The sequence below is a fragment of the Mobula birostris genome, chromosome 20 (genome assembly GCF_030028105.1).
Source record: "Mobula birostris isolate sMobBir1 chromosome 20, sMobBir1.hap1, whole genome shotgun sequence".
Classification (NCBI taxonomy): domain Eukaryota; kingdom Metazoa; phylum Chordata; class Chondrichthyes; order Myliobatiformes; family Myliobatidae; genus Mobula; species Mobula birostris.
In genome coordinates this window covers 40,870,883-41,159,240 of record NC_092389.1, presented here as the reverse complement: position 1 = coordinate 41,159,240, position 288,358 = coordinate 40,870,883, and the positions used below count along the sequence as shown (strand labels likewise).

Here is a 288,358-nt window from a genome sequence, read left to right as displayed (position 1 = left end):
GGTAATCCTGTTCACCTTTTTTTTTATCCATTCCACTTTCATCTTTGAGGATTTAGCTTTTTGTTATTAAATGATTATTGACTGGGAAAGGAAAGCTACATTAGGTGTTACAGACCAAAATGACAATGATTTGTACATTGCCAGCAGCAAGAGATTAGATTTTGAAGTGGAATTGGCTGCTTGATAGTCTAGTGTCAGGAGACACGACACTAATGCGAGAGCCCAAGCAACTCGGAGTGAGATTTGATTTGACTGCTTAGCCAAGGATTTTCAAGGACGAAGCACTAAGCTGCCTATGAAATTAAGTGCACTACTGAGAGTAGTTAGAATCGAAACAACTGCAGTGGATGTCAAATAATGCAGCCCTGAATGATATTGCACATCAGTCACAGATGTTAGACCTGCGTTCTGGCCCAGTGCTCTGACACAGGATTAACAATGGGAAGTGTTAAGTCATGTGTTGCTCTTAGCATTTCAAGATCAAAGTCAAGTTCTTCTTCCTGCCGCTGCAGTACTGCTCCCAATAAAACCAATGCCTTCAGTTTCCATGTGATTAAACACATTTGCATTTCTACACACACTTTTCTCCATTCTGTACAAACTCTAAAATGGTGGACAGTCCAGTGTATGACAGGCAAAGCCTTCCCCACCATTGAGCACATTTAAATGGAGTGCTGGCACACGCTGTGTACAACTTGCAAGTCCAGAACTGGAACACATGACATGAATGCAGAAGGGTCAGTTTATCCCCTTCATTCTCCTGGGTGCAGGATTTTGACCACATACTGTGTGAACCTTAGTGTGGGCATGGAAGAACAGAAAAGCTTGCTTCTGCTGCTGCATTGAAGTATTACACAGCAGCCACCACCCTCTCCCCCCCCCCCCCCCCCCCCCGCCGACCCCTTGTCTATAGTCTCTACAGGGAGAAGTGAATACTGTTGCCTGACACATTCCAGGCCACCAGAGCACGTGCTGAGCTCTGCACTGGTTTATTACAGGCAAAGCAAAAGCTTATGAGGAAGGACGGCACGGGAAGGCATTGGACATGGAAGGGTTGGATCATAAAGTCATAGAGCATTACAGTGCAGAAATCGGCCCTTTGGCCCATCTAGTCCATCCTCTGTGACAGTATGATAAATAATTAAAGGGAGCATTGCTCAAAGAGGCTACCTGAAGATTTTATAAAGATTAGCATTATTTGTCACATCAAGACATTCAGTGAAATGTGTCAATCAGCGAGGATTATGCTGGTCTGCCTGCAAGTATTGCCCACACATCCATTGCCAAAGCATTCCCACAACACAGGCTAGAAAGGATATGCAGAGGATGTTTCCGATAGTGGGACAGTCTAGGACCAGAGGGCACAGCCTCAGAATAGAAGAACATCCCTTTCAAACACAGATGAGGAGGAACTTCTTTGGCAAGAGGAATTCATTGCCACAGACAGTTGTAGAGTCCATGTTATTTGGTATATTTAAAGTGGAGGTTGATAGGTGCTTGATTTGTAAGGGCATGAGGAGTTAATGGGGAGAAGACAGGAGGCTAGGATTGAAGAGGGATAATAAATTAGTCATGATGGAATGGTGGAGCAGATTCAATGGACCAAATGCTAATTATGCTCCTATTTTCACTGAAGAGTACAGTACAACAGAGAAATCTGGGAATACAAAATCCATAATTCCTTTAAAGTGGCGTCACTATCAAGATTAATGGTTTGGCACAGACTGGACAGGCCAGAGGACCTGTTTCTATGCTGTTATGTTCTATGATTCGATCAGTGTGATATGGAATTAAGGGCCAGGACTGGGGGGTCTGTTGACCTACTCGTGCTCCTGTTCCCTTATGTTCCTGTGCTAATGTGTGGGCACAGGTCTTCACAACACGGAGCATGGCATTGTAAAGGCACACAGCAGCAGAGGATTGTATGGACACAACCATTTATAACGCCTTTAACTGTAAGGCCACAGGACTTACAACTCCCAGCATGGTGCAGGCAGGCACAAGTGTCTCCATCTGTAGTGTGAGGGCACTCAGAATTGTACTGCAAGGACACAGAGTGCACAAACCACAACCCTGCAGCTTCAGGACACAGCAAACCACCACCCACACTGTACAGAAACTGGCAGCGGTGGACTACAAGGACAATGAACTTTACAACACCAAGTCCTTCGACATGAGGACACAGACCTATAAAATTCTCCACACTGTGCAGTGAGCACGCAGACCTATACACATCCAGCATTAAACAGCAATACAAACCAAACACTTCAAGGACTGAGACCTATACAGCCCTGACAGTGGAACGCAATTCTTCTATGACCCTACTGTCCGTCTTGTGGTCTCTAGTCTAACCAGTATATCTCTCTGGAATGTGGGAGGTCAATATAGCACCCTGCTGGAACCCATGTACAGAATATGCAAACTCCTTACAGACAGCAGAGGGAATTGAACCACAATCTTCTCTGCATCCTCTCAATATCCACTCTATCAAGGACTTTCACCATTCAATAGGTTTCAATGAGGTCACCCCTCATTCTTCTGAATTCTAGTGAATACAGGACCAGAGCCATCAAACACTCTTCACATGACAATCTGCTTAATTCTGGAATCATTAGCGTGAACCTCCTTTGAACACCCTCCAGTTTTGACACATCCTTTCTGAGATAAGGGGCCCAAAACTGTTCACAATACTCCAAGGCTTCACCAGTGCTTAATATTACATTAACAGACCCCAATCAGTTAATTTAAACAACCTCTCCTTCTCCACCCTCACCCTGAACGCCGGTGTGCCTCGAGGCTGTGTGCTGAGCCCTCTTCTGTACTCCCATTTCACCTATGACTGCGTTCCTGTACATGATTCTAACTCCATAATCAAGTTCGCAGACGACATCACGGTGGTTAGTCTGATCAGAGGGGATGACAAGACGGCCTATAGGGACGAGGTCCAGCACCTGGCCGTGTGGTGTGCCGACAACAGTCTGACCCTTAACACCATGAAGACCGAGGAGATCATTGTGGACTTCAGGCACACCAGGAGTCACACTCACATCCCCACCTACATCAATGGAACTGTAGTGGAGCGTGTACCAAGCTTCCAATTCCTTGATGTCCACATTTCCGAGGATCTCAACTGGTCCCTGAACTCCTCCATCCTGATAAAAAAGGTGCAACAGCGCCTTTATTTTCTGCGGAGCATGAAGAAAGCTCACCTCTGTTCCAGGATACTGACGGACTTTTACCGCTGTACCATTGAGAGCATACTCACCAAATGTATCTCAGTATGGTGTGGCAATTGTCCCATATCAGACTGCAAAGCTCTCTAGTGTGTGGTGAAAACTGCCCAGCGGATTATTGGCACCCAATTGCCCACCATTGAGAACATCTACCATAAACGCTGCCTGGGCAGGGCGAAAAGCATTATCAAGGATGCATCTCACCCTAACCATGGACTTTTTACTCTCCTCCCATCCGGTAGGCGCTACAGGAGCCTCCGCTCCCGCACCAGCAGGCACAGGAAGAGCTTCTTCCCTGAGGCTGTGACACTGCTGAACTTCTCATCACAGCACTAAGCAGTATTGCACCCATATTGTACTGTCTCAGTACTTTTATATTTGTATGCTGTAGCACTTATTTTATTCACAGTTATTTTGTAAATAACACTGTTCTTTGCATTTCTCGTCAGATGCTAAATGCATTTCATTGGCTTTGTATCTGTACTCGGCACAATGACAATAAAGTTGAATCTAATCTAATCTAAACTTAACATTACATCTTTGCTTTTATATTCTAGTCCTCTTGAAATGAATGTTAACATTGTATTTGCCTTCCTCACCACAGACTTAACCTTCAGGGAACCCTGCACAAAGTCCTTTTGTTCCCAGTTTGTTATAGTTTCTCTCCATTTAGAAAATAGTCAACCATAGAACCATAGAACCATAGAAACTACAGCACAGAAACAGGCCTTTTGGCCCTTCTTGGCTGTGCCGAACCATTTTCTGCCTAGTCCCACTGACCTGCACATGGACCATATCTCTCCATACACCTCCCATCCATGTATCTGTCCAATTTATTCTTAAATGTTAAAAAAGAACCCGCATTTACCACCTCGTCTGGCAGCTTATTCCATACTCCCACCACTCTCTGTGTGAAGAAGGCCCCACTAATGTTCCCTTTAAACTTTTCCCCCCTCACCCTTAACCCATGTCCTCTGGTTTTTTTCTCCCCTTGCCTCAGTGGAAAAAGCCTGCTTGCATTCACTCCATCTATACCCATCATAATTTTATATACCTCTATCAAATCTCCCCTCATTCTTCTACACTCCAGGGAATAAAGTCCTAACCTATTCAACCTTTCTCTGTAACTGAGTTTCTCAAGTCCCGGCAACATCCTTGTAAACCTTCTCTGCACTCTTTCAACCTTATTTATACCCTTCCTGTAATTTGGTGACCAAAACTGAACACAATACTCCAGATTCGGCCTCACCAATGCCTTATACATAACATTCGAGCTCTTATACTCAATACTTTGATTAATAAAGGCCAATGTACCAAAAGCTCTCTTTACGACCCTATCTACCTGTGACGACACTTTTAGGGAATTTTGTATCTGTATTCCCAGATCTCTCTGTTCCACTGCACTCCTCAGTGCCTTACCATTAACCCTGTATGTTCTACCTTGGTTTGTCCTTCCAACGTGCAATACCTCACACTTGTCTGCATTAAACTCCATCTGCCATTTTTCAGCCCATTTTTCCAGCTAGTCCAAGTCCCTCTGCAGGCTCTGAAAACCTTCCTCACTGTCTACTACACCTCCAATCTTTGTACCATCAGCAAATTTGCTGATCCAATTTACCACATTATCATCCAGATCATTGATATAGATGACAAATAACAACGGACCCAGCACTGATCCCTGTGGCACACCACTAGTCACAGGCCTCCACTCGGAGAAGCAATTCTCTACTACCACTCTTTGGCTTCTTCCACTGAGCCAATGTCTAATCCAATTTACCACCACTCCATGTATACCTAGTGACTGAATTTTCCTAACTAACCTCACATGCGGGACCTTGTCAAAGGCCTTACTGAAGTCCATGTAGACAATATCCACTGCCTTCCCTTCATCCACTTTCCTGGCAACCTCCTCGAAAAACTCCAACAGATTGGTCAAACATGACCTACCACGCACAAAGCCATGTTGACTCTCCCTAATAAGTCCCTGTCTATCCAAATGCTTGTAGATTCTGTCTCTTAGTACTCCCTCCAATAACTTACCAACTACCGACGTTAAACTTACCGGCCTATAATTTCCCGGATTACTTTTCGATCCTTTTTTTAAACAACGGAACAACATGAGCCACTCTCCAATCCTCCGGCACCTCACCTGTAGACAGCAACATTTTAAATATTTCTGCCAGGGCCCCTGCAATTTCAACACTAATCTCCTTCAAGGTCCGAGGGAACACCCTGTCAGGTCCCGGGGATTTATCCACTTTAATTTTCCTCAAGACAGCAAGGACTTCCTCCTTTTCGATCTGTACATTTTCCATGATCTCACTACTTGTTTCCCTTAATTCCATAGTCTTCATGCCAGTTTCCTTAGTAAATTCAGATGCAAAAAACCTATTTAAGATCTCCCCCATTTCCTTTGGTTCCGCATATAGCCGACCACTCTGATCTTCAAGAGGACCAATTTTATCCCTTACAATCCTTTTGCTCTTAATATACCTGTAAAAGCTCTTTGGATTATCCTTCACTTTGACTGCCAAGGCAACCTCATGTCTTCTTTTAGCCCTCCTGATTTCTTTCTTAAGTATTTTCTTGCACTTCTTATACTCCTCAAGCACCTTATTTACTCCCTGCTTCCTATACATGTCATACAACTCCCTCTTCTTCTTTATCAGAGTTGCAACATCCCTTGAGAACCAAGGTTCCTTATTCCTATTCACTTTGCCTTTAATCCTGACAGGAACATACAAATTCTGCACTTAAATTTCTCCTTTGAAGGCTTCCCACCTACCGATCACATCATTGCCAGAGAACAACCTGTCCCAATCCACGCTTTTTAGATCCTTTCTCATTTCTTCAAATTTGGCCTTCTTCCAGTTAAGAACCCCAACCCTAGGACCAGAGCTATCCTTGTCCATGATCAAGTTGAAACTAATGGTGTTATGATCACTGGAACCAAAGTGCTCCCTTACACAGACTTCCGTCACTTGTCCTAACTCGTTTCCTAACAGGAGATCCAATATTGCATCCCCTCTAGTTGGTCCCTCTATATATTGATTTAGAAAACTTTCCTGAACACATTTTACAAACTCTAAACCATCTAGACCCCTAACAGTATGGGAGTCCCAATCAATATATGCAAAATTAAAATCCCCTACTACCACAACTTTATGTTTCCTGCAGTTGCCTGCTATCTCCCTGCAGATTTGCTCTTCCAATTCTCGTTGACTATTGGGTGGTCTGTAATACAATCCCACTAATGTGGCCATACCTTTCCTGTGTCTCAGCTCCACCCATAAGGACTCAGTAGACAAGCCCTTTCATTTTTTCTACCAAACTGCATGACCACACACTTCCCAACACCGTGTTTCACCTACCACTTCTTTGCCTATTTTACGAATGTGACTACATCCTTCTGTAGCCTCTCTACTTCCTCAAAACTACCTGCCCCTCCACAACTTCATATTGTACGCAAACTTTGCAACAAAGCCATCAATTCTGTCATCCAAATCACTGACACATAACATAAAGGGAACTAGTCCTAATACAGACCCTTGTAGTACATCATCAGTTACTGGCAGCCAATCAGAAAACGCTCCCTTTATTCCTACTCTTTGTCTCCTGCCAATCAGCCACTGCTTTAACCATGCTAGAATCTTTCCTCTAATACTATGGGCTCGTAGCTTGTTAAGCAGCCTCATGTGTGGCACCTTGTCAAAGGCCTTCTGAAAATCCAAGTACACAACATCAACCACTTGTCCTTTGTCTATTCTGCCTGTTATTTCTTCAAAGCATTCCAACAGATCTGTTAGGCAAGATATTTCCTTGAGGAAACCAAGCTGAATTGGGCCTATTTCATCATGTGCCTCCAAGTATCCTGAAACCTCATCCTTCGCAACCGACTCCAACATCTTCCCAACCACTGAGGTCGGACTAACTGGCCTATAGTTTCTTTTCATCTGCCCCTCTCCCTTCTGGAAGAGTGCATAAACTGAACCAGTTTATGTATAACAATAAATGTATGAACTGAACCATGCTATGAATACTGATGGGTAGATGTATTGATTTATCTATTCTTCCTACATATTATTATATATATATAAAATTTAATTTTGATATAAAAAAGGTGGTGACCGTCTGTTAGCCCACACCACAGCTGCTCTGCCCCTGCAACAGAAGTAACCTCTCTGATGAAAACCTTCATGCTGGATTGGAATCCGGGGCTCACAGGTATGGATTTTGTAGAGGCTTTGTACACAACATCTATTTATATCATAGCAGGAGTTAACGTTAACTCGAATGTTTATTTGACCCATTGCACACATAAATTTTAAACAGGAAATCATGTTTATGGTAAAGCTTGCAAACAGCCATTTATATACAGAACATACACCTGAATATTTTGTAATTAGCTATGCAAAAGAAATCAATTGTACAATCATTTGTAATAAGTAACACAGCAAAGTGGCTATGCATTAAAATGGAAATACCATCTCATTTGAACTGTAATTTTGAATTATGGGATTAATAATAATTTGACTAATTACTGGCGACATTGTAGTCTGGAAATGAATGTTTCCAAAGCAAAGAATTAAGCATTCACACCCCTCAGTGGAAAGAAACTACTTCTCACAGTGGATCTTCCTGTCTGCAACTTTCATCCTATTTGCAAAAATGTCTCACAGTGATATATCACAAAAGAATGAAGCATGCAGAGTTCCTGACGTTAATGTCTGCTTCCAGCAAAAGCAGTCATCAACATTCAAAGGGAGGGCAGGATTTGGCATTTACTGGAGCTCTGGTGTATAGTCAGCAGAAACATTCTGCCCATTGACTGTATGCCAGTTACTTCTAGGCCAAAAAAAAAATGAAAAGCTGAGTGCAATACCCTTGTTGTTACACCTGAAGGCCATGGGAAAAGAGACCAGATAAAATTTACAAGGATATTGCTGGGACTTGAGAACCTACAGAGGTAGTGGATGAAGATTTAATTGCAATACTTAAGAGAAGTTTGGATAAGTACATGGATGGACAAGGTATGGAAGGCTATGTCCCAGGTGTGGGCTGATGGAATAAAGCTGAATATGAGTTCAGCATGAACTAGATGGGCCAAAAGGCCTGTTTCTGTCCTATTATGCTTTATTGCTCTATGGCTGTATTACCTTCAGGGAGATGTAAAAAGTCAAAGAAGCAAGGACTTTTAAAGTATATTGGAGTCCGGGAACTGAAACAAAATTAAAATAAATTATCTGGTCCGGCAAAGTAAGTCTAAATCCTGCACATGCAGGAAATTGGAATTGAAACTAGAGGCTGCCAGAAATACTCAGCATCTGTGGAGCAGGGAAAAGAGTTAATGTATCAGGGTGAAAATCCTATGTCAGGACAGTGGGAGAATAGGACTAAAGGCATTGAATAACACTGGAAATAACTGCAGTAATATTCCTGCATTCTTTCTTCTTATGCTCATGTACACTTTGAATGCTGGAACTGGCGTCCAAACATACGATATCACACATTTAATGAAAACTGTCAGCTCCTGCTTTCAGTAGTCAATAGCCACTGACACTAATGCGTTAAATCTGAATCTACCTTTCATATGGGAATTCAACATTCAAGATTTAAGATTGTTTATTGTCATTCTTCACTATGCAAGTGTAAAGGCAAATTAAATGATTATTACTCCAGATCTGATGCAGCATAAAAAATACATTAAACATATAAATATATGAAATAAATGTATGAAAGCAATCCTATAAAACAGAGTGTACAGGTAACTGAGTGTGGCCAAATATACAATACACTTGATGGTCAGTTTATTAGGTGCACCTGTACACCTGCTCATTAATGCAAATATCTAATCAGCCAATCACGTGGCAGCAACTCAATGCATAAAAGCATGCAGACATGGTCAAGAGGTTCAGTTGTTGTTCAGAATGGGGAAGAAATGTGATCTAAGTGATTTTGACCGTGGATTGATTGTCAGTGCCAGATAGGGTGATTTGAGTGTAACTCTCTCACCGAGCTCGTATGCAAACTTGACTCAATAGCTAACGTGGCTAACAGTAACGGGACTCAACCAAACAAGAACGTCGTCATGTTTTGATTAAAGAAACCTCGATTTGAGTGAACGCTGTATAAATACTGCCCACACGCAATTATCAGTTGGCAAGAAATAACACATTGTACACCACATAAAATTATAAAAAAATACATTTACCAATTTCAGTTTTATCAGTTAATAGGAAAAAGAGAAGGACCCATTACAGTTAAACCAGTCCAATGTGCACATGACTGTTGGAGCTCAGACTGGAGTATTCAGGGGTGTATCTCTTACTCACACGCTGAACCCACGGTCTACGTGAAAACACCCGCCACATTTTCAAACTCCCCTAAAAATCAATCAATATCTCTCTCTCTCTCTCTCTCTCTCTCTCTCCCTCCCTCTTCCCCCCCTCCCCCCCCCCCCAGGAGTATTGGCCCTTCCTCCTTGGAGCCACTCATCTGCACAAAACACTTCTTACAACTGGGACTCTCCTTCCAATGACATTTTGCAACATCTTTCCTTCTGTCCCACACCACAGCTCCCACCAAATACCCCAAACTGTCATTTGGAAATCTCTCTCTGCCCAGCTCGCTCTGGAAGCTTCTCTCACATCCCACAATCCTGATTGGCTGACTCACTTTCCTAAATTGGACAACATAGGTCCTTATCTTAGCCAAAGCCAAAGCACATTTTCCAGCATGGCACATTGCTTTTACAGAAAACTGCTAATACAAACTCCCTCACAGCATAGCAGCGGAAATCTTAACCAGGGCTTTACATAAGTATCTCAGAAACTGCTGGGAATTTCATGCACAACAGAGAATAGTGGGGGAGAAAATACATCCAGTGAGCAGCTGTTCAGTGGGTGAAAAGGCCTTGTTAATGAGAGAGGTCAGAGGAGAATGGCCAGACTGGTTCAAGCTGACAGGAAGGCAACAGTAACTCAAATAACCACGTGTTACAACAGTGGTGTGCAGAAGCGCATCTCTGAACGTACAACACATCAAACCTTGAAGTGGATGGGCTACAGCAGCAGAAGACCATGAACAGTGGCCATGTAATTAGGTACAGGAGATACCTAACAAATGGCTGCTGAGTGTAGGATGCTGTTTGGAGCCTGGCCAACACATTGCTGTGCAGTGATTGATTGGGTTATAAATGGATCTTGGAAGGACTCCAGCTTCTTTTAGCGCTGGCGATGTGGGTATTATCCATTTCCATGAGGACTGCTTTCTTTAAATGAGTAATGAGATTGTTATTTTGTCCTGCAAAAGAGTCGAGTGAACTTGATAGGATGAAAGGCCTCCTGTGATTTCACTGAACGACGCTGATAAATTTTATTTACTTACTTTACATATCTGCTCCATTCACAAAGCACAATGTAGGCTTAGATGTCTATCAACCTGCAGTTTATTACATTCTAAGCATTATCACACACTCTTGGAGTAAGTAAGTCACACACCAAATACCACTGAGTGATTGTAGTCACAGTGTGATTAGAAGTAAAAATGATCATCAGAAGATTATATTCTTTGCCACAACAACAGAACACAGTTGATCTGATGTCAACAATTTGTGGTCCACTTTCTGGAAGTTTGGGAGCATTCCTGTGGGAGCACTTCTTAAAGAACAGACTGTCCAGGATCCATTGATTGGAAGGTTATCAGAGCCACACTGAGCGATGAGCCAGGGCTGAGGTTTCAAACATGCTGTGCCGTAGAGAGTGAAGGGACAATCAGATTTGAAATCAACAGGAACGCTATACTGAATTTCACGCTGCTGCAGCGGTCAAAGGCAGACGGAAATGCAAAGCTCCTGAAGCACAAAACTCACAGCTCCCTATATTGTCTGGCTCCTTTGGGCATGTATTGTTTAGTGCAACTGCAAGCTTGTTAAACAAATATAAATGGAACATGGATAATGGCTCGATTGTAGAGCAGAACAACTGAAAGTCATTCTATTCCCCCTAGCACCTAATTGCTTACACAAAGCCTTAAATTGAAATCTGTGTCTGAGGCTCAAGGGTCTTCTTTTATTGTTGTACATTCAGCTTGCTAATGGTGCTTAATGTGGGGAAGGATCTGTGACTGTTGCCAGCCCGTTAACTGGAACACAGCAATGGGCAGGCTCCTCCCAATCTCCAGCCAGCTAACAGGAGTCACCTGCTACTCATTCCAACTCACCGCCTGCAGAATGTGAACTGTTATCCTGGGACAAGGTAGAGTGGGCTATCCTGAGATAAAGTGAGCTGAAGCAGCTCACACAAAAGTGCTGCAGGAACTATGGAGGCAGCATCTATGGAGCGGAATAAACAGGCAACAGTTTAGACTGAGACCCCTTATCAGGACTTTGTAAAACCTTATTCACATCCACAGATGGAGCCTGATGTGCTGAGTTAGAACATGGAACATAGAATAGCACAGCACAGTACAGGCCCTTCAGCTCACAATGTTGTGTCGACCCTCGAGTATATTGTTTGTGTTCATCTCCATAGATACGGCTGCTCTGGATTTCCGCATCTGCAGAATCTCTTGTGTCTAGAATGTGGACCGGGCTACCCTGGTGTAATGTGGACCGGGCTACCCTGGGGTATTGTTGACCGGGCTACCCTGGTGTAATATGGACCGGGCTACCCTGGGGTATTGTGGACTGGGCTACCCTGGGGTAATGTGGACTGTGCTACCCTAGGGTAATGTGTACCAGATACCCTGGGGTAATGTGGATTGGCTACCCTGGGATATTGCTGGGCTTCCCTGGGGTTTTGTAGACTGGGCTACCCTGGGGTATTGTGGACTGGGCTACCCTGGGGTAATGTGAACCGGGCTACCCTGGGGTAATGTGGACTGTGCTACCTGGGGTAATGTGGACCAGGCTACCCTGGGGTATTGTTGACTGGACTACCCTGGGGTAATGTGGACAGGCTACCCTGGGGTATTGTGAACTGGGCTACCCTAGGGTAATGTATACCAGATACCCTGGGGTAATGTGGACTGGCTACTCTGGGATATTGCTGGGCTTCCCTGGGGTTTTGTAGACTGGGCTACCCTGGGGTAATGTGAACCGGGCTACCCTGGGGTAATGCTGGGCTTCCCTGGGGTTTTGTGGACTGGGCTACCCTGGGGTATTGTGGACTTGGCTACCCTGGGGTAATGTGGACCGGCTACCTTGGGGTAATGTGGACCAGCTACGCTGGGGTATTGTGGATGGGGCTACCCTGGGGCAATGTAGACCGGCTACCCTGGGGTAATGCTAGGCTACACTGGGATATTGTGGACCAGGCTACCCTGGTGTAATGTGGACTAGGCTACCCTGGAGTATTGTGGACCGGGCTACCCCGGGACAATGTAGACCGGCTACCCTGGGGTATTGTGGACTGGGCTACCCTAGGGTAATGCTGGGCTACCCTGGGGTAATCTGGACCGGCTACCCTGGGGTAATGTGGACTGGGCTACCGTGGGGTAATGTGGACTGTGCTACCCTGGGGTAATGTGGACCAGGCTACCCTGGGGTATTGTTGACTGGACTACCCTGGGGTAATGTGGACAGGCTACCCTGGGGTATTGTGGACTGGGCTACCCTAGGGTAATGTGTACCAGATACCCTGGGGTAATGTGGACTGGCTACCCTGGGGTTTTGTAGACTGGGCTTCCCTGGGGTTTTGTAGACTGGGCTACCCTGGGGTATTGTGGACTGGGCTACCCTGGGGTAATGTGAACCGGGCTACCCTGGGGTAATGCTGGGCTTCCCTGGGGTTTTGTGGACTGGGCTACCCTGGGGTATTGTGGACTTGGCTACCCTGGGGTAATGTGGACCGGCTACCTTGGGGTAATGTGGACTGGGCTGCCCTGGGGTAATGTGGACTGGGCTACCCTGGGGTGATGTGGATAAGCTACGCTGGGGTATTGTGGACGGGGCTACCCTGGGGCAATGTAGACCGGCTAACCTGGGGTAATGCTGGGCTACACTGGGGTATTGTGGACCAGGCTACCCTGGTGTAATGTGGACTAGGCTACCCTGGGGTTTTGTAGACTGGGCTTCCCTGGGGTTTTGTAGACTGGGCTACCCTGGGGTATTGTGGACTGGGCTACCCTGGGGTAATGTGAACCGGGCTACCCTGGGGTAATGCTGGGCTACACTGGGGTATTGTGGACCAGGCTACCCTGGTGTAATGTGGACTAGGCTACCCTGGAGTATTGTGGACCGGGCTACCCCGGGACAATGTAGACCGGCTACCCTGGGGTATTGTGGACTGGGCTACCCTAGGGTAATGCTGGGCTACCCTGGGGTAATCTGGACCAGCTACCCTGGGGTAATGCTGGGCTATGCTGCGGTAATGTGGACCGGGCTACCCGGGGGTATTGTGGGCTGGGCTACCCTGGGGTAATGTGGGCTGGGCTACCGTGGAGTATTGTGGACTGGGCTACCCTGGGGTAATGTGGACCGGCTACCCTGGGGTAATGTGGACTGGGCTACCGTGGGGTATTGTGGACTGGGCTACCCTGGGGTATTGTGGGCTGGGCTACCCTGGGGTAATGTGGGCTGGGCTACCGTGGAGTATTGTGGACTGGGCTACCCTGGGGTAATGTGGACCGGCTACCCTGGGGTACTGTGGTCCGGGCTACTTTGAGTTATTGTGGACTGGGCTACCCTGGGAAAATGTGGACTGAGCTACCCTGGGAAAATGTGGACTGAGCTACCCTGGGGTAATGTTAGGTTACTCTGGGGTAATGTGGACCGGGCTACCCTGGGGTAATGTGTACCAGATACCCTGGGGTAATGTGGACCAGGCTACCCTGTGGTATTGTAGTCCAGGCTTCCCTGGGGTAATGTGGAGTCCTCTGCACATGTTTCTGTTCCTCTGTTTCTGATCTCTGCTTGTGGTTGAGAAGAGCCTTTCGATCACTGGGGACCCATGGTTTGTTGTTGGAGAAGCAGCGAACAGTCTTGATGGTATTGCAGTGTCCACACAGAAGTTGATGTAGCCAGTGATGCAATCAGTAAGTCTGTTAATGTCCTCCCCATCTGGTTCACAAAGCACATTCCAGTCAGTAACCTCAGAGCAGCCCTTCATGGGCTCCGGACACCATTTCTTTACTATCTTGGGGGTAACTAGCTGTTGCTGTACTTTGGCCTTATAGCAGAGCATGAGGTGATCCAGGTTGTGATCTGATCTTCCAAGTGGGGAAGAGCTGTGGAGCTGTATGCATTTTTAACATTGTTGCAATGGTTCCACTGTTGCTGCTTGTTATTGAAAACTATGGAGTCATGTGCTGCAGGTCATAGTAAAATGGGAAGTTCGTCACTGCTGACTCTTAAATTGGTTGTATCATGGCCAGGTATGGAAAGGCCAATGCTCAGGAACATTATAGGCTCTAGGAAGGTGGTGGATGCAGCCCAATCCATCACTAAAGTTCAAAGTACATTTTATTATCAAAGTTGCTATGCAGTATACATCCCTGAGATTCATCTTGCCACAGACAGCCGCAAATCAAACATCACCTTAGAAAACAATGGAACCAATTCAAATATCAACTCCCCTCACCCACGCACAAGAAAAACTAACCGTGTGATGGCAGCAAACAAATACAAGCAAAAGAACACAGAATATAAAACACAAAAATTAAAAGAGTCCAGGCATATGTAGCTCAGCTCAGTTCAGGATCTGCAGGCTGCCTCAACCAAAATTGCCCAAAATAGCAACAAAAAAGGAGGAACACATCATAACATGAATTACAGAGTCCAATCCACAAACTGCATTGATTAAACCTTGCCCAAGAAATCCAGCACCATTCTCCGACAGCATTACGAGAGAGAGCCCATCGAATGCAGGGACCTTTCTTCAGGAGAGAGAGAGGGCGTCACCCACAGACACCTTTCTCTGACGGCAGCAGAGTGAGAGACTGGTAGACAGCACTGAACACCCAATCGCCTTGATGATTTCAGTCTTCCTCAGTGCTTTCATTGGTGAGGTTGACGGGAAATGGAGTTGATCACGATCTCCAGGCTTCTTGGCCTCGAGGCTGCACATTTTGCTCACAGCCTCACGTAACCCTCCTGGAGACAGCAAAGTGCTGGATCGCTCAATCAACCCGAAAATCAAAATGAACCTGGCAGTGTGAGTCCTGAGGCTACTGTACCTTCTTCCTGATGGCAGCAGCAAGAAGAAAGCATGGTTCATATTGGTAGGTCAAATATGATGGCAGAATATAGTATTAATGGTTAGACTCTTGGCAGTGTGGAGGATCAGAGGGATCTTGGGGTCCGTGTCCATAGGACACTCAAAGCTGCTGCGCAGGTTGATTCTGTGGTTAAGAAAACATACGGTGTATTGGCCTTCATCAATCATGGGATTGAGTTTAAGAGCCGAGAAATAATGTTGCAGTTATATAGGACCCTGGTCAGATCCCACTTGGAGTACTGTGCTCATTTCTGGTCGCCTCACTACAGGAAGGATGTGGAAGCCATAGAAAGGGTGCAGAGGAGATTTACAAGGATGTTGCTTGGAATGGGGAGCATACCTTATGAGAATAGGTTGAGTAAACTCAGCCTTTTCTTCTTGGAGCAGCGGAAGATAAGAGGTGACCTGATAGAGGTGTATAAGATGATGAGAGGCATTGATTGTGTGGATAGTCAGAAGGTTTTTCCCAGGGCTGAAATGGCTAACATGAGAGGGCACAGTTTTAAGGTGCTTGGAAGCAGGTACAGAGGAGATGCCAGGGGTAAGTTTTTTTTACGCAGAGAGTGGTGAGTGTGTGGAATGGGCTGTCAGTGACGGTGTGGAGGCGGATACGACAGGGTCTTTTAACAGACTCCTGGACAGGTATATTGAGCTTAGATAAATAGAGGGCTATTACCCTAGGTAAGTTCTAAGGTAAGGACATGTTCTGCACAGCTTTGTGGGCCAATGGGCTTGTATCATGCTGTAGGTTTTCTACGTTTCGAGAGCATGTCCTTGATGATAAATTCTGCTTTCCTGAGACGATGCTCAGTGGTGGGGAGGACTGTACCTGTGATGAATTGGGGGATTTCCCATTCAAGAGCATTGGTGTTTCCATTCCAGGCTGTGATGATATTCTTCACTACACATCTATAGAAGTTTACTAAAATTTTAGATGTCATGCCGAAACTTCGCAAAATTCAAAGGAATTAGAGGCGTTGCCTTGCTTTTTTCATAACTGTACTTGCGTGCTGGGCCCAGGATGGGTCCTCTGAAATGGTAACATTGAGAAATTTAAAATTGCTGACCTTCTCCACCTCTGATCTCCCAATGAGGACTGGCTCATGCACCTCTGGTTTCCTCCTCCTGTCATGTTGTTCTATATTTACATACAGCACTGTCACAAGTAGTATCCATTATCAAAGACCCCACCGCCTAGGCCATGGCCTCTTCTCACTACAACAATCCGACAGGAGGTACTGAAGTCTTGGCTCCCACTACATCCATCAAGCTCCTGAATTAGTGTGGATAACTTCACTCAATGCACCTCTGAAATGATTCAACAACTCACAGACTCTATTTCAAGGACTCTTTACAACTCGTGTTCTCAGAATTATTTGTTATTTGCACAATTGCGCTCCCTGCAGTGCTTCCTGTTACTATTGATGATGAGGCCGTGGATGCGGTGAGGACCCACAAATTCTTGGAGGTACAACTGGGTGGAGCACCAACACAGAGGCTGTGTACAAGAAGGGCCAGAGTTGCCTCTACTTCCTGTGGAGACTGAGGTCCTTTGGAGTACGCAGGCCTCTCTTTCACATGTTCCACCAGTCTGTTGTCGCCAGTACAATCCCCCATGCGGTGGTGTGCTGGGACAATGGCATAAACACAGGTGATGCCAACAGGCTCAATAAGCTGATTAGAAAAGCTGTCTCTGTTATAGGAGTCAAACTGGACACACTGGAGGCTGTGGTAGAACAAAGGACCCACGGAAAATTCTGACAATTCTGGACAATATTTCTCACCCTCTGCATGCCACCTTGGCTGAACAGAGGAGCACTTTCAGAAATAGACAAAGACAACTGTGCTGCTCCAAAGAGCGCTATATGAGGTCATTCTTACCCTTGGCCATCAGGCTCTATAATGAGTCAACCTATAGCCAGGGAAGTGATGACCCCCTCCTGGTAGACTGCTTGTGGTAACTTATTTTTATTCTTTCTAACTTCTCTTCTGATATTTGTATATCTGTGCACTTGTAATGCTACAGTGACACTGTAATTTCATTTGGGATCAATAAAGTATCTATCTATCTATTTGTTGTCTTTTGTTCATTGCCTGTAAATTAACTTTATTACTTACATCCTTCATATGCAGGAGGAGTAAAAATTTTTACGTTACATCTCTAAATGTGGATTTTATCATAATCTATAATAAATAGTATGTACATCAGGACAATCAATATAACATAGAACAACAGTGTGGATTAATCAGTCTGATGGCCTGGTGGAAGAAGCTGACCCAGAGCCCGATGGTCCTGGCTTTTATGCTGCGATACCATTTCCCAGATGGTAGCAGCTGGAACAGTTTGTGGTTGGGGTGACTCAAGTCCCCAATGATCCTTTGGGCCCTTTTTACAAACCTGTCTTTGTAAGTATCCTGAATCATGGGAAGTTCACAACTACAGATGCGCTGGGCTGTCCGCACCACTTTCTGCAGAGTCCTGCGATTGAGAGAGGTACAGTTCCCATACCAGGCAGTGATGCAGCCAGTCAGGATGCTCTCAATTGTGCTCCTGTAGAAAGGTCTTAGGATTTGGGGACCAAACTTCCTCAACCGTCTAAGGTGAAAGAGGCTCTGTTGTGCCTTTTTCACCACACAGCTAGTATGTACAGACCACATGAGATCCTCAGTGATGTTTATGCCGAGGAACTTAAAGCTATTCACCCTCTGAAACTCAGATACATCGATGTCAATAGGGGTTAGCCCATTTCCATTCCTCCTGTAATCCACAACCAGCTCCTTTGTTTTTGTGACATTGAGGAAGAGGTTGTTTTCTCGACACCGCTGTGTCAGAAAGATGACTTTTTCTCTGTAGGCTGCCTCATTATTATTTGAGATTAGGCCAGTGTTTGTCAGTCTATGTTATTGTATAGATTTTTTAATAAATTCTATTTTCCTTTAAATGCCTGCAAAAAAATGAATCCCAAGGCAGTATATGGTAACATATATGTACTTTGTAATAAATTTAACTTTGAGGTTTAAATCCTTGACCTCTAAATTGATATAACTGTTCACCACAGCAACAAAAAAGGCAGGACCTTCTGCAACTTTTCTGTTCATTGCTCACTATGACATTAATGAACAATTACAGTCCATGATTATCCCGGGAATGAAAGGGTTAATGAATGAATAAGATTTGATGGCTTTGGGCCTGTACTCCACTGAGGTTTGGAGGAATGGGTGGGTTTGGGGGGAGGTCTTCAAGAAGGGAGAGAGGCAGAAGAAAGGAAACTATAGGCCAGTTAGTCTGACCTCAGTGTGCGTGAAGATGTTGGAGTTCAGGTACTTGGAGGCACATGATAAAATAGACTGAAGTCAGCATGACTTCCTCAAGGGAAAATTTTGCCTGTTGGAATTCTTTGGAGAAATAACGAGCAGGATAGACAAAGGAGAATCGATGGAAGTTGTGTACTTGGATTTTCAGAAGGCCTCTGACAAGGTGCTACACATGAGGCTGCTTAACAAGCTACGAGCCCATGGTATTACAGGAAATGTCGCATGGATAAAGCAGTGGCTGATTGGCAGGAGGAAAAGATTCAGAATAAAGAGTCTTTTCTGGTTGGCTGCTGGTGACTAGTGGTATTCCACAGGGGTCTGTCTTGGGACTGATTCTTCTGATGTTTTATGTCAATGATTTGGAAGACAGAATTGATGGCTTTGTAGCCAGTTTTGCACGCAATACAGAGATAGATGGAGGGGCAGGTAGTGTTGAGGAAATGTGTTGGACAGTTTTGTTGAGTGGGCAAAGAAGCGTCAGATGGAAAATGGTGTCAGGAAGTCTACAGTCATGCTCTTTGGTAGAAGAAATAAAAACCTGGTCTATTTTCAAAATGGAGAGAAAATTTGAAAATTAAAACTGAGATGCAAAGGGATTTGGGTGTCCTTGTGCGGGATTCCCAAAAGGTCAATTTGAAGGTTGAGTCAGTGTTGAGGAGGGCAAATGCAATGTTAGCATTCATTTCAAGAGGATTAGAATATAAAAGCAAGGCTGCAATGTTGAATCTTTATAAGACAGTGGTGAGGCCTCACTTGGAGCATTGTGAACAGTTTTGGGCCCCTCAAAGAAAGGATGTGCTGACATTGGAGAGTGTTCAAAGAAGACTCACAAAAATGTTTCTGGGATTGAATGGCTTGTCATATGAGGAGCCTTTGATGGCTCTGAGCCTGTACTCACTGGAATTCAGAAGAATGGCGGGGTTCTCATTGAAGCCTATTTAATGTTGAAAGGCTTAGAGTGGATATGGAGAGGACGCTTTTTATATTGGGGGAGTCTAGGACCAGAGGGCACAGCTTTAGAAGAGCAGGATGTCCATTTGGAATGGAGGTGAGGAATTTCTTTGGTCAGAGTAAGTCTGTGAAATTCATTGGAGGTCAATCTTTGGGTCTATTTAAAGTGGAGGTTGGTAAGTTCTTATTAGTCAGGGTGTCTTAGGTTACAGGGAGAAGGCAGGAGAATGGGGTTGAGAGAGATAGTAAATCAGCCATGATGGAATGGCAGAGCAGACATGATGGGCAGAATGGTCTTATTCTGCTCCAATGTCTCATGGCCTTATGGCCTCGTCAAGGACATCTTCAAAAGGAGATGCCTCAGAAAGATGGCATCCATGATTAAGCAACCCCTCCAAGATCATGCTCTCTTCCCATTGTTACCATCAGATCAGGCAGGAGGTACAGGAGCCTGAAGACAATCAACATTTTGAGAACAGCTTCTTACCCTACGTGATCAATTTTGTGAATGGTCCATGAGCATTCCATCACTATTTGACTCTCTTTTTGCTCTACTTGTTTATTTTTTTAAAAGATTGCTTATTGTATACTCATGCAGGAAGAGGTGCAAGTAGCTGTGAGGAAGTTGGTACCACCAGGATGGGAGGAATGGCACAGCAGTGAGCTTGGACAAAGTAGGAGGGTGAGCTGAAATGGAAGATCTCCTGCTCAAACATTTGGCAGTGAGAACCCCAGTGCATCAAGTTCATGATCCAGGCTGTGTACAACTATTTTGCATGGAGCAAAAGCAAGGTACGATCATGCCATCTCTGCCCCAGAACAATTCTCAGCAGCTGCCCAAAAGCCCTGAGAGAAGGCCACTACTGCTGGCATCATGACCAGGCACTGAAGACAGTGACAGAAAAAATTCTTTCGCAATTAACAACTGTAAGCACCTCTGCCAACCCAAAAAGCCCATAGCCTTTGTTAAAGCTAGTGACCAACTAGAGCTTCGGCCCAGATAACCAGCCAGCTTGCTCACCATGGCGTCTGACTTGCAACTGCAATTCAATCTTGGCAAGCAATTAGAGTTCACAGACTTCATTGCATCAACATCCCCGAGGCCTGACAGGGTCCTTCTGTCAGAAACCTCCAAGCAGGTCATCATGGTAGAAGTGACAGTGCCTTTGGAAGACTGGATTGAGGAGGCATTCGAATGTAAGGAAGCTAAGTACCTGGAGCTGGTAGTGCAGTGCCAGAGACGGGGGGCGGAGGGCACAAAGCGAGCCTATAAAGGTTTTGCCGGCTGCTCGCCTTGCAGAACCAACTCTTGCCTTGGCCTTACGCAGGGGCTGCAAAGTGAAGAGCCATCAGGACCATCACAAAGGCTGCTGAATGAGGTTCCAGACAGCAATGGATCAAGAGGAGTGACCCATGGACCAATGGTGCTGGGACACAAACCAGGGCCTGATCAACCCTGGCTGGGACACCTGGGCAAGTGTGTCTGATGTTGAAAAACCCAAAATGCCAGATGACCCCAGGTTACATCACTGTGTCCCAGCACATCCTAGGATGTATCTCTGCATCATAATAATGTTTTATGTATTGTACTATAATGCTACCACAAAACACAAGGTATACCTGTATGCCAGTGATAATAAACCTGATTTGATTCTGATTCTGACATAAAGCTTCAGAGTTTTTTTAAATAGAGCATTGAGGTCACAGAAAAATCTGGAAGAACAGCTGCCTCAATGTCAGAAGCCCAGGCTCTATCCTGGCCTCTCAATCTGTCTATGTGGAGTTTGTATATTCTCCTTGTGACTGTATGGGTTTCCTCCGGGTTCTCTGCAGTACTGTGCAGAAGGCTTAGGCACATATATACAGCTAGGGTGCCTAAGACTTTAGCACAGTACCAGAGTAATTTGATGTATTGCACTGTACTGCTGCCACAAAAAAAAACTAATTTCATGACATGATGTCTGTGAGTGATAATAAACCTGATTCTGATGTGGGTCTCTATTGTGGACTGAGAGTGGGAAGGGAGCAGGGAGAGGGGAATCATGTTTGGGAAAAGGGGAAGGGAGAGGGGAGGGTGGGAAGTCTTGTGTACGCTAGCCATATATGTATCTAAGACTTTTCCACAGTACTGTATTTTCCTACGGCATCTCTCGGACCCTGACCAGTCTTTCAAGGACCATCTAGCGGCTACTTGTGCATTTAGCTCTTTATGTTGAACAAAGTCAGGAGCAGGTGTTCTCCATTAAGGGAAGAGGACCCACCAATATCATACTTAACTCGAATGATCACATTAAAAATTAATCTCTCCAGGATTTTGGCATTAATCCTCCACCTCACTGTATTTGTCTACTGCTGGCATTTAAATTAAACGAGGTGACGACAATATGACTGTGCGGTTATGAACATGCTGCTACAGAGATTCTGCAGATGCTGGGAATCCAAAGCAACACACACAACGTGCGTATGTTGCATTAGAGCCCAAAATATCAGCTCTTTATTCATTTCCATACAGGCTGGTGTGTGTGTGTGTGTAATGGTAACAGGCTGGAAATAGTCCATGAAGTGTGGTGTACTGTGGGGCTGAGGAAATGTGTTCTTAACCCTTCTGCAATCACCACCATGGAGATTCTGTTCAGTCAGTTACAGACAGACAGTTGATGCACAGAGAGGTGATCTCACCTGATTTTACATTAGAACAAATAATATTTGCAGCCCGATTCAATAAACAATTCATCAGATAGCTGACAAAATTCTCCTTCAATTCCCATCCATCTTGGAGTGACTTGATCAATTAAAATCGATTATTAACCAGCAGAGAGAGCTCAGATCTTCATCAAAGGTTCTTATCTGTTGCAACATGTCTTCTTTTTAGTTGTGGGATCAATCCATATCAATTTGCATTTTCAGTAAAATTTCTCTATTGACTTGGCTAGGTCAAAAGCAAAATCATTTATTACCCTGCAACCATTAGGCTGCTGAACCAGAATGGATAAATTCACTCACCCCAACTCTGACCTGATTCCACAAGATTGGACTCACTATCAAGGACTCTACAACTCAGATTCTCAGTATTATTTATTTATTTGTTTGCACACAATCATCTTTTGCGCATTGGCTGTTTGTCAGTCTTTGTTTTTCATTGATCCTATTGTATTTCTTTATTTTTTCTGCAAGAAAATGAATCTCAAGGAGATGTACGGTAACATGCATCCAGTGACCACTTTATTAGGTACACCTGTACACCTGCTTATTAGTGCAAATATCTGATCAGCCAATCATGTGGCAGCAACTCAATTCATAAAAGCATGCAGGCATGATCAAGAGGTTCAGTTGTTGTTCAGACCAAACATCAGAATGGGGAAGAAATATATTCCAAGTGACTTTGACCATGAAATGATTGTTGGTGCCAGACAGGGTAGCTTGAGTATCTGAGCAACTGCTGATCTCCTGGGACTTTCACACACGAGTCTCTAGAATTTACAGAGAATGGTGTGAAAAACGAAAAAAAAAAACATCCAGTGAGTAGCAGTTCAGTGGGCAAAAATGCCTTGTTACTGAGAGAGGTCAGAGGAGAACAACCAGACTGGTTCAAGCTGAAAGGAAGGCCACAGTAACTTGAATAACTATGTGTTACAACAGTGATGTGCAAAAGAGCATCTCTGAATGCACAACACATCGCATCTCAAAGAGGATGGGCTACAGCAGCAGAAGACCATGAACATGCTCTCATTAGCCATTTTATTAGGAGGTACTTAATAAAGTGGGCACTGAGTGTAGATACTTTAATAAATGTACTTTGAACCCTGCAGATGATGGAAATCTGCAATTAAAACAAAAATTGCTCTATATGCTCAGAGAAAGAGGTGGTATCGGTTGAGAGAGAAGCAGTCGTTGTTTATTTAGTCAGACCTGTAAAAATGAATGTGGTCAGAAGAGTTTATATGATCCCCTGAGCAAGAGCCCCTACAATCCTATGCTAGCCTGATGACACTTATAAACTTTCAAAATACATTTATGATCCTTTTTGAAAACCCATTTTCAGTCATTTATAGTACTAAGTGTTGTGATAGCAGCCACTTTGCAAACTAATAGAAGCCCAGCAATCCCCATGATCATGAGGTTACAGGGATAATTGTCTCCGATTTAATAAAAAGCTCTCCGGTTGACAGCTGACACTTGAATCATTATTGGATAAGTGCTTAAAATCTGACTGTGAGAGAAAATAAACAAGAACTGATGTTGTAAACAGGTTTAAAAGTGGAATGTTACTTAAGTAACTAAGCCATGTCAACTGGAAACTTTAACAATTAATCTTAACAAACTACCTTGTTATCCCACTACACAAGTGAACTGTGGTGAGGAGAGACAGATTTTACTTACTGGCAATTGTGCCACTGGCAGCAATGAAGGTCCCCTATCTCTGGTGGTGTTCAGGGCTTCCTCCATCATATCAGTAGCTTGCTCTCGGTTTTCACTACTGTCAGTCATGCAAGTCCTGGGTGGAGACTCAGGAATACTGTCATACTCAGATGTAGAAGGATTCTTCATTGCTGTTTCTGTAACAATTTTGTTTTAGCAGTCAGGGTAGTTAGCCCTGAGCGGAACCCCCAAACCTACAGGACTGGTGGACTCTCAGTTTGGCCTCTACCCTTTGACATGTGTGACCTTACCAAAGCATAAAGCCCTGACTCCAGCCAGCATAGCTCTCCAGGGCATTGAGGCATGCAAGCCTCCAAACCGCAACAAGGTTGTGGTCCTCTTGGAAGGTTTTACTAAACAATATAGTGCATCCTGATTAGACTTGTTTAGAGATAGGAGGTAGGGATTATCCTTATTTGTCACTTGTACATTGAAACACAAAAACATACAGTGAACTGCATCAAAACAAATCAGTGAGGATTGTGCTGGGGCAATCTGCAACTGTTGCCGTTTTTCCAGAACCAACATTGGATGTCCATAACTTATTAACCCTAAACCGTTCATGATTGGAATGTGGGAGGAAACTGGAACACCCTGAATAACTCATGCGGTCATGGGGAGAATGTACAAACTCTTTACAGCAGGGATTCCCAACCTTTTTAATGGCATGGACCCCCGCCATTAATTGAGGGGTCTTTAGACCCCAGGTTGGGAACTCCTGCTTTACAGACTGCAGTGGGCATTGAACCGGTGCTGTAAAGCATTACCCTAACCACAATGCTACCGTGTCACCTTTTGCCCATTGGGGATTGCCACTTGCCTGGTCAGCTCAGACCAGAGAAAGCCAGCAACAGGGCAGCGTGGTAGCACAGTGGTTAGTGTAACACTTGACAGTGCCAGTGATTAGGGATCAGTTCCTGCCAACAATCAGGCATGAAATGTCCTTGAGCTTCTGTGGGAAAAGAAGATGGAGCATTGTGCCAGGTGGTTCCCTAAGCACATCATGGACATTATTTGGCCAAATGCTTCATTACCAGAATTTGCAAACAGGCAGCAGGGAAACTCCTTCATGTACAGTCAGAGTCTCAATGTCTCTGCATGCTGTTCTCAATGGTGTGCATGGAATGGACATCCATCTCTTTAGGAATGTGTATTCTCCGAGAAGGATGGGGTAGTTATTGTCCTCAGCAGTTCTGTGAGGTAAAACTGTGTTCTTAGAGTTGTTTCCAGGGACGTGCTTTGAGACAACTGGAATGCCATCAACTCAATGACCAATGTACATTGGGTCTGCCTGAAATTTCGTTGTCTTCCATATAAGGAAACATCTCAATTCATTGCCACAGATAGCTATGAAGGCCAAGTCATTAGGTAAATTTAACATGGAGGTTGATAGGTTCTTGATTAGTCAGGTCACCAAAGGTTAGGGAAGAAGGCAGGAGATTGGGGTTGAAAGGGATAATAAATCAAAAATGATAGAATGATGGAATGACAGAGCAGACTTGATGGGCTGAATTGCCTAATTCCACTTCTATGTCTGATGGTCTTCTGGTCTAAAATGTGAAGCACAAGAATCCTGTACACCCACAACTCGAAAAGACAAATGACTTCGCTGCTTCACCACAGTCCCATTGTGCCTCAGTACATTACAGTTATCGTGTTGCTGCTTGACTGTGAGAAGCAGCTGAAAGGCTTTTCTACACATTATGTGAGTTGTTAGCTCAATCCATTTCCTAAAAGGTTGATTTATGTTAATAGCACAAAGCAACAAATAGCTTTCAGGTTAAAAGGTCATCAGAAATTTTGAATTCAGAATATTATGTATTGAAACTTGGAATATTTTTAGATTCATAATTCAGAGAGTGGAGAGAGCTGACAGGTACCTTTCTGAATGTTCACCTCTATGGATCGCAGTATCATTAGAACAGCCACCAATAATGCAGCGGTCTTTATCTCACTCTCAGTAATCATCACATTGCACATTGCCACATTTATCCCCATTTATTCAATACTATTCAAGTCTTGTTAATAGGCAATAGAGGCCACAAGTTCGAACAGATGAATGGCTAATTTAGAATTGACGTCAAAAAATTATTCTTCATGGATAGGTTGATTAATACTTTGTGTGAACTTCTCACTGGAATGGTAAAGGCCAAAGACTTGGAGTTGTTTGAAGAAAATTGTGTACTATGAACAGAGAAATATAGGTATTTCTAGACGAATAAGGGAATGTAGACTCAATGGGTCTCCTAATCTTTACAATGAGTTAGATATGGCCCTTGTGGCTACGGGGGTCAGGGGGTATGGAGGGAAGGCTGGGGCGGGGTTCTAAGTTGGATGATCAGCCATGATCATAATAAATGGCGGTGCAGGCTCGAAGGGCCGAATGGCCTACTCCTGCACCTATTTTCTATGTATGTTTCTATGTATCCTTAATGGTGAAAAAGCTATTCTCTATAAAATCGTGATCATTTATTAGAAGTGTCAAGTTACAAAGCATTTAGATTAACCTCTTCACTGCTGGCTTTTTCTTCACTTTGCATCTGCATTTCTGCAAAGGCAGATTAATAAAATATCAAAGCATTATTATAACTTAATAGTTTCATAGTGTATTATGACACATAAAACAATGAATAAAATTAACCTTATTATAGAGTCATAGAAAACTACAGCACAGAAACAGGTCTTTTGGCCCATCTAGTCAATACACAAACATTTCAACTGCCTACTCCCTGACCATAATGAGGAAAGCTCCAAAAGATTTGGGTGAAGAGGGATGTCTGAGTCCATTATATAATTTTTAAATTCAATAAATTTTGAAAAAGTGTTAAATTGAGATAATGAATTTTGGGTAGTGGACTTAGATAGTTCATTGTTAAAAATTCATATTTATCCATTTAGAAGTTTACATTTTTTAAATGTTCCAACATATAACACAGAACAGTAGAGCACAGTACAGGCCCTTTGGCCCACAATGTTGTGCTGAACTTTATACCTGCTCTGAGATCAATCTTATGCTTCCCTCAGCATAGCCCTCTTGTTTTCCATCATCAGTGTGCTGATCTATAGTAAAAGTTATAAAGTTGTGAGCATTGTACTGTTGGTGCTAGAAACATGGCAACAATTGCAAGCTGCTCGCAGCACATATCTGAGCAGTGTTGGATGGTAGGGTGGAGATACATCCCTACCAAAGGGGGTGTATGGCACTCCTTCCCTCCACAATCCTGCAGGTCACCCTTTGTCAAGGTGTATCACTTGCTTAGCCACCACCAGCTTTTAGATGGATGGTCGTATGAGCACCTGGTGCATATCACAGCTCCTGGTTATGTGATCACTGATGCCAGGCAGACAATCTCTGAAGAGTATTGATAATGGCTGGGGTCACCTATCGTGTAAAGACACTGCCCAGAAGGAGGCAATGGCAAACTTCTTCTGCAGAGAAATTTGCCAAGAACAATCATGGTCAAAAACCAAAATCACACACATCATACGAGATGGCAGAAAATGAAGATGATGGTGTTGGTTGTTGATGCAAATAATTCACTTTACTGTATATTTCAATGTACATGTGACCAATAAAGCTCATCTTTATCCTTATCTTAAACATCCCAGATGTATCTGCTCTACTACCAGCCCTTCTAGTGCAATTGATGCATCAATCACTTTCTGCGGACAGCTCCCCATACTTTCCTCCAATTACATGTACCTTAAAATTATGCCCTCTCAGATCAAACTAACCCTTCCCTCCTACATAAGTACATAATTGTTGATAACTTATTCCCACTTATTTATCTATATTTTCCCAGTTTAAAAATATTGAAGGCTTTTAATAAACACAAATTTCAATATTTATTCCACTTTGAGCAATGACCAGTATACCACTTTACCATACAGGTTCTCAGTGCTGAGAGGCCCTCATAAGACTGAACTGCTGTGCAAGGATAACATAAAATATAGTTGGAGGCCACTTTATTGGGCACACCTGCACATCTGCTCATTAATGCAAATATCTAATCAGCCAATCACATGGGAGCAACATAATACATAAAAGCATGCAGACATGGTCAAGAGGTTCAGTTGTTGTTCAGACCAAACAACAGAATGGGGAAGAAATATCATCTAAGTGACTTTGACTGTTGGTGATTGTTGGTGCCAGATGGGGGTGGCTTGAGTACCTCACAAACAGGTGATCTCCTGGGATTTTCATGCACACACAACAGGCCCCAGAGTTTACAGGGAATGGTGTGAAAAACAAAAGCAACGTCCAGTGAGCATTGAACTTGAAGTGGATGCGCTACAGCAGCAGAAAACCACAAACATCCACTCAGTGGCTTGTTTATCAGGTATGAGAGGTAGAAGTTAAAGTGGCCACTGAGTGCAAGTTTTAATATCTTTACGAGGGCATAGAAAATTTGACTTGAAGAAAGATAACATTTGGCAAATTGACAGAATACTCAGGGGAAATTTCACTGTTTAGAAAATAGTCAACCCTTTCAATTCTTTCACAAAAATGCATGACCATTCACTTCCCAGCACTGTATTCCATCTGCCATTTCTTTGCTCATTCTCTGAATCTGTCGAAGTTCTTCTATAGCTTCTCTACTTCCTCAAAACTACCTGCCCCTCCACCTATCTTCATATCGTCTGCAAACTTTGCAGCAAAGCCATCAAATCCATCATCCAAATCATTGGCATATAAAGTAAAAAGAATTGGTTCCAACACAAACCCCTAAGGAACACTATTCGTTACTGGCAGCCAACCAGAAAAGGCTCCCTTTATTCCCACAGTTTGCCTCCTGCCAATCAGCCACCGCTTTATCCATGCTGGAACTTTTTTTCTTCTTCTATAGGCTTGTTAAGCAGCCTCATGTGTGACAACTTGTCAACAGTCTTCTGAAAATCCAAGAACACAACATCAACCAATTCTCCTTTGTCTATCCTGCTTGTTATTTCTTTAAAGACATCCAACAGATTTGTCAAGCAAGGTTTCCCTTGAGGGAACCATGCTGACTATGGCCTATTTTATCATGTGCCTCAAAGTACCCTGAGACCTCATCCTTAGTAATCGACTCCAATATCTTCCCAACCACTGAGGTCTGACTTACCGGCCTATAGTTTCCTTTCTTCTGCTGCTCTTCCTTCTTGAAGAGTGGCGTGATATTGGAATTTTCCAGTCTTCTGGAATCATTCCAGAGTCTAGTGATTCTTGAAAGATCATTACCAATGCCTCCACAATCTCTTCAGCCACCTCTTTCAGAACCCTACGGTGTACACCATTCCAACCTTTCAGTATCCCAAGAACCTTCTCTCTAGTTCTGGTAACTTCACACACTTCATGCCCCCTAATACCTGGAACTTCCATCATGCAGTTAGTGTCTTACACAGTGAAGACTGATGCAAAATACTTATTCAGTTCATTGGCCATTTCTTTGTTCCCCATTACTACCTCTCCAGCAACATTTTCCAGCAGTCTGATATCTACTCTCACCTCTCTTTTACACTTTATCTATCTGAAGAAACTTTTGGTATCCTCTTTAATATTATTGGCTAGTTTACTTTCGTATTCCATCTTTACCTTCTTAATGACGTTTTTAGTTGCCTTCTGTTTTTTAAAAAGTTTCCCAATCCTCTAACTTCCCACTAAATTTCACTCTATTGTATGCCCTCTCTTTGGCTTTTATTTGGCTTTGACTTCTCTTGTTAGCCACAGTTGTGTCATCTTTCCTTTTAAATACTTCTTCCTCCTTGGCATGTGTATATCCTGTGCTTTCCAAATTGCTTCTAGAAATTCCAGCCCTTGCAGCTCTGCCGTTATCCCTGCCATTGTTCTTTTCCACTCAAGGGTTCTTTGCCTTAAGCTCTCTAATTAATTCTGGTTCATTGCACAACCCCCAATGCAGAATAGCTGATCCTCTAGTGGGCTCAACCACGAGCTGCTCTAAAAAGCTGTCTTGTAGGTATTCTATAAATTTTACCTCTTGGGATCCAGCACCAACCTAATTTTCCTAATCTACCTGCATATTGAAATCCCCCATGATTATTGTAATGTTACCCTTTTCGTAAGCCTGTTCTATCTCCCATTATAATTTGTAGACTACATCCTTGCTACTGTTTGGGGATCTGTATACAACTCTCATCAGGGTCTTTTTATCTTTGCAGTTCCTTACCTCTATCCACAATGATTCAACACCTTCCAACCCTATGTCACCTCTTTCCAATAATTTACTTTCATTTTTACCCTCTGCCTTTCTACCTATTACTTCGATACAATGAGTATCCTTGGACATTATGGTCCCACTGGAAAATGTTACTGAAAGGTCTGAAGGTAGATAAGTCATCTGGACCAGATGGACTACACCACAGGATTCTGGAAGAGGTAGCTGGAGAGATTATGGAGGCTTTAGTAATGACCTTTCAAGAATCACTAGATTCTGACACGGTCCTGGAAGACAGGAAAATTGAAAATGTCAGTCCACTCATCATGGGTAAAGCCCTTCCCACAGATGAGTACATCTACATGGAGCATTTCCACAGGAAATCAGCATCCATCACTCGGGTCATGCTCTCTTCTCACTGCTGCCATAGGAAGAAGGTACAGAACCTCAGGATTCACACCACCATGTTCCGAAACAGGTATTACCCCTCTACCAGTAGACTCTTGAACCAAAGGGTATAACTTCACTTGCTCCATCACTAAAATGTTCCGACAACCTATGGACTCACTTTCAAAGATTCTTCATCTCATGTTTTCGATATTTATTGCTTATTTATTATTATTACTGTACTGTTTTTTTTTTCAGCACAAGCTGGTAAAACCTGAGGTAGAGGCATAGCCAAGCACACTCATTTCTCAATTGCTCTGAATTTTCAGACTGTTCTGGAGATTTACATAAATATTGCTGTGTAGCCCTAACTGTTTAATGCAATTGTGTAGTGACTTTGAGATAATGCCAGCTGTAGATATTACTATCGGGACAATGTATACCTTGTTTATATCCCATTGTTTTTCAATTTCCTGCTTTAATTCAGCATATTTCTCGTGTTTCTCACATACTGATTTCTGCATGTTATGTGTGCTTGGAATATCTACATCTATTAAGTTGTGCCAAGATGAAAAAATCTGCAGATGATAGAAATCTGAGCAATACACACAAAATGCTAAGTTCCTCCAGCATTTGAGTGTGTTGCAAGTAAGTTGTTCTTGCTTCGTTATCCTGTATTATTATATCTGGATGGTTATTATGGATTGCCCTATCTGGAGTAACTGATTGGTCTAACTCTAAAACTGTATCAGGCTGGTCTTTATAGTAAGGTTTGGTGTCTTTTATGAGTTTGTATTTTAAAGCAAGATTTTGGTGAATGATGCTTGCCACTTGATTGTGCTTATGTAAGTAATCAGATTGTGTTAAACTGCTACAGGATCCTGTAATGCATTTGATTGTTTCTGGTTTTACTTGGCATTTTCTGCATTTATTGCTTTGAATGTGTTGATGAATATATATTTGATAGTTTTTTTGTGTTAACTACGTGGTCTTGTATTATCACAAGAAATCTTCCTGTTTCTGGGAAGGGGTCTCCAACTCTGAGTTACTATCATCAATAATATTATTTTTGTCTCTTTGTATTTACTGTGAATGCCTGCAAGAAATGAATCTCAGGATTGTATATGGTGACATATCTATTTTGATATTAAATTTCCTTTGAGCAACAAATCCTACATATCATTAACTATTAAAATTTGTGAAGGAGAATTATTATTATTTCTTTCATTTTGTATTTTTACAGCTTGTTGTCGTTTGCACACTGGTTGGTACTGTTTGCATTGATTTGCACACTGGTTACGCCCAGTTGGTGCGGTCTTTCATTGATTCTATTATGGTTATTGGATTTATTGAGTATGCCCACAGGAAAATAAATCTCAGGGTCATATACAGCGACATTTATTATCAAAGAACATATATTAACTTAGAAATTTGAAAAAGGGAGGGAGGCAGAAGAAAGAAAATCATAGACCAGTTAGTCTAACCTCAGTGGTTGGGAAGATGTTGCAGTCAATTGTTAAGGATGAAGTCTTAGCGTATTAGGAGGCACATGGTAGGCCAAAGTCAGCATGGTTTCCAAAAGGAAAAATCTTGCGTCTCAAATACTTTGGAATTCTTTGAGGAGATAAGAAGCAATATAGTCAAAGGAGAATCAGTGGATAGCTTGTACTTGGATTTTCAGAAAGCCTTTAACAAGGTGCGATGTATGAGGCTGCTTTTAAAACCCTATAGAGAGCAACTAGAATCATTAGAAGGGAAGGGCAAGCTATTAAACAATATCAAAGTGCATAGTGAAAACTTCTTCAAATATGGAAAAAATTAAAAGAGATATGAGGGTGGATATCAGACTGCTAGAAAATTAGGATGGTGAAATAATAGCAGGGGATAAGGAGATGGCAGATGAACTAAAGAATATTTTGCATCAGTCTTCACCGCGGAAGACATGAGCAGTATGCCAGATGTTGATGAGTGTGACGGAAGAGAAGTGAGTGCAGTTACTATTACAAAGGAGCAGGTGTTCAAAAAGCTGGAAGACCTAAAGTTACATAAAACACCCAGACCAGATGAACTGCACCCAAGCATTCTGAAAGAGGTAGTGGTAGAGATTGTGGAGGCATTAGTAATAATCTTCAAAAATCATTGGACTCTGACATGGTGCCAGAGGACTGGAAAATTGCAAATGTCACTCCACTCTTGAAGAAAGGAAGAAGGCAGCAGAGAGGAAATTATAGACCAGTTAGCCTGACTGGTTGGGAAGATGTTGTAGTCAATTGTTAAGGATGAGGTGATGGAGTACTTGGTGACACAGGACAAGATAGGACAAAGTCAACATGGTTTCCTTCAGGGAAAATCCTGCCTGACAAACCTGCTGGAACTCTTTGAGGAGATTACAAGTAGGATAGGTAAAGGGGATGCAGTGGATGTTGTGTATTTCGACTTTCAAAAACCCTTTGACAAGGTCAAAATCTGAATCAGGTTTACTATCACCGGCAGGTGTTGTGAAATTTATTAACTTAGCAGCAGTAGTTCAATGCAATACATAATCTAACAAAGAAAAAATTAATAAATAAAATAAAACATAACAATAAACAAGTAAATTAGTTACATATATTGAATACATTTGAAAAATATGCATAAACAGAAATACTGTATATTAAAAAAAGCGAGATAGTGTCCAAAGATTCAATGTCCATTTAGGAATCGGATGGCAGAGGGGAAGGAGCTGTTCCTGAGTGTGTGCCTTCAGGCTTCTGTACCTCCTACCTGATGGTAACAATGAGAAAAGGATATGCCCTGGGTGCTGGGGGTCCTAAATAATAGATGCTGCCTTTCTGAGACACCACTCCCTAAAGATGTCCTGAGTACATTGTAGGTTAGTGCGTAAGATGGAGAAAACTAGGCTGCTTACCAAGTTAAGAGCGCATGGTATTACAGGAAAGTTACTAATGTGGTTAGAACATTGGCTGATTGGTAGGAGGCAGTGAGTGGGAATAAAAGAATCTTTTTCTAGTTGGCTGCCAGTGACTAGTGGTGTTCTGCAGTGGTTGGTGTTGGGACTGTTTCTTTTTATGCTGTATATCAATGATTTATACGATGGAATAGATGGCTTTGTTGCCAAGTTTGCAGATGATACCAAGGTTGGTGGAAAGGCAGGTAATGTTGAGCAAACGGGGAAGCTGCAGAAGGACTTAGACAGATTAGGAGAATGGGCAAGAGAGTGGCAAATGAAATACAATGTTAGAAAATGCATGGTCACGCACTTTGGTAGTAGAAATAAATGTGCAGACTATTTTCTAGACAGGGAGAAAATCCAGGAATTTCAGATGCAAAGGGACCTTGTACAGAACACCTTGCTGGTAGAGCTGGTGGTGAGGAAGGCAGATGCAATGTTAGCATTCCTTTCAAGAAGTCTGGAATACAAGAGCAGGGATGTGATGTTGAGGCTTTATAAGGCACTGGTGAGGCCTCACCTTGAGTATTGTGAATAGGTTTAGGCTCATCATCTAAAAACAGATGTGCTGACATTGCAGGGGGTTCAGAGAAGGTTCACAAGCATGATTCCAGGAATGAAAGGGTTATCATATGAGGAACATTTGATGGCTCTGTGTCTGTACTCGCTGGAATTTAGAAGGTGAAGGGTGATCTCGTTGAAACCTTTCGAATATTGAAAGACCTAGACAGAGTAGATGTGGAAAGGCTGTTTCCCATGGTGGGGGAGTCTAGGACAAAACGGCACAGTCTCAGGATAGAGGGGCGTCCATTTAAAACAGAGATGCAGAGAAATTTCTTTAACCAGAGGGTGGTGAATTTGTGGAATTTGTTTCCAACCGCAGCTGTGGAGGCCAGGTCGTTGGGTGTATTTAAGGCAAGGATTGATAGGTTCTTGATTGAACATGGCATCCAAAGTTAGAGGGAGAAGGCCTGAGAGTGGAGTTGAGGAGGGGAGATTAAGATCAGCCAGGATTGAATGGAGGAGCAGACTCAATGGGCCAAATGGCCTAATTCTGCTCGTATGTCTTATGTTCTTGACAAGATAAGAGCCCATGGTATTACAGGAAAGATAATAGCATGGGTAAGACCAATATCCTTGTGGGCAGGTTTTCTAGAGCTGTTGGGAGTGGTTTAAACTAATATAGCAGGGGGTTGGGAACCAGTATGATAGAGCTGAGAATGAGCCAGCAGGTTTACAAGTTGATTATGTGTGTAAGGAAGAACAAGCCAATGATTGGGTACAAATGCTGACAGAGCAAAGAGCTAAATTGTACCACAGAGGCAGTATTCAAAAGTGCAAAGAATGCAGGATTGAAGGTGCTGTATTTAAATGCACATAGCATTCAGAATAAAGTGGATGAACTCATAGGGCAATTACAGATTGGTTGGTATGACTTTGTGGGCATCACTGAGTCATGGCTGAAAGAAGGTCATAGTTGGGAGCTTAACATCAAAGGACATACTTTGTTTCAAAAGGACAGGCAGGAAGGCATAGGTGGTGGTGTTGCTCTTTTGGTAAGAGATGGAATTACTTCTTCAGAAAGAGGTGACATAGGGTCAGAGAATGTCAAATCTTTGTGGATGGAGTTAAGAAACTGCAAGGGTAGAAAAAACATTTTGGGATTCATATATAGGCCTCCAAAGAGTTGCCAAGATGTGGGGTTGAGATTGCAAAGGGAGCTGGAAAGGGCATGTAATAAGGGTGATGTCACATTTGTAATGGGGGACTTCAGTGTGCAAAGGATTGGGAAAATCTGGTTGGTGTCAGATTGCAAGAGAAGGAATTTGTTGAATGCCTACGAGATGGCTTTTTAAGAGTAGCTTGTGCTTAAGCCTGCTTAGGCAAAGGCAATCTTAGATTGGGTGCGGTGTAATAATCTCGATTTTATCAGGTAGCTTAAGGTAAAGGAACTCTTAGGAGGTAGTGAACATAATATGATTGAATTCATACTGCACTTTGAGAAGGAGAAGCATCTATCAGTATCGCAATGGAATAAAGGGAATTACAGAGGCATGAGCTTGCCCAGGTGGATTGGTTGAGGATACCGGTGGGGATGACAGCAGAAAAGAGATGGCTGAAGTTTCTGGGAATATTTCACAAGGCACAGGATAGATATGCCGCACAGAAGTAGTTGTTCTCAAATAGCAAAGGTAGGCAACCATGCCTGACAAGGGAAGTTAAGGACTCCAAAAAAGCCAAGGAAAGGGCATCTCATGCAGCTAAAGTGAGTGGGAAATTGGATGATTGGGAAGTCTTTAAAATCCAACAAAAAGCAACCAACAAAAGAAAAGATGAAATATTAGGGCAAACTGGCCAATAATATAAAGCAGGATACCAGAAGTTTTTTCAGTAATATAAAGAGTAAAAGGGAGGTGAGAGTTGATACTGGACCACTGGAAAATGATGCTGGTGGGGTAGTAATGGGGGACAAAGAAAGGCCAGATGAACTTATTGCATCGGTCTTCACTGTGGAAGGCACTAGCAGTGTGCCAGAGGTCCATGAGTGTCATTGCTATTACAAAGGAAAAAGTGTTATGCAAACTGAAAGGTCTTAAGGTGGATAAGTCTCTTGGACCAGATGGACTACACCCCAGAGTCCTGAAAGAGGTTGTTGAATAGATAGCAGATGCATTGTTTATTATCTTTCAAGAATCACTTGATTCTGGCAAGGTTCCGGAGGACTGGAAAATTGGAAATGTAACTCCACTGTTTAAGAAGTGAGGGGGGCAAAAGAAAAGAAATTATAGGTCAGTTAGCCTAACCTCAGTGGTTGAAAAAATGCTGGAGTCCATTATTAAGGATGAGGTTTCAGGGATCTTGGAAACTAATAAGATCATAAGGCCATACGAGCAGAATTAGGCCATTCAGCCCATTGAACATGTTCTGCCTTCCATCAAGGCTGATCCCGGATCCCACTCAACCCCCATTACACCAGCTTTCTCGCCATATCCTTTCGTGCCCTGACCATTCAGGAAACTATAAACTTCTGCTTTAAATATACCCACGGACTTGGCCTCCACCACGGTCTGTGGCAGAGCAATCCACAGATTCACTGCTCTCTGGTTAAAAAAATTCCTCCTGACCTCTGTTCTAAAAGGTCGACCCTCAATTTTGAGGCTGTATGCTCTAGTTCTGGACACTCCCACCATAGGAAACATCCTCTCCACATCCACCTTATCTAGACTTTTCAACATTCAGCAGGTTTCATTGAGCTCCCCCTGCATTCTTCTGAATTCCAGTGAGTACAGGCCCAAAGCTGCCAAGCGTTTCTCATATGTTAACCTCTTCATTCCTAAAATCATCGTCGACATCCTTTGGACTTTAGAAGCCTCAAATTTGAAGGATGACCTTTATAACAGAGGCAAGGAGGATTTTTTAAGCCAGAGAGTAGTGAATCTGTGGACCGTTCTACCACAGACAGCTGTGGATGCCAAGAACATGGGTATATTGAAAGTGAAAACTGATAGTTCCCTGATTGGTTCCCCAAAGGATATGGCAAGAAGGCAGGTGTTTGGAGTTGTGTAGGATCCAGAATCAACCATGATGGAATGATGGGCTGAATGGCCTAATTCTGCTCCTTTGTCTTATTGTCTAAGACTGGGTGAATGGCAGGAGGCACAAAATGGGAATAAAGGAAGCCTTTTGTGGTTGGTTACTGGTGATTAGCAAGGGGTCGGTGTTCAGTCTGCTTCCTTTTACATTATATGCAATACTTTGCATGGCAGAATAGTCAGCTTTTTGGCCATTTAGCCTATTGATTCTGCTCCACCATTTCAACTTGGCTGATCCATTTTCCCTCTCAGCCCCAATTTCCCATCTTCACTTTGTATCCCTTCATGCCCTGGCTAATCAAGAATCAATCAACCTCTGCCTTAAATATACCCAATGACTTGGCCTCCACAGCCACCTGTGACAACAAATTCCACCAATTCACCACTCTCCGGGAAAAGAAATTGCTCCTCAATGCCGTTGTACAAGGATGCACCTCCATTTTGAGACTGTGTCCTCTGATTTTAGACTCCCCCATCATAGACTCCCCAGTCATCTTCTCCATATCCTCTATTGAGGGTTTTCAACATTCGATAGGCTTCTATTTGGTCACCCCTACCCCTCATTCTGAATTCCAGTTAGTAGAGGCCCAGAGCCATCAAACACTCCTCATGTGACAAGCCTTTCAGCACTACAATTATTTTCATGAACCTCCTTTGAACCCTCTCTAGTTTCAGCAATCCTTCCTAAGGGGCACAAAACTGTTCACAATACTCCAAGTGAGGCCTTACCAGTGCTTTGTAAAGTCTCAACATTGCATCCTTGCTTTTATACTCTCTTCCTCTTTAAGTGAATGCTAGCATTGCATTTGCCTTCCTCACCGCAGAATCTACCTGCAAATTAACCTTGAAGGAACCCTGCACAAGGACTCCCAAGTCCCTTTGCACCTCAGATTTTTGAATTTTTAGAAAATTTAGAAAATTATCCATGCTTTCGTTTCTTCTACAAAAGTCGATGACCATACACTTACAGGCACTGTATTCAATCTGCCACTTCTTTGGCCATTCTCCTAATCTGTCTAAATCCTTCTGCAGCCTCTCTACTTCTTCAAAACTACCTGCCCGTCTACCAATCTTTGTATCTTCCACAAACTTGGCCACAAAGCCATGAATTCCATCATCCAAATCATTGACATATAATGTAAAACGAAGCAGCCCCAACACAGACCCCCTCGGAACATCACTAGTCAATAGCAGCCAATCAGCAAAGGTAACCAAGCAGCCAGAAAAGGCTCCCTTTATTCCCACTCTTTGCCTCCTACCAATCATCCACTGCTCTATCTATGCTAGTGTAAGTCCCCTCACTGGGTTCCTATGCAAACTTGGCTCATTATCTGGCCCTGTGAACAGTCATAGGCCTCAGCGGTAAGAAGGCCACCCTTAATAGGTGTCTAGGGTCGGTATGATTTGTGGTTCAACCACAGGAATGTTGTGATGTTCCAAGTAAGGAAACCTCGATTTGAGTGAATGCTGCATAAATACTGCCCACACACAGTTGTCGGTTAATAAGAAATAAATCGTACACTGCATAAAATTATAAAGAAAGTGTATTTGCAAACTTCAGCTTTCTCAAACAGTTAGTAGGAAAAAGTAAAGGAGAAAATAAAAGGGCCCATTGCAGTTAACCCAGTCCAATGAGCACATAAAGTTGGAGCTCATCTTGAAGTTGTCCTTTCTACTGACATGCTGGACACACAGTCTGCATGAAAGTACACACCGCATTCCAAACGTTGGTTGAACTCCATCTCAAACAAACGGGCACTCTCATCAGGAGTATTGGCCTTTCCTCCGAGAGCCATTAACTTGCACAAAGCATTTTGTGCATCAGGGACAGTTCTTCCAATGGCATTCTCAGCCAATTTCCCTTCTGTCCTCTTTGCAACTCTTGCCAAAAAGACCCATGAATCGCACTGTCTGTCACAAATGTCACTCCACCCAGCTCTATCTCTAGAACCTTCTCCCAATTTCGCCATCCTGATTGGCTGACACAACATTCCTAAGTTGATCATCGTCCTTTATCTTTTAGCCAAAACCAAAACATTCTAAAAGCAGAACACACTGCTTTTACAGAACTGCTAAAATGAAATACCTACAGCAGAGCAGTAAAAATCTTAACCACTTACACTAGTATCTTCCTGTAATACAATGAGCTCTTAATTTGTTAAATTGCCTCACGTGTGGCACCTTGTCAGAGGCTGCCTGAAAATCCAAGTACATAACATGCATCAATTCTTCTTTGTCTATCCTGCTTATTATTTCTTCAAAGAATTCTAACACATCTGTAGTCAAGCTTTTCCCTTAAGAAAACTCTGCTGACTATGGCCTATTTTATCAGGTGCTTCCAAGTACCCCAAAACCACATCTTTAACAATCAACTCCAACATTATTCCAAGTACTGAGGTCAGACTAACTGGCTTATAATTTCCTTTCTTCTGCCTCTCTCCCTTCTGAAAGAGTGGAGGACATTTGCAATTTTCCAATCCTCTGGAGCTATGCCAGAATATTCTTCAGAAGATTCTTGAGAGATCATTATTAATGCCTCCACAATCTCTTCAGCCGCCTCTTTCAGAGCCCAAGGGCGTATGGCATCCTGTCCAGGTGACTTATCTACTTTCAGAACTTTCAGTTTCCCAAGAACCATCTCCCTAGTAACAGCAACTTCACATATTTCTGCTCCCTGTCATTCTTGAACTTCTGACATACTGCTTGTGTCTTCCACTGTGGATGCCATACTTATTCAGTTCGCCTGCCACCTCCTTGTCTACTATCTACTCTCACTTCTCTTTTACTCTTTATATATCAGAAGAAAATTAACATCCTCTTTAATATTATTGGCTAGCTTTCATTCATTTTTCATTTTTATGACTTTTTTAGTTGTCTTCTGTTGGTTTTTAAAAGCTTTCCAATCCTCTAACTCCCCAATATCTATTATATGTTCTCTTTTTGGCTTTTATGTTGGCTTTGAGTTCGCTTGTCAGCCATAGTTGTGTCACTTTGCTTTTAGAATACTTCTTCTTCTCCTTGGGATGTATATATCCTGCGCCTTCTGAATTGCTCCCAGAAATTCCAGCCATTGCTGCTCTGCCATTATCCCTGCTAGTGTTCTTTTCCAATAAATTTTGGCTAGCTCCTCTCTCATGCCTCTGTAATTCCCTTTACTCCACTGCAATACTGATACTTTTGACTTTAGCTTCTCCTTCTCAAATTGCAGGGTGAATTTTATTAAGGTTCCTTTACCTTAAGCTCTCTAATCAATTCCAGTTCATTGCACAACGCCCAATCAAGAATAGTTGATTCCTTGGTGGGTTCAACCACAGGCTGCTCTAAAAGGCCATCTTGTAGGCAATCTAGAAAATTCCCCCCCTCCAGGAATCCAGCAAAAACCTGATTTTCCCAATCTACCTGCATATTGAAGTTCACCATAACTATTGTTGCATTGCCTGCTTGAAGTGCATTTACTATCTCCCATAGTATTTTGTACACCACATCTTTAATACAGCTTGGGTGTCTGTATACAACTCCCATCAGTGTCCTTTGACCCTTGCAGTTCCTTATCTCTACCGACAACGATTCTACATCTTCCAATCCTATGTCACCTCTTTTTAATGTTTTGATTTTATTTTTTTTTAAACCAACAGATCTACCCACTCCCTCTACCTTCCTGCCTATCCTTTTGATACGAAGTGTATCCTTGGATGTTAAGAACCCAGCTATAATTTTCTTTTAGCCATGATTCAGAGATGCCTACAACATCATACCTGCCAATCTGTAACAGTATGACAAGTTCATCTACCTTATTCCATGTACTGTGCGCATTCAAATACAACACCTTCAGTCCTGTATTCACCCTTATCGATTTTGTCCTCCTTTTATATTGCAACTCATCCTGTTGACTGCAATTTTGCCCTATCATCAGAATCAGAATCAGGTTTATTATCACTGGCATGTGACGTGAAATTTATTAACTTAGCAGCAACTGTTCAATGCAATACAAAATCTAGCAGAGAGCGAGAGAGCGAGAGAAATAATAAAAATAAAACATAATAATAAATAAACAAGTAAATTAATTATGTACATTGAATAGATTTTAAAAATGTGCAAAAACAGAAATACTGTATATTAAAAAAAGCGAGATAGTGTCCAACGCTTCAATGTCCATTTAGGAATCGGATGGCAGAGGGGAAGAAGCTGTTCCTGAATCGCTGAGTGTGTGCCTTCAGGCTTCTGTATTTCTTACCTGATGGTAACAGTGAGAAAAGGGCATGCCCTGGGTGCTGGAGGTCCTTAATAATGGACGCTGCCTTTCTGAGACACCACTCCCTAAAGATGTCCTGGGTACTCTGTAGGCTAGTACCCAAGATGGAGCTGACTAAATTTATAACCTTCTGCAGTTTCTTTCAGCCTCTTCTTGCTAGTAGGCTCGCTACACACTGCCTCTGTTTGCAAACCAACTACCTCATCGTCAGCACTATCACTCCAGTTCCCATCCCACTGTCCCACTGTCAACTTAAATTAAACTCTCGTGAACAGCTCTAGAAAAGCTGCTCGCAAGATCCACCTTGGGTTCAGGTGTAAACAGTTCACTTTGTACAGGTCATACCTTCCCCAGAAGAGATCCCAATGATCCATAAATCTGAACCCTGCACCAGTTCTTCAGCCACATATTCACTGGTGTGTGGCATGGGCAGCAATCCAGAGATTACGACCCTGGAAGTCCTGTTTTACAGCTTTCTACCTAGCTCCCTAAAATCTCTCCTCAGAAATTCTTCAGCTGTCTACCCACATGAGGATTTGAGGGACTCCGTCAGTCAGAGTTCACCATGGATATTGCATCCTAGCTGTCTAGATATGCAAACCTAGACAGTATGATCTGGAGAGCAAGCTGTTGCCCATGTCACAAGCTCCCCATCAGCACACATCTGATGACCCCAAAGGAATGGCAGAGACTGATATAATTTGGCACCAGCAGTGTCTCACGGGAGTTGCCAGTCAGCAGTGAACTCAACGTAGGACCGCCTTAAGAACTCCAGCTCTGGATTTTTCCTTCAGGGTTTACTCCCAAAGTCTTCCCCATGAGTGGGTATAACCACAAGTCAGCAGAGGCTTGAGATCAGAGTTTTGCTTTGAGCCCCATCTGCCCAAAGTGACTGATTTTGAGGTGCCAGAACCCGCCTTTGCCCCTTTTCCTGTCAGTAGAAAGGAAACACTGCCCGACTACTAAACCAATGGCGCATACCATTAGGAGCATTTAATAGGTAGTGGGAGCTTGCCCCCATAACCAACCCCGGCTATAACAATCTTAAGGATCCCACGTACCAAGACTTCTGGCTGCTCATCCTCCCTCATTGGAATGCCTTGGACCCGATCCGAGACATCTCTGACCCTGACACCTGCAAGGCAGCATACCATCCAGGTGTCTCTATCACACCTTTATTCCTTTGACTATGGAATCTCTTATCACCACCACACTCCTCTTCATCTTTTCTCTTCTGAGCCACAGCACCAGACTTAGTGCCAGAGACCTGGTCGCTGAGGCTTCCCCCGGTAGGTCATCCCCTCAAAAGTATCCAAAGTTATTATGTACTTACATGTACTTATTATTGAGGGAACAGATACAGGTGTACTCTGCACTGGCTGTGCATTTCCCTTCCTTTTCCTGACATCCTCCAAGGCACCTGCCCTCTGTAACCTAGGGGTGACTACCTCCCTGTAGCTCCTATCTATCACTTCTTCATTCCACAACAATGGCTGTTCTGTTGTCCCTGCTTTATTTTTATTGGTCCTTTCTAATGAATCCCATTCACTGATTGGTTGCAGTCCAACTCTGAAAAACTGCCGCGAAGCACTGCCTTTTTAATCTTGAGAGCAAACTTAAGTAAAAAGGTAGCTGCTCTAATTGCTTATGTAAGGGGGTTTCATCTTTTATGTTACTGTGTAGGCTAATTAAAAAGGCTTCTTTGTTATGTTATACTTGGGAATGCTTTTTTGTTATGTTAAACGCTGAGAAAGTTCTTGCACTGGTAGTTAGTTTTGGATTATCTACTGATAAGAGGACAAATGAACCAATTAGGTTAGCTGTTATGCCTGTGGGGTGTTTGTAAGAGATTGTATGTGCGGGGTTTTGGGGGCAGAAGGCGGGAGAGAGAGACAGAGGATGGACGAGGTGCTGTGATGTCCGCTAATGGGGTCGGACCCCGAGAAGGGCGTTCAGCGAGGAGACGGAGACGGACTCGTGTGGAGCGTCTGGTCGACCACCATTGTTGGTCCCAAGCAGCCGGTAGCGGTGGCCGAGGGGTTGCAGGGTGAAGAAGAAGGGTCCTGTGCTCCAACTGTTTGTGCACGAAGAAATTTTGATAAGTATGGCGCCTTTTATTTTCTTTTTATATTTTATTCTCCATTAATTATATAGTTCCAGTAATATCTATAAACTGTAAATCATTTAATTGTATCTGGTGTATTGTCTGTTATTTGGGCGGGGTGGGGTACATCACACAGCATCCACACAAACTAATTACCCAGCTTGGCGGGGCCAAGGGCTGTTTCCCTAGATGACAGTGAGCCGAGCGACCCTGAGGGTGGCCAGAGGGGCTACACTTATAGTAAAATAACAGCAATTTAAAAAATAACAATGAGCCCTTTCTTCCCTCCCACCCACCCACTCACACAGGCCTCTAACCTCTGGACTGGGAGGCTGGGGAGAGTGCAGGAGGAACTGGGTAAATTGGGAGGAAAAAATGGACAGAGGAGGTATTGTCTGTCTGAAAAAGGAAATTTATTAAAACATTGCAAGATACTAAAATTGATTAAAAGAAATACTTACAGAATGAAATAAATAGAAATGGAAGGAAATATCACTAATTAAACAGGATATTACAAAGCTTTCAAGCAACAAAGAGACTGTCAGGGAAATAAAGGAGCAGTGGGAGAGAGAAGGGAGCAGAAACAGGTCATGGCTGAAGTGCTACTTAGAGAGCATGAAGCAGAGTTGGTGATTGTGATGCCGTTACAGGTCAGGGATAATAAAATTAATGTTCCCAGTGATAGGAAAAATAATTGCAGGGCAATGAAAGAAGAAATTGGAGAGATAAATTAAGAAAACATTCCCAGCGGAAGAAGCAGACTAATGGACAAATAGAATCCATCTTCCTGTCAGTATTATGGAGATCAATGTCATGAGGCAATTGGACAATCACTTAACAAACTCGAGGCAGCCATTCAGAGCAGAGTTTCGGACAAAAGGCACACAATGCACATTTCACAAAGATCATTGGGTGGAGAGGCTGGAGCAGAAGGCTAAAGGAAAGCGGATGTTATTAGTCTGTACAAAAGTCAGGAGTTTGACCCTGGGAATGAGTCTGCTGTTGACAACTGCAATGGATAAAATTGCTGAGGTTTATTGTAAAATAAGTCATTGAATAACATCTGGTTAGATTTATGAGATAGATCTCTACAAACCTCCACAGATGTCTACAGGTGTACGGTGGAGAGCATTCTGACCGGTTGCATGGCAGCCTGGTGTGGAGGCTCCAAAATACGGCATTCAAAGAAGCTGCAGAGGGCTGTAAACTCAGTCAGCTCCATCACATGTACAACCCCACTATCAAGGGCATCAAGGCACGATCTATCATGAAGGACTGTCACCATCTTGGGCAGGCCGTCTTCTCATTACTACCACCAGGGAGGAAGTACAGGAGCCTGAAGGCTCACTCTCATTCTTTTAAGAACAGCTTCTTTCCCTCCACAATTGGATTTCTGAATGGTCATGAACAGTACCTCACTGTTCAGCTTTTGCTTTCTCTTTTGTAACATAACAACTTATTAATGTATTGCATCGTACTATGTCACAAAACAAAAATTTTATGACATATGTCAGTGATACTAAACCAGATTTTGATTGTTCAAAGTTCAAATTTATTATCAAAGTACATATACATCACCATATGCAACCCTGAGATTCATTGTCTTGTGGGTATTCTCAATAAATCCATAATAAAATAATAAACATAACAGAATCAATGAAAGACCGCACTAACTTGGGCATTCAACCAGTGTGCAAAAGACAACAAACTGTGCAAATACAAAAAGAAAGAATAATAATAATAAATAAATAAGCAATCATTCTGAAATCCAGGCGAGGTGACAATCCCTTGTGCATGCTGCATCAAATGCTGCAGAAGATGATCACAATATGATTGGGTTCACTTGAAATCTGATAGGGAGAAAGTAAAGTCTGACGTAGCAGTATTTCAGTGGAGTAAGGAAAATTACAGTGGTATGAGAGAGGAGTTGGCCAAAGTAAATTGGAAGGAGCTGCTGGCAGGGATGACAGCAGAGCAGCAATGGCGTGCGTTTCTGGGAAAAATGAGGAAGGTGCAGAAATGAAGAAATACTCAAGTGGTAAAATAGTACCATAATGGCTGACAAAGGAAGTCAAAGCTATTGTAAAAGCAAAAGAACAGGCATACAACAAAACAAATATTAATGGGAAGATAGAGGATTGGGAAGTTTTTAAAAACCTACAGAGAGCAACAAAAAATCATTAGAAGGGAAGAGATGAAATATGAAAGCAAACTAGTAAATAATATCAAAGTGGATAGTAAAAGTGCTTTCAAGTATGATAAAAATAAAAGAGAAATGAGAGTGGATATAGGACTGCTAGAAAATGAGGAATAATAACGGGGACAAGGAGATGGCTGATGAACTAAATGAGTATTTTGCATCAGTCTTCACTGTGGAAGACACTAGCAATATGCCTGATGTTGTAGTGTGTGAAGGAAGAGAAGTGGGTGCAGTTACTGTTACAATAGAAGGTGTTCAAAAAGCTCTGAGACCTAAAGGTACACAAGTCACCTGGACCAGATGAACTGTACCCTAGGGTTCTGAAAGAGGTAATGATGGAGATTGTGGTGGCATTAGAAATGATCTTTCAAAAATCTTTAGACGCTAGCATAGTGCCAGAGGACTGGAGAATTGCAAATGTCACTCTACTCTTTAAGAAAGGAGGGAGGTAGCAGAAAGGAAATTATAGACCAGTTAGCCTGACCTCAGTGGTTGGGAAGATGTTGTTGTCAATTGTTAAGGATGAGGTGATGGAGTACTTGGTGACACAGGACAAGATAGTACAAAGTCAGCATGGTTTCCTTCAGGGAAAATCCTGCCTCACAAACCTGTTGGAATTCTTTGAGGAGATTACAAGTAGGATAGATAAAGGGGATGCAGTGGATGTTGTATATTTGGACTTTCAGAAGACCTTTGACAAGCTGCCACACATGAGACTGCTTACCAAATTAAGAGCTCATGGTATTACAGGAAAGTTACTAACATGGTTAGAGCATTGGCTGACTGGTAGGAGGTACTGAGTGGGAATAGAAGGATCTTTTTCTGGTTGGCTGCCAGTGACCAATGGTGTTCCGCAAGGTCGGTGTTGGGACCACTTCTTTTTATGCTGTATATCAGTGATTTAGATGATGGAATAGTTGGGTTTTTTGCCAAGTTTGCAGATGATATGAAGATTGGTGGAGGGGCAGGTAATGCTGAGGAAACAGGAAGATTAGGAGAATGGGCAAGAAAATGGCAAGTGAAATACAATGTTGGAAAATGCATGGTCATGCACTTTGGTAGGAGAAGTTAATGTGCAGTCTATTTTCTAAATGGGGAGGAAATCCAAAAATTTGAAATGCAAAGGGACTTGGGGGTCCTTGTGCAGAACACCCTAAGGGTTAGTTTGCAGGTTGAGTTGATGGTGAGGAAGGCAAATGCAATGTTAGCATTCATTTTAAGAGTTCTAGAATACAAGAGCAAGGATGTGATGTTGAGGCTTTACAAGGCCCTGGTGAGCCTTGGGAACAGTTTTGGGCTCATTTAAGAAAATGGCAGAGGGCAGAGCTTAGGATGATGGCACCTAATTGTGACTCCTTTGCTTGCATCTTTGGAAACAGCTCTATTTCCGTCTTTAATATCTCTATGTTTTCTTTTTGGGATCCTTTTGAAGACCCTGACCTGGAGTTACACGCTGACTTCGGCTCTTTGAGGGAATGGGACCTGCTCTCAGGGCCTCACGATAGGCCGCTTTCTGATATGCCAAGGATGTGGTCTAGAAGACTAGCGCACCTCCAGGGTGCTGAATTTTCGTGGCTCTGGAGGCAGGTGGACTCGAGATCAGTGCCGCTGCAGAAAACTGGTGTGGCATAGGAGTACACAAAAAATCAAAAGCAGCGAGCTGGCTATATACACAGAGACCCGAGATCTTTGGGCACAGAGCTCAGAAAAAGTGACGCAGCGGACTTTTGACATCACAAATTGGCGAGTTGTTTCTTATATCTCCCCTCTTGCTGCAAAATGGGGACACCTCTTTTTCTCTTATTGGGAGGGGAGAGAAAAGAGAGAAAGAGAGAGAGAGAGATGTCGAATCACTGAGTGAATGAGTAGTCTTTGGGGTACTGCAAGTCTGTGTCTTTATTGATGCTTTGCTGCACGTTTGAGTGCTCGGTGGAGGGTGCCGATGCTTATTTTGCTGGTGGAGGAGGGGGTCATCACTCTGCTGCTGCTTACGCATGGAAGCGGTGATCTGGGTGGGGGCTTTGGGTTCTAACTGTCATTCATTCTTTGGGGATGCTTCTCTGTTTTTGTGGATGTTTGCGAAAAAAAAAGAATTTCAGGTTGTAAACACGAGGAAATCTGCAGATGCTGGAATTTCAAGCAACACATATAAAGGTTGCTGGTGAACGCAGCAGGCCAGGCATCATCTCTAGGAAGAGGTACAGTCGACGTTTCGGGCTGAGACCCTTCGTCAGGACTAACTGAAAGAAGAGCTAGTAAGAGATTTGAAAGTGGGAGGGGGAGGGGGAGATCCAAAATGATAGGAGAAGACAGGAGGGGGAGGGATGGAGCCAAGAGCTGGACAGGTGATTGGCAAAAGGAATATGAGAGGATCATGGGACAGGAGGCCCAGGGAGAAGGAAAAGGGGGAGGGGGGAAAACCCAGAGGATGGGCAAGGGGTATAGTGAGAGGGCCAGAGGGATAAAAAGGAGAGAGAGAAAAAGAATGTGTGTATATAAATAAATAACGGATGGGGTACGAGGGGGGAGGTGGGGCATTAACGGAAGTTGGAGAAGTCAATGTTCATGCCATCAGGTTGGAGGCTACCCAGATGGAATATAAGGTGTTGTTCCTCCAACCTGAGTGTGGCTTCATCTTTACAGTAGAGGAGGCCGTGGATAGACATATCAGAATGGGAATGGGATGTGGAATTAAAATGTGTGGCCACTGGGAGATCCTGCTTTCCCTGGCGGACAGAGTGTAGGTATTCAGCAAAACGGTCTCCCAGTCTGCGTCGGGTTTTGCCAATATATAGAAGGCCACATCGGGAGCACTGGACGCAGTATATCACCCCAGCCGACTCACAGGTGAAGTGTCGCCTCACCTGGAAGGATTTTCAGATTGTATATTGTATACATTTCTCTGACATTAAATCGAACCTTTTGACATTGAAACCTGTTGAAAAGATGTGCAGTCATTGGAGGGAGTTCAGAGGAGGTTCACAAGGATAATTTCGGTAATGAAAAGGTTATCGTACAAGGAACCTTTGATAGCTCTGGGCCTGTACTCACTGGAATTTAGAAGGATGAGGGGGAATCTCATTGAAACCTTTCGAATGTTGAAATGCCTAGACAGAGTAGATGTGGGAAGAATGTTTCCCATGGTGGAGGAGGCTAGGACAAGAGGGCACTGCTTCAGGATAGAAGGACATCCATTTAAAACAGATGCGGAGAAATTTCTTTTGCCAGAGAATGGTGAATTTGTGGAATTTGTTACAACAGGCAGCTGTGGAGGCCAGGTCATTGTGTGTATTTAAGGCAGAGATTGATAGGTTCTTGATTGGACACAGCACCAAAAGTTATGGGGAGAAGGCTGGGGAATGGAGTTGAGGAGGGGAAAAAGGATCAGCCATGTTTGAATGGTGGAGCAGACTCGATGGGCCGAATAGCCTAATTCCGCTCCTATGTCTTATGGCCTTTTGGGTCATTGATTACGAGGACTGCGTCACCGAGACAGCCAGAGGTGTAGACAGAGTTCATGGGGGGGGGGGGGAAGAAGAAAGGAGGCTTGCTTCCATGATATGCTGAGCTGTGTCTACAACTCTACAGTTTCTTACAGTCTCACAGAGAAGAGTTACTGTACTAAGCCATGAGATTGCTGCAATGTCCAGTTGGAGAACTCATGCTCTATTTTCAATAATCCTGGGACCCAAACTGAAAGAAAGTGTAGATACATTGGCTGGTGCAATGAGGAATTAATTTGAAATGATCCAGGACTTTTTTCATTTTGCAATCAGTCTGACCTATTCATGAAAGTTATTGACAGGATGAATTTCATCTGTAGTGCGCAGCAGGCACAGCGGATAGTTAATAGCCTGTGGTGGCACGGAGCTTCATAGTTATTTTAGAATAACCGCATTCAAGTAAATCTTATATAAAGCATGTTGGCAGAGGTAAGTGATGCACCTGTGTTAAGCGTCAGGGTTAACCTTTCTTGAGGGGGGGGGAGAGAGAAAAAAATGTGGTAAGCCCATTTGCATTCATTAGTGATAAAGATTAGCTTTATTTGTCACATTTACGTTGAAACATCAAAACATACAATGAGATGTGTCGATTTAATCAAATCAAGTGACACAACGCTTCTGCTGCCAACATAGCATGATCACAACTTACTAATGCTAATATAAAGCTGAGGCTTTTCAAGACATTATTTAGACTGCAGTTGGAGGATTGGGAGCAGTTTTGGGCTCCTTATCTAAGAAAAAAAATGTGCTGGTGTATCAGAGGATCCAGAGGAGGTTCACAAGAATAATTCGGGAATGAAAGGGTTAATCTAAGAGGAGCATTTGTGTCTGTAATTACTTCCCAACACTGCAACCCATCTGCCATTTCCTTGCCCATTTTCCTATCTGTCCAAATCCTTCTGTAGTCTCTCTGCTTCCTTAAAATTACCTGCTCCTCCACCCAGCTTCGTATTGTCTGCAAAATTTGCAACACAGCCATCAATTCCATCATCCAAGTCATTGATATATAATGTAAAAATAATCGGTCCCAACAGAGACCCCTGTGGAACACCACAGCCAACCAGAAAAGGCTCACCTTATTCTCACTCTTTGCCTCCTGCCAATCAGCCACTGCTTTATCCATGCTAGAATCTTTCCTGCAGTACCAATGGGCTCATAGTCTGATGTGTGTCACTTCATCAAAGGCCTTCTGAAAATCCAAGTACACAACATTAACCGATTCTTCAAGAAGATGTGGTCAGGCCGGTGGAGTGGGTGGACAAGTGGCAGATGAAATTTAACATTGAGAAATGTGAAGTGCTACACTTTGACAGGAATTCTCAGAAAATGTAAATTTCAGAGCACATTTCGAAAAGGGGAACAAGAACATTCTCATTTATAAAGATTGGCTGTTCATTGGTGCAGCCATTTAGCAAGATGTGTAACCAATGTATAGCGATCAGATAGTGATAAACTTTGTTTCATTTCTGACATTGCAACAGATGACACAATAGCCACGGCTCTACACACAATCCTTACACATCTGGACAAGAGGGATGCTTATGTGAGAATGCTGTTCTTGGACTACAGTTCAGCATTCAACACCATAGTTCCATCCAGGCTCAGCAAGAAGTTCAGAGACTTCGGCCTTCACCCTGCTTTAAGCAACTGGATCCTGGACTTCCTGTCAGATCACCAGCAGGTTGTAAGAGTGGGCTTCCTCACCTCCACCCCTCTGACTCTCAATACAGGTGCCCCTCAGGGCTGCGTACTGAGTCCCCTCCTTTACTCCCTGTATAACCATGACTGTGTCACCAGCTACATCTCCAATCTGCTAATTAAGTTTGCTGATGACACTACGCTGATTGGCCTAATCTCAAATAATAATGAGGCAGCCTACAGAGAAGTCATCACCCAGACACAGTGGTGTCAAGAAAACAACCTCTCCCTCAATGTCACAAAAACAAAGGAGCTGGTTGTGGATTACAGGAGGAATGGAGACAGGCTAACCCCTATTGACATCAATGCATCTGGGGTTGAGAGGGTGAATAGCTTGAAGTTCCTCGGCATCTACATCACCGAGGACCTCACGTGGTCTGTACATACTGGTTATGTGGTGAAAAAGACACAACAGTGCCACTTTCACCTCAAACAGATGAAGAAGTTTGGTATGGGCCCCCAAATCCTAAGAACTTTCTACAGGAACGCAATTGAGAGCATCCTGACTGGCTGTATCACTGCCTGGTATGGGAACTGTAATTCCCTCAATCACAGGACTTTGCAGAGAGTGGTGCGGACAGCCCAGTGCAACTGTAAATATGAACTTTCCACTATTCAGGACATTTACAAAGAAAGGTGTGTAAAATAGGCTCGAAGGATCACTGGAGACCCAAGTCACCCCAACCACAAACTGTTCCAGCTGCTACCATTCGGGAAATGGCACCACAGCATAAAAGCCAGGACCAACAGTCTCCGGGACAGCTTCTTCCACCAGGCCATCAGACTGATTAATTCATGCTGATACAATTGTATTTCTATGTCATATTGACTGTCCTATTGTACATACTATTTATTACAAATGACTAGAAATTGCATATTGCACATTTAGATGTAACATAAAGATTTTTACTCCTCATGTATATGAAGGATGTAAGTAATAAACTCAATTCAATTAATTAGTGATTAAACACTGCTATTTATAATTGGAATATTCTCTATCAATTCCTCCCCACCCCCAAACATCAAATATAAACACAGTCTCTTGAAAAAAACTAAGAAACACAAACAAAATGATAGAGGAAGTCAACGGGTCAGACAGCATCTAGAGAGGAAAATAAACAGTGATCTTTTGGACTGAGATCCTTCATCAGGACTGGAAAGAAAAAGGGTAGAAACCAGAATGAGAAGGTGGGAGGAGTGGAGGGGGTACATTTTGGCAGGTGATAGGTGAGGCCAGGTGATGGGGAAGGGAGGTGAAGTAAGAAGCTGGGTCATGAGTGCTGATGAAGGGTCTCAGCCCAACAGCTCAGTCGACTGTTTATACCTCTCCTTCAATTCCACCCGACTTGCTGAGTTCTTCCAGCATTTTGTGGGTTGCTCTGGATTTCCAGCATCTGCAAAAGCTCTTGTTTTGGATTCTCAATGAATAGAATTTGCTACAGGTTAGATGGGTGTTTGCATTGACAAGATTTTGTTGAATTGTACAACAAGGTTTAGGTTTCTTAAGGTGGCAGGGTTTATCCAGTCTTCTTTCGATATAATATTTGGAGAAACCATTTGACTTGTTCAAAGCATAAAATGACATTGCTTTCAGTGATAATGTGTAAGATCACTGAAAGTCATTTCCTTTCCTCGTAATTATTTTCCAATGTAAGTAATTAGAGTGACCTTACCCTCTCCAGGGGCACAAACACATCACTCAGGGGAAAGAGGAAGAGTAAGCTACCATTCAATGTCAACTAGGCAGACACTTCCTCCATAATAACTTGAACAGCTTCCCATAGATTGTTGGGCTTCTAGGTGTAACCCCCTCACTGGGCTCGTATACAAACCTGGCTTATTAGTGACAGTAACTTTGCTAACAGCCACGTGACTCAGCAGTGAGAAGGCCACAATTCATAAATTAAACACGTCTAGGGTTGGTATAATTTGGGGTTCAAGTAAACAGGAAAGTTGTGATGTCCTGATTAAGGAACATTGACTGTAGTGTAGTGGTCACCAACCTTTTTAAGCCCGATCCCCTACCTCGACCTCAGTGAAAGGCAAGATCTACCTACTAAACCGTTTAGAGAAAAAACAGTTCAGATTGTACTTCCAATTTGAGGCCTTTTATTTGGGCAAATTGTATTTGAATTACACAAAATACTTTTGTCAAACTTTCAAATTAATTCAAACAAGAAAACACTGTAACTAGCATATCAAACAGGCCATAGCTGTCTTTCTTTAAGAATATTACAATATTTCACACCTTTAATTCTAAGTTTCACTATTTAATTTTATTTCAACACGAAAAATAAATGAATAAAAATTAACTGTTGCACCCAGTGTCATGACTGGGGCTGAATACTTTCTGCTAGTTCCCTGAAATTTGGCTCATAACTACAGACAGCCAGTCTGAGACAGTCTGTGAGGTGTAGGGTTGCCAACTGTCCCATATTTCCCCCGCTAAGGTAGAACGTTCCTATGAAACCTTTTGTACCGAAATGCTTTATGCCGAAGAAGCAATTACCATTAATTTATATGGAAAAAAATTTTAAGTGTTCCCAGATGCCAAAAAGTAACCTACCAAATCATACCAAATAACACATAAAACCTAAAATAACACCAACATATAGTAAAAGCAGAAATGATATGATAAATACACAGCCTATACAAAGTAGAAATAATGAAAATTAAGCCAAAACCGATTCATGGGGTAAAAAAATCGGCATATCATGCATGCGCACACAGGTGCCCGCACAAGGCTTCATGGTCATGGTAGTCTTTCTCGGGGTAAACACAAATGTCCCGGGATTTGACTGCTACTTTTGTCCGTTATTTGGGAGTGAGAAAGTTGGCAACCCTAGTGAGGTGTCTGTCAGTAAGTCAGCTCCTATACTTAGATTTAATAAGTTTCATCTGTGAAAATGCAATTTCACATAGATAAGTTGACCCGAAGTAGGGACTGACTTTTAGTGCTATAAAACCAACGTGCACACCGCGCATTGCTGGGGCCCCATCAGTAGTAATTGCCACCAGTTTATGAATGGGGATGTCATTTTCACGGACATATTTTTTAAACTCATTGTAAATACCCTCACCCCTCGTTCTTTCCTTTAATTGCAAAAGAGTGAGGAAGTCCTCCTTTGTTGTAAAATCCTGGAAAGCCATTCTGACAAATACAACATGCTGAGCTGTTTGCATTACATCCAGGGATTCATCGAACTGTAGTGAAAAATATCCACGTCCTCTGACAGTGACTCTACCCTCCTTGTCACTGTTGCAGGGCCAAGCGGTATATTATGTATTGCGGTTGTGATGCTGTTTTTGTTTATAAAGTCATTAAAAACAGTCTCTGCGGTAATGACCATTGCTACCTTAAATAAATCGCCATCTGTAAAAAAAAGGCTTCTTGTGTTTAGCCAAAAGGTGACTTACACGAAATGATGCTTCAATAGCAGCCTTATTTTGAGCAGCATGATTTGTGAAAAATGATTGCTGGGCCTTCAACCCCGATTTCAGCTCCTCAACTTTCCAGGCACGAATTGCACTCTTTGGGGGTTAGGTGTCTTTAAATTCCTGGTGGTTGGTGTTGTGGTGCCGCTCCAGATTCCCTCTTTTAGTCAGTGCTTGTGTTTGGTGGCACAACATACATACACACTTGTCTTTCACCAAGGTAAATAGAAATTCCTCTTCCCATTCTGGATGGAATTTGTATGTTTTCACCTTCTTTCATGGAGCCTCCGCTATGCTATCAGGATATCACGAGCGATTGCCGATTGCGTCGCCTCTGATCTGAGCCGACATTTACGTGCTTGGCGGCACCTAATTAATCAGCTTGTTTATTTCGGCTTTTTTTCTTAAGGATGTGCTGTGTGCATCCCGACTACCGCTGCACCACTGCCTGCTTCGCGGCCTGGAGGTTGGGGACACTGCCGTATATTGATGTTTGCAACAGTCTGTACCGTTACCTAATCTGATTGGTCACTTTGATGCAGCACAGGCTACGCTGAAAACATGGTGCATGGTGGGGGGGGGAGCTACACACATGCGCACTGGGCAGAAAGACCGGAACTAAGCCCCCACAACCCGGAAACAATCACTCTTTACAAACAGCTTTTTAGTGAAAATATTGCCATATTACCATTATCCTAATTAGTATTACTTACTTTTATAATGTTCACATTACAACAGTATTTGTGTATTTATTTTTGATTTTTCTTTGGGATCTATTGGGAAAGTCTCAAAGGTCGACCGATCGATCGCGATCGACGGGTTGGCGAACCCTACTGTAGTGAATACTGTGTAAATACTGCTCCATGCAATGTTAGCATTCACCAGAAAATTAATAGATTGTACACTGGCAGAAAATTACAAAGGAAATATATTTACCTAATTTTTAAACTTTAACAAACAGCAAAAAAAAAGAAAAATAAAAGGGCCCATTTCAGTTAAACCAATTCATTGTGCACATAAATGTTGGAGCTCAAACTGGACTATTTGGGGGTGTATCACTTTATTCACACACAGCCCACATTTTGCATGAAGGACTTCCCTCGAAGACCATCTCAAAGGAACTAGCTCTCTCAGGAGTATTGACACTTCTTCCTTGGAGCCATTCATCTGTACAAAGCACTTCTTGCAACGAGGACTCTCCTTTGAGCAGCATCTTCCCTTGTGCCCTGCTCAGCAGCCCCTGCCAAAAGACCCCAAACCAGACGACTGTCCTTCAGAAACCTGCCCCTGCCCAGCTGTCTGGAATCTTCCACTGGACAGAAAGTTACAATTGGCTGACACAACATTCTTAAGTTAGACAACATGGCTCCTTATCTTTAGCCAAAGGCAAAACCCTCTTACTAACAGGACACACTGCTTTTGCAGAGAACTGCTAAAATAAAAATACCTCACAGCATAGCAGTAGAAATCTTAATCAAGGTGTTACACAAGTTTCTCAAGCACCTGTATTTACTAATTATTGTCTTAATGAGAGTCATTAAGCCATCATGCTCTCTGTTTAATCTTGTCAAGTTAATTGTGACTGACACATTTCCCACAAACTGTGATTATTTAAAGGGACAACTAGTAGGCTTTTGAATGGAGTTCTACGGTGTTATAGAGAATGATTTGTCTCGTGGTGTTGCTCAGTCATTCCTCTGAGGCTCTGTTGGTATTCTTATGCCTGACCTCTTGTTTCCGTCTCCTCATGGGGAATCTGACACCCTCTGCTCCTGGGTTCGATTCATGAGCCTGCCGTCTGCCACTCGCCGCTCCTGAGTTTAGTGACTGCCATGACAGAGAGAGCCTGCAGTTCCTCCACATTTGGGTTCAGTCCTAAGGGTGCAATCTTTGACTCTAGGGAACAGGAATTCTATTATCTCTGGCCAAACTGAGACTCAATATCCACTTCATTAGGTACCCCATGTGCCTAATAAAGTGGCCACTAAGTGTATGCTTATGGTCTTCTGCTGCTGTAGCCCATCAACTTCAAGGTACGATGTGTTGTGCGTTCAGAGATGCTCTTCTGCACACCACTGTTGTAACTTGTGTTTATTTGAGACCATTTTCACACCATTCTCTGTAAATTATAGGGACTGTTGTGTGTGAAAATCCCGGGAGATCAGCGGTTTCTGAGATACTCAATCCACCCTGTTTGGCACCAACATGGTCAAAGTCACTGAGATCATATTTCTTCCCCATTCTGAAGTTTGGTCTGAACAACAATGGAACCTCCTGACCATATCCGTGTGCTTTTATGCATTGAGTTGCTGCCACGTGATTGGCTGATTAGATATTTGCATTAGCGAGCAGGTGTACAGATGCGCCAAATAAAGTGGCCACTGAGTATACATTGACAGATGCTGCTCACTTTAACTGCTGTAGAACTAGATGATTAAAAGAATTTGGTAAAAATGGACATACTGCAGACATTGGGTTGTGGTGAAGTACACTATGATTTATTTTAATTAATACTAGTCTCAGTCTTTGACTACAAGTACCCCGGGTCAAGAATGATGAGTTCGGAGAAGGACAGAAAGATACGGAAGGCGCTGGCGTGGAGGGCTATGAACGACATGAAGGAAATCTGGAAGTTGAACCTGACCAGAGGGCTTAAAAAGAGGATTTTCATAGTAGTCATAGAGTCCATTCTCACGTACGGATGCGAGAAGTGGACACTCACCAAGACGATGTGAAAGTCTCTAGATGGTTGCTATACATGAATGCTCCGGATGGCTCTTGACGTGAGCTGGCAACAGCACATGACGAACGTCGAGCTCTATAACAACCTACCGATGCTCACTACTAAAATCGAGGCGAGAAGACTGCAACTAGCGGGGCACTGTCTACGCCACCCCGAGCTACCTGCCAGCCTAGTCATCATATGGGAGCCCAAGCACGGGAGGATGAGCCCTGGGCGCCTTCCCAAGACTATGCTCAACACGCTCCTGGAAGACAGTGGTGCGGCTAATGTAGATGAACTGAACACACTGATGAGGGAGAGGGAGAAGTGGAGAGTCCGTCATCGTGCCTGACGCCGGCCCCCTAGGCCTGAGTCGGCATAGTAGTAGTAGTAGTAGTAGTAGTCTCAGCACACTGCATGTGGCAGTTATTGTGATTCCCACTACTAAGTGGTATAACTTCCTCACTCTTGGATTCAAAACCTCAAATTAGTAGAAGGGTTCAAGAGCAGGTGATGAAGAAATTTTTCACCCAGTTGCGGCATGGGGTGGGTTGTCTGCAACCCAATGGCTGAGAGGGTGGTGCAGGCAGAAACTCTCACACATTGAAACAGGACTTGAAAAGCTGTAGTCTGCAGGAGTACAGACCCAGTGCTGTGGGATGGAGATAATTTAGTGGAGTTCTTCTTCAGTCACTAAAATGGTAGCATAGCGCTTTATGCAATGCTTTTTAGTGGCCAGCTGTAGAAGGGGGTTTGATTCCTGTTGCTGTCTGTAAGGAGTGGGTTAGGGGTAGGGTTGGAAAATAGGAGGAAACCACCCCCACATCCCAAAGACATACAAGTTATGGTTAGTGAATTGTGAGCATGCTATGTTGGCACTGGAAGCATGGTGACACTTGCAGGCTGCTCAGCACAATCCTCACTGGTTTGGTTTGATATAAACAGTGCATTTCACTGTTTGTTTCAATATTCCAATGTACATGTGACAAAGGAAGCTAATCTTCATCTTTATTTTTATCTTTATCTATATCACCAATTTTCAATATTTGTATGATTTTGATTGAGAAGCTATCACTCCATTAGAAACAGATCTTGTCTCTGCATTGTGCTATCTTTTCTTACATACTGCGATCTCCTGCGAGTCCTGAAGTTCATACTTGCAAAGTTCAAAAGTTCAAAGTAAAATTTATTATCAGTGTACATACGTGTCACCACAGACAGCCCGGAAATTCTTCTTCCTGCGGGCATACTCAACAAATCTATAGAATAGTAACTGTATACAGGATCAATGAAAGAGGATCAATGTATGAAATGTATTGTATTGGTAATGTATTGTATTGTAATGTATTGGTATTGTTTTATTATTGTCACATGTACAGAGATACAGTGAAAATGTTGTCTCGCATTCTGTTCATACAGATCAAATCATTACACCACGCTGTTACAAGAATCAATCCTTGTAATAATAATCAAGGAGGTACAGAGAATCTGTATTTACTGACAACTAACCTTCATTGTCTCACCTAAAAAGCACGTGGGTTCACAAACTAACTATTTGTGTGCTCCCTACTAGAACCCCTGACACTCCATGAACAGTCAATGAAGAGAAAAGGTATTACCTGGGAAAGGAGTGTACATTGGCCAGGTGTTCCTTGTGGTCCCGATCTCCACGTGTCTGTGGGGTCCTCCTTATCCACCATGGTTGGTCTCTGGCTGCTGGAGAGTTATCGCCCCTGTGTATTTGGATCTCCTGACTCTTATACTGTTCCTCATCATTTGAACCATTGGATCTCCATCCCATTGGCTCAAGGTCACCTGACCTTCCTGGGTCACCTTGTCATGGTACAGGGTTACAAACCAACATTGTTCCATGGCTCTGCCTACCCCAGCCTTGTGTATTTGTGTCTTTGCACTCTGATTGGCACAACAAAGTTAAACTAGGCGACCCAGACAAAGTCTAATGAGATTACAGATTGCTTCTTTGGTAAGTCTGATATTTAACGTAACAAGTAACTACTCATCTGAGAATGGTCTCAGGTTTAGCAGATCATTACCTGAAGCTTCCTGTGTCCACATTCAGTTGCTCTGATTAGATTATCCAAGAACAAGGATCAGTTCAGAGTCCACAAAATGAGGGGGAAACAATGACAACTGGTTTGTCTGCTTTCCCTGTCCTTGATTCATCAAATCCACTAATTTGTAGATTACACTTTGTAATTTGTAGATCCTGATGAAGGGTCTTAGCACGAAATGTCGACTGTACCTCTTCCTATAGATGCTGCCTGGCCTGCTGCATTCACCAGCATTTTTTATGTGTGTTGCTTGAATTTCCAGCATCTGCAGATTTCCTCGTGTTTGAATTTGTAGATGATGGTTTCTTCAGGCCAATAGTGCACAAAACGCCTTATTCTACCTTAAGGTAAAATAAGGTAGGGCGCCATGGTGGTGTAGCGGTTAGTGCAACACTATTAAAGCTTGGGTCTTCAGAGTTTGGAGCTCAACTTAGGTGCCGACTGAGAAGAGTTTGTACGTCCTCCCCGTGACCGCATGAGTTTCCTCTGGATGCTCTAATTTCTTTCCATAGTCCAAAGACATACTGGATAGTAGTTTAATTGGTCATTGTAAATTGTCCTGTGAGTAGGCTAGTGCTAAATAGGTGGGTTGATAGCGTCATGGCTCACTGGGCCGGAAGGGCCTGTTCCACACGGTATCGTTAAATAAATAAATAAATAAATAGTGCAGAATTAAAGTGTAACGGCTACGGAAAAAGTGCAGTCCAGGTAAATGATTAAATGCAAGATTCTGTAGATGCTGAAAATCCAGGGTAGCACAGGCAAAATTCAAGAGGAACTCAACAAATCAGGCAGCATTTGTGGAAAGGAATAAAGAGTCGATGTTTCGGGCTGAGACCCTCAGGCATTCCTCCAACATTTTAAGTGCAAGATCATAAGGAGGTAGATTGTAAGGGAAAGAGTTCACCTTACCATAAGACTATAAGATATAGGAGCGGATTTAGGCCATTTGGACCATCGAGTATGGCTGATCCATTTTCCCTCTCAGCCCCAATCTCTTGCCTTCTCCCTGTATCCCTTCATGCCCTAACTAATCAAGAATCTATCAACCTCTCACTTAAATATACCCAATGACTTGGACTCCACAGCTGCCTCTGGCAACAAATTCCATGGATTCACCACTCATTGGCTAAACAAATTCCTCTTCATCTCCATTCTAAATGGACACCCCTCTGTTCTGAGGTTGTGCCCTCTGGTCTTAGACTCCCCCACCATAGGAAACATCCTCTCCAAATCTACTCTATTGAGGCTTTTCAATGTCTGATAGGTTTGAATGAAATTCCCCCTCATTCTTCTGAATTCCAGACAGTAGAAGCCCAGAGTCATCAATTACTCCTCATATTTCAATCCCGGAATCATTTTTGTGAATCTCATTTGAACATTCTCCGATGTAAGCACATCCTTTCTTCAATACTGCTCACAGCACTCCAAGTAATGCCTCACCAGTGCCTTATAAAGCATTACATCCTTGCTTTATATTCTAGTCCTCTGGAAATTAATGCTGATATTGTATCAGACAAGAAGTCTGTTCAAGAGTCTGATAACAGTGGGATAGAAGCTGTCGAGTCTGGTGGTACATTCTGTCTGCCTGATAGGTGAGGTGAAAAGAGTGTATGGAGTCTTTGATTATGCTGGCTGCTTTACTAACTTGACTGTCAGTTTTATCTCAGGTCACAGCTGTCCTTGTGAGGTCAGAGATCTATTACCAAAGTAGTCCCGAAAATGGTGAATACATCACCATCACAACAGCATATTGATTCAAAGTGAATCCTGGCTATCCAGCCTGCTTCCCTGTAGAGTGATTGAATGTCTTCAATTACTGAAAGCTGATTGATTTAATCTTGAAATAAAATGGAACAGAATGTCATGGCAACTAGTTCAAAGAGTGATGCATTATTTAGATCTGCTTTGAAGGCATTGCATACAGATTAGTAGAGGCTGTGTGAGTTGTGAGGCTGGAAGTTGCTGGACAGAATCATCAAGTCTGTGTCTATTGCAATTCAGCCGGAAGCAAACGATCCTAGCAATGTCCCACCTCGGATCACTGTGACACCACAGGTGGCTGCAACACACTGCAAGTGAACTCTCATCTGCAATATGTTACTCGGGCTGCATGTGTGGCAAGGCTGACTGTTTGCGTAAGCACACAAACTTCTTCAACTGGCCAGGGTGAAGGAAAAGCTCACAGGTTAATATGTTGTGTGTTGGTATGCTGCTGAATATATTAACAATGGACCCAGAAATTCCAACAAAAGTAAAGAAGGAGTAATTTCTCTCAAGCCTGGATCAGAATCAGAACCAGATTTATTATAACACTGTCAGACCATAGGACAGAGGAGCAGAATTAGGCCATTCAGCCCTTCAAGTCTGCTCTACCATTCCATCATGGCTGATTTATTATCCCTCTCAACCCTATTCCCCTGATTTCTCTTCATAACCTTTGACGCCTTGACTAATCAAGAACCTATCAACCTCCACTTTAAATATTCCCAATGACTTGGCCTACAGCTGTCCATGGCAAAGAATTTTGCAGATTCACCACCTTCTGGCTAAAAAAATTCCTCCTCATCTCTGTTCTAAAGGGACATCCCTCTATTCTAGGGTGATGCCCTCTGGTGCTGACTCATTCAACTATAGGAATTATCCTCTCCACATCCCCTTTATCTTAGCCTTTCAATATTCAAAAGGTTTCAGTGAGATCCCCCCACTTCATTCTTCTAAGTTCCAATAAGTACAGACCCAGAGCCATCAAATGCTCCTTAGGCATTAAACCTTTCATTTCTGGAATCTCTTTTGTGAACCTCCTCCGGACCCTGACATACGTCATGAAATTTGTTTTATGGCAAGCAGTACAGTGCACAACATAGAAAACCTAAATAATTAAATAAATAGTGCAAAAGGTGAATAGCAAGAATAGCATGAACTGATCAGAATCTGATGGCAGAGGAGATGAAGCTGTTCCTAAAATATTGAATGTGGGTCTTCAGGTTCCTGTACCTCCTCCCCAATGGTAGTGATGCCTGGATCTTTGCACATGAACAATACGATATGTGAGAACAACACACACAAATGGTGGATGTTTTAGACCAAGGACTCAGCCCAAGACATTGACTGCTTATTTTCCTCCATGGATGCTGCCTGACGCATTAAGTTCCTGCAGTATTCAGTGCATGTTGTTAAAGAATTACAGCATCTGCAGAATCTCTTGTGTCACAGTTTACAAGAGAAGCTCTCCACTGTTTCTTCCTATATAATAATAAACAAATTCTGATTACTGATAAAAATCAAGAGTCTTACACAACGACACGCCTGGTATTCAGTCAGGTCTGGTGCCTCTGTCTGAATCAGTCATTTAGCACAGGAATTTCAGGAATTTGAGAGTCCCAACCAGTAAAGGCTACGTCCACTCCAGACCGGATAATTTTGAAAACGCTGGTTTCGCGTAAAAACCATAGGCGTCCACACCAGGCGTTTTTGAAAATTCCTCCGTCCACATTAAAATGGGTATTTGGGTGAATCTCCTCCTACTGGACATGTGCAGGACACATCTACAGAATTCACTCGCTTCGACGAGTACACCCGACTCTGACAGTTTGGACCAAGCAACCCTAATGCGCGTTTGTCCAGTTACAGACTAGAAAAACTTATAAGGAAATTGCCAAATGACGGACAGCTGTTGGCTGTCACACAGGAGGACTTAAAACTAAAAAAAACAAATACTGGAGCGTATGGAGACAATCGACAAGGAGTTCACGGACAGTATGACCCGGCTGACGACAAACATTGAAAAACTGACTAACTCTGTTGCAGAGAGATTTGCAGTGATGAGGAATATGATGGCTGCCCCCCAGTACTTTTCACCGCTGCAATACCAGCCTTACAGCCACTACAATAGCTACACATACGGACAAACAGACCCCCGGGTGGCCCCACTAACATCTTCCCCACTCCCACAGAGGGGTCACCCTGGAAACATTTCCTACAGCCGTAGTCTCTTCACCAAATATGATTATATGATATATATATATGTACAGTATCTGAAATACATCTTATGGAATGTTTGTTTGATGATGAACTTCAATAAAAAATAAATTACAATAAAAAAGAAAGGGACGACAGCTACAACTAAATGCAATAAGGCTTGTTACTGGGCAAAAGTGAAATTTGCTGTCACCTCATTTGTTTGCCTTTACTTTTGCCATGTCTTTCTGTGTTATTTTACTGTATTTAACATGCGCAATAAAACGAGTTACTGGGCAAAAGTGATTTACTTTTACCTGACTAAAAGTGAAACTTCCAATTTTCCTTTTTTGGCCTTAACATTTTCATGTCTATGCAAACATAAGCTACTACTTAAAAATGACATTTTGGAAGTAGTGACAAGTGCATCTATTGAATGTTTGCACAAACAATACATTAATAAAGCACCTTGTTAAATGTATAAAACATGTCTGCATCAGCGTTATCTTGTATTTCCATACAATGTTACATTAGGTTGTTACACATCTATTGTCAGAGAAGTACTTGCATAAATAGGTAAACCACCTCCATACAAGCAAGGACAGAAAACAGGGCAAAGTGAGTATACTTATTTATTCAGTATTCAGTAAGTTATGGGTCAAAGTATTTGGTGAGTACATTTCTATCTCTTCTGGCTTCAGTCTCGTTGTCATCTGTTCTGAAATTGTTAGGTTCTGTGGGAAGGTTGAAATTAACGTAGACAATAAAGTAAACAACAGACACATGAAGCCGTCCGCCATTGTTGTTGTGGTGTTGAAGGTTGCGTTCAAGGAAACAATGAAATGCTGCGCTGCCACCACCATCTGTTCCAGCATGTCATGACAGCGTTTTTAAAAAGAGCCGGTTACCCCTTACACACTACATTAGCCATTAGGCGTTTCCAGATTTATTCACTCTGGAGAGCGTTTTTGAAAAGCTCCGTTTTCAGGGGAGGAAAATACCGTTTCAATGTGGATGGAGAGTCAAAATGAAGAGAAAAAGCTTTGGTTACGGATTTATCCGGTCTAGTGTGGACGTAGCCAAAGCAACCAGTAGGTCTGTCACTGTCAGCCCAGAATGCTCCACCCCTTTGCATCCTGATATCTAATCCCCCCCACCCCCCCGCCACTTTGTTGCCCCAGCCTGTAGTCAGCATTGTGGCAGGAGTTGGAACTGGCCAGGATCTGTGGCCCTGTCTACAATGGGATATTGTTTAACAGTCCAAGCCAAAGAACCCCAATTGCTACAGCTCTCACCATAATCTGCAGAATGCCTTGAATTAATAAATTAATAATATCTCCTCCTCATGAGGAGTCAAGGTTGAACAATAATTCTCTTATTCTGGACAGTAATCTAAAAGTTCTGGTGCAAAAGAAACTGCTCGAGGAACTCAGCAAGTCAGGTGGCATCTGTGGAGGACTACTGATCAGGGTCTGAAGCAAAAATGTTGAGCCTTGAAAATGACTTTTAGCTGCATTACTAACCCTACTGTATCTTGACCTGCTTTTTCTGTTGAACTGTGCCACTAAAATGGCTTCATTGGCAGGTAAGTAGAGAGTTTCAGAAAATATAATACAGTGCATTTGGCAGTGATTAGCTGCTGATTGAAATCTTCTGTTGCTTATCTTAGGAAACTCTGATTATAAAAAGAGGACCCCATTTCAGTATCAGTCCTGTGAGACTGAAGGAAGATGGCATTATCCAGTGCGATATTTCTGATATATATGAATCAAAATCAGAATCACTGACATACTCTATGTGTAAAATGTCTGATTTGCATAACATCTATTATAAGTTATGATAAGAAATATACTGTATAGAGAAATAATTAGTTCAAAAAGAGAGGTAGTGCTCATGGTTCATGGACTGTTGGGAAATCAGATGGTGGGTGGTGTGGGGTTGGGGGGAGGGGGAGAAGCTGTTCCTAAAGCATTGAGTGTGAATCGTCAGCCTTCTGTACCTCCTCCCTGATGTTGCTAATGATAAGAGGGCATGTCTTGGATGGTGATGTTTCAGTCATCACACAATAACGATTTGCAGGTCACGTCCTTCCAGCTCCCATCTATTACTACTTTTTGTCCCCCTCCCATTCTTAGTTCCATTCATCCTCTTCCCACCCCACACCTTACTCACTAGATCCTCTCTCTCTCCTCTGATTCCACATGCCCAACTCCTCCCAGTCATTCCCGGTATCACCTTCCTTACTAACATTCCAACATTTGTCTGCTTCGTGTTCTGGTTTATCACCCACCAGCCTCTTTTGCCACTTCCATATCCCCCTTCACCCCCACCACTCTCTTCCTACATGGTCTCAACTACTTTGTTTTCTTGGATGCTTCTTTGTGCCTCTGTGTCCCACCTCCACCCCCCTTCATCCCTTGCCTGGCTCCTGTCCATGTAGACATAGGGAGGATTTACAGACTCCTTATAAACAGCGGTGGGATTTGAACTCCAATTGCTGGTGCTGAAAATTGTTACACTAATTGCAATGGTATTTTAGACCTTAGCTTGATTAGATTGATGTTATTGAAATGTTTCAGCCATGATGAAATGGCGGAGAAGACTTGATGGGCCAAGTGGCCTAATTCTGCTCATTGTCTCATGGCTTAGCCATTCAAACAGATAAGAGTCCTTTGACATAAAAACATCTCCAAATGAAAACATCTCCAACAGTAATTCCTGCTCTTTAGTTAATTGGAGCTAACTAAATGGAATGGAACTCGAGCCCCATCTGACAGGTGGAATCGACCTGGAGAGGAAGGGCTAATCTCTATAAATCACTATATCCTCCCCAGCATCACAGACATTTTCAAGGGGCTGTGTGTCAAGAAGGCATCATCTATCATGAAGGACCTGCACCATCCAGGACATGCCCTCTTCTCATTACTACTGGAGGTACTGGAGCCTGAATACCTACACTCAACAATTTAGGAACAGCTTTTTCCCCTTCACCATCAGATTTCTGAACTGCCCATGAACACTGCCTCATTATTTCTTTTTAACTATATATTTATGTTTCTATTTTTAGTAACTGTATGTCTTTACGCTGTGCTGCTGACACACACAGAAAAACTAATTTGACATCTTATAAGCAGTGATAATTAATGCGATTCTGATTATGAAATGTGCCATAAAAGCAAGGATGTAATGACTGTCCAGTTGTCTAGTATCCAGTCCAATCTGTTACACTTCTAATCAGTAGTAGTATAATGGATTTGGCAAGGCGTTGATTCACAGAGCTGCAATAGAATTATGTTGTGCTTTTAAGGTGAGCATGAGAGGAACACAAACTCTACTTTACCAATGTGGTGATGAGTGCTTTTGGCTCACACTGCAGTATTGATGTGGATCATACACTAGGCTGGATACTGGGTATTTACAAATCAATAGTCCTCAAGTCTCTTTTGGCACTCTATCTCAGTCCTGCGAGATAATAGAGATCAACGTCAATCAGCCATTGACTTCATGCACTTCCTTCACTATCTCCTGCAGCTTGTAATCAATGAAACTTGCTGAGATGTTCCTCTTGAGCCTGGCAAGGGGAACTATCCCTTGCACAGCTCCCTCCAGGAGGACCAGAGCAGAGAAGTCCCTCTGCTTCAGTCAAAAGCTGGCTAACTCCTTCTGGCAAGTGTCATCAGGAGTTTAGCTATCTGGTGCTGACCTCCTGGTAGGGTCACTGATGGCAGTAAGGTCAAGGGGGAAGTAACAGTGGAGCTGGTAGAAGATGATGACATATCGCAACAGCACTGAACGGTCCCGAGCCATCTTGCACCCTATGCCACTGGATCCTGACCCAGATCTATCTATCTATAGTGGCTATCCGTCAGCTTCCCCGCATTAAACAAAGTCACGCACAGGCATTCTCCATTAAGGGATTTCTACCTACCATTGCACAAGAAAAAATTCAGGAGGTAGATTAAATTATTTCAGAAACCTGGCTGTGTTGAAAAGATTCAATGGCTTGGCATCTCCCTTCTGTGCAATAATATCTAGGCATACAGCACTGTGCGAAAATCTATAGTTAAGGTGTCTGAGAGTTGCACAGTACTGTAGTAATTTTATGTACTGCTGCTGAAAAAAATGAATTACCTAACATGTGTGAGTGATGATAAATCTAATTCTGATATGGGTTTCTATTGTGGACCGAGAGTGGGAAAGAGGCAAGGAGAGGGGAATTATGGTTGGGAAAAGGGAGAGAAAGAGGGAGGGAGTGGGAAGCACCAGAGGGACATTCTGTAATGATCAATAAACCAATTGTTTGGAATCAAACGATCTTGCCTGGTGTCTCAGGGCCGGGTGTTTCTGCACCTGCGCCAGCAACCACCCCCTCCCACCCCAGCATCCTTCTCCGCCACCTGTCCCACACCTCTCCCATGGTGCTCCACCTCACCATTCCCAACATCCTTCGCTTCCACCAGATTTACAAACTCACTCTCTGCTCCATGTTGTCAAGTACAGACTGTGCAAAAGTCTTAGACATATATATGTGCCTAAGACTTTTGCACAGTACTGTATATTGAGTTGCAGAATCAGCTGTAGAGGAGAACCAAGTATAGTCAATGGGGCAATAGGTTTTATCAAATTAAGTTGAAGTTTAATTATCATTCAACCATACATGAATACAGCCAAATGAAACAACGTTCCTCTGGGGCCAAGGTGTAAAACACATTACCGACAGCACATAGCACTTATAGTTACAACAGCAGAAAAACAAACAAACACAATAAGATATATAGCCCAAGTCTCTGAGTGACACAGGAGAGGTAGATGCTGAAATCAAGAGCAGCACACAAAGAGGTGGCGGAAATCAAGCATCTTTGAGGGAAAAGGACAGTTGACGTTTCAGGTCAAGGCCCTTCATCTGGACGAGGCAACTCGGTAATGCTATTACAACACGAGCAACCTGGACTTCATTCTGCTGCTGTCTGTAAGTTCTTCTCATGACCAAGTGTGTTTCCTCCATGTGGTCTGGTTTCCACCAACATTCCAAAACTGAACGGATTAGTAAGTTCATTTGTCATGTGGATGTAATTGGGCTGGAAGGGCTTGTTACTGTGTTGCATCTCAAAATAAGAGCTGCTAGGTGTTAGGCGGATCAAGATGGGGGGAGGGCTGGTTGGAAATGGGAACTGGTCCATAGTAGTAGTTTTTGGAAGAGCAGTAAAACCTCCACAGTAACTCTTCGAATTCCAGGCTGTGCCCTTGGTTAAAAGGACTGGGCACTTCTGGGAAATGGAACTGGGGTGCAAGTTCAGCATGGTTTGGTACCGTTGGGTATGCCAACATAGAGATTAGTACACAAAGCAGTACAGCACGGTACAGGCCCTTCAGCCCACAATGTTGTACAACCTTTTAGCCGACTCTGAGATCAATCTAACCCTTCCCTCCCATGTAGCCCTCCATTTTTCTTGCATCTATCTATGAGTTTCTTAAATGGCAGTGTGAAGGATCAGCGAGATCTTGGGGTCTGTGTCCACAGGACACTCAAAGCTGCTGCACAGGTTGGCAGTGTTGTTAAGAAGGCGTATGGTGTGTTGGCCTTCATCAACCATGGGATTGAGTTCAAGAGCTTACATAGATAATATTGCATCTATGTAAGTCCTTGGTCAGACCCCACTTGGAGTACTGTGTTCAGTTCTGGTCACCTCACTACAGGAAGGATGTGGAAACTATAGAGAGACTGTAGAGGAGATTTACAAGGATGTTGCCAAGATTGGAGGGCGTACCTTATGAGAATAGGCTGAAAACTTGGCCCTTTCTCCTTGGAGCAACGGAGGAAGAGAGATGACTTGATAGAGGTGTATAAGATGATGAGAGGCATTGATCATGTGGATAACCAGAGGCTTTTTCCCAGGGCTGAAATGGCTAGCACAAGAGGTCATAGTTTTAAGGTGCTTGGAAGTAGATACAAGGGGGATTTCAAAGGTAAGCTTTTCACACAGAGAGTGGTGGGTGCGCGGAATGGGCTGCCAGTGGCAGTGGTGGAAGCAGATACAATAGAGTCTTTTAAGAGACTCCTGGATAGGCAAGTGGAGCTTAGAAAAATAGAGGGCTATGCAGTAGGGAAATTCTAGGCAGCTTCGAGAGTAGGTTACAGTGTTGGCACAACATTGTGGGCTGAAGGGCCTGTAATGGGCTGTAGATTTTTTATGTTCTATGTTTCTATATCCCTAATGTATCTGGATCTACCACCATCACTTTTGGTAGCCTAATTCTACACACCCACCACTCTCTGTGTGAAAAAAAACTAACTCTGACATCCCATAGAATGTAGAATATTGAAATCTACAATATATAGGTTAATTGTTTGTTGTAAATTGTCCCATGATTAGGCTAGAGTTATATCATGTCTTTGTGGCTCGAAGGGCCTATTTCACGCTGTATGTCAATAAATAATCAATAAAATAAATCAGACATGGTCTCCTGGTAAATCTTCTCTGCACTCTCTCTAAAGCTTCCACAACCTTCCTATAAATGAGGCAACCAGAACTAAACATGCACTTGTAAAATAGTAAATTTTAAATTGGTTTGTTTTTTTCACAGGTACGGAGGTACAGTGAAAACAGCTTTACATGCCATTTATACAGATCATTTCAGCACATCAGTGCATTGAGGTAGTTCAAATCAAAACAATAACAATGCAGAATAAAGTGTTACAGTTACAGAGAAAGTGCAGTGCAGGCCGACAATAATATGCAAGATTATAACAGCGTAGAGTGTACGATCAAGAAGACTGAGTGACTTTTGCATTTTCTGCCTGATGGAAGGGTGGAGAAGAGAAAATATATGGGGTGGGTGATGCAAAATCAAAATCTAGAGACAAGATAGAAACACAGTCAGTGTAGTCCGGGCAAGAGGTCCTACACAGTAGAAGTGTGGTGTACAGAATATGACAATTTTCAGCCATTACAGAGTATGGCAATTACTGCAGTCAGTTTTAAAGTAACTACAATTTTCACCTAAATATATCTTTTTTCTCATTATTATGATGCAGTAAATTAAAAAATGATTAGCTTAGGTTTATTTGTCACATGTACTGTACAGTACATTAAAACATAGAGTGAAATATGTTGTTTACATCAAGAACGGAGCGCGAGGCTATGCTGGGAGCAGCCTGCAAGTAGTCACCATGATTCCAGCACGAAAAAGCATGCCCTCAACTTACCAACCCTAACCTGTACATCTTTGGAATGTGAGGGAAAACCGGAGCCCATGCTGTCACAAACTCCTAACAGACAAAGGCAGAATTGAACCCAGGTTATTGGCACCGTGCACATTAAATGATTGCTGCTGCCCCTAACTTTGCATGTTAAACCCTTTTCTTGTTTAGTCTTATTGAAGTGTGGCCGCAGGACTTTAATAAAACAGCTTTAGTCATCAGTTATGAATTTATGGAGATGACTTTTGTCTCTGACAGTGAACAGACTGTATGCTCATTTATCAGAATTATATCTGTGCTTACACAAACATAGAAAAATCTGGAGCAAAGCATGCAAAACGCTAAGGAACTGAGCAGGTCAGGAAGCATCTATGGAGAGAGAAACACTGTCAATGTTTTGGGTCCGAGATCTTTGCTAAAATTGGGATCTTGCTCAGTTATGATGCAATTGTGTGTGTTTCCAAGTTTTCTGTTTTTGCTGAAAGTTTCTATGACAGGCAGAAAGGTTAAGTGGACAAATCGTAGTCATCATTCCTCAAGTAGCACACACTGAGTCACACTCCCAAGGGGAGGCAATGAGGAACGGCTACTTTGTCTCTCAGAGATGTTGGTTGGTTCAAAAGGACTTGAAATGAGTTGAAAGCTCTACCAGTTTGTGAATCTGTGTGTAGCAAACCCTTGCAAAACAGTCAAATCCTAGAAAAACGGACCTCCAGCCAAACCCCTGCAAAACAATCAAATTCCAGCAAAGCAGATGCTTCCCCAGTCTGCCCCATCAAGGATTTCAATCCATCCCCTCAGTTTCTCCAGGTCCATTACTCTAGTTCTGAAGATGATACTTTCCACAGCATTACTTCCTGAATGTCTTCTTTCATCCTCAACCATCCATTCCCCTCCATAGTTGCTGACCAGACTTTTAACCATACTGCTTATTTTCCACTTTTCTGTTCTCACTCCTTCTTTTCCTGACCAGAGCAAGGAAAGGATTCCCCTTGTCCTCACTTTCAATATCACTAGACTACACATTGAATATACTGTAATTTTAAACACCTTCAAGGAGATGCCATTATAAATTATATCTCCCTTTCATCACAGTTTTATATTACACAGAGACCAGCAGCTCCCAACCCCACCTTCGTCTGCCTGCTTCACCAAACACATCTATCCTCTATTCAATTTCTTTTTTGGACTTTAGAGCTTCTTTTCAGATATGTATAATTTTGTACAGGTATGTCAGAAGCACTTTGAAAAAAAAATGGCTCCCCTGTGTCTTTTCCTACTCCTTAAACAATCTCCAAATCTTTTCAATACTGGTTTGAAATGAAAAAATACAAGAAAATAATCTAACACGTATGTAATAATGCAATTTTAGTCTTAGTGCTATAAATATTTTAACTTAGACTTTGAGTATGTGAAATACTGTATTTTTAGTTTTGAATGTGCAGACACTGCAAAGAATGAAAGACTGCAATTCTCTTATGTTATGTTCTGAAGCCTCTTTGTTGATCTCCTTGTTCAAGGTGATGTTTCATCACCTAGGCAGTCAAGAACCCTTCTCAGGGACCAGAAAAGGGTTCTCTAACTAGCTAGTGATTTGCTTATCTCATGTGGTGATAGCTGGCAGCGTGTTCCATTACCTTGGCCAAGAATTGTAGAACCACCATCTTCCTGAAGTTGGCGTGAGATCTGTAACTTGCAGCCCATGAATTAGTTTCCCAATCCCCAATTCCTGGAAAGCGACAGAAATAAGCATTAATTCTGGGGAAAATTGCATTGATTGGTAAAGCAAAAACAATTATGAATGCAATGGTCCCAGCAACAGCTTCGAGAAACACAGGAAAAGACTGCTACAGTTCTCACTCTTAATAAAATTTGATGCAAAATACACAAGGAGCATTTGATGGCTCCAGGCCTGTACTCTCTGGAGTTTAGAAGAACACCAGGGAGATGTCATTGAAACCTTCCAAATATTGAAAGGCCAGGATAGTGTGGATGTGGAGAGGATATTTCCTATAGTGGAGGGGGTCTAGGACCAGATGGCACAGCCTTAGAATATAAGAACATCCATATAGAACAGAGGTAAATAGGAATTTCATTAGCCAGAGGGTAAATACATTGCCACACGTGGCAATAGAGGACAAGTCTTATGGGGAGAAGGCCGGAAAAGACAATAACATCACTCACCTCAATACTGACCTGATTCCACAACATATGGACTCAATTTCAATGACTCTACAACTCATGTTCTCAGATTTATTGATTTATTTAATATTATTTGTTTTAATTTTATTTGCAGTCTGTTGTCTTTTGAACATTTGTTATTTGTGCATAGCTTTTCATTGATTCTATTGTATTTCTTGTTCTACAGTGAATGCCTGCAAGAAAATGAATCTCTTTTCTTTTTTCAATCTTTTTATTGATTTTTAAAAAAGTGTGTATACAAACAGGAGGAGAATATCTCTGGTATATGTGTCAATAATATTACATACAGAAGATAATATAAACAATATCAGAATCACACATTGTGTTGATCTACAAAGCATAAATTTGATATAGAATATATATACAGAAAAATAGAATGTAGTTCATTCTCCTCTTATCAATTTATGAAGAAAGGAAGGACTATTGGAGAAATTTTTATATAAGAAAAGAAAAAAAAAGAAAAACTCCACTATTCTAACCAGAAGAAAAAAGAACTAGGCAGTCCATCCTGAGAGAAAAACCAAGAGAAGAGAGACTCTCTGATCAAATCCAAAGTTCTGAAAAAATAGCTGGAAGAGAATCGGTACAAAAGTCAGATCATAGGAAAATATTGAATAAAAGGTCGCCAGATTTCTTCAAAATTAAAGGATGTATTCAATGTCTGACTTCTTATTTTCTCTAAACTTAAGCAAGACAAGATAGAGGAAAACCAATAAAAGACAGTATGAGGGTTAGCGTCCTTCCATTTGAGTAAAATGGCTTTCCTAGCCAATAAGGTTGAAAAGGCTATCATCCGCTGAGCGAAAGCAGGAGTATATCCTGCTTCCGATGGAATAATCCCAAAAGTAGCCGGAAATAAGTTTGGTTGTAAATCCAGATCCAGCATTTTTGATAAGGTTTTAAAGACATCTTTCCAAAAATTCTCCAACTTTATGCAAGACCAAAACATGTGAGTTAAAGTGGCCACCTGAGTATTACATCTATCACAAATTGGATTAATATTGGGAAAAATACAGGCTAACTTATCCTCTGACATATGTGCCGGATACACTACCCTGAACTGTATCAAGGAATGACGGGCACAAATAGATGAAGTATTTACCAGATGAAAAATTTTACTCCATTGATTATCTGAAAGTGATTCTTAAAATTCCAATTCCCAGGCAGCTTTAATTTTATCATTAGATATCATTCGTAAATTCAATAACCATTTATAAATTGTAGCTATTAATCCTTTTTGGAGTGGTTTAACCTGGAAGAGGGTATCTATTATATTAAATAAATAAGCGGAGGGATAATTTGGAAGCAAAGTACGTAAATAATTCCTAAATTGTAAATATCTAAAAAAGTGCACATTGGATAAATCGAATTTATCTGCTAACTGAGTAAAAGACATTAAATGACCCCCTATAAAAAAATCTGAAAAAGTTATTATTCCTTTGGTTTTCCAAATTAAAAAGGCCTGATCTAAAATTGATGGTTTAAAAAAATAGTTACGATATATTTTACTAGAAAGAACAAAATTATTTAATTCAAAAATATGCGAAACTGAAACCAAATTCTTAATGTATATTTAATAATAGGATTAAGGTCTTGTCTACCAATCTTAGAGAGCAGAAAAGGAAGAGGAGCTCCCAGTAAAGAGGCCAAGGAATACCTCTTCACTGAGTTTTTCTCCAAATCCACCCATAAAGGACAGTCATATATGTCTGAGTAATGCATCCAAAAGGTAATATATCGAATATTAATTGCCCAGTAGTACAGTCTAAGATTTGACAAAGCCATACCACCGTCCTTTTTTAACTTCTGCAATAAAGATTAGATTATTAGATTAGATTTAAAGGTTAACTAAATCTAGGATTTTTATTGTTCCAGATATAGGATAAAATTTTAGAATCTATTCTGCCAAAAAACCATTCAGGAACAAATGAAGGAACTGCCTGAAATATATATAAGAATTTCGGTAGAACTATCATTTTAATAGCATTAATTCGACCAATTAATGATAGCGTCATAGGAGACCATTTAGAAAGTATTTGTTGGGTATAGTCAATTAATGGGAGAAAATTATATTTATACAGATCTTTAAAATTTTTAGTAACTTTAATACCAAGATAAGTAAATTGATTTTTTGCAATATGAAAAGGTAATTGCTCATACTGATCCAAATGATTATTAATGGGAAATACTCACTTTTGAATAAATTTAACTTACATCCAGAAAAACGACTAAATTCGGAGAATATGGATAACATAGAACGAATAGATTTCTAAGGATCTGAAATGTAGACTAATAAGTCATCTGCATACAACGAAACCTTATGCATTTTATCCCCTCTCTTAATACACTGAATACAATTGGAATTCCGAAGAGCAATAGCAAGAGGTTCTAGAGCCAAGTTAAATAACAAAGGACTAAGAGGACAGCCCTGCCGGGTACCTCTGTATAGTCAAAAACAGGGAGATTTTTCATTGTTAGTTATAACTGCAGCCATAGGAGCTTGATAGATCAATTTGATCCAGGAAATGAAACCCGGAACAAAATTAAATCTTTCTAAAATTTCAAATAAATAAAACCACTCCACCCTATCAAAGGCTTCCTCTGCATCAAGGGAAATGACACATTCAGGTTCTTTGGATGGAGAGGAATAAATAATGTTCAATAGACTCCGAATATTAAAGTGTGAATATCTATTCTTAATAAATCAAGTTTGATCATTAGAGATAACTTTAAATCTCAGGGTAGTATATGGTGACATGTATGTTGTTTGATAATAAATTTACTTTGAATGGGGTTTTAGCTGTTGTTCCTTTTCACATCTTGAGGCGCAATGGGTGGCATTTTTTGCATTTGACTGTTCTTCACGAGGCTAAATTGCTAGCTCAATCATCAACCCAGCACAGATGGAAAGCATGCAAGGGGCTGGCCGGATTCGAGCTCGGGACCACTTGCTTCGAAGTCCGGTGCTGATGCTTCTACACCACCAGTTGACTCTGAATGGGGTTGAGAGGGATAATAAATTAGATATGGTGGAATGGCTAGCAGAGCCAATGGGCTTAATGGACTAATTCTGCTCCTTTGCCTTATGGTCTTATAGTCTTGATCTTTATCTCCAACTTTATTTATCTGTCTTTGTGTTATACTCTTTTTTGCTGCACACCCAAAGAAAGGCTATTGATCTTAGCTGTGAAGGGATCAGTTGATCACCTGCATCCACCATCTTTATGGACAGAGAGGATCTGGATTTCACTGTAAAGAATATCCTACTTTTGCCCCTAAAAGACTTTAATGCCTTCTTGTTCAAGATTCTTTCACTGAGGGTGTTTGATATTCAGTGGAACAGGTTCCATGGTGTATCTTTTTCTAGTGGCTGCCTGCAGGAAGATGAATCTCAGTGTTGTATTCTATATACATACTTTGATCTTAAATGTACTTTGAATCTTTTTGAATCTTTAAAGCTATTGTTGTTCTCAAGTGACATACTTCCATTCTGAAGCTGTGGTCTCTGGTCCTAGACTCTTCCGCTATTGGAAACATCCTGTCCATGTCCATTCCATCTGGGCCTTTCAATATTCAGTACGTTTCAATGCTATTCCCCATCATTCTACCAAACTCCAGAAAGTACAGGCCCAGAGCATTTGTTTGCCAGCCTCCAAAACAGAACAGTCCCATACGTAAGTAATACAAAAAAAGGGAACAATGTACAGAATGCAGAATATAGTATTACAGTTTCACAAAAAAAGAACAGTACAGGTAGAATGCAAGGGTTATGATCAGATAGATTGGGGGATCAAGAACTCTGTTCAATTTCCGTGTGAACCCCTGCAAAAAAAAATATTGCAAATACATTTTGGAAACTGAGATTGTATTCCGCACCCAGAACTATGTCGTAAAATGTGTTTCCTAACAGAAACAACATTGTTGCTGCATCAATCACAGGGAACATAGAACATACACTCAGTGGCCACTTTATTAGTTAATAACACTGAGTCCATGTTCATGGTCTTCTGCTGCTGTAGCCCGTTCACCTCAAGGTTCAATGTGTTCTGTGTTCAGAGATGCTGTTCTGCACACCGCTGATCTGGTTATTTGAGTTACTGTCACCTTCCTGTCAGCTAGAACCAGTCTGGCCATTCTCCTCTGACCTCTCTCATTAACAAGGTGTTTTCATGCTCAGAACTGTGGCCGCATGGATTTTTTTTTGTTTTTCACGCTATTCTCTGTAATCTCTAGTGAGATCAGCAGTCCCTAAAATACCATCTGGCACCAACAATCATTCCTCGGTCAAAGTCACTTAGATCACATTTCTGCCCCATTCTGATGTTTGGTCTGAACAGCAACTGAACCTCTTGACCATGTCTGTATCCTTTTATACATTGAGTTGCTGCCACATGATTGGCCAGGTATTTGCATTAATGAGCAGGTGTACAGGTGTACCTAATAAAGTAGCCACTGAGTGTAATTGCTGCAAGCAATGAGGGAGTAACCAGAAATAGGGTTTCAAGTATCCTGGCCATGAAAACTGAAGCTGCTAGCTGCTGCTTGCAAGACACTGACATAAAGTAAAGCCTTTAATTGATGACTGACTACCGGTTCCAGTACAACAGGCCCGTAGGTTTCCTGTGAGATTTTGACAGAGGTCATGGGTTGCACACAAAATCTCCAGTGTATGCTGACAAGGTAGGGAATATGTAGTCCATGATCCATGATTTTAACCGATGCACAACCAATCCTGAAGAAGCATATTAAAATGGTAAATTAATTTACTATTGTCGCATGTACTGAGGTACAGTGAAAAGCTCTTCAGAGTAAATTAAAAGTTCAGAGTAAATTGATTATCCAAGCACATATCTGTCTGTTACTACGTACAACCCTGAGATTTAATATTGTGCGGGCATTCACAGCAAATACAAGAAACTTAACAGATTCAATGAAAGACCACCCCAATGGGACGGATAAACAATCAATGTGCAAAGGACAGTGAACTGTGCAAATAAAAAGAGAAAATAATAACAATAATCAATAAGCAATAAATATCAAGAACATGAGATGAAGAATCTTATAACTATAGGTTGTGAGAACAATTCAGAGGTGGAGCAAGTGAAGTTGAGTGATGTTATCCCCTTTGATTCCAGAGCCTGATGCCTGAGGGGTAATAACTGTTCCTAAGCCTGGTGTTGTGAGCCCTGAGGCTCCTGTACCACCTTACTGATGGCAGCAGCATGGCCTTACATGATGGGAGTTTTGATAATGGAAGCTGCTTTCCTGGGACCGTACTCTGTGCAGATGTGCTCAATGGTGGGGAGGGCTTCACCTGTGATGGACTTTTTGTAGGATTTTCCATTCAAGAGCATTGGCATTTCCATACTGGGCTGTGATGCAATCAGTTAATATACACTCCATTGCACATCTATAGAAGTCTGTCAAAGTTTTAGATGGCATGCTTGTCTGTGTGTCATCCATACAGATCATTTCATTGCAACACACACAAAATATCGGAGGAATTCAGCAGGTCACAGTATCTATGGAGAGTAATAGTTTCATTGCATCAGGGCATTGAAGTAGTACAAGGTAATTCAATAACAGAGTGCAGAATAAAGAGTTACAGAGACAATACAATGCAAGCAGAAAACAACTACAAGGCCATAACAAGATAGATTGCCTGGTCAAGAGTCTATCTTCTCATACTCAGGGACCATTCAATAGTGATATAACAGAGCTGCCCTTGAGCCCGGTGGTATGTGATTTCATACTTTTGTATCTTCTGCCAAATGTAAAGTATGAATGGAGTAAATGTCTGGGGTGGAATATGTTGGCTGCTTTATTGAATCAATGAGGATCACCTAGTGAAGTGCCCGGGTAAATTTCCTGATGGAGTGATGTCTGAGCAGAGTGAATGTCTGGGGTGGATAGAAACTTCGACAATGTTGGATGCTTTACCATGTCAATGAGAGTCACCCAGTGAAGTGCCAAGGTCAATTTCCTGATGGGCGTGACTTCACCCAGAAATGAGTACCTCTGCAATGTAATCCTAGTAAAATTGCTTTTATGCATGAAAAGCTGGCACTAATGGGTACAATTTCTGCACCATAATTTATTTTCCATCTTATTGATGGAATAAAATTGAGAGCAGTGTTAATTAATGACGGTTCGCAGTGGTGTTAATGTTGTACATTAACTCAGCACCTGGTGTGGTATGCCATGTGACCTAGCAACCAGCAATAGAGACTCAGACTTGCTGAGAACATGTAATTATTCATACGTTACACTTCACCATTCTGATATTTAATTATGATTTTTCAGTCGCATTAAAATTCTAATTTTTTTGGTCTGTAACATTAAACTTCCGAGGATAGTATTTTAACAAATGAAGTAAATATAAAATCTGATACAAAATATCATGTACTTCACTTGAGTGACCTAAACAATAAGCCAAAAAATTGTTCAGTGGAATTTCTACTTAAAGTAATCTAATTCTGCAAGATAATGGGACTTTAATTGTAGAAAAGGGAATAAGAATTGTACTTGATGGTTATGAAAGATTATACAACACAAATTAAAAAATACATGTACAATACATCTTGTAAACTTTACTGCATTCCCAGGAAATTATTGTGGTTAATTGAAATATAAATTATAAGGTCCAGGTATTTCTTTTCAATGGTATGTTTATCACTAAATTCTGTGAAGATAAATAACTATACATTATTTAAATATTGCCACATTTCAGATTTCCTTTATGTCTTACATTGAGTTAAAATAGATGTCTAAACTTCTTGTAAAATCCAATGCATTTCTAATATTAATGAAGACATAAGAGACTGCAGACACTGGAATCTGAAACAAAAAGAAACACAATCTGGAAGGACTCAATGGGTGAAGCAGGGAGGTATGGTAGGTGATAGATGGGATTAAATGGTTAAGATTCAGATGCAGATTTATTTATTACTTGTACATTGAAGCACAACTCCACCATGGACAGTACCAGCTGCAAAAGGAGGAGTGCTGAGCATGGGGCTAGTAATCCCATCCTGTAAAGCACTACAGAAACACCAGCTGTTCTGCCCTTCAGACAACTGGCTTGTTTTTACTAGGTGATGAGGTACATTTAGCTTTTATCTTAATAAGCAGTTTCAGATCTGTATTAGGTCACTTCCTGTGCAGTCAAGAGGTAGCAAGAGGGAGAGCACATTGGCTGGCAGAAGGCCCAAGGTTTATGTTAGGAGTGAAAGCAGTTTCTACCTAAAGCCATCCTGTTGTTTTCCCAGCAGAAACATTGTTTGTAATTTCTATTGTTTAAAAGTTAATCTAAAGGTATCAATAAGATTCTGCTGAAATATAATGTTATTTTTTGAGTTTATTAGACAGTAACACAGCAACTACTAATGGTTTATACTATTTACCTGTAGTATTTACTTGTCAGAATCTTATGATATTTACCTACTACTTAGTTACCTACTTAACTAAGTTCTTGCTCATTTGTATATGTTACTTGTGTGAATGGAATAACATGGTGATCGCCCTGTATTTTTTGTTGTTTTTCAGTTTCACTCCCTACTCACTCTGTCATGCCATTGAGTCTTCAATAAAACCAAGGAGCTAGGACACTACATCCTGACTCTCTTGTCATTTTTGAATGGAGTTCGGCTCACTGTCTAGTTGATGTTACATCTCCTCAACAAGCGCCACACATGGGAACAACTTGAAAGGATAGTTTAGGACGGACGACTGGTGAGCTGCTACCAGTGGCCTATGCCCCAGTAGGAGTGATGGGTTTAAGAAGAAAGAAGACATTGAAACATGCAATGAAATGTGCCATTTGTGTTAACAACCAATACACCTAAAGAATGAAATGTAGGTGTCACTACACATTCTGGTGCCATCGTAGCCCACCCACAACGCTCATCAGAAACACACCAGCAGCAGCAACAACAGCAAAACCAAACAAGACAACAACAGCAAAGCAAGCCCCTTTCCCATCCCTCCCACCCGCTCACGCACACCGCCGGACAGGCTTCCAACCCCAGGACAGACCTCCAGACTCTCAGACTCACAGACACCAGGCATCCAATTTTGGACTTTGCCAATGGAAAGGGTGATGAGCAGATGGAATGGGAGGAGGGAGGAGCAGAATGGCAGAAGTGAACAAAGGAAGAAGAAAACTAGGTTGGCAGGCGAGTGTGTGTGGGTGGAAAACACCAGGGAAAGGGGTTAACTGAAAATGGAATATTCAACATTGGGTTGAAAACTATTGAAGGAATAGCATCTTCTTCTGTAGAATGACCACATTGTGAGAACCAAGTGTAGTACACGGGTTGGAAGAGAAGCAGCTGAACATCTACCTCTGACATCAATACACACCATTTTACCTGCACAGGTGCTGCTTGACACATTGAATTTCTTTGTGATACACTGCAAATGTTAGGCAAAGTCATTCCAATGGCTGCAGAAAACACAAACCTCACCCCACACTCAATCCTGAATGAATTTCATTGCAGCTGGCTCCCAAAACTTAGAAGCTCTTTCCATAATATCTTCTATCTTACAATCTACTTTGAGGAGCTCCTTAAAAGCTACCCTGAACAAGCTTTGTGCGCCTACCCTATTATCTCATACAGCTCAACATCAAACTGTGTTTCATCTTTCAGTTGAAAATTCAGTTAACTTATTACGTTCTTCAGTACTTGGGCTCCTGCAACACCTATATGAGGATCTTGTTTGTGGATTTTAGCTCTGCCTTCAACACTATTGTTCCAGAGTTGTTCCACAGCAAGTACCCTACAGTATCAAACTTCCTGACAGGAAGGAAGTAGCTTGCAAGGCTGGGCTGTTTCTTGTCTGATCCCACAGCATAGGGCTGTGTTCTTTCACCCCTCCTGTTCTCACTTTATACAAATGACTGCAATCTCCACAGACAAGTCCATTTAAATCCTAAAGGTTGTGGATGGCATGACTATAATTGGTCTCATCTCTACTAATGATGTGATCTGCTATCAAGGAGAGATAGAGAGGTGGGAATGGTGAGTCTGTGGAATTTGTTGCCACAGGTGGCTGTGGAGGCCAAGTCATTGAGTATATTTAGATTCTAGATTAGTCAGGGTATGAAGGGGTACAGGGAGATAGCAGTCGATTGGGGCTGAGAGGAAAAAAGGATCAGCCATGTTGAAGTAGCAGAGCAGACTCAATGGGCCAAATGGCCTAATTCTGCTCCTATATCTTATGGTCAAATGGTCTAGAAGCATGGTGTGCTTGTAACAGCTTGGAGCTTAACAGTGGAAATGAGAATTGACTTCTGCTGACAACCCCTACCTGTCCCCCCTTGGAGATCAATGACCAGGCTGTATCTGTGGTCAAGTCATACAAATTCCTGGGGACAACCATTACCAATACATTGGAGTGGAACCCGCACGTTACCCTCATCACTAAGAAAGCCCAGCACAGATTGTTCTTTCTAGCTTCAGAAACTTTACATCTCAGGGTGTATCCTGATGAATTTTTACTCAGCTTTCATAGAGAATGTTGTGACCACCTCTACCACCGTTCAGTTTCCCACTGCCTTCTCTTTCTCCAAGTCCAGGTTACAGTAAGTGGTCCGCTCAGAGCTATTGATATTAAAAGACCTGTTCAACGCCAGAGTGAAGAAAAGAGTTGTCAGTTGAAAAAATTGTTGCCGGCTCCACTCTCTCTAGCAGTCACCTATTCACTAGATTGCCATCAGGGAGACGCTACAAGTCCATCACCAGCAGGACCATACATCATCTCCGAAGCTTCTTTCCTACAGCTATCCAGCTCCTCAACAAAACTCACTCGGGTATGATACCCTCACTGTCCCTGCACAGCATCCGTTAAACAGTCTTTCCTGCTCTCCTTGTTCTGTTGGTAATTATTGTGCCTGTTCATATGTTCACATTTATTTAAGTTTGATTATCGATGTTTACACATGTGACTATTCTGCTAATTGTTGATTACTCACGGCTATTTGCACCATTGTCTTGTATACTGTTGGTTGCTATTGTGCTATCTTTTATGATATTGTCCTGTGTTGTATGCTTAGCAATGAAACACAATCAATTCTAGTATGTTTCACAGACTGGCAATGAAGTGATTCTGATTATGTCCATATGAAATTCTATTTTGCTAATTAATAACGCAAGTGAGTTGTCAAGGAAGCCTGAAGAATCACTCAATATTTTAGAAACAACTTTTACCCCTTCACCATCAGCCTCAGAATAGAGGGGCATTCTTTTAGAATGGAGATGAGGAGGAATTTCTTTAGCCAGAGAGTGGTGAATTCTTCGCTTCAGGTAGCTATGGAGGCCAAGTCTTTATGTATATTTAAGGCAGATGTTGATAAATTCTTGATTGATTAGGGCATGAATGTATACAGGGAGAAGGCAGAAGATTGCTTCTGAGGGGAAAAATGGATCAGCCTTGATGAAATGGCAGCGCTGACTCGATGGGCCAAATGTCCTAATTTTCCTTCTATATCTTATGGTTTTATATGGTCATATATGATCATCAGATTTCTGAATGGACAATGAATCCCACCTCACTACTTTTTCTCTCTTATTAAACTACTTATTTAATTCAATTCTTTTTAATATACACTTCTTATTGTAATATATAACATTTTTATGTATTGCACTGTACTGCTGCCACAAACAACAGATATCTGTGATAATAAACCTAATTCTGATTTCTGATTGTTGATGCTGAAGACCTTTGGCACAAAAATTCAATTAAATATGTCCTTAATAAATCATACTACCAGATTAATTCCCTTTTTACTGTCTCTTGTAGATGCAGGCATCATGTACAAGGCCAGTATTTATTGCCCATCACTAATTCAGATTCAGATTTATTTATTTGCAACATCAATCATTTGCATTAGCATTAACATTAACAAGCAACACAATCTAAGAATTGCTGGGGGCAGCCTTCAAGTGATCCCACACATACTGGCACCAACATACCATACCCGTAATGTTTCGCAGAAGAACAGCAAGACCACAACAGCAAAACAAGCCCCTTTACTCCCTCCCACCCAGGCCTCAAACTCTGGATTTGTCAATACGTGTACCTAGGGGATAGTGACCCTTGTGCTCCTGCATGCAAGGACCTCCCTTCCCTCTGATCCAGCAAGGGACTCGCTGACATTGTGGGGAGGGAGCGGCACATTCTTCGATTTCACTAGTTTTCATCCATAGCGCTTTCTGGCCTAAAATCCATCCATGGATGTCCTTTGTCCACATCATCGCTGGCCGTTGAATGCTGAGTGCAGATTGCCCTTGAGAGGATGGTGCCAGTCTGTGCTCCACAGTATGGTTGGGTCAACTGTTCCAAGATTCAGACCATACAATGATAAGGGGACAACAGTACATTCCTAAGTCAGGGAGGTGTGTGATTTGAGCAGCTTTGAGTTGTTGGTGTTCACATAAAGGGATCAGAAGTGGAGAGAGTGAGCAATTTCAAGTTCCTGAGTGTTGAAATCTCTGAGGAGCTAACCTGGTCCCAACATATCGATGCAGCTATAAAGAAGGCAAGACAGCAGCCATATTTCATTAGGAGTTTGAAGAGGTTTGGTTTGTCACCTGAAACACTCAAAAACTTCTATTGATGTACCATGGAGAGATTCTGACAGGCTGCATCACTGTCTGGTGTGGGGGTGGGGGACGGTTTACTGCACAGGACAAAAAGAAGCTATAGATAGTCATAAAATTAATCAGCTCCATCTTGCGTATTAGCCTCCACATTATCCAAGACATTTTCATGGAGAAGTGTCTCAGAAAGGTTACGTCCATCATTAAGGACTGCCATCACCCAGGAGATAGCGGGTTGTTACTATCAGGAAGGAGGTACAGAAGCCTGAAGACACACACTCAGTGATTCAGGAACAGCTTCTGCCCCTCTGCTATCCAATTTCTAAATGGATATTGAACTTGTGAAAACTACCTCACTTTTTAACATATATTATTTCTGTGTTTTGCACAAGTTTTAATCTATACAGTATACATATATATATTTACTTACTGTAATTGAGTTATGTATTTTTTTCTTTCTGTATTATCATGTATTGCATTGAACTGCTGCTGCTAAGTTAACAAATTTCACAACACATGCTGCTGATAATAAACTGATTCTGATTCTGATGTTCTTCTTGATGGAAGAGTTGAGTTCAGAAATTGCACCAAAGAAGTCTTGGCAATGGTGATGCAAATGAACATTTAGGGTGATAGAAATGTCGCCTATCAAGTAAGCTGTCTTCTCCTGGATGGTGTCAATGCTATTGTAGCTGTATTCAGAGAACAGTACAGTCCAGGCCATTTGGCCACAATGTTGTGACAACCTTTTAACCTTTTAATCTAATCCTTTCCTCCTCCGAAGCCCCCCATTTTTAATTCATCCATGTGCTTATCTAAGATTCTCTTAAATGTTCCTAATGTTTCTGCCTGTAACATCAATCCTGGTAATGTGTTTCACACATCTGCTACTTTCCATATATAAAACCTACCTCTGATATCCTTCCCTATACTTTACTCCAAACACCTTAAAGTAATGTCCCCTTGCATTAGTCATCTCTGTCCTGGGAAAAAGTCTCTGGCTGTCCTTTGATCTACACCTCTTACCATCTTGTACACCTCTATCAAGTCACCTCATCCTCCTTCTCCAAGGGAAAAGCCGTAACTTACTCAACCTATCCTCATAAGACACGCATTCTAATCCGGGAATCATCCTGCAAAATCTACTCTGCACTGTCTCTAAAGTTTTCACATCCTTCCCAAAATGAGACAACCAGAATAGAACACAATATTCAAAGTGTGGTCTCAACAGAGTTTTATAGAGATACAATATTAGCCCGCAGCTCTTGAACTCAATTCCCTGATAGGAATTCTCAACCATCCTATCAACTTGCACTGCAAATTTGAGGGTTCTATGGATATAAAATCCAAAATCCCTTGGTACCTTCATACTGATAAGAATATTGTCCATTAACCCTGTATTCTGCCTTCTAAATTGAATCACTTCACAGTTTTCCAGATTTAACTTCAGCTGCCACCTCTCAGCCCAGTTCTGCATCCTATCAATTTTGTTGTAACTTACGACATCCTTCTACGATGTTGACAACGCCACTAACCTTTGTGTCATCTATACATTGAGGTACTAGGGAATATTCCTAATATTAATGACTTCTATTCTTAAGGCTGTTATAGCCAGGGTTGGTAATGGGGACAAGCTCCCACTACCTATTAAATGTGCCAAAGGTGTGTGTCTCAAATAGCCTCCGACATCCAAGTCCACCTCCTGGACTTCACATGAGCCTGGCAGAACCGTTCCTACTGATGGGAGAAATGGCAAAGGTGATTATGAGCGCTTCAGGCAGATGGGTCTCATTAGCCATGGGATTGGCAGCTCATTTAGAAGGAAAATTCTGATCTCAAACCTCCGCTGCCTTGCAGCTATACTGACTCATGGGGAAGGCTTTGGGAGTAAATCCCGAGGGAAAAATCTGGAGCTGAGGTCCCTAAGACAGTTCTACTTTGAGTTCAATACTGACTGGCAACTCCTGCAATGCTGCTGGTGCCAAAATGTAGGTATCTATCTCTGCCGTTCTTTTAGGTTCATCAGATACATGGAGGGGGGAGCTTGCTCTTAAGATTGTACTATCCAGGCTTGCGTACCTAGACAGCTAGAATGCAACACCCATGGTTGGCCCTGAATGATGGAGGCTTCATCATCATCATCTGTTCTTGATGATAGTAGGAAGGTTTTGGGAAAGTGAATCACTTGCCATAAGATGGCCTGCCTTTGTAGCCACAGATTTTAGATGATTGGTCCAATTAATGTTCTCTTGAAAGAAGATCACAGGATATTGATGATGGGGCACTTAGTAATGAACATGATGTCCTTGGGCTGAGATGATTCAACTCAAATAGCCAGTACCATTTTCCCTTGCAGAAGAGATAACCCGACCATTGGAGTGTTTTCCCTCTGGTGCCCATTGGTTTTAACTTTACCAGGAGGTCTTAATGCAACACTGGGTCAGAAGTGGCCCTGTGCTGTATTTTTTTTATTATTTGCACAGTCTTCTTTTGCATGTTGGTTGTTTGACAGCCTTTGTTTAGGTATGATTTTTGTAGATTTTATGGTATTTCTTTATTTTCCTGTAAATGCCTGCAAGGAAATGAATCTCAATATCATTTGAAGTAACATATATTGTACATACTTTGATAATAAAGATTATCACTCTCAGCCATTGCTGGAGTATCAATGGTTGGATCAAGGCTGTGATCAGATCTGGAGCAACCTAAAGTGAGCAGGTTTTTGATAGCTCCATTACAGCACCTCCTGTCATTTTGCAGCTGACCGCATAGATGATTGAACTATAACTAGCCTGAGGAATTAATCCTAATTTTAGTGAACTGTACATACCTCAACAAGTTAGGGCACTACGGTAGCGTAATAGCACGATACTATTATAGCTCGGGGTGTTCCAGAATTTGGAGTTCAATTCTGTAGCCATCTGTAAGGAGCTTGTATGTTCTACCCGTGGACATGTATGTTTCGTCCGGGTGCCCAAATTTCCTCCGACAGTCCAAAGATATACCAGTTCGTAGTACCATTGTAAATTGTCCCTGTGTTAAAGTTGGTGGGTCGCCGGGCCAGAAGGCCCTGCTCCGCAGTGCATGTCTGAATAAAAATTAAAATAAATAACATTTACATTTTGTTGCCATTATAATCATCTGGAACAATATCCACTTCTGGAGTACAAATATTCAGTACTGTAGTAGGTATATAATCTGGTCTACAAATAGAAAAGACCACGTTTTCCAAATGCAGCTTCTCATTCCTATTGTTTATCCTAGTGAATCTCCCAATCAGTGAAATTACAGTCTTTTCCCTTCTGAAATGAACATACAGTGACATTTCCACTGAGTGAAAGATTCATTAGCTATATAAATCATGTTAAAGCCTCTAATTATGGGTAAGTTGTGATTATCTTTTATTCAGTCTAAAATTATGCATGCAAATAACATCATACTAGTGTAGGATTTATTAAAATAAATTAGTAAATTGGTTTATTATTGTCACATGAACAGCGAAAACGTTGCTTTGCTTGTCATCCACACAGATCATTTCATTACAACACTTGTTCATACAAAAAAAACTGCAGCAGAATGCACAATAAAGTGTCACAGTTACAGAGAAAATGCAGTGCAGGAAGACAATAAGGTTTTAAAGGTACAATTTAATGTCAGAAAACTGTATACAATATACATCCTGAAATGCTTTTTCTTCGCAACCATCCATGAAACGAAAGAATGAATGACAGTTAAATGTTTGAACCCCAAAGTACCCCTCCCCAGCTCCCCTTCCCTCCTGTGCATAAGCAGCAGCGAGCAAGGATTCCCCCTTCCCCCCACAAGCAAAAAAAAACATTCGGCACCGGCCATCAGATGCCAATGTTTTTAGACCATAAGACAAAGGAGCAGAAGTCGGCCATTTCGCCCATCGAGTCTGCTCCGCCATTTTATCATGAGCTGATCCGTTTTCTCCCATTTAGTTCCACTCCCCTGCCTTCTCACCATAACCTTTGATGCCCTGGCTACTCAGATACCTATCAATCTCTGCTTTAAATACACCCAGTGACTTGGCCTCCACTGCTGCCCGTGGCAACAAATTCCATAGATTCACCACCCTCTGACTAAAAAAATTTCTTCGCATCTCTGTTCTGAAGTCCTCAGGCTTTGACTTCTGGACTTCTGTTCGACCTTCGAGCTCCAATATTTGGTGTCAATCCCTGAACTGGCTGATGACAGGACCTCAAACTCCAGACGAACTCCAACCTTGAACTCTAGGCATGTTGACAGAATGGTCATCATGCCCCCTGCTTGCATGGTCTTTTGATGTTATATGGTGCTCTGCAGGTTGGCCTGCTGGTACAAATCGTGCGATGTGGACATTTCCTGCCAATGTTTGTGGAAGAGCATTTGTGGTGATTCGCCTCTGTTCCAAGATTGATGCCAGCTGTCTGAGAACTCGGTTATGCCGCCACGTGTACTGCCCCTGGGTGAGGTTCGTGGTGCATCCTGTTAAAATGTGCCTTAGTGATCCAGGTGCTAGACAAAGAGAGACCATAGGACCATAAGACCATAAGACAAAGGAGCAGAAGTAGGCCACTTGGCCCATCGAGTCTGCTCTGCCATTTTATCATGAGCTGATCCATTTTCTCCTATTTAGTCCCACTCCCCTGCCTTCTCACCATAACCTTTGATGCCCTGGCTACTCAGATACCTATCAATCTCTACCTTAAATACACCCAATGACTTGGCCTCCACTGCCACCCATGGCAACAAATGGGCTGAGACCCTTTATCAGGACGTCAGCCTCTGCCATACTAGAGAAGTGTTCAGTAGACGTGTTTAACATTCAAGATTCAAGATTGTTTAATGTTGTTTTCAATACAGAGGTGTCAAGACCATGAGACCATAAGATACAGGAGCAGAATTAGCCCATTTGACCCATTGAGTCTGCTCCACCATTTCATCATGGTTGATCCGTTTTTCCTCTCCTGCCTTCTCCCTATGGCCATTTCATTTATCGAGTATGGCCGATTTCATTTTCATCATGGCTGATCCATTTTTCCTCTCAGCCCCAATCTCCTGCCTTCTCCCCGTAACCCTTCATACTCTGATCAATCAAGAATCTATCAACCTCAGCCTTAAATATACATTAAGACTTGGCCTCCACAGCTGCTTGTGGCAAAGAATTCCACAGATTCACCACTCTCTGGCTCAAGAAGTTCCTCCTCATCTCCATTCTGAAAGGATGCCCCTCTATTCTGAGGCTGCGTCCTCTCTCCCACCACATCCACTCTATCAAGGCTTTTTACCATTCGATAGGTTTCAATGAGGTCACTTCTCATTCTTATGAATTCCAGTGAATACAGGCTCAGAGCCATCAAACACTCTTCATATGACAAATCATTCAATCCTGGAGTCATCTTTGTGAACCTCCTTTGACCCCTCTCCAGTTTCAGCACATCCTTTCTAAGGTAAGGGACCTAAAACTGCTCACAATACTCCACGTGAGGCCTTACCAGTGCTTTATAAACTCTCAGCATTACATCCTTGCTTTATATGAAGATAGATGGAGGGGCAGGGAGTTTTGAGGAAATAGAGAGACTACAGAAGGACTTAGACAGATTAGGACAATGGGCAAAGGAGTGGCAGATGGAATATAGTGTCGGGAAGAGAATCATCATGCACTTTGGTAGATGAAATGAAAGGGTTGACTATTTTCTAAATGGAGAAAAAATACAAAAAACTGAGATGCAAAAGAACTTGAGAGTTCTTGTGCAGGATTCCCTGAAGGTTAATTTGCAGATTGAGTCTATGGTGAGGAAGGCAAATGCAATGTTTGCATTCATTTCAAGAGGATTAGAATGTAAAAACAAGATTGTAATGTTGAGACTTTATAAAGCACTAGTGAGGCCTCACTTGGAGTATTGTGAGCAGTTGTGGGCCCATTAAATTAGAAAGGATGTGCTGAAACTGGACAGGGTTCAAAGGAGGTTCACAAAAATGATTCCAAGAGTGAATGGCTTGTCATATGAAGAGTGTTTGATGGCTCTGGGCCTGTATTCACTGGAATTCAGAGGAATGAGAGGTGGTCTCATTGAAATCTATCGAATGGTGCAAGGCCTTGATAGAATGGATGTGGAGAGGATGTTTCCTATGGTGAGAGAGTCTAAGACCAGGGGATACAGCCTCAGAATAGAGGGGCATCCTTTTAGAATGGAGTTGAGGAGGAATTTCTTCAGCCAAACAGTGGTGAAACTGTGGAATTCATTGCCACAGGTAGCTGTGGAGGCCAAGTCTTTATGTACATGTAAGGAACAGGTTGATAGTTTCTTGATTGGTCAGGGCATGAAGGGATACAGGGGGAAGGCAGGAGAGGCAAAATGGATCAACCATGATGAAATTGTGCAGCAGATTTGATGAGCCAAATGGCCTAATTCTGCTCCTATGTCTTATGGTCTTATATTCTAATCCTCTTGAAATGAATGTCAACATTGCACTTGCCTTCCTTACCATAGACTCAACCTGCAAAATAACCTTTAGGGAAGCATATACAAGTACTCTCAAGTCCCTTTACACCTCAGTATTTTGTATTTTTTCTCCATTTAAAAAAGTAGTCAACCCTTTCATTTCTTCAACCAAAGTTCATGACCATACACCTCCTGACACCATATTCCATCTGCCATTTCTTTGTCCATTCTCTGAAACTGTCTAAGTCCTTCTGTAGCCTCTCTACTTCCTCAAAACTCCCTAACCCTCTAGCTATTTTTATATTGTCTGCAAACTTTGCAACAAAGCTATCAATTCTATCATCCAAATCATATAACGTAAAAAGAATTGGTCCCAATACAAACCCCTGTGGAACACTACTAATTACTGGCAGCCAACCAGAAGAGGCTCCCTTTATTCCCACTCTTTGCTTCCTGCCAATCAGACTCTGCTCTATCTATGCTAGAATCTTTCCTGTAATACCATGGGCTCATAGCTTGTTAAGCAGCCTCATGTGTAACACTTTGTCAAAGGCCTTCTGAAAATGCAAGTACACAACATCAACTGATTCTCTTTTGTCTATCCAGCTTGTTATTTCTTCAAAGAATTCCAATAGATTCGTCAGGCAAGATTTTCCCTTGAGGAAACATGCTGTGCTGAACATGTACTTACTTTAGAAATTACCTAGGGTTACCCATAGCCCTCTATTTTTCTAAGCCCCAAACAGCCATCCAGGAGTCTCATAAAAGACCCTATCGTTTCTGCCTCCGCCGCCGCTGCCGGCAGCCCATGCCATGCACTCACCACTCTCTGCATAAAAAAACTTGCCCCTGACATCTCCTCTGCACCTGCTTCCAAGCACCTTAAAACTGTACCCTCTTGTGCTAACCATTTCAGCCCTGGGGAAAAGCCTCTGACTATCCACACGATCAATGCCTCTCATCATCTTATACACCTCTATCAGGTCACCTCTCATCCTCCATCGCTCCAAGGAGAAAAGGCCAAGTTCACTCAACCTGTTTTCATAAGGCATGCTCCCCAATCCAGGCAACATCCTTGTAAATCTCCTCTGCACCCTTTCTATGGTTTCCACATCCTTCCTGTAGTGAGGCGACCAGAACTCAACACATGAACTGAAACTATGCTGACTACGGCCTATTTTATCATGTGTCTCCAAGTATCCTGAGATGCCATCCTTGATAATTGTCTCCAACATCTTCTCAACCATTGAGGTCAGACTTACTGGCCTATAATTTCCTTTCTTCTGCCTGTCTCCCTTCTTGAAGAGTGGAGTGACATTTGCAGTTTTCCAGTCTTCCAGAATGATTCCAGAATCTAGTATAATGCCCTGGTTCACATCTTTACTGCTATGCTCTAGTTATTCCATTTAGCAGTTCTGGAAGAGCAGTCTGTTCTGCTTTCAGCCTGTTTGGGTTAATGTTGAAGATAAAGGATGGTGAGGAATGTGTGCCATCAATTAGGATGGTGGAAGAGGGGGGAGGTTTCTTGGTGAGGGACATGAAAGTTGGGCTTGAGGTTTTTGTTCAGCATGAGATGAAAAGAAAAGACGCTGGTGAGAACCGGTCGTAAGATATGACCCGGTGGAAGACCTGTCTGTTCGAGATGGATTGTGAGTGACGATCGGAAGGTGGTGTGTGCTTTTAGGTTGACCGAGGGCCCAGCGTGTGGGTGACAGGGAAGTTCATGATGAGCTCCAACTTGTGCACGTTTGACTATTTAATTAGAATGGGGCCTTTGCTTTTTGTTATTCTTTACTAAACCTTTAATTAAGTAAGTTTCATAAATATAATTCCCTTAGTTGTATGCAGTGTGCTGTTATTTCTTGGCACTGAATTGTAACAGGGTAGCAAATTACACAGCATCCACACAAACCAGGGTTTCGGTGGGAGAGATGTTTCAATCTTATGGGTTTGGCAGGACTGGAGTGTGCCTTCCCTAGACCTACGCAGCCAAGGAAACAGTGGGGTTTTAAAGATCATTACGAATGCCTCCACAATCTTTTCAGCCATCTCCTTCAATATCCTGGGATGTACTTATTAACTTTGAACTTTCTGCATGATCACTCAAAGTGTTGAACTGCATGTGCATGTAAAGAGAGCTGTATAACTCATCTCCTTCTACCTTAGGCCACAAACTTATCAATCACCCATCTGTGGACACTTTCCAGAGGTCCAAGATCCGTATGCTCTATGACCGCTGGACTAAGTGTGTAAATGTAGGCGGGGACTATGTTGAAAAATGAATGTGCTAGGTTTTCTAAAATTGACTCCTTCCACCTTAGGCCATGAACTTATCAATCACCCCTTGTACTTCCATTGACCAGAAGGATTCATAATTTACAGAATGGACCAACTGTGGTCTCAGGTAAGGCAAAGGGAGGAGGTGTGTGTTTTATAGTTAATTCTCCTTGGTGCTCTGACATGGTAATTCTGTCGAAATCATGTTCCTGTGACTTGGAACACCTAAAGGTCAAATGCCGTCCATTCTATTTCCCTCGGGAGTTCTCACGGGTAATCCTGACTGCAGTGTATATACCACCAGTGGCTGACTATCATCAGGCACTCGCAATGCTCCAAACAAGAAACAGCCCATCCCAATACCTTTCAAATTATAGTCAGAGACTTCAACCAGGTCAATTATCGCCAGCACATAACCTGTAGTACAGGAGGTAACAAAATATTAGACCACTGTTATATACCAAAATAAGGAATGCCTACCATTCCATGCCCAGACCGCTCTTTGGTAAATTAGATCACTTGTCTGTCCTCCTACCTGTGTACAGAAAGGCTTCAGAGATTAAAAAAACTAAGAGGTGGTCGCGGGAGGCAGAGGAACGATTCCGGGATTACTTTGAATCAGTGGCCTGGACTGTGTTCAATCACTCATCCAGAGACCTGAATGATTTCATTACAACAGCTGTAGACAAGTGTGTCCCCACGAAATCATTCAGAGATTTCCCCAACAGGAAGCTCTGGATGAACCATGAGATCCGCAATCTGCTGAGGGGCAGAGCAGAGGCGTTCAAGTCTGGTGGCCAAGAAAGCTACAGAAGGTGTAGGTACGATCTCTGGAAAGCCATCTCACAGTCAAAGTGGGAGTTCCGGACCAAACTTGAATCAATGAGGGATGCTCGACAACTGTGGCAGGGCTTAAATGCTATCATCTTAAATCAAGCGACGTGGGTGACAACAAGGCTTCGCTTTCAGTTGAACTCAATACCTCTATGCTTGCTTTGATCATCAGAACATGGAGGAACCATCGCGACCCTCCCCCTACATCCCCAGTGATCTCAGTCTCTGAAGCTGACGTGCAGGCTGTCTTCAGGAGGGTGAATCCACAGAAAGCTCCTGAACTGCACGGGGTACCTGACCTTGTACTAAAGACCTAGTGTGTTCACAGAAATATTTAACCTCTCATTTCAGCAGTGTGTGGTACTCACCTGCTTCAAGCAGGCATCAATTATACTGGTGGCCAAGAAAAGCATGGTAGCCTCCCTCAATGACTATCACCCAGTAACACTTACTTCCACAGTGATGAAGTCTTTGGATAGGTTGATGATAACATATATCAACTCCTGCCTGAGAAACAACTTGGATCTGCTCCAATTTGCCTACTGGAGCAACAGGTCAACATCAGATGCCATCTCATTGGCTCTACACCAACCCTGGAACATTTGGACAGCAACAATACATGCATCAAGATGCTCTTTATCGGTTACAGCTCAGCATTCAATATTATCATCCCCTCAAAACTAATCAATAAGCTTCAAGACCTCTTTGTGCAATTGGATCCACGATTTCCTCACTTGTAGAACCCAGTCAGTTCAGGTTGGTGACAACATTCTATGATCTCCATTGGCAAAGGTGCACCACAGGGCTGTGTGCTTAGACCCCTGTTCTGCTCGCTTTACACCTACGACTGCAAGCTAGCTCACAGTTAGTATTTACAATGTCTCCTGAGACGGTGATGTGCCTCTCATGTGAGATGTGGCAGTTTTGGGGGAGCTCCCCTCTCCCACAGAGTCACATCTGCCGGAAGTGCATACGGCTGGGCGATCTGGAAGACCGTGTAAGGAATCTGGAGCAGCAGCTGGATGACCTTCGACTCATAAGGGAGAATGAGGCAGTCATAGATGAGAGCTACAGGGAGGTAGTCACACCGAGGCTGTCAGAAGCAGGTCGTTGGGTGACAGTCAGAGGGGGGAAAGCGAAGGTGAGCAGACAGGTAGTGCAGAGCACCCCTGTTGCCATTCCCCTGAATAATAAGTTTACCGTCCTGGATACTGTTGGCAGGGACGACCGACCAGGTGTGAGCCACGGTGGCAGGGCCTCCGGCACTGAGTCTGACCCTGTGGTGCAGAAGGGTGGGACGGAGAAGAAGAGAGCTGTCGTCATTGGAGACTCTATAGTCAGGGGAGCAGACAGGAGATTTTGTGGACGTGAGAAGGACACCCGCGTGGTTTGTTGCCTCCTGGGTGCCAGGGTCCGGGATGTCTCTGACCGGGTGCACGACATCCTGGTACGAGACGGAAAGCAACCAGAAGTCGTGATACATGTTGGGACCAACGACATAGGCAGGAAGAGGTCCTGAAGTGTGAGTTTCGGGAACTAGGCAGAAGGTTGAAGAACAGGACCTCAAGGGTGGCGTTCTCAGGATTGCTGCCAGTGCTACGTGACAGTGATGGTAAGAATTGGAGGAGATGGCAGTTGAATGCGTGGCTGAGGAGTTGGTGCTGGGTGCAGGATTTTAGATTTTTAGAATAGAATTTAAAATCTCTTGAATCCCTTGAAGATCTTTTTCCATTGGATTCAGAATCCTCTCCTCTTCTTCCCTGAGATCTCAGAGGACACGCTGCTCTTTCTCAGTGAGAACCCGGCGCAGTTCAGCAAACAGGGATGTGATCTGGGACTGAAGGCTGTGTGACTGTTCCTGAACTCCAGAAATCTTCTCTTTCTGTTGTTGCTCCATTTCCTCGAAGTCTGATTTCTTTTTAGTGACAGAGTCTAAGGAAGATTTAACTCGACCCTTGTAGATTTCAACGGCTTCATTAACCGGCATGAAGTTGTGAGACTTGTGTTCCCGCCCATCTCTACAGATCAGGTAGATCAGTGTCTTGTCCGTCTCACAAAACAGCTTCAGTTCTTCGTCGTGTTACTCGCAGTTAAGTTTATTTTCCTTCTCTTTCGGATTCAGGTTTAGTTTTCGAGCTTTCTCAGACATATTTGCTAAGGCCCGACTGGCCCTGAGGGTGCGGTCTGCAATATCCTCCCTACATTCTGGGCAGGAGTTTCTCTCCTCCCTTTCCCAACACCGTGTGATACAGGAGCGGCGGAAGTAGTGGCCACATGCCAGCGACACCGGATCAGTGAAGAAATCCAGGCAGATGGGACAAATTACCTCCTTGATTAAACTCTCGACCTGTCCTTTCGGAGCCATGTGAACTCCCGGCACTTCCTGGTTCAGATTCCCTTCACATTTGGGAACTGCTGAACTCATGCAGTACCGCGATTGTCCTCTAGGGGCGCTGCAGTCTCGGGAATGAACATAACGTTGCTGCAAGTGTTCACTGGGAAGGAATAACGGCAATTTCCACGTCAGACAACAGGAATTCTGCAGATGCTGGAAATTCAAGCAACACACATCAAAGTTGCTGGTGAATGCAGCAGGCCAGGCAGCATCTCTAGGAAGAGGTACAGTCGACGTTTCAGGCCGAGACCCTTCGTCAGGACTAACTGAAGGAAGAGTGAGTAAGGGATTTGAAAGTGGGAGGGGGAGGGGGAGATCCAAAATGATAGGAGAAGTCAGGAGGGGGAGGGATAGAGCCAAGAGCTGGACAGGTGATTGGCAAAAGGGGATATGAGAGGATCATGGGACAGGAGGCCCAGGGAGAAAGACAAGGGGGGGGGGGGACTCAGAGGATGGGCAACGGGTATATTCAGAGGGACAGAGGGAGAAAAAGGAGAGTGAGAGAAAGAATGTGTGCATAAAAATAAGTAACAGATGGGGTACGAGGGGGAGGTGGGGCATTAGTGGAAGTTAGACAAGTCAATGTTCATGCCATCAGGTTGGAAGCTACCCAGATGGAATATGAGGCGTTGTTCCTCCAACCTGAGTGTGGCTTCATCTTTACAGTAGAGGAGGCCGTGGATAGACATGTCAGAATGGGAATGGGATATGGAATTAAAATGTGTGGCCACTGGGAGATCCTGCTTTCTTTGGCAGACAGAGCGTAGATGTTCAGCCGTTGCCCATCCTCTGGGTCCCCCCCCCCCTTGTCTTTCTTCCTGGGCCTCCTGTCCCATGATCCTCTCATATCCCCTTTTGCCAATCACCTGTCCAGCTCTTGGCTCCATCCCTCCCCCTCCTGTCTTCTCCTATCATTTTGGATCTCCCCCTCTCCCTCCAACTTTCAAATCCCTTACTCACTCTTCCTTCAGTTAGTCCTGACGAAGGGTCTCGGCCTGAAACGTCGACTGCACCTCTTCCTAGAGATGCTGCCTGGCCTGCTGCGTTCACCAGCAACTTTTATGTGTGTTGCTTGAATTTCCACGTCAGGGTGGGTTCAGCAACACCTAAAAGAGGTCTGAATATAAATGAACCCGAAGCGCAGAGCTTGGTTCAGTGTAAGGCAGAACTGAAAGAGACAATTCCTGAAAAGCGAGACTGTTGACTGTTGGCCTGTTTGTCCGACACTGCTCCTGGGCGCTCCTGCCCCACTGAACTCCTGTCCTCATACATCGACTCCACTCTATCCCATTGGAGTCAGTCGCTTTCCCCCGACATCCGCGACACTTCTCATGGCCTCAATCTCCTCAGCGGTTTTCAATTCCCTAGCACTGAAGGGGTGGGAAGTTCAAGGGGGATACTAGAGGAAGGTTTTTTACTCAGAGAGTGGTTGGTGTGTGGAATGCACTACCTGAGTCAGTGGTGGAGGCAGATTCACTCGTGAAGTTTAAGAGACTACTAGACAGGTATATGGAGGAATCTAAGGTGGGGGCTTATATGGGAGGCAGGGTTTGAGGGTTGGCACAACATTGTGGGTCGAAGGGCCTGTACGGTGCTGTACTATTCTGTGTTCTATGTTCTATGTTCTATGTTCTATGTTTAGATCATTGGGATCTCTTCTGGGGAAGGTGGGACCTGTACAGATTGGATGGGTTGCACCTGAACTCGAGGGGGAGCAATATCCTTGCAGGTAGGTTTGCTAGCATGGTTCGGGAGGGTTTAAACTAATTTGCAAGGGGGATGGGACCCAGAGCGATAGAGCAGTGAAAGAAATGCATGGAGTAAAGCCAGATCTAACATACAGAGAGGCTTTGAGGAAAGAGAAGCAGAATAAATGGTGTAAAGACAGTAAGGTAGAAGGGCTGAAATGTGTGTACCTCAATGCAAGAAGCATCAGGAACAAAGGTGATGAACTGAGAGCTTGGATACATACACGGAATTATGATGAAGTGGCCATTACAGTGACTTGGCTGGCACCAGGGCAGGAATGGATTCTCAATATTCCTGGATTTCAGTGCTTTAAAAGGGATAGAGAGGGCGGTAAAAGAGGAGGAGAGGTTGCATTAGTGGTCAGGGATACTATTACAGCCACAGAAAGGGTGGGTAATGTAGCAGGATCCTCTTTTGAGTCAGTATGGGTGGAAGTCAGGAACAGGAAGGGAGCAGTTACTCTATTGGGGGTATTCTATAGGCCCCCTGGTAGCAGCAGAGATACAGAGGAGCAGATTGGGAGGCAGATATTGGAAAGGTGAAAAAATAACAGGGTTGTTATCATGAGTGACTTTAACTTCCTTAATATTGATTGGCACCTGATTAGTTCCAATGGTTTGGATGGGGCAGAGTTTCTTAAGTGTGTCCAGGACGGATTCCTGTCACAGTATGTGGACAGGCCGACTGGGGGAGTGCCATACTAGATCTAGTACTAGGTAATGAATCGGGTCAGGTCACAGATCTCTCAGTGCGTGAGCATCTGGCGGACAGTGACCACCGCTCCCTGGCCTTTAGCATTATCATGAAAAAGTATAGAGTCAGAGAGAACAGGAAAATTTTTAATTGGGGAAAGGCAAATTATGAGGCTGTAAGGCTAGAACTTGTGGGTGTGAATTGGGATGACGTTTTTCAGGGAAATGTACTATGGACTTGTGGTCGATGTTTAGAGATCTCTTGTGGGATGTTAGGGATAAATTTGTCCCAGTGAGGAAGATAAAGAATGGTAGGGTGGAGGAACCATGAGTGACAAGTGAGGTGGAAAATCTAGTCAGGTGGAAGAAGGCAGCATAGATGAGGTTTAGGAAGCAAGGATCAGATGGGTCTATTGAGGAATATAGGGAAGCAAGAAAGGAGCTAAAGAAGGGGCTGAGAAGAGCAAGAAGGGGGCATGAGAAGGTCTTGGTGAGTAGGGTAAAGGAAAACCCCAAGGCATTCTTCAATTATGTGAAGAAAAAAAGGATGACAGGAGTGAAGGTAGGACCGATTAGAGATAAAGGTGGGAAGATGTGCCTGGAGGCTGTGGAAGTGAGCGAGGTCCTCAATGAATACTTCTCTTTGGCATTCACCAATGACAGGGAACTTGATGACGGTGAGGACAATATGAGTGAGGATGATGTTCTGGAGCATGTTGATATTAAGGGAGAGGAGATGTTGGAGTTGTTAAAATACATTAGGACGGATAAATCCCCGGGGCCTGACGGAATATTCCCCAGGCTGCTCCACGAGGCGAGAGAAGAGATTGCTGAGCCTCTGGCTAGGATCTTTATGTCCTCGTTGTCCACGGGAATGGTACCGGAGGACTGGAGGGAGGTGAATGTTGTCTCTTTGTTCAAAAAAGGTAGTAGGGATAGTTCGGGTAATTATAGACCAGTGAGCCTTATGTCTGTGGTGGGAAAGCTGTTGGAAAAGATTCTTAGAGATAGGATCTATGGGCATTTAGAGAATCCTGGTCTGATCAGGGACAGTCAGCATGGCTTTGTGAAGGACAGATCGTGTCTAACAAGCCTGATAGAGTTCTTTGAGGAGGCGACCAGGCATATAGATGAGGGTAGTGCAGTGGATGTGATCTATATGGATTTTAGTAAGGCATTTGACAAGGTTCCACACGGTAGACTTATTCAGAAAGTCAGAAGGCATGGGATCCAGGGAAGTTTGGCCAGGTGGGTTCAGAATTGGCTGGCCTGCAGAAGGCAGAGGGTGGTGGTGGAGGGAGTACATTCAGATTGGAGGATTGTGACTAGTGGTGGCCCACAAGGATCTGTTCTGGGACCTCTACTTTTCGTGATTTTTATTAACAACCTGGATGTGGGGGTAGAAGGGTGGGTTGGCAAGTTTGCAGACGACACAAAGGTTGGTGGTGTTGTAGATAGTGTAGAGGATTGTCAAAGATTGCAGAGAGACATTGATAGGATGCAGAAGTGGGCTGAGAAGTGGCAGATGGAGTTCAACTTGGAGAAGTTTGAGGAGGTACACTTTGGAAGGACAAACTCCAAGGCAGAGTACAAAATAAATTGCAGGATACTTGGTAGTGTGGAGGAGCAGAGGGATCTGGGGATACATGTCCACAGATCCCTGAAAGTTACCTCACAGGTGGATAGGGTAGTTAAGAAAGCTTATGGGGTGTTAGCTTTCATAAGTCGAGGGATAGGGTTTAAGAGTCGCGATGTAATGATGCAGCTCTATAAAACTCTGGTTAGGCCACATTTGGAGTACTGTGTCCAGTTCTGGTCACCTCACTATAGGAAGGATGCGGAAGCATTGGAAAGGGTACAGAGGAGATTTACCAGGATGCTGCCTGGTTTAGAAAGTTTGCATTATGATCTGAGATTAAGGGAGCTAGGGCTTTACTCTTTGGAGAGAAGGAGGATGAGAGGAGACGTGATAGAGGTGTACAAGATAATAAGCGGAATAGGTAGAGTGGATAGCCAGCACCTCTTCTCCAGGGCACCACTGCTCAATACAAGAGGACATGGCTTTAAGGTAAGGGGTGGGAAGTTCAAGGGGGATATTAGAGGAAGGTTTTTTACTCAGAGAGTGGTTGGTGCGTGGAATGCACTGCCTGAGTCAGTGGTGGAGGCAGATACACTAGTGAAGTTTAAGAGACTACTAGACAGGTATATGGAGGAATTTAAGGTGGGGGCTTATATGGGAGGCAGGGTTTGAGGGTCGGCACAACAATGTGGGCTGAAGGGCCTGTACTGTGCTGTACTATTCTATATATATATCGACTGTGTGGCTATGTACAGCTCCAATACCATATTTAAGTTTGCTGATGACACCACTGTTGTGGGCTGTATCAAAGGTGGTGATGAATCAGCATACAGGAGGGAGATTGAAAATGTGGCTGAGTGGTGTCATAACAATAGCCTCTCACTCAATGCCTATAAGACCAAGGAACTGGTTGTAGACTTCAGGAGAGGGAAACCGGAGGTCCACCAGCCAGTCCTCATCGGATGAGCAGAGGGGGAGAGGGTTAGCAACTTTAAATTCCTGCGTGTTTCTATTTTAGGGGACCTGTTCTTGATCCAACATGTAAGTGAATTGTGAAGGAAGCGCGGCAGTGTCTCTAATTCCTCAGGAGTCTGCAGGAATTCAGCATGACATCTAAATCACTGACAAACTTCTATTGATGTGTGATGGAGAGCATACTGACTGGCTGCATCATGGTCTGGTCTGGAAACACCAATGCCCTCGAACAGAAAATCCTACAAAAGGTAGCAGATTCAGTCCAGTACATCACGGATAAAGCCCTCCCTACTATTGAGCACATCCACATGACATGCTGATGTGGGAAAGCACCACCCAGGCCGTGCTCTTTTCTCGCTGCTGCCATCAGGTAGAAGGTACAAGAGCCTCAGGACTCACACCACCAGGTTCAAGAACAGTTACTACCCCTCAACCCTCAGGCTCTTGAATAAAAAGGGATAACTACACTCATTTCCCCATCATTGAAATGTTCCTAGAACCAATAATCTCACTTTAAGGACTCTTTTTTTTAGATTATGAAGACACGCAGTCCTCTTTTATTGTCGTTTAGTAATGCATGCATTAAGAAATGATACAATATTTCCTCCGGTGTGATATCACAAAACACAGGACAGACAAAGACTGAAAAAACAAACAAAACCACATAATTATAACATATAGTTACAACAGTGCAACAATACCATAACTTGATGAAGAAGTCCATGAGCACAGTAAAAAGTTCAAAGTCTCTCAAATGTGCCACATCTCACGCAGACGGGAGAAGGAAGAAAATCTCTCCCTGCCATGCCCGACCACAGTCCGACTCTGAGTCATCCGAAAACTTCGAGCCTCCGATCAGCTCTCCGACACCGGGTACTGAGCGCCGTCTCTATCCGAACGATTCGACCTCAATCTCGGTCGCCATCAGCAGGCAAAGCCGGGGATTTTGAGGCCTTCCCTCTGAAAGATTCCCAATCGCGCAGTAACAACAGCAGCAAACTGGCGTTTCAGAAATTTCTCCAGATGTTCCTCTGTGCTTTCACGTCTGTATCCATCAAATCAGAATTGTCCACGGCCCCTATTTAACGGATACGATATCATTTTTCACCAGAGGGCTGCGCATGCGCGGTGCACCATCTTCTCCTCCCCCCGTCTTTACCTCAGCATCTCATGTTCTCGTTATTTATTGCTATTTATTTATATATTTCATTTGCACAGTTTGTTGTCTTCTGCATTGGTTGATCTTTCATTTATCCTGTTATAGTTATTATTCTGTAGATTTGCTGAGTATGCCCGCAGGAAAATAAATCTCAGGGTTGTTTATGGTGATATATATGTATTTTGACAAATCCTCGGTGAGATAGGGAGTTGTCTATCCCAGCATGTGAATTCAGACTCCAGCAGATTGAGCGAACGAGACCAATGGAAGGTCCAACGGTCAAGAAGGCGGTCTCTGCAAGCGTCGTGGAATGTGTAGAGCACAACAAGACACAGAAGATGTCCTGGTCATCCACTGCGCCTAGTCCCATCTCCAGCTGTCTCGACTCTGTCTTGCCACTGAATCCAGATGGGAATTGGGAAGAGAGAGTGAGGCTGACGCTGTGCAACTCTCCCTCACTTAAATCCAAACCACGCGCTAGTCTCGACACCATCATAATATCATAATGGTGTCGAGGTCCTCATCGACGTCAACAATGGACGAACACATATGTACTTTGATAATAAAATTTACTTTGAACTTTGAATTGAACCCGCTGTAATAGCATTGCACTGACCATAACACTACTATGCCATTTTAAATGAGGTAGGACTAAATCAAGGTCCATTTTACTTTTTAACTTTTTGATTCTTAGTTTCCTTCTGGGTTTTAATTTGAAATATATATTTCCTGAGCAACACACACAAACCACTGGAGGAACTCAGCTGATCAGGCAGCATCTATGGAAATGAATAAACATTTCGGACTGAGACCCTTCTTCAGGGTGTATGGAAGAGGCTCTTGTGATCTCTTCTGTCCAGAGAAGACAATTTATCTTCCTTTGCACATTGTTCTTTGTTGGCCATTAGTTATATATCGTTTTTCACAAATTCTATAGTACTTATTTTCCTGTGAATGCCTGCAAGAAAATGAATCTCAAGGTAGTATATGGTGACATATACATACTTCGATAATAAATTTCTTTGACTTAGTCATTGACCAGCACTGATTGATCTTGCCCATTAATTCAGGCCAGGTATCCTAATGGATTTATGTTCCATCCACAGGCAATGCTCCAGCATGTAATGATGCTGGTCACAAGATGACATAAATTTTGGAAATTGTTAAATCCCCATTTTTTCAGCATATCCTCCTTCTTAAACCAAAACTGCACCGTTTCAAGATGAAAGCACTGAAATGGTCTTGTCAACACAGTTACTGCAGATGATACATTCCCAACCTAGCTCCTTGGAGCTGAACTTGAACTTCAAACAAATAAACCACATGAGATTCAATACATCATGCACCAAACAAAATGTGCAGTTCTGGGTATCAGTTTGTTTGTGCCATTTTCCAATTAAAGGATTGCCAGATATTTGCGTCTTAATTTTCAATACTAATTGCGTTTATTAATCAAATTAAGTGACAACAGGGGAAAAGTTCACTGGTGCTAAATAATTTAGTAAGTGATCTATTACACTACCAATTTGACAATTAGTTTAATAACTGTACAATCAACAGAGGGAATCAGTTCCTAAATTAGGTTTAGTTGCTATTCAATTCCAAAACATTAAATCCACAACCCCTATGATGTGTCAAATCTGCAGAGAAACAAACATGACATTCCTCTTAAATCTATTAATTTCCTTGTTTTAAGTTTTCTGCAATGTCAAGCCTTTTGGTTCTAGGTGTCTTGTCTGTGACTGAAGCCACATCAGTTTCAATATGATGCCCAACATACTGTGGCGAGCATTTGATCCATAATAACAGACAAGGAAGCTCGTTAACTTAACAACCGTTTATTGTGATAAACACAAAGCAGACCAGGCACCATGACCTGGAGAGAGAACCCATCAGTCTCATACCGATGGGGGAGGTGACAATCACACACCCCAATTACAGTTCTGGTGACCCACAAATTCACAAGCAAATAACTCTATAACCCAAGCTAAAATGTAACAATAAACAAACTGGAACTTCCCACCATAATCCCACAAAAAGCATTTTAACACAAGAACAATAAACGGTGCTGGTCAATAGAAAGGCAGGGGCAGGCTCTCGACTGCGCCCCCCCCCCCCCCCATTGGTTCCCATATCATTTGTTTTCTTGCATTATTTAAATTAATGACTGGCATGGTAACATCACAATCATCTTACTGTTCCATTGATGGTACAATTCCTGGTTCAATTCCACTACTGTACGTAAGGAGCTTGTACGTTCTCCCCAACTGCTTGGATTTCCTCTGGGTGCTGCGGTTTCCTTCCATAATCCAAAAACGTACGGGTTAGAGTTAGTAAGGTGTGGGCATGCTATACTGGCACTGGAAGCATGGCGACACTTGTGAGCTGCCCCCAGCACAACCCTCGGATTGCAATGGTCGTTGATGCAATGATGCATTTCACTGCATGTTTCAATGTACATGTGACAAATAAAACTAATAATTAATTAATGCTTAATCTTTAATTCAAGTTAAGTTATGACAAGGTAGACACAAGACTGTTGCACTGCAAAAACCTTTATCCTTCCTTTACTTGGAAACACGAGAGTGCAAATGCTGGAATCTGGGAGCAATAAACAATCTGCTGGAGGAACACACTGGGTCAAGTGAAAGGAATTGTCCTGGAGCAACTCAGGGCATGGCTTCAATCCAAAATGTGAAGCCTTTCATCCTCACGATCCAGAGTTTCTCCAGCAGAGTGTTGCTTCTTTGCTTTGAATTTTGCAATTTTCCATTAGACAGATCACCTGGCTGTACTTCCACTCCCTGAGTACAGGCAGAGACTGAAGACTGCAGCACCAGTAGTGAGGACCAAGAAGGTTTGGACAAGGGAAGCACAGGAGTGCCTACAGTACTGGACTGTGTTCGAATCTGGACTCCATTAAAACCTGTGTGGATGAGTGTGTGTCTATGAAAACTTACTGTACATTCCAAACCAAAAGTCATGGATGAACCAGGAGGTTCATTGCCTGCTGAGGGCTAGATGTGTGGCATTTAAGTCTGGTGACCCAGGGCTGCATAAGAAAACCAGGTTTAACTTGTGGAGGGCTAATTTAAGAGGGAAGAAACAATTCCAAGAGAAGTTGGAGGCGACATTGGATGCACATCAACTCTGGCAGGGTTTTCAAGCCATTACTTCCTACAAAGCAAAACCCAACATCATGATTGGCAATGATGCTTCACTACCAGACAAGCTCAACACCTTTTATGCTCACTTTGAAAGGGAGAATATAACTACAGCTATGAGGATCCCTGCAGCATTTGATGTCATTGTGATCTCTGTCTCAGGGGTCGATGTCAGGCTGTCTTTCAAAAGATTGAACCCTTGTAGGGTATCTGGTAAGACTCTGACAACCTGTGCCAACCAACTGGCAGGAGTATTCAAAGACATTGTCAATCTCTCACTGCTACGGTCAGAAGTTCCCACCCTTCAAAAGGGCAACAATTATACCACTACCCAAGAAGAGTAGTGTGAGCTGCCTTAATGACTATTGTCCAGTAGCGCTCACATCCACGGTGATGAAATGCTTTGAGAAGTTGGTCATGGATAGAATGATTTCCTGTCTCAGCAAGAACCTGGACCTTCTGCAATTTCCCCATCGCCACAATGGGTCTACGGTAGACACGATCTCAATGGCTCAACACACAGCCTTGGATCAACTAGACCTATCTCAGGATGCTGTTTATTGACTACAGCTCAACATTTAACACCATCATTCCTACAGTCCTGATCGAAAAGCTACAGAACCTGGGCCTCTGTATCTCCCTCTGCAACCGGATCCTCAGAGCAGATTGGAAGTAACATCCCCATCTTGCTGACAATCACCACAGGGATGTGTGCTTTGTCCACTGATGTACTCTCTCTGCACCCCTGATTGAGTGGCTAGGCATAGCTCAAAAGCCATCTATAAAATTGCTGATGATACAACCATTGTTGGCAGAATTTCAAATGGTGACGAAAGGCCGTACAGGATCAAGATATAGCAGTTAGTTGAGTGGTGTCACAGCAACAAACTTGCACCCACACAGAGGTTGGGTACAAGGAGGGCCAGAGTCGCCTCTACTTCCTGAGGAGACTGAGGTCCTTTGGAGTATGCAGGCCTCTCCTTCACATTTTCTTTGCGGTGTTCTGCTGGGGCAATGGCATCAACATAGGTTCACTGCACAAAATCAAAATAAGTTACAGAAACTTGTAAAGTTAGTCAGCTCCATCATAGGGACCAGCCTCCATATTATCAAAGACATCTTCAAGGAACAATACCTTGGGAAGGCAGTATACATCATTAAGGACCCCCATCACTCAGGACATGCCCTCTTCTTATTGTTGCCATCAGGAAGGAGGGACAGAAGCCTGAAGGCACACACTCAACAATTTAGGAACAACTTCTTCCTCTTTGCCATCGGATTTCTAAATGGACATGGAACCCATAAATACTACCTCACTACTTTTTTATTTCATTTTTTTTTGCACTACTCGGTTAACTTAACTATTTTTTACAATACACACAATACTTACTGTAACTCAGATTTTCCTCTATATTTATTATGTATTGCATTGTACTGCTGCCGTAAAGTTAACAAATTGCACAACATATGTCAGTGATATTAAATCTGACTCTGATTCTGATTAGCAGCTAAATAGATCGCTCGGTTGCTTAACAAATGAAATCGAGAGTAACAGCCCATTGCAAAATCAGTCCTGTGAGAAACATAGTACACTCAGTGGCCACTTTATTAGGTACTTCCTGTAAGTTCATGGTCTGCTGCTGTAGCACATTCACTTCAAAGTTAGACATATTGTGCATTCAGAGATGCTGTTTACTATTATAACACTCATAGAACGTGGTTCTTTGAGTTACAGATGCCTTCCTGTCAGCTTGAACCAGTCTGGCCATTCTCCTCTGACCTCTCTCATTAACAAGGCAATTTTGCCCATAGAAGTGTCCTCACTGGATGTTTCTTTTTGTTTTTCACACCATTCTCTGTAAACTCTAGAGTCTGTTGTGCATAAAAATCCCAGGAGATCAGCAGTTTCTGAGATAATCAAACCACCCCATCTAACACCAATAATCAGCCCACAGTCAAAATCACTTAGACCACATTTCTTGCCCATTCTGATGTTTGTTCTGAACAACAACTGAACCTCTTAACCATGTCTGCATATCGTTATGCATTGAGTTGCTGCCACATGATTGGCTGATTAGATATTTGCATGAATGAGCAGGTGTACAGAGGTACCTAATAAATTACCTATCATATTGACTCAATAAAGCCGAAATTATCTATACTGATATTAGATTAGATTATGAGGACACACAGTCCTCTTTTATTGTCATTTAGTAATGCATGCATTAAGAAATGATAGTGTTTTTCCAGAATGATATCACAGAAACACATGACAAACCAACTGAAAAACTGACAAAAACCACATAATTATAACAGTGCAAAGCAATACCATAATTTGATAAGAACAGCCCATGGGCACGGTAAAAATCTCAAAGTCTCTCGAAAGTCCCATCATCTCACGCAGACGGTGAACCTCCAGCACCGCAAACTTGCCGATGCAGCATCCTGGAAGCATCCGACCACATTCCGACTCCGAGTCCGTCCGAAAACTCCGAGCCTCCGACCAGCTCTCCGACACCGAGCACCGAGCACCATTTCTGCCGAGCGCTTCGACCCCGGCCCTGGCAACAGGCAATAGGCAAAGCCGAGGATTTGTGGCCTTCCCCTCCAGAGATTCTCGATCGCACAGTAGCAGCGGCAGCGGAGCGGGCATTTCAGAAGTTTCTCCAGATGTTCCTCTGTGCTTCTCACGTCTGTCTCCATCAAATCAGGATTGTGCACGGGCCCCTAGTTAACACATACGATATTAAAGATATTATATATGTAATATCATATATAATATTTTATATATATAGTATATTATATTTTATATGTAGTGAACAGATTAGTTTAATATTTTGATCTTGTCGTGTGCAAATAATATTTGCATATACATACTTCCACATGCTAATCACCAACTCATTATTAAAAAACGTTAACACAAGAGATTTTGCAGATGTTTGAAATCATGCAGCCTGGTACAGCCGTTCCGATCTATTCTTTTACTTTCTTCTTCTTACTTTTTAATTTACGTTATTTTTTGTATTTTTTTCTCACGGTAACACGTCGAAGCTGCACCCTCTCTAATATGCTGGTAGAGAGTGTTTTATTAGGGTTTTCTTTAGCGCTGGAAATGGTTACATCCCGACACGTGGGACAGAAGCAAAGTCGCATTGTGGATTCCACGGACCAGCAAATTCCGGTCGGCTTAGCGATCAGAGCGGCAGACACCCCTGCTGAAATCCGGAGGAAAACACACAGAGGGGGATCACAAAGCCGAGGAAAGAGGACCGGGTCGAGACAACAGAGACTTTTGGAGAAGAGGAGTTCGGTGGGTAATACCGTTCCGCCTGACCGGAAGTGCACTGAGAGCGGTAAGCAGCGTGAAGGAGTGGGGTGCTTACTGATCTGGCTAACAACGGATGGTGCAATCCGGGGTATATCACGATCGAGGAATGTGTTTGCAGACTGGATATTGAACATTTTACTGTTGGACTTCAGCCATATTCCACCGTGATACAACACTGGGCGGCACGGGAGGTCGTTCCTGCCTGTGTCCATCGAACGTGCAGCTCCTCCCGTGGAGGGTCAGACACCCTGAGCCAATAGACTGGTCCTGGACTTATTTTCTATCTGGCATAGTTTTGCATTTTGTTGTTTGATTGTTGGTGGTTTTTGTATTGCTATATTTACACTCTATTCTTGGTTGGTGCGGCTGTAACGAAACCCAATTTCCCTCAGGATCAATAAAGTATATATATCTATCTACCTATTTGAGCAACACACACAAAATGCTTGAGGAACTCAGCAGGTCAGGCAGCATCTATGGGGGGAAACGAACAGTCGACATTTCAGGCTGAGATCCTTCATCAGGACTAGAAAGGAAGAGGGGCTGAAGACAGAATAAGAAGGTAGAGGAAGGGGAAGGAATAAAAGCTGGCAGGTGATAGGTGAAGCCAGATGAGGGGGCAGATGGGTGGGTGGGGGAAGGGGAGAATGAAGTTAGAAGCTGGAAGGTGGTAGATTGGAGAGGTAAACCGCTGGAGAAGTCTTAGCAGAGAAGATAGTTGACAATAAGAGAAAGGAGAGGAGGATGGGAACTGAAGGGAGGATGATGGGCAGGTGAGGAGAAGAGAAGGGGTGAGAGGGGAAGCAGGATGAGGAATAGAAAAAGAGAGAAGTGTGAGGGGAAGAAATTGTTGGCAGTTAGAGAAATTGATGCTCATTCCTTTAGGTTGGAGGCCACCCAAACATAATCTGAGGGGGAAGGTGGGAATATGAGATGCTGAATGAGGGGCTTACTGTACTGTTCCAGTAGGGTGTTAGGAGTCAACCATGTTGGAGTTGTATTACAGCCAATTGGGTAAGGGTAAAAATTTCCCTCCCCAAAGGGCATTAGTGGTCCAGTTGTCCATTATACCATGAGACATAGAGCAGAATTAGGTCATTCAGCCCATCAAGTCTGCTCCGCAATTTCATCATGGCTGATCCCAGATCCCACTCAACCCCGTATACCTGCCTTCTCGACATATCCTTTGATACCCTGACCGATCAGAAAACAATCAACTTCCACTTAAAAAATGTATGCACGACTTGGCTTCCACTGCAGTCTGTGGTGGAGCATTCCACAGATTCACCACTCCCTGGCTTAAAAAAATTCCTCCTTATCTCTGTTCTGAAGGGTCGCCCCTCAATTTTGAGGCTGTGCCCTCTAGTTCTGGATGCCCCCACCATAGGAAACATTCCCCCACATCCACCTTATCTAGTCCTTTCAACATTTGGTAGGTTTCAATGAGATCCCCCACATTCTTCTAAATTCCAGTGAATACAGGCTCAAATCTGCCAAACATTCCTCATATGTTAACCCCTTCATTCCCAGAATCATCCTCATGAACCACTTCTGGACTCTCTCCAATGACAACACATCCTTTCTGAGATATGGGGCCCAAAATTGTTGACAATACTCCAAGTGCGGCCTGACTACTGTCTTATAAAGGCTCAGAATTATCTCCTTGCTTTTATATTCTATTCCCCTTGAAACAAATGCCAACGTTGCATTTGCCTTCTTTACCACAGACTCAACCTGTAAATTAACATTCTGGGAGTCTTGCATGAGAACTCCTAAGTCCTTCTGCACCTCTGATGTTTGAACTTTCTCCCCATTTAGATAATAGTCTGCACTATAGTTCCTTTTACCAAAATGCACTATCATACACTTCCCAACACTGTATTCCATCTGCCACATTTTTGCCCATTCTTCCAATTTGTCCAAGTCCTGCTGCAATCGCATTGCTTCCTCAGCACTACCTACTCCTCCACCTATCTTCATATCATCTGCAAACTTTGCCACAAAGCCATCGATTCCATTATCCAAATCATCAACAAACAATGTGAAAAGTAGCAGTCCCAATACTGACCCCTGAGGGACACCACTAGTCACTGGCAGCCAACCAGAAAAGGCCCCCTTTATTCCCACTCATTGCCTCCTGCCTGTCAGCCATTCCTCTATCCATGCCTGTGTCTTTCCTGTAACACCATAGGATTTATTAAGCAACCTCATGTGCGGCACCTTATCAAATGCCTTCTGAAATTCCAAGTAAATGACATCCACTGTCTCTCCTTTCTTCACCCTGCCTGTTATTTCCTTGAAGAACTCTAACAGATTTGTCAGGTAAAATTTTTCTTCACAGAAGCCATGCTGACTTTGACTTATTTTATCATCAGTCCCCAAGCCACCTGAAACCTCAATAATACCGTAAAACACTTTTCCAACCACTGAGGTTAGGCTAACTGGCTTATAATTTCCTTTCTTTTGTCTTCCTTCCTTCTTAAAGAGTGGAGAGACATTTGCAATCTTCCAGTCCCTCAGGACCATGCCAGAATCAAGTGAATCTTGAAGATCATGACCAATGCATCAGTTATCTCTTCAGCAACCTCTCTCAGGACTCTGGGATGTTGTCCATCTGGTCCAGGTGCATGACTCACCTTAAGACCTTTCAGTTTGCCTCGTACTTTTTCCTTTGTAATAGCAATGGCACTCACTTCTGCTCCCTGACACTCACGGACCTCTGGTACACTGCTTCTGCAGCGAAGACTGATGCAAAGCGCTCATTAAGTTCATCTGCCATTCGTCTGGTTCTTAGTCAAAATATTTTGGTATTCCTGATCAATATAATTAAGAGAATATTTCCCCGGCTGCTTTGGAATTTGAACACATGTCTCTCAATAAATATACCAATGAAGGTAGTGAGATCCTTCCCTGGTAGTTGGAGAAACAATGGTGGAGAAGACTTAACAGGAACATTCTGCAGAGGGAAGTTTGGAGTTACTTGCTGGAGTTAAACATGCTGGTGAAAGATCCATTCAAAAGTCTGAAGATAGTTTTTCATAAATTTGCAATATTTTTTCAAAATGTCATTGCTATGGAGATGCACATAATTTCCTCTTTTTAAATGTTTTTTAACCAGGTCAGTCTTGGGTGGATAATTGAGAGGATGTACACTCTAGAGTGAGGTAAAATGGATAATGGATAAGTGAACAATTAAACAGCTAATGGGAGGAGGATTTTCTGAGATGACAGCAACAGAGACTGTGAAAGACTATAAGACCATAAGGGCCAGGAGCAGAATTAGGCCATTCAGCCCATTGAGTCTGCTCTGCCATTCTAATCATGACTGATTTTATCCCCTTAACCCCATTCTCCTGCCTTCTCCTTGTAACCTTTGACCTTCTGACTATTCAAGAACCCATCAACATTTACCTGAATGTATGCAATGACTAGAGATTTGTCTGTGGCAAAAAGTCCACAGATTCACCACCCTCATTCTTCTAAACTCCAGCGAATGCAGGTCCAGAGTCAGCAAATGTTCCTCATACATTAAAGACAAAGCTGAATCATTTGCCATCATGTTCAACAGAACTCCCTGCCACTACCCTGGTCTCATCACATACGAAGCCCCAGTAATGTAATGCTGTTTAATTTAAACTTGTGTCATAAATACACTTTGTAATTTATTATGTTATGTGTTATGTGTGTGAGTTATACATACTGTGCACCTTGGTCTAGGTGAACATTGTTTCCTTTGGTGGTATACATACAGTTGAATGATAATGAACTGAACTTCAACTTGAAGTTGAAGGTGCATCACATTTTCCTCCTGTGATTGCCTCTAACAAAGAAACCAGATTCCAGTCTATGATCAATGTGATTTGAAACACTGGATTAGAAACAGGTAACAGGCCATCTGTATGACTGGCAACATTTTGCCTCCTGGAGTATTAAAGGAATGTCTGGGTGTGGGAGCTGGATTTACAAATGATACCAAGATCTACACTCCGTGTCCACTCTCTACACCTGCTCATTAATACAAATATCTAATCAGCCAATCATGTGGCAGCATCTCAATGCATAAAAGAAAGCAGACATGGTCAAGAGGTTCAGTTGTTGTTCAGACCAAATATCAGAATGGGGAAGGGATATGATCTAAGTGACTTTGACCATGGAATGATGTTGGTGCTGGACGAGGTGGTTTGAGTATCTCAGAAACTGCTGATCTCCTGGGATAGAGTTTACAGAAAGTAGTATGAAAAACACAAAATAAAACATTTAGTCAGTGGCAGTACTGTGGGCAAAAATATCCTTGCTAATGAAAGAGGTCAGAGGAGAATGGTCAGTCTGGCTCAACCTGACAGGAAGGCGACACAACTCAAATAACCACACATTACAACAGTGGTGTGCAGAAGAGCATCTCTGAATGCACAACACTTTGAACCTTGAAGTGGATGGGCTACAGCAGCAGAAGACAACGAACATACACTCAGTTCATCGGTACCTAATAACATAGTACCTATAACATGGCAACTGAGGTCTGACTGGCAAAGTGCGGTGTTGTGCCGAAGTGCAGGTCGATAGTCTTAGAGAAGCAACAAATACTCTGATAGAGTAGTGCTAGGTCGCGAATCATCTTCAGGGGGGCAGCACTTTGAGTCAATACAGGACATTGAAAGGATGCAGAGTTAGCCTGAGAAGTGGTAGGTGGAGTGCAATCAGGAAAAGTGTGAGGTGGTACACTTCGGGTTAATAGCATGATTTTTAGCAGTGTGGAGGAACAGAGGGACTTTTGGGTTCCACGTCATTATATCCCTAAAAAGTTGCCATTCAAGTTGATAGGATGGTTAAGGTGTAAGATGTGTTGGCCTTCCTTAGTCAGGAAGGGGGTGGGGTTGAGTTCAACAGCCGTGAGCTAACGTTGCAGCTCTGTAAATCTCTGATAAGACCACAGTTTGGAGTATAATAGGAAGCTTTCAACATCACTGCCTGCCCACTGTGAAAATCACTTTTCATGTTTCATGGACTGTGGGTATCAGATGTGAGGTATCCAGGAGACTTCCAGCCACCCTGATGGCCACATCTGTGCCAGGTGCATCGAGCTGCAGCTCCTTAGAGACCGAGTTTGGGAACTGGAGCTGCAGCTCAATGACCTTCAGCTTGTTAGGAAAGGTGAGGTAGTGATAGACAGGATCTACAGGCAGTTAGTCACCCCGAGGCCATAGGAGACAGATAAGGAGAGGGAAGGGAGGGCGTCAAGTAGTGGAGAACACCCCTGTTGCCATTCCCCTTAATAATAAGTACTCCATTTTGTGTGCTTTTGGGGGAGACGGCCTACCTGGGGGAAGCAACAGTGACCATGCCTCTGGCACTGAGTCTGGCCCTGTGGCTCAGAAGGGTGGGGAACGGCAGAGGATGGCAGCAGTGATAGGGAACTCTATAGTTAGGGGGAACAGAGAGGCAATTCTGTGGACGCAAAAAGAAACATAGATAGTAGTTTGCCTTCCAGATGCCAGGGTTTGTGATGTTTCTGAGCACGTCCACAATATCCTGAAATGGGTGGGTGAGCAGCCAGAGGTTGTGGTATGTATTGGCACCAACGACATAAGTCAAAAAAGGGAGGAGGTCCTGAAAATGGGATACAGGGAGTTAGGAAGGAATCTGAGAAGCAGGACCTCAAGGGTAGTAATCTCGGGATTACTGCCTGTGCCACGCGACGGTGAGGTTAGGAAGGATTGGAGCAGGGAGCAGGGATTCAGATTTCTGGATAATTGAGACCTCTTCTGGGGCAGGTGTGACCTGTACAAAAGGGGAAGGGTTGCACCTGAATCTGAGGGAGACCAATATTTTTGCAGGCAGGTTAACTAATGCTGTTTAGAGTGGTTTAAACTAATATTGCAGGGGATGGGAACCAGTATGACAGAGCCGAGGATGAGCCAGCAGGTTTACAAGTAGATAATGGATGTAACATGAATGTAAGAAAGGACAAGTCAACGATTGGGTATAAATGCAGAGAGTGCAAGAGAGTTAAATTGTACCACAGAGGCAAAATTCAAAAGGGCGAAGAATGCAGAACGGAAGGTGCTGTATTTAAATGCGTGTAGCATTCAGAATAAGGTGGATGAACTCGTGGCACAATTAGAGATTGGTCAGTATGATGATGTGGGCATCACTGAATCGTGGCTGAAAGAAGGCCATAGTTGGAAGCTCAATATCAAAGGATATACTGTACCTTGTATTGAAAGGACAGGCAGGAAGCCATAGGCAGGCGATGGTATGGCTCTGTTGGTAGGAGATGGAATTACATCTTTAGAAAGAGGTGACATTGGGTCAGAGAACGTTGAATCTATGTAGGTGGAGTTCAGAAACTGCAAGGGTAAAAAGCCATTATGGCCTCTAAATAGTTGTCAAGATGTGGGGTTGAGATTTCAAAGGGAGCTGGGAAAGGCATATAATAAGGGTAATGTTACAATAGTAATGGGAGACTTCAATATGCAAGGGGATTGGGAAAATCAAGTTGGTGTCAGATTGCAGGAGACGGAATTTGTTGAATGTCTGCGAGATGGCTTTTTAGAGCAGCTTGTGCTTGAGCCTACTTGGGGAAAGGCTGACTTAGATTGGGTGCTGGGTAATGACCCAGATCTTATTAGGGAGTTTAATGTAAAGGAGCCCTTAGGAGGCAGTGATCATAATATGATTAGATTCATACTGCAATTGGAAAGGGAGAAGCATAAGTCACATGTATCAGTATCACAATGGAATAAATGGAATTTCAGAGGCATGAGAGAGGAGCTTGCCCAGGTGAATTGGAGGAGGATACTGGCGGAGATGACGGCAGAGTAGAGATGGCTGAAGTTTCTGGGAATAACTCACAAGGCACAGGATAGATATGTCCCACAGAAGAAGTTGTCAGATGGCAGGGGTAGGTAACCATGGCTGACAAGGGAAGTTAAGGACTGCATAAAAGCCAAAGAAAGGGCATATAAGCTAGTAAAAATGAGTGGGAAGTTGGGTGATAGTTTCTGTGAAGGCAAATCTTGTGTGATAAATCTGTTAGAGTTTATCGAGGAAGTAACAAGCAGGGTGTACAAAGGAAAGGCAGTGGATGTCATGTACTTGGATTTTCGGAAGGATTTTGATAAGGTGCCACACATGAGGCTGCTTAACAAGATAAAATCCTATGGCGTTACAGGAAAGATACTGGCATGGATAGAGGAATGGCTGACAGGCAGGAGGCAGTGAGTGGGAGTAAAAGGGGCCTTTTCTGGTTGACTGCCAGTGACTAGTGGTGTTCCTCAGGGGTCAGTATTGGGACTGCAACTTTTCATATTGTTAGTCAATGATTTAGATAATGGAATTGATGTCCTTGTGGCAAAGTTTTCAGATGATATGAAGATAGATGGAAGGGTAGGTAGTGCTGAGGAAGCAATGCGATTGCAGTAGGACTTACACAATTGGAAGGATGGGCAAAAAAGTGGCAGATGGAATACAGTGTTGGGAAATGTACTTGGTATGATAATGCATTTTGGTAAAAGGAATAATAGGGCAGACTATTATCTAGATGGGGAGAAGCTTCAAACATCAGAGGTGCAGAGGGACTTAGGAGTCCTCATGCAAGACTCCCAGAAGGTTAATTTACAGGCTGAGTCTGTGGTAAAGAAGGTAAATGCAATGTTGGAATTTATTTCAAAGGGAATAGAATATAAAAGCAAGAAGATAATGCTGAGCCTTTTCAGACACTAATCAGGCTGAACTTGGGTATCAACAACAGTTTTGGGCCCCATATCTCAGAAAGGATGTGTTGTCATTGGAGAGAGTCCAGAGGAGGTTCATGTGGATGATACTGGGAATGAAGGGGTTAACATATGTGGAGCGTTTGGCAGCTTTGGGCCTGTACTCACTGGAGTTTAAAAGAATATGGGGGGGATCTCATTGAAACCTATCAAATGTTGAAAGGACTAGATAGGGTGGATGTGGAGAGGATGTTTCCTATGGTGGGGGTATCCAGAACTAGAGGGCACAGTTTCAAAATTGAGGAGTGACCTTTTGGAACAGAGGTAAGGAGGAATATTTTTTAGCCAGAGAGTGGTGAATCTGTGGAATGCTCTGCCACAGACAGCGGTGGAGGCCAAGTTCGTGGATATATTTAAGGCGGATGTTGATAATTTCCTGATTGGTCAGGGCATCAAAGGATATCGCGAGAAGGCAGTTGTATGCAGTTGACTGGGATCTGGGATCAACCATGACTGAATGGTAGAGCTGACATGATGGGCTGAATGGCCTAAGTCTGCTCCTATGTCTTATGGCCTTATGGTCTTATGGTCTTATGGACTCTGTTGCTGAATCAGCAAGTAGTAAGAAAAGGCTGCCATCTCCGACCACTCTCTCTGGTTGTCCACTGGAGAAAGTCACGATCTGTTTCACTTTGAAGAACTGGTGCTGTGGCTGATTCATCTGCAGACACACTTGACAATATGTGCATGTCATGCCCTGTCCAGAATCATAAGGAATGCATTTCGGCTCAGTCCCAGGTCTGGATGTAAAAAAAAAACAAGATTGAACTGCCAATTAATCAGTGATCTGAGATACCTTGGTTACATGTGGCAAGTAGGTTCTCTATTTTTTCTTTTTCACTCTCCTCTCCCTCTTGGAATCGGAATCAGAATCAGGTTTAATATCACTGGCATATGTCATGAAATCTGTTAACTTTGCCGCAGGAGTACAGTGCAAAACATGATAATATAGAAAAATTTGAATTATACTAAGTATATAGAGTGGATGGATATAAAATAGTTAAGTTAAAATAAGTTGTGTGCAAAAATAGAAATAAATAAAAAAAGTGAGGTAGTGCTCATGGGTACAATGTTCTTTCAGAAATCGGACGGCAGAGAGGAAGGAGCTTTTTCTGAATCACTGAGTGTGTGCCTTCAGGCTCCTGTGCCTCCTTCCTGGTGGTAGCAGTGAGAAGAGGGCATGTCCTGGGTGATGGGGTCCTTAATAATGGACGCTGCCATTCTGATGTACCTATCCTTGAAGGTGTCTTGGATACTATGGGGGCTAATACCCAAGATGGAGCTGACTAATTTTACAACTTTCTACAACTTACTTCAATCCTGTGCAGTAGCCCCCCCCGCATCCCCCAATATCAGTCAGACATTCTCCACGGTACACGTGTAAAGATTCTTGAGTGTTTTTGATGACAAACCAAATCTCCTCAGACTTCCAATGAAATATATCTGATGTCTTGCCTTCTTTATAGCTGTGTCAATATGTTGTGACCAGATTAGGTCCAGGAACTGAAAATTGCTCACTCTCTCCAATTCTGATCCCTCTATGAGGAATGGTTCGTGTTCCCTTGTTCTACCCTTTCTGAAGTCCACAATCAATTCTCTACCTCTTTCTCCTCTCTCTTTCTCTCTCCCCTCTCCTCCTTCTCTGTTTTTCTCTCTCTCTCCCTCTCTGTCTCCCCAAAATTTATTTTTACACAATAAAATTTGCAGCAATATAAAGCCTGCGCTCCTCAGAAGCATTAATCTTGAACAGTGTCATTGCCTGAATCCACAGCACAATCTGACCACTTTGTGAGCCACCAAACATCACGTTAAATTTTCATTAATGTGAGGAAGTATATTGATGGCAAATGCCATTTCAGGATAGTGTCATTTTTAATTTGAATAACTGCTCCTTACAATGAAGCTGTAACACGGTGGTGATTGTCCATTCTTCTGATTATAAAATATGATCTATGTGTGCAGCGAATGTCCATATGTAAAACAGTGTTGCAGAGAATCTTTCATAAAAACAGAATCATTGAGTTCCAGAGACTGGAAAAGATTGCATCCACTACTGAGCAGAGCCAAGTAGATTATGGGGCCCTACAAAGGAATGCATTTAACAGGGCATGTGCAGAATTGACTTTTATTGGTTTTACAGGTAGGTTGGCATCAATCTCATTGATACAACAAAGTGATCCGGTCAAGGTAATACAACCTGTATTGGTGTAAAGAAATGATACAGAAAAGATAATGTAAGGGAGGCAAGGCATTGGAGCGATCTCTCCATTTAGTGTCACTCACTCTCTTCCATTAATTTTGAAAGTTCATTTCTCTCTTTCAATTCCTGCTTTTATAACAGGGTAGAAAACTGCCTACCCAGCCTAATGAACAGCACACAGTTCCTGAAATGCAGAGTTAGATAGCCCATCAATGCAGGAGGATGGGTGGGCTGCCAGCTGGATATCTACTGATCCACCCCAGGCCTCAATAAGGCAATGCAATGGTTTAGCACACAGGTAAAAAAAAATCCAGATATTCCCTCAGATGATACCTTCTGCCGCCTGCATTTACACAATAGAAGCATGTTCAAAACAATTAACTTGAGAGTTGGGAAAACTGGAAAATTAGCAGGGAGACAGTTGGACCCTTGACAATCCTGTTCACCACAAAGCATTCTCCAAGACAGGTCACCTCATATGTATTTGGAATGAGAACCCCAGTCTCATTCCAAATACATATGGGTTCATGGGTGTCATTGGGCAGGATGGGCTCATTGGGCCGGAAGGGACTGTTACTGTGCTGTATCTCTCAATAAAATAATCAGCCATGGACCAAATTATCTACTTCTGCTTCTATAAGCATAGCTTTATTATTTAAGGCATTGAGAAGTTATGTTGCATCTTTATAAAACTCTACATAGGCTGCTTCTTGTAGTCATTAGCATAGCACTTTACAGTACCAGCAATCAGAAGGTTGGCATTCAATTACCACTGCTGTCTGTAAGGAGTTTGTATGTTCTCCCCATGACAGCTTGGGTTTCCTCTGCGTTTTCCGGTTTCCTCCCACATTTCAAAAGATGTGTGGGTTACAGGTAAGCTGTGAGCCTACGACATGGGCTCCAGAAGCATGGCAACACTTTTGGTCTGCTCCCAACACATCTTCAGACTGGATTGCCATTGACTCAAGCTATTTATTCTGATGTGACAAATACAGATAGTCTGTAATCTTACATTGAATTCTGGTCATCCCATTATACGAGTGATGCTGAGGCTTTGGAGAGGATGGGGAAGAGGTTTACCAGGATGCTGCCTGGATTAGATAGCCTGTGCTCTGAAGAGAGGCTGGATTAATTTGGATTGTTTTTTCTTGAATGGCAAGAACCGAGGGGAAACATGATAGAAGTTTATGAGATCATGAGAGACACACTGTAGATAGAGTAGACAGCAGTATCGTTCCCCCGGGGTAGAAATGTCCAACACCACAGGTGTTGAAGGGTTCTGGCTCAAAACGTTGACTGATCATGTCCATGGATGCTGCCCAACCTGCTGAGTTCCTCCAGCGTGTTTTGAGTGTTGCATCAACTTCATGGACCCTATACAGATTATAGAGGTGGAGGTGTTTGCTACAGATAAGTCCCCAGGGACTGACAAGGTGCTCCCTCGGCAGAAATGTAAAGGGCCCTAGCAGAAATATTTAAAACATCCTTAGTGACAGGAGAGGTACCAGAGGATTAGAGGATAGCCAATGTTGTTCCGCTATCCCCCAAAGATTCTAAACATAAACCAGAAGATTATAGGCTGGTGAGTTTGACATCAGTTGTGGGAAAGTTATTGGAAGTAATTCTAAGTAATAAAAGCATTTAGATAGGCATGGACTGATTAAGGATAGTCAGCATGGCTTTATGTGTGGTAGGTCATGTCCAACCAATCTTTTAGGGTATTTGAGGAAGTTACCAGGAAAGTGGATGAAGACAAGACAGTAGATGTTGTCTACATGGACTTTAGCAAGGACTTGACAAGGTCGTGCCTTGGTGACTGGTCAAGAAGGTTCAATTACTTGGAAGTAGTAAATTGGATTAGATATTGGCTTTGAGGGAGAAGCCAGAGAGTGGTAGTAGAAGGTTACTCCTCTGACTAGTTGTGTGCTGGTTCTGTTGTTGGTTATCATCTATATAATGTGGTTAACTGGATCAGTTAGTTAGCGGATGATACCTAGATTGGGGGTGTAGTGAACAGTGAAGAAGGCTCACTATCATGGATTGCAGTGGGATCTGCATCAGCTGGAAAAATGGGCTGAAAAATGGCAGCTAGAATTCAATGCAGACAAGTGTGAGATGTTGCACTTCAATATGACCAACCAGGGTAGGGCTTACAAAATGAACATTGGGGCACTGAGGAGTGTGGCAGAACAAAGGGATCTGGGAATACAGGTACCTAATTCATTGAGGTTCACAGGGTCATAAAGTAGCTTTTGGCACATTGGCCTTCATAAATCAATGTATTGAGTACAGGAGATGGGATGTTATGTTGAAGTTGTAGAGGATGTTGGTGAGGACTAATTTCGAGTACTGGGTGCAGTTTTGTTCAACCACCTGCAGGAAAGATGTAAACCAGGTTGAAAAGTACAGAGAAAATTTACAAGGATGGTGCTGGGTCTGGAGTTATAAGGAAAGGTTGAGTAGGTTAGGACTTTATTCCATAAGACCATAAGACATAAGCCTATGTATCAACCATTGTAGGTGTTTATATCCTAATTTGTTCATGCTTGCTCCTGCCCGCAGACATAATTATCCAATCCCTATGTACTTATTTACTTAATTTTTTTCATTTTTTTATCCCTTTCCCAAATCTTTCCCTTTACTTGTGTTAATTCTCTATTTTCCAAAAGAAAACAAAAAAAAAACAAACATTTAGACTAGGGGTGCTTACGTTAGCAATATTACTGTGTTGATGAGAAGAGCAGTATAAATCATTAGGAGAGTCATCTAAAGTCTGCTCGCATTGGGGTTATATATTCAATCCATTTTTCTTAACAACTAATTCCATTACTTAGCCTAATAGGTTAGATTTACCACAGTACATAATTATCTATTTAAATGTTTATTTTCCTTTTATATCATCTCAATGTGTACTTAAGAATGTATAAATAATTGTAGTTTTATACATATAAAAAAATGGAAAAGGTTATATGTGTGAAAAAAGTAAATGATATTTGTGAATTCCTTATCCAAATAAAAATAAAATTAAAAAAAAAGACCATAAGACATAGGAGCAGAATTAGGCCATTTGGCCCATCAAATCTGTTCTGCCATTCAATCATGGATGATTCTTTTTCCCCTGCTTAGCTCCACTTCCTGGTCTTCTCCCTGTAACCTTTGTTGCCATGTCTAATCAAGAACCTACCAAGCTCTACTTTAAATATACCCAATAACCTGGCCTCCACAGCTGCCTATGCTAATAAATTCCACAAATTCACTTCCCTCTGGCTAAAGAAATTTCTCTGCATCTCTGTTTTAAATGGACACTCCTCTATCCTGACGCTGTGTCAACTTGTCCTGAACTCCACCACCATCAGAAACATTCTTTCCACATCCACTCTGTCCAGGACTTTCAACATTCAAAAGGTTTCAATGAGATCCCCCCTCATCCTGCTAAATTTCAGCGAGTACAGACCCAGAGATATCAAATGTTCCTCGTATGATAACCCTTTCATTCCCAGAATCATCCTTGTGAACCTCCTCTGAACACTCTCCAATGCCAGCACATCTTTTCTAAGATGAGGAGCCCTAAACTGTTCACAATACTCAAGGTGAGGCCTCACCAGTGCCTTATAAAGCCTCAGCATCACATCCCTGCTTTTGTATTCTAGACTTTTGAAATGAATGCTAACATTGTATTTGCCTTCCTCACCACCGACTCTACCAGCAAGTTAACCTTTAGGGTGTTCTGCACAAGGACTCCCAAGTCTCTTTGCATTGCAGATTTTAGGATTTTCTCCCTATTTAGAAAATAGCCTGCACATTTATTTCTACTACCAAAATGCATGACCATGCATTTTCCAACATTATAATTCATTTGCCACTTTTTTGCCCATTCTCCTAATCTGTCTCTGTCCTTCTGCATCCTACCTGTTTCCACAACACTATCTGCCCCTCCACCAATCTTTATATCATCTGTAAACTTGGCAACAAAACCATCTATTCCATCATCCAAATCATTGATATACAGCATAAAAAGAAGCGGTCCCAACACTGACCCCTGCACAACACCACTAGTCACTGGCAGCCAACCAGAAAAGGATCCTTTTATCCCCACTCACTGCCTCTTACCAATCAGCCAATGCTCTAACCATGTTAGTAACCTTGGGTATTAACTTGGTAAGCAGCCTCATGTATGGCACCTTGTCAAAAGCCTTCTGAAAGATCAAATATTCAACATCCACTGCATTCCCTTTATCTATCCGACTTGTAATCTCCTCAAATAAGTTTGTCAGGTTCATTAGGCAGGATTTTCCCTGAAGGAAACCATGCTGACTTTGTACTATTTTGTCCTATGTCAACAACTACTCCATAACCTCATCCTTAACAATTGACTCGAACATCTCCCCAACCACTGAGGTCAGGCTAACTGGTCTATAATGTCCTTTCTGCTGCCTTCCTCCTTTCTTAAAGAGTGGGGTGACATTTCCAATTTTCCAGTCCTCTGGCACCATGCCAGAGTCCAATGAATTTTGAAAGATCATTACTAAAGCCTCCACAATCTCTATCACTTCCTCTTTCAGAACCCTAGGGTGCAGTTTATCTGGTCTGGGTGACTTATGTACACTTAGATCTTTCAGCTTTTTGAGCACTTTCTCCCTTGTAATAGTAACTGCACTCACTTCTCTTCCCTCACACTCTTCAACACCTGTCACACTGCTAGTGTCTTCCACAGTGAAGACTGATGCAAAATACTCATTTAGTTCATCTGCAATCTCCTTGTCCCCATTATTATTTCTCCAGCCTCATTTTCTAGCGATCCTATATCCACTCTCATCTCTCTTTTATTTTCTTACACACTTGAAAAAGCTTTTACTATCTACTTTGATATTGTTGGCTAGCATGCTTTCATATTTCATCTTTTCCCTCCTAATGATTCTTCTAGTTGCTCTCTGTAGGGTTTTAAAAGCTTCCAATCCTCTATCTTCCCACTAATTTTTGCTTTGTTGTATGCCCTCTCTTTTGCTTTTACAATAGCTTTGACTTCCCTTGTCAGCCACGGTTGTACTATTTTACCATTTGAATATTTCTTCATTTTTATAATATATCAATCCTACACCACCTTCATTTTTTCCCCAGAAACCCACACGATTGCTGCTCTGCTGTCATCCCTGCCAGAATTTCTCTCAAATTTACTTTGGCTAACTCCTCTCTCATACCGTTGTAATTTTCTAACTCCACTGAAATACAGCTATGTCACACTGTACTTTCTCCCTAACAAATCTCAAGTTGAACTCAATCATATTGCGATCATTGTCTCCTTAGGGTTCTTTTACCCTAAGCTCCGTCATTGCCTTTGGTTCATTACATAACACCCAATCCAGTATAGATGATGCCCTAGTAGGCTCAGTGATAAACTTCTCTGAAAAGCCATCTCATAGGCATTCAACAAACTCACTCTCTTGAGATCCATTTCCAACCTGATTTTCCCCAATCGACCTGCATGTTGAAATCTCCCATGACAATCATAACATTGCCCTTTTGACATGCCTTTTCAATTTCCTGTTGTAATCTGTGGTTCACATCTCAGCTACTGTTGGGAAGCCTGTATATAACTGCCATGAGGGTCATTTTACCGTCGCAGTTTCTTAACTCAACCCACGAGGATTCAATACCTTCTGATCCTATGTCACATCTTTCTACTGATTTGATGCCATTCTTTACCAGTAGAGCCACACCACCCCCTCTGCCTACCTCTCTATCCCTCTGATACAACATGTAACCTTGGATATTCAGCTTCCAACTACCACCATCTTTCAGCCACGATTTAGTGATGGCCACAACACCATACCTGACGATCTGTAATAGTGCAACAAGATCATCCAACTTATTTCTTATACTTCATGCATTGAGATATTACAGTTTGAGAACTGTATTTGGTACCCTTTTTGATTCTGCATCCCTAATGCACAGATAATCACCATGCTGAATGCAACTTTGTCCCATCACCTGCCTGCCCTTCCTGACAGTCTGACTGCACGCTATTTTTGCTTTTTTACCATCCATCCTATCCTGAGTCCCTTCACTCTAGTCCCTACCCCCTGCCAAATTAGTTTAAACCGTCCCCAACAGCTCTAACAAACCTGCCCGTGAGTATATTGGTCCCCCTCGGGTTCAGGTGCAACCCGTAACTTTTGAACAGGTCATACCTCCCCTAGAAGAGATCCCAATGATCCAAGAAACCGAAGCCCTGCCCCCTGCACCAGCTTCTCAGACACGTATTTATCCTGTTTCTACCCACCCTAGTGCGTGGTACAGGCAGCAATCCAGAAATTACTACCCTGGAGGTCCTGCTTTTCAGCTTTCTACCTAGCTCTCCAAATTCTCTTTTCAGGACCTCTTTGCTTTTCCTTCCTATGTCATTGGTACCAATATGCACCACAAATCTGGCTGCTCTCCCTTCTCTCCAAAATGTTATGGACAGGAACTGAGCCATCCCTGAACCTGGCACCTGGGAGGCAACATACCATTCAGGTGTCCCGTTCACGTCCACAGAATCTCCTGCCTGTTCGTCTGATTATTGAGACCCCCTCACTACCAATCCCCTCTTTTCCCTCTTTCCCTTCTGCACCATGGACCCAAGCTCACTGCCAGTAACCCAGGCTCTGTGGCATTCCCCTGGGAGGTCATCCCCAACAACAGCATCCAAAACAGTATATTTATTATTATGTGGAATGGCCATAGGGGTGCTCTGCGCTAACTGCCTATTCACATTTCCATTTCTTCTGACAGTCACACAGCTACTCGCCTCCTGCAACTTCAGGGTGTCTACTTCCCTGTAACTCTGATCAATTATCATTCAAGCCTAAGGTCATCCAGCTGTTGCTCCAGATCTCTTACACGGTCTTCAAGGAGCTGCAGCCGGATGCACTTCACGCAGATGTAGGGCCATGGGAGACTCTGGGCCTTCCAGGACTCCAACATCTGACATGAAGAACACACGACAGGCATTTAATACACTAGGTACAGTAAGAGAGAAAAAAATGGAACATTAACAGAAACTTATGCAGAGCCAATGCCTCTTTTAAGCCAAAGCCTCCTTTGATCCAAAGCCTGAGACTCATACTCTCACCACTGGCCTACTGCCAAAAATGGCCGCCCTGCTTGTCCCTTCTGTATTTCTAAACAAGCATTGCCAACCTGTGAGAAACCTTATCGCTGTGCCTGCTCCTGCTGATGATTTGGCCATTGGAATTCCTTAGAACGTAGAAGACTGAGAAGAGGTTTGATAGATGCCTACAGAATTATGAGGGGTACAGATGGGGTAAATGGCAAGCAGACTTTTTCCACTGAGGTTGGGTGGGACTACAGAAAGAATTTGTTCATTATTAGTGTCAATAATTTGGCACAAGTTTGTGGGCTGAAGGGCCTGTATCTGAGCTGTGTATTCTGTTTTCAATATCTTATTGTATTCATGCTGTGATCTTGCATTGTACATTTAGCTGCATCCTTTGAGCTGCACTCGATGATCAGCCAGCCTTCAGAATGCAGCCTCTCATCACTTGCCGCCAGACAGCTGGAGTGGCATCAATTATTTTCAAACAACACCTTAATTACATCTATCATTCTTCCTGTGGTGGAACTTAGGACAAATAGCTGCTGTCATTTGTAATCTGGGGAAAAAGCTATCAAAACCACTATTTTGTCAACAGACATGGCCTGAGATGCAGAGAATCAGCCACTGCTGAGGGAAGTCAATACAGGCAGAGCTATAGCTTTTCTTATGATATGTGAAGGTATAAAATTGGAACTTAGTGCAGCATTATCTTGCTCATGATTTAATCAGAGGTTCAGGTGAGTAGATTTTACTCAGGCCACAGTCCAAAGCTAACCTTTCATCAGCACTTTTAAGCACTCAGTGCTATCTGCTGACAAACTGGCAACATCCAGGAAGGACTAAGTTTAATGTCATTAAGGCTTTATGCTTGCTGCGGAAATGGTGGGAAACTAATAGCCTCTCCTGTAAAATGCAAACTGCCGCTGATGAGTTTGTCCAAAGCACAGCATCAGGAGGTGCCAACTCTGAAAGTACTCTGTCCCACCAGCTATAGCTGGCCAGGGCTGGAAGGAGGCTGTCGCCATTTCCGCATCAAGAAGGCGCAAAACCATCCATAATAATACATCTGGGACGTTGCACAAAAAAGGAAGCTGGAGACACAAGGGACTACAGATGCCAGAATCTGGAGCAACAAACAGTGTGACAGAGAAACACAGTGTTCAAACAGCATTCATGGGATGAAAAGAACTGTTGATGTTTTGGGTTAATATATTATATTCTTGTCCAGAGCAGATTCAATAAAATTATTCTGGGAATGAAGGGTTAACATACGAGGAGCATTTGATGACTCTGGGTCTATACTTGCTGGTGTTTAGGAGAATAAGTGGGGTATCTCATTGAAATGTATCGAGTATTGAAAGGGCTAGATAGAGTGGACATTGAGTGGACATGGGAGAGTCTAGGACCAGAGGACACAACCTCACAATAGAGGGACTTCCATTTAGAACACTGATGAGGAGGAATTTCTTTAGCCATAGGCTGTTGAATCTGTAGAATTAATTGTTACAAATGGCTGTGGAGGCCAAGTCATTGGGTGTACTTAAAGTGGAGAATGATAGGTTCTTGATTAGTCAGGGTGTCAAGGATTAAAGGGAGAAGGAGGAGAATGGGGTTAAGAGGGATATGGCAGAGCAGACTCGAAGGGTCAAATGGCCTAATTCTGCTCTTATATCCTATGGTCTTGTGGTCTTATCAGGACAGAGTTCTACTTGATGCTGTTTGGCCCCACGAAGGCGATGGTCACAGACCCAGGAACAGATCAATGTTTAACATCTTCATCTGTAAGGATCTGAGAGGCAGTGATTGGAGTAGTGATTTAAAGATCCAAAGATTACTTTTATTTGCCACATGTACATGAAAAGATACAGTGAAATTGTGTTGATTGTGTCAATGACCAACACAGTCCGAGGATGCTCTGGGTGAAGCCTGCAAGTATCATCATGCTTCTGGCGCCCACATAACATGTCCACAATTTTCTTACCTTAACCCTTGCCAGGAGTGGTGGGAGAAGCCGACACATTTAAGAAGCTCATATAGGCACGTGGATGTTAAAAAAAATTGAGAGTGATGTAGAAGGGAAGGGTTAGACTGACCTTAGGGAAGGTTAAAAGGTCGACACAACATCATGGGCCAAAGGGCCTGTACTGTACTGTAATGTTCTATGTTCTATGCTCTAACCCATATGCCTTTGCAATGTGGGTGGAAACTGAAGCCTCAAGAGAAAACCTATGCAGTCACAGGGAGATTCCTTTACGATACAAAATCCTTACAGACAGCAGCAGGAATTGAACCACAATCTTCTGATCTCTGGTGCTGTAATGATTTGAGATTCAAGATTCAAAATTGTTTAGTATAATTTCCTGTACACAAGTGTAAAGGAGAATGAAATAATTTTACGTTGGATCCAATGCAGCACAAAAAAAACCAACACAAGATAAAAAAACACATTAGTAATACAAACACAATAAATATACCATAAATTGCGTTTGTACGTAAGGTGGCTTATATACTGGTCCATAAAGTGAAGCCAGGCTGTATATAAGGTGACTGACAGGAAATAACAAAGTAGTGGTGGAAGTGTTGATCAGCCTTACTACCTGGGGAAAGTAACTGTTTTTGAGTCTGTATGGATACAATGTCAGGACCACCACTGTGCTACACTACCATGCCATCCCGTGTATTTACAAAGTATTACACTACCTTGCTGCAGTGTGTATTTACTAAGATTAAGCATTATATTTTCCTTCTCTGACAATGCCTTCCCCTAATCATGAGCATTTGACTATCACTTTCGTATTATTGACTGTAAAATTCACAAGGCTTTCAGAAACAAGACCCCAAAGTCTCTGGAAATACTAAACAGTCAAAGGTAACAGTTAAGCAGTTAAACAATCACGAGAAGAGCACTCCAACTATCCAAACACAGAGCTCCTGCAATCAGGACCTCACTGTGTGTGAAGGACTGATTTGTTGACATGTAGTACTTGGAGTTTCAGCACTATGGTTAGCTCATTTCAACGCACAAGGAATATAAGCACAGCAGATGCAGGTGCTGGAGTCCAGAGCAACTGACAACAGACGCTGCCCAACCATCTGAATTCCTCCAAAAGATTATTGTTGCTTCATATTCCAGCATCTGTAATCTCTTGTGTCTCTATTCCTTGGTTGTTGAAACAAGTTAACCAAGGGGCAAAGGATTCACTGATGGTTCGAGTCAAAGCCTTGCATCAGGACAAGGAAACAATTCAACATTCAAGATTGTTTAATGTCATTTCCTGCACACAAGTATAAGGAGAATAAAACAATTTTACTCGAGATCAGAAGTAGCACAAAATTACACAAAAGATAAAAGAACACAATAACAATAAAAACACAATAAAAATAAATACATAAAATAGCCTATTTGCATAGATTGATTGTAGTGTCCATAAAGTGACACTAGGCTGTTTGTTAGGTGACTTACAGGAAATAATAATGTAGTGGTAGGTTAGTGGATGCAGGTGTTGATCAGCCCTCCTGCTTGGGGATTTTGAGTCTGGTGGTCCTATTGTGGATGCTACGTAGCCTTCTCCCTGTTGGGATTGGGACATACAGCTCTTGTGCAGTGTGTGTGTGGCATCCTTCATGATGTTACTGGCCCTTTCCTGGCACATTTTTGTATACATTTCCTTGATCGTGGGTAGGCTGGCTCCTGTGATGGGTTGGGCAATTCTGACTACCCGCTGTAGAGCCTTCCTGTCCACTGCAATGCAGTTTCTGTACTATGCAGTCAGTGATACAGCTTATCAGAATGATCTCTACTGCGCATCTGTAGAATGACATGAGGACGAATGTGCAAACTCCAGCTCTCTTCAGCCTCCTCAGAAAGTGGAGGCATTGATGAGTTTTCCTGACTGTGTAGGATGGGTTCTGGGACTATGAGAGGTTGTGTGTGATGTGCACTCCCAGGAGCTTAAAATTGCTTGCAGTTGCCACTGCTGTGCTGCTGAGGTGAAGTGGAGGTGGGGGGGGGGGTGAGTGGTGCAAGTTCTCCTTTGTCTTGTTGACATTAAGGAAGAAATTATTCCCCTGGCACCAGACCTCAAGCTGGTCCACTTCCTCTCTGTAGCCCATCTCATCATTGTTGGTGATGAGCCCCATCACTGTCGTGTCATCGGGTGAGATTGACAATGTGATTACTCAGCTGTTTGGCCATGCAGTCACATGTGAGCACAGTGTACAGCAATGGGCTCAGCGCACAGCCCTGGGGGACACCTGTGTGGACGATGATGGGGTGGGAGGAATTCTTGTCCATCCTGGCTATCTGAGGTCTGCTCATTAGGAGTCCAACACCCAGTTGCACAGTGGTGTATTTACACTGAGGAGTAGGAGTTTGTTCAACAAGGTCTGTGGGACAATCGTGTTGGGAAGGGAACGTCGACTCAGATCATGAGAGGCCTGCGTCGGGCATTTTCATGCCTTACAAGGCGCAGATTGGAAGTCTATGTGGGGCGCCACTCCTCACACAGACACTAGAGCAATGTGTGGTTAAGTGCCTTGCTCAAGGGCACAAACACGCTGTCACAGCTGAGGCTTGAACTAGCAACTTTGAGGTAACTAGACGAACGCCTTAACCACTTGGCCATGTAACCAACAATCATGTTGAATGCTGAACTAAAATTCAGAAACAGCATTCCGACATAAGATGTTTGTTTTCTAGGTGTGTCAGGGCCAGGTGAATGACTAATGCTATTGCATCTGTCATAGAGTGGTTCTGTCAGTAAGTATATTGGTGATTGTCCAATGTGGTAGAAATGGGGTTATATGTATGCATCGCTGTAGAATCAGTGCTGTTTCTCCTTGTGTAGTCAGTAATACCCTTGATGGCCGGCCACATACACTGGGGATTGTTATCAGATAGGCGTTCCTGAATTTTGTGTGTAGGAAGTCTTCTCCCTCTTCACGCTGAAGGTGAGATATTCTGTCATCAGACTTGAAGTCAGTTTCCCAGGCTTTTAAGTAGGGAGCGCATCTAAGTAGGGAGCGCACCTCTGCGTCAGCCAGGGCTTCTGGTTGGACTGTGTGATGACCGTTCTTGAGATGCCAGCATAATCTACACACTGATGTAGCCAATGGCAGGTGACTCTTATTCCTCGAGGTTGTGTCTACTCCATTTGTGGCGCCCCCTCCCCGAACATCTGCCAGTTAGTCCATTCAAAACAGTCCTGAAGCCTAGAGATTGCCTCATTAGGCCATCCAGCGATGGTCCTCTTGACGAGTTTCTTTATTTTCATCCGCAGTCGGTATGCTAGGATTTTAACATTATGGAAATGTGGTCAGAAGGGCCAAGATGAGGGACACACATAAAAGTTGCTGGTGAACGCAACGGGCCAGGCAGCATCTCTAGGAAGAGATGCTGCCTGGCCTGCTGCGTTCACCAGCAACTTTTATGTGTGTTGCTTGAATTTCCAGCATCTGCAGAATTCCTGTTGTTTGCCAAGATGAGGGTATGGGATGGCTTTGTAAGTACACAAAGATTAACTTTGTAAGATTAGCTTTAGTTGTCATATGTCAATCAAAACGTGAAAATATACAATGAAAAGCCTCGTTTGTATCAATGACCAACATAGCCCGAGGGTTGTGCCTGGGGGCAGCTTACAAGTGTTGTCATGCTCCCTAGCATGCCCACATTTACTAATCCTATCCTACACGTCCTTGGAACATGAGAGGAAACTGGAGTACCCACGGAAACCCACGTGGTCACGCGGAGAACGTACCAACAGACAGTAGTTGGAATTGAATCCCATTGGTCATTGCTGGCACGGTAAAGCAATGCACTAACTGTTATGCCACTCTTGTTTCATTAAAACTTATTTCTATTTGATGGCACAGTGTATTATTGACAGGTCTCAGCCCGAAATGTCGATTGATTACTCTTTTCCATAGGCGCTGCTTGGCCTGCTGAGTTCCTCAGTGTTTTGTGTGTGTGTGTGTGTGTGTGTGTGTGTGTGTGTGTGTGCGAGAGAGAGAGAGAGTGTGTGTGAGAGAGAGAGAGTGTGTATGTGTGTGAGTGTGTGTGTGTGTGAGTGTGTGTGTGAGAGTGTGTGTGTATGTGTGTGTGTGAGTGTGTGTGTGTGAATGTGAGTGTGTGTGTGTGAGGGAGAGAGTGTGTATGTGTGTGTGTGTGTGAGTGTGTGTGTGTGTGTGAGTGTGTGTGTGTGAGAGTGTGTGTGTATGTGTGTGTGTGAGTGTGTGTGTGTGAATGTGAGTGTGTGTGTGAGAGAGAGAGTGTGTATGTGTGTGTGTGAGTGTGTGTGTGTGAATGTGAGTGTGTGTGTGAGAGAGAGAGTGTGTATGTGTGTGAGTGTGTGTGTGTGTATGTGTGTGAGTGTGTGTGTGTGTGTATGTGTGTGAGTGTGTGTGTGTGTGTGTGTGAGTGTGTGTGTGTGAGAGTGTGTGTGTATGTGTGTGTGTGAGTGTGAGTGTGTGTGTGTGTGTGAATGTGAGTGTGTGTGTGTGAGAGAGAGAGAGAGAGAGAGAGTGTGTGTGTGTGTGTTGTTGACAGTAGCACAATCGACATGATCTTCACAGCCTGGCAGCTTCAGGAAAAGTGCCGAGAGCAACATCAGGACCTGTTTATGGCCTTTGTCGACCTCTCCAAGGCATTCAACACCGTGCAAAGAGAGCTCTTATGGGATGTCCTTCTCAGGTTTGACTGTCCCAATAGATTTGTTAACATACTCTGCCAGTTCCACAATGGGATGACTGCTCGGGTGACCATAGGAGGACAAGAGTCCGAGCCCTTCCTTGTACACACAGGGGTGAGGCAGGGGTGTGTGCTAACACCAGTGCTCGTTAACGTCTTCCTCTTGTGTGTTACCAAGCTTCTCCACAATGAGATTGAAGACAGCAGCGGTGTGGCAGTGGACAGCAGATTAGATGGCAACCTCTTTGACATCAGGAGGCTTCACGCAACCACCAAACTCCGTAGAGAGTGGGTCCTGGAGCTGCAGTATGCAGACGACTGTGGTCTTGTGGCCCATACTCCGGAGGATCTTCAGACTGTCCTTGCTGAGGCGGTGAGAGCGTACAGCAGGATGGGGCTGACTGTCAATACCACCAACACAGAAGTGGTTCGCTAATGGAGTACCAGTGTCCCACCCACTCTACCTGCCTTCACCGTGGGTGATGTAAAGCTGTCAATAGTGACATCTTTCAAATATCTGGGGAGCATTCTCTCTGGGGATAGCAGCATTGACAACGACATCCAGAGCCGCATTAAACAGGTATCAGCTGCCTTTGGGAGACTTTGGCATAGAGCCTTTCAGAACAGGAGCCTTCGTCCCTCCACAAAGGTCGCCGTGTACCAAGCGGTCTGTGTCACCACCCTCCTTTACAGCTGTGAAGCTTGGGTAACCTACAGCCGTCACATCAAGTCCTTGGAGCACTTCCACATAAGCTGCCTCCAGCGCATCCTGGGAATTACCTGGCGTGAGCGGGTGCCTCACACTGAAATACTTGTAAAGACCAACTGCAGAAGTATTGAGGCCGTGATCACCCAGCGTCAGCTGCAGTGGCTGGGGCACGTGATAAGGATGCCCCCATGTCAGCTACCCCGCAGAGTGTTATACGGCCAGCTACATCATGGTCGACACTCAGCTGGAGGGCCGAAGAAGCACTATGAGGATCAGATAAAGAATGCTTTAAGGAAGTTCAAGATCAGACCCGAGGACCTGGAGGAGGTTAATGCTGACCGTACCACTTGGCGACAGCTGTGTAAGGACGGGTTTCGTATACTGGAGATGGAAAGAACAACCAGAAGACAGCAGAAGAGAGCCAGGAGAAATGCAGCTATGGTTGCCACCACTACCACATATACATGTCCCACCTGCAACAGAGCTTGTGGGTCCAGGATAGGACTGTAGAGTCATCAAAGATCTCACCGTTAAAGGAGTGGAAGTTGTCATCGAATTTCGATGGACAACCGAAGAAGTGTGTTGCTCTGGATTTCCAGCATCTGAACATTTTCCCGTGTTTGTGTTGTATTATTGGGATTTCATTTTGAATTTGTAGCTGCTAAAAATGGTTACAAAGAGCTGACGTAGATGCCAGACACTTAAAAACCAGTCCTTCTGGGGGAGAGAGGAGAGAAAGAGAATATTCAATAATTGCTAGTTATGGCCTGTGGGGTATGAAGGGTAAGAGAAGGACAACCCAGTTGGACATTAGAGGTTATGCCTCATTGAAACATTGCTAGATTGATTACTGAGATGGTTGTGAGAATGCAGTCTCCAGCTGGTGTCTCAGAGGGTTAGAGATAAGGTATTGCCAGCTGTTGCTTGAAGTTACTAAAATTCCTGCACTTTATATTACGAGGGGTGATTGATAAGTTCGTGGTCTAAGGTAGAAGGAGTCAATTTTAGAAAACCTAGCACATTTATTTTTCAACATAGTCCCCTCCTACATTTACACACTTAGTCCAGCGGTCGTGGAGCATACGGATATTGGACCTCCAGAAAGTGTCCACAGCAGGGGTGATCGATAAGTTCGTGGCCTAAGGTAGACGGAGATGAGTTATACAGCTCTCGTTACATGCAACTCTTTGAGTGATAATGCAGAAAGTTTGAAGTTAATAACTCATCACCTTCTACTGTAGGCCACAAACTTATCAATCACCCCTGATGAATTATTAACTGATGAGTTATTAACTTCAAACTTTCTGCATAATCCTCAAAGAGTTGAATTGCATGTGCATGTAACAACGTGAGCTATATAACTCATCTCCTTCTACCTTAGGCCACAAACTTATCGATCACCCCTCGTAACTTGTCAACTTCTATATCTAGAGAACACTTTTTTAATCTGTTAATATTATTGTGTTAATGTTATTTTAGGTGTTATATGTGATATATGGACTGAGTTTTGCAACTTGATCCCAGAGGAATGTTGTATCATTTAGCTGTAAACAGGTGTATGGTTGAATGACAATGATAGACCAAAAGACCATAAGACTAAGAAACCGAATTAGGCCATTCAGCCCATCGAGTCTGCTCTGCCAATCCATCATGGCTGCTTCTGGATTCTATTCAACCCCATACACCTGCCCTCTCACCCTATCCCTTGATGCCCTGAACAATTAGGGATCTATCAACTTCAGCTTTAGATATACCCACGGACGTGGCCTCCACAGCAGTCTGTGACAGAGCACTCCACAGATTCACCACTTTTTGACTGAAAAAAAAGTCTTCTTTACTTCCATTCGAAAAGTTTGCCCCTCAATTTTGAGGCTGTGCCCTCGAGTTCTGGATACCCCCACCATAGGAAACATCCTCTCCACATCCACCCTATCTAGTCTTTTCAACATTCGGTAGGTTTCAATGAGATTCCCCCACATTCTTCTAAGTTCCAGTAAGTACAGGCCCAAAGCTGCCAAACACTGCTCATATGTTAACCCCTTCATTGCCAAGATCATCCTTGTGAACATCCTCTGGACTCTCTCTCCAACAGCAACACATCCTTTCTGAGATTGGGGCCTAAAACTGTTGGTAATACTCCAAGTGTGGCCTGACCAGTGTCTCATAAAGGCTCAGCATTATCTCTCTGTTTTTTATATTCTATTCTCTTGAAATAAATGTCAACATTGCATTTGCCTTCTTTACCACAGACTCAATCTGTGAATAACCTTCTGAGAGCCTTGCACGAGGACTCCTAAGTCCCTTTGTACCTCTGATGTTTGAACCTTCTCCCCATTTAGATAACAGTGTGTACTATTTTTCATACATTTCCCAATATCGTATTCAATCTGCAACCTTTTTGCCCATTCTTCCAATTTATCTGTCTTGCCGCAATTGCATTGCTTCTTCAGCATTACCTACCCCTTCACCTATCTTCGTATCATCTGCAAACTTTACCACAAAGACATTAATTCCATTATCTAAATCACTTACAATGTGAAAAGTAGTGGTCCTGACACTGACCCCTGAGGAACACCACTTGTCATCAGAAAAGGCCCCCTTTATTCCCACTCACTGTCTCCTGCTTGCCAGCCATTCCGCTGTCCATGCCAGTATCTTTCCTGTAACACCATAGGATTTTATCTTGTTAAGCAGCCTCACCTTATCAAATGCTTTCTGGAAATCCAAATAAATTACATCCACTGAATTTGAACTTAAACCTCAACCTTAAGCAAAGGCAAATCATGTGATTATTTTGAGGAGCATATTGTTTCTTTTTTTATTAATTCCCTCTTTCTGAATGAACCCTGAATAATTTTGGAAACATAAAATCTGTGAGAAATGTCTGGAAACAAATCTGGGTAACTGCAAGGCTAAACCAACCCTGATGGAAGTTGTATATAGTAGCCAGGATGTGGGTTATAAATTATAATGCGAGATAGAAAAGGCATGTAAAAGGAAATGTTATGATAAACATGGGGAATTTGAATATGCAGGTAAATTGGGAAAATCAGTTGGTGCTGGAGCCAAGAGAGAAAATTTGCAGTATGCCGATGAGTTGGATTTTTAGAGCAGTTTATGGTTGAGCCTACTAGGGGATTAGTTATTCTGGATTGGGTGTTGTATAATAAACCGGAATTGATTAGGAAGCTTAGGGTAAAGGAACCTTAAGCCCTCTAATCAATCATAATATGATGGAATTCATCCTACAGTTTGAGAGGGAGAAGCTAAACTCAGAAGTATCAGTATTACAGTGGAAGAAAGTGAATTACAGAAGCACACAAGAGTTGCTGGCCAAAGTTGATTGGAAGAGGACATCAGCGAGGATGATGGTAGAGCAGCAATGGCTGGTGTCTTTTGAAAAAATTCAGAAGGCACAAAAAGGTACATCCCAAAGATGAAGAAGTATTCTAAAAGGAAGGTGAAGTAACTGTGACAGACAAATGAAGCCAAAGGCAGGACCAAAGTAAAAGAGAGGGCATATGACATAACAAAAATTAGTGGGAAGTTTTGAGGATTGGGAATCTTTAGAAAAAAAAATAGAAAGCACTAAAAAAGCCGTAAGAGAGAAGAGGCAGCTGAAGAGATTGTGGAGGCATTTCAAGAAAAGCTAGATTCTGGAATGGTTCCTGAAGAATGGAAAATTGCAAATATCACACCACTCTTAAAGAAAGGAGGAAGACAAAAGAAAGGAAATATAGGCCACTTCAGTGGTTGGAAAGATTTTGGAGTCTATTGTTAAGGATGTGATTTTGCAGTACTTGAAGGCACCTGATAAAATGGGCCAAAGTCAGTTTGTTTTCTAAAGGGGCAACCTTGCTTGACAAATCTGGTGGAATTCTGTAAAGAAATAACAGGCAATATAAACAAATGCGAGTCAGTGGATATTGTTTACTTGGATTTTCAGAAGGCCTTTGAAAAGGTGCTACAGATGAGGCAGCTTAACAAAATCAGAACCCACAGTATTACAGGAAAGGTACTAGAATGGATAGAAGATTGGTTGATTGGCAAAAGGAAAAGAGTGGGAATAAAAGGGCCTTTTCTGGTTGGCTTCTGGTGCTGGTGGTGTGCCATAGGGGTTGATGTTGGGGCCACTTTTTCAAATCAGAGATACTTGGGAGTCCGCGTGCAGGATTCCCTAAAGATTAATAAGAAAGACATATGTAATATTAGCATTAATCTCAAGGGGACTAGGATACAAAAGCAAGGTTGTAATGTTGAGGCTTTATAAGATTTGCTCAGACCACATCTAGAGTACTGTGAGCAGTTTTGGGCCTCTTATCTAAGAAATGATGTGCTGTCATTGGAGAGAGTACAGAGGGTCTTCACGCAAATGATTCCAGGAATGAAGGGGTTAACATACGAGTAGTGTTTGATGGCTCTGGAGCTGAACTCGCTAGAGTTTAAAACAATGAGGGGGGATCTCATTGCAATCTATTGAAAATTGAAAGATCTGGATAGAGTGGATGTGGAGAGGATGTTTCTTATAGCGGGGGAGCCTAGGACCAGAGGGCACAGCCTCAGAATTGAGGCACGTCCATTTAGAATAGAGATGAGGAAAAATTTATTTAGCCAGAGTCTGTGGGATCTGTACAAAAGAGACAATTTGAACTTGAATCCAAGGGGGACCAATATTATTGTGGGCAGGTTTGCTAAAGCTGTTGTGAGTGGTTTAATCTAATATGGCAGGGGGATGGGAACCAGGAAGATAGAGCTGAGGATGAGCCAGCAGGTTTACAAACAGATGATGGGTGTAAAATGAATGGGTGTAATAGGACAAGCTAATGATTGGGTACAAATACAGACAGAGCAAACAGTTAAATTGTACTACAGAGGCAAAATTCAAAAGTGCGAAGTATGCAGGACTGAAGATGTTGTACTTAAACACACGCAGCATACGGAATAAGGTGAATGAACTCGTGGCACAAATAGAGATTGGTCATATGAATTTGTGGGCATCACTGAGTCATGGCTGAAAGAAGGCCACAGTTGGGAGCTTAACATCAAAGGATATATTTTGTTTCAAAAGGACGGCACGAGCGGTGGTGTGGCTCTGTTGGTAAGAGATGGAATTACATCTTTAGCAAGAGGTGACAGTGGATCAGAGAATGTTGAATCTTTGTGGGTGGAGTTAAGAAATTGTAAGGGTAAAAAACCATTATGGGAATCATAATTTAGGCCTCCAAATAGTAACCGAGATATGGGATTCAGATTGCAAAGGGAGCAGAAAAAGGCATGTAATAAGGGTAATGACACAATTGTCATGGAAGACTTCAATATGCAAGGGGATTGAGAAAATCAGGTTGGTGTCAGATCACAAGAGAGGGAATTTGTTGAGTGCCAGTGAGATGTCTTTTTTAGAGCAGTTTGTGCTTGAGCCTACTTGGGGAAAGGCTGACTTAGATTGGGTGTTGTGTAATAACCCAGATCTTATTAGGGAGCTTAATGTAAAGGAACCCTTAGGAGACAGTGATCATAATATGAGTGAATTCATACTGCAATTGGAGAGGGAGAAGCACAACTCACATGTATCAGTAATGTAATGGAATAAAGGGAATTACAGAGGAATGAGAGAGGAGCTTGCCCAGGTGGATTGGAGAGGGATACTGGTGGGGATGATGTCAGAGCAGAGGTGGCTGAAATTTCTGGGAATAGTTCATAAGGCACAGGATAGATAAATCCCGCAGAAGAAGTTGTTCTCATATAGCAGGAATAGGCGACGTGGCTGACAAGAGATGTTAAGGACTGCATAAAAGCCAAGGAAAGGACATATAATGTAGCAAAAGTGAGAGAGAAATTGGATGATAGGGAAGTTTTAAAAATCCAACAAAAGGCAACTAAAAAAGCTGTAAGAAGGGAAGATATGAAATATGAGGCAAACCAGCCAATAATATAAAGCAGGATACTAAAAGATTTTTCAGTTATATAAAGAGTAAAAGAGAGGTGAGAGTTGCTATTGGACCACTGGAAAATGTTGCTGGTGAGGTAGTAATTGGGGACAAAGAAATGACAGATGAACTTAATGGGTACTTTGCATCAGTCTTCACTGTGGAAGACGCTAGCAGTGTGCCAGAGGTCTGTGAGTGTCAGGGAGTAGGAGTGAGTGTCATTGCTATTACAATGGAAAAATTGCGAGGCAAACTGAAAGGTCTTAAGGTGGATAAGTCACCTGGACCAGATGGACTACATCCCAGAGTCCCGAGAGAGGTTGCTAAAGAGATAACTGATGCGTTAGTCAAGATCGTTCAAGAATTATTTGATTCTGGCATGGTCCCAGAGGACTGGAAGATTGCAAAGGTCACTGCACTCATTAAGAAGGGAGGAAGGCAAAAGAAAGGAAATTATAAACCGGCTAGCCTAACCTCAGTGGTTAGGAAAGTGTTGGAGTCTATTATTCAGGATGAGGTTTTAGGGTTCTTGGAGACTAATGGTAAAATGAATCAAAGTCAGCATGGTTTCTGTAAAGGGAAATCTTGCCTGACAAATCCGTTAGAGTTCTTCGAGGAAGTAACAAGCAGAGTGGACAAAAGAGCGGCATCGGATGTTACTTACTTGGATTTTCAGAAGGTGCCACACATAAGGCTGCTTAACAAGATAAAATCCTGTGATGTTACAAGAAAGATACTGGCATGGATAGAGGAATAGCTGACAGGCAGGAGGCAGCAAATGGGAATAAAGGGGGCTTTTTCTGGTTGGCTGCCAGTGACTAGTGGTGTTCCTTGGAGGTCAGTATTGGGACCGTTACTTTTCACATTGTTTGTCAATGATTTAGACAATGGAATTGATGGCTTTGTGGCAAAGTTTGAAGATGATACAAAGATAGGTGGAGTGCTGAGGAAGCAATGTGATTGTCATAGTCATAGTCATACTTTATTGATCCCGGGGGAAATTGGTTTTTGTTACAGTTGCACCATAAATAATAAATAGTAATAAAACCTTAAATAATTAAATAGTAATATGTAAATTATGCCAGGAAATAAGTCCAGGATCAGCCTATTGGCTCAGGGTGTCTGACCCTCCAAGGGAGGAGTTGTAAAGTTTGATGGCCACAGGCAGGAATGACTTCCTATGACGCTCAGTGTTGCATCTCGGTGGAATGAGTCTCTGGCTGAATGTACTCCAGTGCCCACCCAGTACATTATGTAGTGGATGGGAGTCATTGACCAAGATGGCATGCAACTTGGACAGCATCCTCTTTTCAGACACCACCATCAGAGACTCCAGTTCCATCCCCACAATATCACTGGTCTTACGAATGAGTATGTCGATTCTGTTGGTGTCTGCGACCCTCAGCCTGCTGCCCCAGCACACAACAGCAAACATGATAGCACTGATTGCAGCAGGGCTTGGAAATTTAGTAGAATGGGCAAAAAAGTGGCAGATGGAAAACAGTGTTGGGAAATGTATTTTGGTAAAAGGAACAATAGTACAGACTATTTTTTAAATGGGGAGAAGTTTCAAATATCAGGGGTGCAGAAGGACTTAGGGGTCCTCGTGCAAGACTCCTAGAATGTTAATTCACAGGTTGAATCTGTGGTAAAGAAGGCAAATGCAATGTTGGCATTTATTTCAAGGGGAATAGAATATAAAAACAAGGGGATAATGCTGAGCCTTTATGAGACACTAGTCAGGCTGCACTTGGAGTATTGCCAATAGTTTCGGGCTCCATATCTCAGAAAGAATATGTTGTCATTGGAGATAGTCCAGAGGAGGTTCACGGTGATGATTCCGGGAATGAAGGGGTTAACATGTGAAGATCGTTTGGCAGCTTTGGGCCTGTACTCACTGGAACTTAGAAGAATGCAGGGGGATCTCATTGAAACCTACTGAATGTTGAAAGGGCCAGATTGAGTGGATGTGGAGAGGATGTTTCATATGGTGGGAAATCCAGAACTTGAGGACACAGTCTCAAAACTGAGGGGCAACCTCTTAGAATGGAAGCAAGGAGGAATTTATTTAGCCATAGAGTAGTGAATCTGTGGAATATTCTGCCACAGACTGCGGTGGAGGCCAAGCCCATGGGTATATTTAAGGCAAAAGTTGATCGTTTCCTGATATAGTTTCCTGACACATTCCAAAGACTTACGGCTTCACATTAGTAAATTGTGACCATGCGATGTTTGCACCAGAACCGAAGCGACACATTCAAACTGCCTCCAACGGTGTTGCTTGCTGACGCAAATGATGCATTTCGCTATATGTTTTGATGTTTTGACGTATATGTGCTATTCTTTATCTTTAGCCAATATCCATGTGGGGAAAAATGTTAGTAGGTCATTAATTAGGTATATATCTTGGGCAGAGCATACATAGTCTGCAGCCAGAGTTTACATCAACTCACAGCAGACAGTGAGACTTTGAGCTATCGCCACCAACTGGTTCAACCATGAAGACAACTACCTTTCAGAGTTTTGCTTTGAAAGGCATTCAGAAGATTTTTCTGTTTGTTTAACACAAAAGGCAAAGAAATCATTCATCCAGTTGTGAGTGACATCAGCATGTTGAAAGGGAATAACTATTGGAATGGGAACCTGCAAATTGTTCAATAGTGGAAGCAACAACAGTAAAAGTAACTTTGTGTTTCTTCCCGACCAGATTTGGAACACAGCCAGCACCATTTCATGTTGAAATTCAGGTTTATTGTCATTCAACCATAACACCATAAGACATAGGAGGAGAATGAGGCCATTTGGTCCATCGAGTCTTCTCCGCCATTCAATCATGGCTGATCCTTCTTTTCCCCTCCTCAGCCGCGCTCCCTGGCCTTCTCCCTGTAACTTTGGATGCCTTGTCCAATCAAGAACTTATCAATCTCTGCCTTAAATACGCCCAACGACCAGACCTTCACAGCAGCCTGTTGTAATGAATTCCACAAATTCATCACCCTCTGGCGGAGGAAATTTCTCCGCATTTCTGCTTTAAATGGATGCCCTTCTATCCTGAGGTTGTACCCTCTTGTCCTGGACTCTCCCAACATGGGAAACATCATTTCCACATCTACTCTGTCTCGGCCTTCCAACATTCGAAAGGTTTCAAAGGGATCACCCCTCATCCTTCTAAATTCCAGTGAGTGCCGACCCAGAGCTATCAAACATTCCTCGTATGATAACTCTTTCATTCCTGGAAGCATCCTTGTGAACCTCCTCTGAACCCTCTCCAATGCCAGCACATCTTTTTTTAGATAAGGAGCCCAAAACTGTTCACAATACTCAAGGTGAGGCCTCACCAGTGCCTTATAAAGCCTCAACATCACATCCCTACTCTTGTATTCTAGACCTCTTGAAATGAATGCTAACATTTCATTTGCCTTCCTCAGACTCAACCTGCAAGTTAACCTTCAGTGCGTTCTGCACAGGGACTCCCAAGTCCCTTTGCATCTTAGATTTTTGGATTTTCTCCCAGTTTAGAAAATAATCTGCACATTTATTTCTTCTACCAAAGTGCATGACCATGCATTTTCCAACATTGTATTTCACTTGCCACTTTTTTACCCATTCTCCTAAGTCCTTTTGCAGTCTATCTGTTTCCTCAACACTACCTGCCCCTCCACCAATCTTTGTATCATCTGCAAACTTTGCAACAAGGTCATTTATTCCATTATCTAAATCATTGATATACAGTGTAAAAAGAAATGGTCGAAACACTGACCACCTGCAGAACACCTAGTCACTGGCAGCCACCCAGAAAATTTTATTCCCACTCGCAGCATTCTGCCAATCAGCCCATCAGCCATTCAGCCAATGCTATAACCATGTTAGTAATTTTCCTGTAATACCATGGGCTATTAACTTGGTTAGTAGCCTCATGTGTGGCAGCTTGTCAAAGACCTTCTGAAAGTCCAAATATACAACATCCACTGCATCCCCCTTATCCATCCTACTTGTCATCTCCTCAAAGAATTCCAACAGGTTCGTCAGGTGAGATTTTCCCTGAAGGAAACCATGCTGACTTTGTCCTCAGACCATAAGACGGAGGAGCAGGATTAGGCCATATGCATGTATACCACCAAATAAAACAATAATCACCCTGCAAAGTGATGTAATCCTTGGCATTTACCTATAAGTACATTGTACTTTGAATTCAATAACATTATGGGAGTGTACATAAATTGGGCATTCATAACTCAGGAACAGTCTGTGTTGACTCATTCATTTCTGATGAAAGGTCATCAACTTGAAGAGTCCTCTATTTCCTTCTTCAAAGATGCTGCCTGACCTGCTGAGTATTTCTAGCATCTAATACCAAATTTCCACTATCTTTATCATACTTATGGTCAAAGGGTACAAGGAAAAGGCAGGAGAATGGGATTGAGAGGAATAATAAGTCAGTCATGATGGAATGGTGGAGCAGACTCAATGGGCCGAATGACCTAATTCTGCTCCTCTGTCTTGTGGTCTTATGGTCATTTTGGTTTTGATCAGAGATATCTATTTGATGTGTAGAACTTCTACAGCAACATCTGGAGCCCCAAGTGGGTTTCCTCTGATGACTGTAGGGCTTTGACAGAGGTCAATGTGGTTACTACAACTGGTCAGAGCAGGTCACCTGAAGTAAGGCTCTTCTGTGAAATCAGGGGTGGGGCGACATCCATACTCTGGCTGTACTGACGTGTCGATCCCAGGCCGAGTTCAAGTGTCAGCTTTTCTCCAGCTGCTTGAAGTTGCTGTGACTTTCTCTGCCAGCAATGAAAATAGGAGTGCTTTTACAGTGGAGGTTGACACATTTGTGATTAGTCAGGGCATGAAGGGTTACAGGAAGAAGGCAGAAGAATGGGATTGAGAAGGAAATGGATCAGCCATGATGAAATGGCAGAACAGACTTGATGGGCTGAATAGCCTAATTCGGCTCCAATGATATAATCTTAATCTTAAATTGTTCTTCAATCTGTTTGCCTGGGATTTTAAGCTCCGGTTTTTTCCCCAGAAAGCAGAGGAGAGAAAAAGGAATGCCCAGATTGGCAGGTATCCTTAACAATATTGTTAGCCATCCTGAAGCAATGCTAAATAAAAAATAACTCCCCATTTTCCTGGCTTTCTATGTTCCCATGTGTTCTAAATATTCCCTACAATATTCCACACTCGAAGGACAGCAGTGTGGATGGGTGACAAAGGACATTGATGGATGTCGGGCTGTCCCGGGTGGGAGGGTCCTGGAAGTCCATGTGAGCAGTAGGCATGAGAGCCGGTGAATCAGTGACCCTGAAGTTCAAGGTCTGGAGTTTTGGGTCCTGTCATTGACTAGTCCGGGAATTGATAGCAAAGATCGAAGCCTGAAGGTCGACCAGAAGTTCGGAAGTCAAAACACGGTGGGCAAAACCTGGAGACTGGAGGCCTAGAGGCCTGGAGGCTTGCCCTGGAGTTGGAGGTCTGTCCATGTGTGTGGGTGGGTGGGAGAGAGGAAACAGGTTTGTTTGGCTGTTGTTTTTTTTTGCTTGTTGTGTTCTGTGATGTTCTGCTGAACATTGTGGGCTTGTTATGTTGGAGCCAGAATGTGGTGACACCAGCAGGCTACCCCAGTATATCCTTAAGTGTGTTGATTATTAACACAAACAATACTTTACAAACTGGCAATGGGGATGAAAAGAACAAATTTTGTATGAAGCCAGAGATGAAATGAAGACTTTGAGTCAAGAAGGAAGGTATCCCTATACAGTGACAGCACTGGTGATCACAGTGACTTAGCTCCAGACAAGCGAGACGTGGACAAAGAGGTGAATACTGGCTGAACCTCTGCATAAGTAGAACATACTCCAGATGGTGGGAAATCATTCCACTGTCTGTTCATCAGCTTTAACAGGAATGCAGCAATACAAGGATAAAATGCATGTTTAAACTCAAGCTGGTTACATTGGGATAAATGATCTCCTGTGAGAGCCTTTCAGTTCTTACGTAGAGCCACTGAAAATCTGTTTTACACAATTAGAATAAAAATTACTGCTGGCAGCAAGAATGCACCTGTTTAAATCGATGCTCATTGGGAACACAGGAAAGCTACTCTTCCCATGGAAGTGAGTCTAAAATATCCCATGTATTAGTAAAAAGCCATTGGTGCAAAAGATGTTTCACTTACTGAAGTAATACAGAAGTTGCAGCATTAAATCAGCCCTGAACTGTCGGATATTGTGGAGGAATTACCACTTTGGAATTGGGAGTTCAAAATCAGCCAAGATTGTCAACATACACTCAGTGGTCACCTTGTTAGATGCCTCCTTTAAGGTTTGTGGTCTTCTGCTGCTATAGTCCATCCACTTTAAGGTTCAAGGTGTTGTGCATTCAGAGATACTCTCCCGCATACCACTGTTCTAACGCATTGTTATTTCAGTAAATATCGTCTTCCTGTCAGATTAAATCAGTCTGGCCATCTTCCTCCAAACTCTTATTAATTCACCCACAGAACTGCCACATACTGCATTTTTTTTGTTTTTCCGCACCATTCTTTGTAAACTCTAGAGACTCTTGTGCATGAAAATCCCAGGAAATAAGAGGTTTCTGAAATACTCAAACCACACTATCTGACATCAACAATCGTTGCATGGTCAAAGTCACTTAGATCGCATTTCTTCCCCATTCTGATGTTTGGTCTGAACAACAACTGAACCTCTTGACCATGCCTGCATGTTTTTATGCATTGAGTTGCCGAAACATGATTAGATATTTGCGTCAACAAACAGGTGTGCCTAATAAAATGGCCACTGAATGAATATTGTATTAGTGAAGGAACCTAATAAATCACAGACATAGATGCTGCCAATCTGAAATCAAAATTGAAACTGCTGAAATCTCTTAGCAGGTCAGACAGAAGGTTTTTCGTAAGGTCACCAACCTGAACCTTCTTTTTCTCATTGAAGCCTGTGACACATTTTGTGAATTGCACGTTGCCAAACAAGTTTTGCTTTTTCTCTGGAGTGAATTTAGTCACAACACATGCAAAATGCTGGAGGACCTCAGCAGGTCAGGCAGCATCAGTGAAGAAAAATGAACAGTATGTGTGTTGCTCCAGATTTTCTGCATCTGCAGAATCACTTGTGTCTGAATTTAGTCATAGTTATTCACTACATAATATTTATTAGGATGCCTTAAGGACATTTAACAAACTCTTAGATAGGCATATAGATGATCAAAAATGGAAAGCTATGTAGGAGGGAAAGGTTAGATTGAACTTAGAATAGGTTATAAGGTCAACACACATCGTGGGCTTTGGGATCTGCACTCTGTGTCATGTTCTTTGTTCTATGTTTTATTCAAAGTTGCAACATCCGTGGCATTGAGGAATATTTTCATGTTTCTTCACAACATCAGATATGTGTCAACTCACAGAACCATCCTATAAATTCCTATTCTCCCCTTTCTGGTAAATAATTTTGTACAATGCAAGGTACAAATATCACTGACCAGTTTACAGGCATAGAGCAGCAACAAAGACTAGTGTTCCAAATACCAAATCACTTGTGCAAGTTTGGAATGGACAATAGATTGCAGATTCCATCAACCACCACCAACCACAAAATCCATCCACCACCAGTTTCCATTTTCTCAGATTCATATTCATGATGTCACATGTATATACATCAGAACATACATTGTTTGCATTAAAAATAATCTGTGCTGTGGGGAGTCTGCAAGTTTCGCCACACATTCTGGCGCTACAATGCTCAGCTGAACAACACAAGCAACAATAGCAACAAAACAACAACTTCAAAGCAAGCCCCTTTCCTCCACCATCCCACTCACAAAGCTAAGTCAGGCTGTCCCCAGGTCTTCAGCCACAAGCAAACATCAGGCCTCTGACTTCCCTAGTCACTTCAGACTCACAAACCCAGGATTTCAGCCATCGGGCTTGACTTCGGACTTGCTGACTTGTCTTCAATATTTGACCTTTCCTCTCCACGATCAACCCCAGGATTCGCCAGTGTCAGCGTCCAAACTCTAGGCCTTCAGTTCTAGACTGTTCGACATGCCGACCCGGGGGGTTACTGCCCTTTGTGCCTCCAGTTCTGGGACTCACTAACCTCAGTGACTCACTGACCTGGGAATGTCATCACCTGGTCTTCACTGGCTCTGACCACAGCATTTTCTAGCCTGACATCCATACAGGGCCTTCTGACCTATAACTCCCTCATATCCCTGTCCCTAAACACTAACCTGACCCCTCACTCCCTGCTTTGTCCCCATAACTATCCTTACGAACCAAAGCAGCCAAGTCTGTGCCACTGCTCTACTCTCTGTATACACATGACTGCATGGCTAGGTACAGCTCAAATGCCATCTATAAATTTGCTGACGATACAACCATTATTGGTAGAATCTCAGGTGGTGATGAGAGGGTGTACAGGAGCAAGATATGCCAACTAGTGGAGTGGTGTCGCAGCAACAGCCTGGCACTCAACGTCAGTAAGACGAAAGAGTTGATTGTGGACACCAGGAAGGGTAAGACAAAGAAACACGTAGAGGGATCAGAAGTGGAGAGAGTGAGCAGTTTCAAGGTCCTGGGTGTCAAGACCTCTGAGGACCTAACCTGGTCCCAACATATCAATGCAGCTATAAGGAAGCCAAGACAGCAGCTATATTTCATTTGGACTTTGAGAAGATTTGGTTTGTCAACTAAAACACACGAAAACCTCTGAGGATGTACCGTGGAGAGCATCACTGTCTGGTATGGGGGTGGGGGGAGGAATGCTACTGCACAGGACCAAAAGAAGCTGCAAAGGGTCGTAAATTTAGTCGGCTCCACCTTGGGTACTAGTCTACAAAGCACCCAGGAGTGGTGTCTCAGAAAGGCAGCGTCCACTATTAAGGACCTCCAGCATCCAGGGCATGCCTTTTTCTCACTGTTACCATCAGGTAGGAGGGACAGAAGCCTGAAGGCACACACTCAGCGACTCAGGAACAGCTTCTTCCCCTCTGCCATCCAATTCCTAGATGGACATTGAACCCGTGAAAACCTGTGAGAGTTATTCTCCTATCTCAATGTGGAAGTTGTGTAATAATATGTGATGGCATTGACTTCCTCGTTTACCAGATGAAAATTTGGAAATGATGTGATTTTATTCACTTTTAGAGACACAGCATGGTAACAGGCTCTTCCAGCCCAATAATTCCACACCAGCCAATTAACCCCATGTGACCAATTAACTTGTGAACCCTTACACCTTTGGAATATGGGAGGAACCCAGAGCACCCGGAAGAAACCCACGCAATTACAGGGAGAATGTACAAACTCCCGGCAGAATTGATCCAGGTTGCTGGCTTTGTAAAAGCCCTCACACTAACTGCTATGCTACCGTGTTCTCCTGATAACGTGAAATTATCTTCACATTGAATACAATGAAGATGATTCTGCAGTTACATCAATGAAAACATCCAAGATAATGGATGAAGGTGTTGTTCTAAAATGCATTTGGAAAACACTGTAAAAGGATTGATAACCACAAGAGAGTTTGCAGATACTGGAAGAGAAGCATATTCAGCATGTCAGGCATCATCTATAGAAATGAATAAACAGTCGATGTTTCAGGCTGAGACATTGGCTGTTTATTCATTTCCATAGATACTGCTGAGTTCCTTCAGCACTTTGTCTGTAAAAGGATGTATGAAATGAGAATTTTTTTTGGATAATTGCAACACCAAAGATAGGAATTATCAAACAAACGGTGTTGTCACTTCAAGTGCACTGAAACAACAAGTGTTGTCCACTGAACGGTCTGGTACAGTGAACATGGAGGTAAACCATAGAAACTATAGAAACACTACAGCACAGAAACAGGCCCTTTGGCCCTTCTTGGCTGTGTCAAACCATTTTCTGCCTAGTCCCACTGACCTGCACACAGACCATATCCCTCCATACACCTCCCATCCCTGTATCTGTCCAATTTATTCTTAAATGTTAAAAAAGAACCGCATTTACCACCTTGTCTGGCAGCTCATTCCACACTCCCACCACTCTCTGTGTGAAGAAGCCCCCCGTAATGTTCCCTTTAAACTTTTCCCCCCTCACCCTTAACCCATTCCCTCTGGTTTTTTTCTCCCCTTGCCTCAGTGGAAAAAACCTTCTTGCATTCACTCTATCTATACCCATCATAATTTTATATACCTCTATCAAATCTCCCCTCATTCTTCTACGCTCCAGGGAATAAAGTCCTAACCTATTCAACCTTTCTCTGTAACTGAGTTTTTCAGGTCCCGGCAACATCCTTGTAAAACTTCTCTGCACTCTTTCAACCTTATTAATATCCTTCCTGTAATTTGGTGACCAAAACTGAACACAATACTCCAGATTCGGCCTCACCAATGCCTTATACAACCTCATCATAACATTCCAGCTCTTATATTCAATACTTTGATTAATAAAGGCCAATGTACCAAAAGCTCTCTTTACGACCCTATCCACCTATGATGCCACTTTTAGGGAATTTTGTATCTGTATTCCCAGATCCCTCTGTTCTACTGCACTCCTCAGTGCCTTACCATTTACCCTGTATGTTCTACCTTGGTTTGTCCTTCCAAAGTGCAATACCTCACACTTGTCTGTATTAAACTCCATCTGCCATTTTTCAGCCCATTTTTCCAGCTGGCCCAAATCCCTCTGCAAGCTTTGAAAACCTTCCTCATTGTCCACTACACCTCCAATCTTTGTATCATCAGCAAATTTGCTGATCCAATTTACCACATTATCATCCAGATCATTGATATAGATGACAAATAACAATGGACCCAGCACTGATCCCTGTGGCACACCACTAGTCACAGGCCTCCACTCGGAAAAGCAATTCTCTACTACCACTCTTTGGCTTCTTACATTGAGCCAATGTCTAATCCAATTTACCACCTCTCCATGTATACCTAGCGACTGAATTTTCCTAACTAACCTCCCATGTGGGTAATTGTCAAACGTTTTGTATATTGATTGGGATAAGATAAAGATCTCAAAGAGTGAGTGAGTAAGCACACTGTCAGTCAAGACTGCAGATCCTGACAGGAAAAGCTCCGTTACTGAATTGGGAATAGCCAATGAAGCATTTCCGAAGAGCAGACATTGATTGCTGGTGAAGGGGATTTATAACTTTTGATATTGACCGTCATTGGGAGTAAATGAAGCTGGAAGATGCTGGAGCCCAAGAGAGTGGCAGGGTTCACTGTGAAAGAACTGATGTCTATTTTCTCTTGTCACGGCTCACTCAGTCAATGGGCCTCAGTATTATTCATTTCTATTTAAAAGAGGTCGCAATTGAAACACATGAATTAGAATCAGAATCAGGAACAAAAACAGGCCCTTCAGCCCAACTGAACCATGCTGACCATAAAGTACCCAGTCATACCAATCCCATATCCCAGCATTTGGTCCAGGCAGCCTGTTGACAGCAGATTTCTGTGGAACTTTACAAGAAATTCTGATACATTAATTGTCTTTACTAATTAATATTAATTCTTTATTATTAATGACATCCATTTAGAACAGAGATGAGGGGAAATTTCTTTAGCCAGATGGTGGTGAATCTGTGGAATTCATTGCCACAGACGGCTGTAGAGGCCAAGTCACTGAGTATATTTAAAGCAGAGGTTGTCTTGCATACCATCCACACAGATCAATTCATTTATTCAGGAATGATATTGGAATTGGCTTAGGATTGTCTCATGAATTGAGATACAGTGAAAAGCTTGTCTTAGAGTCATAGAGAAGTACTGCACAGAAACAGGCTCTTCCAGTTTGGCATCCAGTCCACGCCAAACCTACTCCCATCTTCATGCACCTGGACCATAGCCCTCCATACCCCTACCATCCACGTACTTATCCAAAATTCTCTTAAAATTTTAAATTGAGTTTGTATGCACCACTTGTGCTGGCAGCTCATTCCACACTCTCAGCACCCTCTGAGTGAAGAAGTTTCCCCTCATATTGCCCTTAAGCATTTCACTTTTCACTCTTAACCCATGATGTCTGGTTGTAGTCCCACCTAACCTCAGTGGAAAAAGCCTGCTTACATTTATCCAATCTGTACCCCTCATAATTTTGTCTTGTATATTGTTCATTCCAATCAAATTTTTACTAAGTGCATTGTGGTAGTACTAGGTAGAAAAATAGCAGAGAAAATGCACAATAAATGGAGATCAGAATGAGGTAAATTGATAGGTGAAGTCTCCATCTTATCAGATCTAGAGAATCGTGGTGTCATAGAGAGATGGAGCAAAGAAAAGATTTTCACTGTATCATGGTATGTGTGACAATAATAAATAAATTACTAATTCTACCACTCACTCACACACTAAGCACAACTTTCAGTGGCCAATTAACCTATTGCCTAGATGGTTCTCAGCGAGAGTGGAGCAAAGCTTGTTTATTCAGATTCACCAAGTGCGTCGAGCTGCAGCTCCCTGGAGACCGTGTTTAAGGAACTGGAGATACAGCTCAATGACCTTCAGCTCATACAGAAGAATGAGAAAAAGATAGACAGGAGCTACAGGGGGGTAGTCACCCCTAGGTTGCAGGAGACAGGCACCAGGGTGGCTGTCAGGAAAGGGAATAGTTAGCCAGCGCAGAGCACCCCTGTAGCCGTTACCCTCAAGAATACATATATTGCTTTGTAAATTATTGGGGGTTGACCTTCTAGGAAGAAGCCATAGTGACCAGGTCCGAGGCCTGAGCCTGGCTCCATAGCTCAGAAGGGAAAGAGGGGGTTGGGGGAGGAGGAGTATAACAGAGATATAGAATTCCATACTTAAGAGGAGCAAAAATCAGATTCTGTGGATGTGAAAGCGACACCTGGATGGCATGTAGCATCCGAGACGCCAGGGACAGGGATGTCTCAGATTACGTCAACATAATTCTAAAGGGGAAGGTTGAACAGCCGGAGGTCGTGGTACATATTAGTAACAATGACATTCAGTGCCGAGAAAAAGTATTCACCCCGCCTCCCCCGGAAATTTGCATGTTTTTATTATTTTACAACATTGAATCACAGTGGACTTAATTCGGCTTTTTTTGACACTGATCAATAGAAAAAGACTCTTCCATATCAAAGTGAAAACTTTACAAGTGATCTAAATTAATTACAAATTACAAATATAAAACACAAAATAATTGATTGCATAAGTATTCATCCCCTTTAATCATCAGTGGTGCGGCCAATTGGTTTTAGAAGACACGTAATTAGGTAAGTGGAAATCTGTTTTTGAAGATCTGTGTGCGGTCAAAGTGCTTCAATTGATTGTAGTAAGAACACGCCTGTAGCTGGACGGTCCAACTGCTGGTGAGTCAGTATCCTGACAAAAACTACATCATGAAGGCAAATAAAAACTCCAAGCAACTCCATGAAAAGGTTATTGAAACGTCCAAGTCAGGAGATGGATTGAAGAAAATTTCCAAGTCACTGAATATCTCTTGGAGTACAGTTAAGTCAAACATCAAGAAATGGAAAGAATATGGCACAGCTGTAAATCTCCCTAGAGCAGGCCATCCTCAAACACTGAGTGACCTTGGAAGAAAATGGAGTCGTGAGAGAGGCCACCAAGAGACCTATGACAACTCTGGAGGAGTTACAAGCTCCAGTGGCTGAGATGGGACAGACTGAGCTGGAAAATAATGCTGGAGATGTAGTAATGGCGGGCAAACAATAAGTATTGTGGAAGACACTAGCATAATTCCCAAAATGTGAGTGTCAGGTGGCAGATCTGAGCGCCATTGCACATGATAAAACAGGCCAAAGTCAGCATGGCTTTTAAAGGGGAAATCTTGCCTGACAAATCTGTTGGAATTTTTTGAGGAAATAACAGGCAAGGTGGACAAAGGAGAGCCAGTGGATGTTGTGTACTTGGACTTTCAAAAAACCTTCAATGAGGTGCCATAAATGACGCATCTTAACAAAATAAGAGTTCATGGTATTGCAGTTAAGGTACTAGAATGGATAGAAGATTGACTGATTGGCAGAAGGAAAAGAGTGGGAATAAAGGAGGCCTTTCCTGGTTGGTTGCCAGTGACTAGTGGAGTTCCACAGGGGTCTGTGCTGGGACTGATCCTTTTAACATTGTATGTAAATGAGTTAGATGAAGGAATTAATTGCTTTAATTCCAAGAGGGAGGTGATAGGCAGCTGGGGGAGGGGGCAGAGAGACATAGGGATAGGGGAAGGGAGGGGGAGGGAATTACCGGAAGTTGGAGAATTCTATGTTCATACCAAGGGGCTGGAGACTACCTCGACGGTATATGAGGTGTTGCTCCTCCAAGCTGAGATTAGCCTCATCATGGCAGTGGAGGAGGTCATGTATGGACATATCTGAATGGGAGTGGGAAGCAGAGTTGAAGTGGATAGATACTGGGAGATCCTGTCTGTTTTGGCTGACGGAGCGGAGGTGCTCGACGAAACGGTTCCCCAATCTGCGTCGGGTTTCACCGATGTAGAGGAGGCCACACCGGGAGCACCGGATGCAATAGATGACCCCAACAGACTCACAAGTGAAGTGTTGCCTCTCTTAGAAGGACTGTTTGGGGCCCTGAATGGTGGCAAGAGAGGAGGTGTAGGGACAGGTGTAGCACTTGCACTTACAGGGATAAGTGCTGGGTGGGAGATCCGTGGGGATGGACGTGCGGATAAGGGAGTCGCGGAGGGACCGATCCCTGTGGAAGGCTGAGAGGGGTGGAAAGGGAAAAATGTACTTAGTGGCGGGGTCCTGTTGAAGGTGGCGGAAGTTGCGAAGGATAATGTGTTGGATCCAGAGGCTAGTGGGGTGGTAGGTGAGGACAAGGGAACTCTGTCCCTGTTGTGGTGGCGGGAGGATGGGGTGAGAGCTGAAGTGCGGGAAATGGAGGAGATGCGGGTGAGGGCATCATTGATGACAGCAGAAGGGAAACCACGATCCTTAAAGAAAGAGGACATTTGAGATGTCCTGGAATGGAAAACCTCATCCTCGGAGCAGATGCGGCAGAGACGGAGGAACTGGGAATAGGGAATGGCATTTTTGCATGTGGCGGGATGGGAAGAGGTATACTTGAGGTAGTTTTGAGAGTCAGTGGGCTTGTAGAAGATGTCGGTGGACAGTCTGTCTCCAGAGATGGAGACCGAGAGATCGAGAAAGGGGAGAGAAGTGTCCGAGATAGACCAAGTGAACTTGAGGGTTGGGTAGAAGTTAGAAGTAAAGTCGATGAAATTGACGAGCTCAGCATGGGTGCAGGAAGCAGCACCAAAGTAGTCGTCAATGTACCGAAGGAAAAGTTGGGGAGCAGTACCAGAATAGGTTTGAAGCACAGACTGTTCCACATAACCAATGAAGAGGCAGGCATAGCTAGGGCCCATGCGACTTCCCATAGCTACACCCTTGGTCTGAAGAAAGTGGGAAGAGCCAAAAGAGAAGTTATTGAGTGTAAGAACCAGTTCCACCAACCGGAGGAGGGTAGTGGTGGTGGGGAACTGGTGAGGTCTATTATCCAGAAAGTAGCGGAAGGCTTTGAGGCCTTATTCATGGGGAATGGAGGTGTATAGGGATTGGACATCCATAGTTAAAATGAAGTGGTTGGGACCGGGGAACTGGAAGTTATTGAAGAGGTGGAGGGCATGGGATGTATCCCGGATGTAGGTGGGGAGAGACTGAACTATGGGTGACAAAATGGAGTCCAGGTACGCAGATACAAGTTCGGTGGGACAGGAGTAGGCAGAAACTATGGGTCTGCCGGGACAGTCAGGCTTATGGATCTTGGGGAGGAGGTAAAACCGTGCGGTACGGGGTGTGGGAATTATAAGTTTAGTGGCTGAGGATGGAAGGTCTCCAGAGTTGCAGTTCTGGGCCCCTTAACTATGAAAGGATGTGCTGGCATTTGAGGGAGTCCAGAGGAGATTCACGAGAATGATCCCAGGAATGGTAGGGTTAACATATGAGGAGCATTTGATGGCTCTGGGCCTGTATTCACTGGAGTTTAGAAGAATGATGGGGATATCACTGAAACCTATCAGGTCTAGAACAAAAATGGACCACAAACACGAAGAAAAGGATGCTTCTTATAATGGGGGAGTCTAGGACCAAGGGTACATCACATCAGAATTGAGGGACATCCATTTAAAACAGAGATGAGGAAAAATTTCTTTAGCCAGAGGGAGTTGAATCTGTGGAACCCTTTGCCACAGATGGCTGTGGAGGCCAAGTCATTGGATATATACATGTCAGAGATTGATACGTTCTTGATTAATCAGGGCATCAAAGGATTAGAGGAGAAAGCAGGATAATGGAGTTGAGAGGGATAATAAATACAGAATAAATATGGAATAGCAGAGCAGACTTAATGAGCCAAATGACATAAATTCTTCTCCTAGGTCTTATGGCAGGGGTCGGCAACCTTTTTGCCTCTGTGGGCCGGATCATGTATTAATGAGTGGACGGTGGGCCAGATAAATGCCATAAAAACTTGAAATGTGGGAATTATCCATTTAAATACATCTAGTTATGTTTTGCCTCAAATTAATGAATAACGCATGCGAGAAAATCATTTGTGCTTAACCAAGGATGCCAATTAGTAATCAAAGAACTCAGTTTAGTTGCAATTTATTTCAATCAAGGCATCTTTTGAATCTATTAAAAGGACACAAAGAATCCTTAAACATAAAACGTATGAACATGATGCAGTCAATGGTGGTAAATTAAGTGTAATAAAAAAGAACATTTTAATGCAAACAGTTGATAAATCAATGTGAAACTTGATGCTGTTTGTTGCTTGAAAGCTTCTCAATATTAAGTGTCAGACTTGTTGATGCCAAGAGCAAGACATTATCCAGATGGGCATTAGTCAATCTTGTTCTCAAATGGTTCCTGGTGTGCTTCATTTTTGAAAATAATTGCTCACACAGATAAGTGCTGCCAAACAATGATGCCATCTTTTTTGCACGATCCACTAAGTTAGGATACTTCCCACTTGGATGAATATATTTTCATTGAAGTCAAGCACTGACACATTTTCAGAATGAAATTTCGATCTCAATATGTTGTCACACTGCAACTCAATCAATTCCATTTGAAAAATTTTTGATGCAGTGTCCACTTCCACATCAAATGGAGTAGCAAACAGCTTGAATTCATTTACATGCAAGCGAAAATCAGCAAAACGAGATGAAAACTCTTTTCTCAATTCTTGGACCATATTCACACAACTGCCTAGCTCTTGTGCTTTACTTTTTTGAAAAGTGAGAAAATGTGCACAATTTCCTTTTTGAAGCTGGTACTCCCACAATTGCAGCTTTCTTTCCGCTATGGCGGATCTCGTAATGTCACCTGATATTTGCCACCTTCTTCACAGCAACATTTTCTAGGCAAATGAGACAAACTAGTTTTCCAGCTTGCTCGATGAAGAAGTAATCTAGTGTCCAAGTGTCTTGGAAATTTCGGCACTCAGTGTCTACCTTCCTGTGTTTTGCATTCATTGCCATTGGAAATTTTTCTTCGATTTTATTTCAAAACACGTGTTATTCAACAAGTATCGTAGCACATGTAAATATCTGGATATTTAACGTGGATTTCTTGTTAAAACACAGTGATGCTGTTTCTGTTTACAAATTTGAACGATCCCATCTGAAAACCTGCATGTGCATGGAGAGTATGTAACACATATTAATAAAGTAGTCTGCCTTCCTGTCATTCGTATATACCAGTGTTTGGTTTGGAAGAAAACAGAACCTGGGGCCAGTGTAACAAGACGCCATGCATGTCCATCAGTGTGGTCGTGCGAAACACTCAGAATAAGGAAATATCACTCGTGGGCCAGATAAGCATAGTATCCCAATATTTGCTCGCGGGCTGGTCAAAATACTTTCACGGGCCGGATTTGGTTGCCTTCCCCTGTCTTATGGTCTTATTTATCACATGAATATTGAAACACAGTGTTGGTTGTGTTAGTTGCTAGGAGCAGCACACAACTTTCACTACACATTCTGGTGATACATAGCATGTCCAAGATGCTCAGCAGCATAATACAGAACACAACAAAATAGAACTCAACAAGCAACAAAACAAATCCTTCCCACCTTTGCATATGCACTGATATGCATATGCCTCCGGCCTCCAGTCTCCAGGCTTTGACTACCACAGTTCTGGTTGATCTTCAGGTTTCAGTATTCATAGAAACATAGAAACATAGAAACATAGAAAATAGGTGCAGGAGTAGGCCATTTGGCCCTTCGAGCCTGCACCGCCATTTATCATGATCATGGCTGATCATCCAACTCAGAACCCTGCACCAGCCTTCCCTCCATACCCCCTGATCCCCGTAGCCACAAGGGCCATATCTAACTCCCTCTTAAATATAGCCAATGAACTGGTCTCAACTATTTCCTGTGGCAGAGAATTCCACAGATTCACCACTCTCTGTGTGAAGAAGTTTTTCCTAATCTCAGTCCTAAAAGGCTTCCCCTTTATCCTCAAACTGTGACCCCTCGTTCTGGACTTCCCCAACATCGGGAACAATTTTCCTGCATCTAGCCTGTCCAATCCCTTTAGGATTTTATACGTTTCAATCAGATCCCCCCTCAATCTTCTAAATTCCAACAAGTACAAGCTCAGTTCATCCAGTCTTTCTTCATATGAGAGTCCTGCCATCCCAGGAATCAATCTGGTGAACCTTCTTTGTACTCCCTCTATGGCAAGGATGGCTTTCCTCAGATTAGGGGACCAAAACTGCACACAATACTCCAGGTGTGGTCTCACCAAGGCCTCGTACAACTGCAGTAGTACCTCCCTGCTCCCGTACTCGAATCCTCTCGCTATAAATGTCAGCATACCATTCGTCTTTTTCACCGCCTACTGTACCTGCATGCCCACTTTCAATGACTGGTGTATAATGACACCCAGGTCTCGTTGCACCTCCCCTTTTCCTAATCGGCCACCATTCAGATAATAATCTGTTTTCCTATTTTTGCCACCAAAGTGGATAACTTCACATTTATCCACATTAAATTGCATCTGCCATGAATTTGCCCACTCACCCAATCTATCCAAGTCACCCTGCATCCTCTTAGCATCCTCCTCACAGCTAACACTGCCGCCCAGCTTCGTGTCATCCGCAAACTTGGAGATGCTGCATTTAATTCCCTCATCCAAGTCATTAATATATATTGTAAACAACTGGGGTCCCAGCACTGAGCCTTGCGGTACCCCACGAGTCACTGCCTGCCATTCTGAAAAGGTCCCGTTTATTCCCACTCTTTGCTTCCTGTCTGCTAACCAATTCTCTATCCACATCAATACCTTACCCCCAATACCGTGTGCTTTAAGTTTGCACACTAATCTCCTGTGTGGGACCTTGTCAAAAGCCTTTTGAAAATCCAAATATACCACATCCACTGGTTCTCCCCTATCCACTCTACTAGTTACATCCTCAAAAAATTCTATGAGATTCGTCAGACATGATTTTCCTTTCACAAATCCATGCTGACTTTGTCCGATCATTTCACCGCTTTCCAAATGTGCTGTTATCACATCTTTGATAACTGACTCCAGCAGTTTCCCCACCACCGACGTTAGGCTAACCGGTCTATAATTCCCCGGTTTCTCTCTCCCTCCTTTTTTAAAAAGTGGGGTTACATTAGCCACCCTCCAATCCTCAGGAACTAGTCCAGAATCTAACGAGTTTTGAAAAATTATCACTAATGCATCTACTATTTCTTTTACATTTGTCCAAAGGCCTTTAAGCATTCTAGCATGCCATCAGCTAGTCTGGGGCTTCATACCGAAAAAGCAACCTATTGCATTGTAATCACTTTACGTTTCTCCAAAGAACTTTACACGTCCTACCATGACATCGGCTAGTCTGGTTACTTTTCTAAGAGCTAGCATGGTCTTTGTGGGACAAGTGGCCTCCTTCCATACCATGCTGTTACGACAACTCTAAAACTGATTACCTAGAAATGTGGTAAGTGCACAAGTGATCATTTGATACTACCATGAGTCAGTAAAAATTTTTAATCATACTACTTCATTGTTGTTTCTGCTTTGTGTACACATAACATCCCAATGCTGAGAAAGAGGATGAATCTCTGGCCTTCACTTAAGTTCTGTTTTACTTTATATTGTTATGAATATCTTTTCCAAGAGCAGTCTGTTAGCTTCTGAAAAAATAGTGTCCCACAGCTGTAAGTTCCAACTCAGAAGGCAAGTTCAGTAGCAGCTAATCCTTTTTTTTGCACTCAGACTATCACATACAGTAGCTCCAATGTGATTACAGTCATATTTCTTTCCATGTTAGAAAAAATAATCTGTAGTAACTAACAACCTGCCTGACATGAAAACATACAATTCCCAAGAACTTGTTTTAAAATATTGACTAAAAATAGCATTCAGTTATGAATCTTAATACAATTCAGGCAGAGACAAGATTTGTAAATGTTGTGGTAGAATGTGCCTGTTCTGTAGAAATTGACAACATGATAGCAATGTATATCCCTACGGAATATGGATAGTTGTAAGGAAAGGCTTGAAGTACATTTAAACTAGTGTAGTACTGAGGTAATTAACAACGAGCTGAAGCAGCAATGGCCCAGGAAGGGTTTTATGAATGGAAATGTCTTATTATTCTCCCCCAACTCTAATCTCTTACCCCTGGCCACCTTGTGTTCAGTCTGAACTATCTGAACAAGTAACTATATAATTGCTTACAACACAGGAGTGCCACAGGAGCATAGTGGTTAGTACAATACTATTACAGTTCAGGACATCGGAGTTCAGAGACCAATTCTGACACTGTCTGTAAGAAGCTTGTACATTCTTGAGTTTGTGGGTTCCCTCTGGGGTGCTCCATTTTCATCAGAGTCCGAAGATGTACCAGTTAGTAGTGTAATTGGTCATTGTGAATTGTCCTGTGATAAGGCTAGGGTTAAATAGATGGTTTGCTAGGCGGTACAGCTCAGTGGGGCAGAAGGGCCCCATATCTAAGAAAGGATGTACTGGTATTGGACATTTACAAGAATGATCCAAGGAATGAAAGGATTAACATATGAGGAGTGTTTGATGGCTCTGGGCCTAGAATTAAGAAGAACAGGGATGGATCTGTAATTGGGTGGTTGCAGTTCCATATCTTCAACCAGGGTATTTCCAAGAGAAATCCAGACCAAGTGGACCCAAGTGCAGAGGAGATCAGAGATAAGGATGGAATCAAACCAAGAATCTATATTTGTGGATTGGTTTGTAAAGAACACAGGCTAGGACTCAAGAATCACTACATACAGGGCAGGTCAATTCAAGACTGAGCAAAGATGAAGAAAACAGATCAGGTCTGGGTCCAGGATGCCAGAGGGAACCCATAGCCTTTTCTCTGGGGCTTAACTTTCCCATGATAGGGGAGGAGCTTAGGAGGATTAAAGGCACCTAATGGCGACTTCTTTGCTTGCATCTTCAGAAACAGCTCTATTTCATCTTTAATATCTCTATTTTCCCCTTTCAGGGCTCTTTTGAAGACCCTGACCTGGAGTTACACGCTGACTATGGTTCTTTGCGGGAATGGAACCCGCTCTCGGGGTCTGACAAATGGCCGTTGTTTGGCACGCCAAGGGCTTGGCCTAAGAGCTTTGCTCGCCTTCGGAGGACCGGGATTGTGGCTCTGGAGACAGGGGGTGGGGGGGGGGGGGGGTATCGGAGGTCTCTGCAGGAGATTGGTGTGTCATTGGAGACGAAAAATCTCTGCCTGTGTGCCCAGAGACCCGAGATCTTTGGGCACAGAGCTCGGAAAAAATGACGCAATGAACTTTTAACATCACAAACCAGCGTGTTGTTTGTTATGTCTCTCCTCTCGCTGTGAAACGGGGACATCTCTTTCTCCCTTATTAGGGAGAGTGACAGCCAGGTGAACAGGTAGTCTTTGGAGTACTGCAAGTCTGTGTCTTTGCTATTGCCTTCCTCACGCTTGAGTGCTCAGTGGCGGGTGCCAATGCTTTTTTTTGCCGCTGGGGGGAAGAGGGGGATTGTTGTTTGCTGCTGCTTACGCGCGGGAGGGAGGGAAGCTGGGGGGGTGGTCTTTGGGGTTCTAACATATAACTGTCATTCATTCTTTGGGGCACTCCTCTGTTTTTGTGGATGACTGCGAAGAAAAAGCATTTCAGGATGTATATTGTATACATTTCTCTGATATTAAATGTATCTTTGAAACCAATTCTCCAAGTAAAGGAGCTGTCCCAAATCAGTCAGAAGTCCAGGAGCTGGCAGACTGCACAGAAGGAGCTCCGATGGGGAACATGGAAAGTGAAGCTATACACATGGAGTCTGACAACTGGAGACAGTAACTGATTGGGTAGATTCAACAGAGAACCTTGAAAATGAAACCATAGGAATGGTGCAGAGGAGATTTACAAGGATGTTGCCTGGATTAGGGAGTTTGCCTTATGAGAATAGGTTGAGTGAACTCAGTCTTTTCTCCTTGGAGCGATGGAGGATGAGAGGTGACCTGATGGAGGTGTACAAGATAATGAGAGGTATTGATTGTGTGGACAGTCAGAGGACTTTTCCCAGGGCTGAAATGACTAGCATGAAGGGACATAGTTTTAAAGTGTTGGGAAGTAGGTACAGAGGAGATGTCAGTGGTAAGTTTTTATAAGCAGAAAGTGGTGAGTGCGCGGAATGGGCTGTCGGCGGTGATGGTGGAGGTGGAAACGATAGGGCCTTTTAAGAAACTCCTGGATCGGTACGTGGAGCTCAGAAAAATAAAGGGCTATGGGTAAGCCTAGGTAGTTCTAAGGTAATGACATGTTCGGCTCAGCTTTGTGGGCCAAAGGGCCTGTATTGTGCTGTAGGTTTTCTACGTTTCTAATTCTGATGTGGCGTGGCATGAGTTTCCAAAAATGAATCCACAGATCCATTGACCAGGTTGAAACAAAGACTCTAGGCACCTCTGATGGTTAGCTTGCTGCTGTTGTTGCAGAAAGGCCTTCACCAGGTCTGCCCACACTTTCCTCCAGTTCTGCCAGCAATGATGGACCAGCTGTTCAGCAGGTGGGACTTCAATCTTGGATTCCTGCTTGGGGAACAGAGGGTATGGATATGCAAACTGACACTCAAAGGGAGACATATCAATAGGGAGAGTGGCGGGGAGTGTTATGAGCAAACTCTGCTCAGAGCGGATGATGGCTCTGGGTGGTTGGGTTGGCTAACACAAGGCACCTCAGGCTCATCTCCAGGTCCTGGTCGGTCCACTCCATCTGCCCATTAAACTGGGGGGGGTTGGGGGTGACATCCTGTTGAGAGGCGAACTGTAGCTCCAATGAGAAATCAGAAGGCCTTCCAGAACCAAAAGGTAAACTGAGGGCCTTGGTCAGAAACAATGTCCTGGTGAAAGCTATGTGAGATCAAGGAATAGATTGTGGACTTCAGAAAGGGGAAGGGGAGGGAACACACACCAGTCCTCATTGAGGGATCAGCAGTGGAAAGAGTGAGTAATTTCAATTTTCTGAGCGTCACCATCTCCAAAAATCTGCTCTAGACCCAAAATATTGATGCAATTACAAAGAAGGTAGAACAGCGGCTATCCTTCCTTTGGAGTGACGAAACACATTGATGAAGTAAGAGCCACAGATGTACTGCATATGGATTTGATAAGGTACCCCATGTAAGGCTTATTGAGAAAGTAAGGAGGCATGGGATCCAAGGGAACATTGCTTTGTGGATCCAGAACTGGCTTGCTCACAGAAAGCAAAGAGTGGTTGTAGACGGGTCATATTCTGCATGGCGGCCAGTGATCAGTGGAGTGCCTCAGGGATCTGTTCTGGGACCCCTACTCTTTGTGATTTTTATAGATGACCTGGATGAGGAAGTGGAGGGATGGGTTAGTAAATTTGCTGATGACACAAAGGCTGGGGGTGTTGTGAATAGTGTGGAGGGTTGTCAGAGGTTACAGCGGGACATCGATAGGATGCAAAATTGGGCTGAGAAGTGGCAGGTGGAGTTCAACCCAGATAAGTGTGAGGTGGTACATTTTGGCCAGTCAAATATGATGGCAGAATATAGCATTAATGGTAAGACTCTTGGCAGTGTGGAGGATCAGAGGGATCTTGGGGTCCAAGTCCATAGGACACTCAAAGCTGCTATACAGGTTGACCCTGTGGTGAAGAAGGCATACGGTGCATTGGCCTTCATCAACAATGGGATTGAGTTTAAGAGCCGAGAGGTAATGTTGCAGCTATATAGGACCCTGGTCAGACCCCACTTGGAGTACCGTGCTCATTTCTGGTCACCTCACTATAGGAAGGACATGGAAACCATAGAAAGGGTGCAGAGGAGATTTACAAGGATGCTGCCTGGATTGGGGATCATGCCTTATCAGAATAGGTTGAGTGAACTCAGCCTTTTTGCCTTGGAGCGATGGAGGATGAGAGGTGACCCGATAGAGCTGTACAAGATAATGAGAGGCATTGATCATGTGGATGGTCAGAGGCTTTTTCTCAGGCACAAGAGGGCATAGTTTTAAGGTGCTTGAAAGTTGGTACAGAGGAGATGTCGGGTGTAAGTTTTTTTACACCGGGAGTGGTGAATGCATGGAATGGGCTGCCGGCTACAGTGGTGGAGGCAGATACGATAGGGTCTTTTAGGAGGCTCCTGGATAGGTACGTGGAGCTTAGAAAAATAGAGAGCTATAGGTAAGCCTAGGTAGCTCTAAGGTAAGGACATGTGTGGCACAGCTTGTGGGAAGAAGGGCCTGTATTTTGCTGTAGATTTTCTATGTTTCCATGAGTCTGAGGAAACTTGGTACATCACCAAAGACTTGTAAATTTCTGCTGATGTACTGTATAGAGCATTCTAGCTGGTTGCATCAGTGTCTGGTATGGAAGGGCCATTGATCAGGATCGGAAAAAGCTGCAAAAAGTTAGAAACTCAGCCAGCTTAATCATGGGCACTAGCATCCCCAACAGTGAGGACATCTTCAAAAGGCAATGTCTCAAAAAGGTGGCGTCCATCATTAAAGATTCCTATCACCCAGAGCATGTCTTCTTCTCATTGCTATCTTCAAGGTGGTGGTACAGGAACCTGAAGACACACACTCAATGATTCAGGAATAGCTTCTTCTTCACTACCATCAGATTTCTGAATGGATAAAAAAAAACACTACCTCACTATTTGTTTCTCTTTTTGTTCTTTTTGCACATATATGTATTTCTTATTGTAATTTGTAGTTTTTTAAATTATGTGTAATTCCCTGGTTAAGAACATGTTTTACTGCTGTGAGGTATTTTATTTTAGCAGTTTTCTGTAAATACTGTGTTCTGTTAGTTAAGCTTCATAGATGAGTGTTTTGGCTTCAGCTGAGATAAGGAGCCATTTTTTCAACTGAGGAGTGTTATGTTATGTCAACCAGTCGGGTTTGTCTTAGTATTGTATATTGAGGGGTGGGGTGTTTATAACAGTCTGTCCATTTGGTTGCCATGGAACATTTGAGAGAGCAGGGCGGGTTCAGATTTCTGAAGGACAGTGGTCTGGTTTTGGTGTTGTGGTGCAGAGCGGAGTACAAGGGAAGATGCTCGCAGGATCCCACCCAAAGGAGAGTCCTGTTGTAAGAAGAACTTAATGCAGTCGAATGGTTTCAAGAAGGAAGTGCCAATGCTCCGGCGTTAACCAGTTCATTCGAGATGGTCTCTGAGGGAAGTTTGAACCGTGGCTGGTGTCCTTCACACAGAACATTGGTTCAGCACATGAGTAATCAAAGTGAACAATCCAAACTACTCCAGAAATGAGCTCCAATGGTTATGTGCACATTTAAACTGGTTTAACTGTACTGGCTCTTTTCAGTTTACCCTGTTAACTGTTTGTTCAAGTTGAAATATCTGAAAATATACCTCCACTTTAATCTGCTCCCAACTTATGTTCCCAAGTTCCTGCCTAATAGCATCACGTATCCCCATATCCCAAATAAATGCTTTCCCAAACTGTCTGCTCCTATCCATCTCCGGCGCTATGATGAAGGAGATAGAGTTGTGGTGACTTCCTCCAAAATGCTCTCCCACCTAGAAATCTGACACCTGACCAGGTTCATTTCCCAATACCAGATCAAGTACAGCCTCTCCTCTAGTTGGCTTATCTACATATTGTGTCAGGAAACAGGAAACCTACCTGAACACACCCAACAAACTCCACCCCATCTAAACCCCTTGGTCAAAGGAGGTGCCAGTCAATATTAGGGAAGTTAAAATTGCCCATTACAACAACCCTATTATTATTGTACCTGTCCAGAATCTGCTCCTCAATGCCCCTGTTACTATTGTGTGATCTATAAAAAGCACCCAGTAGAGTTATTGCCCCCTTCCTGTTTCTGACTTCCACCCACAACGACTCAGTAGACAATCCCTCCATGACTTCCTCCTTTTCTGCAGCTGTGATACTATCCCTAATTAACAATGCCACACCCCCACCTCTTCTGCCTCCTTCTCTATTCTTTTTGAAATATCTAAAGCCTGGCACACTCAGCAGCCATTCCTGCTTCTGAGATATCCAAGTCTCTGTAATGCCACAACATCATAATTCCATGTATTGATCCATGCTCCAAGTTCATCTAGCTTGTCTATGATACTCCTTGCATTAAAATAGACACATCTCAAACCATCTGGCTGAGCGCATCTTTGCTCTGTCATCTGCCTAACTTTCCTTATAAACTCCCTACAAGCTGTCACTACTTGTGCACCAACTACCCCATCCTCTGCCTCTTCAATTCAGTTCCCACCCCACTGCAAATCTAATTTAAACCCTCCCCAACAGCATTAGCAAACCTCCCTCCCAGGATATTGGTTCCCCTCCAGTTCAGGTGCAACCCGTCTCACTTGTACAGGTCACCCCTTCCCCAGAAACGGTTCCAATGATCCAAGAACTTGAAACCCTGCCCCCTGCACCATCTCCTCAGCCACTCATTCATCTGTGCTGCCTTCCTGTTCTGACCTTCAGTAGCTCGTGGCACCGGAAGTAATCAGAGATTACCACCTTGGAGGTCCTGCTCTTCAGCCTCCTTCCTAACTTGCCAAACTTATTGCACAGGACCTCTACCCCTCTCCTGCCTGTGTGTGTCATTGATACCAACATGTACCACAACCTCTGGCTGTTCACCTCACCTTCAAAAATATTCTGCAACTGCTCAGAGACAACCTGGACCCTTGCACCTGGGAAGCAACACACTATCCTGGTGTCACGTACCCCGTGACAGGAATAACGAACCAGCAGAGATGGAAAACACTTTGGAGTCCAGTATTGCTATTAACTAATAATATTTATTAGTAACTATGTAATACAGTAATATAAATGTAGATAAATCAAACAGGTTAGCAATGATTATATATATAAGTAAGTATATCAGTAAGTGTGGAAATATATGTACGGAAAATCAAGCTTCTTTAAGTCTAGGGGTAAAAAGATACAGTCTTACAATGATGAGTAAAGTTCAGTTCAGTTCATGGTATTGAGTCAAGTAGTGATGGAGAGAGAGAGGTAGAGATTTGAGTCTTCAGGTGAGCTGACGCCGTTGATCTTCTCGCTGTCCTTCAAAATCCTTTAAAAGTCACCGACTGCGACTTTAACAAAGGGGACCGGTTTTCTGTGGTGGAGCTATCCCCCAGGTGAGGGTGGACACATGGACAACTCCCCACCAGTCAACCCCTTTCCTCTTTTTACTGCAAGAGCGATTGCTCGATCCGCCTGATCGATCCTCCAAAACCCACTTTCCATGCGCACACAACAATGCTCATTCAGTGTCCAAACATGTGTCTGAGGTCTATCATCTGACCTCCTATTTTATCTTCTCGTGCTGAGCATGAACTGTCATTCAAATAACTCCTCCTTCCTCTCTCTGTGAAGAAATGCAAGCAGGCAAAAGTCCTTGAGAAATGTCAACAACCTGCCGAAAATCATAACATCAAGTGTCCATTAAATAACACCGCCTTTGGTCACCATAGCAACTTACAAGCTGCTTGGTGCCATCTCCAACTCCAACTCCAAATCAGCAGAAATCCAAAAGTTACTTCCAGTGCCTTAAAGTGACAGCCCAACAGTTAGTCTTCGTCTCTCTCTCTCTCTTTTCAAAACAACATGTCGGTGTTAAATAACTCTCTCTCTCTCTTTTCAAAAGCACGGTTCATAGGGGTAATTCAGGACCCCGTCACACTGGTGTCTCTTTTGCTGGCAGGAAATCTCCTATCTGTCCCTCTAACTATCGAGTCCCTTATGACTAATGCTCCGCCTGACTTCACCCTTCCCTTCTGAGGCTCAGAGCCAACCACAGTGCTATTGGTCTGGGCAAGGCTGTTGCTGCCTTGCCCAGATAGGTCACCCCATCTCAGCAGTATCCAAAGAGATGTACCTGTTTCTGAGGGGAATGGCCACAAGGGGACCCTGCACTGACTTATTTCTCCCTTTACCTTTCTCAGTGTTCACCCACCTACTCTCCGAATTCTGCACTCTGGGTGTAATCATCTGCTCAAAAGTTATATCTATCAATTGCTCTTCATTCTGGATGATCCTAAGTTCATCCAACTCCAATTCCAGCTCCCTAATGAGGTCTTTCAGGAGCTGGAGTTGGCTGCACTTCCCGCAGGTGTAGTCATCAGGGACACTACAGAGATGAGGAGGAATTTCTTCAGCTAGAGGCTGGTGAACTTGTGGAATTTATTGCTACAGATGACCATGAAGGGCAAGTCATTGGATATAGTAAAAGTGGAGGTTGATAGGTACTTACTGAGTAAAGGTGTCAAAGGTTATGGAAGGCAGAAGGAAAATGGCTGATCAAATGGCTGCTCAGACACAATGAGCTGAATGGCCTAATTCTACCTCTGTGTCAAATGGTCTTACGGTTTTCTAGTATTTTAGAGTTATACAGTTATCGAAACTTTCAAAAGAAAAGTCTTTCAGAGAAAATATTTTGGAAATACTATTGTAAAATCTTTTATAATTAAGTACCACCAAAGTTAAAATATCTGATGAAAAATTGCCGAATTCTATGCCACTGAAAGACAAAGGATTTGAAATATCGCATAAATGCATACAGTAATTTGAAAATGCCTCATGTACCTTTAGGAAAGGGGTGAGGTTAAAGGTTGTGACATTGGTGTACCTGCAGTTTGTGCCCTGCTTGCTGTGAATGATAAGAATCACTGCCATGTGAGTGTGAAATATTAATAATCAGAGTTCATCTTAACATTATACTAATGACATTAGAACTTCAATCTATGGCATTTGTACACAGTTATTCCTTCAGTTTCTTAAAATAAATACCTGTAGATATATTTTTAATATACTGAATGACATTTAGGGATAAAACTAAGTCTAGGGTGTCAGCAAGCAATTCGACTGATATTGACCCAATTTAGCAGCAAGAAGTGATAAAGACAGTGGAGGGAATTGAACCGGGGTCATACACACTGCAAAGCATTATACTAACTGTGTTGTCCTATTCAACAACTTTAATTTATTGTGTAAACTGTATACCAATTTTAATGTGCAATTGTACACCCAGTAACCACTTTATTAGGTGCACCTGTACACATGCTCAATAATGCAAATATCCAATCAGCCAATCATGTGGCAGCAACTCAATACATGGTCAAAAGGTTCAGTTGTTGTTCAGACCAAACACCAGAATGGGGAAGAAATGCGATCTAAGTGACTTTGACTGTTGATGCCAGACAGGGAGGTTTGAGTATCTCAGAAACTCCTGATTTCCTGGAATTTTTACACACAACAGTCTCTAGAGTTTACAGAGAATAATACAAAAAAACCATGACAGGCAGCTCTGTGGGTGAAATGCCTTGTTAATGAGAGGTCAGAGCAGAATGACCAGAGTGGTTCAAGCTGACAGGAAAGCAACAGCAACTCAAATAACCATGAGTTACAACAGTGGTGTGCAGAAGACACAACACCTTGAGTCTTGAAGTGGATAGGCTGCAGCAAAAGACCAAGAAAATACACTCAATGGGCAATTCATTAGGTACAGGAGATATTCAATAAAGTTGTCCCTGAATTTCTTTTGCACAGTCGTTTCTTTCTTCAATTTCTTGTAGAGTTTATGTTCTCTGTGTTGTCTGAAACAATTTGCCTATGACGCAGTTGCATCAAGTTTTTCATTGCAAATTTGTAATCAGGTTATTGTTGTCACATGTACCAAGGTACAGAGAAAACGTGTCTTGCATTGCGTTCATATCAATTCATTACAAGAGCCCATTGAGATAGTAGAGTCAAAGAAAAGTACACCATAGAGACAGGCCCTGCAGCCCACCTAGTCCACGCCACAGCATTTAGACTGCCTACTCCCATCCATCTGCACATGGACCATAGCCCTCCATATCCCTACTACCAATGTACCCATACAAACTTCTCTTAAACGAGTGAGTATAGAGAGCTTGGTAGGAAGTTGAAAAGCAGGACCTCGAGGGTAGAAATCTCAGGATTGCTACCTGTGCTACGTGCCAGTGAGGGTAGGAATAGGATGCTCTGGAGGATGAACAAGTGGCTGAGGTACTGGTGTAGGGAGCAGGGTTTCAGATTTCAGGATAATTGGGACATCTTCTGGGGCAGGTGGGACCTGTACAAGAGAGACGGGTTACATTTGAACTACAGGGGGACCAATATCCTTTCAGGGAGGTTTGTTAATGCTATTGGGGAGGCTTTAAACTAGATTTGCAGGGGGATGGGAACCAGAGTGCCAGAGCTGACAGTGTGGCTGGGGTGAAAATAAATGATGTTAAAAGTTCAAGCAAATCCGCTGATAGAAAGGTTGTGAGTGGTGGTAAAAATCTCCTGAGGTGTATATATTTCAATGCTAGGAGTATCGCGGGGAAGGCGGATGAGTTGAGGGCGTGGATTGACACGTGGAATTATGACATTATAGCAATTAGTGAAACTTGGCTACAGGAGGAGCAGGACTAGCAGCTTAATATTCCAAGGTTCCGACGTTTCAGATGTGATCGAGGCAGTGGAATGAAAGGTGGGAGAGTAGCATTGCTTGTTAGGGAAAATATTACAGCAGTGCTCAGGCAGGACAGATTAGAGGGCTTGTCTACTGAGTCCTTATGGGTGGAGCTGAGAAACAGGAAAGGTATGGCCACATTAGTGGGATTGTATTACAGACCACCCAATAGTCAACGAGAATTGGAAGAACAAATCTGCAGAGAGATAGCAGGCAACTGCAGGAAACATAAAGTTGTGGTGGTAGGGGATTTTAATTTTCCATATATTGATTGGGACTCCCATACTGTTAGGGGTCTAGATGGTTTAGAGTTTGTAAAATGTGTTCAGGAAAGTTTTCTAAATCAATATATAGAGGGACCAACTAGAGGGGATGCAATATTGGATCTCCTGTTAGGAAACGAGTTAGGACAAGTGACGGAAGTCTGTGTAGGGGAGCACTTCGGTTCCAGTGATCATAACACTATTAGTTTCAATTTGATCATGGACAAGGATAGATCTGGTCCTAGGGTTGAGGTTCTTAACTGGAAGAAGGCCAAATTTGAAGAAATGAGAAAGGATCTAAAAAGCCTGGATTGGGACAGATTGTTCTCTGGCAAGGATGTGATCGGTAGGTGGGAAGCCTTCAAAGGAGAAATTTTGAGAGTGCAGAATTTGTATGTTTCTGTCAGGATTAAAGGCAAAGTGAATAGGAATAAGGAACCTTGGTTCTCAAGGGATATTGCAATTCTGATAAAGAAGAAGAGGGAGTTGTATGACATGTATAGGAAACAGGGAGTAAATAAGGCGCTTGAGGAATATAGGAAGTGCAAGAAAATACTTAAGAAAGAAATCAGGAGGGCTAAAAGAAGACATGAGGTTGCCTTGGCAGTCAAAGTGAAGGATAATCCAAAGAGCTTTTACAGGTATATTAAGAGCAAAAGGATTGTAAGGGATAAAATTGGTCCTCTTGAAGATCAGAGTGGTCGGCTGTGTGCAGAACCAAAGGAAATGGGGGAGATCTTAAATAGGTTTTTTGCGTCTGTATTTACTAAGGAAACTGGCATGAAGTCTATGGAATTAAGGGAAACAAGTAGTGAGATCATGGAAACTGTACAGATCGAAAAGGAGGAGGTGCTTGCTGTCTTGAGGAAAATTAAAGTGGATAAATCCCCGGGACCTGACAGGGTGTTCCCTCGGACCTCGAAGGTGACTAGTGTTGAAATTGCAGGGGCCCTGGCAGAAATATTTAAAATATCACTGTCTACAGGTGAGGTGCCGGAGGATTGGAGAGTGGCTCATGTTGTTCCGTTGTTCAAAAAAGGATCGAAAAGTAATCCGGGAAATTATAGGCCGGTGTGTTTAACATCGGTAGTAGGTAAGTCATTGGAGGGAGCACTAAGAGACAGAATCTACAAGCATTTGGATAGACAGGGACTTATTAGGGAGAGTCAACATGGCTTTGTGCGTGGTAGGTCATGTTTGACCAATCTATTGGAGTTTTTCGAGGAGGTTACCAGGAAAGTGGATGAAGGGAAGGCAGTGGATATTGTCTACATGGACTTCAGTAAGGCCTTTGACAAGGTCCCGCATGGGAGGTTAGTTAGGAAAATTCAGTCGCTAGGTATACATGGAGAGGTGGTAAATTGGATTAGATATTGGCTCAATGGAAGAAGCCAAAGAGTGGTGGTAGAGAATTGCTTCTCTGAGTGGAGGCCTGTGACTAGTGGTGTGCCACAGGGATCGGTGCTGGGTCCATTGTTATTTGTCATCTATCTCAATGATCTGGATGATAATGTGGTAAATTGGATCAGCAAATTTGCTGATGATACATAGATTGGAGGTGTAGTGAACAGTGAGCAAGGTTTTCAGAGCCTGCAGAGGGACTTGGACCAGCTGGAAAAATGGGCTGAAAAATGGCAGATGGAGTTTAATACAGACAAGTGTGAGGTATTGCATGTTGGAAGGACAAACCAAGCTAGAACATACAGGGTTAATGGTAAGGCACTGAGGAGTGCAGTGGAACAGAGGGATCTGGGAATACAGATACATAATTCCCTAAAAGTGGCGTCACAGGTAGATAGGGTCGTAAAGAGAGCTTTTGGTACATTGGCCTTTATTAATCAAAGTATTGAGTATAAGAGCTGGAATGTTATGATGAGGTTGTATAAGGCATTGGTGAGGCCGGATCTGGAGTATTGTGTTCAGTTTTGGTCACCAAATTACAGGAAGGATATAAATAAGGTTGAAAGAGTGCAGAGAAGGTTTACAAGGATGTTGCCGGGACTTGAGAAACTCAGTTATAGAGAAAGGTTGAATAGGTTAGGACTTTATTCCCTGGAGCGTAGAAGAATGAGGGGAGATTTGATAGAGGTATATAAAATTATGATGGGTATTGATAGAGTGAATGCAAGCAGGCTTTTTCCACCGAGGCAAGGGGAGAAAAAAACCAGAGGACAGGGGTTAAGGGGTGAGGGGGGAAAAGTTTAAAGAGAACATTAGGGGGGGCTTCTTCACACAGAGAGTGGTGGGAGTATGGAATGAGCTGCCAGACGAGGTGGTAAATGCGGGTTCTTTTTTAACATTTAAGAATAAATTGGACAGATACATGGATGGGAGGTGTATGGAGGGATATGGTCTGTGTGCAGGTCAGTGGGACTAGGCAGAAAATGGTTTGGCACAGCCAAGAAGGGCCAAAAGGCCTGTTTCTGTGCTGTAGTTTCTATGGTTTCTATGGTTCTATTGAAATCACTTGTGTTGGCAGCTCATTCCACACTCTCCCCACCCTCTGAGTGAAGACATTTCCCCTCATGATACCCTTCAATTCTTCATCTTTCACCCTTAAGCCATGACCTCTAGTTGTAGTCCCACCCAACCTCAAAGGAATAGGCCTGCTTGCATTTACCCAATCTATACCCCTCATAATTTGGTATACCTCCATGAAGTCTCCTCTCAATCTTATACATTCCAAGGAATGAAGTCCCAATCTATTCAATCTTTCCTTATATCTCAGGTCCTCTGGACACAGCAATATCCCTGTAAATTTCCTCTGTACTCTTTCAACTTTATTTACATCTTTCCTGTAGGTTGTTGACTGAAACTGCACACAACAATCCAAATTAGGCCTCACCAATGTCTTATACAACTTCAATATAACATCCCACCTTATGAAGGCCAATGTGCCAAAAGATTTCTTTATGACCCTATTTACCTGTGACACCACTTTCAATGAATTAAGGACCTGTATTCCCAGAGTCCTTTGTTCTACCACACTCCTCTGTGCCCATCCATTCACTGTGTGAGACCTACCCTGGCTGGTCCTACTGAAGTGCAAAATCTCCATCTGCTATTTTTCAGCCCATTTTTCCAGCTGATGCAGATCCCTCTGCAAGCCATGATAGTCTTCCTCACTCTCCACTGCATCCCCAGTCTTGATGTCATCCACTAATATGCTGATCCAGTTAACCACATTATCCAGATCGTTGATACAGATGACAAACAACAACGGACCCAGCACCGATCCCTGTGGCACTCCACTAGTCACAGGCAGAGGCTCCAGTCAGAGAGGCAACCATCTACTACCACTCTCTGGCTTCTCCCACAAAACCAATGTCTAATCCAATTTACTACCTCATTTTGAATACTGAGTGACTGAACATTCTTGACCAGCCTCCCATGCAGGTCCTTGTCAAATGCCTTGTAGACAACATCCACTACTTTGCCTTCATCACCTTTCTTAATAACTTCCTTGAAAAACTCTACAAGATTGTTTAGATATGACCTATAACGCACGAAGCCATGCCGACTATCCTTAATCAGTCCATGTCTATCCAAATGCTTATATATCCAGTCCCTTAGAATACCCTCCAATAACTTTCCCACAGCTGATGTCAGACTCACCGGCCTATAGTTTCCTGGTTTCTGTTTAGAACCATTTTTTTAAAAACAGTGGAACAACATTATCAATCCTCCAACATTATCAACCTCTCCTGTCACTGAGGATGATTGAAATATCTCTGCTAGGGTCCCTGCAATTTCTGCACTTGCCTCTCACAGAATGGAGAACAGAAGAGTGAAGGGGGTGGAGGAAATTACTAGAAGGAGAAATTGATGTTCATGCTATCAGTTTGGAGGCTACAAGACAGAATACAAGGGCCTCGTCATGGGAATAGAGGAATCCATGGACCGACACGTCAGAAGGGGAATGGAGATAGGAATTGAAATGGTTGGCCACCGGGATATTCAGCTTTTGGTGGATGAAGTGGAGGTGCTCAAAAAATGACTGTTTGAAGCCCTGAATGGATATAAAGACGGGGGTGAATGTAACTCCCCTGTTCTTCAAAGAAGGAGGACAAACTGAGATGTCCTGGAAAGGAACACCTCATCCTGGGAACAGATGAGGTAGAGATGAAAGAAGTGAGAAAAGGAAATAACATTTTTTACAGAAAACAGGGAGGGAAGAGAATAGTCAACATAGCCATGGGAAATAGGTAGGTTTATAGAAATGTCAGTACACAGTTTGTCTCCAGAGGTGGAGACAGAGATTGAGAAAGGGGAGGGAGGTGTCAGAAATGGACCAAGTGAATTTAAGGGCAGAGTAGAAGTTGGAGGCAAAGTTGATGTTAGTGAGCTCAGCATGGGTGCAGGAAGCAGCACCAATGCAGTTGTCAGTGTAGTGTCAGAAAAATTGGGGAGCATTACCAGGGAACGTTTGGAACATGGACTGAAAAGGCAGGCTTAGCTGGGGCCTATTTGGGTGGCCATGGCAACACCCTGAGCAGTCTCTCTATCTCCTTCCCATAGTCTGACTCACCGTATATGATATGAGGACCACTACAGTGGTATCATCAGCAAACTTGTGTATCAAGTTAGAACAGTTACACATCTGGCCACAGAGTCATGAGTGTATAAAGTGTTAGAGTAGGGGGCTCAGGATACAGCCTTGTGGGGCACCAGTGTTGAGAATAATCATGGCAGAGGTGTTGCTGGCTGCCCCTACTGCCTGTTAGTCAGGAAGCTGAGGAGACAGCTACAAAGGGTGATGTAGAGTCCCATTTTAAGATTCTGGAGTCATTTGCATTTGTGCATGAGAATAAAATTGACTTGTGTAAGTAAGCATGTAACATGTGTTTAATGCATGTGCAGTTAAGCCAGTTGCATGCCTTTTAGCAATTGTCTTCATGTTCGTTGTACATGCTAAAGAGAAAAGCAAAACTTCAGTTACCAGTCAAATCAGGTTTGTTTTTTTTTGCAGTTGTGTGAGAGACCACAAGCCATTGTCAGCTTTTAATACAAAATTTAGTCACTGACAATATATATAATCACTGCAATACCATCCACTGCTTTCTCTGTTACAGTACAGTGATGTCAGATTAAATTAACCTCTAATTCCAGAAACATATTAGCGGCCTCCAAATACTTTCTGGTAGCCAGCAAATAACTACTTGTTTGAAAGTATCACAAGCCTGGTTTCTGTGAAGGGAAATCTTGCCTGACCAATCTTTTAGAATTCTTTGAGGAAGTAACAATCAGGGTGGACAAAGGAGAGGCTGTGGGTGTCACTTACCTGGATTTTCAGAAGGCTTTTGATAAGGTGCTACACATGAGGCTGCTTAACAACATAAAATCCTATGGCGTTACAGGAAAAGTACTGGCAGAGATGGAGGAATGGTTGACAGGCAGGAGGCAGTGGATAGGAAGAAAGGGAGCTTTTTCTGGTTGGCTGCCAGTGACTAATGGTGTTCCTCAGGGGTCGGTACTGGAAACGCTATTTTTCACATTGTTTGTCAATGATTTAGATAACAGAATTGATGGCACTGAGGCAAAGTTCGCAGATGATAAGGTACCAGTGACCCCTGTTTCCATCCGGGGGGGGTCAGTGTGTACATGGTGGAGGATTACAAATACCTGGGGATACGAATTGACAATAAACTGGACTGGTCAAAGAACACTGAGGCTGTCTACAAGAAGGGTCAGAGCCGTCTCTATTTCCTGAGGAGACTGAGGTCCTTTAACATCTGCTGGACGATGCTGAGGATGTTCTACGAGTCTGTGGTGGCCAGTGCTATCATGTTTGCTGTTGTGTGCTGGGGCAGCAGGCTGAGGGTGGCAGACACCAACAGAATCAACAAACTCATTCGTAAGGCCAGTGATGTTGTGGGGATGGAACTGGACTCTCTCACGGTGGTGTCTGAAAAGAGGATGCTGTCTAAGTTGCATGCCATCTTGAACAATGTCTCCCATCCACTACATAATGTACTGGGTGGGCACAGGAGTACATTCAGCCAGAGACTCATTCCACCAAGATGCAGCACTGAGCGTCATAGGAAGTCATTCCTGCCTGTGGCCATCAAACTTTACAACTCCTCCCTTGGAGGGTCAGACACCCTAAGCTAATAGGCTGGTCCTGGATTTATTTCATAATTTACTGGCATAATTACATATTACTATTTAACTATTTATGGTTCTATTACTATTTATTATTTATGGAGCAACTGTAACGAAAACCAATTTCCCCCGGGATTAATAAAGTATGACTATGACTATGATGATACGAAGGTAGGTGGAGGGGTAGGTAGTGCTGAGGAAACAATATGATTGCAGCAGGACTTAGACAAATTGGTATAATGGTAATGAGGGAGGAGGTCTCTTCTCTATCTCTGGAGACAGCTTATCTACTGATTTCTATTATAAACCCATAGACTCTCACAGCTACCTGGACTATACCTCTTCCCACCCTGTTACTTGTAAAAATGCCATCCCCTTCTCTCAGTTCCTTTGTCTCTGCCACATCTGCTCTTAGTATGAGGCTTTTCATGCCAGAACTACTGAAATGTCCTCCTTCTTCAAAGAAAGGGCCTTCCTTTCCTCCACCATCAATGCTGCCCTCACCTGCATCTCTCTCATTTCACATATATGCCCTCATCTCATCCTCTCATCTCCCCACCAGGGATAGGGCCCCTCCTGTCCTCACCTACCACCCCTCTATATAGACTCTGCATCCAGTACATAACTCTCCATAACTTCCATCATCTCCAACGGGATTCCACCACCAATCACATCTTTCTCTCCCCCAGCTTTCTGCAGGGATCGCTCCCTATCCGACTTCCTCGTCCACTCACTCCCCCTCACCACTGATCCCTCCTGGTACTTACCCTTGCAAGCAGAACAAATGCTAAACCTGCCCCAACATCTCCTCCTTCACATCCATTCAGGGCCCCAAACAATCCTTCCAGGTGAGGTGACACTTCACCTGTGAGTCTTTTGGGGTCATCTACTGTATCCAGCACTCCCAGTGTGGCCTCTTTTATATCAGGGACACCCGATGTAGATTGGGAGACCGCATCGTTAAGCACCTACGCTCCATCCACCAGAAAAAGCTGGATCTCCCAGTGGCCATTCACTTCAATTTTACTTCCCAATCCCATTCCGACATGTCAGCCCATGGCCTTCTCTACTGTCGCAATGAGGCCAAACTCAGGTTAGAGGAGCAACCCTTTATATTCTGTTTGGGTAGCCTCCAACCTAGTGGCATGAACATCAATTTCTCAAACTTCTGGTAATTGCCCTCCCCCACCTTCACCATTCCCATTTCCCTCTCTCACATCATCTCCTTACTTGTCCATTACCTCCCTCTGGTGCTCCTCCCCCTTCCCTTTCTTCAATGGCCTTCTGTCCTTTCCTATCAAATCCCCCCTTCTCCAGCCCTGTATCTCTTTTAATAATGAACTTCCCAGCTCTTTGCTTCACCCCTCCCCCTCTCCCAGTTTCACCTATCACCTGCCACCTTGTACTTCTTCCTCCCCTACCCCCCTTCTTGCTCTGACTTCTCATCTTTCTTTCTAGTCCTGCTGAAGGGTCTCGGCCCGAAACATCGACTGTTTACTCCATCGATGCTGCCTGGCCTGCTGAGTTCCTCCAGCATTTTGTGTGTGTTGCTCAGATTTCCAGCAACTGCAGATTTTCTCTTGTTTAACATAAGCAACATTCACAGAAAAACAAAACATACACAATTTTTTACAAGTAAGAATACAAAAATAAATTAAAAAATCCTTTTTAATGTAAATAATTAAAGTGGAAATGATAATCAGAAACTCTCTTTCTTGCTTGTTCTCTAATCTAATGATAGAGTCCAGTCCAACCATAGTCATTCCTTGATAGATTGGATGTAGATAGGATGTTTCTGATAGTGCGGGAGTCTAGGGGCAGTGGGCACTGCCTCAGAATGCAAGGACATCCCTTAGAATAGAGATATGGGGGAATTTGTTTAGTCTGAGGGTGGTGAATTTGTGTAATTCATTGCCACAGACAGCTATGGAGGCCAAGTAATTAAGTATATTTAAAGCCGAGGTTGGTTGGTTCTTGATTAGCAAATATGTCAAAGGAGATAGAGGGAAGGCAGGAGAATGGGGTTGAGGAGGATAATAAATCAGCCAGTATGGAATGACTGGGAAAACTCAATGGGCTTCTGCTCCTATGTCTAATGGTCTAGTCCAAAACTGCATCTTTCCCTTGAAGTTATTCAACGATTTTGACATCACCTCCATGAGTCACATAGGCTCTCTGACGCCAATGGTATTTTTTTGGCAAGTTGTAAGCCTATGTTCCTGGTCTCACACTTCTGGGAGCACTGTGCCCATAAAAAGTATTCTCCTCTCCCCCCCAAGAAGTTTTCATGTTTTATTGTTTTACAACATTGAATCACAGTGGATTTAATTTGGCTTTTTCAACACTGATCAACAGATAAAGACTTTCATGTCAAAGTGAAAACAAATTTCTACAAATTGGTCTGAATTTATGACAATTATTAAACACAAAATAATTGATTGCATAAATCCTCACCCCCTTCAAGTCGGTATTTAGTAGATGCACCTTTGGCAGCAATTACAGCCTTGAGTCTGTGTGGATAGGTCTCTGTCAGCTTTGCACATCTGGACACTGCAATTTTCCCCCTTTCTTCTTTACAAAACTGCTCAAGCTCTGTCAGATTGCATGGGGATCATGTGTGAACAGCCCATTTCAAGTCCAGCCACAAATTCTCATTTAGATCAAGGTCTGGACTCTGACTTGGCTACTCCAGGACATTAACTGTTGTTTTTAAGCCATTCCTGTGTAGCTTTGGCTTTATGCCTGGGTCATTGTCTTGCTGGAAAACAAATCTTCTCCCAAGTCACAGTTCTTTTGCAGACTGCATCAGGTTTTCCTCCAGGATTCCCCTGTATTTTGCTGCATTCATTGTACCCTCTACCTTCAAAAGCCTTCCAGGGCCTGCTGCAGTGAAGCATCCCCACAGCATGATGCAGCCACCACCATGCTTCACAGTAGGGATGGTGAGTTTTTGATGATGTGCGGTATTTAGCTTGCGCCAAACATAGTGTTTAGCCTTATGGCCAAAAAGCTCAATTTTGGTTTTATCACACCATAGAACATTCTTCCAGCTGACTTCAGAGTCTCCCACATGCCTTCTAGTAAACCCTAGCCGAAATTTCATGCTAAGTTTTTTCCCCAACAGTGACTTTCTTTTTGCTGCTCTCCTATAAAGCTGCGACTGGTGAGCCACCAGGCAACAGTTGTTGTATGCGCAGTCTCTCCCACCTCAGCCACTGAAGCTTGCAAATCCTCTAGAGTTGTCATAGCTCTTGCTGATCCCTCATTAATCCCTTTCTTGCACAGTAACTCAGTTTTTGAGGACAGCCTGCTCCAGTCAGATTTACAGCTGTGCCATAATCTTTAAGTTTCTTGATGATTGACTTAATCATACTCCAAGGGATATTCAGTACTTGAAAATTTTATTCTATCCATCTCCTAACTTGTGCTTTTCAATAACCTGTTAGCGGAGTTGCTTGGAGTGTTCTTTTTGTCTTCATAGTGTAGATATTGACTCACCAGCAGTAAGACCTTCCAGATACAAGTGTGTTTTTACTACAATCAATTGAAACACCCTATCTGCACACAGGTGATCTCCATTTAACTAATTATGTGACTTCTAAAACTAATTGGCTGCACCAGTGATGATTTGCTGTGTCATTTTAAAGGGGCTGAATACTTATGCAATCAATTATTTTATGTTTTATATTTGTAATTAATTTAGATCACTTTACAGAGATCTGTTGTCATTTGACACAGAAGAGTTAAAAAAAGCCAAATTAAATCCACTGTGATCAATGTTGTAAAACAATAAAACATGGAAATTTCCAAGGGAGTCGGGGGAGGGGGGCATGGTTGAATAGCCTTTATAGACTCTGTATCTGGCCTTTTTGAGTAGCTGGAACTCTGGGAGTCCCCGTTCATAGTAAGCATTCTTCCAACAATTTTGTGTCAGTAGTTTAATACCCTGGAACATCTGCTGGTCATGAAGGGAGCAATAAAAAGCTAGAAATTGGTTTTAATATTATTTTTTTTAAATATTGGGTATGATAGGACGCAGGAGTGGGCTGAAAAGTGGCAGATGGAGTTCAACCCGGAGAAGTGTGAGGTGGTACACTTTGGAAAGACAAACTCCAAGGCAGAGTACAAATTAAATGGCAGGATACTTGGAAGTGTGGAGGAGCAGAGAGATTTCGGGTACATGCCACAGATCCCTGAAAGTTGCCTCACAGGTGGATAGGGTAGTTAAGAAGGCTTATGGGGTGTTAGCTTTCATAAGTCAAGGGATAGAGTTTAAGAGTCGCGATGTAATGATGCAGCTCTATAAAACTCTGGTTAGGCCACACTTGGAGTACTGTGTCCAGTTCTGGTCGCCTCACTATAGGAAGGACGTGGAAGCATTGGAAAGGGTACAGAGGAGACTTACCAGGATGCTGCCTGGTTTAGCGAGTTTGCATTATGATCAGAGATTAAGGGAGCTAGGGCTTTACTCTTTGGAGAGAAAGAGGATGAGAGGAGACATGATAGAGGTGTACAAGATAATAAGAGGAATAGATAGAGTGGATAACCAGCGCCTCTTCCCCAGGGCACCACTGCTCAATACAAAGAGGACATGGCTTTAAGGTAAGGGGTAGGAAGTTCAAGGGGGATATTAGAGGAAGGTTTTTTACTCAGAGAGTGGTTGGTGCGTGGAATGCACTGCCTGAGTCAGTGGTGGAGGCAGATACACTAGTGAAATTTAAGAGACTACTAGACAGGTATATGGAGGAATTTAAGGTGGGGGGTTATATGGGAGGCAGGGTTTGAGGGTCGGCACAACATTGTGAGCCGAAGGTCCTGTACTGTGCTGTACTATTCTATGTTCTATGTTCTAAAATTCAACTGGCTGATGTAAGGGGAGCCAAAGCACTGGAGGGCTCTCATAATTGAAGTCAGCAGAAAATCCTCCCTGGGTCTATCTCTTGGTTGTGTGAAATGCTTGGCCTTTCTTTCTCTTGAAAAAACTGCAAGTTTCCCTAATGGTTTCTTCCTGCCCTGTTCCTTTCTCTGTGAAGTGTAGATTTTCTTCACACCATAGGGTCAAAATATATATTTTTCATAATTTATACAGTACATAGAAACAATGCACATTTTCCTACATTCATTCTACCATTAATTCTATATTTTCTGTTCATGGTTCAAAACCATTCAGCCCATATGTTCATAAGGTCTTTGACAGGGTGTTACACAGATCCAAACCACTTAGTGTCGAGTGACTGCAGGACTACAGGTAAGAGTCAATGTCATTCCCTTGTGCTCACCTACATTTCCTAGTCCACTCTCCTTCACCCTCTGCCTATGCTTCCTACACTGTTGTCCAGCTGAGAACTTGCTCCCTAGACTGATGTCCTTCCCCACGAATCCTTTGTATGGCAACACCAAATGTCAGTGCATCTCACAGCACATTACTCCTGCAGATTGGAACGTGCTGCTGTCATACGGAGGTGGCTGGGAACGGACCCAAGTGCAAGACACAGACACTGAAGTACTAGGGACAGGACTAGGATACAGGGTGAGGGCAAGGACATGGACACGAAAACCGGGAACCCGGAACAGGACTGGACAAGAGAGCTAGGAGCCCAGGCTTGGACTCTGAGCCAGAGACTGGACAAGGACCCAGTACCTGGGTCTTGCCTCTGGCTCGGACCCCAGAACTAGGCAAGGACGAGACTTGGCTGGCAGGCAGGACGAGGCTGGAGACCGGAGACTTGAGGCGAGGCTCGAGGCCGGAGACTTGAGGTGAGGCTCAGCAAGAGACTTGAGGCAAGGCGAGGCTAGAGACTTGAGGTGAGACTCGGTTAGAGACATGAGGTCTTGAAGCTCCTCCTGGGCAGGGCGTGGATCTCCACCCGGGCAGGGCGTGGATTTCCACCCAATGGAGGGAAGGGACAGAACCAACCGTAGGTAACGGAAATACAGCCTGGCTTACCCGACGGAGGCAAGGGACAGGAAAGGACAGACCCGACCGCAGGGTAACAGCAAGACGGCCTGATTTACCCGGCAGAGGCAAGGAACAGGAAGGGAGCTAGGTACAGGGTGGCTCCAAGGCAAGACTTCAGGCGAGACGAGGCGAAAGTTACCAGCAAGACAAGACAAGGCTTCAGGCAATGTCAGGCAAGACAAGAACTTCAGGCGAGGCGCGAGCTACCAGCAAGACAAGGCAAGGCTTCAGGCAATGTAAGGCAAGACAAGAACTTCAGGCGAGGCGCGAGCTACCGGCAAGACAAGGCAAGGCCTCAGGCAATGCAAGGCGAGACAAGAACTTCAGGTGAAGCGAGAGTTACTGGCAAGGCAAGACAAAACAAGGTAAGGTAAGGCTTTCGGCGAGGAAACAGAAGGCAAAGGAAGGGATGTAAGGAGAAGAACAATCCAGCAGCCACGCCCTGGTCTTTGGAGGTATTTATGCAGTCAGCCCCAATGACAATCAGCTGCCTCAATTAGAGCTCAACAGGAACAGAGACAGGGTAGACAGGAAAACCTGGAGCAAGGGCTGATGGACCGGACCGTGAACCAGAATGCGGACTTCATGGACCGGACCATGACAGCTGGTCAGTAGCATTTGTTTGCAAACAATTTACATTGGAAGACCAACAAGTTGTGGTCAGAAAAAAGTGTATCTTTCACAGAGATGATGATCTTCCAGTCGCAGCTGATGTATTCCTGGGAAGAGAGCAGAGTTCAGAGAGTTCTCTGCAATGCAACATTTGCTAGCCAATGCTCGGCAAAGGACCATTGCATCTCTTTCCAAATCTTTTTGGCAAACACACATTCCTTTTTTTCATCATTGATCTAAACACTGTAAACTTTATTCAAATTAAAACTACTAGAAAAAAAACAGGCAATGCCTTTTCACTCTTGCGTTCATATTCAATGTTTTAAGTAGTTTTTAATTACACTTCTTGAAATCAATTGGACTATTTAAATTCTGAAGTAATTCTATTATCAAAGTATATATACATCACCATATACTACCCTGAGATTCATTTTCTTGCAGATATACACATAGAACAAAGAAATACAATAGAATCAGTGAAAAACTACACACAAAGAGACTGACAAGCAACCAATATGAAAAAGCAGACCCTCTGTGCAAATACCAAAAAAAAAGTAATAATACTAAATAAATAAATAACAAATACTGAGAACATTAGCTGTAGAGGCCTTGCAAGTGAGTCCAGAGGTTGTGGAATTAGTTCCATGTTGAGGTGAGTGAAGTTATCCACTCCGGTTCAGGACTCCAATGTTTGAAGGTTAATAATCATTCCTGAACCTGGTGATATGTGACCAAAGGCTCCTGTACCTTTTCCCTGATGTCAGCCGTGAGAAGAGAGCATAGCCTGGATGGTGGGGTCTTTGATGATGGATGCTGCTTTCTTGTGGCAGCGCTCCTTGTAGATGTGCTAAATAATGGAGAGGGATTTACCCGTGATGGACTGGGCTGTATCCACCACTTTTTGTAGGCTTTTCTATTCAAGGGCATTAGTGTTTCCATACCAGGTCATGATGCAACCAGTCAGGATACTTTCCCATTGGCACTCCATTGAGTGATACCCTACAACAATACTTAAGATGCTGCCTCAACCAACCTGTTGCATCCCTCTCCAGTGGCAGGAGAACCGGACACTCTCGTGCTCTACATTTAATGTCCCATTTTATTCGAAGCCAGAAAGTTATGGGATTCCTATTACTAAAAGCCTGAAGGTAAGGCTGCACAAACTATAGGGTGACCTTTTGAAGATTACCAGATTCAATCTCACACAGCAATTATAAAAATTGTTCTGCCTCAAGTTTTAATAGATTCACTGCTTTTTTGTCTTTCATTCTATGCTAAATGGATTGTATTTTCACTGTTTAAATTTGCATTTATAAAAGTCTAACTCCTTTATGCAAATTTAGGAAGTGAAAATGTAACAAGCTCCAGAGAGGAGGAGGGCAGCAGTAATGATGCTCCGTTTCTCTGTTTGTCTTATCAACTCAAAACTGCTGTGAAAAGCAGTGTTCATGGTACAGAGGAGGCAAGCAAACAATGAACAATAATGAGCACAGTGAACACGTTCCCTTTAAAAATGAGCACGAAGGATTGTCAAATTCAAACATCTTTGGGCTTCTTAGCGTTCATTTGAAGAGTATAAAAGCAAGGATGTAATGCTAAGGGATTGGTCAGGCTGTACTTGGAAGTATTGTGAGCAGTTTTAGGCTCCTTAGCTAAGAAAGGATGTGTGGGCATTGGAGAGGGTCCATGGCAGGTTTACAAGAATATCAGGGGTAAGTTTTTTTACGCAGAGAGTGGTGAGTGTATGGAATGGGCTGCTGGCGGCTGTGGTGGAGCCGGATACAATAGGGTCTTTTAAGAGACTCCTGGACAGGTACATGGAGCTCAGAAAAATAGAGGGCTATGGGTAACCCTAGGTAATTTGTCAGGTAAGGACATGTTCGGAACAGCTTTGTGGGCCGTAGGGCCTGTATTGTGCTGTAGATTTTCTATGTTTCTATATTTCCCTCTTCCATCGGGCAGAAGATACTATTAGGGATCATTTTGGGGTTATGCAATTATGGATAGAATCCTTATGGGTTTTGTGTGGGTTGTAATTGGATTTCCAGCATCTGCAGATTTTCGCGTGTTTGTGTAACTATAAAGGGAACCAGTCTGTACATTATTTAGCTTCCAACTGATAACCTTGTTTACTAGTGAAACCATTGGGTGTGAGACATTCTAAATCTGTCCCATTAAAACTACAGAGGGGAAAACAATAGATGAATGCTCCTGTTAATAGCACATTGTTAAATGTGTATATATTCCTGTTACTTAAGGCATGTTTCAGGACAGATCTGTTTTATCACTTAACTTTCCAGTTGTATATTTATAGTGCCAATCCTCAGCACCAACAAAAGGTGCTCTGTAAACAGCATTTCATTTCAAAACTGATTACTGCTTTTACTTTACATTTAAGGAGGCTCATTTTTAAAGACTTTGGATTTTTGTAGTATTAATATCTGCCATCCCTACTCCATAATCCCTAAAAGATATCTCATGTCTGACAATTCCCTAACACATTCACTTGCATATCGGGATTAAATCAGAATTAGGTTTAATATCACTGGCATATGTTGTGAAATTTGTTATTTTGTACCAGCTAGAAGAAGATCACAAGACCATGGGACATGGGAGCAGAATTAGGCCATTCAGCCCATCAGGTCTACTCTGCCATTCCATTATGGCTGATTTATTATCCCTCTCAAACCCATTCTGCTGCTTTCTCACTGCAACCTTTTACTAATCAAAAACCTATCAACCTCCGCTTTAAATATACCAAATGTCTTGGCCTCCACAGCTGTCCATGGCAATGAATTTTACAGATTCACCACCCTCTGGCTAAATAAATTCCTCCTCATCTCTGTATAATTGGCTCTTTCTTACTATATCAACTGACACAGATATTGCCAGCTGTATTGCTGAAGAGGCCTGTACTTCACTCAAAATCCACTGTTCGTCTACCACAAAGAGCAACTCCTAGCCAAGTGGTGTTGCCTAGTGCTCCAGGGTGAGGAGTGTGCATCACAGGCTTACTTGGGTTATCCTGTAATTCCCTGTCAGTGCTATGTTCAGTGTATGCTCTCTTCTCATTACCACCATCAGGGAGGAGGTACAGGAGCCTGAAGACATGCTCTCAATATTTGTGGAACAGCTTCTTCACTCTTTCATCAGATTTCTGAACAGACAATGAAACAACCCATGAACACTACTTCTCTATCTTTGCTCCCTTTGTTGCACTAATTATTTTATTATTAAAAAAATATTTCTTGCCACTATAATTATTCCCCCTCTCACCAATAATTTATCATTTGCTGTCAGAGTTACCTTATGTACAGACATTCCTGCGCCTAGCATCACCTTATGGACATACAATCAATCTGTGTATAAGCGATCTTATGTATTTATATTTAATGTGATTTTTTATTATTGTGTTCTTTACCTTATTGTGTCTTTTTTTGTGCTGCAACAGATCCGGAGAGGGGAAAGATTTAAAAGGGACCCGAGGGACAACTTTTTCATGTATATGAAATGAGCTGCCAGAAGAAGAGCTTGAGCACTATTTCAGACATTTGGACAGGTACATAGATAGAAAAGGTTCAATGGACATGGGCCAAACACAGTCAAATTATACGAGCTTAAATGGTATCTTGGTGGGTGTGGATGATTTGGGCTGAAGGACCAGGTCCTGCACTCTATGACTTTATGCTGAAATGAGGGGAAACATACAGAGTACATAGAACAGAACATAGAATATGGAAGCATTGAACACAGTACAGGCCCTTTGGCCCACAATGTTGGGCCAAACTTTTAAGCTACTCTAGGATCAATCTAACCCTGTCCTCCCACATAGCTCTTGATTTTTCTATCATCCATGAGCTATCTAAGAGTCTCTTAAATGTTCCTAACGTTCCTGCTTCTATCACTCCCCCGGTAGAGTGTTTTACACTCCCACCACTCTCTGTCTAAACAAATCTACCTTTGATATCCCCCCTATACCTTCCTCCAATCATCTAAATATTATGCCCCCCTCAAATTAGTCATTTCCATTCTGGCTGTCCACTCTGTCTGTGCCTCTTATTATCTTGTACACCTCTATCAAGTTACCTCACATCCTCCTTTGCTCCAAAGAGAAAAGCCTCAGCTCGCTCAGTCGTTCCTCATAAGGCATACTCTCTAATCCATGCAGTATCCTGGTAAATCCCCTCTGCACTCTCTCTAAAACTTCCACATCTTTCCTATAATGAGGCAGCCAGAACGGAACACAAGATTCCAAATAAATTAAGTAGTTTGTAATACTCCTTTAAAGCACTTTCAATGAATCACCTATTTAGTTTTGTGAAAAGGTAATGTTATACAACCCAGCTCTGATTAACTTATGCATCTTTCCATCTGGTGTCAGCTGTGGGATTTGGCTGTGTGCACATGTTCAAATTTTTTGACTTGGCTTTGATATAAATTGGCATCAATGCACTGAGGAACCATCCCAGGGTGATGTGTACAAAGTTATATGCTGCTCAAAGTTGTACGTAGTTCTACAGGGTTTTTGACTATAGGCAAGTTGACTACTGCTGAAACAGGTCTATGGTGGACACCATTTCCCTGGCCCTACATTCATCTCTGGAGGATCTGGACAGTAAAGACACATACATTAGACTATTGTTTAATGACTACAACTCAAAACTATTATTTCAAATAAGCTCATCATTAAATTCTGGACCCTGTGAGTAGTTGTCTCCCACTGCAAATGGATCTTTTACTTCTTAAACAAAAGACCACAATTAGTAAGGATAGGCAGCAACAGCTCTACCACACTTATTCTAAACACTGGTACTCCACAAGGTTTTGTCTTCAGCCTCCTACTGTACTCCTTGTACACTCATGACTGTGTGGCCAGATTTTGTTCTAACTCCAGTTTGCAGATGATACCACCATAGTGAGCCTTAACTCAAATAACAATGAGTCAGAGTACAGGAAGGAGATTGACAGTTTAGTGACAAGCTGTCAGCTCCAGCCTACCAAACAACCTTAACCCACTGGAATTTGCCCTCTGCCAAAATTCCCTTAATGTCAACAAAGCAAAAGGGCTGGTCATTGACTTCAGAAAGGGGGTGGTGCACATGCTCCTGTGGTGAGCTTGAGAAGGCCGAGATGCATAATGGCTTGGTATGGCAACTGACCTGCATGTGACCGCAAGAAACTGCAGAGCTGGGGACGCAGCTCAGCACAGAACAGGTCAAGCTTCTCCTCTGTGAACTCTGTCTAGACTTCAGTTAAATCAAAGTCTACATCCAGCCGGATGTTCTCTCTTCTCCCCTCTCTCATCAGGTAGAAGATACAAGACTTGAAAGTACGTACCACTAGGTTCAAGGGCAGCTTCTGTCCCAATGTTATCAGATTCTTCAACAAACCTCTTGTACAATAAGATGGACTCTTGATCCCACAACCTACACTGTTATGACTTGTACTTTATCATTTACCCTTGCACTTCATTCTGCATTGTTATTGTTTGACCTTATTCTCGCTCAATGCATGGTGTAATGATCTGATCTGTATGAACAGTATGCAAGACAAGCTTCTCACTGTATCTCTGTACATGTGACAACATCTGCCAGACACCACCTGACTGTGCGGGTGATGCCTCCCTCCCAGATGCATTGAACAACTTCTACGCTCGTTCTGAGGTGGAAAATGACATGGCGGCAAGGAAATCCACCCCTCCTCCAAATGACCAGGTGCTGTGTATTACCGTGGCCGATATGAGGAGAACCCTGTGCAGGGTCAACCCACGGAAGGCTGCTGGACCAGACAATATTCCTGGCAGAGTGCTCAGAGGATGTGCAGACCAGCTAGCTGAGATTCTCACTGACATCTTCAACATCTCCCTGAGCAGCGCCGTCGTTCCTACGTGCTTCAAGGCCACCACCATCGTTCTCGTACCAAAGAAGTCTTCAGTGTCCTGCCTCAATGACTACCGTCCCGTCGCACTCACATCCATCATCATGAAGTGTTCGAAGAGGCTCATCATGAGGCATATCAAGACCCTGCTGCCCCCCTCACTGGACCCTCTGCAGTTCGCGTACCGTCCCAACCGTTCAACAGGTGACGCCATTGCCATCACCCTCCACCTGGCCCTAACCCACCTGGACAAAAAAGACACGTACGTTTGAATGCTGTTCATAGACTTCAGTTCAGCATTCAACACAATCATTCCTCAGAAACTGATTGGAAAGCTGAGCCTACTGGGCCTGAACACCTCCCTCTGCAACCGGATCCTAGACTTCTTAATTGGGAGACCTCAGTCAGTCTAGATTGGAAGCAGCATCTCCAACACCATCACACTGAGCATGGGGGACACCCAGGGCTGTGTGCTCAGTCCACTGCTATTCACTCTGCTGACCCACGACTGTGCTGTAACACACAGCTCGAACCAAGTTCGCCGATAACACGACCGTGGTGGGTCTCATCAGCAAGAACGATGAGTCAGCACACAGAGAGGAGGTGCAGTGCCTAACAGACTGGTGCAGAGCCAACAACCTGTCTCTGAATGTGAACAAAACAAAAGAGATGGTTGTTGACATCAGGAGGACAACGAGCGACCACTCTCCACTGAACACCGACGACTCCTCCATAGAGATAGCTAAGAGCGCCGAATTTCTTGGTGCTCACCTGGCGGAGAATCTCACCTGGTTCCTCAACATCAGCTCCATAGCAAAGAAAGCCCAGCAGCATCTCTACTTTCTGTGAAGGCTGAGAAAAGTCCGTCTCCCACCCCCCATCCTCACCACATTCTACAGAGGTTGTATTGAGAGCATCCTGAGCAGATGCATCACTGCCTGGTTCGGAAATTGTACCATCTCGGATCGCAAGACCCTGCAGTGGATAGTGAGGTCAGCTGAGATCATTGGGGTCTCTCTTCCCGCCAGTACAGACATTTACACCACACACTGCATCCGTAAAGCAAACAGCATAATGAAGGACCCCACGCACTCCTCACACAAACTCTTCTCCCTCCTGCCATCTGGCAAAAGGCACCGAAGCATTCGGGCTGTCACGACCAGACTATGTAACAGTCTCTTCCCCCAAGCCATCAGACTCCTCAATACCCAGAGCCTGGACTGACACCAACCTACTGCCCTCTACTGTGCCTATTGTCTTGTTTATTATTTATTGTAATGCCTGCACTGTTTTGTGCACTTTATGCAGTTCTAGGTAGGTCTGTAGTCCAGTGTAGTTTTTGTGTTGTTTTACGTAGTCCAGTGTAGTTTTGTATTGTTTCATGTAGCATCATGGTCCTGAAAAACGTTGTCTAGTTTTTACTGTGTACTGTACCAGCAGTTATTGTTGAAATGACAATAAAAAATGACTTGACTTGATAATAAACCAATACCAATAACAATACAAAGGAATATATATACAACAAATTTAGGCTTCGACTCCTGCAACATTTAGAAAGTCTCATTTCTGGTTAGGTTTGGCAGAATTCCCCTCAACTAACTGAATCACATAATTATTGTTGAATACAGAGAGGCCAGTCAGACTGTATGAGATATAACCATATAACCACATAATAATTACAGCACGGAAACAGGCCATCTCAGCCCTTCTAGTCCATGTCGAACGTTTACTCTCACCTAGTCCCACCAACCTGCAGTCAGCCCATAACCCTCCATTCCTTTCCTGTCCCACATAGCTATCCAATTTTACTTTAAGTGACAATATTGAACCTGCCTCTACCACTTCTGCTAGAAGCTCTTTCCACACAGCTACCACTCTTATGGTGGGGATCTGTACAGGAGCAATCTAATTCTCACTCGCTCATTCTTGTTAACTCCCTTCTGGAATTTTTCCCATCTCCAAGGTTAACTGGATTGGTCTTTATTTATTAAGATCCCCACACTCAAAACATTTGCAATCGTCCAGTCCCTTGGAACCAAGCATGTGACACCAAAGATTTTGCAAATGCTGCAAATCTGGAGAATTGCCCACCAAATGATGGAAGAAGTCAATAGGTCTGACAGCACTTATGAACAGTTAATGTTTTGGGCCTTCATCAGGAATGGAATGATAGAGGGAAGAGTCACAGTAAAAAGATGGGGGGCTGGGGGGAACATGAACTGATGGGTGATAGGTATATCGGGTGAGAGGGTGAAGGTTGGAAGGTGGTGGCAGGTGGGAAAATTGACCTCTGAAGGTTTTATTGTTGCAAACAGTAATGCAGGGGTTCCCAACCTGGGGTCCATGGAGCCCCCAATTAATGGCAAGGTTCCATGGCATAAAAAAGGTTGGGAACTTCCGATGTAATGTGATAACGCAGAGTCTTTGCTTTTTATTTGATGGGTAGAGGAGAGCAGCATGTGGATGTGGGGTATGGAAATAGAAGGAGATGGGGATGCCATGTCAAAATAGTGGATTCCCAGCTGAACTGAATGGCAGAATGTTGTTGGTAGGACCTTACAGCAGCTGTCCAGGGTCTGCACAGGGGCTAAGATAGTACCAGGCAGGAGGAGGCTGCTATCAGTAAATCATGGCGATGGTCCTCAATCATTAACTCCCAGCATTATGGGAGAAAGGGGATAAAGCTGAAGTCAGCTGCTAATTTGCCAACAACTAACTTATGGAGCGCATTGGGACATACTCTATATTAAAGACTTTTCTTCCAAAGCCCCTTGTCTTTTTTTGCTTTAAGAAAAGATTTAAGGCATTTGGCAGTGCTTAATACATCATACTAATTATGCATTTCAATCCCAGTTTTTCTATGGAGCTTGAAAGCGTTTAAGATCATGCTTTCTATCTTAATACAACAAAATAAATTCTGTTACTTATTGGCGGTGATTGCTGACAAAAATGCAAGGCAAAATGCCTTTCACAATCCTTAGATTGTCTGCACTTAATTGCGTGAATTTATATAATGCTGTGTGTATGTGTGTATGTGTGAGTGTGTGTGTATATGAGAGTGTGTGTATGTGTGAGTGTGTGCGTGACTGTGAGTGTATGTGAGTGTGTATGTGTGAGTGTGTGTGTGACTGTGGGTGTGTGTGTGAGTGTGAGTGTGTGTGTAGAGATAGTAAACACTCAGGTTCCCACAGGACAGAATGTATTGATCCACAGGCCGACAGAGAGCACGGTGTAGGTTGATGGTAGAAAATGCAGAGACCATGCAAGTATTTGAGGAACTCGCACAAAATGCTGGAGGAATTCAGCAAGTCAGGCAACATTTATGGAAAAGGGCAACCAGTCAACATTTCAGACAGGACCTTCATTTATGGAAACAAGTAAACAGCCAAAATGTAGATTGCTTACTCTCCGTAGAGGTTGCCTGACTTGCTGAGTTCCTTCAGCATTTTGTGTGTGTTGCTCAAGGTTTCCAGCATCTGCAGAATCTCTTGTGCTCACAGGTATAAGTTCACACGCCAAAGGAGGCAAGCTGCTAAATCCTAAAGAAAATGCCTTGGCTAAATTGACACCCTGAAAAAATGGAAGTTTCACAGAAGTTCTTTGTATCTATACTTTGTTTAGGAAGTAATGATTGGTGAGCCCTACCTACCAATGATATTACAAAATGATCATCTTTTCGTGGTGGAGAAACTTGTGAGTTCCTGAGATTTCAATAGCAATGCCATCTGGAGCTTAGCTCCTGGTAGGGTCACCCATGGCGGTAAGGTTCCAGACAACGAACAATCCAACCAGGGCCCCACCAGTGATAATGACACAGCACAATGAGGATGAAAGTGGAGGAAGGCTGCAGGAGTGATGCGTCCCCAGTCATCTTGCCTTCCATGCCACTGGACCTGAATCCGATCTGTCAAAACTGTGTGGTGGCTGCCGTGCATCAGCCTCCCCACATTAAACAAAGTCACACACAGGCGTTCTCCATTAAGGGAATAATCCCTCAGGAGAACAATCGTACTCGACTCAAGTGATCGCACAAATTAGGCAATGCTTCACTGGCTGGTTGACTGATCCAGCTGCTTGCTTTACCGCTCCGTTAGAACCAGGTTCATATCACTAAACAATTCAGGTAATGTGATACAACCTTGCATGTAGCTCAAGTGCACCAGGGGAAAGACTGAAATAAATGACCATGTCCTTTCCCTTGAAGTGAAGGAAGCAAAAATTGCAATGCAGCTGTGAGAAGCGTTGGATTTGAATCCAGATAAATTGGATGATATTTTCTGTGCAACACATAACAGAACGGGGATTGTTAATGTCGTGCTGTAACTATTCTAGGGAAGTTGGCAGCAAAGCAAGAGTTAAAATGGCACGCTAACAGAGTGCAGACATTTCCTGTGTGTGTAAGTTCAGTAAAGCAACTGTCAAGATGAGAGAGTGTGGAGACATAGTCCAGGCTGAACATGGCCCTTGAAAGCCTAAATCTCCTTTGTACAACCTTTCAGTTCAAGCCTGGGAACAAGATCATCCAAGAGTATACCAAGACAGGATAAAGATGCAAACAAAGGATTCCACAGCAACACTTACTTTTATTAGTTATTTTACTGGTATTATTGGCTTTTAATATGTAGATTTAATTGGTTATTAACACCTGAAATATGTATGTAATATGTTTGGTACTAAAATATGCACAATTTTGTGCAAACCCAAATAAATTAGTAATGGTGAGTGGAACTAATCCATCCTGCCTATACAATGCCCATGTCCTTCCATTTCCCTCTCATTCATGTGCCTCTCTAAATGCCTCTTAAAAGTCCCAAATGTATCTGCCTCTACAACCACCCCAGGAACCTACAGCACCATACAGGCCCTTCGGCCCACAGAGTTGTGCCGAACATGTCCCTACCTTAGAAATTACTCGGCTTACCTATAGCCCTCTATTTTTCTAAGCTCAATGTACCAATCCAAAAGTCTCTTAAAAGACCCTATTGTATCCACCTCCACTACCGTTGCCAGCAGCCCATTCCATGCACTCACCACTCTCTGAGTAAAAAACTTACCCCTGACATCTCCTCTGTACCTACTCCCCAGCACCTTAAACCTGTGTCCTCTTGTGGCAGCCATTTCAGTCCTGGGAAAAAACCTCTGACTATCCACATGATCAATGCCTCTCATCATCTTATACACCTCTATCAGGTCACCTCTCATCCTCCGTCGCTCCAAGGAGAAAAGGCCAAGTTCACTCAACCTGTTTTCATAAGGCATGCTCCCCAATCCAGGCAACATCCTTGTAAATCTCCTCTGCACCCTTTCTATGGTTTCCACATACTTCCTGTAGTGAGGCGACCAGAACTGAGCACAGTACTCCAAGTGGGGTCTGACCAGATTCCTATGTAGCTGCAACATTACCTCTTGGCTCCTAAATTCAATTCCACGATTGATGAAGGCCAATACACCGTACGTCTTCTTAACCACAGAGTCAACCTGCGCAGCTGCTTTGAGCTTCCTATGGACTCAGACCCCAAGATCCCTCTGATCCTCCACACTGCCAAGAGTCTTACCATTAATACTACATTCTGCCATCATATGTGATCTACCAAAATGAACCACCTCACACTTATCTGGGTTGAACTCTATCTGCCACTTTTCAGACCAGTTTTGCATCCTATCAATGTCCCGCTGTAATCTCTGACAGCCCTCTACACTATCCACAACACCTTCAAGCTTTGTGTCATCAGCAAACTTACTAACCCATCTCTCCACTTCCTCCTCTAGGTCATTCATAAAAATCATGAAGAGTAGGGGTCCCAGAACAGATTCCTGAGGCACACCGCTGGTCACTGACCTCCATGCAGAATATGACCCATCTACAACCACTCTTTGCCTTCTGTGGGCAAGCCAGTTCTGGATCCACAAAGCATTGTCCCCTTGGATCCCATGCCTCCTTACTTTCTTAATAAGCCTTGCATGGGGTACCTTATCAAATACCTTGTTGAAATTCATATACACTACATCTACTGCTCTTCCTTCGTCAATGCGTTTAGTCACATCCTCAAAAAATTCAATCAGGCTTGTAAGACACGACCAGCCCTTGACAAAGTCATGCTGACTATTCCTAATCATATTATACCTCTCCAAATGTTCATAAATCCTGCCTCTCAGGATCTTCTCCATCAATTTACCAACCACTGATGTAAGACTCACTGGTCTATAATTTCCTGGGATATCTCTACTCCCTTTCTTGAATAAAGGAAGAACATCCTGCAATGACTCCTGCAAGAGGTGCATCCAGCTGCAGCTCCTAACAAACCGCGTTAGGGAACTGGAGCAGGAGCTGGATGACCTGCGGATCATTTGGGAGAATGAGGAGATTATAGACAGTAGCTACAGGGAGGTAGTTACACCGAAGGAGCAGAGGACAGGAAATTGGGTCACTGTCAGGCGAGGGAAGAGGAAAGGGCAGGCAGAGCAGGGTTCCCCTGTGGCCATTCCCCTCAACAACAAGTATGCCGCATTGGATACTGTTGGGGGGGATGACATACCTGGGACGAGCTGCAGTAGCCGGATCTCTGGCACTGAGTCTGGCTCTGCAGTGCAGAAGGGAGGGGGGAAAAGAAGGAGAGCGGTAGTGATAGGGGACTCGATAGTTAGAGGTGCAGATAGGAGGTTCTATGGTTCTGACAGAGAATCCAGGATGGTTTGTTGCCTCCCAGGTGCCAGGGTCAAGGATGTCTCTGATCGCTTGCATGACATTCTGAAGTGGGAGGGTGATCAGCCAGATGTCGCGGTGCACATCGGTACCAATGACATAGCAAGGAAGAGTGAGGAGGTCCTGAAGAGTGAGTATAGAGAGCTTGGTAGGAAGTTGAAAAGCAGGACCTCGAGGGTGGTAATCTCAGGATTGCTACCTGTGCTACGTGCCAGTGAGGGTAGGAATAGGATGCTCTGAAGGATGAACAAGTGGCTGAGGAACTGGTGTAGGGGGCAGGGTTTCAGATTTCAGGACCATTGGGACCTCTTCTGGGACAGGTGGGTTACACTTGAACTACAAGGGGACCAATATCCTTTCAGGGAGGTTTGTTAGTGCTATTGGGGAGGCTTTAAACTAGATTTGCAGGGGGATGGGAACCAGAGTGCCAGAGCTGACAGCGTGGCTGGGGTGAAAATAAATGGTGTTAAAAGTTCAAGCAAATCCACTAATAGAAAGGTTGTGAGAGGTGGTAAAAATCTTCTGAGATGTATATATTTCAATGCCAGGAGTATTGCAGGGAAGGCAGACGAGTTGTAGGCGTGGAATTATGACGTGATAGCAATTAGTGAAACTTGGCTATATGAGGGGCAGGACTGGCAGCTTAGTATTCCAGGGTTCCGATGTTTCAGGTGTGATAGAGGCAGAGGAATGAAAGGTTGGGGGGTGGTTACATTGCTTGTCAGGGAAAATGTTACTGCAGTGCTCAGGCAGGACAGATTAGAGGGCTTGTCTACTGAGTCCTTATGGGTGGAGCTGAGAAACAGGAAAGGTATGGCCACATTAGTGGGGTTGTATTATAGACCACCCAATAGTCAACGAGAATTGGAAGAGCAAATCTGCAGAGAGATAGCAGGCAACTGCAGGAAACATAAAGTTGTGGTTAATTTTCCACATATTGATTGGGACTCCCATACTGTTAGGGGTCCAGATGGGTCAGAGTTTGTAAAATGTATTCAGGAAAGTTTTCTAAATCAATATATAGAGGTACTGACTAGAGAGGATGCAATATTAGATCTTCTATTAGGAAATCAGTTAGGACAAGTGACAGAAGTGTGTGTAGGGGAACACTTTGGTTCCAGTGATCATAACACCATTAGTTTCAACTTGATCATGGATAAAGATAGATCTGGTCCTAGGGTTGAGTTTCTAAATTGGAAGAAGACCAAATTTGAAGAAATGAGAAAGGATCTAAAAAGCCTGGATTGGGACAGATTGTTCCCTGGCAAGGATGTGATCGGTAAGTGGGAAGCCTTCAAAGGAGACATTTTGAGAGTGCAGAGCTTGTATGTTCCTGTCAGGATTAAAGGCAAAGTGAATAGGAATAAGGAACCTTGGTTCTCAAGGGATCTTGCAACTCTGATAAAGAAGAAGAGAGAGTTGTATGACATGTATAGGAAACAGGGAGTAAATAAGGTTCTTTAGGTGTATAAAATAGGTTTTTTGTATCTGTATTTACTAAGGAAACTGGCATGAAGTCTATGGAATTAAGGGAAACAAGTAGTGAGATCATGGAAACTGTACAGATTGAAAAGGAAGAGGTGCTTGCTGTCTTGAGGTAAATTAAAGTGGATAAATCCCCGGGACCTGACAGGGTGTTCTCTCGGACCTTGAAGGAGACTAGTGTTGAAATTGCGGGGGCCCTGGCAGATATATTTAAAATGTGGTGTCTACGGGTGAGATGCCGGAGGACTGGAGAATGGCTCATGTTGTTCCATTGTTTAAAAAAAGATCGAAAAGTAATCCGGGAAATTATAGGCCGGTAAGTTTGACGTCGGTAGTGGGTAAGTTATTGGAGGGAGTACTAAGGGACAGAATCTACAAGCATTTGGATAGACAGGGACTTATTAGGGAGAGTCAATATGGCCTTGTGCGTGGTAGGTCATGTTTGACCAATCTGTTGGAGTTTTTCGAGGAGGTTACCAGGAAAGTGGATGAAGGGAAGGCAGTGGATGTTGTCTACCTGGACTTCAGTAAGGCCTTTGACAAGGTCCCACATGTGAGGTTAGTTAGGAAAATTTAGTCGCTAGTTATACATGGAGAGGTGGTAAATTGGATTAGACATTGGCTCAATGGAAGAAGCCAAAGAGTGGTAGTGGAGGATTGCTTCTCAGAGTGGAGGCCTGTGATTAGTGGTGTGTCACAGGGATCAGTGCTGGGTCCATTGTTATTTGTCATCTATATCAATGATCTGGATGATAATGCGGTAAATTGGATCAGCAAGTTTGCTGATGATACAAAGATTGGAGGTGTAGTAGACAGTGAGGAAGGTTTTCAGAGCCTGCAGAGGGATTTGGACCAGCTGGAAAAATGGGCTGAAATATGGCAGATGGAGTTTCATACAGACAAGTGTGAGGTATTGCACTTTGGAAGGACAAACCAAGGTAGAACATACAGGGTAAATGGTAAGGCACTGAGGAGTGCAGTAGAACAGAGGGATCTGGGAATACAGATACAAAATTCCCTAGAAATGGCGTCACAGGTAGATAGGGTCGTAAAGAGAGCTTTTGGTACATTGGCCTATATTAATCAAAGTATTGAGTATAAGAGCTGGAATGTTATGGTGAGGTTGTACAAGGCATTGGTGAGGCCGAATCTGGAGTATTGTGTTCAGTTTTGGTCACCAAATTACAGGAGGGATATTACTAAGGTTGAAAGAGTGCAGAGAAGGTTTACAGGGATGTTGCCGGGACTTGAGAAACTCAGTTACAGAGAAAGGTTGAATAGGTGAGGACTTTATTCCCTGCAGCATAGAAGAATGAGAGGAGATTTGATAGAGGTATATAAAATTATGATGGGTGTAGATAGAGTGAATGCAAGCAGGCTTTTTCCACTGAGGCAAAGGGGAGAAAAAAACCAGAGGACATGGGTTAAGGGTGAGGGGGGATAAGTTTAAAGGGAACATTAGTGGGAGCTTCTTCACACAGAGAGTGGTGGGAGTGTGGAATGATCTGCCAGACGAGGTGGTAAATGTGGTTTTTTTTTTAACATTTAAGAATAAATTGGACAGATACATGGATGGGAGGTGTATGGAGGGATATGGTCCGTGTGCAGGTCAGTGGGACTAGGCAGAAAATGGTTCGGCACAGCCAAGAAGGGCTAAAAGGCCTGTTTCTGTACTGTAGTTTTTCTATGGTTTCTATCCGCAACCCTCCAGTCATCCGGAACCTCTCCCGTCTCCATTGATGGGTCAAAGATCATTGCCAGAGGCTCAGCAATCTCCTCCCTTACCTCCCACAGTAGCTTGGGGTACATCTCATCCGGTCTTGGCGACTTATTCAACTTGATGCTTTCTGAAAGCTCCAGCACATCCTCTTTCTTAATATCTACATGCTCAAGCTTTTCAGTCTGCTGCAAGTCATCACTACAATCACCAAGATCCTTTTCCATAGTGAATACTGAAGTATTTATTAAGTACCTCTGCTATTTCCTCCAGATCCACTGTCACACTTGATAGGTCCTATTCTTTCATGTCTTATCCTGTTGCTCTTCTCATACTTGTAGAAGGCCTTGGGATTTTCCTTAATCCTGCCCACCAAGGTCTTCTCATGGCCCCTTCTGGCTCTCCTAATTTCCTTCTTTAGCTCCTTCCTATTAGCCTTATAATCTTCTAGATCTCTAACATTACCTAGCTCTCTGAACCTTATGTAAGCTTTTCTTTTCTTCTTGACCGGATTTTCAACAGCCTTTGTACAGCACAGTTCCTGTACCCTATCATAACTTCCCTGTCTCATTGGATCGTACCTAGGCAGAACTCCACAGAAAATATCCCCTGAATATTTGCCTCAATTCTTCCGTACTTTTCCCTGAGAACATCTGTTTCCAATTTAAGCCTCCAATTTCCTGCCTGATAGCCTTATAATTCCCCTTACTCCAATTAAATGCTTTTCTAACTTGTCTGTTCCTATCTCTCTCCAATGCTATTGTAAAGGAGATAGAATTATGATCATTATCTCCAAAATGCTCTCCTACTGAGAGATCTGACACCTGACCAGGTTCATTTCCTAATACCAGATCAAGTACAGTCTCTCCTCTTGTAGGCTTATCTACATATTGTGTCAAGAAACCTTCCTGAACACACCTAACAAACTCCACCCCATCTAAACCCCTCGCTCTAGGGAGATGCCAATCGATATTTGGGAAATTAAAATCTCCCATCACGACAACTCTGTTATTATTACACCTTTCCAGGATCTGTTTCCCTGTCTGCTCCTCGATATCCGTTACTATTGGGCAGACTATAAAAAACACCAAGTAAAGTTATTGAACCCTTCCTGTTCCTAACTTTCACCAACAGAGACTCCGTAGACAATCCATCCATGACGTTCACTTTTTCTGCAGCCGTGACACTATCTCTGATCAACAGTGCCATGCCTCCACCTCTTTTGCCTCCCTCCCTGTCCTTTCTGAAACATCTAAAACCTGGCACTTGAAGTAAACATTCCTCTCCCTGAGCCATCTAAGTCTCTGTAATGGCCACCACATCACATCTCCAAGTAGTGATCCACGCTCTAAACTCATCCGCTTTGTTCACAACACTCCTTGCGTTAAAATAGATACATCTCAAACCTCCAGTCTGAGCGTATCCCTTCCCTATCACCTGCCTACCCTCCCTCTCGCACCGTCTACAAGCTTTCTCTATTTGTGAGCCAACCTCCTCTTCCTCAGTCTCATTTGTTCAGTTCCCACCCCCCCAATAATCCTAGTTTAAACTCTCCCCAGTAGCCTTAGCAATCCTCCCCGCCAGGATATTGGTCCCCCTGGGATTCAAGTGCAACCCATCCTTTTTGTACAGGTCACACCTGCCCCAAAAGAGTTCCCAATCATCCAGAAATCTGAATCTCTGCCCCCGCTCCAATCCTTCAGCCACGCATTTATCCTCCACCTCATTCTATTCCTATTCTCACTGTCGCGTGGCACAGGCAGTAATACCGAGATGACTACCTTCGCGGTCCTGCTTCTCAACTTCCTTTCTGACTCCCTGTAGTCTTTTTTCAGGACCTCACATGGATTAAAATCTATATACAACAAGTGAATTCCTGTACAAGAATGGCATTTCTTTGCTTAGAGATCAGCACAGTTTGGTGACAGGGGACAGCCTGTTCTCCTTGTGCTCAAGTAAACAAAGTGTGACACTTGTGGGCTGCCCCAGAACATTCTTGGACTGTGTCACCACTCTTCCTTGCACACAATGACATATTTCACTGTATGACTCAATGTTTCAATGTATATATGACAAATAAAGCTAATCTCTTGAAATCTTTACTAGCTGGAAATTTATTTCTCTGCATTAAAAGATTTCTTCACAAATCCTCTTTGCAGCTTCATCCAAATCTGTGTCTCTGCACCTTGAATCATCAGCTAATTGGAACAGTGTCAGTCTGTTTACCCTCTCTGTGGTCGTCATGGTCTGTAACTCCACTTCATGCCAAGATTGCACTTAGAGCATTCTGTCACAGTCATTTTCTGTGCAAACGGCTGCCTTAGTTTTCTAAGGAATTTTGAAGTTTGTTTTAACAAGTTATGTGTTTGCCAGATGTACCTTGGTGTGACCTTTTGATCTCACAGCTTTTAATGTCAACAGTAATTGCAATAAATGTGGTAAATGACTTTTCTGCAACAGAGAGAGATGTTGTACATGAAACATGCATTAACCATTCAGTGAAAAGGAAAGATCTTGATAAGGAGTCATCCCATTTTCCCAGTGAAGCTTGGATTCTGCTCCTGTGTCTACTAAGAGAGCAGGGCTGTGAAAACTCCCCCAGATCCAAGAGACTTTGTTGAAATGGCAGCTAATTGCTAAAAAATGAAGTAGGCATCAGACAGATAAGTTGTATGAAATTATAACTGAGTAAGCGGGACCGTTAACAGTCTTCATAATATGGTTAGGATAGGTAGGTTTTTCGAGCAGGGATTGACTGCTATCGTTGGGGAGGGCGTTGGTGATAGAACTTCAGGGTTTCTGTGGCATGTCCCAGGAAAAGTGTCAGTTTTGAAGAATTCCACAATCCCAATTTCTGGATGCAAATTCATTTATTTATCATGAGACCATAAGACCATAAGACAAAGGAGCAGAAATCGGCCATTTGGCTCATCGAGTCTGCTCTGCCATTTTATCATGAGCTGATCCATTCTCCCATTTAGTCCCACTTCCCCGCCTTCTCACCATAACCTTTGATGCCCTGGCTACTCAGATACCTATCAATCTCTGCCTTAAATACACCCAATGACTTGGCCTCCACTGCCGTCCATGGCAACAAATTCCATTGGTTCACCACCCTCTGACTAAAATAAATTTCTTCGCATTTCTGTTCTGAATGGGCACCCTTCAAACCTCAAGTCATGCCTTCTCGTATTAGACTCCCCCATCCTGGGAAACAACTCTGCCAGATCCACTCTGTCCATGCCTTTCAACATTCGAAATGTTTCTATGAGGTCTCCCCTCGTTCTTCTAAACTCCAAGGAATAGATAGATAGATATACTTTATTGATCCCGAGGGAAATTGGGTTTCGTTACAGCCGCACCAACCAAGAATAGAGCATAAATATCGCAATACAAAAACCACAAACAATCAAACAACAAAATGCAAACTATGCCAGATGGAAAATAAGTGCAGAACCAGCCTATTAGCTCAGGGTGTCTAACCCTCCACGGGAGGAACTGCAAGAACGACCTCCTGTGCCGCCCAGTGTTGTATCTCGGCGGAATATGGCCGAAGTTCAACAGCAAAAACTTCAATATCCGGTCTACCAGTCCAAGAGCGGACAAACGTTCCTCTTATGTTAATCCTCTCATTCCCGGAATCATTCTAGTGAATCTTCTCTGTACCCTCTCCAATGTCAGCCCATCCTTTCTTAAATACGGAGACCAAAACTGCCCACAGTACTCCAAGTGAGGTGTTACCAGCGCCTTATAGAGCCTCAACATCACATCCCTGCTCCTATACTCTATTCCTCTAGAAATGAATGCCAACATTGCATTCACCTTCTTCACTACCGACTCACCCTGGAGGTTAACCTTAAGGGTATCCTGTACGAGGACTCCCAAGTCCCATTGCATCTCAGAACTTTGAATTCTTTCCCCATTTAAATAACAGTCTGCCCATTTATTTCTTCTGCCAAAGTGCAAAACCATACACTTTCCAACATTGTATTTCATTTGCCACTTCTTGACTATTCTGCCAATCTATCCAAGTCTCTCTGCAGACTCTCCGTTTTCTCAGCACTACCGACCCCTCCACCTATCTTCGTATCATCAGCAAACTTAGCCACAAAGCCATCTATTCCATAATCCAAATCGTTGATGTAGAATGTAAAAAGCAGCCCCAACATGGACCCCTGTGGAACACCGCTGGTAACCGGCAGCTAACCAGAATAGGATCCCTTTATTCCTACTCTGTTTCCTGCCAATCAGCCAACGCTTGATCCACGTATGTAATCACATGCACATCAAAACATATTGTGAAATGCAGTGTCAGTAGGTAAGAAAACCATCAGGCCATAAGACATAAGAGCCAAATTTGGCCACTCCGCCCATCAATGCTGCTCCATCATACAACCATGATGGATTTATTTTCTCTCTCCTTCCATTCTCCTTCCTTCTCCCCATAATCTTTGATGTCCTTACTAATGAAGTAACTATCAAACTCTATTTTAATTATACCCAAAGACTTTTCTGAATGTGATGGGTGCAAAAAAGTTTAATTTATTATGCAGTCCAGTGCAACCTACTAAGCCTGGTGATAAGCCTAATGAGGATAAGTTAAAGTCCTAAAGGACCACTATTCACATGAACAACATCAGAGCCCCCAGGGAGAGCCACCGATGCGACCTGCATCTTGGCTACATAAAAAATGTGGCCTGGTGGAAGAAGCTAGAATAGATTGTGATTGGGTGACTCAGGTTCCCAATGATCCTTCAGGCCCTTTTTACACACCTGTCTTTGTAAATGTCCTGAATAGTGGGAAGTTCACATCTACAGATGCGCTGGCTGTCCGCACCACTTTCTGCAGAGTCCTGCAATTGAGGGAGGTACAGTTCCCGTACCAGGCAGTGATGCAGCCAGTCAGGATGCTCTCAATTGTGCCGCCGCAGAAAGTTCTTAGGATTTGGGGATCAAAGGACCAAACTTCCTCAACCACCCAAGGTGAAAGAGGTGCTGTTGCGCCTTTTTCACCACACAGCTGGTGTGTACAGACCACGTGAGGTTCTCGGTGATGTGGATGCCGAGGAACTTGAAGCTGTTCACGCTCTCAACCCCCTCAGCCCCAGATGCATTGATGTCAATAGGGGTTAGCCCGTCTCTATTCCTCCTGTTGTCCACAACCAGCTCCTTTGTTTTTGCGACATTGAGGGAGAGGTTGTTTTCTGACACCATTGTGTCAGGGTGATGATTTCTTCTCTGTAGGCTGCCTCATTATTATATGGCTTGTACGGGAGGGTCTTCTGAGGCCAAACATGTCCTTACCTTGGAAACTACCTAGGGTTTCTCCATAGGTCTGGACCCAGGGTTGAGGTTTTTAATTGGAGAAAGGCTAACTTTAAGGAGATGCGAAAGGATTTAAAAGGAGTGGATTGGGCCAATTTGTTTTAATAAGGATGTAACAGAGAAATGGCGGTCATTTAAAGGTGAAATTTTGAGGGTACAGAATCCTTATGTTCCTGTTAGGTTGAAAGGAAAGGTTAAAAGGTTTGAGAGAGCCATGGTTTTCAAGAGATATTGGAAACTTGGTTTGGAAAAAGAGAGATATCTACAATAAATATAGTTAGCATGGGGTAAATGAGGTGCTGGAGGAATATAAAGAATGTAAAAAGAATCTTAAGAAAGAAATTAGAAAAGCTAAAAGATGATATGAGGTTGCTTTGGCAAGTAAGGTGAAAATAAATCCAAAGGGTTTCTACCGTTATATTAATAGCAAAAGGATAGTGAGAGATAAAATTGGTCCCTTACAGCAGGAGTCCCCAACCTTTTTTGCACTGCGGACCGGTTTCATGTTGACAATATTCTTGCGGACCGGCTGACCGGGGGGGGTGGCGTGGTTGGTTGCCAACAGACAAGAGTAGCAGTCAAATACGTTGTGTTTACCAAGATAAAGACTACAATGACCATGAAGCCTTGCGCGGGCACCAGTGCGCATGTTTTGACTTGTGCATGCGTGCACCTGCCGATTATTTTTCTACAAATCGATTTTGGCGATCCTGTTCGGGGGGGGGAGGGGTGTTAATCACGACCAGAATATAGGTGATAAGTGGCTAATACACTCAATTTCATTTCTAAAAGGGTTTATCTAATGAATTTAATATTAAACACACACTGCATATTTTCCTCACACGAATATAGCGATAAGTCAATTATCAGGGGAGCTTGAAGTAAGTGTTGAACCAACTTCCAGTAGAAGTGTCAGAAACAGGTTTGATATTATCATTTAAAGAAAAATTCGATAGGTATATGGACAGGAAAGTAATGGAGGGTTATGGGCTGAGTGCAGGTCGGTGGGATGAGGTGAGAGTAGCGGTCGGCCCGGACTAGAAGGGCAGAGATGGCCTGTTTCCGTGCTGTAATTGTTATATGGTTATATAAGTCAATAGCATCATAACATTTTAAGTAACGTTTGGGTATTAAACACACAGCGCATATTTTCCTCGTATGAACATATAAAATCATTGCAACACACCAATATCGCTGAATCAGTGGGAGCCCTGGGCTTGTTTCCCTGCAACAAGTCTGTCCTATCGAGGGGTGATGGGAGACAGCGATACTCGAAGGGGGTTCCTTATGTCCAGTCTATTCCGCAATGTAGTTTTCGTTGCATTCATTGCAGAGATATGTTGGAAATGGAAGCAATGTTTTCAGTGCTTTCGTGGCTATCTCAGGATATTTAGCCTTGACTTTGATCCGGAATGCCAGCAGAGATATTATGTCAAACATACTTCCCAGACCGCCGTCATTTGCAAGCTCGAGGAGTTGATCTCCTTCCTGCGCTGACATGGATGACGTGTGGGTAATGACCTCGCATGCATAATGGCTCAACAGTGGCTGTGACAGGGAATGAGGAAAGGTGCAGCTGACTCATATCGCCAAATCATATCGTTTCCTTGCGGCCCGGTAGCGCATGCTCTGCGGCCCGGTTGTTGGGGACCGCTGCGAGAGAATCAGAGGGGGCAGCTATGTGTGGAGCCAAAAGAGATGGGGGAGATTCTGAACAGTTTCTTTTCTTTGGTATTCACAAAGGAGAAAGATATTGAATTGTGTAAGGTAAGGGAAACAGGTAGGGAAGTTATGGAAACTATGATGATTAAAGAAGTGGAAGTACTGGCACTTTTAAGGAATATAAAAGTGGGTACGTCTCCGGGTCCTGATAGGTTATTCCCTAGGACCTTAAGCGAAGTTAGTGTGGAAATAGCAGGGGCTCTGAAAGAAATATTTCAAACGTCATTAGAAACAGGGATGGTGCCGGAGGATTGGCGTATTGCTCATGTGATTCCATTGTTTAAAAAGGGTTCTAAGAGTAAACCTAGCAATTATCGGCCTGTACGTTTGACATCAGTGGTGGGTAAATTGATGGAAAGTATTCTCAGAGAAGGCACATATAATTATCTGGATAGACAGGGTCTGATTAGGAACAGTCAACATGGATTTGTGCGTGGAAGGTCACGTTTGACAAATCTTACTGAATTTTTTAAAGAGGTTCCGAGGAAAGTTGACGAGGGTAAAGCGGTGGATGTTGTCTATATAGACTTCAGTAAGGCCTTTGACAAGGTTCCACACAGAAGGTTAGTTAGGAAGGTTCAATTGTTAGGTATTAATATTGAAGTAGTAAAATGGATTTTGCAGTGGCTGGATGGGAGACGCTAGAGAGCAGTGGTGGATAACTGTTTGTCAGATTGGAGGCCGGTGACTAGCGGTGTGCCTCAGGGATCTGTACTGGGTCCAATGTTGTTTGTCATGTACATTAATGATCTGGATGATGGGGTGGTAAATTGGATTAGTAAGTATGCAGATGATACTAAGATAGGTGCAGTTGTGGATAATGAAGTAGGTTTTCAAAGCTCGCAGAGAGATTTAGGCCAGTTAGAAGAGTGGGCTGAAAGATGGCAGATAGAGTTTAATGCTGATAAATGTGAGGTGCTACATTTTGGTAGGACTAATCAAAATAGGACATACATGGTAAATGGTAGGGCACTGAAGAATGCAGTAGAACAGAGGGATCTAAGAATAATGGTGCATAGTTCCCTGAAGGTGGAATCTCATGTGGATAGAGTGGTGAAGAAAGCTTTTGGTGTGCTGACCTTTATAAATCAGAGCATTGAGTATAGGAGTTGGGATGTAATGTTGAAATTGTACAAGGCATTGGTGAGGCCAAATTTGGAGTATTGTGTACAGTTCTGGTCACTGAATTACAGGAAAGATGTCAACAAAATTGAGAGAGTACAGAGAAGATTTACTAGAATGTTACCTGGGTTTCATCACCTAAGTTACAGAGAAGGGTTGAACAAGTTGGGTCTTTATTCTTTGGAGTGTAGAAGGTTGAGGAGGGACTTGATAGAGGTATTTAAAATTATGAGGGGGATAGATAGAGTTGACATGGATAGGCTTTTTCCATTGAGAGTAGGGAAGATTCAAACAAGAGGACATGAGTTGAGAGTTAAAGGGCAAAAGTTTAGGGGTAACATGAGGGGGAACTTCTTTACTCAGAGAGTGGTAACTGTGTGGAATGAGCTTCCAGCAGAAGTGGTTGAGGCAGGTTTGATGTTGTCATTTAAAGTTAAATTGGACAGCTATATGGACAGGAAGGGAATGGAGGGTTGTGGGCTGAGTGCAGGTCGGTGGGACTGGGTGAGAGTAAGAGTTCGGCACAGACTAGAAGGGCCGAGATGGCCTGTTTCTGTGCTGTAGTTGTTATATGGTTAAATGGTTACCTCTATTTTTCTAAGCTCCATGTACCTATCCAGCAGTCTCTTAAAAACCCTATCGTATCCACCTCCACCATCGTCACCAGCAGCCCATTCCACGCACTCACCACTTTCTGCGTAAAAAACTTACTCCTGACATCTTCTCTGTACCTACTTCCAAGCACCTTAAAACTGTCCCCTTTTGTGTTAGCCATTTCAACCCTGAGAAAAAGCCTCTGACTTTCCACACGATCAATGCCTCTCATTATCTTGTACACCTCTATCAGGTCACCTCTCATCCTCTGTCTCTCCAAGGAGAAAAGGCCGAGTTCACTCAATCTATTCTCATAAGGCATGCTCCCCAATCCAGGCAACATTCTTGTACATCTCCTCTGCATCCTTTCTATGGTTTACCACATCCTTCCTGAAGTGAGGCGACCAGAACTGAGCACAGTACTCCAAGTAGGGTCTGACCAGGGTCCTACAGCTGCAACATTACCTCATGGCTCCAAAACTCAATCCCATGGTTGATAAAAGCCAATGCACCGTACGCCTTCTTAACCACAGGGGTAACCTGCGCAGCTGCTTTGAGCATCCTATGGACTCAGACCCTAAGATCCCTCTGACCCTCCACACTGCCAAGAGTCTTTTCATTATATTTCCTATATTCTGCCATCATATGTGACCTACCAAAATGAACAACCTCACACTTAACTGGGTTGAACTCCATCTGCCCTTCTCAGCCCAGTTTTGCATCCTATCAATATCCCGCTGTAACCTCTGACAGGCCCAACCACACTATCCACAACACCCCCAACCTTGGTGTCATCAGCAAATTTACTAACCCACCACACCACTTCTTCATTCAGGTCGTTTATAAAAATCACGAAGAGTAGGGGTCCCAGAACAGATCCCTGAGGCACACCACTGGTCACTGGCCTCCATGCAGGATATGACCCATCTAAAACTACACTCTGCCTTCTGTGGGCAAGGTAGTTCTGGATCCACAAAGCCATGTCCCCTTGGATCCCATGACTCCTTACTTTCTCAATAAGCCTTGCATGGGGTACCTTGTCAAATGCCTTGCAGAAATCCATATACCCTACATCTGCTGCTCTACCTTCATCAATGTGTTTTGTCACATCCTCAAAAAATTCAATCAGGCTCGTAAGGCACGACCTGCCTTTGACAAAGCTCTGCTGACTATTCCTAATCATATTATACCTCTCCAAATGTTCATAAATCCTGCCTCTCAGGATCTTCTCCATCAACTTAGCAACCACTGAAGTAAGGCTCACTGGTCTATAATTTCCTGGGATATCTCTACTCCCTTTCTTGAATAAGGGAACAACATCCGCAACCCTCCAACCCTCCAGAACCTCTCCCATCTCCATTGATGATGCAAAGATCATCGCCAGAGGCTCAGCAATCTCCTCCCTTGCCTCCCACAGTAGCCTAGGGTACGTCTTGTTCGTTCCTGGTGACTTATCCAACTTGATGCTTTCCAAAAGCTCCAGCACATCCTCTTCCTTAATATCTACATACTCAAGCTATTCAGTCTGCTGCAAGTCATCCCTATAATCGTCAAGATCCTTTTCTGTAGTGAATACTGAAACAAAGCATTCATTAAGTACCTCTGCTATCTCCTCCGGTTCCATACACACTTTCCCACTGTCACACTTGATTGGTCCTATTCTTTCTTTTTCCAATATTTTTATTAAATTTATTAAATTTCATATACCTAAATACATAATTCATATGGATACTTATTATAAATAAGTTCCTTGAATTACTCTAATTAACTTAAGAGTAGGTAATGGAGGCAGCAGTTAGGGCAGTCGAGTGCTCCGTTTGCAGTATGCGGGAAGTCAGGGTGAGCACAATTGTCCCTGATGACTACACCTGTAAAAGGTACGTCCAGCTGCAGCTCCTGACAAACGGATTTGGGGAACTGAAGCTGGATGAACTTCAGATCATCCGTGAGGCAGAGGTAGAAATAGACAGGAGTTTCAGGGAGATAGTCACCCCTAAGAGTCAAGAGACAGGTAGCTGGGTGACTGTCAGGAGAGGAAAGGGGAATAGACAGAATGAGCAGAGCACCCCTGTGGCCATTCCCATCAATAATAAGTATACCGTTTTGGATACTGTTGGTGGGGACGACCTACCAGGAACAAGTTGCAGTGGTTGCGTCTCTGGCACTGAGACTGGACCCTCAGCTCAGAAGGGAAGGAGGGAAAAGAGGAGAGCAGTAGTGATAGGGGATTCGATAGTTAGGGGGACAGATAGGAGGTTCTGTGGCAGAGATCAAGAATCCCGGATGGTCTGTTGCCTCCCTGGTGCCAGGATCCGCGATATCTCGGATCGAGTTCTCGGTATTCTCAGGAAGGAGGGTTAGCAACCAGATGTCGTGGTTCGTGTAGGGACCAATGACATGGATAGGAAGAAGGAGGGGGTCCTGCAAAGAGAGTTTAGGGTGTTAGGTGCAAACTTGAAGGACGGGACCTCCAGGGTTGCAATCTCAGGATTGCTACCCGTGCCACATGCTGGTGAGGCTAGAAATAGGAAGATAATGCTGCTAAATACGTGGCTAAGGAGTTGGTGCAGGAGGGAGGGCTTCATGTTTCTGGACAATTGGGCCTTGTTCCAGGGAAGGTGGGACCTGTTCCAACGGGACGGGTTGCACCTGAACTGGAGGGGGACTAACATCCTTGCGGGAAGGTTTGCTGGTGCTGCTCCGGATGGATTAAACTAGATTTGCAGGGGGAGGGGAACCAGAGTGTTAGAGCAGATAGTGAGGTGGAGGAGGATAAAGGTCATGCGAGAACTGCAAGTATAGTACATGGAGTAAAGCCAGATCTAACATATAAAGAGGCTTTGAGGAAAGAGAAGCAGAATAAAGGGTGTAAAGGCAGTAAGGTATAAGGGCTAAAGTGTGTGTACTTCAATGCAAGAAGCATCAGGAACAAAGGTGATGAACTGAGAGTTTGGATACATACATGGAATTATGATGTAGTAGCCATTACAGAGACTTGGCGGGCACCAGGGCAGGAATGGATTCTCAATATTCCTGGATTTCAGTGCTTTAAAAGGGATAGAGAGGGTGGAAAAAGGGGAGGAGAGGTGACATTACTGGTCAGGGATAATATTACAGCTACAGAAAGGGTGGATAATGCAGCAGGATCCTCTTTTGAATCAGTATGCGTAGAAGTCAGGAACAGGAAGGGAGCAGTTATTCTATTGGGAGCATTCTATAGGCCCCCTGGTAGCAGCAGAGATACCGAGGAGCAGATTGGGAGGCAGATTTTGGAAAGGTGCAAAAATAACAAGGTTGTTATCATGGGTGACTAACTTCCCTAATATTGATTGGCACCTGATTAGTTCCAATGGTTTAGATGGGACAGAGTTTGTTAAGTGTGTCCAGGATGGACTCCTGTCACGGTATGTTGACAGGCCGACTCGGGGGACTGCCATACGAAATCTAGTATTAGGTAACGAACCGGGTCAGGTCACAGATCTCTCAGTGGGTGAGCATCTGGGGGACAATGACCACTGCTCCCTGGCCTTTAACATCATCATGGGAAAGGATAGAATTAGAGAGGATAGGAAAATTTTTAATTGGGGAAGGGCAAATTATGAGGCTATAAGGCTAGAACTTGCAGGTGTGAATTGGGATGATGTTTTTTCAGGGAAATGTACTGTGGACATGTAGTCGATGTTTAGGGATCTCTTGCAGGATGTTAGGGATAAATTTGTCCCAGTGAGGAAGATAAATGATGGTAGGGTGAAGGAACCATGGGTGACAAATGAGGTGGAGAATCCAGTCAGGTGGAAGAAGGCAGCAGACATGAGGTTTAGGAAGCAAGGATCAGATGGGTCTATTGAGGAATATAGGGTAGCAAGAAAGGAGCTTAAGAAGGGGCTGAGGAGAGCAAGAAGAGGGCATGAGAAGGCCTTGGCGAGTAGGGTAAAGGAAAACCCCAAGGCATTCTTCAATTATGTGAAGAACAAAAGGATGACAGGAGTGAAGATAGGACCGATTAGATGTGCCTGGAGGCTGTGGAAGTGAGCGAGGTCCTCAATGAATACTTCTCTTCGGTATTCACCAATGAGAGGGAACTTGATGATGGTGAGGACAATATGAGTAAGGTTGATGTTCTGGAGCATGGTGATATTAAAGGAGAGGAGGTGTTGGAGTTGTTAAAATACATTAGGACGGTTAAGTCCCTGGGGCCTGATGGAATATTCCTCAGGCTGCTCCACGAGGTGAGGGAAGAGATTGCTGAGCCTCTGGCTAAGATCTTTATGTCCTCATTGACACGGGAATGGTACCGGAGGATTGGAGGGAGGCTAATGTTGTTCCCTTGTTCAAAAAAGGTAGTAGGGATAGTCCGGGTAATTATAGACCAGTGAGCCTTACGTCTGTGGTGGGAAAGCTGTTGGAAAAGATTCTTAGAGATAGGATCTATGATCATTTAGGGAATCATGGTCTGATCAGGGACAGTCAGCATGGCTTTGTGAAGGGCAGATCGTGTCTAACAAGCCTGATAGAGTTCTTTGAGGAGGTGACCAGGCATATAGTTGAGGGTAGCACAGTGGATGTGATCTACATGGATTTTAGAAAGGCATCTGACAAGGTTCCATGTGGTAGGCTTATTCAGAAAGTCAGAAGGCATGGGATCCAGGGAAGTTTGGCCAGGTGGATTCAGAATTCACTTGCCTGCAGAAAGCAGAGGGTCATGGTGGAGGGAGTACATTCGGATTGGAGGGTTGTGACTAGTGGTGTCCCACATGGATCGGTTCGGGGACCTCTACTTTTCATAATTTTTATTAACGACCTGGATGTGGGGGTAGAGGGGTGGGTTGGCAAGTTTGCAGACGACACAAAGGTTGGTGGTGTTGTGGATAGTGTAGAGGATTGTCGAAGATTGCAGAGGGACATTGATAGGATGCAGAAGTGGGCTGAGAAGTGGCAGATGGAGTTCAACCTGGAGAAGTGTGAGGTGGTACACTTTGGAAGGACAAACTCCAAGGCAGAGTACAAAAGTAAATGGCAGGATAGTTGGAAGTGTGGAGGAGCAGAGGGATCTTGGGGTACATGTCCACAGATCCCTGAAAGTTGTTTCACAGGTAGATAGGATAGTTAAGAAAGCTTATGGAGTGTTCGTTTTCATAAGTTGAGGGATAGAGTTTAAGAGTCGTGATGTAATGATGCAGCTCTATAAAACTCTGGTTAGGCCACACTTGGAGTACTGTGTCCAGTTCTGGTCACCTCACTATGGGAAGGATGTGGAAGCATTGGAAAGGGTACAGAGGAGATTTACCAGGATGCTGCCTGGTTTAGAGAGTATGCATTATGATCAGAGATTAAGGGAGTTAGGGCTTTACTCTCTGGAGAGAAGGAAGATGAGAGGAGACATGATAGAGGTATACAAGATATTAAGAGGAATAGATAGAGTGGACAGCCAGCGCCTCTTCCCCAGGGCACCACTGCTCAATACAAGAGGACATGGCTTTAAGGTCAGGGGTGGGAAGTTCAAGGGGGATATTAGAGGAAGATTTTTTACTCAGAGAGTGGTTGGTCCGTGGAATGCACTGCCTGAGTCAGTGGTGGAGGCAGATACACTCGTGAAGTTTAAGAGACTACTGGACAGGTATATGGAGGAATTCAAGGTGGGGGGTTATATGGGAGGCAGGGTTTGAGGGTCGGCACAACATTGTGGGTTGAAGGGCCTGTACTGTGCTGTACTATTCTATGTTCTATTTTCTATGTTCTATGTTCTATAATTCAAAATAAGGTGGCACATAATGCACTATATATAAATCACACTGATACAATCACAGTATCCCATATTTATGATCAATCAAATAAAATAAATTCTCTCTTGTCATATCCTCTTGTTCTTCACATACTTGTAGAATGCCTTGGGATTTTCCTTAATCCTGTTCGCCAAGGCCTTCTCATGGCCACTTCTGGCTCTCCTAATTTCATTCTTAAGCTCCTTCCTGCTCACCTTATTATCGTCTAGCTCTCTATCATTCCCTAGTTTTTTGAACCTTTCATAAGTTCTTTTCTTCTTGACTAGATTTTCAACAGCCTTTGTACACCATGGTTTCTGTACCCTACCATAACCTCCCTGTCTCATTAGAACGTACCTTTGCAGAACTCCACGCAAATATCCCCTCAGCATTTGCCATATTTCTTCCGTACGTTTCCCTGAGAACATCTTTTCCAATTTATGCTTACAAGTTCCTGCCTGATAACATCATCTTTCCCCTTACTCCAATTCCACACTTTCCTAACTTGTCTGTTCCTATCCCTCTCCAATGCTATGGTAAAGGAGATAGAATTGTGATCACTGCCTCCAAAATGCTCTCCCACTGAGAGACCTGACACCTGACCAGGTTCACTTCTCAATACCAGATCAAGTACAACCTCTCCTCTTGTAGGCTTATCTACATATTGTGTCAAGAAACCTTCCCAAACACACCGAACAAACACCACCCCATCTAAGCACCTCGCTCGAGGGACATGCCAATCAATATTTGGGAAATTAAAATCTCCCACCATGATAACCCTGTTATTATTACACCTTTCCAGAAGCTGTCTCCCCATCTGCTCCTCGATGTCCCCGTTACTATTGGATGTTCTATAATAAGCACCCAGTAGAGTTATTGACACTTTCCTGTTTCTAACTTCCACCCACAGAGACTCCGTAGACCATCCCTCCATGTCTTTTTCCTTTTCTGCAGCTGTGGCACTATCTCTGATCAACAGTGCCACGCCGCTTCCTCTTTTACCTCCCTCCTTGTCCTTTCTCAAACACCTAAAGCCTGGCACTCTAAGTAACCATTCCTGCCCCTGAGCCATCCAAGTCTCTGTAATGGCCACAACACCATAGCTCCAAGTACTGATCCACACTCTAAGCTCATCCACTTTGTTCATGATACTCCTTGCATTAAAATAGGCACATCTCAAACCATTGGTCTGAGCATGTCCCTTCTCGATCACCTGCCTATCCTCCCTCTCGCACTGCCTACAAGCTTTCTCTGTATGTGAGCCAACCACTTCGTCCTCTGTCTCTTCAGTTCGGTTCCCACCCTCCAGCAATCCTAGTTTAAGCTCTCCCCAATAGCCTTAGCTAACCTTTCCGTCAGGATATTGGTCCCCCTGGGATTCAAGTGCAACCCGTCCTTTTTGTACTGGTCACACCTGCCCCAAAAAAGGTCCCTGTGATTCAGAAATCTGAAACCCTGTCCCCTGCTCCAATCTCTCAGCCACGCATTTATCCTCCACCTCACTCTATTCCTTTACTCACATTCTTCGGAGGACTTGTATTCTGTCAGTTATAATTAAGTCCTATTTTCCTTTCTTGCAAAAGTTCAGAGCCAGCTTCGCTCTACCAGATATTGACAAAGAATAATATCTCTGTGAGACTTACTATAATCCTTGACTTTGTTGACATCTGAGAATTCCATCAGTCTGTAGGAGGGAACTGGATGAATCACTACAGTTTGAAATCAGGTTATTTCGGAAGTGTGTGTAAAACCTTAGCTGAAAAAATAATTCTGATACTTGCTTTATAGATTTTGTGAAGAGAGCCTTCAAAAAGTACATCTAGCAATGAGATAACAAATTTATTTTTCCTATGCAATAATGGTAATTTTAATTCTCAATTGGGAAGCAGTGACAAAGGTTTTAGGCCACTGGTGAGAGATTAAATGTCACTGTCATATAGAATATAGAGCACAGAATATTACAGCATGGAAAAGGCCCTTCAGCCCATGATGTTGTGCTGACCTTTTAACTTACTCCAAGATCAATCTAACCCATCCCTCCTATGTAGTGCTCCATTTTTCTTTCAACCATGTGCCAATCTAAGGATCTCTTAAATACCTGTAATGTACACGGTGAACAATAGGGCACTGAGGAGTATGGTAGAATAAAGGGATCTGGGAATACAGGTACATAATTCATTGAAAGTGCCATCACAGGTAGATAGGGTTGTAAAGAAAGCTTTGGTACATTGGCCTTCATAAATCAAAGTATTGAGTACAGGAGACGGGATGTTATGCTGAAGTTGTATAAGATGTTGGTGAGGCCTAATTTGGAGTATTGTGCGCAGTTTTGGGCACCTACCTATAGGAAAGATGTAAACAAGGTTAAAAGAGTACAGAGAAAATTTACAAGAATGTTGCTGGATCTGAAGGACCTGAATTATAAGGAAACATTGAATAGGTTAAGGCTTTATTCCTTGGAACGAAGAAGACTGAAGGGAAATTTGACTAAGGTATACAAAATTATGAGGGGTATAGACAGGTAAATGCAAGCAGGCTTTTTTCCACTGAGATTGGGTGGGACTACAACCAGAGGTCAGGGGTTAAGGATGAAAGCTGAGAAGTTTAGGGAGGACATGAAAGGAAACTTTTCACTGAGAGGCTGGTGAAAGTGTGCAACGAGCTGGTGGCGCAAGTAGAGCATGTGAGCTCCATTTCAACGTTTGAGAGGTTTGGATAGGTTCATGGATGGTAGGGGTTTGGGGGGCTATGGTCCTGGTGCAGACCAGTGGGAGTAGGCAGTTTAAATGGCTCTACATAGCCTAGATGGGCTGAAGGGCCTGTTTCTGTGCTGTACTTTTCTATGACTCCATGACTTGATCTGGCCTCTACCACGTTTTATAACTATGTATTTCATTGTTTTCTACAGAATAGAGTGATAGTTACAGAGAAAGTGCACTGAAGGGACACAATAACAAGGTACAGTATATTATTAGGTCAAGAGTCCTCCTTATTATACCAAGGAACTATTCAATAGACTTTTAACAGAAGGATAGAAGCTGTCCTTGAACCTGGGCTGCATGTTTTTCAGTCTTTTGTATCTTCTACCTTCTGTAAGTGGAGGAGAAGGGAGAATGTCCAAGGATGTGTGGGGACTTTGATTATGTTTGTTGTGTATTTAATATTTCAGTAATATTTGAGTAATATAAATCATTATGACTTGTATGTAAAAGTATGTGAATGGTATATGTCATTACGCAACCACTCTAAAAGAGAAAACAAAAAAAATTACATTTGTCCCCGGTCCTGTGTTTTTCTTTCAGTGAGTTTCATGTTTTGGAATTACAAAATATAACAGTGACACTGAATAAGTTTTAAAACAAACCTGAGACAATGGTCTACCTGTTGAAGCACAGCGAGAGGTTCGAGTTATATAAAGAATGCAGCAGAATGTTTGAGTTTTAAAAAAGCACAACACATTCGTTTCTTTGTATAGGGAAGAAACATTCAGTTGAGTTTAAAAAAAGGTGGAAAATGGATGAAATTCACAGGTTCATAAACAGTGAGTACCAGGAAGGCTAGCATAGTGGGGATGTAATTGGCTGAGAAAACTACAAGTAGATTGGAGATCCATCCACTACAAAGTTAACTGAAAGTAAATTAAGAAGGACCATAAGACTATAAGCTATAGGAACAGAATTAGGCCATTTGGCCCATCAAGTCTCCTCCACAATTTCATCATGGCTGATCCATTTTTCCTCTTAGACCCAATCTCCTGCCTTCCTGCCATATCCCTTCATGCCCTGACAAATCAAGAATCTACCAATCTCTGGCTTAAATATACATAAACACTTGGTCTCCACAGCTGCCTGTGGCAATGAATTCCACGGATTCACCACTCTCTGGCTAAAGAAATTCTTCCTCATCTCCGTACTCTCTTCTGAAGCTGTGTTCTCTGGTCTTGGAATTTCTCCCACCATTGGAAACATCCTTTCCACATCCACTCTATCAAGGCCTTTCACCATTTGTAAACACAAAATACTCTGCAGATGCTGGGGTCAAAGAAACACTCACAACACGCTGGAGAAACTCAGCAGGTCAGGCAGCCTCCGTGGAAACGATCAGTCGACGTTTCGGGCCGGAACCCTTCGTCAGGACTGAAGAGGGAAGGGGCAGAGGCAGAGGCCCTATAAAGAAGGTAGGTGGAGGGTGGGAAGGAGAAGGCTGGTAGATTCCAGGTGAAAAACCAGTAAGGGGAAAGATAAAGGGGTGGGGGAGGGGAGGCAGGGAGGTGATAGGTAGGAAAGGTGAAGAAGGAATAGGAGAAAACACTATGGGTAGTAGAAGGAGGCAGAACCATGAGGGAGGTGATAGGCAGCTGGGGGAGGGGGCAGAGTGAAATAGGGATAGAGGAAGGGAGGGGGAGGGAATGACTGGAAGTTGGAGAATTCTATGTTCATACCAAGGGGCTGGAGACTACCTCGACGGTATATGAGGTGTTGCTCCTCCAACCTGAGTTTAGCCTTATCGTGGCAGTAGAGGAGGCCATGTATGGACATATCTGAATGGGAATGGGAAGCAGAGTTGAAGTGGCTGGCTACCGGGAGGTGCTGTCTGTTTTGGCGGATGGAGCAGAGGTGCTCGACGAAGCAGTCCCCAATCTGCGTTGGGTTTCACTGATGTAGAGGAGGCCGCACCAGGAGTACTGGATGCAATAGATGACCCCAACAGACTCACAAGTGAAGTGTTGCCTCACCTGGAAGTACTGTTTGGAGCCCTGAATGGTGGCAAGAGAGGAGGTGTAGGGACAGGTGTAGCACTTGCACTTACAGGGATAAGTGCCAGGTGGGAGATCCGTGGGGAGGGACGTGTGGATAAGGAAGTCGCAAAGGGACCAATCCCTGTGGAAAGCAGAGAGGGGTGGAGAGAGAAAGATGTGCTTAGTGGTGGGGTCCTGTTGAAGGTGGCGGAAGTTGCAGAGGATAATGTGCTGGATCCGGAGGCTGGTAGGGTGGCAGGTGAGGACAAGGGGAACTCTGTCCCTGTTGTGGTGGTGGGAGGATAAGGTGAGGGCCAAATTGCATCCGGTGCCCCCGTGTGGCCTCCTCTACATCGGTGAAACCCGACGCAGATTGGGGCACCGCTTCGTCGAGCACCTCCACTTCGTCCGCCACAACAGACAGGATCTCCCAGTAGCCATCCACTTCAATTCCGCTTCTGAGTTATTTGCTTGTGTATTTGTGGGTCACCCAAACTGTAACCGGGGTGTGTGATGGTCACCTCCCCCGTCTGTATGAGACTGGTTGGGTTCACTATCCGGGTCACGGTGCCTGGTCTGTTTTGTGTCTATCAATAAAACAGTTTTTGAGTCAAAGAGCTTCCTCGTCTGTCATTATGGACCAAATGCTCACCACAATATATAGTATTTCTGTTTTTTGCACAAATTTTAATCTATTCAATATACATATACTGTAATTGATTTACTTATTTATTTATTATTTTTTCCCCTTTGTTTTTTTTCTTCTAGATTATGTATTGCATTGAACTGCTGCTGCTAAGTTAATAAATTTCACATCACATGCCGGTGATAATAAACCTGATTCTGAATTGTAGGTCATCCCTTGCATTCATGCTTGCATCTCCTCGAACCCAATTTCAGGAGGAGGATACAGGACAAACAGCTGAGACACATTGAGGGCTCATCAAACAAGGATGTCTGATATTTCACTCCTGGACAAGCAGTCCTGGTGAGGGACTGCAGAGGTGATCAAAAGTGGGTACTGGGGAAGATCAAGACAGAACTGGACCACTCTCCTACACAGTGGAGATTGTGTCTGATATCATCTGGAGGTGACACATTGATCAGTTGAGGAGAGCAGAGTCAATTGTTAGAGAAGAAAGGTGTCCAGAGCTGTCAGAACCACTTCCTGTAGACCCAGACTCAACTCCTTCAAGCACCATGGAGGAGACCCCAGAAGCTGAGATTGTTTCACAGCCTCAAGTCTCACTTACCAGGAAAAAGGGAACCCCTCTTGTCAGGAAAGATGCTATCCTGCAAGAGTAAGAAATTCTCCACAGTGATTAAATCTTTATGCCTGAATGGGACAATTTAAAATTTACTATGCTGTGGATGTCCATATAGGGATTGTACTAGAGAGCAATATATATAGTTGACATGTATTCTATATTGAGTTCGAGGTTATAGCTAAGCAGGGAGGAATGTTATGTATTTAATATTACAGTAGTATTTGAGAAATATTGTAAATGAATTGTTTGATTAAACATTCTTTGTTGTTTCTATAATTCATTAAGCATTTTAGGTAAAAGTACATACATAGTATACATCATTATGCCACCACATCATTAGTGCACGACTCAGTAAAAGTAAAATTGACCCATACATGCTTTATCACAAACAAGAGAAAATCTGCAGATGCTGGAACTCCACTGTTACAATGGAATGTGGCGAATGAGGCGAACCCAAGTGCAGGACACCGACACGTAGGTAATCATAGAAACCATAGAAAAACTACAGCACAGAAACAGGCCTTTTGGCCCACGGACCATATCCCTCCATACACCTCCCATCCATGTATCTGTCCAATTTATTCTTAAATGTTAAAAAAGAACCCGCATTTACCACCTCGTCTGGCAGCTCATTCCATACTCCCACCACTCTCTGTGTGAAGAAGCCCCCCGTAATGTTCCCTTTAAACTCTGCCCCCCCCCCCACCCTTAACCCATGTCCTCTGGTTTTTTTCTCCCCTTGCCTCAGTGGAAAAAGCCTGCTTGCATACACTTTATCTATACCTATCATAATTTTATATACCTCTATCAAATCTCCCCTCATTCTTCTACACTCCAGGGAATAAAGTCCTAACCTATTCAACCTTTCTCTGTAACTGAGTTTCTCAAGTCCCGGCAACATCCTTGTAAACCTTCTCTGCACTCTTTCAACCTTATTAATATCCTTCCTGTAATTTGGTAACCAAAACTGAGCACAATACTCCAGATTCGGCCTCACCAATGCCTTATACAACCACATCATAACATTCCAGCTCTGATACTCAATACTTTGATTAATAAAGGCCAATGTACCAAAAGCTCTCTTTATGACCCTATCTACCAGTGACGCTACTCTTAGGGAATTTTGTATCTGTATTCCCAGATCCCTCTGTTCTACTGCACTCCTCAGTGCCTTACCATTAACCCTGTATGTTCTACCTTGGTTTGTCCTTCCAACGTGCAATACCTCACACTTGTCTGTATTAAAGTCCATCTGCCATTTTTCAGCCCATTTTTCCAGCTGGTCCAAGTCCCTCTGCAGGCTCTGAAAATCTTCCTCACTGTCCATGACACCTCCAATCTTTGTATCATCAACAAATTTGCTGATCCAATTTACCACATTATCATCCAGATCATTGATATAGATGACAAATAACAATGGACCCAGCACTGATCCCTGTGGCACACCACTAGTCACAGGCCTCCACTCTGAGAAGCAATTCTCTACTACCACTCTTTGGCTTAATGGAAGAAGCCAATGTCTAATCCAATTTACCACCTCTCCATGTATACCTAGCGACTGAATCTTCTTCACTAACCTCCCATGCAGGACCTTGTCAAAGGCCTTACTGAAGTCCATGTAGACCTCATCCACTGCCTTCCCCTCATCCACTTGCCTGGTAACCTCCTCGAAAAATTCCAATAGATTGGTCAAACATGACCTACCACTCACAAAGCCATGTTGACTCTCCCTAATAAGTCCCTGTCTATCCAAATGCTTGTAGATTCTGTCTCTTAGTACTCCCTCCAATAACTTACCCACTACCGATGTCAAACTGACTGGCCTATAATTTCCTGGATTACTTTTCGATCCTTTTTAAGCAATGGAACAACGTGAGCTACTCTCCAATCCTCCGGCACCTCACCCATAGACAGCGACATTTTAAATATATCTGCCAGTGTCCCTGTAATTTCAACAGTAGTCTCCTTCAAGATCTAGGGGAATACCCTGTCAGGTCCCGGGGATTTATCCACTTTAATTTGTCTCAAGGTAGCAAGCACCTCCTCCTTTTCAATCTGTACAGTTTCCATGATCTCACTACTTGTTTCCCTTAATTCCATAGACTTCATGCCAGTTTCCTTAGTAAATACAGACGCAAAAATCCTATTTAAGATCTTCCCCATTTCCTTTGGTTCCGCACTTAGCCGACCACTCTGATCTTCAAGAGGATCAATTTTATCCCTATCAATCCTTTTACTCTTAATATACCTGTAAAAGCTCTTTGGATTATCCTTCACTTTGACTGCCAAGGCAACCTCATGTCTTCTTTTAGTCCTCGTGATTTCTTTCTTAAGTATTTTCTTGTACTTCTTATACTCCTCAAGCACCTTATTTACTGTTTCCTATACATGTCATACAACTCTCTCTTCTTCTTTATCAGAGTTGCAATATCCCTTGAGAACCAAGGTTCCTTATTCCTATTCATTTTGCCTTTAATCCTGACAGGAACATACAAGCTCTGCACTCTCAAAATTTCTCCTTTGAAGGCTTCCCACTTACCGATCACATCCTTGCCAGAGAACAACCTGTCCCAATCCACGCTTTTTAGATCCTTTCTTATTTCTTCAAATTTGGCCTTCTTCCAGTTCAGAACCTCAACCCTAGGACCAGATCTATCCTTGTCCATGATCAAGTTGAAACTAATGGTGTTATGATCACTGGAACCAAAGTGTTCCCCTACACACACTTCCGTCACTTGTCCTAACTTGTTTCCCAACAGGAGATCCAATATTGCATCCCCTCTAGTTGGTACCTCTAAATATTGATTTAGAAAACTTTCCTGATCACATTTTACAAACTCTCAACTATCTAGACCCCTAACAGTATGGGAGTCCCAATCAATATATGGAAAATTAAAATCCCCTACCATCACAACTCTATGTTTCCTGCAGTTGCCTTTACATTAACAGACGTGTGTTCATTAATAGTTGCAAGGAAGGCCGGGGAGCGAGGATTAGGTTGAGAGGAGCCAAGGAGTGAGCGAAGCTGGACCGGGGATTGAACCCAGGTCACTACAGCAAAGCTCAGGTGTTTAGTGGCATTTTTAGGCAGAGCAGAGATGTGGACCAGGTTATAAGCGTGGTCGGGAAAGAACAGTACAGAATACCCTACTCCTATTAACACGGTGGGGGCGGGGGTTGTGGAATTAACACAGGCAACCAGCGTGGGAATGGAACTTAGAATATAGAACACACAATTCGTATCTTGACTCGGAGTAGCGGCAAACGGCTGACAATACTCAGCTGGACACGAAACGACAAAACCAAACGACAGACAATTCGTATCTTGACACGGAGTAGCACGTGAAGCGGCAAATGGCCGGCAATCACTTAGATGGACACGAAGACGACAAAACCAAACAGCGACAGAGAATTCATATCTTGACTCAGAGTAGCAGCAAATGGCCAGCATTTGGATTGTTTTCAGGATATAAATTAAAGCTGCATAAAAGTGAATTATTTCCTTTAAATGATTCTGCTTCCATATATGATGACATTCCTTTAAAAGTTACGGACTCTTTTAAATATTTAGGTATGATCATCACTAAAAATTATGGAGACCTTTGTAGAGCTAATTTAGTTCCCTTAGTGGATTTTATGAAGCAATTTTTTTCTAGATGGAATCCACTTACACTTTCATTAGCAGGTTGAATTCATGCAGTTAAAATGATGATTTTACCAAAATTTTTATATGCATTTCAAAATATTCCTATTTTTCTAACTAAGAAGTTTTTTGATCAGGTTGACTCTATTATTTCATCTTTTGTTTGGAATAATAAAAGACCAAGAATTGGAAAATGTCATTTACAAAAATTAAAAAAGGATGGAGGTCTTACTTTGCCTAATTTAAGAATGTATTATTGGGCGGTTAATATACGTTATGCGTGTTCTTGGTTATATTGGACCGATAAAAAGGAACGACCATCTTGGGTTGATTTGGAATTGAAAATTGCGAAACAATTTCATTTAACTTTGTTATTAGAGGCTCCTTTACCTGTACAATTAGCCAAAATTTCTATTCTAAATATAAATCCTATGATTAATCAATCCTTACGAATCTGGTACCAGTTTCGTAAGTTTTTTTAATCTTAAAAAATTTAACCTTTATAGTTTAATTTATCGAAACTATTTACTTAAACCTTCACTTACTGATCCAACCATAGAACCATAGAAACTACAGCACAGAAACAGGCTGTTTGGCCCTTCTTGGCTGTGCCGAACCATTTTCTGCCTAGTCCCACTGACCTGCACACGGACCATATCCCTCCATACACCTCCCATCCATGTATCTGTCCAATTTATTCTTCAATGTTAAAAAAAGGAACCCGCATTTACCACCTCGTCTGGCAGCTCTTTCCATACTCCCACCACTCTCTGTGTGAAGAAGCCCCCACTAATGTTCCCTTTAAACTTTTCCCCCCTCACCCTTAACCCATGTCCTCTGGTTTTTTTCTCCCCTTGCCTCAGTGGAAAAAGCCTGCTTGCATTCACTCTATCTATACCCATCATAATTTTATATACCTCTATCAAATCTCCCCTCATTCTTCTACACTCCAGGGAATAAAGTCTTAACCTATTCAACCTTTCTCTGTAACTGAGTTTCTCAAGTCCCGGCAACATCCTTGTAAACCTTCTCTGCACTCTTTCAACCTTATTTATATCCTTCCTGTAATTTGGTGACCAAAACTGAGCACAATACTCCAGATTCGGCCTCAGCAATGCCTTATACAACCTCATCATAACATTCCAGCTCTTATACTCAATACTACGATTAATAAAGGCCAATGTACCAAAGGCTCTCTTTACGACCCTATCTACCTGTGACGATACTTTTAGGGAATTTTGTACCTGTATTCCCAGATCCCTCTGTTCCACTGCACTCCTCAGTGCCTTACCATTAACCCTGTATGTTCTACATTGGTTTGTCCTTCCAACGTGCAATACCTCACACTTGTCAGTATTAAACTCCATCTGCCATTTTTCAGCCCATTTTTCCAGCTGGTCCAAGTCCCTCTGCAGGCTCTGAAAACCTTCCTCACTGTCTACTACACCTCCAATCTTTGTATCATCAGCAAACTTGCTGGTCCAATTTACCACATTTACAACCTTTTCTCTTTGGAGGAATAAGGGAATTTTTTCCTTTATGGACTTGTTTCAAGGCCAATTGATGTCCTTTGAGAAATTAGTAACTAAATACTCTCTCATATTCACATTTTTTGCAATATCTTCAGGTCAGACATTTCTTACAAGAATGTTTAAGTAATTTTCCATATATACAAGACTCTGACCTGTTAGACATTATTTTAAAAATGAACCCTTTAGTGGAAGGTTTTATTGGGAAAATTTATAATTTACTATTACAACAGGATAACTATCCTTTACTTAAGATTAAGCAAGATTGGGAAAGAGCTCTACTGCACAGAGTCTTGTCATCTTCAGAAGTTTTCGGATGACTCTGCCATAGTTGGATGCATCAGCAAGGGAGATGAGGCTGAGTACAGGGCTACGGTAGGAAACTTTGTCACATGGTGTGAGCAGAATTATCTGCAGCTTAATGTGAAAAAGATTAAGGAGCTGGTGGAAGACCTGAGGAGAGCTAAGGTACCGGTGACCCCTGTTTCCATCCAGGGGGTCAGTGTGGACATGGTGGAGGATTACAAATATCTGGGGATACGAATTGACAATAAACTGGACTGGTCAAAGAACACTGAGGCTGTCTACAAGAAAGGTCAGAGCCATCTCTATTTCCTGAGGAGAATGAGGTCCTCTAACATCTGCTGGATGATGCTGAGGATGTTCTACGAGTCTGTGGTGGCCAGTGCTATCATGTTTGCTGTTGTGGGCTGGGGCAGCAGGCTGAGGGTAGCAGACACCAACAGAATCAACAAACTCATTCGTAAGGCCAGTGATGTTATGGGGATGGAACTGGACTCTCTCACGCTGGTGTCTGAAAAGAGGATGCTGTCTAAGTTTCATGCCATCTTGGTCAATGTCTCCCATCCACTACATAATGTACTGGGTGGGCACAGGAGTACATTCAGCCAGAGACTCATTCCACTGAGATGCAGCACAGAGCATCATAGGAAGTCATTCCTGCCTGTGGCCATCAAACTTTACAACTCCTCCCTTGGAGAGTCAGACACCCTGAGCCAATAGGATGGTCCTGGACTTATTTCATAATTTACTGGCATAATTTACATACTACGATTTAACTATTTATGGTTCTATTACTATTTATTATGGTGCAACTGTAACAAAAACCAATTTCCCCCAGGATCAATAAAGTATGACTATGACCTTGGTAACAGAGGATTGGTTGCGAATTTTGAAGCTGGTTAACTACTTCTTCGATTGAGCCAGTCATTCTCTAATTCAATTTAAAATTGTACATCGTTATTATTTGACAAAGGAGAGATTGTCTAAAATATTTCCTAATGTAAATAGTCAGTGTGATAGATGCAAAACTGAGATAGCTACATTGACACATATGTTTTGGTCGTGTTCTGTATTGAAACCATTTTGGAAATCTATTTTTTCTACAATTTCTAAAGCTTTAAAAATCAATTTACAACTTAATAAATTGACAGTTTTGTTTGGTATAATTCCTCAACATATTCATGGTATTTCTATATCGGACCGATACGTAATTGCATTTGTCACATTATTGGCTAGAGGGGCTATTTTATTAAAATGGAAAGATGCCTCTGCTCCCACTTTGATATAATGGTTCTCTCAGGTGATGTTATGTCTTAGTTTGGAAAAAATTAGAAGTCAAACTTTTGATCCTAGATTTGACTTCGAGAAAAGGTGGGGTTCTTTTGCCCGTTATTATCATTTGATTTGAGTTAATAAAGATGGTCCTTTTCTGATGCTTGGGTATATGGATTTGGTTGGCGGATTGATGTCTTTTTTTATGGAAGCTTGTATGGCGTATAGCTCCCGGTTTGTGCTCCAAATGGGTTTTTTTCCTTTTTTTTTTGCTATCAGGGTTTTTTTTTCTATTTTAGTTAGTAGGAGTTCTTTTTTTTCTTTCTTTCCTTTTTTCCATTAAAAAAAGCTTTAACTTTTTTTGTTATTCATATACTGTTCAGCTTGGTTGATAGTTTAACTCTTATTCTACATTTAGATATGTTGTCTTGATTATTTTGATGTGTTTTTCTCTGTTGATTTTCAATAGTAATTAATAAAAAGATTTAAAAAGGAAAAAAGACAGACAGAATTCAATGGTGACAGTCCCTTAATCATAGCTCAGAAGTATAATTTAGTTCATAACGACACATTGGCTTCTTCTAATTGTCGTAGTAATTGCACAATTTTCTCATTTGATACCTGGGAGCTCTGAGTCACTCTTTTCAAACCTACAAGATGCCCTCTGGGCGGGATTCCAGTAGGGGACTCTAGTTAGCGAGAGTTTGTATCCATTGGGTCCGTGTTTGGCTGGACCGTTCTGTTACAATGGAACGTGGCAAATGAGGCGAACCCAAGTGCAGGACACCGACACATAGGTAACATTAACAGAAGTTTATTTATCAATAGTTGCAAGGAAGGCTGGGAGCGAGGATTAGGCCGAGGGGAGCCAAGGAGTGAGCAAAACTGGACCGGGGATTGAACCCAGGTCACTACAGCAAAACTCGGGTGTTTAGTGGCGTCTTTAGGCAGAGCAGGGATGTGGACCAGGTGATAAGTATGGTCGAGAAAGAACAGTGCGCAATGCCCTACTCCTATTAACACAGTGGGGGTGGGGGGGGGGTTGTGGAATTAACACAGACAACCGGCGTGGGAATGGAACTTAGAATATAGAACACACAATTTGTAACTTGACTTGGAGTAGCGGCAAACGGCTGGCAATACTCAGCTGGACATGAGACGACAAAACCAAACAACGACACACAATTCGTATCTTGACATGGAGTAGCACGTGAAACGGCTGGCAATCACTTAGATGGACATGAAGGCAACAAAACCAAACAATGACAGACAATTCGTACCTTGACTCGGAGTAGTGGCAAACTGCCAGCAATCACTTAGTTGGACACAAAGACGACAAAACTGAGCAACAACAGGCAATTCATATCTTGATGCAGAGTAGTGGCAGACAGCTGGCAATCACTTAGCTAGACACAAAGATGACAAAACCAAGCAACAACAGACAGTTTGTATCTTGACTCAGAGTAGCGGCAAATGGCCAGCAATCACTTAGCTGGACACGAAGAGACAGAATTCCCAAAGCAACCCCAGGCACCAAAGCAACTTAGAATCCACCATTCTCGGCAGCCTGGAACGTGCATTGCAGCACTGGCTGAGGTAACGGTCCAGCACTGAGTAGATGTAAGTCAGAGTTTTTATGCTGCCAGTTCGGATGAAAAGGAGTAAATAGTTGACGTTTTGGCCTAAACCCTTGAGCAGGACCCTGCTGAATCTTGATGAAGGGTCTCATCCCAAAACATTGACTGTTCATTCCTTTCTACAGATGCTGCTTGGCCTGCTGAGTTCCTCCAGTATTTTGTGTGGGTTGCCATACATGCTTATCTCTGGTCCCATGTTTTTCTTACAATTAGTTTTGTTTAGGAGTTACAAAACATAACAATGTTGGTTCCACCATCCCCCCCCACAAAGGATAGAGGGTCAATGGAGAGGAGGCTGGTTTTCTGGATAGATTGAACTGTGCCAAAAATTCTCTGCAACTTCTTGTAATCTTGGGCATGCAATTTCCACAAAAAGCTGTGATTCATCTGAATAGGATACCTTCTGTGGTGTATCAATAAAAATTGGTGACACTGGGGGTATCGGAGTTCAGAGTTCAATTCCGCAGCCATCTGTAAGGAGTTTGCACATTCTCGCAGTGAACTGCATGGGTTTCCTCCGGGTGCTCCAGTTTCCTCCCACAGTCCAATGACAAACTGGCCAGTAGGGTAATTGGTCATTGTATATTGTCCTGTGATCAGACTAGTGTTAAATGGATGGGTTGCCTAGTGGTGTGACTCAATGGGCCAGAACAGCCTGTTACACCCTGTATCTCCAAATAAACAAAGATAAATAAAACAGTCAGGAATGTACAAGGGAGTAAATAAGGGGGCTGAGGATGCAGCTTGTGAGGTACCAAGCCTACACCAGGAAGTCCTTGCTCAGAGCCAGGGTAATCCAGACATTGAAATCTCTTCTCCACAGTTCCCGCTCTTGGATCAATGCCCGAGACTATACATTCAGAATCCTCTTCTCTGCTTGGCTTGATGAGTGGCTGTGTGCTGGTATAATTGAGACAGTGTGTCACTAATTCTCACAGGTTAATAACTGAAGGCTGAAAGTGATTATAACCTGTGGCAGCAGAAATGTGTGCAATAAAGGAACAGCAGTTATAATGGGTGACTTCAATCTACATGTAGATTGGGTGAACCAAATTGGTAAGGGTGCTGAGGAAGAGGATTTCTTGGAATGTATGCGGGATGGTTTTTTGAACCAACATGTCGAGGAACCAACTAGAGAGCAGGCTATTCTGGACTGGGCTTTGAGCAATGAGGAAGGGTTAATTAGCAATCTTGTCGTGAGAGGCCCCTTGGGTAAGAGTGACCATAATATGGTGGAATTCTTCATTAAGATGGAGAGTGACATAGTTAATTCAGAAACAAAGGTTCTGAACTTAAAGAGGGGTAACTTTGAAGGTATGAGACGTGAATTAGCTAAGATAGACTGGCAAATGACACAAAGGATTGACGGTGGATATGCAATGGCAAGCATTTAAAGGTTGCATGGATGAACTGCAACAAATGTTCATCTCTGTTTGGCAAAAGAATAAATCAAGGAAGGTAGTGCACCCGTGGCTGACAAGAGAAATTAGGGATAGTATCAATTCCAAAGAAGCAGCATACAAATTAGCCAGAGAAAGTGGCTCACCTGAGGACTGGGAGAAATTCAGAGTTCAGCAGAGGAGGACAAAGGGCTTAATTAGGAAGGGGAAAAAAGATTATGAGAGAAAACTGGCAGGGAACATAAAAACGGACTGTAAAAGCTTTTATAGATATGTAAAAAGGAAAAGACTGGTAAAGACAAATGTAGGTCCCCTGCAGGCAGAAACAGGTGAGTTGATTATGGGGAGCAAGGACATGGCAGACCAATTGAATAATTACTTTGGTTCTGTCTTCACTAAGGAGGACATAAATAATCTTCCAGAAATAGTAGGGGACAGAGGGTCCAGTGAGATGGAGGAACTGAGCGAAATACATGTTAGTAGGGAAGTGGTGTTAGGTAAATTGAAGGGATTGAAGGCAGATAAATCCCCAGGGCCAGATGGTCTGCATCCCAGGGTGCTTAAGGAAGTAGCCCAAGAAATAGTGGATGCATTAGTGATAATTTTTCAAAACTCGTTAGATTCTGGACCAGTTCCTGAGGATTGGAGGGTGGCTAATGTAACTCCACTTTTTAAAAAAGGAGGGAGAGAGAAACCGGGGAATTATAGACCGGTTAGCCTAACGTCGGTGGTGGGGAAACTGCTGGAGTCAGTTATCAAGGATGTGATAACAGCACATTTGGAAAGTGGTGAAATGATCGGACAAAGTCAGCATGGATTTGTGAAAGGAAAATCATGTCTGACGAATCTCATAGAATTTTTTTGAGGATGTAACTAGTAGAGTGGATAGGGGAGAACCAGTGGATGTGGTATATTTGGATTTTCAGAAGGCTTTTGACAAGGTCCCACACAGGAGATTAGTGTACAAACTTAAAGCACACGGTATTGGGGGTAAGGTATTGGTGTGGGTGGAGAGTTGGTTAGCAGACAGGAAGCAAAGAGTGGGAATAAACGGGACCTTTTCAGAATGGCAGGCGGTGACTAGTGGGGTACCGCAAGGCTCAGTGCTGGGACCCCAGTTGTTTACAATATATATTAATGACTTGGATGAGGGAATTAAATGCAGCATCTCCAAGTTTGCGGATGACACGAAGCTGGGTGGCAGTGTTAGCTGTGAGGAGGATGCTAAGAGGATGCAGGGTGACTTGGATAGGTTGGGTCAGTGGGCAAATTCATGGCAGATGCAATTTAATGTGGATTAATGTGAAGTTATCCACTTTGGTGGCAAAAATAGGAAAACAGATTATCTGAATGGTGGCCGATTAGGAAAAGGGGAGGTGCAACGTGACCTGGGTGTCATTATACACCAGTCATTGAAAGTGGGCATGCAGGTACAGCAGGCGGTGAAAAAGGCGAATGGTATGCTGGCATTTATAGCGAGAGGATTCGAGTACAGGAGCAGGGAGGTACTACTGCAGTTGTACAAGGCCTTGGTGAGACCGCACCTGGAGTATTGTGTGCAGTTTTGGTCCCCTAATCTGAGGAAAGACATCCTTGCCATAGAGGGAGTACAGAGAAGGTTCACCAGATTGATTCCTGGGATGGCAGGACTTTCATATGAAGAAAGAATGGATGAACTGGGCTTGTACTCGTTGGAATTTAGAAGATTGAGGGGGGATCTGATTGAAACGTATAAGATCCTAAAGGGATTGGACAGGCTAGATGCAGGAAGATTGTTCCCGATGTTGGGGAAGTCCAGAACGACGGGTCACAGTTTGAGGATAGAGGGGAAGCCTTTTAGGACTGAGATTAGGAAAAACTTCTTCACACAGAGAGTGGTGAATCTGTGGAATTCTCTGCCACAGGAAACGGTTGAGGCCAGTTCATTGGCTATATTTAAGAGGGAGTTAGATATGGCCCTTGTGGCTACGGGGGTCAGGGGGTATGGAGGTATGGAGGTATGGAGGGAAGGCTGGGGCGGTGTTCTGAGTTGGATGATCAGCCATGATCATAATAAATGGCGGTGCAGGCTCGAAGGGCCGAATGGCCTACTCCTGCACCTATTTTCTATGTTTCTATTCACAGATTGCCTTCCTTCCTGCAAATTAAAATGCATCTCTACTGATCTCACCAGAGACACTCCAGCACAGAACTTGCAGCTACTTCCTAGTCTATCTCAATGCACAGTAAATTTAGGAAGCACATTGTAACTGATGTATAATATTGCAATAAGCCTCTTGTTTCCCAAAAATTTCAGTTTGGTCAAAGTATTTGAAGAATGAGACTGAGTCTGAGATGGTTTGAAGGACTTAATAAGGCCAGAAAAAAAACTGAAGGCAGCCAGCCAAATGCAGAGCAAATGTTTCTGTCATTGAGTCAGAATGTCAAAGGTTTCAAATCCCACTCTAAAATTTGATCATATATCCAGGTTCAAAGGTTCACTTATTATCTAAGTATGTATGCAGTATACAACTGAGATTTGTCTTCTCCAGTTAGCCAGGAAGCAAAAACAAAACATGAGTCGTTCAAAGAAAAACACCAAACCTACTCCTGTACAAAAAAAACAAATTGTGCAAACTGCAACATCAACCACCCCTCCACATAGAAAAACAAATTGTACAAATGGCAACATTCACTGCCCCCCCCCCAACACACAGAAAAGCAAATCGTACAAGTGGCAAGAACATCGAAACCCCAAACTACCCCTTGCATAAAAAAGCCTAACAAATCGAGCCAATCGTAGAGACCTCAGATGACAGGCTCAGAGAGTGCTATTATTCAGTATACTGGCTAAGGTTTTCTCTCCAATATTGGGTCTATTCAATATGTGGTCCATAACTTAATTCATTCAGAAAAGTTTCTTTTTACATGGAGAGGTGGTGCCTAGAATGTACTGCCAGAGGTGATAGTGAAGATAAATATGACAGAAGCATTTAAAAGGCTCTTAGATAGGCATGTGAATGTGTAGAGAATGGACAGATATGCATATTATGTCAGCAGAAGGGATTAGTTTAGTTGGTCTGGGACAACATCAAGGACTGATTGGGTCTGTTCCTGATTCATGTCGTAGGTTCTATATTTCTTGCAATGGGAGGATGTGAAAAATATTCTGCTGCTCAGCACTGAAGCATCTCAAAAGCATTGCCAGCCACCGACACACAAGCATGTTCCCCCTTTTGTCAAGTGAAGTACTTCCTGCCCCCGAGTGATCCTACCCCAATTTCAGGACATCTCACCCTATTCCTCATGTCCCATCAGTGGAAGTAATTTCTATGTAACTGTTGGGGTATAAAGCAAATATTACCTTCACCAACAACCTTTCTTTAGACCTGAACATGGATTGTAGATTGAATTTAAAATGCAGCCCAAAATTCTTGTGTCCCTGGAGCTGCAGACTGGAGTTGATTGCAAAACAGATAACACTGATTAACGCTCATTTTGGTTGTCTGGAGTGTGGGTGCAAAGAAGGAGGTGTTTGAAAATCATATGCAATTTCAAGAAGGCATTGTAGATACATTGTAACAATGGAATTGTCCAGCACCCAGGGCATGCCCTTTTCTCACTGTTACCATCAGGTAGGAGGTACAGAAGCCTGAAGGCACACACTCAGCGATTCAGGAACAGCTTCTTCCCCTCTGCCATCCGATTCCCAAATGGACATTGAACTTGTGAACACTACCTCACTGCTTTTACATTTACAGTATTTTTGTTTTTGCACATTTTTTGAAGTCTATTCAATATATGTAATTGATTTATTTGTTTATTATTGTTTTATTTTATTTATTTTTATTATTTTCTCTCTCTGCTAGATTATGTATTGCATTGAACTGCTGCTGCTAAGTTAACAAATTTCATGTCACATGCTGGTGATAATAAACCTGATTCTAATTCTATTACTTTTGATCTTGAGCATATGAAAATGTCATGTAATATTGGGTCAGGTAGGCCTCTTCTTCCAAGAGTGTCTCAATATTATGCCCATTGCTCGTTTTTGTTGAATGAATGGAGGCCTAGTCATGAGGTGTTACGGTCATAGTGAGCGTGGAATTGGTCTCCAAGAGTCTTTACCAGGAGTCTTGGTTTTAGTAGAGAATTCAGGAACGGTGCTAGGCTTAGAACTAATAGTCCTAAGAACCATGGAATGAGGTTACTCATACACAAATTGACCAACAAACGGTCAGCCCCTAGTTGTGATCACAAGGCCTTTATCCTGCAGTTTCTGATGGGAAGCAAGCATGTGTCGTTAGTGGAACTTGGGAATAATTGGAAATTAGTGAGGTGATAGAGGCCCAATTGCTGAAATAAATGGCAAGGTGGAGGATTGCCAGAAGGGACCAGGACAGTATCACCCCCACCTAAACGAGAGCCTCCAGGCAATCCTCCAGACCTGTCTGGATGGTCCCAATGAAAATCCTGGATGAGGGAAGGGTCTAGGATGAAGGAACGGGGGACCCAGGAATGATCTTCTGGACCGTACCCTTCCCAGTCCACCAGGTATCGGAAACCCCTGCCCTGACGGCGCACATCTAGTAGTCGTCGGACAGTGTATGCCGGATGGTTGTCGATGATACTGGCAGGTGGAGGAGTCTTGGCTGGGGGACACAGCAGGCTGATGGAGACTGGCTTTAACTGAGACACATGAAAGGTTGGGTGGATGCGCATGGATCTAGGCAGCTTTAGGCGGACCACTGTGGGACTGATTACCCTTTCCACCTTGAATGGTCTCGAAGCGAGGGGCGAGTTTTCTATGTTCGTTCTTGAGTGGGATGTCCTCGGAGGCCAGCCACACCATCTGCCCAGGTTGGTACTCAGGCACCGGGATGCGATGTCAGTCGGCTGTCTTATTTCGATTTGTTGATTTGAGTAGGGCTGTGCACGTCTCCTCCCAAATCTTAAGGCACCAATTCATATGGTCCTGAACGGACAGAACGGCAATCTCTTCTTCTTGCGCGGGAAACAGCAGGGGTTGGTACCCAAGGGAGTACTCGAATGGAGACCTCCCAATGGCAGAGCTCATCAGAGAGTTGTGGGCGTACTCAACCCACGGGAGGTGGTCGCTCCAGGTCAATGGGTTGTTTGCCGTTACACAACGTAGCGTCGCCTCCAGGTCTTGGTTGACCTGTTCCGTCTGCCCGTTCGTCTGGGGGTGGAAGCCGGATGACAGATTGACCGATGCGCCCAAGGCTTGGCAGAAGGCCTTCCATACTTGCAGGACAAACTGGGGACCCCGATCGGAGACGATTTCCGCGGGGATTCCGTGGAGGCGGAAGACGTGGCGGATGAGAAGATCTGCGGTTTCCTGAGAGGAAGGAGGTTTAGGGAGGGCCACAAAGTGCACCGCCTTAGAGAATCAGTCTACCACGGTGAGGACCGTGGTGTTTCCGCAGGAAGGGGGTAGACCGGTGACGAAGTCTAAGGCGATGTGTGACCACTGGCGACCAGGGACAGGTAGAGGACGAAGTAGCCCCGCAGGTGGTCGATGAGAGACCTTTCCCCGGGCACGGATGGAACAAGCTGAGACATAAGAACGGGTGTCCCCCTCCATGGACGGCCACCAAAAGTGCCTCCTCAGGAGAGCCAGGGTCCGATCACTCCCGGGGTGGCAGGCGAACCGGGATTTGTGTCCCCATTGGAGAACCCGAGATCTGATGGAGACGGGCATGTACAGGTGATCGCCAGATCCATTGCCAGGGTCGGAGTCGTCCCACTGGGCTTCCTTTACTTTAACCTTGATCTCCCAAGCAAGGGTGGCCACCACGCAGGAAGGTGGGAGGATAGTCTCGGGACTGGAGGTGTCATCCTTGGAGTCATGCTGGTGGGGTAGCACGTCCAGTTTCCCGTTCTGGGATCCTGGACGGTACATGTGGGTAGACTTGAACCGTCCAAAAAAGCAATGCCCAACAGGCCTGTGGGAGTTCAGTCGTTTGGCAGTCTGAATATAGCCAGGTTCTTATGATCAGTCCACACCACAAATGGGTGTTCTGCTCCCTCCAGCCAGTGCCTCCATTCTTCCAGAGCTAGTTTGACCACCAGCAGTTCCAGATTCCCCACGTCGTAATTCTGCTCGGCAGGGGACAGTCGGCAAGAGTAGAGGGTGCAGGGGTGAAGCTTTTCATCCGAACTTGACTGTTGGGGCAGGAGCGCTCTTACCCCAGAGTCAGAGGCATCCACCTCAACAATGAATTGACGGGATGGGTCCGGATGGACCAGGATGGGAGCGGTGGTGAAACGGCTCTTCAGGTTGGTGAATGCTGAGTCCACTTCGGAGTTCCAGCAAAACGGTGTGGTAGGCGAGGTAAGCCGGGTAGGGGGGGCCACTACTCAACCGGAGTCTCTGATGAATCTGCGGTAGAAGTTTGAAAACCCCAGGAATCGTTGAAGATGTTTGCGTGTCGTGGGTCTTGGCCATTCCTCCACTGCCCGGATCTTCTCAGGGTCTGCTTTTACCTGCCTGCTTTCAAAGATATAGCCTAGGAAGCTGACCGAAGGAACGTGGAACTCTCATTTCTCAGCCTTTGCAAATAATTGGTTTTCCCAGTCTCTGGAGGACTTGACAGACATGGTGTATGTGTTCTTGGGGGCTACTAGAAAATCATGATATCGTCAAGGTAAACAAATTCGAACCGACTGATCAGTAAGTCATTGATCAGGGTTTGGAAAACGGCAGGAGCATTGGTGAGGCCAAATGGCATGACCAAATATTCAAAGTGGCCCAGAGGTGTATTGAAAGCAGTCTTCCATTCGTCCCCCTCCCTCTAGATCTAGTACTAGGTAATGAACCGGGTCAGGTCACAGATCTCTTAGTGGGTGAGCATCTGGGGGACAGTGACCACCGCTCCCTAGCCTTTATAATTATCATGGAAAAGGATAGAATCAGAGAGGACAGGAAAATTTTTAATTGGGGAAAGGCAAATTATGAGGCTATAAGGCTAGAACTTGCGGGTGTGAATTGGGATGATGTTTTTGCAGGGAAATATACTATGGACATGTGGTCGATGTTTAGAGATCTCTTGTGGGATGCAAGGGATAAATTTGTCCCAGTGAGGAAGATAAAGAATGGTAGGGTGAAGGAACCATTGGTGAGAAGTGAGGTGGAAAATCTAAGTCAGGTGGAAGGCGGCAGCATACATGAGGTTTAGGAAGCAAGGATCAGATGGGTCTATTGAGAAATATAGGGAAACAAGAAAGGAGCTTAAGGGGCTGAGAAGAGCAAGGGGGCATGAGATGGCCTTGGCAAGTAGGGTAAAGGAAAACCCCAAGGCATTCTTCAATTATGTGAAGAAAAAAAGGATGACAGGAGTGAAGGTAGGACCGATTAGAGATAAAGGTGGGAAGATGTGCCTGGAGGCTGTGGAAGTGAGTGAAGTCCTCAATGAATACTTCTAGAAACATAGAAAATAGGTGCAGGAGTAGGCCATTCGGCCCTTTGAGCCCACACCACCATTTATTATGATCATGGCTGATCATCCAATTCAGAACCCTGCACCAGCCTTCCCTCCATACCCTCTGATCCCCCTAGCCACAAGGGCCATACCTAACTCCCTCTTATATATAGCCAATGAACTGGTCTCAATTGTTTCCTGTGGCAGAGAATTCCACAGATTCACCACTCTCTGTGTGAAGAAGTTTTTCCTAATCTCAGTCCTAAAAGGCTTCCCCTCTATCCTCAAACTGTGGCCCCTCGTTCTGGACTTCCCCAACATCAGGAACAATCTTCCTGCATCTAGCCTGTCCAATCCCTTTAGGATTTTATACGTTTCAATCAGATCCACCCTCAATCTTCCAAATTCCAACAAGTACAAGCCCAGTTCATCCAGTCTTTCTTCATATGAGAGTCCTGCCATCCCAGGAATCAACCTGGTAAACCACCTTTGTACTCCCTCTATGGCAAGGATGTCTTTCCTCAGATTAGGGGACCAAAACTGCACACAATACTCCAGGCGTGGTCTCACCAAGGCCTTGTACAACTGCAGTAGTACCTCCCTGCTCCTGTACTCAAATCCTTTTGCTATAAATGCCAGCATACCATTCGCCTTTTTCACCACCTGCTGTACCTGCATGCCCACTTTCAATGACTGGTGTATAATGACACCCAGGTCTCATTGCACCTCCCCTTTTCCTAATTGGCCACCATTCAGATAATGATCTGTTTTCCTATTTTTGCCACCAAAGTGGATAACTTCACATTTATCCACATTAAATTGCATCTGCCATGAATTTGCCCACTCACCCAACCTATCCAAGTCACCCTGCATCCTCTTAGCATCCTCCTCACAACTAACACTGCCACGCAGCTTCGTGTCATCCGCAAACTTGGAGATGCTGCATTTAATTCCCTCATCCAAGTCATTAACATTGTAAACAACTGGGGTCCCAGCACTGAGCCTTGCGGTACCCCACTAGTCACCGCCTGCCATTCTGAAAAGGTCCCGTTTATTCCCACTCTTTGCTTCCTGTCTGCTAACCAATTCTCCATCCACATCAATACCTTACCCCCAATACCGTGTGCTTTAAGTTTGCACACTAATCTCCTGTGTGGGACCTTGTCAAAAGCCTTTTGAAAATCCAAATATACCACATCCACTGGTTCTCCCCTATCCACTCTACTAGTTACATCCTCAAAAAAATTTCTTCCGTATTCACCAATGAGAGGGAACTTGAAGATGGTGAGGACAATATGAGTGAGGTTGATGTTCTGGAGCATGCTGATATCAAGGGAGAGGAGGTGTTGGAGTTGTTAAAATACATTAGGACAGATAAGTCCCCAGGGACTGACTGAATACTCCCCAGGCTGCTCCACGAGGCGAGAGAAGAGATTGCTGAGCCTCTGGCTAGGATCTTTATGTCCTCGTTGTCCATGGGAATGGTACCGGAGGATTGGAGGGAGGCGAATGTTGTCCCCTTGTTCAAAAAAGGTAGTAGGGATAGTCCGGGTAATTATAGACCAGCGAGCCTTACGTCTGTGGTGGGAAAGCTGTTGGAAAAGATTCTTAGAGATAGGATCTATGGGCATTTAGAGAATCCTGGTCTGATCAGGGACAGTCAGCATGGCTTTGTGAAGGGCAGATTGTGTCTAACAAGCCTGATAGAGTTCTTTGAGGAGGTGACCAGGCATATAGATGAGGGTAGTGCAGTGGATGTGATCTATATGGATTTTAGTAAGGCATTTGACAAGGTTCCACACAGTAGACTTATTCAGAAAGTCAGAAGGCATGGGATCCAGGGAAGTTTGGCCAGGTGGATTCAGAATTGGCTTGCCTGCAGAAGGCAGAGGGTGGTGGTGGAGGGAGTACATTCAGATTGGAGGATTGTGACTAGTGGTGGCCCACAAGGATCTGTTCTGAGACCTCTACTTTTCGTGATTTTTATTAACAACCTGGATGTGGGGGTAGAAGGGTGGGTTGGCAAGTTTGCATACGACACAAAGGTTGGTGGTGTTGTAGATAGTGTAGAGGATTGTCAAAGATTGCAGAGAGACATTGATAGGACGCAGAAGTGGGCTGAGAAGTGGCAGATGGAGTTCAACCCGGAGAAGTGTGAGGTGGTACACTTTGGAAGGACAAACTCCAAGGCAGAGTACAAAGTAAATGGCAGGATACTTGGTAGTGTGGAGGAGCAGAGGGATCTCAGGGTACATGTCCACAGATCCTTGAAAGTTGCCTCACAACTTTAAGGGTAGATAAGAAAGCTTATGGGGTGTTAGCTTTCATAAGTCAAGGGATAGAGTTTAAGAGTCGCAATGTAATGATGCAGCTCTATAAAAGTCTGGTTAGGCCACACTTGGAGTACTGTGTCCAGTTCTGGTCACCTCACTATAGGAAGGATGTGGAAGCATTGGAAAGGGTACAGAGGAGATTTACCAAGATGCTGCCTGGTTTAGAGAGTATGCATTATGATCAGAGATTAAGGGAGCTAGGGCTTTACTCTTTGGAGAGAAGGAGGATGAGAGGAGACATGATAGAGGTGTACAAGATAATAAGAGGAATAGATAGAGTGGACAGCCAGCACCTCTTCCCCAGGGCACCACTGCTCAATACAAGAGGACATGGCTTTAAGGTAAGGGGGGGGGGGGGGTGGAGTTCAAGGGGGATATTAGAGGAAGGTTTTTTACTCAGAGAGTGGTTGGTGCGTGGAATGCACTGCCTGAGTCAGTGGTGGAGGCAGATACGCTAGTGAAGTTTAAGAGACTACTAGACAGCTATATGGAGGAATCTAAGGTGGGGACTTATATGGGAGACAGGGTTTGAGAGTCGGCACAACATTGTGGGCCGAAGGGCCTGTACTGTGCTGTACTATTCTATGTTCATCCTGACTAAATGGTAGGCATTGCGAAGGTCCAGCTTTGAGAAGATGGTGGCTCCATGCAGTGATTCAAATACCAAACTAATGAGTGGTAGAGGGTAATTGTTCTTAACTGTTATATTATTTAGCCCCCGGTAGTCGATACAAGGGCAAAGTGTCCCATCCTTCTTTCCTACAAAAAAGAAACTGGCGCCTACCGGGGAGAATGAAGGTCTGATAATGCCTGTTGCGAGGGACTCCATTGTCCATTACCTCTCTCTCTGGTCAGGTTAGGTTAAAAAGGCGACTGGTGGGTAACGAGGTCCCAGGGAGAAGGTTGATGGCACAATCATCTGGGCTGCACGGAGGCAGGGACAGGGCCCGTTGTTTACTGAACACCTGTCCCAAGTCATGGTACTCCGTGGGGACATGGGACAAGTCAAGGGTTTCCAAAACAGGTGGGGTCACGATAGCTTCTCTGGGAGATGGGGCTGACCGCAGATAGTTGGCATGGCAAAACAGGCTCTATTCGACTGGTAAACCAGTCTATATGGGGATTGTGTTGGGTCAGCCATGGATACCCTAGAACTACCAGGGATTGGGGTAAATGAATGAGACTGAATCGTACCTCCTTCCGATGGTTGCCGAATAGGATCAAGGTCGGGGCGGCGTAGAGTGGGTCACTCGAGCCAGCAGTTTTCCATCCAGGGCCCAGGCCTCAAGGGGGGCGGTTAGCGGCTCACGAGGTATCCCGGCCTGGGTGGCTGTCTCTTCGTCCAGCAGATTGCCCTCAGCACCGGAATCCACCAAAGCAGATAAGGACAGGGACTGTTGTCGGCAATTCACGGTTGCTGGGATCTGCATGTGAATCTGGGGTGCTGAAGGGAGTATCATTCGGCTCACCAGAGCTCCCTTTCTCACTGGTGAGCACCCCCTTTTGGCCGCTGAGGGCAGGTATCCCCAGAAATGTCCTGGCTGGCCACAACAGTAGCAATCCCCAGCTTTCCACCTCCGAATTCATTCGGCCAGGGAGAGACGGTTCCGTCCCAGCTGTATCGGTTCCTCCCCCAGGGGGGGTGGGGACAGTCGGAGCAGGAGCCACACTGGGAATGGCTGGGGAAGAGGGGCTGGTTGAGACTGGTAAGGTGGACTGTAGGCTTCCCTGAGGAGCAGGGCAACTGGTTCTCTCTCTCTCTGACACTCCTGAAGTCAATAATCTAATCGAATGGCTAGCGAGATCAGAGTCCAGACATTTTGTGTCGTCCCTCGCAGCCAACTCATCCTTGATCTTGTCGAAGAGGCCCTGTCAAAACACCTGCCATAGGGCCTCGTCATTCCACCCGGAGTCTGCAACTAAGGTCCGGAACTTAATGGAATACCTGGCCACACTTCACGAAGCCTGACGAAGAGTAAGCAACCATTTCGCAGTGTCCTTACCCCAAATGGATTGCTCAAGTACTTTCCTCATTTCAGAGGAAAAGGAGGTAGGAGGAACAAACCTCTGGTCAGTTATCCCATATCACGGTTGCCCAGACCAAGGCATCCCCTCGTAGCAGCCCCATGATGTATGCAGTCTGATTTACCAGAAGTGTAGGTATGTGGCTGCAGCTCAAAGACTAGGGAGCATTGTAACAAGGCCCAGCACCGACCTAGCTCCCCAGCGTTGGGTTCAGGCTCAGGTACATACAGCTCTCGAGGGGATGGTGTTGTTAATTCTAGGGACGAGGCCGTCCCAAGCAGTGCAGTTTGGGTAGTTGGGGTTCTAGGAGGGGACAGAGAAAAGGAAGCGGAGACCTAGTCCACTTGTTCACTGACCTTCTGCACAATCGTGGATAGCATCCAAAGGTTTTCCATGATCTCCCAAAGTAGTTGGTTGTGGGCACCCAATAGATAGCCCTGGCTGCCCAGGGCCTGTTGTACAGGATTGGTGTCCGCTAGGTTCATCGTGGCCAGTTCATTCTGTTGCCAGGACATGGCAGTGGAATGAACCCAAGTGCTGAACACAGGTGTGGAGGCCTAGTCAGGAGGCATTACAGTCATAGCAATCATGGAATTGGTGTCCAAGAGAGTCTTTACCAGGAGCCTTGATTTTAATAGAGAATTCAGGAACAATACTAGACTTGGAACTGATAGTCCTAAGAACTATGGAACAAGGTTACTCATACACCACTCAACCAACAAACTGACAGCTCCTAGATGCGATCACAGGGTCTTTATCCTGCAGTTTCTGATGGGAAGCAGGTGTGTGTCATTAGTGGAACCTGGGAATAATTGGAAATTAAATGAGGTGACTGAGACCCAATTGCTGAGATAAATGGCAAGGTGGGGGATTTCTAGAAGGGACCATGACAGCTTCAGTGGCTTTCCAGTGAGTTTGTTCACAGTCACAACAGTGACCACCTATCAAGTTTTATTAAAACGGAAAACTATCTTTTCTCTCTGCATTTCAGAGCTGCAGGTTATAACGCATCTAGTCTGAACTTTGTTTCTGTGTAAAGTAAGAAAACATTCTCTTCAAGAGAATGAGCACCAGTCTGATATTGTCTGACAGTAATCTGTCATTTTATACAGTGGTATTTGAGTCTTGGCTATAACGTAGCTGTGATAATTATGCCAAAGTCAGGGCTGAAAAAGATGTGATTGTCTGCCACAGTCATTTGCTTTTGTTCAAAACATCTGATATTCATTCACACAAATTCATCTGCAGCAGTGATGTAACCCGCGAGCTTCAAATTGCTATCACCTGGGCTCGTGGCACTGAATTCCAGACACCATCTCTTTGCCTCAAGCAATTATTCTATTAATGCAAAAACATGTTTAAAAATGCTGGAATATAATTCCACAAATTTAGTATATTAAAGAGAGAAAAAGATGCCTTTATTTGTGTGTGGGTGTGAACAGATGCAGTGATGATTGTGGGAAGTGTAAGGTCAGGGAAGTGCATCATCCATATACCTGTAATTATCCAACAAAGAATAATTCTAGACTCCCTGGCTATTCTTTGTCACAAATTTAGGAGATAATATCTTCTACACAGCACAGACATTCATGCAAATTAAGAATGTCCATGTACTCTGGGAGTTTATTCCCATTCATGTTTGTTATGACAATGACTTAATTATTTTTGATGTATTGATTTTAAGAAATATGCTCTCTGCTGGATATCGATGTGTCCTTGACCATCACATCTCCTCAATTATACACTATCAACCACAGAATCCAAAAACTACAAAGCTGTAAAATATGTTTTCTGAGTCCCTTAAGGCCTTACTCTACATCTCCCTCTCTTCCCCTTTCTCTCTCTTCCGTTAACTCTCCTTCTTTTACACCTCATTTCCCCTTTCTCTCTCTCTCTGCCTCTCTTGAGCTTTTCTCATTCCTTCACTCCCCATGTCCTCACCTCCTTCCTCTTCCTTCCTCTCCTCTTTTCTCTCTGACCACCTCACTACTTCCCCCCCTCTCTCTCCCTACTTCTCTCTCTTTCCTCTCCCCCTCCCCCATCTCTGTGGGTATAGTTAAGGTGGAGGTTGATCATTTCCTGATTGGTCAGGGCATCAAAAGACATGGCGAGAAGGCAGGTGTATGGGGTTGAGTGGGATCCCAGATCAGCCATGATGCAATGGCAGAACAGACTGGATGGGCTGAATGGCCTAATCCTGCTCCTGTGTCTTATGGTCTTGTAGCACAGCGGCCATCATCCCAGCAGCGGTTGTCTGAGTGGGCAGAGTCACAGTGGTGATCTTGAGGCTTTAACCCCTCAAGACTTCAGCAAAGAGAAAAAAGCTTCAGTCCGAAAAAGCAAAGAAAAGAAAAACTCTAGGTTACGATTTTTTTTCCTTCCATTCTTTATATCTGCTCAGCAAGGACAGTAAAGATGCCAGGCAGGATAGCTGAATGCTCCTCTTGCAGGATGTGACTAGTGTCCCTGACAGCTAGAACTGTGGGAAGTGCATCCAGCTGCAGCTTCTAATAATCCACATTGAAGAGCTGGAGCTGGAACTGGATGAACTCCGGATCATTAGGGTGGCTGAGGGGGTGACAGATAGGACATTTAGAGGGGTCGTTACACCCAAGATGTAGGACACAGGAAACCGGGTGACAGTCAGGAAGGGGAAAGGGGTTAGGGAGCCAGTGCAGAGTACCCCTGTGGCCATCCCCCTCAACAACAGGTATAACACTTTGGACACCTCCCCCTCCGCCACCCCACCGGATGACCTAACTGAGGAAAGTCGCAATTGTCAGTTCTCTGGCACTGAGTCTGCTTCTGTGATTCAGAAGGAAGGTGGGGGGGGTGATGTGAAGAGGCACACTGTGGTGATAGGGGATTCATTAGTTCAGGGAACAGGCAGGAGGTTCTGTGGGCAAGAATGAGCTTCTCAGATGGTACGCTGCCTCGTGGGTTCCAGGGTCTGGGATATCTCAGATTGAGTCCTCAGCATTCTGAAGTGGGAGGGAAGGTCGTGGTCCATGTAAGTACCAATGACAAGGATAGGATGAATGACGAGGTTCTGCATAGGGAGTTAGATGCAAAGTTAAAGAACAGAACCTCCAGGGTTGTGATCTCAGGATTGTGACTCATACCACGTGCTAGTGAGGCCAGATCTAAGAAGATTACACAGTTTAATACATGGCTAAAGAGTCGGTATAGGAGGGAGGGCATCAGATTTTTGGATCATTGGTCTCTCTTCCAGGGAAGGTAAGCCCTGTACAGAAGGGACAGTTTGCACCTGAACTGGAGGGGCCTAATATCCTAGCGGACAGGTTTGTTAATGCTGCATCATGGGGTTTAAACTGGAGTTGCAGGGGGTTGGGAACTAGAGTGCCAGAACAGTTAGAGGAGAGGTTGTGGAGACAGATGCTGGGAAGACCTCAGGCAAAGTTAGGAATTGAAAGGTTGAGCATGGTGCAACTAGTGTTCTGAGCTGCCTAAATTTCAATGTAAAAAATATTGTAGGAAACACTGGTGACCTCAGAGTATGGATAAATACCTGGAATTATGACATTGTAGCCATTAGTGAGACTTGGTTGCAGGAGGGGCAGGACTGGCAGCTCGATATTCCAGAGTTTCACTGTATCAGATGCGACAGAGTGGGAGGGATTAAAGGAGGAGAGGTGGCGTTACTAGTCAGGGAAAATGTCACGGCAGACAGGACAGACGGAGAACTCAACTAATGAGGCATTATCGGTGGAATTGAGAAATAAGAAAGGTAAAACTACACTAATGGGGCTATATTACAGACCACCCAACAGCCCCAGCGATTTAGAGGAACAAATTTGTAAAGAGATTGCAGACTGTTGCAAGAAAAATAACGTTGCTATTGTAAGTAATTTTAATTTCCACTATTGCTTGGATCTCCCATATTGTAAAAGGACTAGATGAGATAGAGTTTATCAAATGTGTTCAAGAAAGCTTCCTTCATCAGTATGTAGACGTCCCAACAAGAGAACATGCAGTACTGGACCTGTTATTAGGAAATGAGATAGGGTAGGTGACAGAAGTTTGTGTAGGGGAACACTTTGCATCCAGTGACCACAATGTCATTAGTTTCAAAGTAAATATGCAAGTAGATAGGTCTGGTCTGTGGGTTGAAATTCTAAATTGCAGAAAGGCCAATTTTGTTGGTATCAGAAATGATCTGGCAAGTGTAGATTGGGACAGCCTGTTTCCTGGCAAAGAAGTACTTGGAAAGTGAGAGGCTTTCAATGCTGAAATTCTGAGAGTACAAAGCTTGTATGTGCCTGTCAGAATAAAAGGTAAAGATAGCAGGTTTGGGGAACTTTGGTTTTTAAGAGATATTGAGGCCTTGTTTAAGAGAAAAAAGGAAGTGCATAGCAGGAATGGGCAAGTAGGAACAAATGAGGTGCTGATAGAGTATAAAAAAATGCAAGAGAACACTTAAGAAAGAAATCAGGAGGGCTAAAAGAAGGCGTGAGGTTGCTCTAGTAGACAAGGTGAAGGAGAATCCTAAGGGATTCTAAAGATATATTACGAGCCAAGGATTGCAAGGGACAAAATTGGTCCTCTGGAAGATCAGAGTCCATGTGTGGAGCCAAAACAGATGGGGGAGATCTTAAATGCATTCTTTGCATCTGTATTTACTCAGGAGATGGATACAGAGTCTACAGAAGTGAGACAAAGCGGCATCAACTTCATGGAGCCTGACAGATTACACAGGAAGAGGTGTTTGCCACCCTGAGGCAAATCCAAGTGGATAAATCCCCAGAACCTGATAAGGTGTTCCCTCAAACCCTATGGAAGGCAAGTGCAGAAATTGCCAGGGCCCTAGCAGAGATACTTAAATCATCTTTAGTGACAGGAGAGGTACCAGAGGATTGGGGGATAGCCAATATTGTTCTTCTGTTTAAAAAGGGCTTGAAACATAAACCAGGAAATTATAGGATGGTGAGTCTGATAACAGTTGTGGGCAAGTTATTGGAAAGTATTCTAAGGGACTGTATATATAAATATTTGGATAGACATACTGTAGACTGATTAAGGATAGTCTGCAGGGCTTCATGTGTGATAGGCCATGTCTAAACAATCTTATAGAATATCTTGAGGAAGTTACCAGGAAAGCAGATAAAGGCAAGGCAGTGGATGTTGTCTACATGGACTTCGGCAAAGTCTGCTCTGCCATTTCATTACTATCCCTCTCAAACTTATTCTCCTGCCTTCTCCCCATAACTTTAATGCTGTTACTAACCAAGGATCAACTTCCAAATATACCCAATGACTTGGCCTACAAGTGAAGTAAGGAGGGATAATGGGACTTTTTGCTCTTTTGGGAGCAGTAACAGAGCCAGTAGGCTGAATGGTCTACTTGAGTTTCATAATGAACAAGAAAAGGTACCTCATAAACACGAGAAAATCTGCAGTAGCTGAAAATCCAAAGCAACACACACAAAATGCTGAAGGAACTCTTCAGGTCAAGCAGCATCACTGGAATTTGATGTATCAAGCAGAGGCCCTTCTTCAGAACTGGAAAGGAAAGGGGAAGGTGCCAGAATAAAAAGTTGGGAGGAAGGGATTGTACTATTTGGAAGAGCAAATCTGCAGAGAGATAGCAGGCAACTGCAGGAAACATAAAGTTGTGGTGGTAGGGGATTTTAATTTTCCATACATTGATTGGGACTCCCATACTGTTAGGGGTCTAGATGGTTTAGAGTTTGTAAAATGTGTTCAGGAAAGTTTTCTAAATCAGTATATAGAGGGACCAACTAGAGGGGATGCAATGTTGGATCTCCTGTTAGGAAACGAATTAGGGCAAGTGACGGAAGTTTGTGTAGGGGAGCACTTTGGTTCCAGTGATCATAACACCATTAGTTTCAATTTGATCATGGACAAGGATAGATCTGGTCCTAGGGTTGAGGTTCTGAACTGGAAGAAGGCCAAATTTGAAGAAATGAGAAAGGATCTAAAAAGCGTGGATTGAGACAGGTTGTTCTCTGGCAAAGATGTGATCGGTAGGTGGGAAGCCTTCAAAGGGGAAATTTTGAGAGTGCAGAGTTTGTATGTTCCTGTCAGGATTAAAGGCAAATTGAATAGGAATAAGGAACCTTGGTTCTCAAGGGATATTGCAACTCTGATAAAGAAGAAGAGGGAGTTGTATGAAATGTATAGGAAACAGGGGGTAAGTCAGGTGCTTGAGGAGTATAAGAAGTACAAGAAAATACTTAAGAAAGAAATCACGAGGACTAAAAGAAGACATGAGGTTGCCTTGGCAGTCAAAGTGAAGGATAATCCAAAGAGCTTTTACAAGTATATTAAGAGCAAAAGGATTGTAAGGGATAAAATTGGTCCTCTTGAAGATCAGAGTGGTCGGCTTTGTGCGGAACCAAAGGAAATGGGGGAGATCTTAAATAGGTTTTTTGCGTCTGTATTTACTAAGGAAGCTGGCATGAAATCTATGGAATTGAGGGAATCAAGTAGTGAGACCATGGAAACTGTACAGATTGAAAAGGAGGAGGTGCTTGCTGTCTTGAGGAAAATTAAAGTGGATAAATCCCCGGGACCTGACAGAGTGTTCCCTCGGACCTTGAAGGAGACTAGTGTTGAAATTGCGGGGGCCCGGGCAGAAATATTTAAAATGTCACTGTCTACGGGTGAAGTGCCGGAGGATTGGAGAGTGGCTCATGTTATTCCGTTGTTTAAAAAAGGATCGAAAAGTAATCCGGGAAATTATAGGCTGGTGAGTTTAACGTCAGTGGTAGGTAAGTTATTGGAGGGACTACTCAGAGACAGAATCTACAAGCATTTGGATAGACTGGGGCTTATTAGGGAGAGTCAACATGGCTTTGTGCGTGGTAGGTCATGTTTGACCAATCTGTTGGAGTTTTTCGAGGAGGTTACCAGGAAAGTGGATGAAGGGAAGGCAGTGGATATTGTCTACATGGACTTCAGTAAGGCCTTTGACAAGATCCCGCATGGGAGGTTAGTTAGGAAAATTCAATCGCTAGGTATACATGGAGAGGTGGTAAATTGGATTAGACATTGGCTCGATGGAAGAAGCCAGAGAGTGGTGGTAGAGAATTGCTTCTCTGAGTGGAGGCCTGTGACTAGTGGTGTGCCACAGGGATCAGTGCTGGGTCCATTGTTATTTATCATCTATATCAATGATCTGGATGATAATGTGGTAAATTGGATCAGCAAGTTTGCTGATGATACAAAGATTGGAGGTGTAGTAGACAGTGAGGAAGGTTTTCAGAGCCTGCAGAGGGACTTGGACCAGCTGGAAAAATGGGCTGAAAAATGGCAGATGGAGTTTAATACTGACAAGTGTGAGGTATTGCACGTTGGAAGGACAAACCAACGTAGAACATACAGAGTTAATGGTAAGGCACTGAGGAGTGCAGTGGAACAGAGGGATCTGGGAATACAGATACAAAATTCCCTAAAGGTGTTGTCACAGGTAGATAGGGTCGTAAAGAGAGCTTTTGGTACATTGGCCTTTATTAATCAAAGTATTGAGTATAAGAGCTGGAATGTTATGATGAGGTTGTATAAGGCATTGGTGAGGCCGAATCTGCAGTATTGTGTTCAGTTTTGGTCACTAAATTACAGGAAGGATATAAATAAGGTTGAAAGAGTGCGGAGAAGGTTTACAAGGATGTTGCCGGGACTTGAGAAACTCAGTTACAAAGAAAGGTTGAGTAGGTTAGGACTTTATTCCCTGGAGCGTAGAAGAATGAGGTGTGATTTGATAGAGGTATATAAAATTATGATGGGTATTGATAGAGTGAATGCAAGCAGGCTTTTTCCACTGAGGCAAGGGGAGAAAAAAACCAGAGGACATGGGTTAAGGGTGAGGGGGGAAAAGTTTAAAGGGAACATTAGGGGGGGCTTCTTCACACAGAGAGTGGTGGGAGTATGGAATGAGCTGCCAGACGAGGTGGTAAATGCGGTTCTTTTTTAACATTTAAGAATAAATTGGACAGATACATGGATGAGAGATGTATGGAGGGATATGGTCCGTGTGCAGGTCAGTGGGACTAGGCAGAAAATGGTTCAGCACAGCCAAGAAGGGCCAAAGGGCCTGTTTCTGTGCTGTAGTTTCTATGGTTCTATGGTTCTATTTCTTGCCTGAAATTTTCCAATCATTAATTTCAACTCTGTTAGGAAGTTGACAAAAAAGAGAGGGAATCTTACTGAATCCTACCAAATATTGGAAGGCCTAGATAGAGTGAGCGGACATGGAGAGGATGTTTCCAATAGTGGGAGAGTGTAGGAACAGAGGGCACAGCCTCAGAATAGAAAAATGGCCCTTCAGAGATGAGGAGGAATTTCTTTACTCAGAGGGGAATTTGTGAATTTCATTGCCACAGATGAATGTGAAGAGCAAGACACTGAGTATATTTAAAGTGGTGGTTGATAGGTTCTTGATTAGTCAGGGAGTCAAACGTTACAGGGAATAGGCAGGAGAATGGGGTTGAGAGGGATAATAAATCAGCCATGATGGAATGGCAGAGCAGACTTGATGGGCTGAATTCTGCTCCTTGGTCTTATGGTCCTATGGTCGTAATCATGGCAGGTAATGATGTAACTATGAAAATGGACAAGGGAGAGCCAGTGGATGTAGTGTATCTGAACTTTCAGAAAGCCTTTGATAAAGTCCCACATAGGAGATTAGTGGGCAAAATTAGGGCACATGGTATTGGGGGCAGAGTACTGACATGGATTGAAAATTGGCTGGCTGACAGAAAACAAAGAGTAGCGATTAACGGCTCCCTTTCGGAATGGCAGGTGGTGACCAGTGGGGTACCGCAGGGTTCAGTGCTGGGACCGCAGCTGTTTACAATATATATTAATGATTTAGATGAGGGAATTAAAAGTAACATTAGCAAATTTGCCGATGACACAAAGCTGGGAGGCAGTGTGAAATGTGAGGAGGATGTTATAAGAATGCAGGGTGACTTGGACAGGCTTGGTGAGTGGGCAGATGCATGGCAGATGCAGTTTAATGTGGATAAATGTGAGGTTATCCACTTTGGTGATAAGAACGGAAAGGCAGATTGTTATCTAAATGGAGTCAAGTTAGGAAAAGGGGAAGCACAACGAGATCTAGGTGTCTTTGTACATCAGTCACTGAAAGCAAGCATGCAAGTACAGCAGGCAGTGAAAAAAAGCTAATGGCATGCTGGCCTTCATAACAAGGGGAATTGATTATAAGAGCAAAGAGGTCCTTCTGCAGCTGTACAGGGCCCTGGTGAGACCACAGCTGGAGTACTGTGTGCAGTTTTGGTCTCCAAATTTGAGGAAGGACATTCTTGCTATTGAGGGAGTGCAGCGTAGGTTCACAAGGTTAATTCCCGGGATGGCGGGACTGTCAAACGTTGAAAGATTGGAGCGACTGGGCTTGTATACTCTGGAATTTAGAAGGCTGAGAGGGGATCTTACTGAAACATATAAGATTATTAAGGGATTGGACATGCTGCAGGCAGGAAGAATGTTCCCGCTGATGGGTGAGTCCAGAACCAGAGGCCACAGTTTAAGAATTAGGGGTAGGCCATTTAGAACAGAGTTGAGGAAAAACTTTTTCACCCAGAGAGTGGTGGATATATGGAATGCTCTGCCCCAGAAGGCTGTGGAGGCCAAGTCTCTGAATGCTTTCAAAAAAGAGATGGATGAGCTCTTAAAGATAGTGGAATCAAAGGTTACGGGGAGAAGGCAGGAAGTGGATACTGATAGTGGATGATCAGCCATGATCACAGTGAATAGCGGTGCTGGCTCGAAGGGCCGAATGGCCCACTCCTGCACCTATTGTCTATTGTCTATAATTCAGTTAAATATTGCTCCTTCCATAGTGGGTGCTTGGGTGAGGAAGCTAAAATTATGAGAAGTGTAAATAGTAAGAACCTTTTCCCCATTGCAGAGTACACAGGTTTAAGGTGAGGCAATAGAGGGTCAAAGGTGATCTGAGGAAGAATATTTTCACCCAGAAGATGGTGGGAATCTACCTGAGAACGTGGTAGAGGTAGATGCTCTCACATTAAGCATTTGGATGAGCAGTTGTATTGACAGGGAAAAAAGATAAAGATTAGATTTATCTCACAGATACCTGGACTGTCCCTCTTCCCACTCTGTTACGTGTAAAACTGTCATCCCCTTCTCTAAATTTTTCTGTCTCTGCCACATATGTTCTCAGGATGAGGCTTTTCATTCCAGAATAAAGAAGATGTCCTCTTTCTTCAGACCAGCAGGTGCAAGCAGGAAGGGCACATCTATAGAGATGTGTTGTAGTGTTTAATGATAAGCCAAATGTCTTTAACCTCTGAAGAAATTAAATCACTTCCTTGTGATTATATTTGTGCCCCTTGGCCTCCATTCATTTGAAGGATGTTTTAGTCAGCAGAATCACACACTGCTGACCCGATAGAAGGCAGTAAATTTTAATGTCTGAATCTGCATGTTGTTTTAATTAAACTGCCACTTATCAATCTCGATATATCTCTTGACTGTGTTTCTTAATAAATCAAGGAAAAGATTGAAAAGATGAAAAATCAAAGGATACATCTAACCATAATCTAAATTAAGAACGTTAAAAAAATCAAACCCTACTCATAATACATGGATTATTTCCTTCATTCACTGCTTTGAGAACTAAATTCATTGACATCAGATCTGACAGCACATCTGCATACTGCAGTATATGTTCACGTTTGGATTGACGTGTGGGTGTTTGGAATGAAGGTGTGCAGGAAATTAATATTTTTGTTGCATCATCTCATTTATTTTACAATCTTAGGTCCCACACCACTAGGTTCAGGAACAGTTATTACCCCTCAACCAGAGTTGACACTTATACTTGCCACAACACTGACTGATTCCAAAACCCACAAGCTTACTTGCAAGGACTCCACAACTCATCAGCTTAATATTTGGTACAATGGCAGCGTAGACCAAGTTATTGGATATACTTAAAGTGGAATTTGATTCGTTCTTGATGTCAAAGATTGTGGGCTGAGGGCAGAACATAATGAATCAGCCATGATTAATTGGTGGAACACAATTGATGGGCCAAATGGTCTAACTCAGCAACTGTGTTTTATGTTCTTATGGAGTGAATTATCATCTGATCTACAACTTGCCTCTGGACCACTACATCTTTCTTGGAAGTCCATGTCCTTGGGTGCACCTTGCTATCAATCTGTGAGTGTGCAAAAATGCGTCAACAGTACAAATGCGCCATTGGTCACTGTGCATTTAGATAAGTTATCGCTGCCTCTTTCCCCTGTGAAGCTTTCAGTAGACAGCATCTGATTCCAGTTTTCCTTGTTTGGTCATCAGCCCTGGAGCACAGAAATAAGCCTTCAGGCCCACCACATCTATGCTGCGATTACTAATCCCACTTCCAGCTCTCACCTGTAGCTTTCTGTGCCATGACATTTCAATTTCTTAAATAATTCTTGTATGTTTTGTGGATACCTACCCCACAAATGAATCTCAGGGTCATTTATGGTGACATACATGTACTTTGATAATAAATTTACTTTAAGCTTTGAACTTTCCTGCATCTTCCCAAGCAGTACATTCCCAATTTCATCCAATATCTAGATTTAAAAAACAGGTATTTCTCAAATTGCCTCCAAACTTCCTACATTGTCTTCAGCCTTTTGCCAAAAGGAACACCTTCTTACTAATACTGGAGGGAAAGCACTTAAAGTGAGAATGGATAGATTCAAGGGAGATGAGCAGAGCAAGTTTTTCACACAGAGAGTGTTGAATGTCTGGGGAGGTAGTGAAGTGTTGAATGGCTGGGGAGGCATTTAAATGGCTCGGAAAGTCATATGAATGTGCAGAGAAGGGGGAACATGGGCATTATGTAGACAGAAGGGATTAGTTTAGTTTGGCATTTAACTAATGCCTAACTAATTTAATTACTAGTATAATTAATCTGACACAACATTGTGAGCTGAAGGGCCAGGTTCTTTGCTACATGTTTGATCTTCTATCTTCCCTCTCTAGGCCCCTCATAACTTTATATACTTCTGAAAGATCCCCCATCAGCTTTCTCTATTCTAAGGAAAATAAACCCAGACTATCCAGTCTCACCTCATAGTTTAAATGTTCTGTGCCAAGCAGCATCCTGGGGATTTATCTTTGCAGTTACATCCTTCATACTGTTACATCATCAGCAACAATGAATATAGAATTGCATCAGGTTTTATAAACAAACATAAATATTTATTAAACTCTGCTCAACAATGGCAAAATGTATTTAAACGACTAACTTAACCGGAAGTTAACTACTATGCGGCAGCTCTGGAACAGTTCTTAAAGTGGTAAATTTAAACACAGTCTTAAATTGGTAAATTCAAAAGTCCAAGTGATTTACACAGTCAATAAGGAGAGACTTCTCTGGAAACAGATTTCTTCGAAGACGTGACGTTACTGCTGATTCTGTCCAAAGGATTCACGACGAAGGAAATAAAACGGCTTAAAGGAACTGACCTTTTCCTGGTGAATGAACACTGCACAAACCTTCCTGATCTTACAGGAGTTATCTCAGATGCAAGATTCAATAAGGACGATCCTGTATTAAACCGCCGAACGACACCAACTTTACTCGATTCTTCAAGTTCCTGTCCTTTAGTAAGGTCTTCACTCTCCAATACTAGACTTACAATAGAAAGTAAAATTCCACTTTAACACGAAACTGCATCATAAGATGAATACACAGCATAACGGAGTAACTGATGAATTAAACAACGAACTAAACTGCGTAACAACAGGGGGTTCCCGTTATATACCTGTTGAGAACGTATCATCACATGACCTCACACTGGCGGGAAGATTACATTATCCCACTATCACAAGACTATTACATCATGCTCACAAGATACTCAATTACATCATAGTCATAAGACAGTCACAAGATACCCATGAGGTATGTAACAGTACAGTGTACCAACCACAGCTGCTGTGGCCCAACGAACAATTCATATACAGTGGTGCTAGAAAGTTTGTGAACCCTGCATAATTTTCTCTATTTATGCAGAAATAGAGAACATTCTAAAGGGTTCACAAACTTTCTAGCACCACTGTAGCAGTTGTTCAATCCCCATTTTTTCTGCACATTTTACCAAATGATCAATATCCCTCTTGAAGACATGGGTTATCAAAGTCAAAGTCAAAATCAAAGTAAATTTATTATCAAAGTACGTTTAGTATATTACCATAATCTACCTTGAGATTCATTTTCTTGCAGACATTTACAAGGAAATGAAGAAATACAATAGAATTTATGAAAAACTAAACATAAACAAAGACTGACAAACAACCAATGTACAAATAGGAAAAATTGTGCAAATAAAAATAAACAATACTGAGAACATGAGTTGTAGAGTCTTTAAAAGTGAGTCTGTAGACTGTGGAATCAGTTCAGAATTGTGATGAATGAAGTTATCCATCCCAGTTCAGGAAACTGATAGTTAAAAGGCAATAACTGCCCCTGAACCTGGAATTGTGGGACCTATGGCTCCTGTTCCACCTTCCCAGTAGTAGCAGCGAGAAGAGAACATGGCCTGGATATTGAGGGACTTTAATGATGGATGCTACTTTCCTGTGGCAGGGCTCCTTGTAGACATGCTCAGTGGTGCTCAATTCTCTTCCTTATTGCCACTACTTTCAATCACTTCATGATTCACAAACATTCAGATTATTAATATATGTAACTGACAACAAGTGTTCCTGCCCTACACCATTGGTTTCATTCTACCAACAGCAAAAACAATCTTTGACATCATCTTCAATTTTCTTTTATCAAGCCAATTGTGGATCCTGAATCAGAACCAGACTTATTACCTCTGACTCAGATGGCGTGGAATTTGAAAATGTGTGGCAACACCATAAGACCATAAGACATAGGAGCAGAATTAGGCCATTTGGCCCATCGAGTCTGCTCTGCCATTCCATCATGGCTGATTCCGGATCCCACTCAACCCCATACGCCTACATTCTCAACATATCCTTCGATGCCCTGACCGATCAGGAAATGATCAACTTTCGCCTTAAATATACCCATGGTCTTAGTCTCCACCGCAGTCTGCGGCAGAGCATTCCACAGGTTCACTGCTCTCTGGCTAAAAACATTCCTCCTTACCTCTGTTCTAAAACGTCGCCCCTCAATTTTGAAGCTGTGCTCTCTAGTTCTGGATACTCCCACCGTAGGAAACATCCTCTCCATCCACCCTATCTAGTCCTTTCAGCATTTGGTAGGTTTCAATGAGATCCCCCCTGCATTCTTCTAAATTCCAGTGAGCACAGGCCCAAAGCTGCCAAACGTTCCTCGTACATTAACCACTTCATTCCTGGAATCATCCTCGTGAATTTCCTCTGGACTCTCCAATGACAACACATCCTTTCTATGATAAGGGGCCCAAAACTGTTGTCAATACTCCAAATGCGGCCTGACTAGAAAAGCTTCAGCATTATCTCCTTGTTTTTATATTCTACTCCCTTTAAAATAAATGGCAACATTGCATTTCCCTTCTTTACCACAGACTCAACCTGTAAATTAACCTTTTAGGAGTCTTGCACAAGTCCCACTGCACCTCTGATGTTTGAACTTTCTCCCAATTTAGATAATAATCAGCACTAATGTTCCTTTTACCAAAATGCAATATCATACATTTCCCAACACTGTATTCCATCTGCCAATTTTTTGCCCATTTTTCCAATTTGTCTAAGTCCTGCTGCAATTGCATTGCTTCCTCAGCACTACCTACCCCTACACTTATCTTTGTATCATCCGCAAACTTTGCCACAAAGCCATCAATTCCATTATCTAAATCATTGACAAACAATGTGAAAAGTGGTGGTCCCAATACTGACTCCTGAGGAGCACTATTAGTCACTGGCAGCCAACCTGAAAAGGCCTCTTTTATCCCCACTTGCTGCCTTCAGCCTGTCAGCTATTCCTCTATCTATGCCAGTATCTTTCCTGTAACACCATAGGATTTTATCTTGTTAAGCAGCCCAATGTGTGGCACCTTATCAAATGCCTTCTGAAAATCCAAGTAAATAACATCCACTGCCTCTCCTTTGTCCACCCTGCTTGTTACTTCCTCAAAGAACTCTAACGGATTTTGTCTGGCAAGATTTCCATTCACAGAATCCATGCTGACTTATTTTATCATTAGTCTCCTCATCCTTAATAATAGACTCCAACACTTTCCCAACTACTGAGGTTGGGCTAACTGGATTATAATTTCCTTTCTTTTGCCTTCCTCCCTTCCTAAAGAATGGAGTGACATTTGCAATCTTCCAGTCCTCTGGCACCATGCCAGAATCAAGTGATTCTTGAAAGATCATAACTAATGCAACTGTTATCTCTTCAGCAACCCCTCTCAGGATTGTGGGATGTAGTCCATCTGGTCAAGGTGATTTATCTACCTTAAGACATTTGAGTTTGCCTCGCACTTTTTCCTTTGTAATAGCAATGGCATTCACTCCTGCTCCCTGACACTCACGGACCTCTGGCACACTGCTAGTGTATTCCACAGTGAAAACTGATGTAAAGTAATCATTAAGTTCAGCTGCCATTTCTTTGCCCCTACTCTTTACAAATAAGCTATAAGGTGGAAAGGAAACCTTGAAGAATTTACTGATGCATTTCTTCTCTGCTTCTGCTTTGTTGACAATGTCATCAAAATAACAAGTCATTGCTTGAACAGTAAAAATTCTCTGATACGCTGGGCTCCATTCTCAACAGGGGAACACAGCGTGAACATCAGGAGGAATACTTATGAACACATTTGAAACTGGAGATAAACTTTTCTCCATCAAAAGGTATTTGTTGGACATCAAACATTCCTAGATATTGGATAAATGGGATGAAGAAAGTACAACGTGCAGGGAGGGTTGTTTCAATCAAATTGTCAAACATGAGAATGTTGGATTGAAAGTAGAAAGGGAGCAACTTACAATGAGCTGTAGGCAGAATTTACTGAGTGGTTGCCATGGCGAATTTTATCTAAAATTATCTAGAGTTAGAGGATTGGTAATATTGAGAATTAAAATCCAGCATGCAAGGGAAATGCAACCAGATTAACAACTGTGTGTGTGTGAGAGAGAGAGAGAGAGAGAGAGAGAGAGAGAGAGGAGAGAGAAGAGAGATAGGCAAGGAGACAGAGAGAGAGATATTTATATATACTGTATATATCTGGTTAAAGTGGTGTAACGTGCAGATTACAGAGGGCATTTTAAAATAAGACAGTTTGTAATATTGTATATCATATTGTTGTGAATTTCATGTGGCATTGTGTGTGATTTTATTTGCACTCCTTGTATTTATATTTGTATTACTTCATTTGTGGTTTGTCTAGATTTTAAAGGCGTTCTGAACTGTAACTCTGTGAATTTCTGCTGGTTTTTGCATCCAAATGGATTCAGCCCAAGCTTAGGGAAGTGCTTTTCGAAAAAAAACTGCCTACAATCTTAACTTAATAATGTTGGAGGTGATAATTACAAAACGATATCACAAAATGGGCAAGGATTATTTGATGGCTCAGATCTTACTTGGTTCCAATTAAGGGAGTGCATCAGTGTGGTACTGTACTAGAGTTGACATTTTGCTCGGTGTGCAGAGACACTCAGTGTAAACCAGGTACAGGGAGGCATCTACCATGGCTCTATGACAACAATCTGAAAGGAGCTTATTATGGTAAAACAACACACTTGGGAGTTTGGTACATCTAGCAGGAATATTACATGTTATTTCTTCTGATGTCTCATTACAGTTTTAATCCACTTTTTTTAGATGCCCTAGAGATGCCAGTGAACAAAGCTAAATGGTCTTGGTAAGTTTCCAGCCAGGAGTAGAAACAGAACAAGGTGAGTTTCAAGTGAGTGTAGAAATTGGAAACTGGCATGTCAGAAAGACCATGGGAACAGAATCCTGGTGTGTAGAGAGAGCTCAGGAATCAGGGTCCCTATGTGCAGAGGGATGGGGGGAACCTGGGCTCTAGTCTGTTGGAGGGATATCAGGAATTGGGACTTCAGTGTGTGTAAGAGAACAGGGGCCCCTGTCTGTCAGTACAAGAGGGAGAACTGGGCCTCAGTATGTCAGAGGGACATTAGGAACTGAGCCCCTGTGTGTCAGAGGGAGGGAGAGAAAAGGGGCCCCAGTGTGTCAGTAGGAGTGGGGAATAGGAAACCCATTGTGTCAGTAGGAGTGGGAAACAGGGACCCCAGTGTATCAGTTGAGAGGAAGAGTTGGGGCCCCACTGTGTCAGAGGATCATCAGGAACTGAACCTCAGTGTCTCAGTAGGTGGAGGGTATTAGGAATGGGGAATCAGCCAAAATTTGTAGTTGAGAATCTTTATCAGGAATCTGACGATGTGATCCTTACCAGGTTGGAACATGTTCCAGTCCAGTTGGAGTGTGTGATGTAAGAGTCTGTGCTCTCAGCCCTACCTCTTCAGTAGAACAAATGGTGCAATATCCAAAGTGTGGAATAAGCTCAGCAAATCGGTGTCAAATTACCTCAGGTGAGTGAATCTCATCATCAAATTATCTCACCGAGTGAATCTAGGAGAAACTTTGTCTCGTTTCTATATAGATAGATGGATACTTTATCGATCCCAAAGGAAATTACAGTGGCACAATAGCATTACAAGTGCACAAATATTCAAATATCAAAATATCAGAAGAACAGTAAGAAAGAATAAAAAAATATGTTCCCACAAACAGTCTAACAGGAGAGGGTTATTGTTTCCCCGGCCATAGATTGACTCATTATAGAGGCTAATAGCCGAGGGTAGAAAGAACTCATATAGCGCTCTTTGGAGCAGCACAGTTGTCTTAGTCTATTACTAAAAGTGCTCCTCCGTTCAGCCAAGGTGGCATGCCGAGGGTGAGAAATATTGTCCAGAATTGTCAGGATTTTCCGTGGGTCCTTTGTTCCACCAGTGTGTCCAGTTTGACTCCTATAACAGAGACAGCCTTTCTAATCAGTTTATTGAGCCTGTTGACATCACCCGTGTTGATGCCATTGCCCCAGCACACCGCTGCATAGAAACTTGTACTGGTGACATCAGACTGGCAGAACATGTGAAGGAGAGGCCTGCATACTCCAAAGGATCTCAGTCTCCTCAGGAAGTAGAGGTGACTCTGGCCCATCTTGTACACAGCTTCTGTGTTGGTGCTCCACTCATGTCTGTCATCCAGGTGCACCCCCAGGTACCTGTAGGCCCTCACCATCAATAGTAACAAGAAGCAATGCAGGCTTAGTTTTCCGAAAGTCCATCACCATCTCCTTTGCCTTACTGATGTTGAGCTGCAGATGATTCAGCCTGCACCATTTGACAAAGTCCTTTTATCCTCCCATCCTCCCTCTGATGAGTCATCAGAGAATTTCTGCAGGTGACATGGCTCAGTGTGGTATGTAATGTAAATATATATTATATGCCTATACAGTACATTATATGCATGTATATAGTTAATTGACAATAAAATTGACTTACTTCATATTATTTACCAGATGGCTCCTAGAATTGTGGGATATACACTCGAGTGGGAAATCTACAGAACAGAAAATGATCTTAATAATAATATGGAAATTACTGAACCATAAGATTGAATTAGCTTTAAACCCTGTGGCAAATATTTGTCAGTTGATCTTTCAATTCTTTTTGTTTTGCTTTGCTTTATGGATGTAAGTAAAAAAATTATGGGGCTAAGGTGTGTTGAGAGCAAATATCGTTTGGCCATATGACATAATCATTGTTCATGTATCTTTTTAAAGCTGATGGTGCCAGAGAAAATATTAAGGTATAAGTAACAATATTTAATTTCATTAACTCTTACCAATAATTTCATAAACTGCAGGATAAAGCCATCAAACACAAAATTAGTTAAATGTTCCCATTATATGTTTACAAGTCCTCATTTCCAATGAAGACTGCCTTTGTGTGGGGATTCCAAATGCTGATAGGTTTCAGTTGCCGGGTTCACAAGAGATTCTGCAGATACTGGAAATCCAGAGCAACACACAGAAGTGCTGAAGGAACTCAGCAGGGCAGGCAGCACCTATGGAGAGGAATCAACAGCTGATATTTGTGGCCAAGATCTGACATAATCTGATCCTGCAGAAAGGTCTTGGCGGGCCAAATGTCGACCATTCATTACTCTCCATAGATGCTGCTTGACCTTTTGAGTTCCTCCAGCATTTTGTGCGTGTTGTTTAAGTTACCAGAAGACAGCTTTACAGAATGGCAGGCATGTTCCTGCCATGTGGACAGGAAGAAGGAGGAGGTCCTGCAAAGAGAATTTAGGGAGTTAGGCGCAAAGTTGAAGGACAGGACCTCCAGGGTTGCAATCTCAGGATTGCTACCCGTGCCACATGCTAGTGAGGCTAGAAATAGGAAGATAATGCAGCTAAATACGTGGCTAAGGAGTTGGTGCAGGAGGGAGGGCTTCATGTTTCTGGACAATTGGGCCTTGTTCCAGGGAAGGTGGGACCTGTTCCAACGGGACGGGTTGCACCTGAACTGGAGGGGGACTAACATCCTTGCGGGAAGGTTTGCTGGTGCTGCTCCGGATGGATTAAACTAGATTTGCAGGGGGAGGGGAACCAGAGTGTTAGAGCAGATAGTGAGGTGGAGGAGGATAAAGGTCATGCGAGAACTGCAAGTATAGTACATGGAGTAAAGCCAGATCTAACATATAAAGAGGCTTTGAGGAAAGAGAAGCAGAATAAAGGGTGTAAAGGCAGTAAGGTATAAGGGCTAAAGTGTGTGTACTTCAATGCAAGAAGCATCAGGAACAAAGGTGATGAACTGAGAGTTTGGATACATACATGGAATTATGATGTAGTAGCCATTACAGAGACTTGGCGGGCACCAGGGCAGGAATGGATTCTCAATATTCCTGGATTTCAGTGCTTTAAAAGGGATAGAGAGGGTGGAAAAAGGGGAGGAGAGGTGACATTACTGGTCAGGGATAATATTACAGCTACAGAAAGGGTGGATAATGCAGCAGGATCCTCTTTTGAATCAGTATGCGTAGAAGTCAGGAACAGGAAGGGAGCAGTTATTCTATTGGGAGCATTCTATAGGCCCCCTGGTAGCAGCAGAGATACCGAGGAGCAGATTGGGAGGCAGATTTTGGAAAGGTGCAAAAATAACAAGGTTGTTATCATGGGTGATTTTAACTTCCCTAATATTGATTGGCACCTGATTAGTTCCAATGGTTTAGATGGGGCAGAGTTTGTTAAGTGTGTCCAGGACAGATTCCTGTCACAATATGTTGACAGGCCGACTAGGGGGTAATGCCATACTAGATCTAGTATTAGGTAACAAACTGGGTCAGGTCACAGATCTCTCAGTGGGTGAGCATCTGGGGAACAGTGACTACCGCTCCCTGGCCTTTACCATTATCATAGAAAAGGATAGAATCAGAGAGGACAGGAAAATTTTTAACTGGGGAAAGGCAATAAGGCTGTAAGGCTAGAACTTGAGGGTGTGAATTGGGATGATGTTTTTGCAGAGAAATGTACTATGGACATGTGTTCGATGTTTAGGGATCTCTTGCAGGATGTTAGGGATAAATTTGTCCCGGTGAGGAAGATAAAGAATGGTAGGGTGAAGGAACCATGGGTGACAAGTGAGGTGGAAAATCTAGTCAGGTGGAAGAAGATAGCATACATGAGCTTTAGGAAGCAAGGATCAGATGGATCTATTGAGGAATATAGGGTAGCAAGAAAGGAGCTTAAGAAGGGGCTGAGGAGAGCAAGGAGGGGACATGAGAAGGCCTTGGTGAGTAGAGTAAAGGAAAACCCCAAGGCATTCTTCAATTATGTGAAGAACAAAAGGATGACAGGAGTGAAGATAGGACTGATTAGAGATAAAGATGGGAAGAGGTGCCTGGAGGCTGTGGAAGTGAGCGAGGTCCTCAATGAATACTTCTCTTCGGTATTCACCAATGAGAGGAAACTTGATGATGGTGAGGACAATATGAGTGAGGTTGATGATCTGGAGCATGTTGATATTAAGGGAGAGGAGGTGTTGGAGTTGTTAAAATACATTAGGACGGATAAGTCCCCTGGGCCTGACGGAATATTCCCCAGGCTGCTCCACGAGGTGAGGGAAGAGATTGCTGAGCCTCTGGCTAGGATCTTTATGTCCTTGTTGTCCACAGAAATGGTATAGGAGCATTGGAGGGAGGCGAATGTTGTCCCTTTGTTCAAAAAAGGTAGCAGAGATAGTCCAGGTAATTATAGACCAGTGAGCCTTACGTCTGTGGTGGGAAAGCTGTTGGAAAAGATTCTTAGAAATAGGATCTATGGACGTTTAGAGAATCATGGTCTGATCAGGGACAGTCAGCATGGCTTTGTGAAGGGCAGATTGTGTCTAACAAGCCTGATAGAGTTCTTTGAGGAGGTGACCAGGCATATAGATGAGGGTAGTGCAGTGGATGTGATCTACATGGATTTTAGAAAGGCATTTGACAAGGTTCCACAAGGTAGGCTTATTCAGAAAGTCAGAAGGCAAGGATCGAGGAACGTTTAGCCAGGTGGATTCATAATTGGCTTGTCTGCAGAAAGCAGAGGGTCGTGGTGGAAGGAATACATTCGGATTGGAGGGTTGTGACTAGTGGTGCCCCACAAAAATTGGTTCTGGGACGTCTACTTTTCGTGATTTTTATTAACGACCTGGATGTGGGGGTAGAAGGGTTGGTTGGCAAGTTTGCAGACGACACAAAGGTTGGTGGTGTTGTGGATAGTGTAGAGGATTGTCAAAGATTGCAGAGAGACATTGATAGGATGCAGAAGTGGGCTGAGAAGTGGCAGATGGAGTTCAATCTGGAGAAGTGTGAGGTGGTACACTTTGGAAGGACAAGCTCCAAGGCAGAGTACAAAGTAAATGGCAGGATACTTGGTAGTGTGGAGGAGCAGAGGGAAAGTTGCCTCACAGGTAGATAGGGTAGTTAATACAGCTTATGGAGTGTTAGCTTTCATAAGTCGAGGAATGGAGTTTAAGAGTCTCGATGTAATGATGCAACTCTATAAAACTCTGGTTAGGCCACACTTGGAGTATTGTGTCCAGTTCTGGTCGCCTCACTGTAGGAAGGATGTGGAAGCATTGGAAAGGAGATTTACCAGGATGCTGCCTGGTTTAGAGAGTATGCATTATGATCAGAGATTAAGGGAGTTAGGGCTTCACTCTCTGGAGAGAAGGAGGATGAGAGGAGACATGATAGAGGTATACAATATATTAAGAGGAATAGATAGAGTGGACAGCCAGTACCTCTTCCCGAGGGCACCACTGCTCAATACAAGAGGACATGGCTTTAAGGTAAGGGGTGGGAAGTTCAAGGGGGATATTAGAGGAAGGTTTTTTACTCAGAGAGTGGTTGGTGCGTGGAATGTAGTGCATAAGTCAGTGGTGGAGGCAGATACACTAGTGAAATTTAAGAGACTACTAGACAGGTATATGGAGGAATTTAAGGTGGAGGCTTATATGGGAGGCAGGGTTTAAGAGTCGGCACAACATTGTGGGCCGAAGGACCTGCACTGTGCTGTACTATGTTTTATGTTCTATGTTCTATACTCTGGCCCATTACACCTGTCCATCATGTATGTACTTGTGCATATGACAATATAATTGACTTTCAACTTGACTTTGACTACAGGTGACAAGCTCAGAAGAACCTTGGGAAAAAGGATCAAGATTTCCCCATTATCTTCACCAAGTTGGATAATGCACCAAGACAATGATCCAAAAGACAAGAGTAAATCAACAACAGAATGGTTTAAAAAGAAGAAAATTTGTGTTTTGGAATTGTGATTTGTGATTTGTGTCCTGACCTTAATCCTATAACATTTTGTGGAAGGAGCTGAAGCAAGCAGTTCATGCAAGGAAGCCCACTAACATAGCAGTTTTGTAAGGAGGAATGACCTAAAATTCCTCAAAGTCGATGTGCAGGACTGATCAACAGTTAACGGAAATGTTTGGTTGAAGTTATTGCTTGACAATGGGGTCACACCAGTTACTGAAAGCAAAAGTTCACATATTTTTTCCAACAAATACATATAAATTGGATATTTTTTCTCAATGCATAAATGAACAAGTAGAATATTTTTTGTTATTTATTTAATTGAGCTCTCTTTATCTCGTTTTAGGTCTTGCATGAAGATCTGATCATTTTTTAGCTCATACTTATGCAGAAATAGAGAAAATTCTGCAGGGTTCACAAACTTTATAGCACCACTGTAAGTGGATTGCATTTACTAATTTGTGTATTACTAGTTTCTGCCTATTGAGTAGCAGTTGGAAACTGCACTGGAAAATCTCTTGCTAATTGGTTCATGTTCAAGATGTCACTATCCAAAGGCTATGCTCGTTATTCTACTTGCAAATTATGCTGCAGCTGTATTAGAATTAGAATCAGGTTTATTATCAGCAGCATGTGACGTGAAATTTGTTAACTTAGCAGCAGCAGTTCAATGCAATACATAATACAGAAGAGAGAGAAAAAAAACATAATAATAAATAAACCATTGAAAAACTACAGCACAGAAGCAGGCCTTTTGGCCCTTCTTGGCTGTGCTGAACCATTTTCTGCCTAGTCCCACTGACCTGCACACGGACCATATCCCTCCATACACCTCCCATCCATGTATCTGTCCAATTTATTCTTAAATGTTAAAAAAGAACCCGCATTTACCACCTCGTCTGGCAGTTCATTCCATACTCCCACCACTCTCTGTGTGAAGAAGCCCCCACTAATGTTCCCTTTAAACTTTTCCCCCCTCACCCTTAACCCATGTCCTCTGGTTTTTTTCTCCCCTTGCCTCAGTGGAAAAAGCCTGCTTGCATTCACTCTATCTATACCCATCATAATTTTATATACCTCTATCAAATCTCCCCTCATTCTTCTACGCTCCAGGGAATAAAGTCCTAACCTATTCAACCTTTCTCTGTAACTGAGTTTCTCAAGTCCCGGCAACATCCTTGTAAACCTTCTCTGCACTATTTCAAACTTATTAATATCCTTCCTGTAATTTGGTGACCAAAACTGAACACAATACTCCAGATTCGGCCTCACCAATGCCTTATACAACCACATCATAACATTTCAGCTCTTATACTCAATACTTTGATTAATAAAGGCCAATGTACCAAAAGCTCTCTTTACGACCCTATCTACCTGTGACGCCACTCTTAGGGAATTTTGTATCTGTATTCCCAGATCCCTCTGTTCTACTGCACTCTTCAGTGCCTTACCATTTACCCTGTATGTTCTACCTTGGTTTGTCCTTCCAACATGCAATACCTCACACTTGTCTGTATTAAACTCCATCTGCCATTTTTCAGCCCATTTTTCCAGCTGGTCCAAGTCCCTCAGCAGGCTCTGAAAATCTTCCTCACTGTCTACTACACCTCCAATCTTTGTATCATCAGCAAATTTTCTGATCCAATTTACCACATTATCATCCAGATCATTGATATAGATGACAAATAACAATGGACTCAGCACTGATCCCTGTGGCACACCACTAGTCACAGGCCTCCACGCGGAGAAGCAATTCTCTACTACCACTCTTTGGCTTCTTCCATTGAGCCAATGTCAAATCCAATTTACCACCTCTCCATGTACACCTAGCGACTGAATCTTCCTAACTAACCTCCCATGCAGGACCTTGTCAAAGGCCTTACTGAAGTCCATGTAGACAACATCCACTGCCTTCCCTTCATCCACTTTCCTGGTAACCTCCTCAAAAAACTCCAACAGATTGGTCAAATATGACCTACCACGCACAAAGCCATGTTGACTCTCCCTAATAAGCCCCTGTCTATCCAAATGCTTGTAGATTCTGTCTCTTAGTACTCCTTCCAATAATTTACCTACTACCGACATTAAACTCACCGGCCTATAATTTTCTGGATTACTTTTCGATCCTTTTTTAAACAACGGACCAACATGAGCCACTCTCTAATACTCCGGCACCTCACCTGTAGACAGCGACATTTTAAAGATTTCTGCCAGGGCCCCTGCAATTTCAATACTAATCTCCTTCAAGGTCCGAGGGAACACCCTGTCAGGTCCCGGGGATTTATCCACTTTAATTTTCTCTCAAGACAACAAACATCTCCTCCTTTTCAATCTGTACAGTTTCCATGATCTCACTACTTGTTTCCCTTAATTCCATAGACTTCATGCCAGTTTCCTTAGTAAATACAGATGCAAAAAAAATTTATATAAGATTTCCCCCATTTCCTTTGGTTCCGCACACAGCCGACCACTCTGATCTTCAAGAGGACCAATTTTATCCCTTACTTATTAAACAAGTAAATCAATTACGTATATTGAATAGATTATTAAAAATGTGCAAAAACTGAAATACTGTGAATTAAAAATGTGAGGAAGTATCCAAAGCTTCACAGTCCATTCAGGAATTGGATGGCAGAGGGGAAGAAGCTGTTCCTGAATCATTGTGTGTGTGCCTTCAGACTCCTGTCTCTCCTACCTGATGGTACCAGTGAGAAAAGGGCATGCACTGGGTGCTGGAAGTCTTTAACAATGGATGCTGCCTTTCTGAGACACCATTCCCTAAAGATGTCCTGGGTACTTTGTAGGGTCATACCCAAGATGGAGCTGGCTAGATTTATAACCTTCTGCAGCTTCTTTCAGTCCTGTGCAGTAGCCCCCTTCCCCAAACCAGACAGTGATGCAGCCTGTCAGAATGCTCTCCATGGTACAACTATAGAAGTTTTTGAGTGTATTTGTTGATATGCCAAATCTCTTCAAACTCCTAATAAAGTATTGCCGCTGTCTTGCCTTCTTTATAACTACATCAATGTGTTTAGACCAGGTTACATCCTCAGAGATCTTGACACCCAGGAACTTGAAGCTGCTCACTCTCTCCACTTCTGATCCTTCTATGAGGATTGGTATAGAAACATAGAAACATAGAAAATAGGTGCACGAGTAGGCCATTCAGCCCTTCAAGCCTGCACTGCCATTTATTATGATCATGGCTGATCATCCAACTCAGAACCCCGCCCCAGCCTTCCCTCCATACCCCCTGACCCCCGTAGCCACAAGGGCCATATCTAACTCTCTCTTAAATATAGCCAATGAACTGGCCTCAACTGCTTCCTGTGGCGGAGAATTCCACAGATTCACCACTCTCTGTGTGAAGAAGTTTTTCCTAATCTCGGTCCTAAAAGGCTTCCCCTCTATCCTCAAACTGTGGCCCCTCGTTCTGGACTTCCCCAACATCGGGAACAATCTTCCTGCATCTAGCCTGTCCAATCCCTTTAGGATCTTATACGTTTCAATCAGATCCCCCCTCAATCTTCTAAATTCCAACGAGTACAAGCCCAGTTCATCCAGTCTTTCTTCATATGAAAGTCCTGCCATCCCAGGAATCAATCTGGTGAACCTTCTTTGTACTCCCTCTATGGCAAGGATGTCTTTCCTCAGATTAGGGGACCAAAACTGCACACAATACTCCAGGTGTGGTCTCACCAAGGCCTTGTACAACTGCAGTAGTACCTCCCTGCTCCTGTACTCGAATCCTCTCGCTATAAATGCCAGCATACCATTCGCCTTTTTCACCACCTGCTGTACCTGCATGCCCACTTTCAATGACTGGTGTATAATGACACCCAGGTCTCGTTGCACCTCCCCTTTTCCTAATCGGCCACCATTCAGATAATAATCTGTTTTCCTACTTTTGCCACCAAAGTGGATAACTTCACATTTATCCACATTAAATTGCATCTGCCATGAATTTGCCCACTCACCCAACCTATCCAAATCACCCTGCATCCTCTTAGCATCCTCCTCACAGCTAACACTGTCCCCCAGCTTCGTGTCATCCGCAAACTTGGAGATGCTGCATTTAATTCCCTCATCCAAGTCATTAATATATATTGTAAACAACTGGGGTCCCAGCACTGAGCCTTGTGGTACCCCACTAGTCACCGCCTGCCATTCTGAAAAGGTCCCGTTTATTCCCACTCTTTGCTTCCTGTCTGCTAACCAACTCTCCACCCACACCAATACCTTACCCCCAATATATGTTCCTTCGTCTTACACTTCCTGAAGTCCACAATCAGCTCTTTTGTCTTACTGACGTTGAGTGCCAGGTTGTTGCTGCGGTGCCATTCCACTAGTTGGCATACCTCACTCCTGTATGTCCTCTCGTCAACACCTGAGATTTTACCAACAATGATTGTATTGTCAGAAAATTTATAGATGGTATTTGAGCTATGCCTAGCCCCACAGTCATGTGTATATAGACAGTAGAGCAGTGGGCTAAGCACACACCCCTGAGGTGCACTAGTGTTGATCGTCAGCAAAGAGGATATGTTATCACCAATCTGCACAGATTGTGGTCTTATGGTTAGGAAATCGAGGATCCAATTGCAGAGGGAGGTACAGAGGCCCAGGTTCTGCAACTTCTCAATCAGGATTGTGGGAATGGTGGTAATTAATGCTGAGCTATAGTCAATGAACAGCATCCTGACATAGGTGTTTGTGTTGTCTAGGTGGTCTAAAGCCGTGTGAAGTGCCACTGAGATTGCGTCTGCCGTTGACCTATTGTGATGATAGGCAAATTTCAATGGGTCCAGGTCCTTGCTGAGGCAGGAATTCAGTCTAGTCTTAACCAACCTCTCAAAGCATTTCATCACTGTCGATGTGAGTGCTACCGGGCAATAGTCGTTAAGGCAGCCACCATTTTTCTTCTTTGGCACTGGTATAATTGTTGCCTTTTTGAAGTGGGAACTTCTGCTGGTAGCAGTGAGAAGTTGAAAATGTCCTTGAATACTCTCACTAGATGGTTGGCACAGGTTTTCAGAGCCTTACCAGGTTCCCCATCTGCCTTGCGAGGGTTTATTCCCTTTAAAGACAGCCTAACATTGGCCTCTGAGACGGAGATCGCAGGGTCATCAGGTGCAGCAGGGATCTTCACAGCTGTAGTTGTGTTCTCCCTTTCAAAGCGTGCATAGAAGGCGTTGAGTTCATCTGCCAGTGAAGCATCGCTGCCATTCATACTATTGGGTTTTGGTTTGTAGGAAGTATTGTCTTGCAGTCCCTGCCAGAGTTGAGTTCCTGTGCATCTGATATCGCCTCCAACCTTATTCAAAATTGTCCCTTCACCCTTGAAATAGCCCTCCGCAAATCATAGCTGGTTTTCTGGTACAGGCCTAGTTCGCCAGACTTGAGTGCCACAGATCTAGCCTTCAGCAGATGACGTACCTCCTGGTTCATCCACAGCTTTTGATTTGGGAACGTACAGTAAGCCTTTGTAGGCACACACTCATCCACACGGGTTTTAATGAAGTCATTAACAACTGCAGCATACTCATCCAGGTTCAAAGATGAATCCCTGAATACAGTCCAGTTCACTGATTCAAAGCAGTACTGTAGGCGTACATGTCCAAACCTTCTTGGTCCTCACTGCTGGCGCTGCAGTCTTCGGTCTCTGCCTATACTCAGGGAGTAGAAGTACAGCCAGATGATCAAACTTCCAGAAGTGAGGGCATAGAATAGCATGGTAGGCATTCTTGTAAGGCAAAGATTCAAAGATAAGCTTTATTTGTCACATGTACATTGAAACATCACAACATCTGCGTCAAATCAAAACAGCAATGATTGTGCTGGATCATGCTTCCGGCGCCAACAAAGAGTTCTCACAATTTACTAATCCTAGCTATATGTCTTTTATGGGAATGTGGGAGGAAACTGAAGCACCCAGAGAAAACCCACATGATCATGACCCATACAGCTTTGGAATGTGGGAACAACCCTAAACACCCAGAGCAAAATCACGCAGTCACAGAAAGAACATGCAAATTACAGCCAGCGGTTGGAACTGAACCCAGGTCGCTGGCATTTCAATGACATTTTGCTCACCACAACGCTACAAGTGCTTTTTAAAATCAAACTTCTGTCATAAGGTGGTGGCTAGGAACGGACCCAAGTGCAAGACACAGACACTGAAGTACTAGGGACAGGACTAGGATACAGGGTGAGGGCAAGGACATGGACACGAAAACCGGTAACCCGGAATAGGACAGGACAAGTGAGCTAGGAGCCCGGGCTTGGACTCCGAGCCAGAGACTGGACAAGGACCCAGTACCTGGGTCTTGCCTCTGGCTCGGACCCCAGAAATAGGCAAGGATGAGGCTTGGCTGGCAGGCAGGACGAGGTTGGAGTCTTAAGGCTTGAGGCTAGAGGCCAGAGACTCGAGGCGAGGCTTGGCAGGAGGCAGGAGGCTGGAGTCTTCAGGCTTGAGGCTAGAGGCCAGAGACTCGAGGCGAGGCTTGGCAGGGGGCAGGAGGCTGCAGTCTTCAGGCTTGAGGTTAGAGGCCAGAGACTCGAGGCAAAGCATGGCAGGAGGCAGGAGGCTAGAGTCTTCAGGCTTGAGGCTAGAGGCTAGAGACTTGGGGCGAGGCTTAGCAGCAGGCTAGAGGCTAGAGACTTGAGGTGAAGCTTGGCAGCAGGCAGGAGGCTGAAGTCTTCAGGCTTGAGGCTAGAGGCTAGAGACTAGAGGCGAGACTTGGCAGGAGGCTTGACTGGAGGCCAGAGGCTAGAGGCTCCTCCTGGGCAGGGCGCGGTACTCCTGGGCAGGGCGCGGATCACCACAGGTAACCACAGAAGCAAGGGAGAGGAAGGGACAGAACCAACCACAGGTAACGGCAAGACGGCCTGACTTACCCAACGGAGGCAAGGGTTAGGAAGGGACAGAACCAACTGTAGGTAACGGCAATATGGCCTGGCTTACCCGAAGGAGGCAAGGGACAGGAAGGGACAGAACCAACCGTAGGTAACGGCAATATAGCCTGGCTTACCCGACGGAGGCAAGGGACAGGAAGGGACAGAACCAACCGCAGGTAACGGCAAGACGGCCTGGCTTACCTGGGCGGAGGCAAGGAACAAGAAGGGAGCTAGGTACAGGGTGGCTCCAGGAGAAGACTGCAGGCGAGACGAGGCGAGAGTTACCAGCAAGACAAGGCAAGGCTTCAGGCAATGCAAGGCGAGACGAGAACTTCAGGTGAGGCGAGAGTTACCGGCAAGACAAGGCAAGGCTTCTGGTAAAGCAAGGCGAGACGAGAACTTCACGCGAGGTGAAAGTTACCGGCAAGACAAGGCAGGGCTTCAGGCGAGGAAACAGAAGGCAGAGGAAGGGGTACAAGGAGTAAGGACAAGAACAGTCCAGCAGCCACGCCCTGGTCTGTGAAGGTATTTATGCAGCCAGCCCCAATGAGCATCAGCTGCCTCAATTACAGCTCAACAAGAACAGAAACAGGTTAGACAGGAAAACCTGGAGCAAGGGTCGATGGACCAGACCATGAACCGGAATATGGACTTCACGGACCGGACCATGACAACTTCAAGAAGGAGATCAGTGGTTTCATGCAGAAATTGACAGACATTAATACCACAAATTAAGAAAAAAATTATAACAATTTGTATTGAACAGAACAAATGCATGCACATAATATTCAAGATGCAATTTGCTCTTAGTGGCCACTTTATTAGGTACACCTTTACACCTGTTTGTTAATGCAAATATTTAACCAGCCAATCATATATCAGCAACTCAATGCATAAAAGCATGCAGATATGGTCAAGAGGCTCAGTTGTCCAGAATAAACATCAAAACAGGGAAGAAATGTGATCTAATTGACTTTACCTGTGGAATGATTTTTGGTGACAGGTGGGATGGTTTTAGTATCTCAGGTTCTGCTGATCGCCACAGATTTTCCAGCAGAACAGTCTCTAAAGTTTACAGAGAATGATGCAAAAACCAAAACAAAAAAAAGGTCTGTGATTGAAAATGCCTTGTTAGTGTGAGAGGTCAGAGGAGAATGGCCAGACTGGTTCAAGCTGACAGGGAGGCAACAGTAACTCAAATAACCACATGATACAACAGTGGTGTGCAGAAGAGCAATTCTGAACACACAACACTTTGAAACTTAAAATAGATGGGCTACAGTACCGGAAGACTACATTGGGTTCCGCTCCTGTACTTAGGACAGCAAAGTTTGGATAAGTACATAGACAGGAGGGATTTGGAGGGCTATAGTCCAGATGCAGGTTGGTGGGACTAGGCAGAATAATGGTTTGATTAGATGGGCTGAAGGGCCTGTTTCTGTACTGTAGTACTCTATGACTCCATAACTCTACAGAGAAAACATTCTATCAGCTACTAAAGTACCTGAATATCTTCATTGTTCATAAAGTAGAACCCCACTCCCCCAAGTCTTTTTCCCACAACACTTCGTAGTCTCTCTCCATTTAAATAGTCACTTTTTCTTTCATTCTTCCTTCTGAAGTGGATAACATCTAATTTCTCCACATTATATTCCATCCGCCAACATTATTCCTTTCATGCAACCTCTTTGCATGATCTTTACAAGTTTCTTCCAACTTTCTATCACACAGAACTTTGTAACATCAGTAAATCTGACAACAATGTATTGTATTCCTTTGTCATTGGTCTAGATTAGTTGTGGTCCCAGTACTGATCCTTGTTGCCTCCTTTACTAATCTGAAAATCATCCATTTGTCCTGTCTCTGTTTTCTGTTATGTAGCCTCTTATGTCAAAACATTATCTGCAAACCATGGATTTTGTGTGTACCCTTCAATGAGGCACTCAAATGAATGCTTCCAAAAAAATCTGCATGTGTTATATCCATTAGTTTTCCTTTATCCACCCTATTTGTTACAACTTCAAGAACTCTAGCAAATTGGTCAAACATGATTTCCTTTCTGACTCTGCTAAATTGTCAGCTTTCTAAATATCTGAACATCTCCTTAAAAAAAGATTCCAGGATATTCAAGGAGACAGACGATAGGCTACCTGCTTCAGTAGAGAGAGAAAATCTGATCAAGGTCGATGATTTTGCATCATAACTAAGCTGTTGTGTGATTCTGCTGAATTCAGTACTGATCCCATGGGTTCAATATGCTGTTCCTTGGAGATAAATAGTCTTCATTGGAACAATGCAGAAGACCAAATATTGATAAGAATGAAGAATTAAAGTTACAGGCAATGGAAAGTTCACTGTAAGTCCTTGTGAACTATACAGAGGTATTCTTTAAGGATATCATCCCATTTCAGTTTGATTTCTTCAGTGTAGAGGAAACTACACTGTGAGCACTCTCTGTAGTATACTTATGGCTTCACCTGAAAATATCATTTGCATTCCTGCAGAGTACTAAGAGGGAAGTTCAAAGATCAAAGTAAGTTTGTTTTCAAAGTACTGTGTACAACTTTGAGGTTCATTGTTTTCAGGAAGAGGAAGAGGAGATAAGTCTGATAGTAGAATCTTATTGAGGATGACCAAAATTACAACAATTAAGATTAAGATTAAAGATGTGTGAAATGGAGACACCTCTTTTTCCCTTATCAGGGAGAGAGAGAGCCTGTGGTATGTCAAATTACCAGGCGAATGAGTAGTCTTTGGGGTACTGCAAGTCTCTGTCATTATTAATGCTTTGCTGCACACTTGAGTGCTTAGTGGGGGACGCTGATGGGGAGGGGATTTGCTGCTCTGCTGCTGCTTATGCGCGGGTGGGGGAAGCTGGGGGGCTTTGGGGTTCTAATGTTTAACAGTTACTCATTCTTTGGGGCACTCCTCTGTTTTCATGGATGTTTGCAAAGAAGAAGAATTTCAGGATGTACTGTATATTGTATACATTTCTCTGACATTAAAGGTACCTTTGAAACCTATTGAAGATTATCTTTATTTATAATATGTACTTTGAAACAGTGGAATGTATCATTTTGCTTTAATGACCAGCACAGTCTGAGGATGTGCTGGAGGGAAGCCTGCAAATATTGCCATGCTTCCAGTGCCAACACAGCATGCCCACAACTCACTAACCCCAACCCTATAGGGAGAATGTATAAATTCCTTCCAGGCAGACAGACAGTGACAGGAATTAAATCCCAATCATTGATCGCTGGCACTCTGATGGAGAGGAGTGGGTGGGAGAAGTGAAGTGCAGAAAACAAATGATCAATTTAAAATCTCCTGAAGGCACAAAGGTATGTAACCCTTGGACTACGTCCAATGGAAATCTGTTATAGGTCGGTCAGATGACCTAGAGCCAACAAGATTGAAGTGCATTATTTGAACTGATGAGAAAGACTTTACGAGTTAGGAACTTCAAATGCAAAGTGGGGCGAGAACTCCAGAGACTAACTATCTTAAGGCAGAACTCCCATGTCAGGGGCTGGGAGAAGAAGGATGAATCTTCTGGCCAACTGGAGATTCTATATCAGTGTTATAAATTGGAGAAGTGGTCTGAGTGGGCATTGATACAGATGAACAGTAGAATTCATGTTCTAAGTTGTTGGCCCGGAGTTATGCTATTGTTTGTGCAGTGTCAATAAAGTGGAAGCTTCGATTAATTATGAGTAGCGTAGTGAGTTTCCTAACTTAGTTCCGTTGATAATAGTCAACAACTGCCAGGAATAGGCAAACCTCTGATGAGAGAAGTAATTTGAAAAGACTGAGAGACACAGGATGGAAAACAAAGATCACTTCAAAGTTCAGTGACAGCTAATGAATAATCATAACCTTGTCCAGTTTTGACAAACCATTATGTAGTTGTCACCCTATTGTGGTTTCCAGGGCACAGTGCTTGTAGAGTTATAGTTCTAAATTAAAAAGGACAGAACACTTAAGAGGTATGACTGACTGTTACCATTCAGTCAATGATTTATTGTGAATGATTTAAGGCATTAGCAGCAGGAGTATGATGCCTTTAGGAGCCATTTAGACCTTTTTTTGTTTCCCCTTTCTCTCTGAAAAAGTAGCTGATGTCTGGCATCACAATCAGGTAATGCAATTTTTAAGGATACATACTTAGACCATAAGACAAAGAAGCAGAAGTCAGCCATTCGGCCCACCGAGTCTGCTCCGCCATTTTATCATGAGCTGATCCATTCCCCCATTTAGTCCCACTCCCCTGCCTTTTCACCATAACCTTTGATGCCCTGGCTACTCACATACCTATCAATCTCTGCCTTAAATACACTCAATGACTTGGCCATCAAGGGTACATAATTTTAAGGTACTTGGGAGAAAGAAGGTTATCAGAGGTAGGCTTTTCACAAAGAAGGTGGTGGGTGTGTGGAATGATCTGCCGGGGATGGTATTAGAGGCAGATACATTAAGTGCTTTGAAGAGATTCTTTGATGGTCACATGGATGATAGAAAAATGGAGGGCTATGCGGGAGGGAAGGTGAGATTGATCTTAAAGTTAGTTATAAGGTTGGCTCACCATTGTGGGACAAAAGACTTGTACTGTGCTGTAATATTCTATATATGATCCACGGATACACCCTAAATGCAGTCTGTATAGACCCCAGTGCATTCCAAACGTTTTCTGTGTACCCTCCAGACACTCTCCATAGAAGAATGAGGGTAAGAATCTATTTTATGGTACACAGGTTCTATTAAAAAGCCTGAAAACTGTCCTTGAGCCTGTGGTCTGTCCTTTCTGGCTTTTGTTACTTCCGGCAGATGAGAAATGGGAGAAGAGAGAGTATCCGGGGTGGGTGGGGTCTTTGATCATGTTGGCTGCTTTACTAAGGCAGTGAGAAGTGTAAATGGATTCCATAGAGGGCAGCTGGTTCCTTTGATGTGCTGAGCTGTGTCTACAACTTTCTGCAGTTTTTTGCGGTCACATGCAGAGCAGTTGCCACACCAAACTGTCATACACCCAGATGTATCCAATTTATGCAACTGACTGTCATGACAACAAAATGCTGTAACTGAAGTCTCGGAGCAACTGGTTGAGGCTATCTGGTTTGTATGAGTAACCCAAGACTGTGATGGGAGATGGATTCAAATAGGCTGCAGGCAGCAGATTGGAAATGAGTCCTGCTGGCTGGGTGGAAACTGGGAACAAGTCTGACAGGCCACTTCCCCCCACCAACTGAAGGCCCAGGATGACCTAGGTGGGTCCAATAGAACTTCTCGATGCCTGATGGAACCAATCAGGCATTGCATACCTCGTCCATGAAAATTTGAATTCATCAACCAGTGAAACATGCACACTGGACTACCTTCCAGCATTGGATTCCAGAGGTGCAGGCTTACATGGGTTAAGTGATTGATAGACAAAGGGCTTGAGGCAGGACACATGAAAGGTAGATGTGATCCTGAGGGATGGTCGCAGCCGAAGATGGTAAGTGACTGGATTGCTGCAGTGGTAATCTTCAAAGGATCAATGAACCGAGCATGATTCAGTGCACTGAGACACTCCAGAGGCTCCGCTCCTCGTCCCTTTCTGGCCATCCAGGCATAGAATAGACTCAGGACTTTCTGGTCACCCACTATGATGTCAGATGTGTCGACCAGAGCAGGATCATGCTTTTGGGCCTGGCAAGGACTTAGACGATTGGGGTAGAATTTGAGAGCCTGGAATGATGGCCTGAGGATTGATCTGGGTTGAACAGTCATATGAGGTTCTGGTGGTCAGTCCAGATCAGGAAGGGCTCGGTGTTTTCTATCAGCCAATGTCTCCATTCCTCCAAGGCCCATTTAACAGTGAGTAGTTCCCTCCCTCCTACTCCATGAAAGTGCTGTGTAGCATTGAACTTGTGCGAGAAGGCACAAGGGAGTGTCTTCCTGTCCAGTAGCTTAGTGAGGTTAAGGGTTTCCTTTGTCTCCATGGACTTATTAGGGGGAAAAATCACTTGAGGTTGCAGACAGTTGGATCTACAACTCAGCAGTGAACTGGATGATCAAGTGAGGGATGTGAGTGGAGAACCAGAGGAAATGTAAGATGAGAGGAGCATTGGGTGAGTTGATCAGAAAGAATTGGATGGACTTGTGGTGTTTTCCAATGTCCATTCATACAGGCCATGAATGCGTTCTGCTCATCCCAGACCCAAAGGATGTCTTTCAATGGCCATGATGCAGAAAGGATGTGAAACAGGCTCAGTAGGGAGTCCAACAGAGTTCAGTGCAGAAAGTTGCCAGCTGTGCCGGAATTTTGCAGAATCCCAAAGTAAAGCCACCGGGGTGTGTAGGAGGACAGAGAGAGTGAGTTGAGCTATGATGTTGGGACAAGGAACTTGCTTACCAGATCGAAATCCCCTTCATTCTATTTGGTTGCCATTTCCCAGACACAGTGGGCACTTCATCTTGGGTGATTGGCTGCTCTGCAGCAAACACACAAGTTGTTTTCCCACCAACGCTCACACTGTTGGGGGGTTAAGGCAGCTTTCCCCAACCATGTGGGCTGTGGAGGCTGAAATGGTACAGGGAACAGAACTGAGGTTCTGGGTGATGAGCCGGGGGTCATTCCATGCAATGCTTGTCAGCACGGAGGGCCAGAGTGATGAGGCTGTCCAGGTGAGTGGACATCTTCCCGGTAGCCAGTTCATCTTTTAAATGCTCCGAGAGGCTATGATGTTAATGGACCAGCAGTATTTCAGTCGCACTCCACCATGGGGGTCCTAAATTCCACGGTGTAATCCAGTACAGAGCGTGATCCTTGGTGCAGGAGAAGTGTCCAGTCTGGTGGCTCTCGTCCACTTCTTAGATGGTTGAAAACCTGGCGCATCCCGATAGTGAATTCCTCATACTTATTGCACATGGTGGTTCTATTGTCCCAGGAGGCGGCAGTCCAGGCAAAAGTCGCCCAGTCAAAAGAGAGATGCCAAAGGCAATCTTGGCTTGGTCCTTAGAATACAGAGGTGGCTGCAGCTCGAAATGTAAGATGCACTGGCATGTTGCGGCATCAGGTTGGGGCCCATTGTGGTGTTCAGGCACCAGAAACTGGGACTCCAAGAGAGGAGGTTGCCTAGTGAGGGGTTCCTGTATCTAGAGAGACAGTTGGTTGAGAGTGTCGAGTGACTGGTCAGTGGTTTCCTGCTGCTTATGGATTGTGCACTTGTTAAAACGGATTACTTCCTTTCTGTGAGCAAACTCTGCTGGGTCAATCACTGGTTCACTCATCCTGTCAGGAAATGTAGAGGAGACTTGACCCAAATACAGAGCAGTGGAGACGTTTCAACGGTGAGCAATCACTTTAATAATAAACTGCAGAATAATAAGCCCTGAGGGGCCTCAAAACAAAAGGGAACCGATACAAGGCAACAAGGTAGCTCAATGCTAGGAGCAACTGGTTGAACCTGGCTGGATTGTATGGGTGAACAAGGATTATGGATGAGGGCTGGGTTTAAATAGGCTGCAGGTGATTAGATGGAAATGAGTGGCGGGTTTATTATCAGTGACAAACGTCATGAAATTTGTTGTTTTGAGGCAGCAGTACAGTCCAATACTTAAAATATGCTACAAATTACAATAATAAATATATGGGTAAAAATAAGTAGTGCATAAAAACACTGCTGGGGTGGGGGTGGAGGTAGATACGTTAGAGATTTAGATCAGCACATGGATGAAAGAAAAATGTAGGGTTATGTGAGAGTGAAGGGTTAGATTGACCTTGGAGTAGGTTAAAAGGTTGTGGGCCAAAGAGCCTGTACTGTTCTAAAAACTCCTAAAACTTCTACATGTTAAAATAAGGGATAGGAGATTAAGAGGGTAATCCTTGGGTTCGGAGTTTTAGTGTTAACTACAGATCTTGAAATTATAGCAGCACTCTTAATTCTGGTGATTAATATAGATCAGGAAAAAGGCTTGGCTCTGGGGAACTCACCATTCTTCTCTCCATCCAAAAATAAAAATGATACTTTTCAACACAGTCCTCTGTTGACTATTTCTTGTAAGGTGATATCATATCAAAAGGCTTTTAGATATTCATGTATACCACATCGATGACATTGTCTTCATTAATCCTCCCCACTACTTTAACAAACAATTCTATCAAATTGATCAAGCACAATCAATACACCATCAATTTTTATAATGTTCTTCCAGGTGCTTTAATTAATGTGCAAAGAAAGTGACCTGTATTAATTTGAACTCATGATAAATGATTTTTTAAAATTGTGATGAATGAAAGGGAAATTTAGAATGTTCTTGAAAATTTCCATCACGACTTTAACTGATCTATTGTGAAAACAAATCCCAAGCTTCAAGCTAAACAGTTACAATGTTTGAAATTATTCTACAATGGACATGTCCTCTGTAATTGTAACACCACACTCAGTGGTCACTTGATTAGTTTTCTCCTGTACTGACTGAAGTTGCCACTGCATGTACGTTGCAGTAGCCCATCCACTTCAATGTTCAACATATTGTGCATTCAGAGATGCTTTTTGCACATCACTGTTGTAATGTGTGGCTATATTGAGTTACGGTTGTCTTGGGCCAGTCTGGTCATTCTCCTCTGACCGCTGTCATTAACAAGGCGTTTTCACCCACAGAACTGGTGCTCATGGAATGTTTTTGCTTTTTGCATCATTTTCTGTAAGCTCTAGAGACTGTTGTGTGTGAAAATCACAGGAAATCACCAGTTTCTGAGATATTCAAACCACCCCGTCTGACATCACCAATAATTCTATGGTCAAAGTCAAGTAGCTCCCATTTCTTCCCCATTCTGATGTTTGGTCTGAACAACAACTGAACCTCTTGACCATGTATGCATGCTTTTCTGTATTAAGTTGCTGTCACATGATTGGCTAATTAGATATTTGCATTAGTGAGCAGGTGTACAGGTGTACCTAACAAAGTGGCCGCTGAGTGTAATCGCAACAATATTCAAAATTATTCTACAATGGAGAATGGAAAGGGCCAATTATATATCAAAAGCTAACTCTGTAGATAATCATTCCAAAATTTCAAAAAGAAATGTTGACTTTCTGCTATTAATTCAGACAGTATCTTAAACTGCATCGCTTGAGTGTCAGACATACTGGATTTGATTTAATCAGCCCAATTAATTGGTTATATTGCTGTGTGAGTTCACTAATCCAAGCAGTTTGCTGGATGCAGTTAAACTAAATTACAGATAAATGGGTGACTATCAGGAGAGGGAAGGGGGAACGGCAGATAGTTGTGAGCATCCTTGTGGCTGTCCCTCTCAACAATAAGTATTTTATTTTGATTACTGTTAGGGGATGAGACGACTTACCTGGGGGAAACAACATCGGCCATGCCTTTGGCACTGAGTCTGGCCCTGCGGCTCAGAAGGGTAGGGAACTGAAGAGGATGGCATTCGTAATAGGGGTTTCTATAGTTAGAGGGACAGATAGGTGATTCTGTGGGTGCAAAGAAGAGACACAGATGGTAGTTTGCCTCCCAGGTGCCAGGGTCCAGGATGTTTCTGAAGGCATCCACAATATCCTGAAATGGTATTGATACCAACAACGTAGGTAGAAAAAGGGAGAAGGTCCTGAAAGCAAACTACAGGGAGTCAGGAAGGAAGTTGAGAAGCAGGACCTCAAGGGTAATAATCTCAGGATTGCTGCCTGTGCCACACGACTGTGAAGATAGGAATATAATGAGGTGGTAGATAAATGTGGGGTTGAAGGATTGGAGCAGGGGACAGGGATTAAGATTTCTGAATCATTGGCCACCTTGCTTGGGGCAGGTGGGACCTGTACAACGGGGACGGGTTGCAGTTGAAACCGAGGAGGACCAAAGCTTTTGCTAAAGTGTTTGGGAGTGGCTTAAACTAATATGGCGGGGGGATGGGAATCAGTATGATAGAGCTGAGAATGAACCAGCAGGTTTACAAGTCGATGATGAGTGTAAAGAAGAGCAAGCCAAAGATTGGATACAAATGCAGACAGAGCAAGAAGTTAAATTGTACCACAGAGGCAAAATTCAAAAGGGTGAAGAATGCAGGACTGAATGTGTTGCATTTAAATGCACGTAGCATTTAGAATAAGGTTGATGAACTCATGGTACAATTAAAGATTGGTTGGTGTCATGTTGTGGGCATCACCGAGTCATGGCTGAAAGAAGGTCATAGTTGGGAGGTTAACATCAAAGGATATACTTTGTATTGAAAGGAGGAGCAGGAAGGCATAGGTGGTTGTGTGGCTCTGATGTTAAGAGATGGAATTACATCTTTAGAAAGAAGTGACATTGGATCAATGTTGAAGCTTTGTGGGTGGATTTACTGAACTACAAGGGTTAAAAAAAAACATGATGGGAATCCTCCAAATAGTAGCCAAGATGTGGGGTTAAGACTGCAAAGGGAGCTGGAAAAGGCATGTAATAAGGGTAATGACACAATTGTAATGGGGGACTTCAATATGCAAGAGGATTGGGGAAATCAGGTTGGTGTCAGATCGCAAAAGAGGGAATTTGTTCAATGCCTACGAGATGGCTTTTTAGAGTAGCTTGTGCTTGAGCCTGCTCAGGGAAAGGTTATCTTAGATTGGATGTTGTGTAATAACCCAGATATTACAGTGATCATAATATGATAAAATTCATCCTGCGATTTGAGAGGGAGAAGCATAAGTCACATGTATCAGTATCACAATGGAATAAAGGGAATGAGAAAGGAGCTTGCTGAGGTGAATTGGAGGAGGATACTGGCAAAGATGACGGCAGAGCAGAGATGGTTGAAGTCTCTGGGAGTAGTTCACAAGGCGCCGGATAGATACAGTATATCCCACGGAAGAAAATGTTCTCATATGGCAGGGGTAGGCACACATGAGGCTGCTTAACATGATAAAATCCTGTGGCGTTACAGGAACGATATTGGCATGGATAGAGGAATGGCCGATTGGCAGGAGCCTGTGAGTGGGAATAAAAGGGGCCTTTTCTGGTTGGCTGCCAGTGACTAGTGGTGTTCCTCAGGGGTCAGTATTAAGACCACTACTTTTCACAATGTTTGTCAATGATTTAAATAATGGAATTGATGGCTTTGTGACAAAGTTTGCGGATGATACAAAGATAGGTGGAGGGGTAGGTAGGGCTGAGGAAGCAATGCAATTGCAGCAGGACTTGGACAAATTGGAAGAATGGGCAAAAAAATGGCTTATGGAATATAGTATTGGGAAATGTATGATAATGCATTTTGGTAAAAGGAACAATAGGGCAGACTATTATCCAAATGAGGAGAAGGTTCAAACATCAGAGGCACAGAGGGAGTTAGTAGACATCATGCAAGACTCCCAGAATGTTAATTTACAGGTTGAGTCTATGGTAAAGAAGGCAAATGCAATGTTGGCATTTATTTCAAGGGTAAAAGAATATTAAAAACAGGGAGATAATGCTGAGCCTTTATAAGACACTAGTCAGGCTGCACTTGGAGTATTGTCAACAGTTTTGAGCCCCATATCTCAGAAAGGATGTGTTGTCATTGGAGAGAGTCCAAAGGAGGTTCATGAGGATGATTCCGGGAATGAAGGGTTTAACATATGAGGAGCATTTGGCAGCTTTGGGCCCGTACTCACTGGAATTTAGAAGAATGCATGGGGATTTCATTGAAACCTACCAAATGTTGAAAGGACTCGATTGGGTGGATATGGAGAGGCTGTTTCCTATGGTGGAGGTATCCAGAACTAGAGGGCACAGCCTCAACATTGAGGGGCAATCCTTTAGAACAGAGGTAAGGAGCAATTATTTTAGCTCGAGAGTAGTGAATCTGTGGAATGCTCTGCCACAGACTGCGGTGGAGGCCAAGTCTGTGGGTATATTTAAAGTGAACGTTGACAGTTTCCTGATCAGTCAGGGCATCAAAGGAAATGGCGAGAAGGCAGGTGTATGGATTTGAATGGGTTTCGGGATCAGCCATGACAGAATGGCAGACTCGTTGGGCTGAATGGCCTAATTCTGCTCCTATGTCTTACGGTCTTATGATCTTAAGTGCAGTCAGTTAGTAATCCCACTGAGTTCAAATCTGCATTGAGTGGATCATGAAATCATTGACATTCAAAAATTATTTAAAATATTCAGCACACAAATACATTTTTGTGGTGTTTTCATTGATTTAGAAAGAAAATATCTGATGCTAAGAATAATTGTTTTTAATTGAGACATTTTTTCTCTCTAAAATTTTATATGTTGGTTTGTAGTGCTTTCAGAAATAAAAAGACAGCATTCTGAAGGCAGTTTCTATTTTAGGTGTGAGTGCTGTTAAAAATGTTAAAAATTGATGGGAAATATCTACATGACAAGTTAAATGAATCAGATTCTGTGAGCAGTCATCTTTCATAAGTGATGTTTTTAAAAAAAAGATTAGAATTCATTTCCCTTTGAATTTTTTGGACTGGACTTGTACCTAGAGATGTTTGGCTTCATGGAGAAACAAAATAAAATTCAATTAGTGTTTTAAGGGTCATCTGTGGGTTTACAATAAACAGGTTTTTTTTATATCTAGCTGTGATAAACACATGGCAAAGACCCTGCAGTACAATAACCTTAGACGTGGCTATTAACTTGTAAGAATTTGGTTGTAAACCACAGGTTCTGATTGGGTAAGTTCCTGCATGGAAAATTGGAAGTGTTGTGAACGAGATATTCTGATCTTCCTCTGTGAATCACTAAACCCTGCTTGAATTCAGCAAGGAACAGAATATCTGAAAATTTGCACCTTTGTGCTTTGAATATCTTTTGAATAAGAGTTTGAAAAATTTGAATAAAATGGAATCCACAATGTCCTCAAAATAAATTACATTTGTATTCATATGGATTTTATATACCAAGTCTCTTCTAGCCACCACAGATTTTTTTCTATTTTCCAATGGAAAAGATTTTGATCTTTAGATGATTTTAATATGTCAGAGTGGCATGGTAGCATAACGATTAGTTAACAGTATTATTGCACCAGCAGCCCAGCTTCGACTCTGCTGCTATCTGTTAGGGGTTTCTACTGTGTTGGTTTCCTCTCATATCCCAGTGGGGTACTGGTTAGCTCATGAATAGTTTTTATCAGTAATTCTATTATATTTTTTTATTTTCCTGTAAATGTCTGCAAGAAAATGAATCTCAAGGTGATACGGTAACGTATATGTATTTTGAAAATAAATTTACTTTGAATCTTTGAGATAAAGAGTCTCAGACTGAAACATCAATGATCCATTTCCCTCCCGATCCACTGAGATTCACCAGCGTTTTGTGTGTTCCAGCATCTATAGAATCTCTTCTTTCTCCACAAGTATACGTCTGCCGACAGCTGCTAGGTGTCAAGGGGGACAAATAAAAATAGCAGCACTCATTAGGACCAGGGTGACAAAGGGTCGATATAGTCATGGTCTGGTGAAGAAGGGATATAGGACTGAAGAGTATCAAATCCCCACACCCATTTTGTATGAGTGAAACTGATGTTTGAAGATATATACAGAGATTTAGGCCTACTGAAGTGAAATGAATTTCTGTATGAAGTAATAAATATGAAAAGCCCATGATTAACTTTGCACAATTAGCAGCTGCAGGAAACTGACACAAAGTTGTTTTTGTGTCTTGAAGCAGCATGTGTGTGTGTGTGTGTGTGTGAGTATGTGTGTGAGTGTGCGTGTGAGTGTGTCTGTGTTTGTGTGCGGACGTGTGTATGTGTGAGTATCTGTATGTGTGTGTGTGTGTGTCTGTGTGTGAGTGTGTATGTGTGTGTGAGTGATTATGTGTGGGTATGAGTGTGTGTGTGCATGTGTGTATGTGTTTGTATATGTGAATGTGTGTGTGAATACGTGTCTGTGAATATATATGTGAGTGTCTGTGAGTGTGTGAGTGTGTGCGTATATGTGTGTGAGCATATGTGTGAGTGTGTGCGTATATGTGTGAGTGTGTGTGTGTGAGAATTTGAGTGAGTGTGCATATATGAGTGTGTGCGTGTGTGGGAGTGTGAGTGTTTATGTGCTTGTATATGTGTAAGTGTGTTTGTAAATGTGTGTGTGTATGTGTGCGAGTGTGTGTGCATGGGTGTGTGAGGTTGTGTGTGTGTATGTGTGTGTGTGTGTGTGTGTGTGTGTGTGAGTATATTTGTGAGTGTGTGTGTGAGTGTGTCTATGTTTGTGTGTGGACATGTGTGTGTGTGTGTCTGTATGTGTGTGAATGTGTATGTGTGTGTGAGTGTGTGTGTGTGTTTGTATATGTGTGTGTGTGAATATATGTGTGAGTGTGAGTATATGTGTGTGAGTGTGTGTGTGAGAATTTGAGTGCATGTGTGTGTGGGTGTGTGAGTGTGTGCGTATATGTGTGTGTGAGTGTGTGTGTGAGTGTATGTGTGAATGTGTGTGTGAGTGTGTGTGGGAGTGTGACTGTTTATGCGTTTGAATTTGTGTGTATGCGTGGGTGTGTGAGTGTGTGTGTGTACGTGTGTGTATGTGTGTGAGTATGTGTGTGAGTGTGTGTGTAAATATGTGTGAGTGTGTCTGTGAGTGTGTGTGTGGGTGTGTGAGTGTGTATGTGTGTAAGTATATCTGTGAGTGTGTGTGTGAATTTGTGTGAGTGTGTGTATATGAGTGTCTGTGTGTGAGAGTGTGTTTGTGAATGTGTGTGTGTGCGTGTGTGTGTGGGAGTGGGATTGTGTATGTGTTTGTACATGTGTGAGTGTGTGTGAGTGTGTGTGGGAGTGGGAATGTGTATATGTTTGTATATGTGTGAGTGTGTGTGTTTGTGAGTGTGTGTATCACTAAATAAATAAACTGTTTTAACTACTTTGTTAACTGGAAGCATCTTCTGCTTGGTAGGGAAAGAAGATCGTCTGCTAATATAGCGGGTATTGGCAGCTAAACTCACTATGGAGAACAAACAGGGAAGTGAACTAGACTTTCAAGATTGGGTAGTTACAGGATTATCTCCCTTTTGTGAGAATACTCTTTGTTATTTAGATCTGATATGGCTTAATATTTTTGCTTGAGTTTAATACTTCACGGTCAGCAAACCCAATACCATCAAAGATGATCTGTGTTAGAAATGTCCTACATCTTCATGAGTGTGTGTATGCGCGAGAGGGAGAGAGTTTGCGTGTGTGTGTGTGTGTGTGTGTGTGTGTGTGTGAGAGAGAGAGAGAGAGAGAGAGAGAGAGTGTCTGTGTGTGTGTGTGTGTGTGTGTGTGTGTGAGAGAGAGAGAGAGAGAGAGAGAGAGTGTCTGTGTGTGTGTGTGTGTGTGAGAGAGAGAGAGAGAGAGAGTGTCTGTGTGTGTGTGTGTGTGAGAGAGAGAGAGAGAGAGTCTGTGTGTGTGTGTGTGTGAGAGAGAGAGAGAGAGAGAGAGTGTCTGTGTGTGTGTGTGTGTGTGAGAGAGAGAGAGAGAGAGAGAGTGTGTGTATGTGAGAGAGAGAGAGAGTGTGTGTGTGTGTGTGTGTGTGAGAGAGAGAGAGTGTGTGTGTGTGTGTGTGTGAGAGAGAGAGAGAGAGTGTCTGTGTGTGTGTGTGTGTGTGTGTGTGTGTGTGTGAGAGAGAGAGAGAGAGAGAGAGAGAGTGTGTGTGTGTGTGTGTGTGTGTGTGTGAGAGAGAGAGAGAGAGAGTGTCTGTGTGTGTGTGTGTGTGTGTGTGTGAGAGAGAGAGAGAGAGAGAGAGTGTGTGTGTGTGTGTGTGTGTGTGTGAGAGAGAGAGAGAGAGAGAGTGTCTGTGTGTGTGTGTGTGTGTGAGAGAGAGAGAGAGAGAGAGTGTCTGTGTGTGTGTGTGTGTGTGTGTGTGTGTGTGAGAGAGAGAGAGTGTCTGTGTGTGTGTGTGTGTGAGAGAGAGAGAGAGAGAGAGAGAGTGTCTGTGTGTGTGTGAGAGAGAGAGAGAGAGAGAGAGAGTGTCTGTGTGTGTGTGTGTGTGTGTGTGTGTGAGAGAGAGAGAGAGAGAGAGAGAGTGTCTGTGTGTGTGTGTGTGATTGTACATCTTCATGCTATAAAACTACATATTGGAAGCAGGATTTGGCTACTGCATTTGCAGATGGAGTTACACACAATCACATATGCTCGGAGTAACTGAAGGAACTCTCTTCAAGCAGCCACTGTTCTGTGGATGGTTGAATCTGGCTGAGTTATTGTGATGTTACAGTATATCCTTTCTGGAACTGGAAAACTGTTTCTCTAACCTCCAGTGATGTCTTAACCCTCCGCCTTCTCTTATTTACAATCCTCATTCTGGCTCCCCTCTCACCTCTTCCCTTCTCCTCACCTGCCCATCACCTTCATCTGGTGCCCTTCCTCCCATGCCCCAGATTACTCCTTCTTCAGTCCTTTCCCTCTTCCACCAATCACCTCTCAGCTTCCCACTGTATCCCCCTCCTTCACCCACCTACCTGCTAGCAGTGCTCCGTGTCCTCCCCCCACCTTCTTATTCTGGCTTCTACCCCTTTCCTGTCCAGTCCTGGCGAAGGGTCTCGGCCCAAAACATGTTTACTCCTCTCCATTGATGCCGCCTGATCTGTTGAACTCCTTCTGCATTCTGTGTGTGCGTGTGTTACTCTGGATTTCAGTGTCTGCAGACTCTCCTGTCTTAATGAATAATTACTGGTCTGTTAGTTTAACCTTAGGAGTGTGAAAATTATTGGAATTTAATCTAAAGGACCTACTGTACTGTGTCTGCAGGGCTTGCTTGCACTAATTTCAAGTGGCATTGTGAGACCACTCAAAGCCCAATGATGGGCTTTGTGGAGTGTATAAACAGAAATAAGTAAGACTGAGCTTTCTTGTAATTTAGCATCCCCTGTCAATCTTTGTTTCAGTACAATTATCTCTTTATTTTTCTAAGTGTTGATTTGTCAGCCTGAATTCTCTCTTTATGCATCAACAATAATTCAATCAATACTGACTTGCATGGTGCATTTACTGTTGCAGATGCAGCTACAAGATGAAAAATTTCAATTTCAAATCCATCGCCCCCAGCTCCCCAATTTAAATAGAGCATCAGGAGATTTAAGGAGAATTTTTTTAGAAAGCTTTATTTGACACAAAAACTTTCAACATTGAATTTCTCAGTGTTCTCAAATAAGTTCCACAGCCAGTTTTATGTGCACATTAAGTTCTCAGATAATGAAGAAATCCTTACCTGCAAGCAACCCAACCGAGACAATTTTTAAACATGGAACAAGAAACTAGATGTTGGAGGAACTCAGAGGGTCAGGCAGCATCTATGGAGGGAAATAGAGAGTTGATGTTTCTGGGTTGAGACCCTTCATCAGACTGAAAGATAGAAGGAGGTAGCCAGCATAAATGATGCAATGCCAAGGCTTTAGAAGGAATTGGTCGGATCGTACTTGAAATATGGTGAGCGATTTTAGGCCACTTATCTAAGAAAAAATGTGCTGGCATCGGAGAGAGTCTAGAGATGGTTCACAACAATGATTCTGGGAATGAATAGCATTTGATAGCCCTGGGCCTAAACTTACTGGAGTTTAGAAGAATGAGGAGGGATCTCATTGAAATCTATTAAATATTGAAAGGCCTAGATAGAGTGGTTGTAGAGAAGACGTTTCCTATGGTGGGAGAATCTAGGACTCAATGGACACAGCTTCAGGATACAAGAACATCCCTTTAGAACAGAGATAAGAAGGAACTTCTTTAGCCAGAGGGTGGTGG

The 288,358-nt window shown here is 43.3% G+C and overlaps 1 pseudogene; it reads right to left on the bottom strand.

Moving 5' to 3' along the window:
- Positions 1-95,399: 95,399 nt before the first annotated feature.
- On the bottom strand, positions 95,400-233,884 carry LOC140184957 (nuclear factor 7, brain-like; annotated as a pseudogene).
- Between the last annotated feature and the right edge of the window lie 54,474 nt (positions 233,885-288,358).